General features: G+C 43.8%; 7 protein-coding genes and 1 non-coding gene across 46 annotated transcripts; 5 read left to right on the top strand and 3 right to left on the bottom strand.

Moving 5' to 3' along the window:
- The first annotated feature begins 23713 nt into the window (after positions 1-23713).
- Positions 23714-51455, top strand: LOC121444220 (transcription factor Sp1). The gene is made up of 6 exons (XM_041645998.1): positions 23714-23760; positions 25084-25244; positions 25525-27037; positions 43408-43573; positions 46790-46989; positions 47383-51455. Exons 1-6 carry the CDS (start codon positions 23754-23756, stop codon positions 47694-47696), a joined length of 2361 nt encoding a protein of 786 aa, XP_041501932.1. The 5' UTR covers positions 23714-23753; the 3' UTR covers positions 47697-51455.
- Positions 51456-64759: 13304 nt separating this feature from the next.
- On the top strand, positions 64760-72440 carry LOC121444249 (anti-Muellerian hormone type-2 receptor). Of its 2 annotated transcripts, XM_041646051.1 has the most exons (11): positions 64760-64841; positions 65103-65285; positions 65485-65676; positions 65917-65988; positions 66142-66260; positions 66380-66610; positions 69749-69863; positions 69972-70144; positions 70467-70614; positions 70743-70879; positions 72123-72440. In XM_041646051.1, exons 1-11 carry the CDS (start codon positions 64793-64795, stop codon positions 72381-72383), a joined length of 1680 nt encoding a protein of 559 aa, XP_041501985.1. In that variant the 5' UTR covers positions 64760-64792; the 3' UTR covers positions 72384-72440. The 2 variants fall into 2 exon arrangements, with proteins under 2 accessions (XP_041501985.1, XP_041501986.1); XM_041646052.1 differs by lacking the exons at positions 70467-70614; positions 70743-70879.
- Positions 72441-77921: 5481 nt separating this feature from the next.
- LOC121444158 (proline-rich protein 13-like) lies at positions 77922-81064 on the top strand. Of its 2 annotated transcripts, none has more exons than XM_041645946.1 (4): positions 77922-78056; positions 78855-78893; positions 79109-79461; positions 80506-81064. In XM_041645946.1, exons 2-4 carry the CDS (start codon positions 78875-78877, stop codon positions 80551-80553), a joined length of 420 nt encoding a protein of 139 aa, XP_041501880.1. In that variant the 5' UTR covers positions 77922-78056; positions 78855-78874; the 3' UTR covers positions 80554-81064. The 2 variants fall into 2 exon arrangements, with proteins under 2 accessions (XP_041501880.1, XP_041501881.1); XM_041645947.1 differs by lacking the exon at positions 77922-78056 and adding an exon at positions 78273-78389.
- An 8967-nt stretch (positions 81065-90031) lies between these two features.
- On the top strand, positions 90032-117134 carry LOC121444252 (poly(rC)-binding protein 2). Of its 24 annotated transcripts, none has more exons than XM_041646078.1 (15): positions 90032-90170; positions 92617-92757; positions 93325-93348; positions 93435-93467; positions 93799-93915; positions 97696-97827; positions 101641-101769; positions 102822-102896; positions 104563-104655; positions 105696-105737; positions 106848-106920; positions 107427-107465; positions 108377-108429; positions 108986-109155; positions 116734-117134. In XM_041646078.1, the coding sequence occupies exons 2-15, from the start codon at positions 92689-92691 to the stop codon at positions 116768-116770; spliced, it is 1086 nt and encodes a 361-aa protein (XP_041502012.1). In that variant the 5' UTR covers positions 90032-90170; positions 92617-92688; the 3' UTR covers positions 116771-117134. The 24 variants fall into 24 exon arrangements, with proteins under 24 accessions (XP_041502012.1, XP_041502011.1, XP_041502010.1 ...); XM_041646077.1 differs by having other exon boundaries at positions 108374-108429; XM_041646076.1 differs by having other exon boundaries at positions 102810-102896.
- LOC121444262 lies at positions 101340-101467 on the bottom strand. The gene has a single exon (XR_005973766.1). It is a non-coding gene; the product is annotated as a small nucleolar RNA SNORA81 (small nucleolar RNA).
- LOC121444251 (mitogen-activated protein kinase kinase kinase 12-like) lies at positions 116981-133868 on the bottom strand. Of its 3 annotated transcripts, none has more exons than XM_041646059.1 (14): positions 133792-133868; positions 122853-123331; positions 122273-122456; positions 121909-122100; positions 121537-121695; positions 121288-121446; positions 120949-121057; positions 120661-120770; positions 120456-120572; positions 120235-120372; positions 119504-120125; positions 119276-119346; positions 118925-119198; positions 116981-118525 (listed from the first exon to the last, which is right to left on the bottom strand). In XM_041646059.1, exons 2-14 carry the CDS (start codon positions 123295-123297, stop codon positions 118430-118432), a joined length of 2676 nt encoding a protein of 891 aa, XP_041501993.1. In that variant the 5' UTR covers positions 123298-123331; positions 133792-133868; the 3' UTR covers positions 116981-118429. The 3 variants fall into 3 exon arrangements, with proteins under 3 accessions (XP_041501993.1, XP_041501990.1, XP_041501992.1); XM_041646056.1 differs by having other exon boundaries at positions 118933-119198; XM_041646058.1 differs by having other exon boundaries at positions 118933-119153.
- A 1370-nt stretch (positions 133869-135238) lies between these two features.
- On the top strand, positions 135239-140366 carry LOC121444235 (RISC-loading complex subunit TARBP2). 6 transcript variants are annotated; one of them, XM_041646028.1, is made up of 9 exons: positions 135239-135604; positions 136129-136298; positions 137318-137420; positions 137929-138021; positions 138456-138528; positions 138691-138808; positions 139093-139220; positions 139539-139740; positions 139890-140366. In XM_041646028.1, the coding sequence occupies exons 1-9, from the start codon at positions 135552-135554 to the stop codon at positions 140042-140044; spliced, it is 1095 nt and encodes a 364-aa protein (XP_041501962.1). In that variant the 5' UTR covers positions 135239-135551; the 3' UTR covers positions 140045-140366. The 6 variants fall into 6 exon arrangements, with proteins under 6 accessions (XP_041501962.1, XP_041501966.1, XP_041501965.1 ...); XM_041646031.1 differs by having other exon boundaries at positions 135243-135604; positions 136134-136298; positions 139887-140366; XM_041646027.1 differs by having other exon boundaries at positions 135244-135604; positions 139887-140366.
- A 185-nt stretch (positions 140367-140551) lies between these two features.
- On the bottom strand, positions 140552-254826 carry LOC121444181 (cyclic AMP-dependent transcription factor ATF-7). Of its 7 annotated transcripts, XM_041645976.1 has the most exons (13): positions 254721-254826; positions 229866-229934; positions 187228-187324; positions 181609-181727; positions 175250-175387; positions 165333-165490; positions 164038-164137; positions 163418-163531; positions 162705-162857; positions 159431-159628; positions 156657-156765; positions 140820-140941; positions 140552-140718 (listed from the first exon to the last, which is right to left on the bottom strand). In XM_041645976.1, exons 2-13 carry the CDS (start codon positions 229911-229913, stop codon positions 140662-140664), a joined length of 1413 nt encoding a protein of 470 aa, XP_041501910.1. In that variant the 5' UTR covers positions 229914-229934; positions 254721-254826; the 3' UTR covers positions 140552-140661. The 7 variants fall into 7 exon arrangements, with proteins under 7 accessions (XP_041501910.1, XP_041501908.1, XP_041501909.1 ...); XM_041645974.1 differs by lacking the exons at positions 140552-140718; positions 140820-140941 and adding an exon at positions 145299-151577; XM_041645975.1 differs by lacking the exons at positions 140552-140718; positions 140820-140941 and adding an exon at positions 145299-151577 and having other exon boundaries at positions 254397-254785.
- Between the last annotated feature and the right edge of the window lie 31748 nt (positions 254827-286574).

Genomic DNA, 286574 nt, shown 5'->3' with positions numbered 1-286574 from the left:
GAATGTTAAAGTATTTATTCTGTGAGTGAGAATAATAAGGGATTTCATGAAAAGTAAGTCCTGGAGCGCAGAGCAGTGTGCAAAGAACTTTTTCCAAAAGAGATATTCCTAGGTAGCAAAAGTGTCAGCAATGGTGTCCCGTACCAGCAGGGGGCAGCAGTGAGCTGCTCAGAAGCCGCACCTGTAGCTCTAGCGAACCATCGGATCCTCCTCCAGCATACCGTATGCCCCTTTTCTGTAGGCGGCAAGAGTACTGAGGCAAAGGCTAGAGCGGGAGAGTCCTCGGTAGTGTTCCGGCCCTGCTCACAGTCTTGGCGGAGAGAGGCACTTGACAAAGGTCCAAAGGTGTCTTGTTCCCGAGGTCAGAATACAAAGTTTCCACCTATTTCCTACCCCACCTGGTTTTCTTTCAAAGACATTTCTTAGGGCCTTTATTGTGTGCCAGGGGGTATCCTAGAAGTACGGGAGGGAAAGTGTGTAAACTAGTGGAAGACAGCCTGGAAAGCAGCTCTGCTCCGGTGATGACTCCAGCAGGCACCTTGGGAGTCAGGTAACACACTTAGTCTCTTAGGCTCTGTCCATATGATGAGGCATTTCCTCCATGGCCACCAGCGGGCTGCAGCTCAGGGGAAGAACAATACTTGCCTAGCATGCACAAGGCACAGATTCACTTCCTGGGACGACCACATACATACAATCACCAGCTCAGTCCTGAAAATGTACCAGAGTACAGAGGGAAGGATTTGGCTGTACTAGCGCTGAGGCCAAGCTTTCAGCTCTCCTCAAGCAGATGCAAACAGATCCCAGTGAGCTTGAGTCCAGCTTGTCCACACAGCTAGCTCCAGGACAGCCAGGACTACACACAGAGAGATCCTGTGGAGAGAATGGGGCAGGACGGGGAAGGAGTAAAGCAGATAACTCAGGAAACAAAGAAAAACACTCCCTGCTTCACCTGATATGGGGACAGGGACGAGGCTAACTGAAGGCCAGCATCGCACATCAGAGTTTCTTTCCAGAGTTGTAAGACTGGGACCTGTAGAATGATAACCTATAACACTGCAGGGAGCCCTGGGTTGGGTTCCAATTTAGTGGATGGCACTTGCTTGTAATTATCAGCTCTTAGAGAGTCAGGAGAACCAGGAGTTCAAAGCCATCCTGGGCACAGTTTGAGGCACCAAGAGACCTTGTTTTGTTTGTTTGTTTGTTTTAAAAATCTTAGTGGAGTGTGGTGGTATATGCCTTTAATTCTAGCATTCAAGAGACAAAGCCAGGTGGATCTCTGAGAATTCAAGGCCAGCCTGGCCTACATAGTAAGTTCCAGGCAACTCAGAGATACCTGGTGGGAACTTGTCTAAAAAACATATAAATTAGTAAGACAAACAAGAAAAAATACGTTTCTCATAGACAACACTCATGCCCTTGGTGTGTCTTCCCTTTGGAGTGTCTCTCTCTCTTAACTATCAACTTTAAAGGTCACATTAAACTGTATTAGGCCTCAACTCTGCTTTTATAAAATGCATTACCAAAAGAAAACATTATTCAACTTGGGAGACTGGGACTTTTAAGATTATAGTAAGTTTGAGACCAATCTGAGATATGTGAGTCCTTGTCTCAAAAACAAATTACTATAGCTGCACACACTGTTAATCCCAGAAGGTATGGGGGCAGAGGCAGGCAGATCTCTGTGAGTTCCAGGCCAGCCTGGTCTACAAAGCGAGTTCCAGGCCAGCCTGGTCTATTCAGTGAGTGCTGGGACAGCTGGAGCAACATAATCTGACCCTGTCTCAAAAACAAATATACAAAATTAGTTTCTATTTTCAGTAAAGAGGAGGCCAGGGAAACCTGCCTTGCCAGGGAAGTCAGATCTTACCTCTTCAGTTCCTCCTACCATGCCCCTGAATAAAATCCTCTGGTCACTAAACAAATAGAACAAACAGGAAAAAAATGAAAGTATTACTGACAGCTCTGTGCTGTCAGGAAACTAGTTCTGATCTCTGCAGGAACTACACTTCAAATGATAGATTTCAACTATACAAATAAATTCTTTTTTGTTTTTAAAGACAAGGTTTCTCTGTGTAGTCCTTGCTGTCCTGGAACTCTCTCATAGACCAGTCTTGGCTCGAAATCACTGAGATCCTCCTGCCTCTGCCTCCCGAGTGCTGGAATTGAAGGTGTGTGCCATCTGTTATGGTAAAAATAAAATGCTGCGGATTCTTGAGGGCATTCGCCTCTCAGGCAGGGAGCTGCACAGTGAGTGAGAGACAGATGCTCCATGCAGAGAAAGTGGGTCGGGTCTTTATTTAATGGGTTAAGGGGAAGGTGGGAAGAGGGAAAAGGAAGAGAGACGGAGAGAGGAGAGGAGAGGAGCAAAAGCAGCAGCTGCCTCTTCTGGAGCTGATTCACATTCTCACATTCTTTCTATTTTACTTTCTCTCCTTTTTTTTTTAAGGTTTATTTTTTCATGTATACAATGCTCTGTCTGCATGAATGCCTGCAGGCCAGAAGAGGGCGCCAGATCTCATTACATATGAGCCACCATGTGGTTTCTGGGAATCGAACTTGGGTCCTTTGGAAGAGCACACAATGCTCTTAACCCCTGAGCCATCTCTCCAGCCCCTCTTTTTGTTTTATGAAACAGGGTTTCTCTGTGTAATATTCTTTTTTTTTTGTTTTGTTTTGTTTTTTTTTTTGTTTTTCGAGACAGGGTTTCTCTGTGGTTTTGGAGCCTGTCCTGGAACTAGCTCTTGTAGACCAGGCTGGTCTTGAACTCACAGAGATCCGCCTGCCTCTGCCTCCCGAGTGCTGGGATTAAAGGCGTGCGCCACCACCGCCCGGCCTCTGTGTAATATTCTTGACTGTCTTGAAACACCCTCTGTAGACCAATCTGGCCTCAAACTCAGAGATCCTCCTGCCTCTGCCTCCCCAATGCTGGGATTAAAGACATGCACCACCACTGCCCTGTCAGCTGTAGCTCTTAACCACTGAGCCATCTCTCTAGCCCCCATCTCTGCTTTTGAAAGGATGTGAGCTCTCAACCTGGATGCTACAATAGATTTCTCATATCCCTCTGAATCTATAAGCCAAAATCAACTTTTTTCTCAAGTTGTCTTTGGTCATGGTGTTTCACCGTAACAGAAAAAAAAATCACCAATACAAACCATTACTAAAACAACACTTTAAGGGGGTTGGAGAGATGGCTCAGCAGTTAAGAGCACTGGCTACTCTTCCAGAGGACCCGGATTCAAGTCCCAACACCCACAGGGCAGCTAACAACTGTCTGTTGCTCCAGTTCTGGGAATTTGAATACCCTTACACAGACATACATGGCAAAATACCAACATACATAAAATAAAAATATATAATTAAAAAAATTAAAAAAGAAAGAAAAGAGAGGGCTGGAGAGATGGCTCAGTGGTTAAGAGCATTGCCTGCTCTTCCAAAGGTCCTGAGTTCAATTCCCAGCAACCACATGGTGGCTCACAACCATCTGTAATAAGGTCTGGTGTCCTCTTCTGGCCTGCAGTAATACATGTAGATAAAATACTGTATACATAATAAATAAATAAATAAATATTACAAAAAAAGAAAGAAAAGAAAGAAAAAAATAAATTAAAGCAAGCAACACTGGACTGGATTCATACAAAGATAAATGAGTCGAAGCTTTTTTGTTAGAATACGTTTTATTTATTTGGTTGGTTGGTTTTTTTGTTTGTTTGTTTGTTTGTTTTGAGACAGGGTTTCTCTGTACAACAGTCCTGGCTTTCCTGGAGCTCACTTTGTAGACCAGGCTGGTCTCGAACTCCCTGAGATCCTCCTGTCTCTGCCTTCCAAGTGCTTGGTTAAAGGTGTGTGCCATCACTACCCGGTTTACCTTTAATTTCTTTGACAATTCCATAAATGTATACAATTTATCTGGATCAGATCCTCCTTCAACTCCTCTCTCTGTAGACCAGGCTGGTCTCAAACTCACAGAGATCCACATGCCTCTGTTTCCCAAGTGCTGGGATTAAAGACTTGAACCACTACCACCACCCAACTCCTCTCTCTTACTCCCTCCAGACACTCACTAGTAATACCCAATACTTCAACTCACCCTTTATACCAGGCAGACCAAGATCCCCTTGCCTCTCCCTTCTGGAGTGCTGGGATTAAATGTTGGTAGCACCACGTTGCCTTAAGAGACTTTTGGGTGCTGAAGAGACAGACAGCTTAGTAGGTCTTCCAGAGGACCAACCCCCAGTTTCAACTCCCAGCATCCACATGGCAGCTCAGGATGGTCTGGAACCCCAGTTCCAGGGGATCCAGCACACCCTGACATACACGCAGGCAAAACATTATTGCTCATTTAAAATTTTTTTTTCTAGCCGGGCGGTGATGGCGCACGCCTTTAATCCCAGCACTCGGGAGGCAGAGGCAGGCGGATCTCTGTGAGTTCGAGACCAGCCTGGTCTACAAGAGCTAGTTCCAGGACAGGCTCCAAAACCACAGAGTAAACCCTGTCTCGAAAAACCAAAAAAAAAAAAAAAGAAAGAAAAATTTTTTTCTTATTGCATTTTTTATATGGCATTTATTTATTTGTGCATTTATTTTTTTATTTATTTATTTTTTTTAAATATTTATTTATTATGTATACAGTATTTTTTTGTTTGTGTGTATGCCTGCAGGCCAGAAGAGGGCACCAGACCCCATTACAGATGGTTGTGAGCCACCATGTGGTTGCTGGGATTTGAACTCAGGACCTTTGGAAGAGCAGGCAATGCTCTTAACCTCTGAGCCATCTCTCCAGCCCCCTTATTTGTGCATTTATATACATGTACGTTACAGACCAGCTGGGGCCAAAGAGTTAGAGCCTAATTCAGAAACAAAGTGAACAAAACCAAGAAGAATAAACAAGTGAGGAGCTTAGTGTTAGTCTAAGGTGGAAGTGCACACAGTAGCCTGCTGGAAGGCAAAGTCTTTGACCAAACACCTAAAACCAGGAGTTTAGCTGGGTGGTGGTGGCACACATCTTGGGAAGCAGAGGCGGGTGGATCTCGGTGAGTTCGAGGCCAGCCTGGTCTACAAGAGTTAGTTCGTCCAGGACAGGCTCCAAAGCCACAGAGAAACCCTGTTGCGAAAAACAAAACAAAAACAAACAAACAAACAAACCAGGAGTTCAAGACCTGCCTTTTCAAACTTTAAGCTACCTTAATATGAGGCTGAAAGAAACCAACACCCAAGACCAAGTTCTCAGCACAAAGATTTATTTGCACCAGAGGGACATAGTGCAGGGAATAAGAGACAAAGCAAGGGGGCTGGAGAGATGGCTCAGTGGTTAAGAGCTTTGTCTGCTCTTCCAAAGGTCATGAGTTCAATTCCCGGCAACCACACAGTGGCTCACAACCATCTGTAATGAGGTCTGCTGTCCTCTTCTGGTCTGCAAACACACACAGATTAAATATTGTATACATAATAAATAAATATTAAAAAAAAAAAAGAGACAAAGCAAGAACCCGGAGGTGGAGGCACATGCCTTGGAACCCACTCAGGAGGCAGAGACAGACAGGTTTTGAGGCTGGCCTGCTCTACAGAGTGAGTTCCAGGACAAGCTCAAAACTACAGAAAAACCCTGTCTGGAGAAAAAGAGAGAAACCAAAGGCATAGGACAAGGGGAAAGGAGAAGGGAACAAGGGAGATGGGGCAGGGATATCTCTCCCTTAGGGACAAAAGACTGTCTCTTGATAGAGGGGAGACAGACTGGGCGCATAGGCAAATAGTGGGTTATAAAGGTACAAGGGGAAACCCCTTGTTAGGATGTGAAATTTGTTGAAATGTAATTTTAATTGGGTGCTGAGCAGTGGTGGTATACACCTTCAATCCCAGCACTAGGGAGGCAGAGGCAGGTGGATCTCTGTGAGTTCAAGGCCAGCGTGGTCTACAGAGCTAGTTCCAGGACAGGCTCCAAAGCTACAGAGAAACCCTGTCTCAAAAAATAAAACAAAACAAAATTAATTGGTGTGTTAATCAGGCGAGCCAATGGGGGCTTTTGATTGCTGGACCTTTTACTGTCAGCCTCAGGAGGAGGAAATGGTCAAATAAGGGAGGGGGGTCCCCAGAGGACTCTTTCTTTTCTGGATTTTTTTCTTTCTCCAGATTGGCCACAGTGTGAAGGGTCAATTTGTAATGTGAAGGAAGGCTCTCCTCCTCATCCTCCTCCGACCTAGAAACTGCTTTCAAAGACACTACGCCAGCAGCTCTCCTCTTCTGGTCTCTCCTCAGTCATCAAACCTTGTGGCAGATGGCAAGAAGAAGCATGCCTTTGGCACAAGCCTAAAACAGATGTGGCCTAAGAAGAGAGCATGCCTGCAAAGGGGTTAAATTCTAGCACAGAGAGAAGCAGGCCGGAGCTAGACTGGAGCTGTAGGAGCGAGAAACCAGTGGGCATTTTAATAATTATTATTCCATCCACAAATTCTAGCCAGTTTTTGCCAGGTGTGGGGCATGAATATAATCCCAGCCTGAGGGTGGGGGCTGGAAGGTAGCTCAGGCAGGATTAAGGAGTGTAAACCATTCTAGGTTACTAAGCAAGGTCAAGTCTCCCTCTCTAAGAAGGAGCCAGGTGTGCCTGTGACTTGTGGTGGCCTGTAACCCTAACAGCACTAGGGAGGTAGAGGCTTAGAGGTTATCCTTCCCTTAATACTGAGTTCAAGGCCAGCCTGGGATCCAGAAGACCCTGTCTCAAACACATCAAAACAAAGAAGGAAATGAACTTAAAACATGTACCAAATTAAAATAAAATAAAATATTCATTACAATGTTCATTTTCTTTTTTTTTTATTAAATTTATTTATTTAGTAAGGATTTCTGCCTCCTCCCCGCCACCGCCTCCCATTTCCCTCCCCCTCCCCCGATCAAGTCCCCCTCCCTCATCAGCTCTAAGAGCAATCAGGGTTCCCTGACCTGTGGGAAGTCCAAGGACCGCCCATCTCCATCCAGGTTTAGTAAGGTGAGCATCCAAACTGCCTAGGCTCCCCCAAAGCCAGTACGTGCAGTAGGATCAAAAACCCATTGCCGTTGTTCTTGAGTTCTCAGTAGTCCTCATTGTCCACTATGTTCAGCAAGTCCGGTTTTACACAATGTTCATTTTCTTTTTTTTTTTTTTTTTTGGATTTTTCGAGACAGGGTTTCTCCGTAGCTTTTGGTTCCTGTCCTGGAACTAGCTCTTGTAGACAAGGCTGGCCTCGAACTCACAGAGATCCGCCTGCCTCCGCCTCCCGAGTGCTGGGATTAAAGGCGTGCGCCACCACCGCCCGGTACAATGTTCATTTTCTTAAAAAAAAAAAAAAAAAAACATGTACCAACTTATTACGGTGAGCTATATTTAGGTCAGTTACCCGGCTTTTCCTTTGTTTTGTTTTTGTATCCCATGTATCCCCCCCATCTCCCTGCCTCATCCCTCCCCATCCCTCACCCTTCTCCCATAAGGTTTCTCTACTTAGTGTAGCCCTGTCTGTTCTGGAACTAGCTCTGTAGACCAGACTGGCCTCAAACTCACAGAAATCCTCCTACTTCTGCCTCCTGAGTGCTGGGATTGCAGGTGTGCACTACAACTGCCTGGCTCAATTTGTTTCTGTTTTGTTTTTTTGAGACAGGGTGTCTCTGTAGTTATGGACCTTGTCCTGAAACTCGCTCTGTAGACCAGGCTGACCTTAAACTCATAGAGATCCACATGCCTCTGTCTCTCAAGTACTGGGATTAAAGATGTGCACCACCACCTCTTGTATAATTGTGTAGCCCAGGCTGACCTCAAATTCGTGATCCTCCTGCCTCTGTCTCCTCAGCAATCCTACCGCTGGCATGTGCCACCACTGCCCAACATTCTTATTTATTCTTAAAGATAAAGATTTCACTGAGGCTGGATGGTGGTGGCGCACACCTTTAATGCCAGCACTTGGGAGGCAGAGACAGGTAGATCTCTGTGAGTTCAAGGCTGGCCTGGCCTACAAAGTGATTTCCAGGACAGGTTCCAAAGCTGCAGAGAAACCTTGTCTTGAAAAAAACAAAACAACAACAACAAAAAAGGTGTTTTTTAAAAAATATTTATTTATTTAATTATTATAAAAATATTTATTTATTTAATATTCTGTCTGTGTGTATGTCTGCAGGCCAGAAGAGGGCACCAGACCTCATTACAGAAGGTTGTGAGCCACCATGTGGTTGCTGGGAACTGAACTCAGGACCTTTGGAATACTGAGCCATCTCTCCAGCCACAACAAAAAGGAGTTTTGCCAGACGTGGTGGCACACTCCTTTAATCCCAGCACTCCAGAAACAGAGGCAGTCAGATCTCTGTGAGTTTGAGGCCAGCCTAGTCTACAAATTGAGTTCCAGAACAGCCAGGGCTATTACACAGGGAGACTTTGTCTCAAAAAACAAACAAACAAACAAATAAATAAATATTTTGTTTTTGTGCACGGGTGTTTTGCCTGCACATATGTATGTGCACAACATGTGTGCAAGGTGCCTACAGAGGCCAGAGAGAGCAGGAGCCCCTGAAAATGGAGAGAATGGAGCAAAGCTGGGGGAAGAGACGGAAAAGAAATCAGGCTGGAGGCAGGAAGGAAGATCTGCCTGCATCAGTGGATGGAGAGGGACTGGGCAGGGCTTGTCTCTTAAAGTGACAGGACAGATCATTATACCAGCCTGCTTCCTTTTTCTGGTTTATTTATTTATCTATTATTAATAGTAGTAGTAGTTTTTCAAGACAGTGTTTCTCTCTGTACCCCTGGATGTCCTGGAATTCCTTCTGTAGACCAGGCGAGGCTTGAACTCGAGATCTGCCTGCCTCTGCCTCCCAACTGTGTGCGCCAACACCGCCCGGCCTGTTCTTCTCCTTTTATACAGTTGCCTGGTATTCCTTAGGTGGTAGCAGCTTCCTGGTGTCTCTGGGTTTTCATGGTGGGAATGAGATATTAAATTGAGATGCTACAGATCTTTGGATCTTCAATTAGCTCTGTCTTAATTTTCCTCCTTCCTTCTTTACAGTCACATCTACAGAGCCCTGCAGGTATTTAACTCCACCCCCCAGTGCCCTCCAAGGTCTGGAAGTCAACAAGGACCCTTTTATGTCCCATTTTCAGCCATAGCAACTAAATCAATTCAATGTCCAGATCTGAAGTTCTTCTAAGTTAAGGGTCCCAACTCTTGGGGCAAAGATGTTAGATCACTAAACAGTCATTGGAAAGTAGTCTAAGATGGGGGCTTTTGAGAGCAGATACTTCCCTTGTGGTTAGTTTTGGATCCCATTTCCTGTTTTCCCAGTAACATTAGAAAGGGAACTAGCACAACTGCTTGGGTATAAGATTTTAATACCATATAGAAAGTTGTAGGGCCAAGGGAAAGAGATTTCCTCCTGGTCAAAAGAATGGAATCTGAGTTTGACCTTTGGCCGTGGGTGGAGATGTGACATTCCATCTGCTTCAAAGATTAGAATGTTAAGTAGAATCATCTCCTTTCTTAAGAGCTAATCCAGCAGGGAGACAGGCTCCAGGAAAGCTGATTCACCCAAAGACACACTAGGAAGATGGAGGAGGAATAATTATCCCTCCATGAATAATGTACCTGCACTTCCCAGAAGCCCCGCCCTGCGCAGTTGCTTGCAGAGCTTCCGGGAGGAAGTACAGCTAAACCTGCTTGGGGTTTCTCTGGGTTATAACTGCAACAGCATAGTACAGACTGGCAAGTTGGCTCTGTGGGTAAGGGCGCTTGCCTCCACACATGGTGGTCAAGCCAAGGAACACCATTGTAGAAGAGTATCAACTGTCAAAATTTGTTCTCTGATCTCCACACATACTGTGGCACTTGTGTATCTACTCTCTCTGCAATAAATATAAAGAGTAGGGCAGGAGAGATGGCTAAGAGGTTAAAGAGTACCTGCTACGAGCTGGGCGGTGGTGGCGCACACCTTTAATCCCAGCACTTGGGAGGCAGAGGCAGGTGGATCTCTGTGAGTTCGAGGCCAGCCTGGTCTACAGAGCGAGTTCCGGGAGAGCTACATAGAGAGACCCTGTCTCAAAACAAGCAATAATTCTTTAATAGCGATCTCTAGTAACATTTCCAGTTCCTTATGTATTTTTCAGATACCTAGCACAGCCTAAGTGTGTTTTCCCTGACTCTCTAGAATCTCTCCCTGACTTTCAGATAATACTCCCCACACCCACCTATGGCGTCATTTTCTCTTTTCCATCTCCCTCTTCCCAGAAGGTGCCTCAATTTTAGCTTCTCAGCCCTAGTTTTTTTTTTTTTTTTTTTTTTTGAGACAGGGTTTCTCTGTGGTTTTGGAGCCTGTCCTGGAACTAGCTCTTGTAGACCAGGCTGGTCTCGAACTCACAGAGATCCGCCTGTCTCTGCCTCCCAAGTGCTGGGATTAAAGGCGTGCGCCACCACCGCCCGGCAGCCCTAGTTTTTTTTTTTTTTAATATTTTTTTTTATTTATGATGTATACAATATTCTGTCTGTGTGTATGTCTGCAGGCCAGAAGAGGGCACCAGACCCCATTACAGATGGTTGTGAGCCACCATGTGGTTGCTGGGAATTGAACTCAGGACCTTTGGAAGAGCAGGCAATGCTCTTAACCACTGAGCCATCTCTCCAGCCCTTCAGCCCTAGTTTTTGAACTTCTTTTCGAATGTCTTTTTTGTTTGTTTGTTTGTTGGTGTTTTGTTTTTCGAGACCGGTTTTCGCTGTAGCCCTTCCTGGAAGTAGGTCTTGTAGCCTGGACTGACCTTGAACTCACAGAGATTCTCTCGCCTCTACCTCCCGAGTGCTGGGATTAAAGGCCTGTGCCACCACTGCTTGGCTATTTTCAATGACCTTGTTCTTGTGGCCTCCGTATTTGCTGCACACTGGATATAAATCTAAAGTTGCCTCTATTCCAGCTTAGTCATCTGCAAAGAGTGTTTGTTAGGCAAGGCAGTGTTCTTCCTATTGCAGCACAGCAGGGCAACGTCATACATGTAATAATGTCTGATTTCTCAAGCCCTTGGAGGTGATTTAGCCTGAAGGGACTTATGCAGACAGAAATCTATGAGCCAGAATCTGACCTTTGCTGCCAGTGGCCTGTGGGTTAAAGTCTGAACTGATGTCAGTATCTGGAACATCACTGCCCATATTAACTAGCCTCTTTTCAGCTAGGTTCTGGAACTAGTAGGGGTGAGGAGACAAACCAAACACCATTTCCCAGGGTAGAGATGGAGCCATTAAAGACCCGATCAGAAAGTCTGTCTGGCACTCTCCACAAGGGAACATGAAGACCACCTCTTTAGTTGTTGTTTTTTAAGGTAGTGGTGACTGGGCTTATGGCCCTCAGGATGTTAGAACAGCATTCTGCTACAGAACTATATGCTCAAGCAGGGCGATGGTGGCGCACACCTTTAATCCCAGCACTCGGAGGCAGAGGCAGGCGGATCTCTGTGAGTTCGAGACCAGCCTGATCTACAGAGCTAGTTCCAGGACAGGCTCCAAAGCCACAAAGAAACCCTGTATCGAAAAAACAAAAAACAAAAAACAAAAACCATATGCTCAATCCTTTAAAAATTTGTTTCTGAGAAAGCATCTCATAGAAGAGAGAAGAGTGGGGCTATGGTGGTGCACACCTTTAATCCAGCGACTTAGGAGGCAGAAGCAGGAGGATCTCAGAGTTTGAGTTCAGCCTACTGTACAGAGAGAATTCCAGGACAGCAAAGGCTACACAGAGAAACCCTGTTTAAGAAAAGAACAATAACAAAAAAGAAAGAGAGAAAAGGGGACTCATATAGCCTCATGGTGTTTTCGAATACTCTGGGGTATTTTATTTCAATTTTGTTTATTATGTATACAGTGTTCCACCTGCATATATGCTTGTACACCAGAAGGCACCACATCTCATTCTAGATGGTTGTGAGCCACCATGTGGTTGCAGGAATTGAACTCAAGGACTCTGGAAAAGCAGCCAGTGCTCTTAACCTCTGACCCATCTATTTCTCTGGCCTTGGTTTTTTGTTTGTTTGGTTTTTTGGTGTTTTTAAATCTTTTATGTATTTTTTTTTCTTTTAGATGCGGTTTCACTGCACAGCCTTGGCTGTCCTCAAACTCACTGAGATTTTTCTGTCTAAGCCTCCTTAGTACTTAGTACTGGGATTAAAGGCCTTTGCTTGTGGACTTGCAAGGGTTAGTGCTGGAGTTAATTTAAAGGGTCATCTAAACTTGGCAAAAAGGCTCAGTAGGTAAATGTGTCACTAACAAGCCTGTCAACCCGAGTCTGATCCTCAGGCTTTCCATGTTAGAAAGAAAGAGCTGTTGTGCAATGTTTGTTTCCACTGTGAAAATGTGTCCTTCCCAAAGCATCTTTTTTTTTTATTTGTTTATTTATTATGTATACAATATTCTGTCTGTGTGTATGCCTGCAGGCCAGAAGAGGGCACCAGACCCCATTACAGATGGTTGTGAACCACCATGTGGTTGCTGGGAATTGAACTCAGGACCTTTGGAAGACCAGGCAATGTTCTTAACCTCTGAGCCATCTCTCCAGCCCCCCCAAAGCATCTTTTGATTGCTTTATTGAAGAGCTGAATGGTCAACAGATAGTCCGGAAAAGGTTAGGTAGGACTTCCTGAGACAGAGAGGACTCTGGCAAAAAAGGTGGGGTTGCCAGCCAGACACAGGGAGAAGACAGAAGTACAAGATGGAAGAGAAGTAACATTGATTACAAAGAATATGTGTTAATTTAAGTTAAAAGAGTTAGGAGATTTCTGTGAGTTCAAGGTCAGCCTGGTATACAAGAGCTAATTCCAGGACAGGCTCCAAAGGTACAGCAAAATCCTGTCTCAAAAAACAAACAAACAAATAAAAAGAGTTAGTTGAGACAAGCTAAGCTAAAGGCCAAGCTTTCATACCTAATAAGTCTCTACTTTATTATTTGTAGGCTGACAGCCTAAAGACAGTCTGACAAGAAAGCTTGCTACAGAAACTGACTTCTGCAGGTTGTCCTTAGATCTCCACACACACTCAGTATTACACATAGGGGCCGGGTGGTGGTGGCGCACGCCTTTAATCCCAGCACTCAGAAGGCAGAGGCAGGCAGATCTCTCTGAGTTCGAGGCCAGCCTGGTCTACAAGAGCTAGTTCCAGGACAGGCTCCAAAGCAGCACAGAGAAACCCTGTCTCGAAAAACCAAAACAAGAAAAAAGAAAAAAAAAGAAAAGAAAAGAAAGAACACATAGCAACACAAAATAAATAAAATGTAAGACAGAGAACATAGTGTAGGCTAGTCCACCCTTCCTGAAGCTTCTTTTCCTTATCCTTCAATAGCTCCATGTACAACAGTTGTTCCCTAGACTTCATTTACATTCTGCCTTCACCATTTCTACCACAATCAGACCCAGCTTGCTCTCCAGCACACTCTTATTGTCCTTCCTGCTCACAATAATCTCTTGTGAGATGATAGGCTTGCTGTGTAGTTCTTTCTTTCTTTTCTTAGTCATTGAACAAACAAACACAGATCAGCTGCTGAGGCTGCCTCTGCCAGCCCCCAAAGCGACCTAGCTCAGGAGTCTGAAAACAGCTCAGTGGATAAAGGTGCTTTTCACCAAACCTGATTTATCCTGGGAGCCCACAGGATGGAAGGGAGCCTTGGGATGCTTTCATGCAGACTCACATGCTCTCTAAATAAACAAATGTAAAAAAGAAAGAAAGGTAAAGATGGTCAAAAAGTCATTCCTGGTTGTCCAACATTCCTGAGGCACAGGCCAGGGGATCCAAACCCCCTCAAGGGATGCTTTGATATAAATGCAAAGGCCAGCCAGGGCTGTAGTGGCCTGCTCTCAGCCCAAAAGAAATCTGTTGTGAGTACATTAGCTAAATACTACGGTTTTGATTCTTTTTTTTTTTAATGATTTATATAACTTTATTTTATATGCATTGGAGTGCAGGTGTCAGATCCCCTGCAATGGAATCTTCAGACAGTTGTGACCCGGGTGCTAGGAATTGAACCCGGGTCCTCTGGAAGAGCAGTCAGTGCTCTTAACCGCTGAGCCATCTCTCCAGCCAGCCCCTTGATTCTTTTTATGACTTCAGAATTTACTGAGTAACAAGTTTACTGGTTTCAACGACAGCACCTTGGCAGCTAATTACTAACTGCTCTGATATCTGCTCAAGGGAATGCAAATTTTACTTTAATCCCTCTCTCTTCTCTTTCTCCTCTCTCTCTCTCTCTCTCTCTTTTAAATTTTTTGAGACAGGGTTACTGTGTAGCTTTGGAGCCTGTCCTGGAACTAGCTCTTGTAGACCAGGCAGGCCTCGAACTCACAGAGATCCACCTGCCTCTGCCTCCCAAGTGCTGGGATTAAAGGCGTGTGCCACCACCGCCCAGTGTTTAATCTTTTCTCGAAACCAGGTCTCTCTTTGTAACCCTGGCTTGCCAGGTACTTGTTATATCTTGTTATATATGCCAGATGGGCTCAAATTTCGAGGTCTACCTGTTTCTGCTTTTCCAGTGCTGGGATTAAAGGCTCGTGACCACAATCTAGTTACTTATGTCAATGCTCACGTCGCATTCCACAGTGTGAATATAGCTTTATGCATATTTGTAGAGAATGATGCTACAGCCTGTTCAAGAAGTGGTCAGACAGACATGCAAATAGAGCTGGGTATGGTAGCCAAACCTTTAATCCCAGGTGGATCTCTGAATTAGAGGGTTGCCTTGTCTACAAAGTGAGTTCTAGGACAACCAGAGTTGCCTGAGCCAGTTTCAAAAATCAAAAACAAAACACGACAGGAAGATGGGAGGGGACTGGAGAGATGGCTAGTGGTTCAAAGGATGTACTGCATTCAGGAAGTAGGTATTCTGATGCCCTTTTCTGCCCTCCAAGGGAACTGAACTCTTGTAGAAACCCATCAGCACCAGGTATGGTGAGGCAGACCCAAGTCAAATTATCAAGTTCCAGTCTATCCTGGTCTACAAAGTGAGACCTGGCACATGAAATAAAATGAAATCTTCAGAAATGCTGACGTAGCAGAGTCAGGTCAGAGGAGAGCCTGGGTTGAGAGCAAAGGTATAGCAGCCAGCAGCAGAGATGAATGAGCCTGCCGGGCATGTCTGGGACAGTAATGCCAGTGCCAGGCCCAGATGAGCGACAGCCTCCATAGCGGGGCCTGTAGTCCAGCTGAAGTCCCAGGACAGCAAAAATTCAGTCCTTGATGCCCACACTGGGTGACAGATGACAGGCTTGTGGGACCGGGACCTGTGATCTCAAGTGAGGGTATCCACTACTTTTGGGGGCTCAGGTAAGGGAGTAAGTCCTTGTGCAGGTCTTGAAAAAAAAAAAAAAAACCCCAAGCCAGGCGGTGGTGGCAGATGCCTTTAATCCCAGCACTAGGGAGGCAGAGGCAGGTGGATCTTGTGAGTATGAGGCCAACCTGGTCTGCAGAGTGAGTCCCAGGACAGGCTCTAAAGCTACTCAGAGAAACCAACTCAAAAGAAAAAAAACCCAAGCCAAAAGTAAGTAAATACCTTCCCATTCCCACCCTCCCCCGAGGGCAAAACACCAGCAAACAGCCAAATTCTATTTCTTTGTTTTAGGATAAGCCACAGACTCCTGCTGACTAGAGCCAGGGTGTCTGGAAACCTTGCAAAGACTTCGGTTTCTCCGCCAGGCGGTGGTGGCGCACGCCTTTAACCCTAGCACTCGGGAGGCAGAGGCAGGCGGGTCTCTGTGAGTTTCAGGCCAGCCTGGTCTACAAGAGCTAGTTCCAGGACAGGCTCTAAAACTACAGTGAAGGGGGCTGGAGAGATGGCTCAGTGGTTAAGAGCATTGCCTGCTCTTCCAAAGGTCCTGAGTTCAATTCCCGGCAACCATATGGTGGCTCACAACCATCTGTAAAGAGGTCTGGTGCCCTCTTCTGGCCTGCAGACATGCACACAGACAGAATATTGTATATATAATAAATAAATATTAAAACTACAGTGAAATCCTGTCTGGAAAAACCAATAAATAAATAAAATTAAAAAAAAAAGGCGAGGCCGGGCGGTGGTGGCGCACGCCTTTAATCCCAGCACTCGGGAGGCAGAAGCAGGTGGATCTCTGTGAGTTCGAGACCAGCCTGGTCTACAGAGCTAGTTCCAGGACAGGCTCCAAAACCACAGAGAAACCCTGTCTCGAAAAACCAAAAAAAAAAAAAAAAAAAAAAAAAAAAAAGGCGAGTGCCACCTCACGGGGCCCCTAACTTTCAAAAACAAGTGATGACGCAGACTCCTAGTCCATTGAAAGACTGAAGTCTCCCGGGGATCTTTGTCCCCGGGGATAGAAATGCAAATAGAAGGGCGTGAGTCAGTGGTGAGTCAGTGGAAGCAAAACCACCAGGGCGGGAAGTCTGGAGTGCTCCAGGCCGGCCCCTCCTCTCCAGCGAACTCGCTGAGGAATTCCCGTGGCGATTCAAGGCCTTTTCCCTACTGGAACCACCCAGTAGTCCAGTTCTGTTCCCTGGGGCTTGTGCAAACTTCCGGAAGGAGAGCCGAGAAATCAGTTGTCCACCTCCTGCGAACTTCAGCTGGCTTTGTAAGCCCAGCGGGAAGGATCTGCGGTTGGGGCGACCAGACGGCCCATTCCTAGCCGGAAATGGAGTGCGAGCCCCGCCCCCAGTAACCTCGCAGCCAGACGGCAGGCTGCAAACCCCACCCCATTCTTCTGGCAGCACACAGCCCGGACGAGTTTGTTTACAAATCCAGCTCCCGTCTAGGGTGGTCCGAGAGAAGGGGAGCCACGCACGCCCCTTGGTCAGCGCCCGTGGACTTTTCTGTAGTGCGGATAGAAGGCTGGGGGTGGCTGCGCTTGCTCTCAGCCCTGAATTGCCGGAGAGGACTCCGGGCTGTTTGTTCCAGGAGAAAGAAACTGCTTTGGTTAAAAGTGGAACTTAAAAAAAAAAATGCTGTCACGCAGGACCTTCTCGGTTCAGGCCTCAGGGTGAAGGCTGCGGCGGCGAGAGGGTATTGAGGGCTCCTTCCCTCTAGGTGTGAGCTCCGTATTTGGGGAAGGAAAACGCTTTGATTATGTAATAGACCTAGCCAGAACCCCTGAACAGACTTTAAAAGACTTAAAAAAATTTTTTTTAAAGACTTTAAAAAATTATTGCCCCTCTTCCTGGTTCAGACCATCTCTTAGCCTTCTCCCCAGTTCCCAGTCTCCTGGAAAGCAGGCCAGGCCGCCCTCTACCTCACTCAGTGCTGGAATTTTGCATGATCTTTCGAGTTCTCGTGGGTGTGTGTGTACACGCCTTTATCCCAGTGTTAGAGTTCAAGGTATGGCCTGGTCAACCAAGACTACGTGAAGAACTCTCCCCCATCCCCCTCATAAGCAGATGGACTGTCGAATTGAAAGCAGCTCCTGTCTTTTGCAGCGTGCCTCAAGCCTCCCTATTTGTTTTTAGCCCGTACCAGCAACCAATGGCTTTCTATTTTCCTGCCTTAATTTTCTTTCCAATTGCTGATATGACTGCTGTGCCTGCCAACACAACCACCTCCTACCTCTCTTGTTTTTTGACACAGGGTCTCCCATACCCAGGCTTCTGACTTCTGAGGCCATCTGTGGAGTTTACACCAGGACAGCCTTCTTACACCCCTCCTCAGAAGAGGCAGTGTTTGTTTGTGGTTATACCAGAGTGCAGCTACAGAAAGAACTAGCATTGTGTGGGTTTTCGTCTCGCTGCGCAGCCTTAGCTGGCCTGGATGGAACTTGCTTTGGCCTTGAATTCAGTTCACTTCCCTCTCTTAGAGAAGGGGTTACAGCATTAAAGGTGTGTGCCACCATACCCGGTTCTGGGTTTTTAGTTAGTTAGTTTGTTTGTTTATTTATTTATTTATTTATCTTTTGTTTTTCGAGACTGGGTTTCTCTGTGTATTCCTGGCTCTCCTGGAACTCACTTTGTAGCCCAGGCTGGTCTTGAACTCAGATCTGCCTTCCTCTGCCTTCCAAGTGCTGGAATTAAAGATGTATGCCACCATTGCCCAGAGGGTTTTAACTTTTTTTTTTTTTTTTTTTATATTTATTTATTTATTATGTATACAATATTCTGTGTTTATGCCTACAGGCCAGAAGGGGGCACCAGACCCCATTACAGATGGTTGTGAGCCACCATGTGGTTGCTGGGAATTGAACTCAGGACCTTTGGAAGAGCAGGCAATGCTCTTAACCTCTGAGCCATCTCTCCAGCCCCGGGTTTTAACTTTTTTAATGCAAGCCCTTAGGTACCTCAAGGCGTGTATCTCCTCAGAATTGCCCTGAACTCCAGATCCTACCTCTGACTCCCAAGGGATAAAATTACAATTACAGGCTCTACCTTGACCGGTTCATACAGTGCTGTGGCCCTGACCAAGGCTTTGTGAATTCTAGATAGTGAAATCTACTGACTCTGAGCTGTGTGAACTAAATTCTTTCTTTCTTTCTTTCTACTTTTATTGGGGGTTTTCACTATGTGTAGCCTTGACTGGGCTGAACAGTCCTAGCTAACCACTTCTGTCTCTTAGAGAGAAGGTTTGTGCTATCACCCTGGGCCTTAAATTATTTTCTTGACCTTGACTCCAAACACTCCCTGCCCTTAGTTTTAGAGAGCCCATCAATAACACCAGAGCCACCAGCTAACTCAGCTAACTGCAGGGCCGAATGCATGCATAGTACTAAGTACTACTCACTGTCCAGGCTAGCATGAGTCACAATGCTTCTCTCTCTCTCTCTCTCTCTCTCTCTCTCTCTCTCTCTCAACAGGGTTTCTCTGTAGCTTTGGAGCCCGTCCTAGAACTAGCTCTTGTAGACCAGGCTGGTCTCAAACTCACAGAGATCTGCCTGCCTCTATCTCCTGAGTGCTGGGATTAAAGGTGTGCGCCACTGCTGCCTGGTGTGACAATGCTTCTCTAATAAGGAAACAAAGACAGCAAATACACAGAATGGGTCATTTAATGACGATTGCAAGATTGTCTACAGTCAGTTCTAGAGTTCTCATACATTCCCCGAATCCCCAGATTGTTGTTGTTTTTTGTTTTTCGAGACAGGGTTTCTCTGTGGCTTTGGAGCCTGTCCTGGAACTCGAATCCCCAGATTGAAAAACCCGATTTGTTCCCAGTCCTTTTTGCTATAACGTTCTTGTTCTTCAGGGCTTTAGGTGTTGTCCTCTCTTCTTTCCTCGTCTCTCAATTTCTGTTTGGCTGGAGACAAGCTTTCATTAGCCAAAATTTGCATATCCCGTAGCCCAGTTTGTCCTCCAGTTCAATTTCTGTCTCTGTTTCTGGAGTCACAGTCTCACCTAGAATCAGCAAAATGTAGGTCAGGCTGGCCTTGAACTTCCAATGCTCTGTCTTTGCTGTTCCTAGTTCCCAGACGCTGGCATGACAGGGATTCATTGCACCCAGTCTCCAATGCTCTTTTACTGTGTGTGAGTCCTAGCACTTCAGAGGCAGAAGCATGGAAGCCTGGGAGGAAACCTCTAATCCCAGCACTCTGGGGCAGAAATTGTAGGAAAGCCTGATCTACCCAGTGAGAAGGAAGGAAACAAGTTAGAATGCTGACCTCCAGCACTGGCCTCTCCCCACTCCTTTAGTTAAGTGTGACCTGGTGCCCAGTAGGATCACAGCCGTCAGGATCTTACTTTACAAGGATGAGTAATGGAGTCTCTTCCTTCCAGGAAGTATCTTTGGTCCTGAAGCTTTCTTCTCTCCAGTCTCCCTCTCCCACCAGCCTTTTCCTTTAGATTACATTTATTTTTTTTCGGAGGAGATGGGGAGAACAAACCTCTGTGTGTGTATGCAGGTCAGAGGGCAGCTTTTGGGAATTACATTTACTTATTTTGTGGGGATATATAGGTCACAGTGTGTGTAGGTGAGAGGCTGTTTTTTGAGAACTGGGCGTTCTCTTACCAACTGGATTCCTAAGTTCATGTATTTGGTTTGGTTGGCAGGTTGGCAGGGGAACCATCTCTCTCCCCTCTCTAGACAGGGTTTCTCTGTGTAACAGCTCTTCTTGCTTTGTAGACCAGAGAGTCACCTACCTCCCGAATGCTGGGATTAAAGGTGTATGCCAACATTGCCTGGGTACCTGTCCAGATTATTTGTAATTTGTTTTAATATTTTCAGTGTTCCTGCTTTGAACACCAACACTCAGCAGAGAGAGATTGGTGACCTCTGTAAATTCAAGAACAGCTTGATCGCCAGCTGGTGGTGACACACACCTTTAATCCCAGGACTCAGGAGGCAGAGGAAGGGGAATCTGAGTTGGGGCCAACCTCCTGGTCTACAGAGCGAGTTCCAGGACAGGCTCTAAAGCTACAGAGAAACCCTGTCTCAAAGAAAAGAACAGCCCCACAAAGTAAGTTCCAGGGCTACACAAGCAGACACTGTTTTAAAACATAAGTTAAGGTTGTTTGGTTTAATCTTAAGAAAAGCCGCTCCGTCGACACAAATAACCCCAATTAGACCAGATTAAAATGCCAGCGTTTAATAACAGTTTGGGTGGGCTAAGACAGCATGGTGGGTAGAGGAGCCCACCCAAACCCGGAGACCACGTGTTCCTTTTCCCAGAGTGAGCCTAACTAGCCTTGGCTGGCTGGGAGTTGGAGTCTGGGCCAAGGCAAGTCCCTGCGGGAGAGTCCGCGCCTTTTGCTCCAGTGGCGCTCCATGGATGACTGCCAACTTATTACATTCCAGTCTCTTTGGATATAGGGGTGTGACAAGGAGCTGAGGTGATGTTTGTGAACAACAATGGTGATGGCGCAAGTCTTTAAACCCACCACTCAGGAGGCAGAGGCAGGCAGATCTCTGTGAGTTCAAGGCCAGCCTGGTCTACAAAGAGAGTTCCAGGACAGGTGCCAGTGGGAGGGCTGAGTGTTTCCTGTGAACAATGTACGCCAGAAGGAGAGTGACTAATACCCACCTCCTATAGTAATAGTAATAAAAGTAAGGACTCTACCCACTGAGGGGGGCAGCGAGCACTTTCTAATCCCCGCAGGGATTAAGGGAGTAAGGGAGATCTAGGCCAACCTAGGCCACCCTGTTTCCTATTCTGTAAGACAAAGTTAAAAAAAAAAAAAGGCTAGGTGTAGTAAAGGCTTTAATCCAAACACTTGGCAAGCTGAGGTAGGCAGATCTCCGTGAGTTTGAGGCCAGCTCTAGTTTACAGAGCTAGTTCCAAGATAGCCTAGGCTATACAAAGAAACCATCTCGGGAAGTGGGGGTGGGAGATCAAAACAAAACAAAACAAAACAACAAGATTTTGTAGGGAAGTATATTTTTAATTTTTTTTTTTGAAGCAAACACAGGCTGGTTTCAATCTTCCAGCAACCCGAATGCTTCAACCTTCCAATTACAGAAATAGCCACTATGTTTCCCCTTAAAATACGTATTTCTGATACTTATTTTTTTTGAGACAAGGTTTCTCTGTAGCTTTGGAGTCTGTCAAGTATAATAGACCAGGCTGGCCTCGAAATCACAGAGATCCGCCTGCCTCTGCCTCCAAAGTGCTGGGATTAAAGGCATGCGCCACCACTGCTGGTCTGTTAATTTCGAGATAGGGTTTCTCTGTGCAACAGTCCTGGCTGTCCCGGGACTCTCTCTGTAGACCAGGCTGGCTTCCAACTCACAGAGACCGATCTGCCTGTCTCTGTCCCCCACCCCAGTGCTAAATTTAAAGGCATGCACCACAACCGCCTAGCTTTATCTTAATTTTCGTTATTTTGATACACGACCTTTTTGCATAGGATACTATTTAGACCAGGTTGGCCTCGAATTCTCAGGGATCCTCCAGCTTTTGCCTTCCTAGGACTGGAATTAAAGGCATGCACCACCATGCACTATTTCTTTCTTTCTTTTTTTTTAAGTATTTATTTATTATGTATACAATATTCTGTCTGTGTGTATGCCCGAAGGCCAGAAGAGGGCACCAGACCCCATTACAGATGGTTGTGAGGCACCATGTGGTTGCTGGGAATTGAACTCAGGACCTTTGGAAGAGCAGGCAACGCTCTTAACCTCTGAGCCATCTCTCCAGCCCCGCACTATTTCTTATAAGCTTGTCATAAGTAGTACTAAAAACCTATCTAACTGGTACCTCCAGAACCAGTTCGATACAAGGTTTCTCTGTGGCTTTGGAGCCTGTCCTGGAACTAGCTCTGTAGACCAGACTGGTCTCGAACTCACAGAGATCCGCCTGCCTCTGCCTCTCGAGTGCTGGGATTAAAGGCGTGCGCCACCATCGCCCGGCTCAGAGGCCTGTTTCTATCATCTTCAAAGTGCTTTAAATCGAGCTGGTAATACTCCTGCATTCGGGAATGCTGAGTGGTGTAGATAATGCAGCAACGCTGTATTAACTACAAGTGCTCCCTGTCCCTGACAAACTATCCAGGCCTTAGCCACTCCAACAAGGATAAAGGAGGCAAAATGGAGGCCAGGGAGTCAAGTGCCTCGGGCAAAATCTTTAACCACCGTGATTGCAAAAGGAAGTAACTAGGTTACTGTGCTTTCTGCTTAAGCGGTGTTTACGAGGAAAGAGGGGAAATGGAAGTTCAGTAGGAGAGCTTCGCTCCTGGGAGTTCCTCAGCGTACGTTAGTCTCACAGAAGAGTTCTGGACAAGGGAACCCTGGCCCTCGATTTGGCGAGCCTGGGAACGCTGAAGAAAATGGCGTTTGCTAGTTTCCCGAAGCCTTCCATTTGGTCAGCCCCGAACTGAGATCTGAGTGCCGTCACCAGCTCGCGGCCCGCCCGCCGCCGCAGGGCATCCACCCACGGGAGAGGGCGCCGCCCACCCACGCCTGCGGGATGCGACCCCGTGGGGCGCCACACCGCGCTCGCTCGCGCCGGCTCTGACAGGCGCGGAGCGGGGCTCAGCGGGAGCGCACGGCCTAACGACGGGCGCTGGACTCCGACAGGGCCAACATGGCGACGGACGCCTTTTGGCACAGCTCGGTTCCCTCCTCACGATGGGCGGCCCTAGAACGACCATTGGCCGAGCTAGGGGCGGTGCCAGGCTTCTCCCTTCCCCTCATTGGTCTGCGTATCTGAGGGGAAGCCAGGTCTCCTCTCCCCGTTCCAAGTTCCAGGCTGCACCTTTTTATTCGGCGTTTAATTGGCTTTCGGCTCCTGTCAATATTCGTCATGTCCCTGCTCGTTTCAGCTGTGGTCCAATCATAACTTTCTTAACTACCCGCCTGAATTCTGATTGGTTGAGACGGCCCGTTCCGGCCTATTTCTTACTCTCCACCTAATCGGACTTTGCCCAGGCATGCCCAAGACTCTAATTGGTCGTCGTCCTGTCACTCCTACCCAAGCTCTTCCTATCCCCACCGGTCTCGGAGCCCGCCTGGCGCTTCACTGGTTGCTCTGCAAGTCGATCGTCATCCCGTCCCGCCCATCCTCACTTCCTGAACCTTTCATTGGTTGCTAAAACTGAGAGGGCGGTCTTTCTGGGCGGACACCAGACACGCAACTTGGCCTCACACGCCTTATCGGGAGAACGCGTCTCTCCATTGGGTAGGCTGCCCGCCTGTCTTCCGCAAGGCCCTCCCTTCTCCCTCCCTCATTGGGCGGGGCAGCAGATAAGGGGCGGAAACTAGGCCGGGCTTGTGGCGCGCAGCTCCCTCCTCCTTACCCCCCCCTCCCTGTCCGGTCCGGGTTCGCTTGCCTCGTCAGCGTCCGCGTTTTTCCCGGCCCCCCCCAACCCCCCCGGACAGGACCCCCTTGAGCTCGCCCCTCAGCTGCCACCATGAGCGGTAAGGATGAGTCCACTCCGCGTCTAGGGGTGGGAGGGGAGTGAGGGGGCGCGCGCGAGGGCCGACCGGGCGGTCCCCGCTGTGAGGGGGGGCGGGCGGGAGGCGGCGGCGGCGGCCTTGGTCCCGCCCGGGGCGGAGGGAAGGGAGGGAGAAGGGGCAGTGGCGGGGCCTCGGAGGAGGAGGGGGATGGGCCATCCGCCCCGGGGGAGGGGGCAGCGTGGCCTCGCCCGCCCCCTGCCCGCCCCGGCCACGGGGGACGGGCCTTACCCCCCACGACTCGGCCGGCCGCCTGAGGCTCCTCCCGTCGGGGGCTGGCGCCGCGGGGGCGGCCCGACCAGTGCAGGCCCCGCCTGAGCCAACCGCCTTCCCGGTCCGCCCTCCGGTCGCTGCCTGCCCCAGGCCCTCCCCCGCACCCCCTGTGCATTTCCCTTCCCCCATCTGACCCGCCCTTTCCACGCCCCTCACCCCGAAACCGCCCCTTCCTTCTAGGGCCCGCCCTCTCAGCCCCAAACCTGGGTTCTAAGTCCTAGCCCACTTTAGTCCCTGAAGTGTGTTCAGATGTCTCCTCGTCTGTACTTAGAATGTACTCTTTCTCCTTCCCTTCCTGTTTGGTTAATTTTTTTACACTTGATCTTTCCCCATCTTTCTTCATCCTAATTTTAGCACATTTTCCATCCACCCACATGTTGGGTTCCCTCTTCCTCCCAGAATGCTTTCTTTTTCCTTTTGAGACAGGGTCTCCTTGATACTCGTTGGCTTGAAAGTTACTATGAAGACCAAGCTGGCCTCTAATTTTTAGCTATCCTCCTGCTTCTTCCTGAGTCCTGGGATTACAGAGTGTGCCATTACTAGGGGCAGCTTTTTGTTATTCCTGAGACACTGCCCTCGGATTCTCTTCCTCAGAAGTGTTGTTTGTTTTGTTTTAAGACCTGGTCTCTCTCTATCTGTAGCCCAGATAGATCTAGAACTGGTGAGCCACCCTCCTCATTCTTCAAGTGCTGGGATTATAGGTGTGTGTCACTATGCCTGGTTCCCAAAGCCCTTTTTGAATTATTTCTGGCTTTAATTTTGTACTTGGGAAAATAGTGACGCATCTTGGACACCATTGAGCCATGTGCCTGTCCCGCACACCTAGGGCACTGGCTTCCAATTTACTATGTAGTTGAAATATTGCTTGCTGCTCTTACCTCCAGTTCCAAATTCTGGGATTTCAGGCCTGCCAACATTCTGGCCCTATTTTAAGATGTTTTTTTGTCAAAGCCTTATTTTAAACCTTAGGGAGGTTCACCCCCTTCTACTTTATTGTTTTGTAATTATTTTTAGACCAAGATCACTCCATGGATGAAGTGACAGCCGTGGTGAAGATTGAAAAAGGTGTTGGTGGCAGTAATGGGGGTAATGGTAATGGTGGTGGTGCGGCCTTTTCTCAGACTCGAAGCAGCAGCACAGGCAGTAGCAGCAGCAGTGGTGGCGGAGGAGGGCAGGTGAGTGATCAGTCAAAAATGGGGAAGGTGTTGAGAGGGTGTAAATATTCCTAGAAAACTCCTTAATCAAAAATGCTGGGAAGAATTACGGTATGGAAGTACACACAGAAAGATAGTTGGTCTAGAGGGTCCCCAAATTTGAAATTGGAACGATACACAAAAGTCAGCATTTTGTTTCTGGTTTTTGCTCTATGCCTGCATTGTTGCTGTTTGTCTGCTGAATACTGCCCCCTAGGCCGGCTATTGGGTGCCACTAACTCCTTTCCTCTCTTCTGGCCAGGAATCCCAGCCATCTCCTTTGGCTCTGCTGGCAGCAACCTGCAGCAGAATTGAGTCACCCAATGAGAACAGCAACAACTCCCAGGGTCCGAGTCAGTCAGGGGGCACAGGTGAACTTGACCTCACAGCCACACAACTTTCACAGGGTGCCAATGGCTGGCAGATCATCTCTTCCTCCTCTGGGGCTACCCCTACCTCAAAGGAACAGAGTGGCAACAGTACCAATGGCAGCAATGGCAGCGAGTCTTCCAAGAATCGCACAGTCTCTGGTGGGCAGTATGTTGTGGCTACTACCCCCAACTTACAAAACCAGCAAGTTCTGACAGGTCTACCTGGAGTAATGCCCAATATTCAGTATCAAGTAATCCCACAGTTCCAGACTGTTGATGGGCAGCAGCTGCAGTTTGCTGCCACTGGGGCCCAAGTGCAGCAGGATGGTTCCGGTCAAATACAGATCATACCGGGTGCAAACCAACAGATCATCACAAATAGAGGAAGTGGGGGCAACATAATTGCTGCTATGCCAAATCTACTCCAGCAGGCTGTGCCCCTCCAAGGCCTTGCTAATAATGTGCTCTCAGGACAGACTCAGTATGTGACCAATGTTCCAGTGGCCCTGAATGGGAACATCACCTTGTTACCTGTCAACAGCGTTTCTGCAGCTACCTTGACTCCCAGCTCTCAGGCAGTCACCATCAGCAGTTCTGGGTCCCAGGAGAGCGGCTCACAGCCTGTCACCTCAGGGACTGCCATCAGTTCTGCCAGCTTGGTGTCATCACAAGCTAGTTCCAGTTCCTTTTTCACCAATGCCAATAGCTACTCAACAACTACTACCACCAGCAACATGGGAATTATGAACTTTACCACCAGCGGATCATCAGGGACCAGTTCTCAAGGCCAGACACCCCAAAGGGTTGGTGGTCTACAAGGATCTGATTCTCTCAACATCCAGCAGAATCAGGCATCAGGAAGCTCACTTCAAGCAAGTCAGCAAAAAGAGGGAGAGCAAAGTCAGCAGACACAGCAACAACAAATTCTTATTCAGCCTCAGTTAGTTCAAGGGGGACAAGCTCTTCAGGCCCTCCAGGCAGCACCATTGTCAGGGCAGACCTTCACAACTCAAGCTATTTCCCAGGAGACCCTCCAGAACCTCCAGCTTCAGGCTGTTCAGAACTCTGGTCCCATCATCATTCGGACACCAACAGTGGGGCCCAATGGACAGGTCAGTTGGCAGACCCTTCAGCTGCAGAATCTTCAAGTTCAGAACCCGCAAGCCCAGACAATCACCTTGGCCCCTATGCAGGGCGTTTCCTTGGGGCAGACTAGCAGCAGCAATACCACCCTTACACCCATTGCCTCAGCTGCCTCCATTCCTGCTGGCACAGTCACTGTGAATGCTGCTCAACTTTCCTCCATGCCAGGCCTCCAGACCATTAACCTCAGTGCATTGGGTACTTCAGGGATCCAGGTGCACCAGATTCCGGGTCTGCCATTGGCTATAGCAAATGCCCCAGGTAAGACATCCATTCTTTTGCATTTATTACAAACTAATTCTAATACTTCCCTAAGACTGTTGAATCTAAAGGGGGAAAGAGAACCTTCTGAGATGTTTCCTCAAGGACTAATCAATCAGACAAGTGTAAAATGTTTTATTCAAGACATTTGGAGCTGATTAAATAGAAATTTTTTTTTTTTCAGTTGATCTGATGAGAAAGGAGGACTTTTTTCTTTTTTGGTTTTTCAAGACAGGGTTTCTCTGTAGCTTTGGAGCCTAACCTGGAACTAGGTTGGTCTAAAACTCGCAGAGATCCGCCTTCCTCTGCCTCCCAAGTGCTGGGATTAAAGGCGTGCGCCACCACTGCCCTGCTGAAAGGAGCACCTTTTTGGTTTTTCGAGACAGGGTTTCTCTGGCTTTGGAGCCTGTCCTGGAACTAGTTCTAGTAGATCAAGCTGGCCTTGAACTCACAGAGATCCACCGTCCAGTCCAGGATCCAGTTTTAAATTCTTTTTTGTTTTTGTTTTTTCTCAAGACATGGTTTCTCTGTGTAACATCCTGGAACTCACTTTGTAGACCAGGCTGGACTCCAAACTGAAACAGATCTGCTTGCCTCTGCCTAAAGAGTGCACTACCTCTGCCAGACTGCCTCGGTTTTACATTCTTAAAAGGGTGTTTTTGCAAAACAAACTGCAAACCATGGGGATGGGGATGGGCTAATGTGCAGGAGAGTCAGAAGACCCTATGTTCAAGCCCTTTCACTGTTGCGTAAGGGGAAACAAAACCAAAATGTAAAATTACTCTTTAACTCTAGGGTTGCGTTTCTTCTCATATTCCTCCTCTGTTTCTTTTGTTTTTATTTTATGTGTATGAGTGTTTTGCATGCATGTCTGTGGATCACATAAGTTAGTAGTGCTCTTGGGGATCAGAAAAGGGAGTCCTCAAGTACCCTGCCATCAGAGTTAGTTGGTAGCCTGCCAGGTGGGTTCTGGAATCAAACCTGGTTCCTCTGGAAGTGCCGGCAGTACTTTTTTTTTTGAGACAAGGTTTCTTTGTATAATAGTTCTAGCTGCCCTGGAACTCACCATATGGACCAGACTGATCTTAAACTTACAGAAATCTGCCTGCCTCTGTCCTTTAAGGAAGAGGTTTATTGACTGACAGTTTTTTGTGATTAAATGTGTTGAATATGCCACATTTTTGTGGAAAAGGCATGGCAACTGGGGTTAGTACCTCCTTCCCTTTTTTTTTTGTTTTGTTTTGTTTTGTTTTGTTTTTTTGAGACAGGGTTTCTCTGTAGTTTTGGAGCCTGTCCTGGAACCAGCTCTTGTAGACCAGGCTGGTCTCGAACTCGAGAGAGATCTGCCTGCCTCTGCCTCCCTAGTGCTGGGATTAAAGGTGTGCACTACCACTGCCTCGCTGATAGCTCCTTCCTTTATTGACAGGAGTAGGAGGCAAGCAACTCCTCACATCTTGATTCAGGAAACTAGATCAATGGCCTTCTTTTGCTTTATAGACTACATAGGTTACAGAATGTGATGATTCAATTTGAACAGTTTTCTCATGGGTTGTAACTCAAAATTGAGGGGAAAATGACTTACTAGATTCCAGAAAGTTTTTTCTTTCTTTTTTTCCTAAAATTTTACGTAAGCATATGTGTTTCTGTCTGTATGTTCATGCAGTTTGGATGAATGGGTGCTCCAGGAGGCTGGAAGGGGTCATCAAATTCCCTGGGACTGGAATTCCAGGTGTTTGTAAGCCGCCTGGTGTGGGTGCTGGGATCCCAACACTTGTCCTCTGGAAGAGAAGCCAGTGCTTTTAACCATTAAGCCATCTCTCCAGCCCTCAGAAAGATTTTCAACAAGATGAGTTTCTGTTCTTTATGTTTTTGTATTGTTTTGTTTGTTCATTTGTTTCAGGCAGGATCTCAATAAGTAACCCTGGCTGTCCTGGAACTCTGTGTTGACCAGGCTGACCTTGAACTCAACAGAGATTCGGTGGCCTGTCTCCCGCCTCCTAGTGTTGGGTTTAGAGGTGTGCACCAGCAGACCTGACTTCCCTAGTTAGCCTTTATCACCCTACCTTCTGTGCAAACTGAGTCGAGTCACCATTGGCCAGATAGATGTGGTGACCCATTCTTGTAATTCCTCTACTTGGGAGACTGAGGAGAAGAATCGTGAGTTCAAAGGCCTGGCAGTGGTAGCATGTGACTTTATTCCCAGCGCTTGGGAAGTAGAGGCAGAGGCAGGTGGATCTCTTGAGTCTGAGGCTAGTCTGGTTTACAGAGAGTGTTCCAGGACAGCCAGGGCTACACAGGAAAACTCTGTCTCATACAGTACTTTCTCTGCCAAAACAAACAAATGAAACACACACACACACACACACACACACACACACACACACACTTAGGCTAGCTAGCTAGCTGCTGGCTGTATGAGGAGGCTCTGTTTCAAAAACAATACAACTAAAAAATAAAATAAACAAAAAAAATACAAAAAACCCATGAAAACCAACAAAATGATTTTAGAAAGCCAAAAATCAGTAAAAATGAAAGCCTTTTTAGAATTTGTTATTTTAAAATACATCGTGAGTCTAGTGTATATCCTTGTCAGGGGAGGATGAGGCAAGAGGATCAGTGCCAGTTTATCATCCATAAACAAGTTAAAAAAATTTATCATGTAGATCAACATGGAACTAATATATTTTGGGGGAATTAAACTCGGGGTCTTTGGGTTTTTTGGGGGGAGGGGTTTTCTATAGATAGGGTTTCTCTGTAATTCTGTGTGAACTGGAACTCCCTCTGTAGAGGATGCTGGCCTCAAACTCAGAGCTCCACCTGCTTCTGCTTCCACCAGCAGTGCAGGTTCTTACTCTGTAGCCCAGGCTAACATCATTTATATGTGTAAGCCACTAACACTATAATTAATCTATAATAAAATACAGTGAAAAAATACAGAAAAGCTGGGCAGTGATGGCCCACACCTTTAATTCCCAGCACTCGGAAGGTAGAGGCTGGCTGATCTCTGAGTTTGAGGCCAGCCTTGTCTACAGGAACAAGTGCTGGGATTAAAGACGTAGGGTTTCCCTGTGTAGCTTGAGCTGTTCTGGAACTTGCTTTGTAGACCAGACTGGCCTCAAACTCAAAGAGCTCTGCCTGTCTCTGTCTCTGGAGTGCTGGGATTAAACCTCCAACAACTGCTAGCTAAAATTTAATGAGGGTAAGTTTTATAAAAGCTGAGTTCAACAGCCTAGAAAATGAGACTCTCAGTAGTCTATACCAGCATGCTTGCTTTTTCTTTGATTATGAGTTTTATTTAGGAGTTTCAATATTTAGAGGAGAGCAAGATCTTGGAATTGTTCCAACTAGTTAGTAATTTGGATCTTTGCCATTTCTAAGAGGTTTGTTGTAATTTAGGCTCTTGAGAGGAGTTATGAGACATTTCCAGTCATACTTTGGGGGAAGTTTGCCATTTAATATGTCATAAGTTAGGGCTACCTAGTTGCTATTGATGGTCTTGAACTCTACAAACTGTGTGGTGTATGTAATGTATCGGCAGTTTGACATTAACAGATAAGAGAATGAGATACTGAAACCTTAAAGTCATCTGTGTGGAGGTCAGGACAGCTTCATGGAATTTGCTTCCACGTTTAAGTAAGCTCCAAGCGGTGAACTTAGGTGGCTTCAGATATTGAATTCAGGTGACCAGGCTCACTCAACAAGCACCTTTACTTTGGAGCCATCTGGTTGACTGGAAAAGTCATTTTTAAGTCAAGAATTGTTTTCTTCATTAACATGCTTTTGAAGACACATGTGATCAATTTTTTTCTCCCTAAAGACGTGATTTCTCACTGTGTAGCTGAAGGGCTCCTTGAACTTGTGATCTTTTTAACTTGCACCTCTAGATGTGCACTGCGGTTCTGGATTTTACTAGGTGCTGCTGGCATTGAGTCTCAAGTGCCAGCTAAGCACTCTACCAACTGAGCTACATTCCTAGCTCATAAATGACCTTGTTGTTGTTGTTGTTAAACTGGTCATAATTTTGTAATCCCCTTCCTTTTCTCTCTCTCTCTCTCTCTCTCTCTCTCTCTCTCTCTCTCTTTTTTAAAGATTTACCATGTACACAGTGTTCTGCATGAACACCAGAAGAGGGCACCAGATCTCATTAAAGATGGTTGTGAGCCACAATGTGGTTGCTGGGAATTGAACTCAGGACCTCTGAAAGAACAGCTCTTAACGGTTAAGTGCTCTTAACGGTTGGAACTATCTCTCAAACCCTCCTTTTTCTTCTTAATTGAGTAGATTTTATGTTTTTGTTTTTTGGAACAGGGTTTCTTTGTATAGCATTCTTGGCTGTCCTGGAACACCATCTATAGATCAGGCTGGCCTCAAACTCACAGAAATCCTCCTGCCCTGCCTGCCAAGTGTTGGGATTAAAGTGGTGTGCCACTACCAATTGGCTATATTTTATCTTAAAAAGTATAGTTTCCTAGAGACTAGCTTCAGTTGCTACAAAATATCTTACTTTACTCTCTTTTCTGATACAGTATTACTTATGAACTAGAGAACTCAAGCATTAACAGTACTCTTCAAAGTACAGTGTAGGAGAAAACTCACTGCATATGAAACAATCTTAATTTTCTTTTTTTTTTTTTTTTTTTTTTTTTTTGGTTTTTTCGAGACAGGGTTTCTCTGTGGTTTTGGAGCCTGTCCTGGAACTAGCTCTTGTAGACCAGGCTGGTCTCGAACTCGCAGAGATCCGCCTGCCTCTGCCTCCCGAGTGCTGGGATTAAAGGCGTGCGCCACCACCGCCCGGCACAATCTTAATTTTCTAAGATGAGGTAGCCTTAGAAACTATAGCTTTGGGCCAAGTTTGGTGGTTCATACCTTTAATTGCAGTACTCTAGAGGCAAAGGCAGGCTAATCTTTTAGTTGGAGGTCAAACTGGATTTATATAATACGAGCTATATACATGATGAGACTCCGTCTTAAAAGAAAAAGCCTGCTGGTGGAGGTGCACATCTTAAATGTCAGCACTTGGGAGTCAGAGGCCTACGGATCTCTGAGTTTGAGGCTAGTCTGGTCTATAGAGGGAATTCCAGGACAGCCAAAGCTACACAGAGAAACCCTGGCTTGGAAGAGAGAGAGGGAGGGAGGCAGGCATGTGCGCTAGGTGGTGATGGCACAGGCCTTTAATTCTAGCACTTGCAAGGCAGAGGCAGGAGGCTATGAACACCGTTGAACACATGTCCTTGTGGCACGATTGAGCATCCTTTGGATATATACCAAAAGTGGTTTTACTGGGTCTTGAGGAAGGTTGTTTCCTAATTTTCTGAAAAATCGCCACACTGACATCCAAAGGGGTTGTACCAGCTTGCATTCCCACCAGCAATGCAGGAGTGTTCCCTTTTCCCCACATCATCTCCAGCATAAGTTGTCATCAGTGTTTTGATCTTGGCCATTCTTACAGGTGTTAGATGGAATCTCAGAGTTGTTTTGATTTGCATTTCTCTGATGACTAAGGATGTTGAACGTTTCCTTAAGTGTCTTTGAGCCATTTTAGATTCCTCTGTTGAGAGTTCTCTGTTTAGGTCTGTACTCCATTTTTTTATTGGATTATGTGATCTTTTGGTGTCCAATTTCTTGAGTTCTTTGTATATTTTGGAGATCAGACCTCTATCTGATGTGGGGTTAGTGAAGATCTTTTCCCATTCTGTAGGCTGTTGTTTTCTCTTGTTGACCGTGTCCTTTGCTTTACAGAAGCTTTTCAGTTTCAGGAGGTCCCATTTATTAATTGTTTCTCTCAGTGTCTGTGTTGCTGGCGTTCTATTTAGGAAGTGGTTCCCTGTGCCAATGCGTTCAAGTGTACTTCCCACTTTCTCTTCTATAAGGTTCAGTGTGGCTGGCTTTATGTTGAGGTCTTTGATCCATTTGGACTTGAGTTTTGTGCATGGTGATCGGTCTATTTTCATTTTTTTTAAAAATATTTATTTATTATGCATACAATATTCTGTCTGTGTATATGTCTGCAGGCCAGAAGAGGGCACCAGACCTCTTTACAGATGGTTGTGGTTGCTGGGAATCGAACTCAGGTCCTTTGGAAGAGCACGCAATGCTCTTAACCACTGAGCCATCTCTCTAGCCCTATTTTCATTCTTCTACATGTTGATATCCCGTTATGCCAGCACCACTTGTTAAATATGCTTTCTTTTTTCCATTTGATAGTTTTTGCTTCTTTATCAAAGATCAGGTTTTGAAGATGTGTGGATTGATATCCAGGTCTTCTGTTCAGTTCCATTTGTCCTCCTGTCTGTTCTTATGCCAATACCAGGCTGTTTTCAGTACTGTAGCTCTGTAGTAGAGTTTGAAATCAGGGATTGTGATGTCTCCAGTTTTTTTATTGCCCAGGATTGTTTTGGTCGTCCTGTTTTTTTTTTTTTTGCTTTTCCAAATGAAGTTGAGTACTTTTCTTTCGAGGTCTTTGAAGGATTTTGCTGGGATTTTTTTTAAATATTTATTTATTTATTTGTTATGTATACATTATTCTCTCTGTGTGTATGTCTGCAGGCCAGAAGAGGGCACCAAACCTCATTACAAATGGTTGTGAGCCACCATGTGGTTGCCAGGAATTGAACTTAGGACCTTTGGAAGAGCAGGCAATGCTCTTAACCCCTGAGCCATCTCTCCAGCCCTTTGCTGAGATTTTGATGGGCATCCTTTTTCTGTTTTAATCAATACATTTGTCTTTTTATCGGTATCTTTGTCGTTTTGTATTCATCCCCTGTCAAACACTGAAAACTTGTCTTGGGTGTGCATAGGGACAGCTTTGAGAAATTGAGTTTGGTTGACTTCTTGGGAGTTCTAATAGAGAATGCAGAGCTGTGCTTCGGCATGAGAATAGAGCAGACTATCCTGATGTCTGTAATTCACTCATAAAGCTTCAGGCACTAAAATTAAAAATTGTACATGTGCTAATTTTTACTGGGGTAAAGAGAATGTTTTGTCTACAGTTAAGTTGGATGTGATGCTGGCATTGGTTTGCCAGTAGACTCACTAAAGTTGGGGTCAGATTGCTGAAACCTAATTTGTTTAAAAAGAAAAGAAGTTGTGTTTTCAACTAGTGCATGTGAAGAGGTCATTGTTTAGTTTGTAAAAATGTTTTTTACTTTTTTTCTCCCCAAAAATTGAGTATTAATTTGTTGCTTATACTGGCTTGAGACTCATTATGTAGTCCAGGCTGGCTTCAAACTTGTGACAATCCTTCTACCTCAGTCAGTGAGTGTTGGGATTACAGATATGAGCATCCTCGATCAGCCAGAGTTAACATTTTTATGTAAAAAGTCTTTTGAGAAATATTTCTATTTAAAAATAATATAGTTTATCAAATGAAACATGTTTCTGAATCTTTTCCTAAAATAATACACTTTGTTTTGGTTTTTTGGTTTTTAGAGAGAGAGAGTTTCTCTGTGTAGCTTTGGAGCCTGTCCTGGAACTTGCTATGTAGACCAGGCTGGCCTCGAACTCACAGAGATCCGCCTGCTTCTGCCTCCCGAGTGCTGGGATTAAAGGTGTGGGCCACCACCACCTGGCGATACTACACTTTTTTATTAGAATGATATTGCTTTTTAAATGGTGACTTCTGTTTAAAGAGAAGAGTTCTTTAAATCTAAGTACTTTTATTGAAACTCAGGGATTTGAGAATACAGTCTTCAATTGTTCCTATTCATTCCAATTTTTTTTTTTTTTTGGTTTTTCGAGACAGGGTTTCTCCGTAGCTTTTGGTTCCTGTCCTGGAACTAGCTCTGTAGACCAGGCTGGCCTCAATCTCACAGAGATCCGCCTGCCTCTGCCTCCCGAGTGCTGGGATTAAAGGCGTGCGCCACCACGGCCCGGCTCCAATTTTTTTTTAATAACATCATTGTTAAGTCATGCTGCGTTTTGCATGTAGTATGGCCATTTTAACTCAGTTAAGTGAGTAGAGATGTGGTAGCACCAGCGTTCAATCCAAAGCACTTGGGAGGCAGGAGGATTTGGAGTTCAAAACCATCTTCAGAGCCGGGCAGTGGTGGCGTACGCCTTTAATCCCAGCACTTGGGAGGCAGAGGCAGGTGGATCTCTGTGAGTTCGAGACCAGCCTGGTCTACAGAGCTAGTTCCAGGACAGGCTCCAAAGCCACAGAGAAACCCTGTCTCGAAAAACCAAAAAAAAAAAAAAAAAAAAAAAAAACATCTTCAGGTGCTTGGAGAGATGACTCAGAGGTTGGGAGCACTGGCTTCTCTTCCAGAGGTTCTGAGTTCAATTCCCAGCAACTACTTGGTGGCTCAAGGCCATCATTGATGAGATCTGGTGCCTTCTTCTGGCAAGCAGGTAGAACACTGTATACATAATAAACAAATCTTTAATAAAGAAAATCTTCAGCTGAGTTGTTAGAGACCAACCCCTGTTTTCAACAACAAAGTAAACAATCCCCTTTTTGAAGACCAGAAAATGTTTGTTCTTTCTGTACTCTCCTCTTCCCTTCTATTTCCAGGGTAACAAAGGTTGGCCTCTTACTGTGTAGTTCTAACTGAACTTCAGCTCCTGATCCAAGGGCCTCTACTTCTCAAGTTGCTGTGATTATAGGTGTGACCTTAACACCTAATGAAAACTGTTTCTGTGTAAAGCTTTTTTTCTTTTTATTTTTTAATTTATTTTTATTTTATGTGCTCGAGTGTTTTGTATGTTTGTGTGAGGGTGTCAGATTCTCTGGAACTGTAGTTAGAGATAGTTGCACGCTGCTATGTGGGTGATGAGAATTGAACTCAGATCCTTTAAAAGGAGCTGTCAGTGCTCTTAACCTGGGAGCTGTCTCTCCAGCCCCCTTTTATAAAGCTATTAAGTGAATCTTGCAGAATTGGTTACAAATCTGGATTATAACTTGATTTTTTTTTTTTGACATGTGCTTCCATGTTTTTTGGTCTGTGAATTGTTTATGGAAACTGGGTGGTATTACTTGTTACTCCAGTTTAGAGTTGCATAATCTAAATTTTGTGTGCATGTCTGCTTACCTATGTGCAAAAGAACTGATAGCTGAACTACTTTGAAATTGTTTTTTTAAAACAGGAAATACCTAGGTTACGACAAAGATTTGCTTTTTTTTTTTTTAAATATTTATTTATTTACTCATTATCTATACAGTGTTCTGTCTGCCTGTATGCCTGCAGGCCAGAAGAGGGCACCAGACCTCATTACAGATGGTTGTGAGCCACCTTGTGGTTGCTGGGAATTGAACTCAGGACCTCTGGAAGAGCAGTCAGTGCTCCCAACCTCTGAGCCATCTCTCCAGCCCCAAAGATTTGCTTTTTTTCTTTCAAGATTTATTTTTATTTTATTTGTATGGATGTTTTGTTTGCATGTGTGTGTTGGTGCTCTAGGAGATGGTGAGCTTCCATGTGGATGCTGGTCTTTGGAAACAAGTGCTCTTAACTACTGGCCCAACTCTCCAGCGCCCAAAGATTTGCTTTTTAAGAGATTAGCCGGGTGGTGGCCGCCATATCTTTAATCTCAACACTTGAGGGGCAGAGGCAGGTGTATATCTCTGAGTTTGAGGCTAGCCTGGTCTACAAAGCAGGTTCCAGGACAGCCAAGGCTACATGGGGAAACACTGACTTAAAAAAAAAAAACAACAACAAAGTATGTTTGTGTGTGTGAGAGAGAGAGAGAGAGAGAGAGAGGGAGAGAGAGAGAGAGAGAGAGAGAGGAGGAAATTTACGTTTCTTTCTTTCTTTCTTTTTTTTTTTTTTTTGGGTTTTTCAAGACAGGGTTTCTCTGTGGCTTTGGAGCCTGTCCTGGAACTAGCTCTTGTAGACCAGGCTGGTCTCGAACTCACAGAGATCCGCTTGCCTCTGCCTCCCGAGTGCTGGGATTAAAGGCGTGTGCCACCACCGCCCGGCTCGTTTTCTATCTTTCTTATCTTTATCCTCTCCTTACTCACTATTGAACATGAAAATCTAAGTTACTTATTTTTTTGTTTGAGGCCTTGCTCTCTCTTTTAACTATTTTATGTGTATTGATGTTTTTCCTGCATGTATGTCTGTGAAGTTGCTAGATATTCTGGAACTGGAGTTAAAGTTACAGACAGTTGTGAGCTGCCATATGGGTGCTGGGATTGAACCTGAATCCTCTGGAAGAGCAGCCAGTGCTCTTAACCACTGAGGCAACTCTCTAGCCTCTTGTTTTGTTTATTTATATTGAGGCCTGGTCTCCTCATAGCCCTGGCTGTCCTGGAACTCACTCTGTAGGCCAGGCTGGCCTCTTAATTCAGCGATCTCTTTGCCTTTTCCCCCAGTGTGCTGGGATTAAAGGCATATGCCACCACTGTCCAGCTTTGTTTTTGTTTTTTAATGTGTATGGGTGTTTTGCCTGAATGTATGTCTGTGCACTTACATGCCTGGTGCACACATAGGTCAGAAGAGGATGTCGGGTCCCTCAGAATTTGGAGTTTCGGATGGTTGTGAGCTGCCGTGTAAGAGTTGGGAATTGAATACAGGTCCTCTGGAAGTGCAGTCAGTGTTCTTAGCCACCGAGCCATCTTGACTGCCTTTGACTCTTTTTATATTATTTTGTTTTTTTGATACTGGGTCTCATGTAGTCCAGACTAGCCTTAAATTCACTATGTAGCTGATAAAGACCTTGAACTTTGTGTGTGTTAAGTGTACCTGCTCTTACATGCAGGTTTGTGTGCTCATGTGTCTCAGTTGTCTCTATCTCTGTTAGCCATAGGGCTTTAAGGCAGGGTCTTTTTCTGAACTAGAAATTAACATTTTCAGTTAAGCTGGCTGGCTGCCTGACCATTTTATTCCCTGTCCCCCCTCCCCGCATACTAGGGCTAGGAACACAAGCATGTGTAGTCATCCAGAGCTGTCATAAGGGTACTGGAGATTTGAACTCATGTTTACATAATAAACTCTTTTACCTAATAAACTATCTTTCTAGCCAGGAAGAACAGCCAGTGCTGTTAACTGCTTTTCCTAACTTTTGAGGCTGTCTCATAGCCTAGCCTTGAGATATAGCGAAGGATGACCTTGATCACCTGCCCCCCCCCCCAAGTATGTACCACCACTGATTGTAGGTGTCTAGACTGTTCTGTGTGGTTTTGTTTGTTTGTTTGTTTTGTTGTTGTTGTTGTTTCCAGACAGTGTCCAGGAGCTTACTCCTTAGACCATGCTGACCTCGAACTCATGGAGATCCACCTGCTGCCTCTGCCTCCCAAGTGCTGGGAATAAAGGTGTGCCCACCACCACCCTGCCTGAAGTGTTTATCCTTGTTTTTGAGACTGTATTTCACGCTATAGCCCAGGCTGGCCTCTATATTCTATTTCACCTTCCTGAATGCTAGAATCAGAATCATGAGCCCACATGAAGCAGCGTGCTTTTCACATTCTTTTTTAATTTTGCGACAGGCCAGGCGATGGTGGCGCACGCCTTTAATCCCAGCACTAGGGAGACAGAGGCAGGTGGATCTCTGTGAATTCAAGACCAGCCTGGTCTACAAGAGCTAGTTCCAGGACAGGCTCCAAAACCACAGAGAAACCCTGTCTCGGAAAAAAAAAAAATTTTTTTTTTTTTTGAGACAGAATTTTACTATGTAGTGGTTTCTAGTCCGGAATGCACTGTGTAAACCAGACTGGTCTGAAACCCATGGAGATCTGCCTGCCTCTGCTTGAGATTAAAGGCGTGCTCCATCAGGCCTGATTTATATAATAGATAATAAAATATATAAATATATATTATATAATTATAATTTTGGTGGGGCTGAAGACAGGATTTCTCTGTATAGTTTTGAAGTCTTTCTTGGAATTCTCTCAGTAGACCAGGCTGGCCTTGAATTCATCAGAGATTCACCAGACTCTGCCTCCCCCAAGTGCTGGGATTAGAGGCATGATCCACCACTGCCCAGCTTTTATTTTTATTTTATTTTTATTCATTTACTTCTTTTGAGATAGGGTTTCTCTGTGTATACCTGACTGTCCTGGAAGTCACTCTCTAGAGTGGACTGACCCCAACCTTAGACATCCAGCTGCCTCTGCCTCAGGAGTGCTGAGATTAAAGGTGTGAACCAATGCGCTTGGCCCCTTTTCCTCCCTCCCTTCCTCCCTCCCTCCCTCCCTCCCTCCCTTCCTTCCTTCTGTCCTTCCTTCCTTCCTTCCTTCCTTCCTTCCTTCCTTCTTTTGTTTTTCACCAGGCTGGCCTTGAACTCCAGGAGATCCGCCTGCCTCCGCCTCCCAAATGCTGGCATTAAAGGTGTGCGCTGCCACCACCACCTGGCCTCTTTTTCTTTTCTAATGTTTATTTGTGTGTGTGTGTGTGTGTGTGTGTAGGTGGGAGGCAGGCGGGCAGGCAGGCAGGCAGACATGCCTATGTGGGTGTGCATGCAAGTTCCCAGAAGCCAGATAGATTCACAGAGCAACTGTCTGCCATAGGCCAAAGCAGGTTCTTTACCTGTATCACATTGGTGTTTTTAATCGTTGAGCTATCTCTCTTGCCCCGTGTGTGTGTGTGAATGTGTACATAAAATAACACACACTTTTTTTTTTTTTTTTTTTTTTGGCGCTGTTTCTCTATATCTCTATAGCTTTGGAGGCTGTCCTGGAACTCTAGGCTGGCCTTGAACTCACAGAGACCTGCCAGTCTCTCTCATCCAAGTGCTGGAATTAAAGGTGTGCACCACTACTACCGCCCAGTTGCGTGTATTTATTTATTTATTTTTATGTTTATTTATTTGTTATGTATACAATATTCTGTCTGTGTGTGTGTCTGCATGCCAGAAGAGGGCACCAAACCTCATTACAGATGGCTGTGAGCCACCATGTGGTTGCTGGGAATTGAACTCACTGGAAGAGCAGTCAGTGCTCTTAACCTCTGAGCCATCTCTCCAGCCCTTGCTCTGTCTCTTGAGTGATAGAAATAGTTTGTTTTATCATTTATTTGTTCATTTGTTTGTTTTGTGGAAGGGTTTCTCTGTAGCACTGCTGTCCTGGAACTTGCTATGTAGACAAGGCTGGTGTTGAACTCACTGAGATCCTACCTGCCCTTTGCCTCTTGAGTCCTGGGAGTAAATGCATTTGTCACCACACCCAGCTTTGAGTACTATTTCTACTTCTATTTAATTGCTCTGCTGTTGTGATAGAGAATGAATTGATGCTGAAAGTACACAATAGCTAGGAATGTGGCTCAAACTTAAAATCCTAGCAGTTGGGAAGTTGAGGCAGGTCTTTGCTTATTTTATTTTGTTTTGCTTTTGATACTATCAGTGTAGCTCAGGCTGTCATTGAATTCGTTATGTGGCAGAGACCTCAGACTGACCATATTCCTGCCACTGCACTTTCTGACTGCTGAAATTAGGCATTTAGCATCATGACCTTTCTAATCTGTACCTTTTGATTCATAATGAATGGCAAAACTCAAGCCTTAACAGGGAACATTACCAACGCTGATAGGGAACATTATCAAAACTGAAATTGATATTTAGATTTGATGGAGAGACTTCCAAAATATCTTCTATGTTCCTAAATTTTGTGCAGATTTCTCTTTTTTCCTTTTCGTCTTAAACCTATGGAAGAGGGTGGTATATTACTTAGTCACAGTGACATCTAGTGGTGAAAGCCATTAATACTGTTTTACTGATCGCTTAGTTCTACCCATTTTCAGGGGCAGTTTTTTTGTTTGTTTGATTTGTTTTGTTTTTTGAGAAGGGGTTTCTCTGAAGCTTTGGAGCCTGTCCTGGAATTCCTGGAATTTGCTCTTGTAGACCAGGCTGGCCTCAAACTCAGCAGAGATCCACCTGCCTCTGCATCTCAAGAGCTGTGATTAAAGGCTTGTGCCACAACCGCCTAACTGGTGTTACAGACAATTGTAAGCAGTTACTACACTTTTCTGTTGGCCCATTTTTCCAACTCACATGTCTAGCTTCTTTCTCCCTAGGATGCCCAGTGTTTTCTTCTTGCTTTCCCCAGAGCTCTGTTTGGTCTGCCATATATCCTTAACCCTTTTCACATTTGGGGACGGGGGAGGTTCTCATTAAGTTGCCCATGTTATATTCTGATCTCTCAGGCATCCCAAATGTATGCAATACACTTATAGATATAAATGAATCTAAAATAAAATACCTTTATCAAAGTGCTTGTAGACAAGTCTGTAGGTCATTTTCTTGATTAATGCTTGTTACGAGAACCCAGCATACTGGGAACTGGGTCTCTCTTGGGTAGGTAGTCCTAGATGGTGTAAGAAACCAGAATAAGCAAGTCGTGGAGATTAAGCCAGTCCTGCCTCTTGGTTCTTGCCACAATTTCCTGCTCTGGTTTCCCTTGTGATGACATAAGAGTTGTAAGAAGAGATAAACCCTTTGTTTCCCTTGTTGGTTTGTTTTGTCTTTTTTGTTTGTTTGTTTGTTTTATTGTTGTTATTATTTTGGACATGGTACTTATCACAGTGAGGTGACAGACAGGAACCTGGAAGCCTAAGCACAGTTTTTGGAAATATATGGAAATTAGCCTTTGGGTGGTAGAATACTTGAGTATTGTGTGGAGGCCCTTGGCTCAGTTCCTAGAATGGTGATTTGTTTTGTTTTATAGTTACTGACATTTTAATTTCATCATGCTTTAGTAATTCCTAAAGTTTTGACTCTTAGTGATTTCTTGGAAGATCATGGGTTTAGCCACACTTCTTTACTCTGAAGAAACTGAAAAGGTCTGACATTTGTAGTTGTTTCAGAAATTGATGCTAGAGACAGCAACTGGGTTTGCCCAAAACTGTCATTAAACTGCTCTGGTTTCCTAGTTATTTTCATCACAGGAAGACCAATCTTTAATTTATCTCATTGCTTAACTAGCACCATGTTTTAAGATTGAACTGTTCCTTTCTAAAACTATTATTAAGGGGGTGGGGAACAAATTCCAATATGATGTTGATGTCATGTAAGCCTTTGTATTTTACATGGATCTTAATCTTTAGCCAAGGTTAGCCTGTAACTACTATATAAACTTAAATCTGTAGTCCTTTGGTAGTCCCTTAGGAAGTTTAAATTTTATTTTTTTAAATTAATTTTATTTATTTATTTATTTATTTATTTTGGTTTTTCGAGACAGGGTTTCTCTGTGGCTTTGGAGCCTGTCCTGGAACTAGCTCTTGTAGACCAGGCTGGTCTTGAACTCACAGAGATCCGCCTGCCTCTGCCTCCCGAGTGCTGGGATTAAAGGCGTGCGCCACCATCGCCCGGCTAAATTAATTTTATTTTTAATTTAACAATTTGGGAGCTTGAGTCAGAAGATTGCTTGAGCCTAGGAGTTTAAGGCCAACCCGGGCAAATATAGCGAGACCTTATGTCATATTTTATTTTTTTTTTATTTTTTTTTATAGTTATTTATTTATTATGTATACAATATTCTGTCTGTGTGTGTGTGTCTGCAGGCCAGAAGAGGGCACCAGACCTCATTCCAGATGGTTGTGAGCCACCATGTGGTTGCTGGGAATTGAACTCAGGACCTTTGGAAGAGCAGGCAATGCTCTTAACCACTGAGCCATCTCTCCAGCCCCCCTTATGTCATATTTTAAAAAAAGATCTTGGGGCTGGAGAGATGGCTCAGAGGTTGGGAGCACTGACTGCTCTTCCAGAGGTCCTGAGTTCAATTCCCAGCAACCACATGGTGGCTCACAACCATCTGTACTGAGATCTGGCGCCCTCCTCTGGTGTGCAGGCAGAATGTTGTAGACATAATAAATAAATAAATCTTTAAATAAAATAAAATAAGATCTTGAAGAAATGTTGCCATATGGGCCAGTGAGATGCTCAGCAGGTAAAGGCACTGCTGCCAAGGCTGAGAGTCTGAGATTGGTTTTTGATGTTCTGCTGGAATCTTCACCCTCAGTCCCTGGCATACTCAGAGTCTGGAATGTTCTGATAAAAGTTCTACTCCAAGCCCTCTCCCCAAACCCTGCTGCATCTCAGAAAGCCCACCAAACTATTTCCCCTCCTCGAGAGATGCTCAAGACCACTCCCACAGGGTACTTAAACTGCTCCCCAGTTTTCTGATCTTCCTTTCCCATCTCCTCTCTGGAGGGCTGGAAAATCATCTGGGAGCGTTGTATCCATTAAACCTGGCTTTTTCTAATTTGATTTGATTTTGTCTGATTTGGATTGTTGCATCAGTGGAGAGGCTTTTTGGGGCGCAGAAACTTTTCCCTTGAAACTGATATGGTGGAAGAGAACCGATTTTTACAAGTTGTAAATTGGCTTGGACAATCACACTGAAGAAGGAACTGTAATGAAAAGTTGGTGCTATGAGTGTGATGTCTGTGAGGTTCTGTAGCTCTCTGTCCTACCCACTGCATCTTGAACCTCTCTCTTTATTTCAGGTGATCATGGCACTCAGCTTGGCCTCCATGGATCTGGTAGTGATGGGATGCATGATGAGACAGCAGGTGGAGAAGGAGAGAACAGTACTGATCCCCAGCCCCAAGCTGGTCGGAGGACTCGGAGGGAAGCATGTACATGCCCCTACTGTAAAGACAGTGAAGGAAGGTGAGGTCATTTTCTTGAATATAGAATTTTTTTTTGGTTTTATGGACAGGGCTTCACTGTTTAGCTCTGGCTGTCCTGGAACTAGCTCTCTGTAGACAAGGCTGGCCTTGAATTCATATATATCCACCTGCCTCTGCCTCCTGAGTGCTGGGATTAAAGGTATGTGCCACCACCCGGCTAAACCTACTTCTTTTTTTAAAAAATAATTTATTTATTATTTTATGTGCATTGGTGCTCTGCTTGCATAAATGTCTGTGTGAGGAGTGTCAGATCTTGGGGTTACAGACAGTTGTGAACTGCCATGTGGGTGCTGGGAATTGAACCCAGGTCCTTTGGAAGATCAGTCAGCGCTCTTAACCACTGAGCCATCTCCCTAGCGCTAAACCTACTTCTTATAATGATTTTTTTAAATATTTATTTATTTATTTATTTATTTAGTATACAATATTCTGTCTGTGTGTATGTCTGCAGGCCAGAAGAGGGCACCAGACCTCTTTACAGATGGTTGTGAGCCACCATGTGGTTGCCGGGAATTGAACTCAGGACCTTTGGAAGAGCAGGCAATGCTCTTAACCACTGAGCCATCTCACCAGCCCCCAATGATTTTTTTTTTACAGTAACTTTAGGAAAATTACACTAGTTTTCACAGTTATGTTATCACTCAAAAAGGCAATACTTTTTCCAGGTGCTTTTTGTTTTTATTTTTGTTCACTTTCTCTCAAGTCAGTGTTTCTCTGTGTAGCCCTTACTGTTTTGGAACTCACTCTGTAGACCAGGCTGGTCTTGCTTGAACTCAGAGTACTGCCTGCTTCTGCTTCTGCCTTCCAAGTGCTGGGATTAAAGGTGTATACCACTATCGTCCATCTCTTACTAAAGATGTAATATTTTTCCACCAGGATTTTTCTTTCATTTAATTTTTTTTTTTTTTTTTTTTTTTTTTTTTTTTTTTGGTTTTTTGAGACAGGGTTTCGCTGTGGCTTTGTAGCCTGTCCTGGAACTAGCTCTGTAGACCAGGCTGGTCTCGAACTCACAGAGATCCGCCTGCCTCTGCCTCCCGAGTGCTGGGATTAAAGGCGTGTGCCACCATCGCCCTGCTGTTTTGTTTTTTAAGACAGGGTTTCTCTGTAGCTTTGGAGCCTGTCCTGGAACTAGCTCTTGTAGACCAGGCTGGCCTCGAACTCACAAAGATCCACATGCCTCTGCCTCCCGAGTGAATGCTGGGATTAAATTCGTGCGCCACCACAGCCCGGCTTTAAATTTTTTCCTTAAAGATTTACTCATCTTTGTTTTTTGTTTCTGAGTGTTTCTTCCATGTGTTTATGTATGCCTTGTGCATGCAGGTACTACCTATGGAACCCAGGAGAGGGCTTGCCTTGAATTGCACCACCATACCTGGCTAGCCCCTTTTTTATTATCTCTCTCTCTCTCTCTATCTCTATCTCTCTATCTTTGGTTTTTTGAGACAGGGTTTCTCAGTAACTATGGAACCAGTCCTAGCTCTGTAGACCAGGCTGGCCTTAAACTCACAGAGATCCACCTGCCTTTGCTTCCCAAGTGCTGGGATTAATGACATGCGCCTCCACATCTCTGAGGAAGGTAATCTATAACTTGGATTTTGGAAGCTAATTAACTAAAATCAGCTGAAGATCTATCTTTGATATCAAGTGTGATAGTTGCTCCTACCTATATGATTTCAGTACTTAGAAGGTAGAGGAGATCAGGAGATCAAAATTAGTCTTGGCTAACTCTTTAGTAAGTTTGAGGCCAGCCTGAGCTTATATGAGACCCAGTCTCAAAGCTCTTTCTCCTCCCCCCCAAAATGTGCACAGGGTTGGAGGGGATACAAATTAAAACTTTTTTTTTTTTTTTTGGTTTTTCGAGACAGAAATTATAACTTTTAATAGAAGAGAGCTTGGGGCTGGAAAGATGGTCCAGTGGTTAAGAGCACTGACTGTTCTTCCAGAGGACCTGGGTTCAATTCCCAGTACTTACATGGCAGCTCACAACTGTTTGTAACTTCAGTTTCAGGGAACCCAAAATTCATGGCAAAACACCAATGCACATAAAAATAATAGTAATGATAAAGAGAGCTTGCCTAGTCTGTTTGATCCGGATCTCAAAGGCAGCCTGTTATGTTACATAAGACATTTTCAAAAACAAAAATAAACAAAACAAGACAAAGCCTTAAGAAATGGGGGACTGCAGAGATGGCTAAACAGTTAAGCTCTTGTTACTCTCTGAAGTACCTGAGTTTAGTTTCTAACACCCATATCAGGTAGCTCTTAACTGCCTGTGACTTCAGCTACAGGGGTCTCATGCCTCAGACACATGTACTCATATGCACAAACTCACACAAATATTTTTTATTTTTTTTTTTAAAGATTTATATTTCTTATGTATACAGTGTTCTGCCTGCAAGCCAGAAGAGGGCACCAGATCTCATTAAGGATGGTTGTGGGTCACCATGTGGTCCTGGAAATTGAACTCAAGAGTTAAGAGCAACCAGTGCTCTTAACTACTGAGGCAGAGGCTGCAGGCGGATCTCTGTGAGTTCAAGGTCATCCAGGTCTACAGAGTAAGTTCCAGGACAGACAAAGCTACACAGAGAAACCCTGTCTCAAAAAAACAAAACAAAACAAAAGAACCCCACAAGTTGGGTGCTATAGTGCACACCTTTAATCTCAGCATTTGAGGCAGAGAGATCTCTGAGTTCTAGGACAGCCAGGGCTCCACAAGGAAATCCTGTCTCAAAAAGACCAAACAAATAAAAACTGGAGGGGAAGCAATGGCTCATCAGCTAAGCACTGACTGCCTTTCCAAAGGATTTGTTTCAATTCCCAGCAACCACATGGTAGCTCATAACCATCTGTAACTCCAGTTCCAGGAGATTTCACATCCTTTTCTGACCTTGGGTACCAGACATGCTGAGGCGTACATATGTGCAGACAAACTACTCATAAGTAAATATTAAATTTTTTTTTAAAGTCAATTTCAGTGATAGGTATGGTGGCACAAACTTCTAATCCTAGCATTAAGCAAGCAGAGGCAGGTAGGTTTCTGAGTTCAAGTCCTGCCTGGTCAATTTATGGAGTTCCAAGATAGCCAGAGATACTTGTATCCAAAACAAACAAAAGAATGGGTTAGGTAATTACTAACACTTCTTGGTTCTTTAATTTTTGTCTCCAGAATGATAAATCATTATGTTCTCATTCATAGAGGCTCTGGAGATCCTGGTAAAAAGAAACAGCACATTTGTCATATCCAAGGATGTGGCAAAGTATATGGCAAGACCTCACATCTCCGGGCACACTTGCGCTGGCATACAGGAGAGAGACCATTCATGTGTAACTGGTCATACTGTGGGAAACGCTTCACACGTTCAGATGAGCTTCAGAGACATAAACGCACACATACAGGTGAGTGAGACCCAGGGGAAGAGAAAATGAGTAATAGACAAAACGAGAAGACATGATTTGCCTTTGAAGTAACTGAACATCCTGAACAACCTATGTGTGAAATTGAGTGTGTCTCAAAGAGCACTTGGATTACTCTGGAAGATTTTAAGGAGCTCCATTAAGATTTATTTGTCTGTTTATTATGTATACAGTGTTCTGCTTCCATGTATGCCTGCTGAAAGAAGAGGACACCAGATGTCATTACAGATGGTTGTGAGCTACCATGTGGTTGCTAGGAATTGAACTCAGGACCTCTGGAAGAGACTCCTGAATTTGGATTTTGAAGAACACACATCAACCCCATCTTTGTTCTGACTGTTTTTGGATTAAGTTATCTTTTGCTTTTTTATCTAGGTGAGAAGAAATTTGCCTGTCCTGAGTGCCCTAAGCGTTTCATGAGGAGTGATCACCTGTCAAAGCATATCAAGACCCACCAGAACAAAAAGGGAGGCCCAGGGGTCGCCCTGAGTGTGGGCACTTTGCCCCTGGACAGTGGGGCAGGTTCAGAAGGCAGTGGCACTGCCACTCCTTCAGCCCTTATTACCACCAATATGGTAGCCATGGAGGCCATCTGTCCCGAGGGTATTGCCCGTCTTGCCAACAGTGGCATCAACGTCATGCAGGTGACAGAGCTACAGTCCATTAATATCAGTGGCAATGGTTTCTGAGATTAGACACCTAGGGCCAGAGACATGGGCCATTACCCACCAAGCCTGGGATGCAAGATAGCATGGGTCCAAGAGACTTGTGGAAGAGCGAGCCATGAAGCATTAATGTTCTTGGTGGAGGGAAGAATTGAGGGAGGGTACAGGAGAAGAGATGGGATTGTGGCACCCATCTGTTACTGGTGACTCCTTGAAAATGGAAAATATTAGTGAAAGTTGTGTTGGTGCCACCCTTTTGATAAGCATTTATTTCATCCCAGGTTCTTCTTACACTTCTTACCCCAGCCTCCTCTTCCTGCATTTCTGAACCTCTAAGCTTTCCCATGATGGATCCCACCCCCAAAGCCATCATGCCTTGATAAATATGTATGATCATTGAAATACTTTTTAACAAAAACAGATTCTATATTACATATATATATATATATAAATAAATATATAGAGATGCTTTCATAGGGGTGGCTGGGAGGAGGAAAACGACCATTTTCTGACCAAAAATACCTTGGTCATTTTTTTTTTTTAATATTGCCTTATTTCTCAATGGCTGAGCCTTATCATGACACATCAAGCTTTTCTATAAATGTCCTGGCATCCAACCAGAGTAAGCATTCATGTGCTCTGCTTTTAGTTCGTATATACATAAGTGTCTTAATTTTGTCATTTTATATGGGATCAGCTCCTTGCGCTCCTTTCCTGACTCAGTCTTTTTTCTCCCCTTCTCTCACATGATCACTTCCTGTGTTGTTTATGACAGTGATTTCTGGATTAGTCACTTCGGTCAATATTTTAAAGAGCTTAGTTCGAGCAGCAGAATGGAAAACCTTGAAGTGCAGGCTGATGGTTGAAGTAGCTATGGGGGGAGTGTTCAAATTACTACTGACGCAGGCACCTTCTTAGTGCTGGAGAGTCAAAACCATCTCCCTTTGTTAGCTACTGTAAACATCAGGAGTCAGAAGTCTGTGAAATTGTCTAAGAGGCCCTTTGAGGGAGAGAATCTTGGATTGATGTGCATAAACGGTCAAAAAATGGTCAAATAGTAGGCAGCAGCTTTCAGTAGGAAAAAGATGTTCTCGTAGTCTCGATTCATGGAATTATTTGGATTTCAGTATCATTGTCTTCCAAATAGCTCTAAGCCTTAATGTATTGGGCTTCTGAGTTCCCACACTGAAAGGAAGTATACTTCCTCTTTTAAATATTTCTGTAGTTCCTTCCTGTTAGTGTTTTCATGTTAAGAAGCATCAGCCAGTGAATCTGTTCTAACTTTTAATTCTGTAGAATGCAAAACTTGTGCCAGTGGCAAGAGTAATTCTTTAAAATAATCTCCCCCTTAATTCTGTATGTAGTTGGGTGGTTCCTAAGGGTAAAGGAAACACACAATCATGGGAACGATAAGCCCAGAACAAAGGGAAATCTTGTCTTACCACTGGGGATTATAGGAGAGATTGGGAGAAATTATCCTGCTTTATCCATGGCCTGATTCCAGAAGAGACTGATCCAAAAATTATAACGGCAGGGAAACTCAGTGCATTTGACACTGAGGCTTAAATGCAACCAGAATTGTCCTCAAGGCCCAGCCATTAAAGAAAGCATTGTCTCTCTTGACCTTCTGGTATCTTGTCAGAGAGCCTTTCACTGTGAGGTAGTATGGAAGTGGTGTGTGTATGTGTGTAATCTATTAGGTTGGGGATAGATTTTCTATTAGCCAATATTTAAAGAGATCTGCAATAAAAAAATTACCCTGATCTGATAGAGAAAGTAAACTTTGTGTATGACTGCGTGAGAGTGGGTGTTTGTGCCTGTATATATCTACGTGCAGATGAGAACTTATATTTGAAATTGTTGGAAAATAAATTCAGATTAAAATGCTTTTCAGGCCCGTTACCAAGAAGTTGGTTAAAAAACTTGGGTATGTTCCTGAGGTCAGTTCTCTGCTTATGCTAAATCAGTTACAATTATGAACGGGGTGGGGGGATATCCTAGTGCACTTTCTAAAGAAGAAATTATTTTTGTGTTTGAAAATGAAATCAACATCCAAATCTATAGTGGACTCTTTGTTCTAAACTCTCTATCTTGGCTACAAATAGATTATACTATTATACATTTTATGTGAATTCCATCGAAAGTAGATTCTTGCTAAGTTTGTGGTGGTGATAGTCTGAATTACAAGAGCCGTTGATCCTCTAACATCAGTCTATTCTATTTGGTCCTTCCTGTGCAAACTAAGACTCTTATCAAGACTCAGGAAATATTTCAAGGACTTTTCCCAGATCACAGATCACATGGTGATTCAAAAGGTATCCGTCCTCAGTCACCATGACACCTTTTTATTCCCACAGAAAAGCAGACCTCAAACCTTGTTGTTTTATGTCTAATAATCATGTACTATGGCATCTCTGGAGGAAGGGGCAGCATAACTCACTGGAGTGTGCAGTATTTTGCTAGATCTTTTCAAGGAATAGAATCTTCTTCAGTATGAAGTGATGATGATAAGCTGACTTAATGATGCCAAGGACTGTAAGCCTTTAAATAAGTTGTTTGACGGTGTTTTCTCTTTTGGATGGTTTATCCTCAACATCTGCTTTATTAACATTACCATGAATTAATTTACATCATATTTTTTTCTGCTTTTCCTATTTCGTTCTCCAGTGTCTTATTTGACTTTTAAATGGAAACAGTTTCTGCTTCTGTTTTCCTATCTATGATCCACTTGGCCTTTTTCATAGGTAGAGACTACATTCCTCCAGTCCAGGTCTCATTACTGAAAAATAACCTTTCCCTAAATTTTTGGCCATTGGAATTTAACATAATTAACCTGCATATTGATTCTGAAATTTATTGTTTGGGATTTTTTTTTGTTTGTCTGTTGTTGCTGTTGTTTTTTGTTTGTTTGTTTGTTTTTTGTTTTTAAGACAGGGTTTTATTCTGTAGCCCTGGCTACCCTGGAACTTGCTATGTAACTCAGACTGGCCTTGAACTTTGGATAGTTTTTCTGCTCCTAAGTGCTATGATTACAGGTATATGTCACCATGTCCAACCTTCATGATCTTTTACTTATTTTTTTTTAATGACTCTGCTTTGCTGGTGGTGGGTGACCACAAATTTAGTAATCTTGTTAGGTCTGTCTGTATAACCTTGACTGGTCTGAATTCATGATTAGTCCAGGCTGACCTTTAACTATGAAACCCACCACCTCTGCCTTTCAAGTGCTGGGGTTCCAGATGATATATGCCACCATGCTCAGCTGAAACAGTAATCTTAATGCATTCATCCCCTTGTCCTGGGTTGCCCATTCATATCATCTACATACTATTTGACTGTGCCGCCTTTTTCCTAGAAAGGACCAACCCGCCCTCTTCCTTTGGGGACCTCCCAACAGGCACTCTTTTTGGGGTGCTATTCAAAATGCAATATAATGACTATTTCTCAGTTTGGTTTCAGAATAAATATAGAACCTTTGATCTCAGAAAGTATAGACTGAAGTATGGGGTGAAGGTGTTATAATTTGGGGAGGGTTGGAGACTAAAGCTGTAAATTACTATGGCTGATTTTTATTTCTACTATATACATATATATTTTTTGCTTTTGTATATCCTATATAGAAAACTAAGCATTGTATTTTTTTAACAAATCTGAGAAAGCACTATGAACTGCAGGTGTCTGACTTTCAGGATATATTTTGTATTGTTAATACTTCACAGTATGTGAATACTGGAAGCTGCAGATCTTTGTTAGGCCGCAATAAATTTGGATACTTTTTGAGGATTTCTTTTGGGGGTCCTAACCAGGCCTCTGTTATACTTTGAGGGAGCCCTGGTGCTACATGATTGAAGTTTTGATTCAGTTTTAATTGCCCTAGTGCCTTTTGGACCTTGGGATGAGATCAGAAGTGCTTCAGAGACCAGGTGCCAAGGAGAGGAGGCTAGTGAGACTGCCTCGGTTGAGCGTCTTTGCATGGTTTTGCTTTCCCTATGCCAAGTTGGGTAACCTCTTGGGGTTGGAAAGAGAAATGTTTGAAATCTCAGAGTTTCAACTTCTCCTAGAAGAGCCAGTAACTTACAAGGATAACGAACTGCAGCAGCAGTTGCTTTGGGAAGAGGAGGGTATGGCACTTTTCCAACCCCGGAAAACATTGCTTTGAAAGCTGCTGATAAAACATGGGCAGGTTATTACTTTGGTGTGGAAGACTGTTCTCTGTAGAGCCTCTCTTGGCTCTGTTCCGGGGGTCCAGATCTCATCTAGGAGGATGGGTAGCCCAGCTTTGAGGTTGACCTGTTTCTTTTCTGTGTCTGTCTTCCTGAAACACCGTTCCCCAGAAAGACATTAAGCAGCCTTTAGCTGAAATTCCTACTCCCTCTTCCAGATTTGGCTCATGTGCTGTAGATGGAAGACTGGGAAGGGAGAAAAGGGGCAATCCTTGGCTCCCTTCCTTCCCTGAGTCATCACTGCTCTGACTTTACAAACCCAAAAGGATTTCTCCACAGCACTCATTGGAGAAAGTGAAGTATTTTTCTCATCTTCCCCATCTTGAACAAACAGCCCAACCTTCCTTTTCTTGGCTAAGAAAGTACAGGGACTCATCTGTCCTTCAGCTCATGGGGACTGAACATGACACCTTAGCTAGGGCTGCAGATGAAGACAACTGTTGGCACATCCATTTGATGTGCTTTCTATTTCTTGCCTTCAGGAATCACACTGTGCCTTTTCCACTAGGGAATTGATTCTGTTTACCTAGCTTTTCCAGTAACTGCTCTTGAAAAATGTGGATAGTAGCAGTTTTTCATATTTCTTATGATTCTTTTCTCCTAGTAACATCCTAATAGCCCTTACTTAGCTAAAGACTAGGCATGAAGTCTGAAGAGAATATGCTGATACTGATCTAAGGAAACCAAAGGCAGCTGTCCTAGGGCCTGCTTCCCTCTCCCGAGTCTGTCATCCCAGGACAGAGGAGTAGTGCTCTAATTTGGTGCCTGAAACAAGTTTATCTTTCTTAGTGCTGGCAATAACCAGTCTCCATACCACTGTTGCCTTTAAACCTCAAGCTATGTTTGTTGTGGGTTCCAGTCCAGTTATCACCAGGGCTGTGTGGGTAAATACTTCTAAGCAGTCACTCCCCTTGTTCTCTACCCTCACTCTTGTGTGTGTATGATGCTAATATCTTGTCTTCCTGTTCCTTTTGTATCTTCCTTGTCTCTCTCCCCCTAACTTTGTCCCTGGGTGTTTTGGGGATCTCAATATCTCTTTCTCTATATCTCTATTTCAATCTCTCCGCCTTTTGTACAAAGATTAGTTTCAATGTAGTCTGTAGCTCCTTTGTAAACCAATTAAAATTTTTTTAATAAATCATGTCTCTGGTGTATTGAGAGGGTTGGGAATGGGGAGTATGTGATAACTTCCTATTTTGAATCCAACAGATGTTGCAGCTCTACTATCTTATGCTCACATGCATTTTAATCAATGCAGTTATTCTACACTCTTCTTAGATGAGGGTTCATGAACAGATCAGTGTGCTTTGACTATATAGAAATGTGGAGGACTTCCAGGTTTGATAGTTCATGCCTATAATTCCAGCACTGGGGAGGCTGAAAAGGTTGGGATAGTGTGAATTTGAGAGGCTGGATTGGTCTATTTAGGGAGTTCCAGACCAGGTCGTAGTCTGTCTCAAAAATATCCAAAAATGGGGTGAGGGGGATTGACACCAACAGTTGGGTTTCATAACTCAGTGATAACACACTTTCATACTATTCATAATGCTTTGAGTTTCTTCCCCAGCACCCCTGAAAAGATGACTGAAAGACCATGAAGAATAGGGGTAGCCCAGCTTCTGTAATTTGTGTTCGGTAGGCCACATGTTTGCCATAATGCTTTTGGAGGTCAGAGAACAGCTTGTAGGAGCTGGTGCTTCCACCATGTTGTGTCCGGGTTCAAACTGAGATGATTAAACTGGCAGCAGACTTTCAGCACAAGCGTTATCTTCACCACCACCACCCTTTTGTGTTTTCAAACAGAGTAGGTCTATGTAGCCTTGGCTGTCCTCTAAGAGATAGAGATCCACCTGCCTTCTGCTGGTCACTGCCGAACTGCTGGGATTTAAGATTCCTTTTTATGTGTTTGGGTGTTGTGTCTGCCTTTAAGCATATATGCCTGTGCACTACATGTGTGCAGTGCTCATGGAGGCCAGGGGGTGTTCTATATCCCTGGAACTGGAGTTACAGATGGTTGTGAGTTGCCATGTATGTGCTGAGAAATCAACCTGGGTCCTCTAGCCAGTGCTCTTAACTGCTGAGTCATCCCTCCAGTTCCTCCCACTACACCCCATGTTTTATTTTTATTTTTGTTTTCTGAGATGGGGTTTTTCTGTAGCTTTGGGTCCTGTCCTAGAACTAGCTATTAGAGACCAGGCTGGCCTCAAACTCAGAGATCCACCTGCCTCTGCCTCCCAAGTGCTGGGGTTAAAGGCGTGCGCCACCACCGCCTGACTTGCTTCCACTTCTTAGTGCAAGGTTTACGAGCATGTACTTATGATCCTGTGCGTACTAGAAAAGCATACTACCAACTGAGATACATCTTTATCTGCCTTTTAAATAAGCTGCTTATTTTGTAATAGTGTATCTGTAGATTTATAGAAAAGTTGCAAAGGATTTCTATATAACCTATTCCCCCTTCCTCATTTTTCTGATTTTTTTTTCCCTCTTTTTTAAGCCCAGGTTGGCCTTAAACTCAAGGCAATCCTGCCTCTGATTTCCAAGTTCTCCTTACAGGTATGTACTAAAAAAATCCATCTAAACAACTGCACGTGAATTCAGGTGTGCATGTGTCAGTGCAGGTGGAGGTCAGGACAAACGTGAATGTCCTCTTCCACCTTGTTTAGAGATGTACATGTACATACTTGGCGACTAAATGCTCAGTGGTGGCGCACGCCTTTAATCCCAGCACTTGGGAGGCAGAGTCAGGCGGATCTCTTGAGTTGAGGTCAGCGTGGTCTTCAAAGTGAGTTTCAGGACAGCCAGGGCTATACAGAGAATCCTTGTCTTGGAAAACAAAACCAAAAATTAAAAAAAAAATGTTAATAGATCTATTTGTTTAATTGTGTGTGGAGGGATGGATAAATATACCATAGTGAGAACATAGAGGTTAGACTTGAAGAAGTCTGTTCTTTTACCTTATGTGTCCCAGGGACTGAAGTGGGCTTCTCGGACCTGCTGGCAAGTGCCTTTACCCACTGAGGCATCTTAGCAGCCTACCATAATTTTACATTTACTTATCCTAGCCTGTATCTAACAGTAAATACGGACTGTGGGTCCTTCTAAATAGGTGCTGTCTCCCTGTATTCCAACAGTGGCTTTTATTTCCTCTTTCACCTCTCCAGGAAATCTTTGGTCAGCTGTTTGTGCTATAGTTAACAGCATTCTAATAATCTGTCTTCGTGTACCTGTCTGCTTTATCAGTACTCAGTCATTTGATTGCCTGCCTCTTGTAGCCATTAAAATAGAACATTTTAACATTTGGCTTTATTGGAAGGAAGTTCACCCCTGTGGGTATGCATGATCCCTATCCTGTGTGCAGAGATTACAGGGTACACATCCATGCTTACTTTGGGAGATAGGATTGCTGGATCTCAACAGCTCAGCAAGCCTATTTGGTGATGGAGCTCTATGTACCGTCCCTGCCTCTGCCTCTGCCTCTGCCTCTCTAGTTTTGGGATTACAAATACATGCCACACATCTATTTTAACTTGGCTCAAGCTGTTGTGGTGAGCATTTTACTGACCAAGCCATCTCCTCAGTTGTGTGCCCTACGTTTTACTTTCTTATTTTTGAGGCAGGGTCATACTATGTAACTCTGTCTAGTCTGAAGTTTTATGTAAACTAGGCTGGTATCAACAACGCTCAGAGATCTGCCTCCCCAGTACTATGATTAAAGGTGAGTGCCTCCATGCCCTGCCAGAGGTTTTTTTGTTTTTTTTTTTAAACTTTTTTTTTTAATATTTATTTATTATATATACAATATTCTGTCTGTGTGGTATGCCTGCTGGCCAGAAGAGGGCACCAGACCTCATTACAGATGGTTGTGAGCCACCATGTGGTTGCTGGGAATTGAACTCAGGACCTTTGGAAGAGCAGGCAATGCTCTTAACCTCTGAACCATCTCTCCAGCCCCCTGTTTTTTTTTTAAATATTTATTTATTTATTTATTATGCATACAATATTCTGTCTGTGTATGTCTGCAGGCCAGAAGAGAGCACCAGACTTCATTACAGATAGTTGTGAGCCACCATGTGGTTGCCGGGAATTGAACTCAGGACCTTTGGAAGAGGAGGCAATGCTCTTAGCCACTGAGCCAACTCTCCAGCCCTGTTTGTTTTGTTTTTAAGGAGTTTTGAGACAGGGTTTCTTTGTGTAGCCCTGACTGTCCTTGAGCTCCCTCTGCAGACCTCAGATTTACAGAGATCCATCTGCCTCTTCCTCCGAGTGCTGGGATTAAAGACATGCACCACTACTGCCTGCCCAGATGTGTATTTAACATCCTGAAACCAAGCTCAGAGTAGAATCGTCTATTCACTCAATAGATGGTTTTTGAGCCTTTGTTATTTATCTGGTACTAAAGCTAAGGCAAGATGCTAACTGAGACAGCCTTTCCAAGGCCTCTGAAGTGGGGCATGTGAGACAGATGCTGTCAGTTGCTTTTTCTCCCTTCCTGACCTCATTTTCAGCTTTGTACTTCATGGAGAAAATGGAAGCGGGAATTTCTTCAAACTGTCCCTCACCTCATAACGTGTGTTTTCCCACCAGTTTGCCCCATCCCATCTTCCTAGGAAAGAAAAACTTTTCCGTTTGAAGAACACCCTGTTTTACTCTCATCTGGCTGCTCTTTGTTCTTTGTTTTGATGTGATCTCCTCCTTTCATCTTCAGCCTCCCTCTGGTTCCCTCCCTAGCTTCTATGCATGTTCTCAGTCTCCCTCTCCCCAACCCTGTTCTGAAAAAAAGCTGCTTCCTTTTCAGGTTGCTAATATAATTATTGTCATTCCCAAAATTAGTGGAAGCGATTTGCAGCCATTTTTCTCTACCCCACAGACCGCTTTGTTCTTTTAAAAGTTTTCAGGGTTGTCAGCCCCCTGGTTGGGCCCAGTGCTTCTGAATGGTGACTGCTGCATCTTAAGCATTCTTTTTTTTTGTTTGTTTGTTTTTTTGTTTTTTCGAGACAGGGTTTCTCTGTGGCTTTGGAGCCTGTCCTGGAACTCGCTCTGTAGACCAGGCTGGTCTCGAACTCACAGAGATCCGCCTGCCTCTGCCTCCCGAGTACTGGGATTAAAGGCGTGCGCCACCATCGCCCGGCTTTCTTATGGCAGATTGTGATGCTGCTGGGTCAGTGTGATGGCTCAGTGGGACCCTGGGACCCCTGTGGTTGAAGGAGAGAACTGACTCCCTACAAGCTTTTCTCTGACCTCCACAAATAAAACACATGAATAGACTGCATTAACAAATAACCAAAGGTTTATAAACAGTTAAAAAAAATAAAAGGATGCCTAAGGCTACATAATGAGGCTGTCTCTAAATAATTTTAAGAAGTAAAATCTTAATATGTAAAAGGGGTCTGGCTAGGAGGGGCCAAGGACACTGTGGGATAACAAATGAGACCCAGTCTCATTGGGGTTCAGAGGCTGAACCACCAGCCAGAGAATTTGCATGGGACTGACCTGGGCCATCTGCACCACATGTGTTGCGGTTGTGTGGCTTGGTCTTGTGGGACTCCTGGCAGACTGTGTTGCCTGCTCTTAGGACCCCTTCCTCCTGCTGGGTTGCCCCATCCAACCTTACAGGAGAGGAGATGCCTAGTCTTGCTGCAACTTGATGTGCCATGGCTGGCTGGTATACACAAGGCCTGAACTTTTCTGAAGGGAAAGGAGAAGGAATGGATGAGGTTGGGAGGGGGGAATGTTGGGGAAGAAACTGGTTGGGCTGGGAAAAAATTAATTGTTGAGTGCTAGAGAGATGACTCAGTAGTTAAGGGCACTGGCTGCTCTTTCAGAGGTCCCAGCAACCACATGGTGGCTCACAACCTTCTATAATGATATCTGGTGCCCTCTTATGACCTGCAGGTGTTCATGCAGGCAGAACACTATACATAATAAATCTTAAAAAAAAAAAAAAAGTAATGGCTTAAAAAAGGGAGGGTGACGGTAGTGGTGGCGCACACCTTTAATCCCATCACTTGGGAGGCAGAGGCAGGTGAATCTCTCTGAGTTCAATGCCAAGAGCTAGTTCCAGGATAGGCCCCAAAGCTACAGAGAAACTATGTCTTGAAAAACAAACAAAAAAAACGGGGCGGGGGGTGCTAGATGGCTCAACAGATACTTTCCCCCTAAGCATGATGAGGTTTGAAACCTGGGATCCAAAATAGTAGGAGGAGAGAACCAGACCCTGACTTTCACATGTGTGTATACAACACACATAGGTGTAAAGACTAAATACAAGTGTGGTGACTCACACTTGTAATCTCAGCACTCAGGAAGCAGAGAGGTGAGCCTTTGTTAGATCACAGCCTGGCCTACGCTGCTTCCCCTTGTCTCTCTCTCCTCTCAATCCCCCCCCCCCCCCCCCCCGTCTGTATCATGTTGAAGAATCAACACTGGTCACACAAAGTGACACTAATACACTCTTGTGTCTGCTGCAGAGAGATTACTTCCTTTGACACTTAACCATTTGTGTACCATCTTAGGCCCTTTACATCTTTCTCAAACAAGTCTTATCCACTCTAGTGTCCCCCACCCCAAACACACATAGATACACACACCATTACTGCTTTGTGCCTCCCAAATCCTGGGGCCAATGGCATGTGCCGCCATACCCGACTGCTCATTAGTTATTTTCATACATATTGATGACTCCCAAATATCTATGTGTGTGTGTGGGGGGGGGGGGGTTGTGCATCCCATGCACGTGGAGAACAGAGGAGGACATTGGGTGTCTGGTTCTTTCACACTCTGTCTTATTCCCTTAAGAAAGGATCTCTCAAAGCTGGAGAGATAGCTCAGCGGTTAAAAACACTGGCTTCTGGCTGGAGAGATGGCTCAATGGTTAAGAGCATTGCCTGTTCTTCCAAAGATCCTGAGTTCAATTCCCAGCAACCACATGGTGGCTCACAACCATCTGTAATGGGGTCTGGTGCCCTCTTCTGGCCTTCAGGCATACACACAGACAGAATATTGTATACATAATAAATAAATTTAAAAAAGAAAACGAAACACTGGCTTCAGCAGACCTCTGGATTCAATTTCCAGAACCCACATGGCAGCTCACAACCATAACTCCAGTTCCAAGAGATCTCACACCCTAACACAGACCATCCAGACAAAACACTAATGTGTATAAAATAAATAAAAAAATAAAAGGGTCAAGCTGGGCACTGATGGATCTGTTGAGTTCAAGGTCAGCCTGGTCCACAAAGCGAGTTTCAGGACAGGTCCCAAAGCTACACAAAGAAACCCTATGGTTCAGTGGTTAAGAACACCGGCTGCTTTTCCAGAGGTCCTGAGTTCAATTCCCAGCAACCGTATGGTGGATCACAACCATCTGTAATGGGGTCTGGTGCCCTCTTCTGGCGTGTGGGCATACATGTAGACAGGATGCTCTATACATTTATTTATTTATTTATTTATTTATTTATTTATTTATTTATTATGTATACAATATTCTGTCTGTATGCCTGAAGGCCAGAAGAGGGCACCAGACCTCCCTACAGATGGTTGTGAGCCACCATGTGGTTGCCGGGAATTGAACTCAGGACCTTTGGAAGAGCAGGCAATGCTCTTAACCACTGAGCCATCTCTCCAGCCCTGTTGTATACATAATAAATAAACAAATCCTGTCTTGAAAAACCAAAATAAATAAAAGGGTCTCCCAGTGCCCCAGAAGCTTTGCAGTTCAGCTTTGCAGGGCCAGGGAACTTGCTGATTCTGCTTGAGGGAGTAGAGCTTTTCCAGTGCTGGGATTAACAGGTGCACACATCTGCTTCAGATTTAAACTCATGCTTGAACATCTTCAGTCTTTTTTTTTTTTTTTTTTTTGACCTGGAAGCCTCTATGCTTGACAATTTTATCTAAGTGTTTTATAGATAAAGGGGACATAACTCTTTGTTTTCTCTCTCGGTTTTGGTTTTGAGTTGGAGACGGTTTCTCTGTAGCTTTGGAGTCTGTCCTGGAACTCTGACCTCGAACACAGGCTTGCTCCTGCCTCCTGAGTGCTGGGATTAAAGGTGTGCGCCACTGTACCTGGCTTTTTTTTTCTTCTAAATTGCCTAGGCCAGCCTTGAACTCCCACTGTATCCCAGCAGACCATGAAGTTGTAATCCTCCTGCCTCAATCAGGTAACTGAGATTACAGGCCAGTGTCAGCAGCCCAGACACTTCACACACACACACACACACACACACACACTTATGTGTGTGTGTGCGCGTGTGCATATGATCGCAGGTGTCGGAGGAGGTCAGAAGGAGGTGTTGGCTCCTTTGGAGCTATAGCTAGAGATATGAACTGGGTCCCCCGTAAAAGCAGTAAGCACCGTTACTGGATAAACCTGGGTTACATGTGTTCACACCCGCATAGACACTGTTCACAGTCAGTGCTTGGGATTCTGTCTCAGACATCAGGTTCTGTCTCTCCGGCCCTCCCATGTGGCTCACTCTAATCCACAGCGGCTTGGAATTGACTGGAGCCCAAGATGGCCTCGGAATTGCAGCAGTCTTCCTGCCTCCACCTCCCAAATGCTGGGACTGCAGGAATGAGCCGCCATCTTACTTCCGGATTGTTTCTGTCTTCAAAAGAAGTAGTGACCCCAAGTTTCGGCTGAGTAGATGACCGTTCTGCTGCATCCCTCCCTGCTCCCACTCCGGAGAAAAGGGTCTCCAGAGACTCCAGACAAAAGACGTCAGAACTAAACACAGCATTGCTCCTTCCGAGCTCAGCCTGCAGACTTCCAGAAGGAAGGGTCTGAATCTGTCTCTAGTCCTGTCTTTTCTCCGGCTGCTGCCTCACAGCTATGGCCTTCTCTCATGCGAGCCGGTACCTTCAACCTCTGATCTAAGATCGGCCATTGGCCGGGCGATGGTGGCACACGCTTTTAATCCCAGCACTCGGGAGGCAGAGGCAGGCGGATCTCTGTGAGTTCGAGACCAGCCTGGTCTACAGAGCTAGTTCCAGGACAGGCTCCAAAGCCACAGAGAAACCCTGTCTTAAAAAAACAAACAAACAAACAAAAAATAAGATCGGCCATTCTGACTGAGCAAGGGTTTCCGCGGGGATAGAAGCTAGGGGGTCAGGGGAGCCAGCTGCTCACAGGTGTGGAAATGAAATGATTACCTAGGCCTGGTTTCCTGCTCTTGGGAGAATGAGATTGCGTTGCTGTCTCTATTGCAACACAAGCCACAGACCTCTTTGTTTACACGGACATGGCCTCTACACACCCTATGACCTCACTTTATATTTTAGAGTACTACAGTTTAGGACAGTCCCTCTTTACAGGGACCAGTTTCTCCTATGTCTGCTGACCTCTGGTGGTGAGATTTTGAATTGTAGGCTCCTTTCACAGTTGTAGCCTGTTGACAAATGCTTGTACACACTTTTCAGCAATCCAAATTCAGATATCGAAATATGGTAAACAGGGAGCTGGAGCGATGGTTCCCAGTTAAGAGCACTGCTTGCTCTAGCAAGGGTCCTGAGTTCAATTCCCAGCAATCACCTGGTGGCTTACAACCATTTATAATGAGATATGGTGCCCTCTTCTGGTCTACAGCTATACATGCAGGCAGAACACTATAATAAATAGTGGTTTTTATTTATTTATTGATTTTGTTGAAAAAATTTCTCGGGGCTGGAGAGATGGCTCAGTGGTTAAGAGCATTGCCTGCTCTTCCAAAGGTCCTGAGTTCAATTCCCAGCAACCACATGGTGGCTCACAACCATCTGTGATGAGGTCTGGTGCCCTCTTCTGGCCTGCAGACATACACACAGACAGAATATTGTATGCATAATAAATAAATAAATATTAAAAAAAAGAAAAAAAAACTTCTGCCTCCTCCCCGCCTCCCATTTCTCTCCCCCTCCTTCCACTCCTCTCCCCCTCCCCCTGTGGTTTTTTTTTTTATTTTGGTTTTTCAAGACTGGGTTTCTCTGTAGCTTTGGATAAATATTTTTTTAAAAAAGTAAAGAAATATTGTAAACAGTGTAAATATTTATTTTTGATACATAGTCTACATAGCCATGGTTGTCCTGGAACTTGCCAGGTAGACCAGGCTGACCTTGAACTCACAGAGATTCACCTGCCTCTGCGTCCTGAGTGCTGGGACCAAAGTGTGTGCCATCATGCCCAAAATGGAAACATTTCTTCAGTTCCTGAAGTTTGGATTTGTTTTAAGGCAACATTGTATAATACAGAGAACAAAGCCCATGCTTTGGAGTCATGCATACCTAGGTTCAAATCTCAGCTCTGCTTTACGTTTAATTTTTTTTTTACATCAGAGTGACCACAGACAGCTCATTTATCCTGAATTTTCTTTTCTCTCTCTTTCTTTCTTTTCTTTCTTTCTGTTTTTTATTTTTATTTTTTGACAGGGTTTCTTGGTAGCTTTGGATCCTGTCCTGGAATTAGCTCTTGTAGACCAGGTTGGCCTCGAACTCACAGAGATCTGCCTGCCTCTGCCTCCCAAGTACTGGGATTAAAAATGTGTGCTACTACTGCCTGGCTCTATCCTGGATTTTCTTTTTTTTGGGGGGGGGGGTTTGAGACAGGGTTTCTCTGTGGTTTTGGAGCCTGTCCTGGAACTAGCTCTTTTTTTTTTTTTTTTTTTTTTTTTTTTTTGGTTTTTCGAGACAGGGTTTCTCTGTGGTTTTGGAGCCTGTCCTGGAACTAGCTCTTGTAGACCAGGTTGGTCTCGAACTCACAGAGATCCGCCTGCCTCTGCCTCCCAAGTGCTGGGATTAAAGGCGTGCGCCACCACCGCCCGGCTTGGAACTAGCTCTTGTAGACCAGGCTGGTCTCGAACTCACAGAGATCCGCCTGCCTCTGCCTCCCAAGTGCTGGGATTAAAGGCGTGCGCCACCACCGCCCGGCTTATCCTGGATTTTCTTATCTATAAAGTAGAGATAATAATATCTCAAGAAAAAATTAGACAATTTGAAACAGCTCTGGCTGTTTCTACAATATAGTAGATGCTCAATAAAAATTATTTTCTTGGGGCTGTAGAGATGGCTCAGAGGTTAAGAGCATTGCCTGCTCTTCCAAAGGTCCTGAGTTCAATTCCCAGCAACCACATGGTGGATCACAACCATCTGTGATGAGGTCTGGTGCCCTCTTCGGGCCTTCAGGCATACACACAGAGAGAATATTGTATACGTAATAAATCAATAAATATTTTTAAAAAATTATTTTCTCAATGACGGTAATTTCCTTAGTGTTTGACTCCTTGGGAGTGTGTGCATGTGTGTGATTTGTACTGTGTATATAGGCAACTGCTGTGTTATTTCGGCTGCTGCTGTGTTAGCTGTTTTCTCTTTTCATTATGGCAAAATATACAACAAAATTACCATTCTCACCATTTCTCTCTCTTCCTCCTCCTCTTCTGTCTTCTTCTTCTGAGACAGGATCTCCGGCTGTCCTGGAACTGTGTACACCAGACTGGCTCAGACTCATAGAGCCACCTGACTCTGCCTCCCTAGTACTGGGATTCTAACCATTTTCAATTTTGTTTTGTTTTTGTATTTGTTTTTTGAGACAGGGTTTCTCTGTGTAACAGCTCTGGCTGTCCTGGAACTAGCTCTTGTAGACCAAGCTGGCCTCGAACTCAGAGATCTGCCTGCCTCTGCCTCCCAGGTGCTGGGATTAAAGGTGTGCGCCACCACTGCCTGGGTACCATTTTCCAGTTTAAAGCTTTATTTCGGGGGCTGTGGTGTTGGCTCAGCAGTTAGAGCAATTCTCTTATTTCATCTACCTGGGTGTTTGGGCTGCATGTCTGTCTGTGTCCCACATGCACCACCTCCACGGCCTGGTGTCCATGGAGGACAGAAGAGGGTGTCAGGTCTTCTGGAACTAGAGGTGCAGCTCTGGGCGCGGGAACCAAACTCATGTCTCCTGCTAGAGTGGGAAGTACTTTTGAACACTGTACCATCTCACACACCCTACAATGTGCCCGCTGTCCCATCTCACACACCCTACAATGTACCCGCTGTACCATCTCACACACCCTACGATGTACCCGCTGTGCCATCTCACTCACTCCACGATGTGATTTTTTTATGTTTTTTTGTTTTTAGAGACAGAGTTTCTCTGTGTCAACCTCTGCCTCCCGAGTGCTGGGATTAAAGGCATGTGCCCTGCCTGTGATTTAAAGAAAAAAGCAAACACAAAAAAACTGAAAATTTTTATATTTTTCCTGATTCTTTTGTTTGGGGATTTTTTGTTTGTTTGCTTTATGAGACAGGGTTTCTCTGTAGCTTTTGGAGCCTGTCCTGGAACTAGCTCTGTAGACCAGACTGGCCTCAAACACACAGAGATCCGCCTGCCTCTGCCTCCTTAGTGCTGAGTGTGTCACCACTGCCCGGCTTCCTTTCTGACTCTCCAGTTGGGAAAATGAGATCCACTGAAGTGTGAGCTGCAGAGTCTTCCTCTGTTCAGAATACGGCAGATCTGAGCTCTCAATAATGGGTCAGGAAGGATTTTGGGCAGAGCCAAGTGACTCTAAACATTTGATATCTGTCTGAGAAAGGCTGAAAGTCCAGCACCTTTTTCCAAGGTCAGCAAAGGGTAGAGATTTTGAAGTTAGTTATCACAGGGTTCTCAGCCAGGCAGCCAAGGTTCCTTCCTCCCACTCTGCAGAGAAAAGAGGAGGTGGTTGAAGAAAGGATATGAGATTGGTTCTCTGCTCCTCCCTTTCTCTCCCTGTTTTCTCCCCAACAGCAGTCTTCTCCCCCACGGAGACTGGGATAGGACAAGGGGGGCGGAGTTGGGGATTGAGGGTTTGGAAGCCCTACAGTGCCCTGTATCTGTAGAAAGCCTTGGCTGGGTTAGCTGTGCTGGCTTATTCTGTCTGGCTGCCATCCTTTAGCAGGATGCTGGGGACACTGGGGCTTTGGACTCTGCTTCCTGCAGTTGCACAAGGTAAGTGTCTACTGATAGGGCAGGGTCTTTCCACCGCCCGAGAAGGGGAAAGGTGTAGTGGAAGCAGAGCTACCCGTTTGGAAGAAGAAGAGATGAGTGGGCTGTATGAGTGAAGATGAGGGCAGAGCCACCTGTTCCCATGGTGGGGATCAGGCCTCTGCCATACTGGCCCTGGGGTCCTCTTTTGTTTATCCCTTTGGCTGCTGTTTGTCCCTGACTTTACTCCCTTCTTGACTCCCCTTTCTTCACCTTGGACTTCAGTGTCCCCAAACAGGAGGACATGTGTGTTCTTTGAGGCTCCTGGAGTAAGGGGAAGCACAAAGACACTGGGGGAAGTGCTAGATGCAAGACCAGGGACCCCCAAGAGTATCCGCTGCCTCTATAGTCACTGCTGCTTTGGCATCTGGAATCTGACTCATGGCCGGGCACACGTGGAGATGCAAGGTGAATGGCAAAATATACGGTCGGTGAGAGCTAGGTAGGGGAGAGGCACGTCTGGGTTGAGGGAGCAGTGGACTGTGTAGAGGGAAAAAGCATGTCAGATGGAAGGGGTGCCTCTGATGGAGAAGGGATTTGTTCTCTGCCCCCAAGTCTCATTGTATTCTCACTCCCTTTTCTCCTTCCCCTAATCCCATCCCATTAGGATGTCGAGACAGTGATGAGCCAGGCTGTGAGTCCCTGCACTGTGACCCAATCCCCCGAGCCCACCCCCGCTTGGGCTCTACTCTCTTCACATGCTCCTGTGGAACTGACTTCTGTAATGCCAATTACAGCCATCTGCCTCCTTCAGGGGACCCAGGGGCTCCTGGCCCCCAGGATCCCCAGTCTACCTCAGGTAGCTGCCTTTCCCAGGGTACTAGAGCCCAGAAGGGGCAGGAGCATAAGTCAAGACAAGAAGAGAACCAGGGCAGTTCTCAGCCCACCCCCACCCAAAGATTCCCTCCTCCTGGCCTTGGGAAGTTGGTTGCCCTGGTGACTGGGAGATAAGGGGACTTGTGACCCCGTGGGGGTGGTTTGGAAAGCAGAAGAGAGAGGTTCAGTGCTCACCGACGTGTCCTCTTCCCTTGCTGTCCAGGTGGGCCCGTCTGGATGGCACTGCTGCTGCTGGGGATGTTCCTCGCGCTGCTGATGTGTAGCGTCATCCTGGGTACTAATCTCTCCCACCCCTCGCGGCTCTGCTGAACCCCCGGTTCTGGATCTCTGTAGCCCCACATTTCCTTGTATGAAGCTCTCTTCCCACATAGCCCACTTGGCTGCCCCCATCCTGTGCATCCTACCCTAAGGCTCTTTTCTGCTTCAGCCCTGCTACAACGAAAGACCTGCGGAGAGCACGGTGGGTCAGACCCCGAGCCAGGCGCAGGCAGAGACTGTGGAGACTGTGAGGAACTGCCCGAGCTGGCTGAGCTGTGCTTCTCCCAGGTGCTTCAGGGCAGGAGTGGGGCCCCTGGTACTCCTGGAGGTTCTGCTGGGGGTGGGGGCGGGTAACTTGGCTCTGATGTTATCTCAGAGGTCCACACTCAGTGCAGTGCTTCCACCAGGTGATCCAAGAAGGAGGGCATGCAGTCGTCTGGGCCGGGAGGCTTCAGGGTAAGATGGTAGCCATCAAGGCCTTTCCCCCAAGGGCTGTGGCCCAGTTCCGAGCTGAGCGAGCTGTGTACCAGCTGCCGGGCCTACAACACGACCACATCGTGCGCTTTATCACGGCTGGCCAGGGGAGCCCTGGCCCTCTGCCATCTGTGCCTTTGCTGGTTCTGGAACTGTATCCTAAGGTGAGCACCCTGAAACGTCCGCGATGTGCACCGTGCCTGTGTGTGCTCATGGAAGTGACCTGCTACGTAGTTCCTCACCCATGCCTGCTCGCCTGCTTCACACTCTCCTTAGAACAACTGTTTTCAGCCAGGTGATGGTGGCGCACGCCTTTAATCCCAGCACTCGGGAGGCAGAGGCAGGTGGATCTCTGTGAGTTCGAGATCAGCCTGGTCTACAGAGCTAGTTCCAGGACAGGCTCCAAAGCCACAAAGAAACCCTGTCTTGAAAATCCAAAAAAAAAAAAAAAAAAAAAAAGAAAAAGAAAAACAAAACAAACAAAAAATAACAACTGTTTTCTTTTTTTGGCTTTTTGAGACAGTTTCTCTGTGTCTCTGGTTGTCCTGCAACTTGTTCTGTACAGCAGGCTAGCCTCACATTTATAGAGATCTGCTTGCTCCTCTGCCTCCTGGGATTAAAGGTGTGCACCACCACTGTCCAGCGAGCACTGAGTCGTTGTTAAATACATATCCAGGCATAGCTGTCTAATGCGGTCATCTGTTCCTTTAACCAGTGTTATAAACAATAAGGCAAACGCTGCTAGATGCTCAAAAAGCACACCTGGCCCCTAATTGTACAGACTTTATAGACTAACGAACAGGTCGTAGGAATGGGTAAACACAGAAAGAAGTGTCGAGTGTGTTAGAAGCAAACAGAAAGGGCATTGGATACCACAAAGAAATAATAATAAGCCAGGTGGTGGTGGCACATCCTTTTAATCTCAGCACTTGGGAGGCAGAGGCAGTTCGAGGCCATCCTGGTTTACAGAGCAAGATCCAGGACAGCCAGGGCTACACAAAGAAACCCTGTCTCCGGGCTGGAGAGATGGCTCAGCTGTTAAGAGCATTGCCTGCTCTTCCCAAGGTCCTGAGTTCAATTCCCAGCAACCACATGGTGGCTCACAACCATCTGTAATGAGGTTTGGTGCCCTCTTCTGGCCTGCAGGCATACACACATAATAAATAAAAAGAAAAAAAAAGAAACCCTGTCTTAAGAAAACAAAAAGAGGACTGGAAAGAAGAGCACTGGCTGCTCTTCAAGAGGTTCTGAGTTCCATTCCCAGCATTCCATAGTGCACATCCATAGTGAGATCTGGTGTCCTCTTCTGGTAGGCAGAATGCTGCATACATTATAAATAAATATTTAAAAGAAAGAAAAAATAATAAGATTTGACATGAGGGGAGGGGATGGCTCAGCTGTAAAGATTCTTGTTGTGCAAGCCTTGGGGACTAAGTTCAGTGAAGGTGGAAGGAGAGAACGCCCTCCACACATGCAAAGACTACCCCTTCCTATAACAACAACAACAATACAACATTATAGTTGTTTTACCCATGTGTGTGCCTGGTGCCTGTGAAAGCTGGGAGAGAGAGCAGTGCTGGAGTTTCAGATGAGCTGCTGTGTGGGTGCTGGAGACTCAACCCCAATCCTCTGGAAGGGCAGGCAGTGTAACTGCTGAGCCGTTGCTCCAGTCCCTTAGACTTTTTTTTTTTTTTTTTTTTTTTTTTTTTTTTTTTGTGGTTTTTCGAGACAGGGTTTCTCTGTGGTTTTGGAGCCTGTCCCGGAACTAGCTCTTGTAGACCAGGCTGGTCTCGAACTCACAGAGATCCGCCTGCCTCTGCCTCCCGAGTGCTGGGATTAAAGGCGTGCGCCACCACCGCCCGGCCTCCCTTAGACTTTTTTAATGAAAAGAAAGGATGAGCCAGGCAGTCGCCAGTACTGCAGTCATGACGGCTTTACAGCCATGGCATCGGTTTACTGTTACATTGTGGCACTTACTGTCATCATGATCACCTCTTCCTGAGTCACAGTGCTGCCTGGGCAAAGTTGCTGGCACACCCAAAGGTGCTCACCATGTAACGAGTGGCCTGGTCCCAGTTGTTCCTCCATTAGCTCTACCCACCCATGTCTATGCAGGCCTGATCCTCCAGGCCAGGACGGCCTGGACTACCTTTGTCCTGAATCCTCTGAGTCAGCATGTGATAGTGACTCTTGAGTCACACTGCTTGGATGCAAACTCCACTCCTGTTCCTTGCTTGACCTCTGACCAGGTGTGGTAGCTTGTGCCTACACTGCTGGCACGCAGGAGGATCATGGCTAGCTTGATGGCAGCCATACCCTAATGACTCCCATGTCAGCCCAGGTTACAGACATACATAGTGAGGCCCTCCCTAAAACACTGGGGGTGGGGCACGGAAAGAAAGAAGGTAAAAGGTCCAGCAAGATGGTTCAGTAGGTAAAGGTGCTTCCATGGAACCTGCAGACCTGGTTCAGTCCCTGGAACCCATGTGGACCAACTATAGCATGCTGTCTTCTGCCCCCACATGTACCGTGTGGGTACCCACACACGAGAGGGGAAATCAGAGTGATCAGAACCCCGTCACACTGCAGTCCACATGGGGACTACAGGAAACCCTGTTTGGAGGGCTCGCATCACAGTAAACACTCAGTACCACTACTTCCTCCCCCACAACTCCCCCTCCCCCGCTTCCTGCTTCAACCTCTTGAGTGCTGAGATTACAAGCATATGCTACCATATCTAGCTAAAATTATTATTATTTATTATATTTTTTTTTTGGTTTTTCAAGACAGAGTTTCTCTGTGGTTTTGGAGCCTGTCCTGGAACTATCTCTTGTAGACCAGGCTGGTCTCGAACTCACAGAGATCCGCCTGCCTCTGCCTCCCAAGTGCTGGGATTAAAGGCGTGTGCCACCACCGCCCGGCAAAAATTATTATTTTTTATTTGTGTGTGTATGTGTGAGTGAGTGCATGCTTGTGTGTGTGTGCGTGTGTGTATGTACGTGCATTTTCAGGCAGGGTCTCCTGTAACCCACCCTGGCCTGCCTGTTCCTGAGCCACCTCCTTCCGTTTTCCCAGTGCTGGGATGGCAGGCATGCAGTATCACAGCCAACTATAATTACTATTTTTTTCCTGTCACTTTGACTAATGCATTTTCTTAGGCCTTGATTGTCTGTGGTGTCTTGACCTGGTTCTGCCAGGGTGTCTCTATCTGCTGGGGAGGTGTAGGCTGGTGTGTGCGGGGTCTGACCCTAGGATGATCTTCCCTATCCATGTGCCCGGCTCTTCCCTCTGCTTTTCTCCAGGGTTCCCTGTGCCACTACTTGACTCAGTACACCAGTGACTGGGGAAGTTCCTTGAGGATGGCTCTGTCCCTGGCTGAGGGCCTGGCATTTCTCCATGAGGAGCGCTGGCAGGATGGTAAGTGAGCCAGCAGCAGGGAGGCAGGAGCCACATCATTGTGTCCAGTTCTGTCTTCTCAGGAAAACCAGATGACCTGTGTTTCTTAAACCTTGGATTTCTCCACAGGTCAATATAAACCAGGTATTGCCCACCGAGACTTGAGCAGCCAGAATGTGCTCGTTCGGGAAGATAGGTCATGTGCCATTGGCGACTTGGGCCTTGCTTTGGTGCTCCCTGGCCTTGCCCAGCCCCCTGCCTCAGGCCCTACTCAACCCAGAGGCCCAGCTGTCATTTTGGAGGTGAGTGTTTTTTAATAAGTGTGAGGCTTGGGATGATGGTGGTGCTGATGAGCATATAACCATTGCTGTGGCAACGCTGTAGTTTTGCTAGCGGTCGGGCCGTGGACCAGCGCTGCAGGGCAGGTTTCCGTAGAGGTGATTCTGGCCCTTACATCTGGACCAGCGCTGCAGGGCAGGTTTCCGTGGAGGTGATTCTGGCCCTTACATCTGGACCAGCGCTGCAGGGCAGGTTTCCGTGGAGGTGATTCTGGCCCTTACATCTGGACCAGCGCTGCAGGGCAGGTTTCCGTGGAGGTGATTCTGGTCCATACATCTTCTCCAGGCTGGCACCCAGAGGTACATGGCTCCGGAGCTCTTGGACAGGACTCTCGACCTACAGGACTGGGGCACAGCCCTTCAGAGAGCAGATATTTACTCCCTAGCTCTGCTCTTGTGGGAGATCCTGAGCCGCTGTTCTGATCTGAGGCCTGGTAAAGTCTGCACCCCCAGTGTCCCTCCTACCTCCTAGCCCGACTGTATAAGGCTATGGCCTCCCCTAGTTTTTCTACCTGGGAGCCCCTAACCATGGTGGGTGAACATAATGCCTATGCTTTCCCAGACCGCAGACCACCACCTTTTCAACTGGCCTATGAGGCGGAACTGGGCAGCAATCCCAGTGCCTGTGAGCTCTGGGCCTTGGCAGTAGAGGAGAGGCGGCGCCCCCGCATCCCATCCACCTGGAGCTGCCCCACCACAGTAAGAAGCACAGGCTCCGCAGACGGGACTCGGAAGGGGCTGGCTATGCATTTCAGGGGCTTCTCTGCTGTATTTGCCCTCTGTTTGCCTTGTCTTCTCTACGTCTCACACAACTGGTTCCACCCACCTGGGCCATACACCCTCCTGTGGAGCCTTTTATATTGCCACCCCCTGACTCCGTTCGTTAGCTCTCCTTCAGTGTCCTCCTCTAGGAAGTCGTCTCCGGCCTTTCTCCCTCTCGGAGCTCTGCCCCTGTGACAGTGTCTCTTTCAGTACTGTGGGCCCCCAAATTCAATCCAGTGCCCCGTCGTTTTGTACTATACAGCTGTATTTCTGCTGTGGACCAATTAAAGCTAGTTCTGGGTAGAACAGGGTTCTAGGCACGATGGGTCTCGTTCTAGGTGTGACCAGGTTCTAGGTATGGCCGGGCTCTAGGTGTGACCGGGTTCTCGGTGTGACCGGGTTCTCCGTGTGACCGGGTTCTAGGTGTGACTGGGTTCTAGGTATGGCCGGGCTCTAGGTGTGACCAGGTTCTAGGTGTGACAAGATTAGAAGAGTTGCCTGACAGGAAGGTGCAGAGTCCTTCTCAGATATTTCCTGAAAGATACTCTTTTGCACACTGTCCTGCATGAAATCTCTGTCATACAAATGTCTGTTGGGTTAGCTCATGGAAGTCAAGCTTTGTCTGCAGGACACACTGGTTAGAGGAAGGAGAGTAATTTTCCATCAGCATCTAAGTTGTCAGCCTGAATTATCCTCAGAGGAAAAAGTGGACCCTTTGATTGATATTCAGGGAGTCTGTCACAGGGGACAAACCTCATGGGCCTGGACTTTAGGGGATGGGATTGAGGGTGCTCCACAAGCAGAGTGTGGGGTCAGGGTCGGTGGGGTCAGCAGAGTGTGGGGGCAGGGTCGGTGGGGTCAGTGGAGTGTGGGGTCAGGGTCGGTGGGGTCAGCGGAGTGTGGGGGCAGGGTCGGTGGGGTCAGTGGAGTGTGGGGTCAGGGTCGGTGGGGTCAGCAGGGCTCTGCGGAGTGTGGAGTCAGGGTCGGTGGGGTCAGCGGAGTGTGGGGTCAGGATTGGTGGGGTCAGCAGGGCTCTGCGGAGTGTGGGGTCAGGGTCAATGGGGTCAGCAGGGCTCTGCGGACTGTGGGGTCATGGTTGGTGGGGTGGGGTTGAGCCGTGGGAGAAGTGAGCACTGCAATGTCCACTCTGGGCCAGGCCTGATCTAGTCTCTTCCTCCAGGACCCCGAGGGGCTGAGGGAGCTGCTAGAAGACTGCTGGGATGCAGACCCGGAAGCACGGCTGACGGCCAAGTGTGTGCAGCAGCGCCTGGCAGCCCTGGCTTACCCGCAGATGGCTTCTTCCTTACCAGAGCACTGTCCTTCAGCACCGGCCTCTGCCCCTCTCCCCTGCAGGCCTCAGCAGGCTTCCTGCCACCTCAGTGTTCAGCAAGGCCCTGGCTCCAGGAGTCCTCAGCCTGTCAGTACTAGTGTTCGTGTGTAAATGAGCAGTTTGTATGAACGCTTAATACAGCTAACATACGTGCGGTGACCACACACCTGTTGCTGTCATTCTCTGTGGGTTTTTAGCCCATGGGGTACACGTGCTCAGGAAAGAGTAAAGATTTCCCACTGTTGGCCTTGGGCTTGTCTCCTTTTTATTGCTCTTTTTCTCTAATGTGTATTTATTTATTTATTTATTTATCTTAAGATCTGTTTATTTTATTTATAGTATATATGTTTGTCTATGAGTTTATGTGCACCACATGCATGCAGGAACCCTTGGAGGCCAGATCCCATGGACATCCCATGGAACTGGAGTTACAGATAGTTGTGAACCACCATGTGGATGCCAGAAACAGGTCCTTTGTGAGAACAGTAATTGCTCTGAGACCCTAAACCATCTCTTCAGGCCTTTATTTATTATTTATTTATTTATTTTTAAATATTTATTTATTTATTTATTTATGCAATATTCTTTCTGTGTATGCCTGAAGGCCAGAAGAGGGCACCATTACAGATGGTTGTGAGCCACCATGTGGTTGCTGGGAATTGAACTCAGGACCTTTGGAAGAGCAGGCAATGCTCTTAACCGCTGAGCCATCTCTCCAGCCCCTATTATTTATTTATTTATTTATTTTGGTTTTTCGAGACAGGGTTTCTCTGTGGTTTTGGAGCCTCTCCTGGAACTAGCTCTTATAGACCAGGCTGGTCTCGAACTCACAGAGATCCGCCTGCCTCTGCCTCCCGAGTGCTGGGATTAAAGGCGTGCGCCACCACCGCCCGGCCTATTATTTATTTTTTGAGGCAGGGTCTTGCCTTGGCTCAATATGTAGTCCAGGCCCCTTGTTTGTTCCGGCTGCCCAGCTAGCTTACACCCGAAATAACCACACAGGAGCCATATTAATTAAAACATTGCTTGGCCATTAGCTCTAACTTCCTATTGGCTAACTCTTACATATTAGTTTAATCCATCTCCATTAATGTATGTATCGCCACGTGGCTGTGGCTTGCATCCATCTCAGGCAGAGGATCCATGGCTTCTCTGATTATGCCCTTCTTCCTCCCAGTGTTCAGTTCTGTTTTCTCCGCCTACCTAAGTTCCATCCTATCAACTAGGCCAATTCTTTATCCATTAACCAATGAAAGCAACACACAAACAGAAGGACCTCCTACACCACAGGCTAGTCTCAAACTTGCAACTATGCCCTTAACCTCAGTGTCTTAAGGATTGGGATTACAGGTCTGAGGCTCTAGCATGTATGTATGTATGTATGTATGTATGTATGTATTAGACAAAGTCTCACTATGGAACCCTGGCTGGCCTGGAGCTCACTTTGTAGATTTACAGAGATCCGTGCCTTTCTCAAGTGCAGGATTAAAGTTGTATGCCACCATGCCAGGCAGCAACACTTATTTTTAAAGATTTTATTTGTATTAATTATGTGTATGTGTGTGTCTGTGGTGTGTACACATGGGCACAGGGCCTGGAGAGGGCAAAGAAATTGGGTATTCCTAGAGCAGAAGTCATGAGTCACATGACATGGGTGCTGAGGAGTGAACTGGAGTAAATGCATTTTAACCTCTAAGCCAGCTCTCTGGGACCACCAGGATTAATTTTTAAATGGTGGCATCACCTGCTGGGTACTGGGGGAAGAGGAGTGATTCCAATGAAGTCATTGCCCTGAGAGTGCTCTCATGGTGGGGGGCACCGTGAAGCACAGGACGCTGGCACTGAAGCCTAGGCAGGAGTTTCCCAGGAGCGTCGGGAGCACTGAGACATTTCAGGGCTGTAAGGAGGAGTCTGCAGGTGAGTTACAGCAAACGTGTAGGGGTGGAGATGGAGATTTAGTGCACTGTCAAGTGTCAACAGAGCATATGCAAAGCCCTGGGTGCTATCCCTAGTGTGCTCACACTCCCAGGACCAGGGAAAGTGGAGGCGGGTGCTCACTGGGAGTCATAAGCAGGAGGATCAAAGGTTCAAAGTCAGAGACTGGAGAGAGATGGCTCAGTTACCAGGATTTAGTTCCCAGCACTTCTATTAGGAGGTTTAATTCCAGTTTCAGGGTACCTAATGCCTTCATCTGGCCTCACACACATTTGTGAAGCATTCCATATAATTTCAAAAGCGCTTCTTTTAAAATGTACTTGTTTTCCTTCGGATTCAATACATTAAGAGTAAAATTTCCATCAGGTGGTGGTGTCACACGCCTTTAATTCCAGCACTCAGAAGGTAGATGCAGGAGGATCTCTGTGAGTTTGAGGCCGGCCTGGTCTACAGAGTGAGTTCCAGGACAGCCAGGGCTACACAGAGAGACCCTGTCTCCAAAAATAAAAAATAAAATAAAAGAGTAAAATGTCCTTTTACCCTAATGTATTATTACTCAAGGCTCTCTAGCATAGTAGAACTTATAGGATATCTATCTATCTATCTATCTATCTATCTATCTATCTATCTATCCATCTATATATATATAGAGAGAGAGAGAAAGAGAATTGCTGCAGTTCATCAATGGCTGGCTGTGAACAGAAAGTCCGAGAATGTAGCAGTTGCTCAGTCTACGGGGCGGGACATCTCCGCTGGAATCTGGGAGAAGGGCTCTCAAGCCAGTGAAGGAATGTACTTGCATTGCAAGCAAGGCGAGGGCAAACAGGCAAAGAGCGAGAGCTTTCGTTTCCTCCACCCTCACTGTTTCCGTCAGGTGTGGCTGGCGCAGATTCAAGGTGAGACTTCTAACCTAGAAATTTGGATTAGACCTGGATCTACCTACTTCAAATTAAGCAAAAATCCCTCATAGATGTATCAATTTTTGGGTTTTAGTTAATTCCAGATGTAGTTGTTTTATACACAGAATCTCACATAGCCCAGGGTGGTCTCAAACTTCCCATGTAACTCCTGAGCCTTCAGCCTTCTCCGCCAAAGTGCTGGGATTACAGGTTTGGACCACCATACCTACTTTTTTTTTTCTCTCTATTTTCTTTTCTTTTTTTTTTTTTTTTTTGGTTTTTCGAGACAGGGTTTCACTGTGGCTTTGGAGCCTGTCCTGGAACTAGCTCTGTAGACCAGGCTGGTCTCGAACTCACAGAGATCCGCCTGCCTCTGCCTCCCGAGTGCTGGGATTAAAGGCGTGCGCCACCACAGCCCGGCTTTTTTCTCTCTATTTTCTTCTCCTTCTTTTTGATGATAATTTGATAAATCCCTTTATTTTATGCTTATTCCTTTCCTAAGCAAAACACTACTTTGTTTGTTTATTATTTTTTATTAAGAAACAAAGTCTCAGTCATAGCCTGGATTGCTGTGTAGTTCAGTAGTCCAGGTCAACCTCAATTTGAGATCCTCGTGCCTTATCCTCTCAACTTCTAGAGGTCAGAGTTGTGCATGTCAGAGGACAGTTTCCAGGAGTCTGTTCTCTCCTGTCCTGTGGGCTCTGGGGGTGGAACTGAGATTGTCTGACTTGGCAGTATGCGCCTTTACCTGTAGGTCATCTTGCCAGTCCCTTTCAGAATAACCTTTAAAATCTGGTTATACCAAGCTGGATGGTGATGGTGCACACCTTTAATTCCAGCACTTGGGAGGCAGAGACAGGCAGATCTCTGTGAGTTCGAGGCCAGCTTGGTCTACAGCGCAAGTTCTAGGACAGACTCCAAAACTACAGAGAAACCCTGTCTCCATAACCCAGCCCCCCCTTCCGCAAACAATATCTTGTCGTACTATTCTACTGCTCAGCCTGCTTGTGTTTTCTGTGACAGTTCTCTTGCCTCCCGTACATAAGAGGAAACTAAAGACTGGAAAAGGTCAGAATGTGTGTAAAGTCGCATCGTTTTAAAATAATGATGAAAGGGTTCCAGCCATTGAAAGTGTTTATGTGGCTGGAAAGAGGGCTCAGTAGTTAAGAGCAACAGCTGCCCTTCCAGAAGACCTAGGTTTAATTCCCAGCACCCACATGGCAGCTTACAACTTCTGTCCCAGGAGAATCTGATGCCCTTTTTTGACTTCTGAAGGCACTGCCTGCACATGGTGCACAGACACTCGTGCAGGCAAAACACCCACACACTGCTGGACTCGTTGGCGCACGCCTTTAATCCCAGCACTCGGGAGGCAGAGGCAGGTGGATCTCTGTGAGTTCAAGGCCAGCCTGGTCTACAGAATGAATTCTAGGACAGCTAGGGCTGTTACACAGAAAAACCCTGCATCAAAAAACCAAAATAATAATAATCGGGGATGAAGAGATGGCTGAGAGTTTAATAGTACCAGCTGCTCTTCCTGAGATCCTGAGTTCAATTCCCAGCAACCACATGGTGGCTCGCAGCCATTTATAATGAGATCTGGTGCTCTCTTATGGTCTGCAGGCATACATGCAGGACGAACACTGTGTACATAATAAATAAACAATTCTTTAAAAGAAAGAGAAAAGAAAACCCAAAACATGGTCTACAGAGCAAGTTCCAAACAACCGCACAGAGGACAGAGCAATGAAATGACAAGCAGGGGAGTTTTGTGAGAGGTTGGGAAATCTTCAAGAGTGTGTCTTTGCACCGGGCGGTGGTGGCGCACGCCTTTAATCCCAGCACTCGGGAGGCAGAGGCAGGCGGATCTCTGTGAGTTCGAGACCAGCCTGGTCTACAAGAGCTAGTTCCAGGACAGGCTCCAAAACCACAGAGAAACCCTGTCTCGAAAAACCAAAAAAAAAAAAAAAAAAAAAAAAAAAAAGAGTGTGTCTTTGCTTTTCCCAGGACGGCAATGTTGAGACTTGCGACTGAGCCCCCGGCAGCACCCTGCACCTCTTCCCCTCCTCTCCCCTCCCCTGCTCTCCCCTGCCCTTGCCCGAGTGTCTTTTTGTAGGTCTAGCTATCTTAGAACTTGATTTGTAGACCAAGCTCTCGAACTCACAGAGATCCGCCTGCTTCTGCCTCTGGAGCTCTGGGAGTAAAGGTGCGCACCACCACCGCTCTGCGGTGGCTTCAAACTCCACCAGAAGCTGCTACCTCTGGCCCTGAATTACGATTCTCCTCCACTTTCCAAGGTTACAGACAAGCGCTACTAAGCTAGGTTTGCACCTTTTTTCTTCTTTTTAAACAACACCTAATCTACTCACTGGTCTATAACCGCAACCAATGACAGGGACTGGAGAGATGACTCAACAGTTAAGAGCACTTGCTTCTCATGCCTAACTCCCGAGAGCAGTTGGGTTCCCAGCATCCACACACAGCTCACAACAGCAATTCCAGTTCCGGGGGATCTGATGACCTCTTCTGACCTCCGCCGTCATCAAGCAGACACTTGGTACACGTACATATATTCAGGCAAAACACTCATACGTATGAAAAATAAATTTAAATTTTAAAAAATAAATCAGTAACCCAAAGACAGTTTGGTGGCTCAGGGTCTTTTCTCGTGGCTCCGCCCTAAGGAGCCTTTCTGCTGTACTTCTCAGCGTCTGCAGTTCCTCACGCACGCAAACCAAAAGGCTCCGCCTCGCGGCTAGAGCTACGGGTTCCTCCTAGTTTAGCTGGACCACAGCGACTGACAAGTCAGTTCTCCAATCATCATGCCGAGTGACCCTATAACCAGGTCACAGGGGCGGTGCAGAAGCATAGAATGAATAGGGGTGACCAGGAAGTCTGAACTCAGACTGGAAAGGCAGTAAGTCCGGCGGTCTTCGGTCTTCTGTCTTCGGTAGGTGACAGGGCATCTGGCCTCCCTAATTCCCTTCTTTCCTCTTAACTGGAGCTAAGGGTCTGTTTGTGTCTGGGAACTAGGAACTCCGTTTGCCTTTTCTTGGTGTGTGTGTGTGTGTGTGTGTGTCCTTATCTAAGGTTGAGGATCTGGAGCTTCCTTCCCCTTGTTGCTCCAGGGCGGGGTCCTTTTCTAAGCTCCCTGCCAAGGGTTCTCAGAGTGTCCTGGGGCGTCTGGAGTTTAAGAGGATGGTTAAAGACCTCCAGTACCTTTCCAGTAAGAGGGAAATGAGTGCCGGAGACAGTTAGGCGTCTCGAGGTGTGGCTTATTAAGGTAGTGAAAGAGGGAGAGACACTAGGAATAGAATTTCTAAGGTTTTGACCCTGGGCTAGAGAAGGCTACTGGGGCGCTGGAAAGAGGAAGGATTTTCTATCTATCTATCTATCTATCTATCTATCCAATTTGATTTTTCAAGGCTGAGTTTCTCTGGGTAGCCCTGATTGTCCTGGAACTTGCCCTTTTTTTTTTTCCTTTTTTCCCCCTTTTTTCTTTCAAGACAGGGTTTCCCAGTAGCTATGGAGCCAGTCCTGGAACTCGCTCTGTAGACCAGGCTGGCCTTGAACTCACAGACTTCTACCTGACTCTGCTAAGTGCTGGAACTAAAGGCGTGTGCACCTCCGCCATAGTGGTTCTATTAGTCAGAGCCTCTGTGAGGTGGAGGCTGGAGGGTGGGGCTCAGACTCTAGAAAATCCTTTTCCCCTTCGGGACTTTCAGTTTTTGCCTCTTTTCCTTCCCAGGCTGGAGCTAACATCTGGACATGTGGAACCCTAATGCTGGTAAGTATCTGGGGGCTGTCTTACCCAGCCCATTTTGCAATGGAACAGGCAGGCTCTGTGTCTACAGCTTCCCCCTTCCCTAAGCAAAATCGAAGTCTTGGACCACTGCTGCCAATTTTTCCTTCTCCTAAGTGTTAAGAAAAGCAGTAAAATTTGATTTTTGTTGACAGAGGTTCTGGATAGTTCTAATCTTTATTTTCTGGTTCTTTTTCCAGGGCCTAATTCATATCCACCCCAAGTGGTGTGCCCAGGAGGTCCCAATCCTGCCTGTCCACCACATGTCAATCCTGCCTTTCCTCCTGGCCCCTGTCCTCCTGGAGTTCCCCAGGGAAACCCAGCTTTCCCTCCGTGCCAACCTTCTTGCCCTACTGTGCCACAACCAGGATATCCAGGACACCCACCCCCGGGCCCCTGCCCTCCCTCGTACCCCCCACCTGGTCCTGGCATGTGCCCTGTGATTCCTCTGGCTCCTGGCATGGTCGGCCCAGGAACAGTGATAGATAAGAAGATGCGGAAGAAAATGAAGAAAGCTCATAAAAAGATGCATAAGAAACACAAACATGGAAAGGTCGGTGTCCTCTGGGTCTGGCTGGGGACGGTGAGCGGGGCTGCGGGGGCAGGGGGGGGCTCGTGACCTGTGGGCATGGAAGATGACTTTTCCTTTATGTAAAGGAATCCTCCTGAGAGGAATTTAATAATATCGAGGCATCAGGTCTCTCTTACTTCTGAAAAGTGAAGCAGTGTAGGACCCCCCCATCCCTTTGGGGTCGGACACACCCACGGAGGCTGTGTCATTGTCACTTGACTCAGTCTTTGACAAAGCAAAACCACAGATATTAATTATCAGAAGGGTAAACACGGCCTTACTTCCATGGTTTCCTTTATCTCCTTCCGCATTCCAGGGTATTAAGTATTCCTTCTGTGGCCCAGCCTCCCAACAAAACCTAGGGTAAAAGAGGATTTTAATCTTCCTTTCACAGGGATACTAATTATTACTTAGGGAGTTTCCTTGAGGACTTGGGAAGGAGAGGGCAGACCTGGGTCTCCAAGCTTCAGTTAGATTTTATGCTCAATGTTTGCTTTGTGGATTGGGGCTTTAGTTCCTGATCCTAGGTCTTTGGTAGAGATGTGGGGAGTGAAGGAGAGACCCTGGAAATGCTCTAGAATGTTCTAGGGTAGGTGGAAGTTTGTCTGTACGGGCCCTTCAGCTCTCTGTCTCTCCCACCTTCCTGCTTGGTCAGGCCTAGAGGTACAGCATAACCCCACAGCTGCCGTTTCTACCCTCTCTTAGGTGTATAGATTCTAGTTTGTGATTGCCCATTCTTGCAGCTAATCTACAGGGGTTATAAGGTAGCGGCTCTTTTCTAGAGCTGTGCTACGCTGATTTAGTCAGTATTCCTGCCCTCACCTAGGTGTGGAGAAACCCAATCTGTAGGCAATGTTTAGTTCTGTGCGGCAGATGAGGACAATTTGATCTATTCCTGTGTTGGTTATGGGACAGGATGGGATGAGACTCCTGCCTCCTGGATACTTGGGCGAAAGGGTGGGGCATCACAGACTGGCCCTGGAGTGACCGGCCCTGGATCTGACACCGTGTCCTCTCCCCTTGCAGCACTCCTCCTCTTCCTCCTCCTCCTCTTCCAGCAGCGACTCTGACTGAATGCAGGGCTGGACCCTCCTCCCCTCGAGTCTCAGCAGCTCTGTTCTCCCATCGAGCTTCAGCTGTCATCTTGTGCTCCCTGCTCCACACCTGCCTGTGGCTTCCCCTGCTGTCGGTCCTGGCTGTCTAGGGAGAAGGGGAAGAAGACGGCTATGGGCTGGCGAAGCTGCCTTTGCCCTCTTGCCATCATTCTACTTGGCGAGGTCAGCGGGGGAACTGTCTTTCCAGGATGGTGAAGACAGTTTTAAATCTGCACCACGTGATCCTTTTTACTTTCTTTTATGCTTGTGACTGGGGTCTGTGAAAATTTATGATGGGAACCTGTATTTTTGTGTTGTTGGCACACGAGGGGATGGAGCGGCAGGCCTGCTGACTGCAGCGGGCACTGCAGAGCTGCTGGGGACCAGAGTCCCCTTCCCTGAAGAGCTCTTTTAGAACCTAGTCTGTTCCTTAGTTAAATGTTATCTCAGATGGCTCTCAGTCCAAATAAAAGCTACTCTCCTGGCTCTGCTCACCTGTGCCATCACCTTGACTGGGCTCAACACCCCAGGCTCCTTTGGTTACTCTTGGTCCTACCCTTTAAAGTGTGTCCCTTTTTTTTCTTCCTCTGAGAGTCTCACACCGCCCAGGCTCCACTATGTAGTCATAGGTTACTGTTTGTACTGGTCCTCCTGTTTCACCTTCCGAGTGCTAGGGTCACTAGCTGAGCTACGCGCCCGGTTATGGGCTTGCACTCAGTCTGTGCCTGCTGGGCAGGCGCTTCCACCAACCGAGTGAGGCCAGTGCCTCAGTGAGGAGGACACTATACTAATCTTTTCTTGTTTGTTTGTTTGTTTTTGAGACAGGGTTTCTCTGTGTAGCCCTGGCTGTTTGGGAACTCATTCTGTAGATCCGCCTGCCTCTGCCTCCTGAGTGCTGGGATTAAAGGAGATGGCTCAGACTATCATAGACGTCATCAGTCTCTGGTTCTTTATCAACTTTAGGGAGCAATCTGTGGCTCTGCCTTTAATCTACTGAATAAGATACTTTAAAAGTTAGCCAGGTGGTGGTGGTTAGGAGGCAGAGGCAGGCGGATCTCTGCGAGTTCAAGGCCAGCCTGGTCTACAGAGCAAGTTCCAGGAAGGCTCCAAAGCTACAGAGAAACCCTGTCTCAAAAAAAAAAAAAAAACCCAAAATTTATTTTAATGTGTTTGGTTTTCATGTTATGTGTGTGCATTATGTGCATGCAGTTCTTGTGGTGGCCAGAAGGGGGCATAGGATATCCTGATACTAGAGGAACAGAATTTACAGAAAAAGATATATATGATCTTATGGCAGTTATTAGAATTGGCTTATCAGTTTTAGTCCAGCTAGTCTATATCCAACAATTGCTGTCTACCAACAGAAGATCCCAAGAATCTAGAGTTGTTCAGCCCATGAAGCTGAATGGTCTTCAGTATACAACAGAATCCCAAAGAAGAAGGCTCTAATGCCTGCGAAGAATGGACTTGTCAGAGAGCAAGCAGTCAAAGAGAGAGCTTCCTTCTTCCATGTCCTGTATCTGTCCAGAAGGTGTGGCCCAGATTAAGAGTGGATCTTCATGCCTCAAAAGATCTGGATTAAAAATGGTTCTTGCTGGGTAGCGGTGGGGCTGGTGGTAGTGGTGCACACCTTTTAGTCCAGCATTTGGGAGGCAGAGGCAGGTGGATCTCTGAATTTGAGGCCATCCTGGAAAAGAAAAAGTACATCTTCCCATTATAAATGATGAGGAGAAAAGGAATCCCTTAAAGGTGCACCCAACTGCTTGGGTTTCATAGTCAACCCCAGATACAGTGAAACTGATAGGTAGCAATAAGCATCATGTCCCAGCAGTGAGAGAAAGAAGGCAGTGCTCCTGTGTGCAGAGCGAGAGAGAAGGCAGTGCTCCTGTGTGCAGAGCGAGAGAGAAGGCAGTGCTCCTGTGTGCAGAGCGAGAGAAGGCAGTGCTCCTGTGTGCAGAGCGAGAGAGAAGGCAGTGCTCCTGTGTGCAGAGCGAGAGAGAAGGCAGTGCTCCTGTGTGCTGCGTGAGAGAGAAGGCAGTGCTCCTGTGTGCAGAGCGAGAGAGAAGGTAGTGCTCCTGTGTGCAGCGTGAGAGAGAAGGCAGTGCTCCTGTGTGCAGCATGAGAAGGCAGTGCTCCTGTGTGCAGAGCGAGAGAGAAGGCAGTGCTCCTGTGTGCAGAGCGAGAGAGAAGGCAGTGCTCCCGTGTGCAGAGCGAGAGAGAAGGCAGTGCTCCTGTGTGCAGTGTGAGAGAGAAGGTAGTGATCCTGTGTGCAGAGCGAGAGAGAAGGCAGTGCTCCTGTGTGCAGTGTGAGAGAAGGCAGTGCTCCTGTGTGCAGAGCGAGAGAGAAGGCAGTGCTCCCGTGTGCAGAGCGAGAGAGAAGGCAGTGCTCCGTGTGCAGTGTGAGAGAGAAGGCAGTGCTCCTGTGTGCAGAGCGAGAGAGAAGGCAGTGCTCCTGTGTGCAGAGCGAGAGAGAAGGCAGTGCTCCTGTGTGCAGAGCGAGAGAGAAGGCAGTGCTCCTGTGTGCAGAGCGAGAGAGAAGGCAGTGCTCCTGTGTGCAGAGCGAGAGAGAAGGCAGTGCTCCTGTGTGCAGAGCGAGAGAGAAGGCAGTGCTCCTGTGTGCAGAGCGAGAGAGAAGGCAGTGCTCCTGTGTGCAGAGCGAGAGAGAAGGCAGTGCTCCTGTGTGCAGAGTGAGAGAGAAGGCAGTGCTCCTGTGTGCAGAGTGTGAGAGAAGGCAGTGCTCCTGTGTAGTCGAGACCCACCGAGGCCACTTGTTTTGATTTTCCCAATGCTCTTATAGAGCTCTTGATGGCCTTGAACTCACTATGTAGGCCAGGCAGGTCTTGAACAGATCTCCCTGATGCTGTCTCCAGAGTGCTGGGATTACAGGCACGGGTCATCATGCCTGGCTGCAGGGTTGGTTATTTTTTGGGACAAGATATTCTTCTATAATCTAGCTGACCTTGAATTTATGCTCCTACTGTCTCAGCTTTTTAGATACAGGAACTAAATGTGAAATACTACCGTAGCCAGTTCAACCATCTTCTCTATTTTTATTTTATGTGTCCTTTGCTATCTGACATTGCCTGTTTACAGTGCTATCTCAGTCTAAGTGTGTGTGGGCATGGTTCTAGTGCACCACATTTGGAGGTTAGAGTAAGATCTCAGGAGTCTTCCTCTGTTGCTTTCTACCTTATTCCCTTGAAACAAACAGGGTCTCTCACTGAACCCTAGCTCACATTTTGGCGAGGTTGGCTGGCTTGTGAGTGCTCAGGAAAGTGAGGTCTTTGTGCATGTTAGCCTCTACATCTGAATACATTCCCAACCCTGCTTTTTTGTTTGTTTGTTTTTGAAATGGGTCTGTTATGTAGCTCTGGCTGTCTTGGAACTCATGAGACAGACCAGGGTGGCCTCAATTTTACAGAGCCCCTGCCTTTACTCTAAGTGCTGGATCACAGGTATGGGACACCACCTGCTGGCCTCAATCTTACAGAGCCCCTGCCTTTACTCTAAGTGCTGGATCACAGGTGTGGGACACCACCTGCTGGCCTCAATCTTACAGAGCCCCTGCCTTTACTCTAAGTGCTGGATCACAGGTGTGGGACACCACCTGCTGGCCTCAATCTTACAGAGCACCTGCCTTTATTTATTTATTTATTTATTTTTTGGTTTTTCGAGACAGGGTTTCTCTGTGGCTTTGGAGCCTGTCCTGGAACTAGCTCTGTAGACCAGGCTGGTCTCGAACTCACAGAGATCCACCTGCCTCTGCCTCTGCCTCCCGAGTGCTGGGATTAAAGGCGTGCGCCACCACCGCCCGGCTGAGAGAGGGTCTTTTTAAGTGCTTAAGGTTGACCTGAAACTTGCTGGGTAGCCAGGCTAGCTTCAGACTTTTGATTCTCCTGCCTTTGCCTCCCTAGTGCCTCTTTGCTTGCCAGTCTTAACATATGAGCAACTACGACAGTGAGCAGAGGTTGGAGGCATTTGAAGGACTGCTGTCTTGCTAGCTGTCAATCATTTCCTAAAGATTTAGATTTTCAGCTGAAACTCTAGCACGTGTTTACATCTCTAAAGATGTAAGTTCTAGTTGTGCCTCGTATCAGTGGGTCCCACCTCCAGTCTTCCTCACTCTGTGAGCTTCTCACTTCCATCAGTGGCCTGACCCCTGAAAGCATTGTGTTTGCACCCCTATTTTGGGCATCATTCCTTGCTCCCAAAGGTGGTATAGTTCTCAAACGTTTTCTTTCTTTCTTTTTTTAAAAGATTTATTTATTTTTATTTTTATTTTTTTTTTAAATTTTAGAAATATTTATTTATTTATTATGTACACAGTGTTCAGCCTCCGTGTATGTCTGCAGGCCAGAAGAGGGCGCCAGATCTCATTACAGATGGTTGTGAACCACCATGTGAGTTGCTGGGAATTGAACTCAGGACCTCCGGAAGAGCAGGATGGCTCTTAACCTCTGAGCCATCTCTCCAGCCCCCACGTTTTCATTCTTTAAATAAGTTTTCAGTTTGAAATCGTGTGTGTGCGCACATGAATTCAGATCCCCCGGAGCTGGAGGTACAGTAATTGAGAGCGACCTGATTTGGGTGCTGGAAACTGAACTCTGGTCCTTTGCCAAAGCAGTATGTGCTCTGAACTGCTGAGCCATCTCTAACCACTGAGCTTGTATTTTTAGACCTCGTGGATTTCTTATCCTTTTCCACACTTATTTAGTGTAAATCTTGCTATACTTACTGTTCAGTAAGAAAACCATAGCAAGACAGGCACATGCTCTTTTTAATCCTAGTGCTCTGGAGGCAGAGGCAGGTGGATCTCTTCTGAGTTCAAAGCCAGCCTTTGGTCTACAGAATGAGTTCTAGGACAGTCATGGCTACAATATCCTGTCTCCAAATAAACAACACCAGTATCAGAGTCTCAGATGGTCTTATACGCACAAGGCACATAGTACACACACACACACACACACACACACACACAGCTAAACACTCCTGTACATAAACGAAAATCAAATGTTAAAAAAATACAAGATGTCATGTTTTGCTTTAGGAATCATGAATTATGGTATAAACCTTCAGTTTGCTGGCTGGCTGAAATAATTCCCATAGATAAGTACATTGTTCTGTGATTCTAGGCAAGTTCATTCATTGCTGCTTTAGAGAATTTCTTTTCTTTTTTTTGGTTTTTCAAGACAGAATTTCTCTGTAGCTTTGGAGCCTGTCCTGGAACTAGCTCTTGTAGACCAGACTGGCCTCGAACTCTCGAACTCACAAAGATCTGCTTGCCTCTGCCTCCCGAGTGCTGGGATTAAAGGCATGCGCCACCACTGCTCGGCTTGAAGATTTTCTTGATCCACAACTAAGTACTATTAAATTTTTTTCCTCTTCCTTACCCTCTTTATCTCCTTTCTCCCCTTATCTTTCTGTTTAAAAAATGTATTTTGTTTATGTGTATGTGCCTGCACAAATTTATGTACACCACTTGCATGAAGTGTGCAAGAAGGCGAAAGGGCATTAGATCCCCTAGAACTGAGTTACAGGCGATTTGTAGTCTACTTGATGAGGGTGCTGAGGCCAGAAACCACAGCCTGGGCAAGAGCAGTGACTGCTTTCAAACAAAAAACCAAACAACCCATGTACTTTCGTGCACCGTGTGCGTCCTTGGTACCTACAGAGGACAGAGAAGAGTGTATGATCCTCTGGCACTGTAGTTCCAGGGGATTGGGAGCCACCGTGTGGGTGCTGGGCTGGGACCTGGTCCTCTGGAGGAACAGCTAGTGCTATTAACCACTGAACCATCTTTCCATGCCATCCCTCTCTTAAAAAAATACGTTTATTTTTATTTTATTAATGTGTGTGTATACATGCCATGGCATAAGTGTGGCAATCAGGATAATAAGGGCTAATTGGTTTTCTTGTTCTACCATGTGGGACCCAGGAATCAAACCAAAGCCTTCAGGCCTGGCAGCAAGTATACTTACCGGCTGAGACACACTGTCGACCCTGCCTCCCTGTTCTGTGTCTGGGATTACACCTAGGACCTTGCATGCTAATCAAGGTTCTTCACCCAACCCCAGGCCTGCATCTCTCTCAAAGTTGGTTGTTGCTGTTGGCCAGGTCTGATACAACCATTAGATCTTTGTCTCGCCCTATGCAATAGGGCGATGACCTCATGGACTGCATTCTAGTTGTTGGGGCACCACCAGGTTGACTGGTCCACCTGCAAAATCTTGAGGCTAAGCTTCCAGGTTAGTTCTGACACAAACTTGCTCCTTAATTGATTTTTCTTCTGGGGCTTTTTTTTTTTTTTCTATCTAAAGATGTCACCAGGTTATTATTTCTGTTTATCAAAGTGGTTCCCATTTCCCTCCCCCTCCTCCCACCCTTCTCCCCCTCCTCCCACCCTTCTACCCCTCCCCCCACTCCTCTCCCCCTCCCTCTCCAGTCCACAGAGCAGTCCAGGTTCCCTGCCCTGTGGTAAGTCCTAGGTCCTCCCCCCTCCGTCCATATCTAGGAAGGTGAACATCCAAACTGGCTAGGCTTCCACAAAGCCAGCACATTAAGTAGGATCAAAACCCCGTGCCATTGTCCTTGGCGTCTCATCAGCCCTCATTGTTCGCCATGTTCAGAGAGTCCGGTTTTATCCCATGCTTTTTCGGTCACAGTCCAGCTGGCCTTGGTGAGCTCCCAGTAGATCAGCTCCACTGTCTCAGTGGGTGGGTGCACGCCTCGTGGTCCCGACTTCTTTGCTCATGTTCTCCCTCCTTCTGCTCCTCATTGGGACCTTGGGAGCTCAGTCCAGTGCTCCAGTGTGGGTCTCTGTCTCTGTCTCCATCCATCACCAGATGAAGGTTCTATGATGATATGCAAGATATTCGTCAGTATTGCTCTCGGATAGGGTCATTTCAGGTTCCCAATCCTCAGCTGCCCAAGGAACTAACTGGGAACCTCATGTTGGGCACTTGGGAGCCCCTCTAGGGTCAAATCTCTTGCTCACCCTAAAGTGGTTCCCTTAACTAAGAATTGTGTTTCCGTGCTCCCCTATCCACCTTTCCTTTATCCCAATTCTCCTGATTCCCCAAGTCCCCCCTCCTTCCCTTCTACCTTTTCTCTCCCCATCTCCCCTCTTCTGGGGCTTTTAATTTTTCCCTACTTCCTTTCCTTTCTGCCCTTTACTCTTGGTCAAATGGCAAGATATTTTTTTCTTTTTTTCTGATGTTTTTGTTTCGAGACAGGGTCTCTCTACAGAGTCCTGTTCTTGAACTGTAGACAAAGCTGGTCTTTTTTTTTTTTTAAAGCTTTATACTCTTTTAAATTTATTTATTATGTATACAGTGTTCTATCTGCATGGCAGAAGAGGGAACCTGATCGAATTACAGATGGTTGTGAGACACCATGTGGTTGCTGGGACTTGAACTCAGGACCCCTGCAAGAGCAGCCCGTGCTCTTAACCTCTGAGCCATCTCTCCAGCCCCACAAAGCTGGTCTTGAACTCAGCGATCCACCTACCTCTGCCTCCTGAGTGCTGTAATTAAAGGCGTGTGCCACCACTCCTGACGGCTTTACCTGGTTTTTGTTTCATCCATCTATCTATCTATCTATCTATCTATCTATCTATCTATCTATCTATCTATCGTTTTCTGAGACAGGATTTCGCTGTAGCTTTGGAGCCTGTCCTGGAACTAGCACTTGTAGCCCAGGCTGGCCTCGAACTTAAATAGAAATCCGCCTGCGGGGCTGGAGAGATGGCTCAGAGGTTAAGAGCACTGGCTGCTCTTCCAGAGGTCCTGAGTTCAATTCCCAGCAACCACATGGTGGCTCACAACCATCTGTACTGAGATCTGGCGCCCTCCTCTGGCATGCGGGCATACATCGAGGCAGAATGTTGTATACATATAAATAAATCTTAAAAAACAAAATTATATAAAAAAAAAAAGAAATCCGCCTGCTCCTGCTTCCCGAGTGCTGGGATTAAGGGCGTGCGCCACCACTGCCTGGTTTGCTGTTCTTTTTTAAATGTGTGTTTTGCCTGCCACTTATGTGTACCACTTGCATGCAGTGCCTGTGCATTCCAGAAGAGGGCGTTGTATCCTATGTAACTGGAGTTATACAGTGTGAGATCCTTTGGAAGAACAGTTAGTGCTTTTAACTACGGAGGCATCTCTTCAGCTCTAAGGAAGGGCCACTGTGATGACTTACAAGATGGAAAAGACATTTGCCGTTAAGCCAGATGTCTTGAGTCTGATCTCCAGGACCTGCCTGGCTGAAGGAAGAGCTGACTCCTGGTGAAAGTCACCCTTTGCCTGCTTCATGCCTGCTGTGGTGGAAGCACACACACTCAGTTTGTACACACACACAAGATAATCTTAAAAACCTTTTCTGTGGGCTGGGGAGGTGGCGCAGGGGTTAAGAGCACTTGCTGTTTTTGCAGAGGGACCCAAGTTCAATTCCCAGCACCCACATGATAGCTCACAACCATCTGTAACTCTAGTGCCAGGGGTTTTGACACCCTCTTCTGGAAGGCACACATGTAGTATGCAGACAACAAAACCATACGTGTGAGTTAAAATAAACATTTTAAAAAAAGCTTATTGCCTTTTTAACGAAACCAAGGTAGTTGTCTTGAGGAGTGTGCAATATTCTGGGTTTTCAAAATGTTAAAAAACCAAGAAACTGCGGGATGGTGGTGGCGCATGCCTTTAATCCCAGCACTTGGGAGGGAGGCAGAAGCAGGTGTATCTCTGCGAAGCCTGGTCTACAAAGCGAGTGCCAGGACAGCTAGGGATGCACAGAGAAACCGTGTCTCGAAAAGTGGCAAGAACATTTTTCTTAAGTTCAATTCTTCATTATCATTTTTATTTCCTGACCCAGTGTTCTGGGCAGAATAGTGATGCTTTTATTTCTTACTAAACGGGATTACTGTTTTTAGAGTAAGCATTTTGTGTGATACTTTCAGCCTGGCTATTCTCTCTTTTTTTTTAAACAACTAGATTAGATTATCCTTTCCTTTCCTCTCTTCTTGAGCCATGGCGATGGCCACCTCAATTCTCACTTAGGCCTGAGCTTTCCGGCTCGCCCGCTAGAGGCCACTAGTTTTCTCCGCACGTCTCTGCTGCCGCTCTATCCTGGACCTCGCCGCTAGTTACCGGCCGTTGTCTCGCTGGTGCCGACGCCGTCCAAGGAGCCGCTCTAGGCTCCGCGAAGGTCGTCCGCATCGCGTGGGGAAAGTGTGGACGACGCAGTCGACTCGCCGGCCCCCGGGGCGGTTAGCGCTTCCGGGGTCGAAGGGTGCGCGGGGTTGAAAGCGGCCCGCTCCGCCCCGTCCCCCTCCCAGACCAGCAGAGGCAGCAGCCGGAGCAGCCGCAGCCTGCGCCCTCTCCCGCCCGCCCGCCCGCCCGCCCTCCGCCCGCCCGCCCGCCCTCCGCCGCCCTCCACCCGCCCCGGGGTCTCTTTCCCCTTCCTCCTCCTCCACCCCCCTCCTCCGCCCGCCAGCGGGGCCCCCCTCGCCTTCCCGCCCGCCCCTATTGTTCCGCCCCCGGCCTCCCGCCCTTCCCCTTCCCGCCCGCTCCCCTTTTCCCCTCAGTCGACTCGCGCCTCCAGGTAAGCTTAAAAATTTCTCCTCCGCCCCCTGCAGTAGCTTCTGTTTCCACTCGTGTCATCTTTCTTGGAGGACTCCGTTCGTAGTCTGGAGCCTCGGCCTCTCGTAGTCCCGCATGAGCGTCCACTACTCTCTTCCTAGCCGTCCATTCACGCGAGGCCCTGGCTCTGGCGCGGCCTAGTAGGCCTCGCGCAAAGCCTGCTCCCCCCTCCCCCCGCCTCTTCCCGGTGGCGGCTGCGCAGGAGTCAGGGAGGGCGCGCGCGGCAGGGGGGGCGGCGGTGGATTTGTTGGTTGAGGGGGGTGGGGGAGGCGATGGCCGGCTCGCTGGCCGGGCGGGTGAGCGCGGCTCCCCGCGGGGGTCAGGCGCTGGCGCAGCCTCACGAGGAGGCGCTACTTGCCCGGCCCCTCCCCCTGGGTCGCAGCGCCCCCCCCTGACCGAACCGTTTATTTCCTCCCCCCTCTAGTCAAGGGAAGGGGGGAGCTTATTTTTTCTTAAGTGGAAAATGCTTGGATGACCGGGGCCGGGGGGAGGGGAGAGGGGGGCTGCCGAGTTAAAGGGTAGGCGGACTCCCAGTTACCGAGTTACTCTGACGTTCTCTCGGGTAACGAATTTTGAAATTATAAAATGCCTGCCGCTATAAACCAGACCGAGCTATTTATAGAGGGGTATTGACTGCGGGATTAACAGCTGGATTCCCGGGATGGGGTACACTTAGGTTGACCTACTCAGGAGAGGAAGAGACAGGTTTCTCAGATTAGAGGGCTTGGAGTTTAAAAAAAAAAACACATCTTCGTGTTTTACTTACATGGTTTTGGAGATAAATTTTTGGTGTTCTTATCTCTTTGAACTTGTATTACTGTATTTTTAAAATGATTAATCATTTGAGTAGGCATACAGAATTAAAGCTGTCAGGTTTATACCTTGTATTTGGGGGGAGAAAAATGAGTCTTACAGACCTAATCAATAAGCATTGTTTTTCCATGAGATGTTGACTTGAGGTCTTTGACAGCAAGTAACTTTTCTGGAAGTAGGGGCCTGCTGTGCTTTGGAATGCATTTATATAATTACTTATCCTGAAGTAATCAGAAGACCTTTACCATATACAGAGTGGTGTAGCAGCCACCTTTTTAAGTGCTTTAAAATGTTTAAGGCTTGGATTTGGGGTGCAGAGGCAGATTGGTCTTCAAGTTTGGAAGCCAGCCTGGTGTTACTAGCCTGTTCCATTCTGTCCTGAGCTACATAGACTCTGTCTCAAAAACAACTCAAGGATGTGGGGATCTCAAATACACAGCACAGTGGAAGATGTGTTTGAAGGGACAGAGTTAAGAGATGTCACTGATACTGATTTGAAGATGGTGTTTGGAAGGGACAGAGTTAAGAGAAGTCACTGATACTGATTTGAAGGGATGGATACTTGACATGCTTTTGAAATTTCACTGTCCTTTCGAAATATCAGTGTTTGGTTATTAAAGGCAAAAACATCAAAATCCCAATTGTCCTGTCTCTACAAGCAGAGTTGTTTGAGAAGATGAGTACATGCTGCATCCTGGGAATCTGTCACCTACTGAGGCTTTAAAGCAATGTGAAGTCAAACTTTACCACTGACAGTTTCGTTTTTATTGTTGTATTTGAGTTAAAAGATTTTAGAAGTGTGTGGTAGTCAAAGTTAACATTCAAGAATAAGGAAAATCCTCAGATTGATTAGAAAGAAAGAATGGGAGAAGAGAGAACTGAGATGTACAGAGTCATTCAGAGGAGGATTGTGGAGCCCCATCAGTTGTGGAATGTATATTGGATATATCTCACTTTTTTTCAGTGAGACTCCTGGATTAAATTATTTTTGTTACTTTGTGACTGTCCCAATGTGTAGTCTTGGCAGCTGACTTGGCTCTCAATACATTGCCCAAGGTGGCCTTGAACTTACAGCAATCTTGTCATAACCCTACAGTGTTGAGATCAGTAATGTACCACCCACAGTTCTGAACTAAATCATTTTAAAATCATTGGGTATCCATCACCATCTGAGAGTTAGAGACCGTTATGTGTATACTCTATGTTTACTCCAGTTGATGCCAGTAGCCAGCAAGCTGAGTTTGCCCTCACTGTAGTAAACCTTGTCCAGCTGCTTTTGAATTCTTTTCAAAATGTACTCAGCTGAAGTACAACTTCGTGCACTTGAGCAGTTCCCCCGTAACCATTGCCAGTGGAAGGAATGAATCTTTCTCGTCCCAGTCATCAGTGGAAACCCTATCATTAATGAGCAAACTGGAAACAAAACCTGATCTGTAAGTGTTATGCTGTTGTGCTGAGTGTGTTTACAAGTCTGATAGGCTAACATTTAAGGAAAAGAGTCCATTAGGTAACAGTTTAAAGGGTGAAGTGAAAATAACTGGAAAATAATTACTCTTTATTTATTCCCCCCCTTCTTATTTTGGTCATTCTTACAGTTTTGGCATTCACTCCCACCCGTGACCAAAGACTTGACCACTCAAAAGTCCAGCTCCCTGTAACTACTAGACATGGACACCGGTGTGATTGAAGGTGGATTAAATGTCACTCTTACTATCAGGCTACTTATGCATGGAAAGGTATGCACCAGTTTGGAAAATTGGGTCATAGTAGCTGGTACGGGAGGGGCCAGGAAAAGCAGACAAGCATGTGGGAGCTCATCAGATTAGCACCGTGGGACATCTGGCTGTGCCACTCTTCTCTAATGGAGTGTGGTGAAAAGATGGACAGCTTTTACTAGGAAGCCTCAATGAGCAAGAAAGACAAGCAGAGCCAAAAAACAGTCCTAGCTGGCTGGTAAAACATTCTGATGTATGTTGTTGTATCTTACAGTTTCAGAAAAAAAAATTTGTTTTGATTTTTGGAGATTGAGGGCCAACACTATTGTGGAGTTATATCCCCACGCCTCATTTTGCATATTACACAAAGGTGTGGTATTCATTCTGATTCTCAATTCTTTGGTAGCTTCACTATAAAATTTTGTGCAAGGAAATGAGTAAGTGCTTCCCCCCATGATTCTTAAAATCTATTTCTTTGATTTGGTAATTAGTATAATTAGCATTTGGTTAGCTGAACATTTAGAATTTTCATAATGATGAAAATGATGAACTCTGAATTTCCTGTTGCCAATGTTTTCTTTATTGCAGGAAGTTGGCAGTATCATCGGAAAGGTAAGAGTTTCACTTTAACACTAATTGCTATTTAGTCAGTCTGAGCTGAAATAGTTGGAGCTCATGCTTGACTTTTCCTTTTTCAGAAAGGAGAATCTGTTAAGAAGATGCGCGAGGAGGTAAGTTATAAGAACAGTGGGATTCGCTAGACTGAATCCCTGACCTGAAAAGGTTATGTATGATACATTACAGGGGTAGCGCTCAAAGGGGGGAAGCATTTTCTGGTTGATGTAATGACAAACAGTACAGTAGATAGGAAATGAATTTGTGCCGAGTCCCAAAAAACATGAGCTGCAGTATGTTTGAGGACAAGTGGAGCAGTATTTGAAACGCTTGCTTTATTTAGGCAGCTTGTTGCCCTTGCCTGTGTGTGTTATCTAGGACGGGCTATCCTCTACAATTTCAGCTCTTTTTATCTATTAAAACTACTTGTTTCTTTTTCTTATCCAGAGTGGTGCACGTATCAACATCTCAGAAGGGAATTGTCCTGAGAGAATTATCACTTTGGCCGGACCGACTAATGCCATCTTCAAAGCCTTTGCTATGATCATTGATAAACTGGAAGAGGTTTGTTGTGTGTGTGTGTGTGTGTGTGTGTGTGTGTGTGTGTGAGAGAGAGAGAGAGAGAGAGAGAGAGAGAGAGAGAGAGTGTTTTAGGATTGCCTCTCCTTCCCATTACCTACCAGTCCTACCTAAAACAAAACTGAGGTTAAGTAAGCCTGTTAAGTACTTGAGCTGTACCTTCAGCCACTGTCTTTTTTTGTTTTAAGTGTATAATTTATTTTTATTTTACGTTTATTAGTGTTTTGCCCAAATTTATGTCTGTGGGGGGCAGGTGTCAGAAGCCCTGTAGTTGGAGTTAGGGACAGGTGTGAGCTGTCATGGGTGCTGCGAATTGAACCAGGGTCCTCTGGAAGATCAGCCAATGCTCTTAACTGCTGAGCCATCTCTCCAGCCTTCCTCCCCTTTTGGTATGGCTTTCTTTTGGTCTTTTTATTTATTGAGATAATTGTGGAAGTCTGGCACTACTAGTAGTTCAAGATACCCTTCAGCAGTTCTGTGTCACCTTCCTGACTATTGGGATCTCATAAAATGTACACTACCCTTTCCAACTTTGTCATTGAAACATTTCCTCACTAATTGTTTTGAAGGCGTGCCATTGCTTCCTTGATGGTTTTACAGTTGAATGAACTTAATGTAGTTTTTTTTAGGGTCCTGCTGAAACCGTACATTTTGCATTTTGAACTCTATATACAGGCAGATACTGATAATTAAAAGTTAGAGGTAAAGCCCTAGGTTTCTGAAAGCAAAATAGATAGAAGAGTGCTGTTTGGTTGATGCTTAGTGTTCCCTGAAATCTTATCCTTGCCCTGGTCAGAAATGTTATATTTTAAACTGCAGGATCCTGTTACTCCAGAATTTGCAGCTCAAATACATGCTATTGCCAGGCAGTGGTGACACTCACCTTTGATTCCAACACCTGGGAGTTAGTGGGAGGCAGATCTCTGAGTAATAGTCTCTTAGCTTGGAGTGGTGGTACATACCTTTAATCTTCCCAGTACTGGGAAGGCAATGGGGCAGATCTAAGTTTGAGGCTACTTTGAGCTACAGAGTTGAAACCTTGTATCAGAAGAAGAAAAAAGTTCTTGGCTTCATAGAATTGTATAAAAGCAATTTATACACCTTACTAGTACATGTAGATTAGGTGGAGAAGTGTCTTTTTTTGAAGTTTTTTTTTTTTTTTTTTGGTTTTATTTATTCATAATTTTTGTATGAGTGTTCTGTATGTGTACTTGCATGCCAGAAGAGGGCAGCAGATCCTGTTGTAGATGGTTTTGAGTCACCCTGTGGTTGCTGGGAGTAGAACACAAGACCTGGAAGAACAGCCAGTGACCTTGAGCTTTCCACCCTCTGGAGAGTGTCCTAACCACTGATTTCTTCAGAAAGCTAAACAGCCTCGTGTACATAGTAAGTTCTAGGCCAACTGGACTACATAGTGAGACCCTGTCTTGAGGAGTTTTGAAACACCATCACCAACACAGGAGACAGAAGCAGGCAGATCTCTTGAGTTTGAGGATAGCCAGGGCTACACAGAGAAACCCTGTCTTGAAATTTTTTTGTTTTTATTTTTCAAGACAGAGTTTCTCTGTAGCTTTGGAGCCTGTGTCCTGGAACTAGTAACCAGGCTGGCCTTGAACTCACAGAGATCCGCCTGCCTCTGCCTTCCGAATGCTGGGATTAAAGGTGTGCGCTGCCACCACCTGGCTTGAAAACTTTTGACAAATGAATAAATTAATTAAAAATTTTGGGGGGGGTCTTTGAGGAAGCTCAACAGGTGAAGGCACTTGCCCAACACCTGACAATGGTTGGATTAGTCCCTGGGACTCACATTGTGGAAGGAGAGAGCTCACTTTCACATTTATTCTCTGACCTACACCTGGACTCACGTAAGTCAACAGCCATAACAATACAAAATCTTACGGTGTCTAGGAAAGCGTTTGATCAATACAGGTTTTGTTGTGGTTTGCTCTGTTTGCTGGAATAGAACCAAAGGCGTCATGCATATGCTCAGGCTCTTTTTGATTTTTTTTTTTTTTTTTTTTGGTTTTTGAGACAGGGTTTCTCTGTGTAGTCTTGACTGTCCTGGTCAGGCTGGCTTCAAAGCAAGCTCTGTAGACCAGGGTAGCCTCAAACTCAGGTATCTGCCTTTTGCCTCCTGGTACTGTAATTAAAGGCATGTGCCACAATTCCTGGGAAAGCATGGACTCTTAGAATTGATCTGTTGCCAACCCCAGAGCTCTACTTCAGAGCATTTTAGATATAATTCCTGGTTTCATTGTCTTTGTATTTTCAACAAATAAAACTGGGAAGTTGAAATCTGAGATTGGGTATAGCTCTTGGTAGAGTGATTGGTAAGCATATGAAAGTCCTAGCGCTACAAAAGCCAAAAATACAAACTTAAATCATTTTAGCTATCTGGTATTGATTTTGTAAGAGGACATTCAGTTTGATTGTGGTTGCATTGCTTCATATATTCATATCTTTGGTTTAATTTTGACAATTTTCCCCTCTAGCTTAAATTACTCTTTGTGTATGTGTATATGCATGTGTGAATGTCCACACTGCGGTACCCGAGGAAGGATAGCAGGTGTTTTCTATTGTGTTCTGCCTTACAGCTTTGAGATACTATCTCTCACTGCCAGCCTTTCAGTTTCTTGTATACTTCTGTTCCACACCTAGTGGTAGGATTGCAGGCATCACAGCCATACCCAACATTTGTGGGTGCTGGGGATCTGAACTGATCTGGGTTCTTCCTTATTTGATTGTACAGAAAGCTTTCTTTACTACTGAGCCATCTCCCTTAACCCTACTTTTTTTTTTTTTAATTTGAATATTGGGTACTACGGCCTGGTGGTGGTGGTGGTGGTGGTGGTGGTGGTGGCGGCGGCGGCACACACTTTTAATCCCAGCACTTGGGAGGCAGAGGCAGGTAGATCTCTTGAGTTCGCGGCCAGTCTGGTTTACAGAGCTAGTTCCAGGACAGCTCTAAAGCTACACAGAAACCCTATCTTGAAAAAAAAAAAAAATTAAAAAAAAACAAAAATATTGGCTACTAGGATTAGAAACTTTGGATTGTGCATGCTTGACAAATTACATTTGTAATCCAAATGGAAGGAAGGCCAGCTTTGTTTGTTAGAAGTGTTGCTTTTTTCTGTACCCTTGTAGTGAAGAAAAATAAAATTATGGTTTCTTTTGCAGTTATTTTTTTAATTAATTAATTAATTAATTATGCGTACAATATTCTGTCTGTGTGTATGTCTGCGGGCCAGAAGAGGGCACCAGAACTCATTACAGATGGTTGTGAGCCACCATATGGTTGCTGGGAATTGACCTCAGGACCTTTGGAAGAGCAGGCAATGCTCTTAACCACTGAACCATCTCCCCAGCCCCTTTTGCAGTTATTTTTTCGTGTTTGTATGTGTTGTGGCAAGTGATCCATTCCAGGGTAAGCACTTTAACAATGAGCAAGTTCTGTTTGATTTGGAAGGATAGGGGAACATGGTCTGTTCCTACTGGATCTTACCTTTTCAGAGTCCTGGATAATAGGCCATACTACCACATTGGGCTCAGAAATTATAATGTTCACTTAGTTTGGTATAGTTATACATGTATGTTCCTTAGAAGTCCAGGAGTAATTGTTTTATGCACTTTCATATATATATATATATATATGTGTGTGTGTGTGTGTGTGTGTGTATATATATATATATATATATATATATATATATATATATAAAATACACACTTATCTTTTTGGTGTTCTGAGTAATTTTCTTTTTTTTACAGGACATAAGCAGCTCTATGACCAATAGCACAGCTGCCAGCAGACCCCCAGTTACCTTACGGCTCGTGGTCCCTGCTAGTCAGTGTGGCTCTCTCATTGGAAAAGGTGGTTGCAAGATCAAGGAAATAAGAGAGGTTGGTTCCCCCCTTCCCCAAATGTCTGTTAGCTTCATTTTTTTTTTTTCTATTTAGACAGAGAACTCTGGGAGAGCCTCTGCCTCCTGAATGGTGCATCCTTATACCCATACTAGATTGTGTTATGGCTAGAAAAGTTTAGCGTGTGATGTGAAGATTTAAGATGGCCTTTGTGATAGTTCAGGTCTGTAATCTCAGCTGCATAGGAGACTCCAAGTTCAGGTCTTGCCTTTGCTGTAAAGTTCAAGGCCAGCTCATTGACATTTAGGAGACCCTATCTAAAAAAATACAAGATGGAGCCAAGTATGGTGGTGTATGCCAGCACTTGGGAGTAAGAGGCAGAAGGGTCAGGTTGAAGTCAGCATGGTCTATCTACATAATGAGTTCCAGGCCAGCCAGGTGAGATCTCAGTTTTTAAAAAAACATAGGATTAAAAAAGGTGTTGAAATTTGGTTCTGGTAGTACAGTAGTTGCCTAACGTGTCTGTGGCCCTATGTTTAACCTGATAACTGACCATGATTAGCAGTCCTTGAAGACTGTAGTGTGATGATACTAGAATTAAAGTGTTACAATTTTCCTGAAAACACAATTCAGGAGCTGGAGAGATGGCTCAGTGGTTAAGAGCACTGGCAGCTCTTCCTTGGGTCCTGAGTTCAATTCCTAGCAACCACATGGTGGCTCACAACCATCTATAATGAGATCTGAGGCCCTCTTCTGGCCTGTATACATACATGCAGGCAGAACACTATATACATAATAAATTAATTAATAAAAACACAATTCATATATTTCAGTTTTTGTGCTATCCAAGGTAGGTACCCAGGGCCGCACAATTGCAAGGTGGAGATGGAGAGATGGCTCAGAGGTTAAGAGCACTAACGGCTCTGCAGAGGTCCTGTGTTCAATACCCAGCAATGACATGGTGGCTCACAAATGCAAGGTGGATACTCCCCCATTGAGCTACATCTCAGTGCACTATTCCCTAGCCCCTTTTATTTTTTAAAGGTGAGATCGTTGCTATGTTACTAGCCTGGGACTTCTAAATTTACTAGTATTTTTCCCTCAGCCTCCCAAGTACCTAGGACTAGATACAGCCTTGCCTAGTTCAGTAATGAGTCAGAATATGAGAGAGTAACTTCGCATATAGTTACCTTTATTTTATCTTGGGTCGGGGGAGGTCAGTTTTTTTGAGACATGGTTTCTCTATAGCCTTGGCTCTATTGGAACTTGCCCTGTAGACCAGGCTGACCTTGATTTCAAGGAGATCCATCCATCTGCCTCGGTCTCCCCAGAGCTGGGATTAAAAGTTGGTGTTACCATGTCCCATTTCATGCTTCCTCTCCCCCTTCCTTTTTTACTCCACAAGACAGATTTTTCTGGCCTGGCTGTTCAATTAAGTCATCAGGGATTCTCCTGTCTATCTTTTATGTGTTCTTGGTTTTGTGCTTACAAGCATTTTATAGACTGGGCCATCTTCCTTTGCGCCCCCCCCCCATTATTTGTGTTTAGTGCATACATAAGCACCTATGTGTGCATACTGGTCAGAGGACATGTGCATGACAGCCAGTTTTTCTATCCTACCATGTGTATTCACTGCTCCAATACAAGTTGGTAGATTTAGTTGCCGTTGTCTTTACCTACTGAACCACTAAATTTTTTTTTTTCTGGTAGATTTCATATTTTGAATTTTTTCAAGGCAAGGTTCCTGGAACTCTGTAGAACAAGGCTGATCTCAAATTTAGACCCTCCTGCTTCTGCTTCCTGAGTATTGGGATTAAAGTCAAGAGCCATCCAGCCTGGGTTGAAGATGTACCCTGTGTGAATATTTGCATGAAAGTGCAGGTGCCCTGGAATCCAGAAGAAGGTTCTGGATTCCCCCGGACTGGAGTTTCAGATGATTGTGAGCAGAATTACGTAGGTGCTAGGAACTGAATTCAGATTATCTGTAGGAATTATTTTTTTTTTTAAATATTTATTATGTATACAATATTCTGTCTGTGTGTATGCCTGCTGGCCAGAAGAGGGCACCAGACCCCATTACAGATGGTTGTGAGCCACCATGTGGTTGCTGGGAATTGAACTCAGGACCTTTGGTAGAGCAGGCAATGCTCTTAACCTCTGAGCCATCTCTCCAGCCCCCATCTGTAGGAATTATTATTAGGAAGCTGTAAACAACAGAGCTGTCTCTCTAGTCCTAAAATAATTTTAAAACTTTATTTATGTATGTATGCACACCACATAGTCACCACTTGTCAGCAGAATGCAGAAGAGTTGGATCTCATGAAATGGAGTCACAGACGGTTGTGAGGGACATGTGGGTGATGGGAACTAAACCCAGGTTCTCAGCAAGAGCAACAGATGCTCTTAACCATTCGGTCATTTTTCCAAGTCCCTTAAAAACAGTTTTTAAGGCTAGGTCTCACTATATAGTTCTAGCTGTCCTGGAACTCACTCTGTAGACCAGGCTGGTCTTGAACTCACAGAGGTATATCTTAACTCTACTTCTTAAGTACTGGGATTAGAGGTGGATACCATCGCTTTCTGGCTTTTTTTTAATCTCTTATTTTTTATTTTATGTGCATTGATATTATTAGTATTTTCCCTACAGTTATGTCTGTGAGAGAGCCAGAGCCCCTAAAATGGAGTTCCATACAGTTGTGAGTGGCCATGTGGTGGTGCTGGTACTTGAACCTGGTTCCTTTGGAAGAGCAGCCAGTGCTCTTCAACCTCTAAGCCAGTCTCCACCTGGCTTCTTTATCAATTCTTCATTAATATTTTTTATGTCTAAATGAAATGTTACTAAATGGTTTTGAAGGGAAACTAGTTGGAATTTTTTGAAGTCTTTGTACAGGACGGTTAGTAGTTTTTTGCACAGGGACCATGTGTTTTTGTGGGTCAGGAGAAGTGGTTTTGTGATAGTGTCTTACTATATCCAAAGTTGGCCATAAACGTGTCAGATGGTCCATCTGTTTTAGCTTCAGAGATTATAGGTGTGAATAACTAGTTTGAGATTTTGTTTTGATGATAAATTTTAAATACTTGGAATGATATCTGACATAGAATAGGATTGATGAAAATATTTGCTCAAATAAGAGTATGAAAGGTAGGTGATAATTGTGAGGAGTTTGTTTGGCACGCAAAGCTGTCGTTATTGGGTAAGAGAAGATTGTTTAGAAGAGACTTCCTTGTGCAGGTTAAATGTAGACCATTATGCAGTTTTATTCTTATCTTTCAGAGCTAATTAATTTTTTTTCTAATGTAGGTTAAAAAAGTTATGTCAATTGAATTTTCCATTTTAAGAAAACTTGTTTAAATCAGTGGTTCTCAACTTATGCTGTGACTCATTAAGACAGGTCGCTCATGTTGTGCTTACCCCCAACCATAAAAGTTTTTGTTGCTATTTTATAACTTATTTGGCTGCTCTTATGAATCATAATGTATATATATGGTATGTAGAATTATCTGATGTAAATTTTATGCAAACGACATGTTGAAAACTGTCATTACTGAAGACTTATTGCACCAAATCTTAAGACAAAGGACACTGGACATTAAGAAAGAGGTCCACCCGTCTTTGGTATCCAGTGCAGTTACTTTTCTTATGTGTGCTCTGCTAGCATCAGAGTTTATTTATTTATGTTTAACTTTTTGTAAGCAGTTGTGTCAGATAAAGGAAGAATGGGAAAAGAGAAAGGGGGGGTAATAAGGGGGTAATGAGTGTCTATTGAATATCACATTCTAAAGTTGCCATTGGGGAAATTGAATTGGAAAACATAGTTTTTCTCTGATTTTTAATTTCCTTTTACCTTAAAGAGTACAGGGGCTCAGGTCCAGGTGGCAGGGGATATGCTCCCCAACTCAACTGAGCGGGCAATCACTATTGCTGGCATTCCGCAATCCATCATTGAGTGTGTCAAACAGATCTGCGTGGTCATGTTGGAGGTAAGCCCTCAGGCTCATGCTGGAGGTGGTGATTCTGGGGACAGGAACTGATCTATATTTAGTAAGACTAGAATTAGGTGGAGCTGGTAGGCTATCAGTGGGGGTGGGGAAAGATGTTCTCTTGTTTATATTTTCCTTTTGCCAGTTTTGACTTATCTTAGTTTGTGAGCAAAAATAGGATCTGCTAAGTAGTCTTGTGGCTCAGAATAATTTTAGTATTGTGGGTAGGGTAAGAGACTACAAGGATTTTGGATTTCTGAAACTGACCTTTTGAATTGCTTGACATTGATATAGTTCTTTTATTTTTTGAAACAGGATATAGTCAATAGTTAGAAAAAAATATCAAATGGTAGTGTTTCTGAGTGAATTATGAAGTCCTGTTATTCTGTTGCAAAAAAAAAAATAGAAATTAAAGGAAATTAAATCTTTTTGAGTTACATGAAGTTGAATCTGAAAGGAAAAAGATGTTGCTTGTGTCTTTTTGAACCATATATATAACATTTGGAAATTTCATATCCAACTTAGATTTTATTACTTATACAAAAATATGAGATCCTAAATTATCAGTTGAAGTATATCTACATTTTTGTGTGTGTATGGATTAAATTTATTTACAAGTATGGAAATCAGCCTGGGGGTTATGGTGCATGCCTTTAATCCCAACACTTGGGAGGCAGAGGCAGGCAGATCCTTGTGAGTTCGAGGCCAGCCTGGTCTTCAACAGCTAGTTCCAGGACAGGCTCCAAAGCTACAGAGAAACCCTGTCTCGAAAAAAAAAATCCAGAAAACAACCAAGTGTAGAAATAATGACTAAAACTATTTCAGGACATATTTGGTGAAAATTAGTGAGCCATGAAGCTTCTTGTTGCTTTAAAGACAAATAATAAATATCAGATATTTGAGATTACAATATCTAATCATGTACAGCTTGGTAATTGAGGGGATGGAAGTCATTTTTATTTAACTGACCTGTGTGTGCTATCGCCACACAGCTGAAGCAGCTTTGAAACCTTATCTCTTTTTTGTTTTTTTCCCCTCTGACTCTCTCCCAGTCCCCCCCGAAGGGCGTGACCATCCCGTACCGGCCCAAGCCCTCGAGTTCTCCAGTCATCTTTGCAGGTGGTCAGGTAAGAGAACTCTTATTGGTGGGCAGAATGAACAGAGAGTGTTAGATATCTGCTTTGCCAGCAGCACACCAAGCTACTTTGCATGCTTGCTGAAAACATTTGGCCATAGTTTGATTTGCTTTTTTTCTTTCTTTCTTTCTCTCTCTCTCTCTCTTTATTTATTTATTTTTTTATTTTATTTATATTTTTTTTTGGTACTATAGAAAATTTTGAATGCCAAGACCTTATTTATGTGGAAGTTTTGTAGACACTCAGAAGAGTAATTAATTTTGGTGGTGGTTTGGGTTAAAGTTAAATTTCTTTCAGTGTCATTACTTTCCCTATATCACCATCCCATTCATGCTTTTGTGTGTGTGGGATGTTAGAGATGAGTAATGATAGCAAAGAAGGGTGGTAGTCTCAAATGGCATGGGGGCATGGGGTGGTAGGCTCTTGAGCTTGAGTGTCCTACAAACTTTCCCTCCCCTTCACCTCATCTCCCCTACTCTACCCTTTCACCCCCAGACTCTTAAACTCATAACCACTGGTTTGAAACCCCGTGGTATAATTTAAATCAGCTGGAATAAGAGGAGCATTCAAGGATAGGATGGGGAGAGCATGTTGGGCTTGGCGCCTCTATTCCTCACCAATCTAAACCATTTATTTATCTTTTGACACATGGTTTATGCTAAAGTTAGGATTGTGTGAGAAGAGTATTGATAAATGTCATGGTGCTAGTGTATTCTGATTGTTAGTGTTAACTCTGAAGTAGGTTTTTAGAATTCTGTGATTTAGGTTGAAATAGTCGCAGTCATTTTGGTAGGTGAAGGTATGTTGCTTAAAGTGCCCTTCCCACTTTGGACTGTCCTATTTAAAAAACATCTGTATTTAGCTAGTTATATTTGTATTTAGTCTGAAAGGCATTTGAGAGAGGAAAGTATCAACTTGGAGATCGTCTCACATTTTACTGAGTAATAAAAGTGAACAAGTTTATGTCTTGCTGAGAGTTTTCATAAGTGTTATTGTGAGATGTGTTAGGACTTTGTTTAAGCATTAGCTTTGTTTCAGCAGGTTTGTCAAAGGCCTGCCAATACAAGTAGTTGGGAGGATAAGCAGTAGCCAGGAGGGTTAGCCCCAGGAGTTAACCATGGAACTCTAGGTTATCCAATGCTGGGTCACCAATCCATCCTTCTTCTCTTCCTCCCTGTCACTCCTTTACCTTTGTACCTTTTTTCTTCCTCTCCATACCTACCTCCCTTTATTCAGTTAACTGCCCTCTTAAAGCTTGCAGCTTCTTCCATGACTTGCCCTGTTATGGGTCATTCCCATGGGCCTTTTTATAAATGGACCAGTTCATACAATGTCCACATATGGACCTCTGTCTTTTGTGGCAAAGTGGGTTCTGTAGGGGTTTAACTCAATCCTACAGTGACCAAGACCAGCATCAGCTCTGTTACCTCACCCCCCACTCTTACTGAAAATAACCCAATTGTGCAGTATCATCTGCCACTAGGTAACTTTTTTTTATTCACTCATTACAGCTCGTTTCAAATCTGTGTTGTGAGCTCCTTTTTAAGGAAAAAAGAAAAAAAAAAACAACTTTTTTTTTTTTTGGTGTGAATTTCATGCTGGTGACAAGGTGCCGGATTGACAGCCCTGGAGACTGAAATCCTCTATTTATCCACAGGACAGGTACAGCACAGGCAGCGACAGTGCGAGCTTTCCCCACACCACCCCGTCCATGTGCCTCAACCCTGACCTGGAGGGACCACCTCTAGAGGTGAGAGGGGATGTTCAGTCTCCAAGGCTCACTCAATCCTTCCGCCTCAGCCGAGACTGCCAACACACGGGGGGCCAGTGGCGCTGGTGATTTTTGTGCTGTGGACACCATCTGTCCACGGGGACCTGGACTGACCTCCCCACCTCATTTCACACAGGCCGCGTAGCCCACCAGATGGTAACGCCAACCTTTTTTTTTCTTTTTAATTTTTTTCTTTTTCTTTTTTTTTTTTTTTTTGGTTGCTGTTGTTCAATCCCTCTTTCCCTCTCCCACTCCTCCCATCCCATTTTCACCTTCCCACCCCCACCTGGATGTACTTTTGGGGGTACTCGCCACTGTAACTGATGTGAGAAAGTTCACATTCTATTAAGTAACCAGCCACTCCCTTCCATTCCTTCTTTTTTCCTTTCCTTGTCACCCCCCCCCCCCCACCCAATTTCCCTAAAGACCCAGCTCCCTTTTTGGGAAGATATGGTGTGGGGAGGAGGGCATAGTGGGAGCTGCAAGTGCCTTTATGCAGGGGTAGGGGAGGGGGGCAGGAAAGACAGGACTTAGCAAATTGATCCTTCCCCTCCCCAGTGCTTCTGTGTCAGGTCCCTGGCATTAGAGACCTAGCTAGCTTCTTGTCAATTTAGGGTCTTAGGCAATGTTGAATATATATGGTGCAGGTTTGTGTAGATATAAATCATTGATTACTGTCTTGAATTGAATATATGGGGTAGGGGGATTGGTCAGTTGAGCCATTGCTTTTATTTTCCACATTTTAGGTAAAAAGCTGAATTGTGTATTTTACCTTAATCGAAGAGAACTTGTAGACCCTTTTAAGAGGATCTGTGGAATAAAGTTGCTGTATTTAGGGTTCATAGAAGCCCAGCTCAGGTCTGACTATTTGTGAGATTCCCTTTACTGTCTCAATATGCCTCCCTTTGTCTAGTTCAACTCTGGCTTCCTGGCTAGTTGAAAACTTGCTCTCCCCCCGCCCCCACCGGGTGGCTGTCCGTGATTGGTTTTTAATAGGAATTGTTTTCCTCCTTTTTTAGGCCTATACCATTCAAGGACAGTATGCCATTCCACAGCCAGATGTAAGTTTTGATTTCACTTCTTGTTTGAAAAACTCCCTCTCTATCCAAAATTGTTTGATTCCTTTCTCCCTAGTAGACAGGAGTAAGTTGGGTCTTGAACCAATGGTGTTGTTACAGCTTAGAAAGTGAATCACACATTATCAGCTTGTTTGCCTTTGACTGTGACCCCTAGACATGATCAGATTATTAAGCTGTGTTTCAGATTATTCTAAAAGAAATGTTTTATGGTGCACTATTAATATCTTGGCACAATTTAAACTGTCATTAAAGTATGCTTCCCATTGGGGAATGGGAGGTCGGGTTTGCCTTTAGGCACTTCTCATTCTGAGATTACAAATTAGAACAGGCATTGAGGGAAACTAGAAAACTAATTGTTGTAATTCAACTCAAACTTTACTGAGAAGAACCTCTTATTAAAAGTACTGATATTTAGATTTTTATTCAAGGACTTTTTTTTTTGCACACTTCTTTCATCATTAAAAACCCTCACAGGTGCCAAGTACTAGGTCTGGGAAGTTGAGTCTTGGTTAGTGGCAGCTTCAGGAGAGTGTGGAGTAGGGTGGAAAAGGGTGTTCTGTCACCAGCTTGGGCAGGTTTTTGTGTGTTGGGAAAGGATTTGTTGAGGTGAAGCCCAGTTTGGTTTCTTGTTAAGCTTCTCTCCTCCCTGCAGTCTCCCTGCCCCCCTCATCTCCTTCCCTTTTCCCAATACTGGTGGAACCCTGCATGGTGTGTTTTCCCTAGCACCACTGCACAGTTGTTTACCTAGCCTGTCTGTGCTTGTCCCTGGGGCAGCCATTGCCAATGGCTGCCTACACCTTCATTAAACAGTCCATAGGGGATGGTTGTGGGCCAGCGTTACTGCTTCCTTTTCACACACCCCAATGCGTTCATTCTTGTGTACTGACATCCTTTCTATTTCTAACCCTACTGTCCTGTATTCTGCCTGTCCTCTGGATTGTACTGTAAAGCCCCATTCTTATCCTGTTACCATTGGAATAGTAGCATCAACTTTGGGAGGCAGGAGCTGTGTTCATTTTCCCATGTGGATGTGCTTGAGTGCTGACTAGGTTACCCTTCTAATGCTGGTCTCTCCTGTTTTCCTTTCTGCAGTTGACCAAGCTGCACCAATTGGCAATGCAACAGTCTCATTTTCCCATGACCCATGGCAACACCGGATTCAGTGGTATGGATACCTTAGTGTTTATTTTTGTAAGGTGTAGTACAAGACAGAGGCCAGTCCCAAGGTCTCAGCTTGACAACTGTTTAAAACAAACTTCATTATCATCTAGCACCTGCTGGTATAAAGTTGACCTACTATGGCTAAAGGAGGTAATGTGTTTGTTAACATGGTTTTCATTTGGGGTGAGTTAATTATAAAAGAATAAAAAGCCCTGGAACGTTTGGGGTGAGGTCTGGGGATGCTTGTCAGGAAAGGGGTAGACTGATACTTTTAGTACCTATCCTCATAGTGGCCCCCTTGATCTGATTAGCATCTCCTTTCTCTCAACCAGGTGTTCACAAGACTTGGGTAGAGACAATCCATTTGTTCCAAAGTATATAGTGCATTTTTGGTTTTGTTTTTCTTTTGTTTTGGGGCTTTTTTTTTTTTTTTTTTTTGGTATAAGGGATAACTTGTCCGATAGGGTTAGAATGAGACCACCAAACTCATTTTCACTTGTATCTTAACAGGCATTGAATCCAGCTCTCCAGAGGTGAAAGGCTATTGGGGTAATGATTAAAAAAAAATCTGTAGTATTCTACTGTTATATTAATAAACTGGTGGGAGTCTTGTTTCACTGCCCATAAACCATACCAGCTACATGCATATGGTAGAGAGGAGCTGAGAGAGCAGAGGTAGGCTTGGTGCCCTGAGGGTCCTTTGATGGATCTGGCCAACTACCCTCTAAAAATGTAGTTGAGAGCAGGACTAGAACTGTAAGGGTTAGCCAGCCAAAGTGGCCAATCCTGGTGTTCTTAGGGATGGGTAGGGGTGTTTAGGATGGGATTTCTTTTTTCTTTTCTTTTTTTCTTTGGAAAACCAAACAAAAGCCAGAAGAATTAGACCAAAAGACAGAACAAATCTGGAGAAATAAGCTCCCCTCAAACTTATTGGCATTTAATCTTTGTGATCTTTAAGTCTAGCTTGGGAGGATAGAGATGGAGGTTGTTACTCTGATACAGGTATAATTGAAGCAATTCAGTGTATGTGCCAAGAGTCTATGATACCCGGTAACAGGAATGGAATTGGCACGGATTCTAGTGAGCATTGGGCGAAATAAAACCAGGACACAACAACAATCTTAATCAGAAAAGACGTAGATGTATAGAAGCTCTGGTGTTCAGGTTTTGCTCCTGTTTAAGAATACCACACTCTGCCCCATGTTATCTCCCTACACCTGTAGTCTGGGCTTTGCAGGAAATGGCATGAAATCAGCTCTTCTGATTGTACAGGAGAATCTTTGCAGCATTATTTTGATACCCCTCTCCCATCTTTCCTCCTTGGGGGCTTCAGAGTTAGTGTTGAACCCCAACAGCCAATGCTGGTTTCCAGCTTATTTCCTTCTGTTAGTTTAATATGCAGATCACTCATTCTGCATGCTGCGCATTAAACTTTCTTGCTCTTTTCTGTCTTTTAGCAGGTTTGGATGCATCTGCTCAAACTACTTCTCATGAACTCACCATTCCAAATGATGTAAGTATAAAGTATGTTAGAATCCTGAGGAAAATATTGCTAGAGAGAATTGATAGAATTAACTGTGTTATAGTTTTCAAACACAGAACTTCTTTCTCTCCTGTAGAAATTCTTACTTGCCTTTTACTTAAAACATCTGGAAGGTGGTGAGACCAAAAGTGCATCCGAATTTAACTTTGTGCTCTGGGAGGAGGGATGTCAGGATGAATTCACGAATTTTGATGGCCCAACACTAGATAGCATGCTTAGGTTCATTATCAGTATGGTTCTGGTTATTTTGTCTTTGGAGTGGAGGCAATACTATGGGGATATACGCAAAAACTAATGGTTGGACTGAGAAATTAGCTTCAAGTTGACGTTGATTTATAGTTAATCACATGAATGGTTCAGAAATTAAATGAGACCTTAATTTTGAAGGTTTTGCTAGTAATACACCCGAAGGTCGGAGAGTGCAAATTTAAGCACAGGATGTAGAAATTGATTGGTATGTGGTCTTGTGTGTAGCTGTTCGGCTCTTAATTTGGTGTGCTTTTTTTTTTTGTTGTTGTTTCTCAAGTTGATTGGCTGCATAATTGGGCGTCAGGGCGCCAAAATCAATGAGATCCGTCAGATGTCTGGGGCGCAGATCAAAATTGCAAACCCAGTGGAAGGATCTACTGATAGGCAGGTCACCATCACTGGGTCTGCTGCCAGCATCAGCCTGGCTCAGTATCTAATCAATGTCAGGTAAGTTTGACCTCTCCTTTGCTTTATTGATGCCACAGTAGTGAGGGAGGGTGTTTCCATATGTGGGTTTACTTGAGGGGGTAGAGATTGCAAAAGTTCCCACCCCGTTTCTTTTCCTAGAGCTCTGCTTCTGTCTTTAGCAGAGAAAAATAGCCAGATTGGAGTTTTATAGATTGCTTGTTTTGGAACAGTGGGAAGGGTGGCAGTATGTGTCTTACTTGTTTGACACATACAGACAGGTTATTTCTTTTATGGTTTTAGAGTCCAAAGTAACTTGAATTTTAGGGATAATGATACATCTAAATAGTTTCTTGTAGGTACCTGTTACCATTTACTTTGCAAACATATTTCTCAAATGGGAAGTGTGTTCAATTTTTTTTTTTGTTTTGTTTTGGTTAAAAAAAAGCACAGCTAGGGGCTGGAGAGATGGCTCAGAGGTTAAGAGCACAGACTGCTCTTCCAGAGGTCCTGAGTTCAATTCCCAGCAACCACATGGTGGCTCACAACCATCTGTAATGAGATCTGGTGCCCTCTTCTGGCATACAAGCATACATAGCAGGAATGCTGTATATATAATAAATAAATAAATCTAAAAAAAAAAAAAGCACAGCTTTAGGGGTGCTCCAGATACTACAGGGATATTTTTTTTCCTAGTTATTCTCATGCATCTGCAAGTGACTTTTAAGGTCTTACTTCCCTATTTGTAGGTACTGTTCCTACACTTTGAGTTGTAGGACAATTGTATATAGTCAAATAAGCATCCATCCTACCAGGTGTTTTCTTTCCTTCGCTCTGCTCACTCACATTGTTAGTAACAGTCCGTGTCCAAAGGGAGTCACAGTCACGTTACACATGTGCTCATCCAGAGTGTTTTACTCCTAGTTGAAGACTTGTCCATTCCCCTTGAGCTGCTGCAGTTCTTCATACAGAAAGAATTGTGTCTAGATGTACTTTGTTTTACTACACATCAAGTTTTTATGTTGAGTAAATTAGCAGGAATCTTATACAGACTCTTGTTAGTAAAGACTTTGGTTTCTAGTTCACACTGGAGGAAAGTTTTTTTATGGCAAAAATAATGCTTTTGGGATCTAGAAATTGTTAGCTTCTACTTTGGGTAAGCTTGCTTACTTGGAGATCAAATTATAGCTTTAAATTTAACCTTTTCTGACTGGTGTGTTTTTAATAAGTTAGTGGCTACATTGTAAGGAAGCAAACTTCATTACTTGATGTAACTGTAGAATTGTTTAAATTAAACTGGTGAGTGAAACTATCCAAACTATGGATTTGGATTAGAAGTTGTTTTTTTTTTGTTTTGTTTTGTTTTGTTTTTTCAGCCGGTAGCCCTGGAAGTCTTGGAACTTCTTTAGACCAGGCTGGCCTTGAACTCACTGTCTCCTCCTGAGTGCTGGGGTTAAAGTGGGTCGGAACTTTTTAAAGCCTTATCACCAGTTCTAGGGTGTATACATTGCTGCCTTTTTTTTTTTTCATTTTAAAGCTTTTCTTCTTGGCTCTGTCTGAAGGAAAACAAGGAAACTGTTTTTATTTGTTTTCATTATTGGCTTCATAGCATTTCTGCTGTGCTCCGAGCTTTTTTTCATGGGGTTCTGTGTCTTTATGTGGCTCATTACTGTGATAATTAATGACTAAATGGCCCTCAACAAGCTAAACAGAATGGAATTAGGAGAAAGTTTCCTGTGGAAGTGACCTTGTAGGAGTTTGTGTTATCTCAGCAAATACCTGTGACCCTGCTTAGCTGGAGGACTTTGTAGGACTAGAAGGTGCATTATTTTTGTCTTTAAGCACAAAGGTTAGCTGGTGGTGGCGCAAACTTTAATCCCAGCACTCAGGACAGACAAGGCTACATAGAGACCCTATAAATAAAAAAAAAAAATAATAAACTCCAGGTATGGTGGAGTTTATCCCAAACTTTAATCCCCAGAGGGAGAGGCTGGTGGATCTCTGAGTTCAAGGCCAGCCTGATCTACAAAGAGCAAGTTACTGGATAGGCTCCAAAGCTACAGAGAAACCCTGTCTCAAAACAAAACAAAACAAAAACAAGAACAGAACAAAAAACCACAAAGGGTGATAGTACTTCAGTATTTCAAGTTTAAAATATAGGAATGCAGTTAAAATGAGAACTTCCCTGGACCTCATCTACGCTTGTTCTTTTAGCTTTTTTTTTTAATGCTACATTCTTTGAAGTTAGTGATCTACTTTGACCTTTTTGCCTCCTTCCATTTTAATATTTTGGTTCATTTGCTGTGAAGATGTAAATAGGCTTTAATATTAACTACAGAAAAAAATTTTTTTAGGCATGCATGATGATTCACACCAGTAATCCTAGCACTGAGGAATCTGAGGCAAGAGGTTCTAGTTGGCAGTCAGCCTGGGCTACGCAGGAAGACCCTGTCTGAAAGTCTTCAAATAGCTGCAGTGTACAATGTGGTGTTCTTAAGTAATTGTTGAGTTGTTGATCCTTCACTTAAGTGCAAAACTGAAAATTCGGTTGTATGAACTGATTTTTGTATGTTTGGTTTACAAGGTTATCTCATTCAAATAATAGTCTTCTTTAAACACTTTTGGGGACTTAGAGCTCTTAGTGTGTGTTAGGTAATTCCCAGACATCTTTGTCTGATTTTCTTTGGAAAGAGGGTCTTAAAGTTGCCTCTTAAACTCTCTATGTAGCCCAGGCAGGCTGTGGGCTTCTGATGTTTGTCTCAGCTTCCATAGTAGCTGTGCCACTAGGCCTGACTCCTTCACTCTGTTTCTGGGTTGGGAGGTGTATGCTCTGTGTGATTCCTTTTCTCAGTCTTGTCAGTTATGTCTTTACCAGAGCAGTTTAAATAGCTTGTGTGTAGGAGGGAAGGTAGGTGATGATGATACAAATATTTAGAGGGTGGGCACAAGCTAAAAGAGTTTGGTAAAAATTGGTAGTATACCTTCCTAATTGGCAGCCAAAGGCACTTACTAATAGAACTGAAGCGGATTTTGTCCTGTACTTTTTCCCTGTTGTGGTCTTCCCTTCCACCCACCCTTTTTTTTGTTCCTTTTTTCCTCTGTTACAGTTTAGAAAACGCTAAACCCTCCTCCCAGACAGCCTCCGTCACGATCCCTGATCACCTCAGCATCAACCTCTCTCAACCCTCCACCCCTTCTTCTTCTTCTTCCTCCTCCACCACCACCCCCTCGCTCGCCACAGCGGGGACTTCCGACGCACCCTCCAGCCTCCCCAACCCTCTTCCGACCGCCCCTTGTGTCTCCAGTCTGCTTGGCATGAAACCCATCCCTCTCCTGGCTCTAAATGTTGTGTCTGCTGCTAAGGGTACCGGGGCTTCAGCTACCACCACCACCACCTCTACTGTGCCATGTGTAACTAACAAACTGAAAGGCGAGAAACAGAGATTCTCTCCCTACTGAGTGCATATCTTGGCACCTCCTCGAGTGTTGGTTCATCTTGTTTTTCTTTGTTAACATTGGTGAGAACCAAACTATTGTGAGCTTGTGACCGTTTCTTTTTACTACTTTTGGGGATATCTGGGCGGGGGTGGGGACGGGTAATTCTTGTTTAGGTTTAGGTCTTACAGCTCAGTGCCTGTTTGAGAGTCTGACTTGTTGATTGAAATCATTATCTAGAGCCAGTTCTTAACTCTCCCTCATTCTGTTACACTTTTGTAGCTTTATTCTGCCTTGCAATATAGAAATGATGTGTTAGGCTCTGTGTTGATGAATAAAAAGCTTCTCCGTTAATCCTTTCCTTTTTTTTTTTTTTAAAAAGAACTTTTAAATTATTTAATGGTTAAGCTGTCAGCTGGCCTTGGCCAAATCTGTGTCTCTAGTTACAATAAAGTTGCCACAGTAAGAACCATAGCTCACTGTGTGATGTAACGGGTGAAGGGGTGGGGACTTGTGATCTGTGCCTTGTAAGCTTCGATGGCTGTGCAGCCTACTTGGGCCTTTTTGCATCCCACATGAATTTTGTAACCCCTTGCCAATATTCCCAAGTAGAAGGGCCTTCAGTAGCTTCAATACTAAAGAGTCTTCATGATTGCTAACACCAGTTGGTAACAAGGGTGTCTTTTGCCCAGCTGTTCCTCTGGTGAGTGGTTATTTCAAAGGCACACATAGGATTTACATCTTTATTCATAATAATAGACAATGGTCAATGTCAAAGGTAGCTACTGTCTATATTCCATTAGAGGATTATTAAATATCCTTCTGTGATGTTAGGAAGCAATTATCTCTGAGCATGTTAAATAGTTATTCTATTTCCTGCCTGCCCTTCTCTCACTAACATCACTATCATGAGTGAAAGACACGGTTAGATTTGAATGGACTTTACGGACTGTTCAGTAGGATCTAGGAAAGAAGCCCCAAGAGAATATACTTATGACATGCGTGGTTACCCAGATCTAATAATTGTTTGTGCTGTGCTTTTACACACTTAGCTCCTGGTGTGTAAATTCTCTTTTTTCTGATACTGGAGCTTGATCCCAGGACCTGGAATGGTGTGGTTTACGATGGGTAAATCCGATTTTTTGTTGTTGTTGTTTTGCTTTGGTTTTTTTTGAGACAGGTTTTGGATCCTGTCCTGGAACTCACTCTGTAGACCAAACTGTCCTCGAACTTAAACAGATCCACCTGTCTCTGCTTCCCAAGTTGCTGCGATTAAAGGTGTGTGCCTCCACTGCCCAGCTTTTTGCTTTTTTTTTTTTTTTTTTTTTTTTTATCAAGATGAGCTACAAGTATTTTCCACAAAAGAGGAAAATGATGTGCTGGGGCTGCGGATTGAAAGCAGTGGTACAATATTTGCTGGGTCCTGGGTTTATTCTCTTGCATTGGAGAACAAAAACGGAAGAGCAATGTATCCCATATGGTGAGAAGGCCATTTGATTCTCTTGTCAACCCATGGACATATTGTGAGTTTTCTTTACTGTGAAGGTTTCCATGTAGATTTTTTTCTGATGGCCTTTCCCAGCCTAGAGTGATATTGAACAACAGCAGAAAGACGTGGCTGTTCTTGTGTACTACATTACCTTTCAGTGTTAGGGTGACCTTACACGTTTGTGTTCAACGTACCCTGGGTCAGGGTGATAGCTGTGTCCTATGCTGAGTGGTTCAACTCTCTATGGTTCAGACATTACTATGCTGATAACTATCTCCACAGGGATTTTATTTTTAATTTTATCTTGTCTGTTGGAAGGATTCTGTTTTTGTTTTGCTTGTTGTGTTTTTTTTTGGGGGGGGGGTTGTTGTTTTTGTATTTTTTTTTTCCTTTTGTTTTTTGAGACAGGGTGTCTCTGTGTAACAGCTCCTGGCTGTTCTAGAACTCGTCTGACCAGGCTGGCCTTGAACTCACAGAGATCCACCTGCCTCTGCCTCCCAAGTGTTGGGATTAAAGGTGCCCAGCTGATATCTAACAGATATCCCCAATAAAGAATTGCTGGGATGGAACCCAGATATTCAGGGGACTTGACTGTCATGAGTCAGATGTGTTTCTAGTTGAGATTTCTCTTCTGTGCTCACCCTCTGCATCTTGCCCTTTATAAATTTTTAGGCTTTATAGTGAGTGCTGGACAGTTGTTGAGCTGCTTATATGTGGCCACCGTGCTTCCACCCTATATGGTAGGGTTTTTTGTTTAAGATACTAGATTTAAACTAACCAGTTCCATGGAACCTTTGTTACCTACAAAAGCTCTATCATTCAAAGCTTGTTTTACTTATTTATGTGTGTTTTATGTGTGTTTGCATGTGCATTATATGTGTGCAGGGCCCTCGAGCACCTCAAAATGTTGGATCCCATGAAACTGGAGTCACAGACAATGTGAGCCACCAAGTGACATTTGTGAACCAAATCCAGGTCCCTGTAAGAGCTTTAAGAAGGGCTTCTACCCCTAACTGTCTCTTGAGTCCCTAAAGCTCATTGTTTATCTTGTCCTAGGGTCATCTTATTTTGAGATTGGTAAGAATCTGCTGTATTTGTGTCCATGGTGTTGTTCTTGGGCCCATGTGCTGTGCAGGTGCATGTGTGCCGTAGAGCACAAGAGGTTGTCTTCCACCCTGTTTGAGATGGTCTTTTTTTTTTTTTTTTTTTTTTTTTTTAATCATCCTGCTAACAGCTGACTTTCCAGCTTCTAGGGATTGTCCTTTCTCTGCTTCTGATGTGTCCTAGGTGTGCTGGGACTACAGATGCACTGGACTATCTGTTACTGTTTTGGGCTGCTGGGAGCATTAAAGTCAGGTCTTCATGCTTGTATGACAAACACTGTTCCACTGAGCCATCTCCACAGCCCATGTATTTGTGTGTGTATCATGTATGTGGATACATATGGGACTTGTATGTGGGTGAATGGAAGTCAAAACATGTTTGTTTTCCTCATTCTCCAACTTTTTTGAGATGAGATCTTTTGAACCTGGGACTCACTGACTAGATTATATACTCAGCAAGCATCCCAGATTACAGGTGTGCACTGCCACTTCTGGCATTTGCTTCATCAGGGAACTCACTGAGCCATATCTGTAGCCCCTCTTACTTTTCAAACAATGAAATAGTTCCTTTTATATTGAATTTCGCCTATGAGTGTACTTAGCAAGCCTGACCCTTGCTTTGGAGATCTCACATATGTTTTTAATGTTTAGGCACGTTCAGGGTGCTAGACAACAGAAACCATTTCTGACTTTAATGAAAACAGTCTTTAAGTGAAGGATGACCTTTCTGGTTTCTGGGACAATCCCCCTTTATTGTATTCGTACTTTAGTGCAATATCGTGTTACTCAAACAGCACAAATGGATGTCAATCACCTCTTAGTGAAGTTGAGCTTATGGTGTGGAACTGAGACTTTTAGTTAGCTTCAAAATGAGATATTTTGCTGCCTACCTAATTTCAGTGAAGTATACTAAATGCCTTTCCTTCAAAGTTTAATTGGCTCCAGAACCTCAGATGACCCTTTTAAAACAGATGTAGAAAGGCACTGTAGTTAGGTATGTTTATGAGGAGGATTTGGCACAGTAAAAAGGCCATGGGTTTTGAAGAATGAGCCCTGTTGCTTGTTGTATTATTCATTTTTGTAATGGAATCTAAGCTTGAAAACAATAACTGAATTCTTTACTATAGTTTCTATACTTGGTTCTTCCCTTTAACACCCTTTAGTATTTAAAGTTATGTGATGTCTTCAAATGTGCTCCCAATACAAAGCAGTTCCTTCACACTGATAGAGCTACATAGGCTGTAAACACATGAGGTGAGATTTATCTTTCTGGAGGCTTGTGTTCTCACTGTTGTGTGAAGGGGGTGAGCAGAGCAGTAAAGAAACAAGTTTCTGTGTTCCCTCCCAACAACAATGCGTGGTACAGCTCTAGAAACACTAGAGCAGTTTCCGAGGGTAAAGCTTAAGGAGACAGTGTCACCAACATGACGTGCTTTGTTAAATGAGTGCCTCAGGAAGCTAGATTGTAATGGTATTAAACACGCACACCACATCGTATTACAGTTAATTTAAGAAACCTTGAAATGCCTGCCCTGTTAGTAAACTACTGATTGTAACTGGGTAAACTGACTGACTCTTCTTTCTGTTTTACAGGCTTTCCTCGGAGACAGGTGGCATGGGGAGCAGCTAGAACAGTGCAGATTCACCCATAATCCCTTTCTGCTGTTCACCACCACCCATGATCCATCTGTGTAGTTTCTGAACAGTCAGCGATTCCAGGTTTTAAATAGTTTGTAAATTTTCAGTTTCTACACACTTTATCATCCACTCATGATTTTTTAATTAAAAGCGTTTTAATTCTTTCTCTGTTCAGCAGTTACGCTGAGATATCCATATTTAGTTTTATAAGCTCCCCCCTTTTCCTTTTTTTTGGGGTTTTTTTGGCTCATGAATTTTTGTTTGTCATGAAAATGTAAGAGTGGAATATTAATACATTTCAGTTTAGTTCTGTAATGTCAGGAATTTTTCAAAAAAAAATTAAAAGATGGACTGGAGCTTTTTCTTTGTGAATAGAAACTGGATGCCACAGTGACTTATGTGGGTGTTATTCCTGTCTTGATGTTATTTTTATACCTTTAAACCTTCACAGAGCCCTGGCTGGGTTTGAATAGAATTAAGATTTTCTTCTGTTTTACCACTCCATGTTTTGTTTTTGTTGTTGTTTTGTTTAATTGTCCTTGGTCTTTCCCTGCCATAATTTTGCGTGGCCTTTAGAAGATTTGTTCATGAGGAATGGATGGCAATTACAAAATACATTCACCCTAGAATTGTAGAGCAACAAGTGTGTCTATGCAGCTCGGCCAGGAAGATGTATGTGTGTGTATACATATATGTGTATGTATACATATATGTGTATGTATATACACACACACACACATACAAAGCACGCACATATACATACAGATGTGTATATGGTTGGCAGTAAGCTTGGGAGTGACTGCCCCTTATTCTTAATCTAACTGGCCTTCTTTAACCCATTTATATTCTCGTCCTGAAATAATTTAGAAAAGTTAACTTAGAATGTTGAAGTTTGACATGTTAGAAAAAGTAGTAAGTAATTTGTCCAGATTCATCAGACAAATTCTTAAATCCAAGATTGTTAACTATGTATTGCATTCATTCACCAAGAAAACCCTCGACAGCTGGGCCTGCATGGAGTGGTTATATTTCAGGGTTGTTCACAGGGTTACAATAAGACAGTCCCCACCCCTGCCAGGCACCAGGATGATAGTAGGACTTTAACAGCACCCCAGCTGTCCAGCCTGAGCCGTCACATGCTATCGGTCTTCTAACTGCCTCTGGGCCCTAAGCCAGGGCTTGGGCAGAGAAACAGGGACAAAGAAATGGGTTACATTGCCACCTGAGAAACCTCAGAGGGGAGGACCCAGCCTTAGTTTCCCTCCTCCCAAGTGCAAAATGTGTAAACAGTAAATGGAAAATAAAAGTGCAGTCTTAAGTGGATCCTCTCCTGCCCCCCAGTGTTCAGGGGTAGACAGTGTAGAGACAAGCCTGGCTTTTCTATTGCCTAGACGCTTGCTGAACATAAGGAATGGGGTGAAGCAAGAAGGGACCGGTTTCCTTTTCTCGTAGCTCTAGGGTAGTACTTGGAATCATTCGTTTCCACAGCTGCCAGTGTCCCTAGAACTTATTCTGTAATTGGTCAAGGGGGGGTTCCTTCACTCTCAAGCCTGATTTAAGGCTAAGAAAGCCCCGTCTATCTGTTGATTATGTGGCGCATATATATTATTTATATAAATATTTCTCTATATACAAGGAATAAGAGTGTCTTTCATGGAGGAAGGGAGGCTGGGGGCCGCAAGGCATCAATGCTGTTGGAGTTGTCCAGTTCAGTGCTGTCACAGTCTGAGTCCTCAGGATTGGGGCCCTGTGAGGAAGAGTAGAAATGCCGTGAGCATTGCCGCTTCCTTCAGGGCCCTCAGTCAACACTGGAAGTTTTTCTCTTACTGCTTATAGGTTGTTTAGATCGTGCTTCAAGGCACTTGCCAGATAGACTTTTCGGGATGGGATGCTTTGCTGATAGCAGTTTATAGTTCACCAGTTGAACATCAGACACCAATACTGGATGCTCTGAACTGTTGGTTTCATTCCATTTATATGGATATTTGTTTTAATTTCTATGGAAGAAACTGGCTTGGAAACTTAAGTGATTTGAAGGCTAAGTAAGTATCTCTAGCCTGAACATCTGTCTTCCCTAAAGATTTTCACATGACTGGGTACCAGCTCCCAGTTCATGTGCAGTGTCTAGCGCTTGCTCGTGACTCACGTGCTCACCTCTGAGTAGATCCTGTTGTTGCACGGGCACGGAGCTGGTTTCAGGGTCAGGGACCGCCTCTGAAGCAGGTGGGTCCAGTGGGATTTCTGAGCCCTGGGAGCACATGTCATCAGACTTTTCATCTGGCCGCTCATCAGTGTTGGTACTGCCAACTTCTGGTGTGCCACTGGGGGAAGGCTCACTAGCTGTACCTTCCTCCACATCTGATGGGTTCTCTGAACTGAAGGTAGAGAGTGACTGACGCATGTTCGAGCCCTGAGGCCACCTAAACATTGAGGCAAGGTTACAACTTTTGTCCTTTACAGTTCCCAAAGCAAAAGATGCCATTATACCAGCACTCACCTCTGACTGGGGGGCAGCTCTACTTCACTGTCTACCTCTCCTTCCTCCTCTTCAGATGAGATACCACGTTTCTACAGTAGAGATGGGTGTGTGTATGTGTGTGTCTAAACCAGTCAAAAATACCAGTCATTAAGAATTGGGGAAGGTTACATAGTTGGGTGGGGTTACAGCACTTGGACCCCTAGGGAGATTAAAGAAAGGGAAAGGAGGAACTACCCCATACTTTACCTGACTTCGAGTCACAGCAGCCCTGTACAGCAGTGCAGCTGGGGTCAAGTGCTGGGACCCAGCCCGGCTTCCTCCCCGGCCTGCAGTCCCTTCCCTTCCAGTTCCTAGCAGCCCCATGCCTTCACCAGGTCCTACTGGTGGTGGTTCCCCTTTGGCTCCCCCAGGTGAATCTGGGCTGGTAGAACCAGGAGCTGATCCCTCACTTGGAGGAGTATCGCCCTGGGGTGGAGGAGGTGAGCCAGGATCCCGAGCTCCCCCTGTGGCCCCTCGGCCTCGTGCTCCCAGTGCTGCCGACAGCAGATCTGGGGATGATGAGGACATCTTTCGCAGTAGAAGGTCATGGTGGAGTCCACGGAGAGCAGGGGGGCAGGCATCCCAAGCTGAAGGGCCCACTCCCAGGCCCCCTGGGCTTCCTAGTCCTCCAGGCTCATGGGGCGGCAAAGCTGCTCGAAGCCCAGGCAGGTCTCCACAGCTGCCCTTGGCGCTGGCCTTTCGGTGACGGGTCTTGCCACGACGACTCCTTCCTGGTGAGGGGGGTCCCTTAGGACACCCAGGAAGCCCCACCCCACTTAGGGCTGCATCTAGTTTAGGTAGCAAAGATTCGGTCTTGAGAATATCTGGCCTGGTAGGAGAAGGAAAGGACAAGGTCAAGATCAACAATTATAAAATCCTCCCCACTAAAGACAAACACTGCCATGCCAGCTTCCCTTCTGCCAGTCCTGTTGAGTCACCTTTTACTGTGGGGTGACAGTTTCTGTGGCACGTTCCTTTTCTTGATGAGCTTCTCCATCGTGTTTCCATGCAGGAGGCCGCGGGAAGGGTGTGACTTCAGTAAACCTGGACATCTCCTTTCCAAAGCCTGCTCTCGCCTAAAGATCCGGACATCTCATTAGGTCTCCCAAGTTGGGTCTTCATGAAAACCAGGGACGAGGTGTTTAAGGGGCTTAGTTACCTGAGCAGCTCCCTCTCTTTGAGTTCTAGCTGCAGCATGAGGGCATTCAGCTCCATGTACAGGTTGTTGGCTCTCTCCAGCTTTCGTTCATAGTGCTCCCTGATGTCCAGGGCATGTCTGAACGGGCAGATGATTGTCACAGAGTGAGCTGCCCTGGTGCCCCTTCTCTGGGGTTGTAAATGGTTCCTACTGAGTAGGCACATACCTGAGCTCTTCCCTTCTTCGCATCACCAGCTCCTCTTCTAGGCGGTGTAGACATGTCCCTTCTGACTTAATCTTTTCAAAGTGCAGTTTTACTTCTTCCCGCCACTCTGCCTAGGGATGGAGAGACATGAGGTGAGGGGGTGAGGACTGTGTCCCTGTAACCTCACAGACCCTGTCCTCTACATCTGTCTAAGAGAACTCATCTACTGAGTCAGATTTCCTGTCCTATCAAAGGCTCTGCCATGTTTGTAAGGGTCAGACATCCATTGTTTTTCCACCCACAGCACACCTGGGACTTAAAATAAGTCTCCTGGGGTGTAGAGAGCACGTCGGCAGAAGCGATGTCCAGGTGCAGCAAGATCTGTCGGAACGATGGGCGGTTTCGTGGTTTGCTGTTCCTAGAAGGAATAGAAGTGGGGAGGGATGAGAAAGGAACTAGAGCTGTCTTTCCCAGAGTGAGTCCTGTGACCGCCTGTTCACAATTCTGGGTCCTGGACCTTGGAGCGGTCAGGGAACTGCTTTTGCAATGAATTCTCAGCCTAGATATCTGGGTTCTAGGTGCTGGCTTTCTGTCACTCTCTAGCTCCTCGACTTGGTCAGTCCAGTCTGCCAGCCAGGCCATCCTTACCAGCACTGGCGAAGCAGAATCTTAAAACCATCTGGGCAGCTGGAGGGCACAGGCAGGTGGAGACTGTTGCTTCCTACGCCCCAGATGATGGCTGAGGAGTCTACGTCTTTGTAGGGAATCTCGCCAGTCAGCAGTTCCCATAGCACCACCCCAAAGGACCTGAGGACGAGAGGACATCATTCGGAGGGTTCCCTCCACAAGTCCTGTGTGACATCTGTATAATCCTGGAAGTACCACCCTGGTGCTTACCAGATGTCGACCTTCTCAGACACAGGCTCATTGCGTATCACCTCAGGGGCCATCCAGGCCACTGTCCCTGCAAAGGACATCTTGGTGCTCTTGTCACTCAGCTCCTTGGAAGTGCCAAAATCTGAGATCTTCACCACATCGTCGTATGTGATGAGCATGCTGGTAAAGAGTGTAGTCAGCCAGTATCCGTGTCCCTCCACACCCAATTTAACTGCTGTTACTGTCTTTGTGATAGTGTTTGGGACACCTAACACAGTCTTCCAACGACTGTTGCTTGGAAGAAGTTTCTCGGATGAACTTAGGACAGAACCTGAAATGTGCTGTCCCTGCCAGGGGAAGGTCACCTACATGCACCTCAGCCTGCTTACTCACTTGGGGGATTTAAGGTCCCTGTGGATGATCTTGTGCAGGTGCAGGTAATTCATGCCACCAGCGATGCCCATGGACCAGTCCACCAACAAGGAAGGAGTGACAGGGCGGCCAGCCCTGAGCACCTCATATAGCTGACCTTGGGCGCAGAATTCCATAAGGATGCAGTAGCAGGGAGCCTGTGTGCAAACACCCCTGGGGGCCAGACAGGTCAAGTCATTGATTAGTTCAGTGTGGATACCTTATGGGCCTATATTCCCACCCAGACCATTTGTTTGGGTCTCCTTTGAGAATGGGAAATACATGCCCAGGTGAGTGGAGTTCTGGGGCTTAGCGCGGTGTTCCCAGCCCCTGCCCTGGACCTCACTTGAAAGTGATGATGTTGGGGTGCTTGAGCTTTCGCAGATGCTTTATGTCGGTTTCCTTGAGGTCTCGAACCTTCTTCACAGCCACTTCCTCCCCATGGAAGCGTCCCAGGAAAACAGCACCCTGAGCCCCTGAGCCTACCCATTGCAGGTCCAGGATCTCCTCAAAGGGGACTTCCCAAAGGTCTGTGGGTAGGAGGCATAGTGCCACAGGCTCAGAAAGATCTGCACTGAAGGCCCTGTGAGACACTCAAGGGTTGGGTGCATATGTCAGTGATGTGACAATGTAGGCCGAAAGACTAGTGAAGGGAATAATTGGGGTAGCCTTGTAGGAAACTGGGTGGACCCAGGGGTGTAGCTCATTTGTAGCTTGGCTAGCATGCATAAAACCTAAATGCCTGGGTTCGGTTTCTCAGCACAATGGGAGAAGATAATGAAGAGCTGAAGACTCAGCTGTGCAGTGAAACACGTGTCTAGCATGTAGTGTTGGTTTAATCCCAGGACTAGAACAAACATGTAAAGGGGAAATCAAGCTGATGAGGTGGGAAGTCCCAACCACTGTTGAAGAGGGATCTGGCCTACCTTCCTGCTGTTGCTTGTGTTCTGTGGAGTAGGCTTTGCCAATCATTGTCCAGACAGGGCGCAGGCAGCCAAAGAGACCTTCAAGGAAGCCACTGCCGCTCTGGCACTGCAGCCGCACCTCGTCAGCTCGCACCCTCGATGCTCGACTCTCGGGTGACCCAGTGGCTCCCCCTGGCCCACCTGCATCCTGCTCATGTAGCTGCAGGACACTATTGGCAAAAGGCTCTGGGGGAGGCTCTCCACCTGGGGAGGGACTGGGCCCTCCCCCGCCCTGTCCACCCAGAGGTACAACATCTCGAAGTACACATTGGGTAGGTGTCAGGTCCTTCTCTGGGGTGCAGTCTGAAGTGTCTGGATCCAGCTTGCGCATGGAAGCCTCACTTAGAGTAGACACAAAACCCCCAAAGGAAGGGGAGGGTGTTCGGGTATCATGGAGGCAAGCCATGGCCTCTGGAGCCAGGTGTGCGGAGCAGCGGGCCCTGTGAGAAATTAAGGAGGGAGGGGCCGTCAGCCACAGAACAGTACAAAGAGCTCACAGTACCTAGCTGTAGTTGGTCTGCCTGTCACTATGGGAAACCTGATTCAGCTGAGCTTCCTCTTGGTATCTATGAAGTGATGCAAGTGACAGATATACAGATAATATACTTGAGTATCAGCAGGCAAAGAGAAGTAACAAACCCACTCAGGTGCTATGGCTAAAGTTAAAGAGCCCGACAGCAGTGGTGCACCCCTTCAATCCCAGCACTCGGGAGGCAGAGGCAGGGCAGATCTCTGAGTTTGAGGCCAGTCTGGTCTACAAGAATTAGTTTCAGGGGGCTGGAGAGATGGCTCAGCGGTTAAGAGCATAGCCTGCTCTTCCAAAGGTCCTGAGTTCAATTCCCAGCAACCACATGGTGGCTCACAACCATCTGAAATGAGATCTGGTGCCCTCTTCTGGCCTGCAGGCATACACACAGACAGAACATTGTATACATAATAAATAAATATTAAAAAAAGAATTAGTTTCAGGACAGCCTCCAAAGCTACAGAGAACATTTAATGTTCCTGAATGCCTGGGTTTCATGCCCAGCATGGCAAAATCAAAAATGAAAGCAAGGAGAAGGCCAAGCAGTTAAGAACACTACTCCATGGCTCAACCATCTGAAATCCCAATTCTAGGGGCTCCAACACCTCTTTTGGCCTCTGATGTCATTCACTGTACATACACAGTGCACTCAGATATTTGCAGGCAAAATACCAACACATAAATCTTAAAATTAAGGGCTGGCTGGGCGGTGGTGGCACACACCTTTAATCCCAGCATTCAAGAGGCAGAGGCAGGTGGATCTCTGCGAGTTCGAAGCCAGCCTGGTCTACAAGAGTTAGTTTCAGGACAGGCTCCAAAGCTACAGAGAAACTGTGTCTCAAAACACCAAAAAGGAGGGAAAAAAAAATCAAGGGCTGGAGACACTGGTTGCTCTTCCAGAGGTCCTGAGTTCAATTCCCAGCAACCACATGGTGGCTCACACCATCTGTAATAAGATCTGGTGCCCTTTTCTGGCCTGCAGCATACACACAGACAGATATAAGACTGTATACATAATGAATCTTTATTTACACTAGGCCTGGTGTAGTGGTGCGCACCTTTAGTCCTAGCACTTGAGAGGCAGGGGCTAGTAGATCTGAACCACCTGGTTTGTATAACCCCTGGAGCATTCTCGTCAGCTGAGGTTCACTGTCAACAACAGATTTTTATTTTTTTATATATAGTGTCTCCTGATGGAGGTCTGGCTGTCCTGGAACTCTGTGTAGACCAACCTGGCCTTGAACTTACAGAGACCTGCTTGCCTGTCTTAGTGCTAAAATGAAAGGTGTGCACCACTAAATCCAGCCTGGGTGTCAGACACTTTTATCTGGATCTCAGGCACACAGTGGTAACACAGAGACCTTCCTCGTGTTGAATCATACGTGCAGGCTTTTCTGCACAGACACTCAGATAATGTTCCTGGGCTTCCCGAGTCGACATGCAGGCAACGCACCGATGTGATGTACACTGATGTACACTGGATGTTATTCCTAGCCAACAGTGCCCTAAGCCTTCTCAGGAATGCTCAACTCGGGACTCACATCGCCAACAGGATGTTACCTCGTCCAGAAACAACCACAGAGCTGTGCTAGCCCCTCAACAGCTGGGAAAAGGGGGTGGTGTGAGGCTCTGACCTTCATCTGCATCTTAGAGGTCAAAAGAGAGCTCATCTCTTTTTTTTTCCTACCCGCCCCCACAGCTCTCCAAACCAAGTTTAAGCTTTCCAGGCAATAGAAATATGTCCCAATTCATAGCTGTGTGCTAAATAGCAAACATTAAAATGACAAGTCTAGGCCAGGTGGTGATGGTGCACACCTTTAATCCCAGCACTCAGGAAGCAGAGGCAAGTGGATCTTCAAATTTGAGGCCAGCCTGGTCTACAGATCAAGTTCCAGGACAGTCAGGGCTACACAGAGAAATCCTGTCTCGAAAAAGCAAACAAATGGGTTGAGGACGCAGCTTAGTTTGGTAGAGTGCTTGCCTGGAATGCAAAGGCCTGGGACGCCAGAAACCTGGGCAGGGCACACAGGCCTGTAACTCTAGCACGTGGTGGGTGGAGGCAAGAGAGCAGACATTCAAGATCACCCTTGGCTAAGTATTGAATCTTGGGCCAGCCTGAGCTACATAAGATTCTGTCTGTCTCCAAAATTAAACATCTACAAATCCAGCTGGGCCTAGTGGTATAATCCCCATATCCCAGCACTTGAGAGGCCGCGGCAAGAGGATCCTGAACATGAAGCCAGCATGGACTACATAAAACCCTACTTCAGAGAAAGAAACAAAAAGAGCCATACAAATAGGCAAAGATCCTGGGTCTAGTCCCTAGCTGGCACTTACAAAAACAATACCAACAAACTAAATTTTACATTTGATTCGGGCAAATTACAGCTGTGTTTCAGTTTCCCCAGCTAGCATCCAGGCACAGCAAACTCTCCCAGCTTTCCAGACTTACTTCAGAACCTGACACCAAGAGTCATACTGTTCTCCCAGCCCCGTGTTTTGTGGGTATCAAAGAATGAGACATTGGGGTTTGCTGCTAGTGTTCCCTCTAATCAGGGAATGAAGGACAGTGTGGAGGGTGCTCAGAGCACGGTGCAGGAATAAAGGACACTCTCAGCTTGCCTAGCACCATCTGCAGCCCTTTTTCTTGAAGACTGTGTGTATGGGCTAGGTTCGGGTCTGCGCAGGTAACAAGCACCCCCGTTTATCCTGTGACTAGTACATTTGAAAATCCTACTGACTGGGTTGGGCTCAGAGTTGTCAGTTGCTATTGCAGAGGATCTGGGTTTGAGTTCCACACTCACATGATGGCTCAGAACCATCTGTAACTCCAGTTCCAGGGGATCCAATAGGCACCCACATAGTGCACATACATGCATGCAGGCAAAACATTCATCGAGTAAGTAAATATAAACAAATTTAAAAGTTAAATATGACACATTGCCAATATTTTCTCTAGTCCTGTCACTGCTTTAGTTGAAGCCTCATTAGCTATCAGAACCTGGCTGAGGATGAATGACTCTCAAGTTCTCTCTTAATTTTCCATTCAGCTTCTGAAAGATCCAAAACATAAAACTCATAAGCTTTGTTTGTGTAAGATCCCTTAGTGGCTTCTTATGTTGGTAGCTAGGCAACCCTGGGCATCAAGATATATTAGGTTCTGAATTAGGGTGTCCAAAGGCAATGTGAACTCTTCCAAAAGTTACTATGTGTGCAGTCTTTAGCATAAGCTGACCGCTGCAGTTCACTGTCGCCACAATGTAACACTAGAGTGCTGCATAGCAAGGAAGGGTCCTGAGTTCAGTCTCCAGCAGCACAGAAAGGGACCTAACTGTTCGACCATGGAGTGGAAGTGGGAGGGTAAGAAGTTGAAAGTCTCCGGCTTCACAGTGAGTTTCAGGCCAGCCTGGGCTACACAGTGAAACTTTGTTTTAAAAATAAACAGAGTTGGGCTGGAGAGATGGCTTAGGGGTTAAGAGCATTGCCTGCTCTTCCAAAGGTCCTGAGTTCAATTCCCAGCAACCACATGGTGGCTCACAACCATCTGTAATGAGATCTGGTGCCCTCTTCTGGCCTGCAGGCATACATGCAGAGAAAATATTGTATACATAATAAATATTAAAAAAACAAAAACAAAAAAACCCCCACCAGTTTGATCTCTTTGAGTTTGAGGCCAGCTAGTCTACAAAGGAGAGAAACCCTGTGTAAGAAAAACAAAAAGCCCATAAACTGTAGGGTACGGTGATTATGAGCACAAGACTGCACAATACTGGCTACGTCCACCCGCAGCCTTGGTATGGAGGGCTCACAACACCACACCGATCTTTCCTTCCCTCTGGCCTTCTATTAAAGAAACTAGAAATGCAGCTAACGGTTGCTGGGAGAGAGAGGAAAGACATTTTCTTTGATGGTATATCCCCATTGGTAAGGTGCCCATGCCACTGTAAATTAACCCAAATTGAGGCTCCTATTAGCAAACCTAATTAAACTCTGTGGCGGGGGGGGGGGGGTGTGGAGGGGAGAAGAGGGGAGGATACAATGGAAGGGGTATTGCTTGGGAAGGAATACATAGGATGTGGGGGAAGATGGGACAAGGGTTATGAGAAATATGGATAATCAAATACATTATATACAAATATTAAAATATCATAATGAAACCCATGGTTAAGTATAATTAATATATACCAAGGGGCCGGAGAGATGGCTGGGGTTAACAGTGCTTACTATTCTTGCAGATGATTGGAGTTCGTTCCCAGCATCCACAAACCAAGGCCCTGCCATAGTGCCAAGGGCCATAATCTCATGCAGGCTCACACACACACATAAAACTATGAAATTAAGAAGCTAAAAATTATACGAATACAGTTGGAATTACAAGCCCTACTGAAGCACAGGTACAGAAGTATTAACCAGCTGGTGGCGCCACAGTCACCGTCTCACTTCCACCTGTAAGTCTTCCCTGCAGTCCCAACCCTGTCTGGTTAAAGTCCTTTTGAGTGGGCGAGGCCCTGAGCCTCCAGCCTCGTGGCTCGGAAACACCGAGCCGAGCTGGAAACACTGCTCTACCCACCATGCCCCGTGTGTCTCAATTCCCTGAATCCTCAGAACAGCCTAGCAAATAAGGCGTATTTGGTCTTCTTATGGTCTAGAGAAAACCGAGGTCAAGAAACCAGGAACCACAGCCTCTGAATTGCCAACATATCCCACGATGTGTGCGGCTTCGCGAGCGAAGGTGTCTACGATAACGTAAATTACTAACACAGACCAGCCTGCGAACACACGGAGAATTTCCTGCAAACGACCCTAAGACTTCCGCCTCTCACCGCGGCCCCAAGGCTGGTGCTCACGCATGCTCTCGCATGCCCACCTGCTGGACCGCCTGACACCAGTGACCGCACCACGGCAAGTGGAGTGGAAGGGGTTACGGCCACAGCTCCCCCTCCCCTGCCGACCTCCTTCCCGACAGTCACGTGCCGCGGGGCTGGGGGCGCGGCAGCAGGAGGGGTCCAGGAGGGGGAGAAGAAAGCACAGCCGGCTGGGGGTAGGGCTGGGCGCTGCGGCGTAACCATGACGACTGGGCCCGTGAAGTCATCGGGACAAGATTAGCCTAGGGTCACGTGAACGCGAGGCAGGGGCGGGGCCCCGCCGGAACCCGCCTCTGACCTGGGTAGGCTTAAGGGTGGAGGCTATGTTGGCTGCCTGCATTCAGGTTTGGGCTCGCTGTTGGCCCCACCTGTGTCCCCTGAAGCTCACCTTCCTCCGACCCCTCATGCACAGATACTTGGGCTGGGTATCTGGTGAAGGAAAAGGGAATGGGAGGGGGAGGACTCGTAGGGTTGCTTGCGGGGCGGGGGGCAGTACCACACAGAAGTAAAGAAATGGACAGTCAAAAGAACTGGGTGAAGAGATTGACCAACAGCGTCAAACCTGGAGGGTGGCCTGAAAACAGAGAACCCTGGGAAGATGGAGACGAAAAGGAGATTAATAACACAGTCGGCCTTTCCCTTTCTACACTTGTTTCCTATCTAGAAGCCCAGTTTTAGGTATCAAAGCATCAGATTTTAAAAATGGTTTTGGCATCATCTGGACTGCAACCAGGTATAATCGTACAGAGAATGCCATCCTCAGAATCAGTTTGCAGTTCTGCCTCGCTGAGATCACACAGGCAGCCCCAGAGGGCCCTGTGGTATCCAGGGCCAGCAGCTGGGGAGCCGAGAAGCCATTCCACCTGCTCACCTTTTAGGGCAGTGGGAAGAGCTGGAGAAGCAAGAGATGACACCCAGGGCATTTAGTCATGTTCTGGGTTCCCTACCCCCTCAGGCTAGTGACAGCTCTTCTAGATTGACCTGAAAGAAGACAGACTGGAGAGTTGAGGGACCCCAGGGAGCAGTGGTAAACTGGAGATTCCTCTTTCCCAGCAAATGTCCCCTTTCTGCTTCCTTTATTCCTGACCCACCAGCTGTGTCTCACTGCCCGCCAGCTGGGTCGGGTCACCCTGGGGGAGGGGACCTGTCTCCCTGGCTATCAATTATGCAGGGCCTGGGGGGGGCACAGCAGGGATTTCTGTCAGTCACTAAACCAAGGGACAAATGTGGACAGTGTCTGTGTGTCAGACTGTGAGGGCACAGAGTGGTCCCTGACTTCATCTACTACGGGAGATGTCTATAGAGTTGGGACCTGGAAGTCACCTTCACCTCTCCTCATTCCTGAGGAGACTGCAAGGCTGTAGCAGGTGAGCTCTTGCTCCTTCCTGCCTTAGCAGCAGGACCCAGTGGCTTGTCGGGTGGTCAGTCCTGGAGGCTCTGCTCAGGGGTGTGGCCATCTGTCTATCCCTTGAGTTCTCGCACTCAACTCTCTTCCTTCCTGGACCTCATTTCCCTCTCAGGGACTGTGATGGGGATCCTGGTTCTCTACCACGCATGCTGTGAGACCCTTAAGGACAGATGCTTCTGAGTGCAGGACAAACGGCTGCTGTGCCTGCGGCCTGCCTACGGTTTACTTTTCCTTTTTTTTTTTTTCTTCCCCCAAGATAGGGTTTCTCTGTGGCTTTGGAGCCTGTCCTCAAACTAGCTCTGTAGACCAGGCTGCCTCGAACTCACAGAGATCCGCTTGCCTCTGCCTCCCAAGTGCTGGGATTAAAGGTGTGCACCACCACCGCCCGGCTACTTTTCCTCTTGACAGGACCCATGGTCTTATTACCCCAGAGCTCTTCCAAGCTGGAAAGGACTCCCACTCTCTTAGGGACCGTGAAAAGGGAGTTGGCTTTTGAGAAGTGGAGATCACAGAACCCTAGGTTCTTGCCACTTCAGATCCTGAGGCTCCCTTTTATCATCCCTTTGCCAGTAAGGTGGACAGTGAAGGGGCTGGGGCTCAGTGCTGCTTAGGGAAAAAGCCAGCTATGGATCTGGAGGGGAAAAGGCACTGCAGCAGCCTTGCCCTAGGCCCTTGGAGGTTGAGTCTCACACAGACTTTCCTACCTGGCCTTCAGGGCTGAGGAGGGGCAGGAAGAGGAGGTAGGGGCACAGTGAGCCATGCCTGCCTCCTTCCTGGCTCTGCTCTGTTTTCCCACCTAGCTAAACACCAGATCTTTCTTTGTGGATTGTAGGGAGGCCAGCTCTTCTCAACCAGAAAAAAAGGAAGAGTGGTCTCAGACCTTTTGCTCTCCTAGGATCAATGATAATTTCAGTGGTCACATGAAAGTAGGCAAGCTGGAGGCTCCAGATCTGCTGTCTTGCCTCTGCAAACTTGAGGGAAGGTCCGGAGCCCTGCACCTCATCCTTATTCCCTAGCTGATTCCCTCTGGGGCCTGCTCAGTGAGCCTCTCTCCTCATCAGCCTCGCTCAGGAGGATAAGAGAGGCAGCGAGCAGGAGCGGCACGGCGCACGGCACAGCCACAGGCCTGAAAGAAGCAGACTATAAGGAACACACGGCACCAGGACTGAATTAGCATCTTAAAATATCTGAAAGTAACCACGTGAGCTGAGACATACCTGTAAACTCAGAGGCTAAGGCCAACCTAAGTTACACAGTGAAACCTTGTCTTAAAAAAGGTGACAGGTGAAATTATGGATATTTCAACTTTTTTCTTCTTTAAATAATACAAGGTCTCATATAGGCCAGGCTGGACATGAATATCTTTTGTTTCTCCTAAGTGCTGGGATTACAGGCATGCACCAGCACACATAGTTCATCAATTTTCTTCTTTAGGTTTATCTATATTATTTCAGTAATAATTTTGAGCTTCCTTTAATATAAAATGTGACATTTTTGCTTTTACATGTTTTTAAATTGCAGAAAAGAGATAAGACATGTGTAATATCCATCCATTTCTGTCCCTAGCCTAGGAATGGGGGACTCACAGGCCTCAGCACCAAGTCTCTGCTCTGATGCGCTGGATGCCCTGCAGTATGAGTCCTGCTAACAAAGCTGTCTCTGCGCAAAGGCCAGTGGGACATGCCTTGCTCTCATCTCATGACTGGTTTGTTGTTTCTGGACAGACAAGCTCTCACTCTGTAGCCCTGGCTAGCCCAGAACTCCGGTACAGACCAGGGGTTCGCCTTCATGCATCTCTCACACTCTTCGTCTTTCTGGCATTATCGGTTACTTAGCTCACTGATCACTGAAATGTACCACCGAGACTGGCTACCTCACTGCAATCTCCTCGTCCCTAAAGCTCAGGTGATGACAGTGTTAATGTTACATCAACTACTGAGGTAACCAAAAGTTCTTGGCCCAGTACCTGGCACACAGGATGCTCTCCATAGACAGCAGTTATGTTTCACACAAAGTAAAAAACTTTTTCTTATGTCACCCACCCATACTAGCCTTGAGCTTGCTACATAGTTGACTATGACCTGAGCTCCTGATCTCCTTCCTGTCCGCCCAGTGCAGGATAAGGGAAGTGAACCACATCAAACTTTCTGCAGGGCTTTGCCACGGCTTCTTGGAGGCCCCTACCAATGGAGCCACACCCCTATCTGTAGCCTTGGCTGTCCTGAAGTCACAAAGATCCACTTGTCCACCTGCCTCCTCTGTGCTGAGATTAAAGGCGGGCATCGGCCATGGTGCACCGGGCTAGCTTCTTGCTTCTTTTATCTCCTCAAAACAAGAAGTAACACTGAGGACACAGGAAGAAAGGTGGAAAACAAAAACTGAAAAAAAAAAATAGCAAAGGGAAATGCAGCCTGCCAGGTTTCCTGGCTCAGGCCTCAAAGCCCACTCATTTAGGAGGCAGAGGCAGGAGGGTTCAAAGTTCAAGCCCTGACTGGGCAACTTAGTGGCACTGTGTCTCAAAATAAAATCTGTAAAAAAATAAGTTGATGATGTAGTTTGGCGGTAGAGAGCTTGCCCAGAATGTGTAGGGCCCTGGGATCAATTCCTAATGCCACAAATAAATAAATAAATAAAACTGAAGGTCAGGGGCTCTATCCTCCAGACTGGTGTTGCCACTCTCCCAATGCACACATGACCAGGCTTTCTGGGGGCAAGTGGACAAACTCCTCAAGTCACCATGTCCTCTGCGGGCACCCTTTCAACAAGGACAGAAAAGCTGCGTCCCCAATTCTCTTACTCCTTAGACATGGACAACACGAGGCAGAAGTGGGTGCTAGAATTTAGGGTCCTCTATCACCTTACCAACACTTCTCCCCTGAGAACCTGAGCAGTAACTGCCTTTTAGAGGGTTTTTCTACTGTGAAGAAACCTAGGTAATCTGGAATCACACCTTCTACCAATGATGGCGAACTTCATGAGTGTTGGACCTTGGGGTCTTCCTGGGAGCCTACAGTTGGCTGGGGCTTAGCTTGAGCCTCAGATACTTTCCCCTCCTTAAATGTGAGACATTTAAAAATGAGGGGCAGGGCTCTTGAACTTGGAAACTTCAGTGTCTGTAGGGAAAGGCCCAGGGGGCACCTGGGATCTTTCCTTCCCAAATGCTTGCTGCTGGTGTAAGCCTGGGATGACCAGGCTGGAAACCAGGTCTCTCAGAGCCAAGGAAGGCAGAGGAGGACGAGAGTGAGACGCCCACTGTGGCTGCAGGGGTTTGGGGTGTATGAGACCTCAGGTGCGTGTTCTCTTGACTGAAGGCCAAAAAGGCAGCAAATAGAGTTGCAAGCCTCCTCCCTCCATTCCCTACTACTGCTTACGGAGCCCACCCTCAGCCAAAGCCTTCGCTATCAACGTGGTAAGCCAAGGAGTTTGGTGAGTGTGTGAGAAAAGGGGGGGGGGGGTTCGTAGTGTCTGACCTGGGAAGTGGGTTAGGGAAGCCAGAGGACAGCCGGCTGAGACCGAAAGCCACGTACAAATGGGGGAAGGGTTCAACAGCTGGAGGTAGGGAACGCCACAGCTGGAGATTAGAAACATTAGCATTACAGACGGAAGGGGAGAGAAACCCAGCCAGGGCATGCAGGAATAGGAGCAGCCTAATTTTCAGGTGGAGCCTGAAAGGTGCAGGTGTGGGGGAGGGGGGCAGTGGGTACATTAGGCCTTGCCCTTCCCTCCCTTCCCTGGAGAGGGCCACAACTCTCCCTTCCCCTTCCCTCTCGGTCTTGAGGATGAGGAGAAAAAGAGGACGTGCTCTTGCCCGCCGTTCTTTAAGTCTTCCCCTGGCCATCTTCACCCCCACATGATCCACTACAGCGCTGGAGGCTTCTGGTCTCAAAACTGGGCCGCCGCATCCCTCAGCTTCGCCCCGCTCCTTGCTATCTCTAGGCGTCGGGTCCAGGTACCCAGTTCCTTCATCCCACGGTCTCAGCATCCTCAGTCACCTCCTCCCCCACCACGCCACAATTGTATCCCGACTCTTCCGCCACCCCAGGATCCCAAGACCCGAACCCATTTCTGCCCCCCACCCCCACGACTCGCCCAGGCTCTCACCTCGGGGGCTCCGCGGCCGCAGCACAAAAGGCGGCGCTGCTGCAGCTCGGCTCCGGATGCTGCTCCCGCCTCCTCCTCCTCCCCTCCTCCCCCCCCCCCCCCCCGTTGCCCTCCACCGGACCCGGGGTGCTGTCACCGGCAATGCTCGTGTGGAGCTCAGGTGCTCGGATGTCAGCCCCAGCTTTTGGCCCCCACCCCCTAGTCTAAGCCCCGTCCTCACTCGACTTGAACTCCCGCTCCTTCCAAGGCCCCCGCCCCTGGCCCCCCGGGACGGACACGCCCTGAGCGGGGGATGCTGCGCTGGAGCCGCCGGCCTCTTAAAGGAGCCCGCGGCTGCCATCCGGCGCGCTCCAGGCTCGTTTCTGGCTCGCCTAGGGTTTGTGCCTCCTTCCTGGAGGTGACCTACGGCAGTCCCACTTTGGGCCTCATGCGGATTCTGTAGGAACCCCTAGTGACCTGTCTTCCAGACTCTTTCCTATACGCAGCTCCTCAGCGTACAACGCTCTGGCTGTGCCCCCTTCTCAGACCACTATCGCCAGCTGGTCTTCCTTGTCACTGCTCAGTTCACCCCATCGGAGTCCACCCAGTCCTAAGTTCTTTCCCACATCCTGGATGAACCCTCTTTATCATCCTGAAAATCTACCTTCTTAGCAAGGTAGAACATCTTTTAGAACATCTCTTCCTAGAGCTATTCTTAAAACACTCTTTGAATCACGATTTTCGTGGTGTCTCTTTCTTCCTCTGTCCAAGGTCACAAGATTTTCCCTATATCCTTCACCCTGATGGTATCAAGACTTTGGGGATCCAAAAGTACTTTGCGCATATTTTAGTTCGTTAATTACTCTCGTGCTCTTTCAGCTGAGACTAAAGAACACAGCAGAAGATCCACCTCATGATCCTCGGGCCCCAGGTTCCCGGACAGTTCAAGAAAGGTTCACTAGGGCCTATCTAAAGAGTCGCAAACCCCGACAGGCTGCCTGCGCTAATGAAGAGCGGCAAGGACACGCCACAGAAAAGCAGCAGGTTTTAACACGGAGGCCTGAGGCGCTAGGGACTTATACTGGTGCCTGGGGAGACAGTTTCTGAAAAAAACTTACGACAGCCCCAGAGCTCTGAGGTGGGGGCGGCCAGGTAAGGCCCATCCTCTGGGCCAGCAAAAGAACCACGCCAGCAGCCCCCTCAGCCAATCACAACCCTTTCTCAAGAAGCAGACCCTATCTTTCCCCGTCCCGCCCTCTGGCCCAGGTGACCAATCGACAAGCGCCTAGAGGAAGTCGCTCTCAACACAGCCAATGAAGCCACGAAGCCTGCAGCGGTGACCGGATGGCGCGCGGGCACCTGGGTTCTGTAGTTCTCTGAGGGCTGCGTCCCTTACCGCCCCGCCCCCAGTCGCCGCCACCTGCTAGTACGCATGCTCACAGTCTCGGTCTGGGAGGAGGCAGTGCGTTAGGAAGAAGGCGGGACGACACTAGAAAACAAAAACCACTGGTAGGTTGGGAAGCTTCCGTGGAGGGTCCGCTCCTCCCAGAGGGCGGCGCAGGCGCCCGGGCGAACCACGCGGAGAGTTGTGGGGCGGGTAGCTCGACTCCTGATGAAGACACAAGGAGCCGGATGGGCAGGGGACTCCAGATCCCAGCATGCCCCGCTGCGGGCCCTACCGGCCGCGACTCCGGGCTTGGCCCCGGCCCTAGCTCGTCGGTGGTGTACTGGGGCGCGTGGAGGCTGTAGTCACGGTGGCGCCCGCGGGGACGGAGGAGGGAATGAGTGAAGAGGAGCAGGGCTCCGGCACTACCACAGGCTGCGGGCTGCCCAGGTGAGCTGCCTATTTCGATTCCTGCAGGACGAAAAGTGTGAGGCTGTGCGGACGGGTAGCGGCGCAGCCCCAGCATGCACCTGGTCTGAGGGTTGTTCCCAGCAAGCACTGGGGTAGTGGGCAGAGGTTCCCAGCATGCACTGGGTCAGTGGCCATCGCCTCCAGCTCTAGTTTGGGGTTGGCTCGATTCCCAGACTCTTCTGGAGCCTTAGGCTTTATGACCCGATGTTCAGTGCATTTGGTGGGTACTGGGTTTCCGAATTGCATTGTGCCAGGGGAAAATGCACGTCCAACCATCACTACGGCACAGGATCCCTCGCCCTGAGAACAGTCCTTTCTCCACTTGCCTTGGGGTAGAGGCTCTTGCTTTCCCTCCTGCACCTTAACTTTTAGCCCAGTCCATGGATGCTTTACTGCCTGGGATCCATGGACCCTAAAATGTGGCTATGTCTAATGTGGTAATGCTTGGTCAGGTGGGTGCCGAAAGGGGAAGTGTGATAGTGGTTTGTGCCCCTCTCTCCCAGCGTAGAGCAAATGCTGGCCGCCAACCCGGGCAAGACCCCGATCAGCCTTCTTCAGGAGTATGGGACCAGAATAGGAAAGACGCCCGTGTACGACCTTCTCAAAGCCGAGGGCCAAGCCCATCAGCCTAATTTCACCTTCCGGGTCACCGTTGGCGACACCAGCTGCACTGGTGAGGAAGGCTTGGGCAGCCTGGCTGGGGTGTGCATTCACAGGGCCCGTGGCTTAGTATCGTGTAAGCTTCCCAGTCCTCTTCTTTAAGGCCAGGGAGGGATGGAGATTTCAGCGGGGAAAGCTGCTTTCTGGATTGGAAGAACAGGGCTGTCAGAAGTTGGATAGGACAGGAAATGTCAAAGGGATCTGCTACTTTTACTGCCGTAGAGGAAAAGTAGATGGAACACTGAACCCCCGCGTGGGTATTTGGGGGAGCAAGCTCACTCTGTTGGCCTTCATCTTAGTCTCAGAAATGAAATGACTAGCAGATGGTCACATGCCTGATAAGTGGCAGGGTAGAGCTCGTACTTCAGAACAGACCCTTTGTTTTTTCTATTGCCTATTTATCGAGGGGAAAGAAAATGCTTTTGTAGAGGAAAGGAAGACACTCCCCTCTCCCGGTGTTGGAGCTCAGAAGTCCTGCCTGGCATGGCTTAGTTATGGGAGATAACTGAAAGATATGGGCTGTTCTAGGTCCATTTGTATTGTTATGACGAAACACCTTACCTAAACGCTGCTTAGGGGAGGATAGGGTTGATGGTTTACAGCCCTCATCGCTGGGAAGAAACTCATTCACAGTCAAGAGCAAAGAGAATAAACTCATTCTTGCTGCCTGCTTACTGTTCCATAGGCCTCCCAGCCACAGCAGCACAGCAGGGGCAATGGCAGATGCTTCCACTTTCAGACCACCTGCCTAGGGGTGGCACCACGATAGTGGGCTGGGCATTTCTACCTCCTTAGCAATCAAGACAGTCCCCCAGACGTGTCCACAGGTCAGTCTGATGTAGACAGTGCCTCAATAAGGCTTTCCTTTCAGATGATGCTGACCAGGACGAAGGCCTTTCCAGCAGTCAGCAGAACCCTTCCATTCCTGGCAGGGGGGTTGCTCAGGGGGCTGTTGACTCCCTCTCGGTGTGGGGGCTGGTTTCTCTGCTGTCTGCTGGTGACCTCCAGTATTGCCCACACCCCTTTTCTTAGGTCAGGGCCCCAGCAAGAAGGCAGCCAAGCACAAGGCAGCTGAGGTGGCCCTCAAACACCTCAAAGGGGGGAGCATGCTGGACCCAGCCCTGGAGGAAAGCAGGTGAGGGAGGAACAGCCAAGGCACACTAGCAGCCCTGCCGAGAACCCAGGCGTCCTCACTGCCTCCTACTCCCTAAGCCCGGCCTGGGGACTCCAAAGCTGAACAGGGTGTTTCTAGGGTGGCTCAGGGTAATAGCCCCTTTGATGGGTGGTGGCTGCTCTGGGGCTGGGGTAGGGCATAGGGGGTGGGGACTAAGGCTGATAAGTTGGTCCTGATATGCCCACTTTCTAGCAACATGACTTTCCCTCTTCCACATTTAGGTTGGAGCTTGTTGTTGGGTAGGAAGAGACAATCTTTTCTGAGCGCCCCTCCCCCCCCCCCAACCTCAGTGCTTTTGAGCCAGTGTGGGTCAGCAGAGGATCCCTGGAGGAAGAGCTGTTGCTGAGGCTCTCTTTGAGTCTGGATCAGGGGGAAGGAATTCTCTCAGGGGATGGAAAGGTCAGAAGGACCTCACACCCCGTTCCTTTCTACATGGCTGTGAATCCAAGGCTCCCTTCCCCTTGGGAAGTTCTTTTTCTCTTCTAGATCCTTCACTGCTTGAGGACGCGCCTGTCATTGCTGCAGAAGTTGCCGCCCCTGTTCCATCTGCTCTACTAACCAGGTATCTTGAGTTACCTGACATCTCAGAGGGAGGGAAGACCCTCGCCTCTTAGCCCTTGGACCCAGGCAGGTTAGGATGAAGAAGCCTTTAAGTAAACACAGAGTGGAATAATTGAAAAATTTGCACCAGAGCTTGAGATGGAGGTAATTTACGATGTCTAAATAGCCATGTGAAGATGTTAGATTGTTCAGACATTTTACAGGCTCCATTTTCTGAGCTGGGCACGGTAGGTCCCATGTTTGAGGCCCAGAAGGTACTTCCAGAACTGGCTCCGTCATAGGGAAACTGCTGACATATTTCCACATCAAAATTCTCCTGGGAACTAGCAGGGCTGGCATGATGGGGGTTGGGAGGAGCAAGACTGGATGTTTGGACAGATTGCTCCCTGCCTGGTGGGAAATCAGGAGATGGTAGCAGTGGCCCTTCCCCTCTAGGAGCCCTCCCATGGAGATGCAGCCCCCTGTCTCCCCGCAGCAGTCGGAGTGCAACCCTGTTGGTGCTCTGCAGGTCTGTGCTGTCTTCTCTGAACTAGGGCTGTGAGGCAGGCGTCTGTTACTGTGGGAGGGTGGTCATCCTCACCCAAAGGCTGAGGCTCCTGGGAAGAAGGCCATGTAGCTAAGGAACCTCTCCTCACTTAGCCTTGGGCTCTTGTGTCTGTCTCCCTTTAAGGAGCTCGTGGTACAAAAAGGCTGGCGTTTGCCAGAGTACATGGTGACCCAGGAGTCTGGGCCTGCTCACCGTAAAGAATTCACCATGACCTGCCGGGTGGAACGCTTCGTTGAGATTGGTAACTGTTTCTGCCGTGCTCTGACCAGGAGCACAAGGTGGCTCTCTCTTTGCCTGGCTATGCTCTGTCCCCAGCTTTCTGTGCTTTGCAAGCCCTTGCTTAGCTCCTGCTCCTGTGTCCTCCTTGCCCCTGCCCATCTTCCCCTCTCTTCTGGCCAATGACAGACTTTCAGCTCCCATGTGCAGTGACATCCCATTGAGGGACTTCAGTCCAAGTATAACCTGGAGGGAGAGCACTGGCCTCTTAGCAATGCCCACATCCAGCAACCCCTTCCTCACACTCAGGCAGTGGCACTTCCAAAAAGCTGGCAAAGCGGAACGCAGCAGCTAAAATGCTGCTTCGAGTGCACACAGTTCCTCTGGACGCCCGGGATGGCAATGAGGCAGAACCTGATGATGATCACTTTTCTATTGTAAGTGGTTTATGTGGGTTTGCCATGTGGTTCACAGTGCTGGACATGGGGAATTGGGTTGGGTCTGTCTGTGATTTGGGAGTGAGTCTGGACCTGCTTCTCTTCAGTTTTCTTACCAAACTGTAGGGCCTTTTGAACTTGTGAGCCCAGCAGTCCCCTCAGCCTGTGCTAGCCTGTGCTGCACTCACTGGGGAAAGCTCACCTAGGGCAAAGGCCCTGTAAGCAACTTTTACTGGGGCGAGGAAGGCTGCCTGGAACCAGATGAGGTTCCAGCAGATAGCATGCCAGAGCTTAGCTTTCTCCGTCTCATCTTATTAGGGCGTGAGCTCCCGCCTGGATGGACTTCGGAACCGGGGGCCAGGCTGCACATGGGATTCCCTGCGCAATTCTGTGGGAGAAAAGATTCTGTCCCTTCGTAGCTGCTCTGTGGGCTCTCTAGGGACTCTGGGTTCTGCCTGCTGCAGTGTCCTCAATGAGCTCTCCGAGGAGCAGGCTTTCCATGTCAGCTACTTGGACATTGGTATGGCCAGCTAGGGGACTGGAGGGCGGGCGGTGGAGGGGACAGGACCAGAGGAAGTATAAAAGGGGTTAAGAGATAGGTGACGTACATCATATTTGGTGCCCTCTCTCCCCCATACTGCCTCCTTCCTCTTTCTTGGTTTCTAGAAGAACTGAGCTTGAGTGGGCTCTGCCAGTGCCTAGTGGAGCTGTCCACCCAGCCAGCCACTGTGTGTCATGGTTCTGCAACTACCAGGGAGGCAGCCCGAGGTGAGGCTGCTCGCCGCGCCCTCCAGTACCTCAGGATCATGGCGGGTAGCAAGTAGCACCCTGGCTACAGTGATGGATGCGCACCGTTTACCTCTTGCCCCTCCTGATCCTGGCCCCATGCATCGGCGCAGCTCTGGAACCCTCCAGGGCTGCCATCTCTACCTCTGAGACAGACTGCCTGCCTTGAGACTGAGGAAGACACAGGCGAGCAAGGGCCCCAGCCAGCCCAGGATTTGCTCTCATTCTATGGATGGCAAATGAAAAGTAAATTGGAATTCTAATGGATTCTAGAATAAATGCTGCTCATTGGCTTCCTGCTTTCTTTGGCCGTGAGTCATGTGGTTGTCAGAGGAATAAACATGGCGTGTTTATTCTTCTGCTGAACTCCCTGTTTTTCTGTTACTGTAGGAAGGAGGCTGTGTGCAGTTAGCTGGGGACCCTTTGAGCAGAATGGTGTGAATTTGAGTGGAGGTGAGGGGCCTGTGCTTCTTGTCCTTGGAATCCGCCGCCCATTCCCTGAAAGTCTTGTCCAAACACATGGATTCAGAAGACAGGTCATTTTATTTGGGGGCACACATGGCACATGGGGGTGATTTTGCATGCAGACACATCACAGGGATGATGCTGTTACTTCTTCCCAAAGCGCTGAGGGGCAGCCAGGCTCCAGAACTCTCTAGCCCGGGGACTTAGCTGCTCTTTGCTCCAGGACCCCCAGGTATTTCTGCCAAACCTTTGGAGAGATTCATCCTCAGTTGAAGTTCCATCTACCTTAGCTTCCTTCACCTCGTACTCAGCCCTCCACCTTCCCAGCCTCTGTCTGCTGAAACTCACCTCTGAGGATGAAACAGGAAGGCTGGGCTTCTGCCAGGTCTCTCCATGGCCTGCAGCAGAAAACGCAAGAGGGTCCCAGGAGTCTGGGCATACTGTGGTGGGTGGGGTCCCCCATCTTCTTCCTGTGATGAGAAGGTGACAGGGAAAAAGGCAGTGTCCTCCTGGACATTGAAGACATGGGGGAAAAGACTAACTAGGAGCAACTTGTATGGGCTCAGGAGCCATTTTCCTTAGAAGCCAAGGCTTTATGAAGACCTTAGCAAGCCGGGCAATGGTGGTGCACGCCTTTAATCTGGAGGCAGAGGCAGGCGGATCTCTGTGAGTTCGAGGCCAGCCTGGTCTACAGAGCTAGTTCCAGGACAGGCTCCAAAGCCACAGAGAAACCCTGTCTCGAAAAACCAAAAAAAAAAAAAAAAAAAAAAAAAGACCTTAGCAGCCAGGGAACATCAAAGCCTATATCACAAGTTTCAGCGGACGGGATAGTGCGGGGAAGGGCGCTCACTCACTGCAAAGACCTGGTCTCCATCCCGGCTCCCTGGTTCTTCAGAAAGACCCGAGTCCAGCAGCAGCAGCAGCAGCAATAGCAGCACAGCAACCTGCTTGGAATCCATGCTGCCATCCACCTCCCCACTGGCACACCATCCTCTTATACCTGCTGTCCCACCCCCACCTCAGCAGCAGCCTGAGGGAAATCTAGACAGGCAACAGAAATGCATGGCTCTATTAAGAGCCACCTGGGACCTCCTCTCATATCCTCCTGGGGACTTTCTGCTCTCAGCTTCCTACCCCCGGCCTAAGCCTGGAGTTACAGACTTTATTAGATGCATAAATCCTGTCTCCAGAGCTCAGGAAGCATCATTAATTGCAGACGGTTTGTCAGAGCTAGGCCCTGGGGGAGCCTTATAAGAACCCCCAATTCTTCAACAGGTTGGAGAGCTTCAATTGATCAACTCTGGACTGAAGAAACTCCTGTCAGGATTGTTATTTCCTGGATGGGAAGGAACTAGGGTTGGTTACTAGTAGGCTAGGGTGACCCACCTTGGTCCCTCCCCATGCTTGAGATGGGCAGTCAGGACTGCAGCCCATTCCTATCCCCGCTACTTCTGATGAGGTTAAACATGGAGTCCCTACTCTTATGACTTACCTATGGACAATAAGGTGAGTGACAGGTGGGCTTTGGGGTCTTAATGAGTAGCGGTGGCTTGTAAATTTTGTGGATGGACCGGGCCCATCTTTGCTAGAGAACTGGGGAATGGAACTCCACAGCCGAAGCTCTACTGCCACCGTGTGGCCACTACTCTGCTATCAGGTACAACCATTGCCTTTTCCAGGCCTGTCTGGGAAGATTTAAGGACAGGGTTTTTTGGGGTGGGGGGTGGGGGATCAGCCTCTGCCTGGTGCTGGGTTCTAAAATACTACTGGAACTGGCGACCAGGGTCCTGCTTCAGGGAAAGACAGAATCACTCTAGGCCAGGGGAGGACCGTATCTGCCGTGCAGGTGCCAGTGGGCCATGTCTCTAACCTAAACTCAAGAAGGACCATGTCAGGGTTCTGACTTAGCCCTCAGCAAAGCAAGCTACTGACATTCTCAGCTTCCCTTTCCTTACATACAGGAACAATAAAATGGATTACTTCCTAGGAGAAGCATTATTTGGCTTTTGTAGCAAAGCACAGAGCTGATATTTTTTTTTTAAAGAGAAGTTTTCTTTTTTTTTTTTTTTTAAAGATTTTATTTATTTATTATGTATAGAAAGTCTGCCTCCATGTATGCCTGCAGGCCAGAGGGCGCCAGATCTCATTACAGATGGTTGTGAGCCATCATGTGGTTGCTGGGAATTGAACTTGGGTCCTCTGGAAGAACAGTCAGTGCTCTTAAAGGCTGAGCCATCTCTCCAGCCCAGAGCTGATATTTTTAAAATGTCAACTGTGATTACCTTTGCTTTCCTCCCCCACGCCAGTCCTGGGAATCTTACCATCTCCAGAGGCTTTCTTTGGACACACTTCTCCCTGTGCTGCGCTGGCTTTCACCTCTTGATGGCTCCTTCAGAGGTCTTAGTTTGTTCCATGGCGTCTCAGCATTTCTCATCTCACATGTAAAAGCCCTTTACGCATTCCATTCAGCCTGGTTATTTTATTTTAATTCATTTTTTTTTCTGAAGGGGATAGTACTTTATTGTAACCTACTTACATTTAGGTTTGTGGATAAGAGTTTTGTTGGTTTTGTTTGCTTGTTTTTTTTTTGGGAGAAGGTTTCTCTATGTGACAGTCCTGGGTGTCCTGGAGGAACTCACTCTGTAGACCAGGCTGGCCTCAAACTCAGAGATCCTGCCTCTGCCTCCTGAGTGCTGGGATTAAAGGTGTGTGCATCACCATCCTCAGCTTGCTTGTGATTTTCTAAGATTGGACTCTATGTAGTCCCGAGTATGCTGGCCTCTGTTCTCAGCCTCCCAAGTGCTGGGTTACACATGTGCACCACCAACACCCACCTGGCAGGAGTTCAGGTTTTCTGTTTGTTTACAGGGTCTCACTAGTAGCCCTGGCTGTCTTGGAACTCACTAGGTAGAACAAGCTGGCCTTGAATTTTCAGAGATCCCCTGAGGCTGTTGTGGGTGGTAAACCGAGTGAGTGCAGGGCAATACTACCGGACCAGAGACAGAACAGGCACTCTGCCCACCACACTCAAGTGCCAGGGTCTGGGCTGAAGTTAGCTGGTTTCTCCCTATGGAGCAGGCACCTCCACCACAGTATAAATTAATCCAGCTAACCTGTTACACGATCTTGCCTTTGGATTCCCAACTCCCAGACTTGTCTGTCTGTCTGTCTGCCTATCTACAGGGTCTCAGCAGGGTAGTAGTGGCGCACGCCTTCAGTCTCAGCACTGGGGAGGCAGAGTCAGGCGGATCTCTGAGTTTGAGGCCAGCCTGATCTACACAGAAACCCTGTCTGGAAAAACCAACCAACAATCGAACAAATAAACAAACATAGGGTCTCACTTTGTAGTTCTGGCCTGGAACTCAATCTGTAGACCAGACTGGCCTATGGCCTTTTTTTTTTTTTTTGGTTTTTCTAGACAGGGTTTCTCTGTAGCTTTGGAGCCTGTCCTGGAACTAGCTCTTGTAGACCAGGCTGTCCTTGAACTCACAGAGATCCGCCTGCCTCTGCCTTCCGAGTGAGTGCTGGGATTAAAGGCATGTACCACCATCGCCCGGCTATTGCCCTTTTCAAAAACTTATTTTATCTTTAGTTGTGTGGATGTCTGTCCTCATGTATGTGAGCGCAGGTACCTGGGAGGCCAGTTCAGAATCAGATCTCTGGAGTTGGAGTTGCAGACAGTTGTGAGCCTGAGCCCTTACATGTGAGCAGCATCTCCAGCCCATCTCCCAAATGTCCTTTCTTCTTGCGCCCCTACATGCTCCTGCCCCCTTTTTCCTTTTATTTATTTACCTGGGGATGGTGAGACACGCCTCACAGAGAGCACCTTACCGTTGTCAGCTCAGGTCTCTAAGCTTGGCAGTAAGGATTTCACTGCTGAGCCATCTTGCCAGCCCTACACAGTGAGAGCCAACAATAGTGCTTCCACGTTCCAAAGGGGGCTCCAAGTCTTTCACGAATCTGTCAAGTTCTTCAGTCTCATCGCTGTTCTCACTTTCAGTGGTAATTATAAAGGAGTGCAGACCCTTGAGCAGGACCTGCTTTCCTGTGAGCGTTCATCTGCTTCTAAACAAGGTCTGCCTGCTGTTTCCAGGCTTCTTTCTCTTTTTCATTTTTTTCTTTTCTTTTTGATTATGTGTGTGTGTGTGCGCGCGCGCGCACGCGTGTGTGTGTGTGTGTGCGCGTGTGTGCGTGCACACGTGTGTGTGTGTGTGTGTGTGTGTGTGTTGGGAAGGGCATTGTGCAGGTGGGTGCAGTGCTTGTGGAGGCCAGAAGAGGGCACCAGAGCCCCTGGAGCTGGAGTTGTGTCTGTGAGCCACCTCTCCAGCCCCTTCTCCCCTCTATAAGAAAGCTTGACTTTGTCTATCTCTATGAACATTCCCCAGTCTCTTTTGAAATAGGGTTTCTCTGTAGTTCTGGAGCCTGTTCTGGAACTAGCTTTTGTAGACCAGGCTGGCCTCGAATTCACAGAGATCCACCTGTCTGCCTCCCGAGTGCTGGGATTAAAGGTGTGTGCTATCACCGCCCAGCTCTTTTCTTCCTTTCGATTGCTGGAAGAGGCTGAGGACAAAACACTGAAAGAGCAGAGGCTCTTGTTCTTAAGGCAATCCCATTTCCCATTTACATGAAGCACACACTAAGTTCTCCAGTCAGGATTCTGGTGATGAACACCATGTTACTTACATAAAGCAGAAATGAGAACTCTGCTCTTTCTGCCCTAAGAAACTGAAGGGAGAGGATAATCAGACATGAAAGCCCCGTGAGTCTGCAGGAGCGGGCAGCGGGCCTCATGGGCTTGAGCAGGAAGCACCAAACACACCATTGATTCTCTCGATAGTTTAATGTTGTATTTGCAGCATAAATAAGGCACAGTATATGTCAGGGCGAAGGACGGAGGGAGAAGGCAAGACTGGGTGATAACTACTACATGGCTTGGGGGAAGTAGGACGGGACGGTTAGGGAGGTGAGCTCAAAGCCCCTGCCTCAGCCCCGCCCCAGGAGATTGTGAGAGCCTGCTCACAGGGGTCATGCTGAACTGGGTGGAAGGAAAGGAGAAAAGACAGTTTTGTAACAAAACAGCCCGTAGCACTGGACCCTCCCACCTGTGACGCCTACCAGTGGAGCTTGGGGACCCGGACTGGGTTGAGCTCCTTCAGGATGGACAGGTATTGCTACATGTCAAAAATATATAGGTGAACAGAGATATATTCATAGATACACATTTCTCTCTTCTCAAGAGATACTCTATCAGGATGTAGCACGCTCCACTGTGGGATGGAGGCTAATATCCCTGCCTGCAAGAGGTGTGTGTGTGTGTGTGTGTGTGTGTGAGAGAGAGAGAGAGAGAGAGAGAGAGAGAGAGAGAGAGAGAGAGAGAGAAATTGGACAACTATGGCTCCTGCTGATTTTGTTGTCTATTTATTTTGAGACAGAGTCTCTCTGTGTACTCTGGTTGGCTTTGAACTCTCTATGTAGACCAGGTTGGCCCTGAACTCAAAAATCTGCCTGCCTCTGCCCCCCAAGTGCTGGGATCAAAGGTTGCACCACTCCTGGCTTTCCTGCTGGCTCTTAATGTAACCGAAAATGCAGAGCGAGAAGCCTGCAAGGAAATATGGGTAAGTCCTGCCAGGAACAATGTAGGAAAAGGTTTTAGAGCTAAGACTAGAAGAAAGAAAGCCTAGAACTGGGCTGAGTGATACGGTGGTGGCTATTTTAATGGGAGTGGAAGGGGGACTGAGGGGAAATGAAAAGTCAATGCTAAGGCAGAGGACACATTTAAAGTAATCCTTGTCCCAAGGGACTCATGCATTAGTGTGTACTAGAAGCACAGAGTGCTCAGCTCAGGAGGCGGGGATGGCCAAGATTGCGCATTTCTAGCAAGCTTCAGATGATGGTGCTGCTGACACTGCCCTAAGGTAAAGCCAGTGAAACTAGAGCTCACAGCCATTTAACAACTACAACCTTACTCACCAGTAGTTGGGGTATAGCTCACATTAAAAAACAAAAGAAAAAGCAAAGAAAACACCTGTTTAGCTAAAACAGAAGCTTGTACCTACAAGGACACAACCTGCCCTGTTCTCACCAGCCTTGTTCATTCTGGGGTAGGATTTACCTCAAAGTGACAGTGAGAGGGTGGAGATGTTGGCCAGCAGCACTGTGCTCATTCCTGTGGGGTCACTACTCCGGCCAGAGTAGGAGGATTTGTCTGTGCACATTCATGTGTACAGAGACAAACAGACTGTTTTAACAATGTCTAGATGGACTTTAGAGGGCTGGGGTCTTCAGCAGGCCTTAGGTTCCTCACACCTCTCACTCTGGACAGACATAGCTAAAGAAAGGAGGAAGAGCACACAGCAGGAAGACCAGAGTGTAAACAGACTGACTATAATGTATTTCTTTTTTTGTGGACATAAGAGATAATATTAATGGAAATGTGATCTGGGGATGGGAAGAAAGCTATGAAAGGGACAAACTGGGGAGAGTAATCTCAGGAGTTAGCACCTTTAAGGAGCCTATCTCAGAAGCCAGAGGAAAACTCTTGTGTGCACGTGTCTTTCAGTCACTCAGTCTCTCAGGATGACGGTGCTGGAGGGCAAGCCGCTGAGGAGATGGAAGTGAACCAAGAAAGGGAGTCAAGAGCTACAGATTGGGAGAGGGAAGAAGGTGGCAAGGCGAGGTTCACCAGCCCAGCTCCCTGTAGTATGTGGTCTGGGGCTTACAGCCTTGGACAGGAGGAGAGGAAGGAGCCGTGTCCTTTCTAGTTCTCCTTGGGTGCCTTCCCAGCTCTGAACAAGCTTTATCATGTAGGAGTGGGGTCGCAAGGGCACAGGGCAGGGCTGTGGTCGCTCAGAAGAGTCCTCAGATACCACATTCTCAGCTCCCTCCTGATAGGTTCTTTGTTTTTTTTTTTTTTTTTCGAGACAGGGTTTCTCCACAGCTTTTGGTTCCTGTCCTGGAACTAGCTCTTGAAGACCAGGCTGGCCTCGAACTCACAGAGATCCGCCTGCCTCTGCCTCCCGAGTGCTGGGATTAAAGGCGTGCACCACCACCGCCCGGCCTCCTGATAGGTTCTTAAGAAGGGCTCGGTGGACTTATGCAAAACAATGGAGTTGGAAAAGGATGAGTTAAAATTGGAGGATATATCCATCTCAACTGATGCATTAAACACCACAGAGAAACACAAATATTATGAGACAACAACCCACCAGGACATACTCCAAACCTTTCTTAATGGAAACTCAAAGTCCTGAGATGGCTGAAATGTTGGAGAAAGGATTTAGAGTTTCATTCTTAAAAAGGATGAATGACTGTATAGAAGTCTCAAATACACATGAATGAACTAAGGAATTGTATACAAAACCTCCAAAGTGAACAAGATAGTGGGTAAGCTGGAGGAGAAAGTCAGAAACATGGAGGGAAATTTTAGTGAGGGCATTCAAACATGGAAAAGGAACCACACAGAAACCAACGTGAAACAATCAACTGAAAAACCTAGCCAGAAAGCATCACCAAGCGATAAGATCAAAGAGTTTGGGAATGCAGGACAGAGTTGGGACAACAATATACTCAGACAGACTCACACACATGCATGCACATATGTTTATAAAATTAACATGAGCAGCATTTTCAGAAAGCTTGGGATATATTCAGAAGATCAAACAAACCTCAGAACCCATGGGGTAGAAGGAGGAGGACCTGAGATAAATTCAAAAGGATCAGTCAAATTATTTAATGAAATTATAGCACAAAATATCCTAAACCTAAAGATAGAAATTGATATCCAAATACAAGAAGCATACAGAACGCCAAAGACTCTTCTATGACACATCATAGGATGTCAAGAAGGGTGTATGAAGCCGGGCAGTGGTGGCACACGCCTTTAATCCCGGCACTCGGGAGGCAGAGGCAGGCGGATCTCTGTGAGTTCGAGACCAGCCTGGTCTACAAGAGCTAGTTCCAGGACAGGCTCCAAAACCACAGAGAAACCCTGTCTCAAAAAAAAAAAAAAAAAAAAAAAGAAGGGTGTATGATAGCTGTATGACAGCTGGTTCTGGTTCAGGTAAGTCTGGAAGGCAAAGGTCAAGGCAGTGACCACTGGCAGCAATCCTGTAGGTGACAACCCCTTGACTATAAGAGAAGCTTCACTGTAAGCTGTTGCTCTGCTTTCTTAGAGAACCAACTATAGAGGTATCTGGGGTTGTCCTGCCCCTAAGTTCAGTGCTGCTTCCCTACTGCAGTTCTGTGGGGCCCTGCATCATTCAGGGCCTAACGCTGACTTCCTGCTATGGAAACAAAGACTTGAGAGTCCGTATAGACTAGATATCCACACAGGGGCAGACTAGACTGGCAGGGTATGGATGAAGTGGCACCGGTTCATAACTTTTAAAACCCTGACTGAGCCAGGCTGTGGTGGCGCACGCCTTTAATCCCAGCATTTGGGAGGCAGAGACAGATGGATCTTTGTGAGTTTGAGGCCAGCCTGGTCTACAAGAGCTAGTAGGACAGGCACCAAAGTTACAGAGAAACCCTGTTTTGAAAAACCAAAAGAAAAAAAAATTCCTTGATTAATGGGGTAAGAAAAACAGCCAAGTCTATGAAGCCTATGAAGGCTCCTTGGGAGCCATAAACTCAGACATGCTTTAGTGCAAGGCCGCTAGTGGGAAGACAGAAAAAAAAAAAGATGCTTGGCAGTGGTGGCACACGCCTTTAATCCCACCACTCAGAAGGCAGAGGCAGGCGGATCTCTGTGAGTTCCAGGCCAGCCTGATCTACAGAGCGAGTTCCAGGACAGCCAGGGCGACACAGAGAAACCCTATCTTGAAAAAACAAAAACAAAAAAGCAGCCATCTAAAGAAGTCCTGAACACAAACACAGCTCTGAGTTTCTAAAGCCAGGTGAAATCCCTGGAGACAATACCCTGCCCCTGACCATCTGGTGGCCTTTGCTAGCCTTGTCACCTCAGGGGCTGTTCCTGTTGAGTCCCTGGTGGTAGAGGATGAGAAAGCCATCTCCTGTTTTGTTTTTCCCCCACTGGGTGTGGCTTGTTCAGCACTGACGCTAAAGAGGAGGAGGGAAAACTTAGATACAATGCAGCAGAACATGTTACAGGATGGGCTCACTAATCTAAACTCTGAGGAAATAATCATATAAAGTAGAACATTTTCTCTTTCCTCCATGACAATAAATTTTGGGAGCTAAAATAAAAAAGGAAGCAAGCAGGTATTCTGTACATTTAAGATGGAGGCAGCAAAGAAGACTCTTGGTGGAGCAGATGGCAGAAGGTGGCTCTGGTACAGCCGGGAGGGTTTTCTACTCAAAAGCTATTAAAGCTGACCTATCTATCCACAGGGCTCTGGCTCTGAAAGAGACTGCACAGTTCAGAGCCAAGGAAAGAGGAGAAAGAGGAGGGTGCATTTCTCTCCCTGGAGCCCACCAAATAACGGTAGCCAATAGCCACACTCCCCAATCTCCCAGACAGACAGTCCGTGTCCTGAGCACTCTGCTGAGATGACACACTTTCCTGTTCTCTCTACACTCACTCTTACACTCAAAAGCCACTCAGGACCTTGGCCACAATGTTTCAGAGCCCTGGAGCCTGTGCCTCGGACAAGCACTACATTTGAGGGGCAGAGAACAAAAAACCAAGTTCAAAGAAATTTTATTACTAGAGACACCTAGTGGCTAGGCCAGGACCCTGCTGAGAGAGAAGGTGGGGAAGACAAGGGTGATGGACACTGGTGGACACAAGCCATATCGTAGAAAAGAAGGGAAACTGAGAGCTGTGGGGGAAACAAGGAACAGAGAGCGAAAGCAGCTCCTGTCTGATGACCTGCAGAAGGCTGATTGAAAGGAGTGATGTGGGCAGGGGAACAAAGAGGAGAGGAAAGGGCCCACAGATGACCAAAGATGACAATATGCAGATGTTAGACAGTAAGCTATTATAAAACATAAAAGAATTTGTTAATCCAGTAACCTGATGGAACAAGTTTTAAGTTACACTGTTCCTGTCTGCCCTGATTAGAACGGGAAGGTAGGAAAGGAGACAGGGAAGCCCGTTAGATCCCAGGCTCTCTCCCTTTTCATTGCCACTAACAATAAGGCCACAAGATGAGGTTCCCAAGGCATGGTGGGGAAGTAGGAAAAACCCCACCATTCGACCAAGGAAAGTCAAGAGACAAAATGAGGTACCCAATAGGTTTGGAAATGAAAAATGATTCAAACATTCAGAGTTTTGCTTTTTTTTGTTTGTGTTTGTTTTTGGTAGCAGATAGGAATAAGGAATAGAGCACATGGAAGAGGTGGAGATACTGGTGCTTCATACATTCTCAATAAGTGAATGCTTCACTGCAATTTAGGAAGGGGGAAGAGATAAATAAGCAGCTATGGGGAGACAAAGTCCTGAGTGCATGGGTGCTGGGGTTGGACAGCAAGCAACACGCCATCGAATCTCGTCTCCCTCTATCTGGCAGAAAGTGGCATGCTAGTAAGGAATAAGAAGTTAACAGCCACAGCTCAATGGGAGGAGAGGACACTGAGAACCCCAAACCTACAAGTGCAAGGGTTAGTGTTAAAAGACAGGTACACATGCATCAGGGCTGGGGATGATTGCTCGGACCATGTGGAAAGGCCTTTGGCTGTAGGTACATAAGAAACCCCACCCTTGGGGGATGATCTGTGTGGCTTTGGGGCCAGAAGCCCTAGTACAGGTGTCAAGCGTACATGTTCATGTGGCTAAAGAGAAAAGCCCCACATCTGTCCATACTCACAACACACAATTTCTCCCTCTCCCATACTGCCACATCTAAGGCAGATGGGAGGGGTAAGTTGATCTCTCTCTTGGGCTCAGGCGGGCGAGCTCTGGCTGGGGATTTCTCCATCATGGGAGGCATCATCTGCCCGCAGACTGTGACTGTGGAGTCATGATCACATGTGACTGTACGGGCATGCTCAGTTCTGTCCTTTGGCTGGCCATCTGAGTGAGGACCGAGGTGGCCACAGCTTCAGCTGCAGATCGAACACTAAGGCCATTGCTAGGGGCTGTTGCAGAACTGTGCTGAATCACTGGGGCTGGAGAACCCGTTGGCTCTGAGCTTTCCTTGGGACTCTCTGCCAAGAAGGAGGGCAAACAGTGGAGAGCAAGTGGTCAGAAATCAGGACAGAGGAACACAGAGCATAATTACAAAGAATACAAAGGAAAATGAATCTCATATTTCTTTTTGGAGAAGACTCTCCAGAATCCTGATCTCAAGCATGAAATGACCTAGAGAACAAAAGATACAAGAAGCAAGAACTGGGGGCTGGAGAGATGGCTCAGTGGTTAAGAGCACTGACTGCTCTTCCAGAGGTCCTGAGTTCAATTCCCAGCAACCACATGGTGGCTCACAACCATCTGAAATGAGATCTGGTGCCCTCTTCTGGCCTTCAGGCAGACAAACAAGACAGAATATTGTATACATAATAAATAAATAAATAAATAAATATTAAAAAAAAAGAAGCAAGAACTGAGCCAAAGCTGGGCACAGCATCACATTTAAAGCTCTGGGATGAAGGCAGCTCTTGTATTTTCACTCCTAGGTGGGCAAAAGCTCTTTTATAAAGCCTGTCCTTATCTAGTACCAAAGTGAAAGCCACTTGTTTCCTAAAAAAAAAAAAAAAAAAAAAAAAAAAACTTTAAAATTGTATTTATTGAGTTATACATTCTTCTCTGCTCCCCTCCCTTTCTCCCTCTCCCCTTTCACCCTCTCCTGTGATCCTCATGTCCCCAATTTACTCAGGAGAGCTTGTCTTTTTCTCCTTCCTATGTAGATTTATGTATGTCTTTCTTAGGGTCCTCTTTGTTGTCTTGGTTCTCTGGGGTTGTAGACTGCAGGTTGGTTTTTCTTTGTTTTATATCTACAAGCCACTTATGAGTGAGTACAGATGATATTTGTCTTTCTAGGTCTGGGTTACCTCACTCAATATGGCTTTTTCTAGATCCATTCATTTGCCTGCAAATTTTAAGATTCAAAAAACCTTTTTTAAAAAGATTTATTTATTTATTATATATACAACATTTCTTCCATGTACACCTGCACACCAGAAGGGAGCATCAGATCTCAGTACAGATGGTTGTGAGCCACCATGTGGTTGCTGGGAATCGAACTCAGGACCTCTGGAAGAGCAGTCAGTGCTCTTAACTGCTGAGCCATCTTGCCAGCCCCTCAAGAAAAACTTTTAAAGGGACGTGGGTCCACTGGCTACAGAAATCAACAAATCACTTTTTTTCCCCTTCCTGAGACAGTTTCTCTGTGTAGCCCTAGCTGTCCTGGAAATCTCTCTGTAGACCAGGCTGGCCTCAAACTAGGAGGTTCACCAGCTTCTGCCTCCCAAATCCTGGGATTAAAGGTGTGCATCACTACTGCCAGACTAACAAATCATGTTTAGTGAGGAGAAACTACAAGTATTCTGAATTATCTGAAATTATCTTTGAACTTGTTCTGTTTATAGAAGAAAATGAATCTCTCTTGCATTTCTTTTTAAGATTTTACATTATTTTGTGTATCTACATGCTCATTATAAGTATGGTCACACACATCAAAGCATGCATGTGGAGGTCTTTAGGAGTCTGTTCTCTCCTTCCACCATGTGGGTTTTTGAGATTGAACTCAGGTCAGCAGGCTAGGCATCAAATGCCTTTACCTGCATTTAATAGATTCCTTAATCTGCTGTCATTAATTCTCAAAAGAATAAAATCATTCCATTTTTTATGAGTGGTTTAAACCCTTGTGTCGAGGGCTGACTCTCAATAGATCTCAGCGAGGGAGCTGTTCTGCTACGTACGAAACCCCGACCCAGAAGCAGGTCGTCTAGGAATGGTTTAATCATTCCATTTTTTTTTTTTTAACACGGGAAGAAAGTTTATTGGGAGGCGGGGGTGGGGGGGAGAAGGAGAAAAAGAGAAAGAGACAGAGAGACAGTGACCTGCCTCCCCCTGGGAAACAGCAGGGAGCTCGGGAATCTAATCATTCCATTTTTAAAAACCATTCCTGTAGCATGTAGTTGACACTACCCCTAAGCCTGCTAAACACCAATCACAATTCAGTGATGCTGTGAGCAGCCGAGACTCAGCTAACATGTAAGCACAACATGCAGCGTCTCCTATCAATCAGCAAAGTATCTGTGTGGGCTGTACTATTCCACCAACACTGACCCTGCACACAGCATATGAGCTGCATACAGAGTACAGCAACTGATCAAGGGGTTTTATTTTTAAATGTTAGTCTTTATACCTGCCTAAACAGATATAAGAAATTGTGGAAAATTTCCAGTAAGTAAATTTTTTTTGTTTTGTTTTGTTTTTTGGTGACATTGTTTCATGTAGCCCAAGCAGGCCTCAAACTCCCTATCTTAACTCTGCTTCCCAAGAGTTCTAATTATAGCTGTGTCCCACCATGTCTGCATTTGGGGAGTCTCTGACCTCTTGATGAATGCCTGAGTCATTGTTCAAATGGATTCAAGAGAATTACAATACTGCGTCCTCTGTGAACAGTTCCTTATTACCCAGGAAACTGCGCTGTGCTTTCAGAGCACACAGTCATTCAGTCATCAGGCATTTACTGAGCATCCTTCAGTATACAGCAGAAGCTCCCAATCCAGGGCCCATATACTAGGCTATCTGTCCTTACCTCATTTACAGGTTCACAATGGCTCAATGAGTCTCTGAAAGGTAGGGACAATGCCTTATCTTATGTCAAGTACCCATATAATGTGGATGCCACAAAGTAGTAATTAAACACATCTTTGTTGTAATAAATAAGTACGTTAGTGGACTAACTACTAGTCAGAGTTTCCTCCTTAGCCCATGAACATCTGAACAGCTGACCTAGGTAGACTGCCTGTGCACCCTGATGTTTCTAGCAGAGCATCAGACTCTTCTTGTCGCACCTTCACTGTCTGCAATAAAAGCTGAAGCCCCTGTTATACCAAGACCGCTCCCCATCTCACTCCAGTGACACTGCCCATCCAGCCACACCAGCCTCTTTGTATTTGAGGCAGGGCTCACTATGCATCTCTGGCTGACCTGGAACTCCCAGTGTAGATCAGGTTGGCCTTGAACTTGCAGTAGTCTTCCCACCTTTGCCTTCTGAGTCCTGGGACTACAGGTGTGGACCACAGTGCCTGACCCTTCCTTCCCTTCTTTCTTTGTGTTTTTGAGACAAGGTTTCTCACTGTATAGCTCAGGATGGCCTTGAATTTATGATCTTCCTATCCCAGCCTCCTTGGTAGTGGGATTATATTCCTGTAGTACCATTTCCAGCTATATTATTATTGTTGTTAGTATTTTAAGATTTATGCCAGGTATAGTTGTGTTTGCTTTTAATCCCAACACTTTGGAGGCAGAGTCAGGCAGATCTCTGAGTTCAAGGCCAGCCTGGTCTAGAGAGTTCAAAGACAACTAAAGCTACACGTATGTCCATAAACCATGTATATGCTTGGTGCCTGAGACATACAAAAGAAGGCGTCAGATCAACTAGAACTGGAGTCACAAGCAGTTATGAGCTGCCACGTGAGTGTTGGAAACTGAACCCAGGTCTTCTGCAAGAGCAGTAAATGGTCTTACCCACTGAACAATCTCTCTAGTCCCCAGCTGTATTATTTTTTGTTTTTACATTTACTATATACCACATATTTCACTTATTTCTTTTAATTATCTTACCTACTAAAATACATGCTTTTCAGGACAGGGATCTAACCTAATCTGTTTGGTTCCTGTTATTCCCAGTATGTGCTTGGCGCAGAACAGGAACTCAGTCAATACCTGCTTAACAAGTCAATGCACCCTGAACTACATATTAAAATTTATTTATTTATTTGTTTGTTTGTTTGTTTTTTCGAGACAGGGTTTCTCTGTGGTTTTGGAGCCTGTCCTGGAACTAGCTCTGTAGACCAGGCTGGTCTCGAACTCACAGAGATCCGCCTGCCTCTGCCTCCCAAGTGCTGGGATTAAAGGCGTGCGCCACCACCGCCCGGCTCATATTAAAATTTAAATAAATAATTCAATAATATTCTTAAAATTTTTCTCAAAATACATTTCTGAAATGATAAAGACAACTAGTGGAAAAACTACCTGCTATATTCCAATATTTCTATGCATTTATTTAATCTGTAAAGGAAAATTAGCAGTTTTTAATTTTTATTATCCATAACGATTCATTGTGATATTACTTTCTAGTAGTGCTAAGGCTGAGCACACACTGAAACCAAGGTCATTATAAAGATGAAATCCGCCCTGCAGTCCCATTCTTCACTCCCCAGGCGCTGTCAGCGGTTCACCTTTTCTCCAGACCAGGGTGGTCTCTGGGACCAGAAGACCTCTACCACTTTCCTACCGTGTGCGACCTCTGGTACATGGTCTGAGTTTTCTTACAAGTGGAATGGCTGCTTCATGGGAGAACTGTGAAGATGGCAGGGCACTTAGATAAAACGGGCCCGAAAATATTGCTACTCCTTCTCTCCAATTATTATAGATAATTAGGATAACTTAGCACTATACTCAAAGCTTGATTTTTTTTTATTAAAATTTATTTATTATGTATACATATTCTGTCTGCGTGTATGCCTGCAGGCCAGAAGAGGGCACCAGACCTCATTACAGATGGTTGTGAGCCACCATGTGGTTGCTGGGAATTGAACTCAGGACCTTTGGAAGAGCAGGCAATGCTCTTAACCACTGAGCCATCTCTCCAGCCCGATTTTTTTTTTTTTTTGGTTTTTCAAGACAGGGTTTCTCTGTGGCTTTGGAGCCTGTCCTGGAACTAGCTCTTGTAGACCAGGCTGGTCTCAAACTCACAGAGATATGCCTGCCTCTGCCTCCTGAGTGCTGGGATTAAAGGCGTGCGCCACCACCGCCCTGAAAAGCTTGATTTTTTTATTTGTTTACTTGAAAGAAAATTTCAAGTAGCTCAGGCTTGCCTAACCCTTTGGCTATAATTGAGGACCTCGAACTGACCCTCTTGGTTGTTGGGATTATAGATAAGGAAAAAAAAACTATTTATCTATCTATCTATCTATCTATCTATCTATCTATCTATCAATCTATTTTTGGGCAGGACTGATATGCCATAAAAAATGGTGTTATAAGCAGCCAGGACACTCAATTCCTGTGGTTACCAACTGACTGGTTTGCTTAGGTTGTGAACCACTCACCTAGATAGCCTTGAGTTTTTTTCTGTAGTGCAGTGACAGGGCAGTCTTTATGAGCTAACAAAAGCTGCTTCAACTGAGCCACTTCATTTCGTAGTAATGTGACTTCATTCTGAAGTGGGAGGGAAGAAAAGAGTATTAGGAAAATTCATTTTGCCAGGCAGTAGTGGCACACACCTTTAATCTCAACACTTGGGAGGCAGAGGCAGGCAGATCTCTGTGAATTCGAGGCCAGCCTGGTCTACAAGAGCTAGTTCCAGGACAGGCACCAAAAACTACAGAGAAACCCTGTCTCAAAAATCCAAAATAAAACAAAAATTACAGCAAACATTTGTATGGACTTACTAGAATATTTTTAGTACCTATATCAAGCCATTTATTATAATATTAACTTTAGAACTGTTCTTTTTTCTTTTCTTTTTCCTGAGACAGGGTTTCTCTATGTAGCCCTGACTGTCCTTGAACTCACTGAGATCCATCCGCCTCTGCCTCCCAAGTGTTGGGATTAAAGGTGTGCACCACCATGCCTGGCTAGAACTGTTCTAATGTTGAGCACAATATTGCAAGTGAGGGCAGAGGGCAGAATACTGTCTAGATTTTCCTTGCCAAATTGGGATATGATCTGGCAAGTCTTCAGAGAGCTCAGGACAGTCATGAAGTCAATGGTAGAAACTGCCCACAGTGAAAAGGACTCCTAACAGGAAAAGCAAATGACTGTTTCCTGGGATAAATCTGGCTAGCCCCAAACTAAGAATGTAAGGTTCTCCGACCAAGAAGAAAGTGTGTCTCTGGAATCTGTCTGTGTTTGTTCTGACAATGTCTCACTTTGTAACCTTGGCTGGCCTAGAAATCTCCATGTAAACCAAAATGGTTTGGAACTCAGAGAGATCAGCCTGCTTCTGCCTCCTGAGTATGGGGATTAAAGGAATGACTCGACCTTAGAAATCTCTCTCTCTGTCTCTGACTCTCTCTGTCTCTCTCTCTCTCTCTGTCTCTCTCTCTCTCTCTGTCTCTCTCTCTCTCTCTGATTTTTTGAGACAAGCTTTCTCTGTGTAGCCCTGGCTGTCCGGGAACTCACTCTGTACACCAGGCTGGCCTTGAACTCACAGAGATCCACTTGCCTCTGTGTCCCGAGTGCTGGGATTAAAGGTGTGCCACCACCAGACTAGAAATCTCTTTAACAGAACTATTTAGTCAAGTGCATGCAATGTTTACTGGAACACTACTGTTCTTTCTAATGAACAATTATAACAGTGTTAGATAACCACTGATCATAAAACCTAACACTCTCAGAATATAATAATATGCAGCTGTTTTATAAAAACAAGGTAAATCCTTCATCTCCTTTGCTAGGATTCCATGACATACTGTTACATCATTCATATTTAAACCAATTCACAATTCCTCCAACTCTACCACAACTAGAAATAAAAAAATAACAACAACAACAACAACAACATTCAGATGCTGGGTGGTGGTGACACATGTCTTTAATCCCAGCACTTGAGAGGCAGAGGCAGGCGGAGCTCTGTAAACTTGAGGCCAGCCTGATTTGCAGAGTGAGTTCCAAGACAGCCAGGGCTACATAGAGAGACCCTGTCTTGAAAAACAGAAACAAAAACAAAAACAAAAAAACCCCACTGTATACATGTATGAAATTGTCAAAGCATAAATATAAGGTATTCTTTTTTGAACACAGTTGATTTTGTTTGTATGTGTGTGTGCACATGTGCATATTACAGTGTGTGTGTGTGTGTGTGTGTGTGTGTGAGAGAGAGAGAGAGAGAGAGAGAGAGAGAGAGAGAGAGCGAGCCAAGCAAGCAGTAGGATCTGAAAATCACATTTAAGTCATCAGACCTGGTGGCAAGGCTCTTTACCACCAAGGCGAGAGAGAGAGAGAGAGAGAGAGAGAGAGAGAGAGAGAGCGCGAGAGAGAGCGAGCCAAGCAAGCAGTAGGATCTGAAAATCACATTTAAGTCATCAGACCTGGTGGCAAGGCTCTTTACCACCAAGGCAGCCTGCTGACCCCTTCTTAAATTTATTTAGTTTATTGTGTGTATTTATATAGTATATGTTTATGTATGTGGGTGGGCACAGGCATGCCACACTGTGCATGTGTGGAGATCAAAGGACAGCTTATGGAAGTAGGTTCTCTCATTCCACTATGTGGGTCACGAGCGTAGAACTCAGGTTGTCAGGCTTAATGGCAGGTGGTGACATTATCTACTGAATTATCTCACTGGCCCATAAAAGACAATTTAACAGAACTCTTGGCTCCTTCTCTAGCACCATGTCTGTCTGGGTGCCACAAGCCAGCCCCAATGCAAGGTTTTCCTTTATGAGTTGCTGCGGTCATGGTGTCTCTTCACAGCAACAGAAGCCCCAAGGCACCTATACTGGCTGGGGTAAACCCACTTCTCATGAGGTGGCTCTAACTCCAGTCACACTCTGTGACCCCCTTCATTCAGATGGGTTTATCTCTCCATTGCTGTCTTCTCTCCATTCTGACTGCTAAGCATTCTGTCTGAGCTATATCCCCAGCCTCCAAATGGGTTGTGAATGACTTGTGCTAGGGGAAGATCTGAAAGGAGATAGTCTCACGCTCAATTGCTAGGGGAAGGGTTTCAGTTCTGACCACTATGGGACTTTTTACACTTCCTGTCACATGTCTGGATCTAGCCTAATAAAATAATTCCCATCCTCTGTTCTACTGCTGCACTGTTTCCAGATTTGGCCTTGCTCTCCAGATTCTACAATCCCAACAGTTACCCACTCACACTCAGCTGAATGTTCTGAGAAGTAAGTTCTTCTGCCTTCTTTTCCAGGGAGGACACCCACAGCTTCCGCTTCTGGCGGCATCGGGAGGCTGCAGCTCGGTTTCGCTCTAAAAATCTCTGCCGACGCTCATCTGGATCTTCATCTACTGTGCGCCGCCGCCGCCCCCCCGTGCTAGGGGTGGGCTGGGCTGGAGAGACCTGTTGCCCAGGAAAGAAGAATACTGTTTTCTTTTCCCTTTTCTGGCTTGTCTTTGAACAGTCTTGCTATACAGATCAGGCAGACCCTGCATTTTGGCCCTTCTGCTTAGGTATCCAGCGTGCTGGGATCCACAGGCACCAGTTTTTAACTTTGTCACTTGGCAGAGCAGAGAAGTACTTGATGGGAAAATATTTTATTTCCCCAAATCAAAGCTGTGTTACGGAGATTAATAAGGTCTGGTAAAGACCTGGTAACCACATCAAATCTCATCACTATGTCTGCCAGCTTCCTATCCTGCCTCCCACTTCCCAAGTACTCTCAGTACACAGGCAGATAAGCCACAATTCTGTTGGAAACTGATTACTTTTGTATAACAGAATTCCAGAAGTAAAACCAGGATCACTTAGGAGCTTGTTTTGCTTTGTTTTCTTTCTTTTTTGGTGGGGCTGGGAACTGAATCTAGGGTTTGAGCTGGAGTGCTGCTCCCTTTTTTGTTGTTGACTCATGGTCTTCTCCCATTCATGTTGCTCTCCAGGCAGGGAGCCCTGGATAACTTTGAACTCCGGTTCCCCCTGGCTCTATCCCCAAATTCTGGACTCTTCAGACTGTTGTTCCTCCTGTCTTACCCTAAGAAGCTTAGATTACAGGCCTGCGCCACAAGGTCCACTTGCTCTCTCTCCTTCCCTTCCTCTCTCCCTTCTTTTTTTTTCTGATACAGCGACTTTTTTTTGTTTTTGTTTTTTGAGACAGGGTCTCTCTGTGTAGCCTTGGTTGTCCTGGAACTCAACTCTGTAGATCAGGCTGGCCTTAAACTCACAGAGATCCATCTACCTCTGCTTCCAAGTGCTGAGATTAAAGGTGTGCGCTGCCACTACCCAGCTGTCTTTTGTTTTTTAAGCTCCAAGTGATATCTTTTGCAATAAAGCACTATCTTTCCATTCTATTAGTTGACATATATATATATTATATATATATGACATACATATATGTATGGAGAGAGAGAGAGAAGGCTCATCAACTTCATGACAATGCCAAAAATAAATTATTTTTTTTAACCAAAAATAATATCTTTTATAATAATAATATAATTATAATAATATCAATAAAATTATTATTAATATAATATAATTATTAATATAAATAACAATAACAATAACAATAATAATAATTATTATTATTTTGAGACAGGGTTTCTCTGTAGCTTTGGAGCCATCCTGGAACTAGCTCTTATAGACCAGGCTGGCATTGAACTCACAGAGATCTGCCTGCTTCTTCCCGAGTGCTGGGATTAAAGGTGTGCACCACTACTGCCCAGCTTATTATCGTTATGTGTGTCTGTAGAGGTCAGAGTACTCTCCTTTCACCTTCATGTGAATTTGGAAGATGGAACTCATGTTATCAGTGTTGGTAGTGACCATCTCTATTCACTGATCCATCTTGCTGGCCCCTAATTATTTTTTAATTGAACATCTATTTATTAGTATTTTCCCAATGCTAGTCATTAGCCACATAAAGATAAGCAGGAGCTACAACGACAACAAGAAAGGCCTCTAATCCCAGCACTTGGGAGGCAGAGGCAGGCAGATCACTGTGAGTTTGAGGCCAGCCTGGTCTACAGAGTAAGTTTTAGGACTCAGTTACATACTGTGACCTTGTCTCAAAACTCCAAAACCAATAAATGGAAATCTACTTTAGCCTCTACTGTATTCAGTTTCCTAGTAATTCAGTAACTAAGACATGATTTTACTTATTTAGGCTAGTATTATCTTTTGAAAGAAAAAATTAGGGAATTTCTAACTCATATAATGAACTAAAGATTCTGTTTGGATCCTAGTATTGAGGAGAGCCTGTCTTCAAGAAATCCTGATGGGCATGGTACTTGCCTATCGAAAGGTTGAGGCAGACCGGGCAGTAATGGTGCATGCCTTTAATCCTAGCACTTGGAAAGGCAGGTGGATCTCTTGAGGTTGAGGCTGAGGCCAGCCTGAACTACAGAGTGAGTTCCAGGACAGCCAGGGAAATACAGAGAAATCCTAACTTAAAAAAAAAAAAAAAAAAGGAGGGTCATGAGTTTGAGATCTCTCAAAAACTCCAAACCAAAAACAAATGGGAAAAGATAAGAAAGGAGAGAAGAGAACTCAGTAGTGACTGACAAGGAGCCACATCCTTTTTCTAAGAGGAAAAGCCCAGCTCAGGCAAGGGTTACTTGCTTTATCCCCAGGACTGGCTGGCTTTGGGGAGGGAGGGGTCAGAATGATTGGAAACCTTAGCTTTCAAGAAGAAAACACAAATGAAAGCTCGTGCTGTTGGCCAAGGCTTAAGGCAGCATATGGCCATGAAATGTCTGGACATGTGGTAGTACTGATGAAGCAGGTGGTGACATCAGTGAAGAGACTGGGCAGTGAATGTACCTCTAGAAACCAATCCCGGGTCACTGTCATCTATCCAGTGAAGACAATTATGAGAACCGAAGCTATTCAGTTCCTAAAGAACCGCATTAAAACAGAGACTTCTTTGAGAAGAAATTGGGCAACTAAATGGGACCTCTGCTGACTTTAAATTTTTTTTTAATTTTCATTTCTTTGTGATAAAAAGGAATTATCAGATTGGTAACGAGGTTTTTTTGGTATGTTTTCTTACTTCTAATGAGCTATATTTCACTATTATAATATCATATTGTATTAATATATTTTTATAATGTGCTTTCTGTTATAAAATCTAATCAGATAACTGATAACTTTTAACAGATAAGCAAGAGATACAGAGGCTTCCTTTGTTTAGTGCGTGATTTGGCTTAATATGAGTCTCTATCATCTAAGAATCTATATTAGATTATCATTCACATATGGGAAATACAGAGGCCTTCTCTGCAACAGCTCTGCGTAATTCATGCTGCTTGCACTGATGTCTAACCAGAGGCAGGCAGATGAAAATAGCTTGTGTCACTATAGTCAACGTACCAAAAACATCCAAAGTAGCAGGACACCCAGAAATTTAAATTTATTAATGTATTCTTCTCTCAGTTCATGCTTCTTGAAAATCAGCTATAACATAAAGAATAAGGGCACAACTGACCTGTGGCTGGGCAGGGGATGGGGTATCAGGGTGCTGAATGAGGATCTGGTTCTGCTCTGGACGGGCTGTCACCATGGTGCTGGCAGTACCCACCATCATCCCACAACCTCCATTGACGGAAGAGACTTGGTGGGTCAGAGTGGCTTTTAGTCTCTGTGTGGAAAGATTGTTTAAAAAGACAAGGGTGAGATTTTGCCAAGGATAAACTTATATTACTGACCTTATACCTAAAATTCTCACTCTAATTTTCTCTTAACAGAGGAACTAAAAGACAATGGCAGGGAGAGAAAATATGCACCTGGACCCCTAAAATGCCTACTTTGTTCCCTGGCTCTCATCCTGGGCACAGCTGGGGACAGGGCTTGTGGAAGCGATGGACCCAGATGGAAGCTCTCCTGGAACCTGGCCAGACCCTGGTTAAAGCCGCTCACCACTTGGCCAGCTCCCCGCCCACTCCCTCCCTCCATCTGTCACCCTGGACTGAAATGGCAAGTGTTCCATTCCAAACAATCTGTGCTGCTGCTTCTGTGCCGTGACCTGTGCCAGGCTATCAGGGTGGGGACAGGAGACTTAGGAATCAGGGTCTTTTCCAAGCCCACAGAAGGATGTATTCAACCTTCAGAGGGCTCCTGTGCTTAGTTCCCTTGAAAAATCTAGGCTGATAACTACTTCTTTTAGAAGGCCAACCCTGCTCTAGGCCGGAATGGACTCACCATCTTGGCTTCTGACGGCATAGGGTGGCCAGATGGAGAAATGGAGCCACTACTGTTGACTGGTGGGCCAGGTATACCAGGAATGTTGGGCACCATAGACACAGGTCTGGCCAGCTAAATTAAGAGAAGGAGACATGGTAGCATTGGTTTCCCTCAAACGGAGTGTTTTTAAGATTGGCATGTCAGGGCCTGTTCTGTGTAATCTGCTCACAGGACATGTAGAAACAGCCTTGGAAATACCTGTCCTAAGGAGGGTCACAGAGTAAATGATCTCATTCTTTAGTGTGGGGACATCTTCCATGGGAAGGGCTAGAGATGTCTCTTTAGGAAAGCGGTGCACAGTGCCGGAGAAGCTGTGTGCCAAGTGAAATCAACCAATCAGCAGGTTGGCAAGATTAACTCCTTGACTAGAAGCCAACTGTCCAGATGAGTCTTTGTCTAGTGTTTCACAGTGCTGGGCTGGCAGAGGTTAGTGAAGAGTTTGGGCAAACTGCCACATACAACTAAAACAGTCCAGGTCCACATTTCCCTGGTGGGGGGGTCCTCTGGTTATGATCATTCAGGTGGAAGGGAGGGATCAGTGTGCTGGTAGGTTTGGCCGCCCCAACTACAAAACTCACTGAAATAACAGAAGGCATCTGTACTGGAGGCCCTGGCAGCACAGGCATGGTCTGTCCATTAGCAAGATGCATGACGAGAGGGAGGGAGCCAGTAGGAGATCTGCAGGAGAATTGAAGGGAGATATCACAATCTCGACCTTTTGCCTGTTGGTCTTTTTCTCCTATAATTAGATATTTTTAATAGCCTTCTCATTAAGAAAGGTATAAAACAGCACTATTAAATCTTGGCATCCTTTTGAACATGGGAAAAATGGAGAGAAATGACAGTCTGTTTTTGTCCTAGGGTTTTAACAGAAGTATTTTAGAACATGTCAAACAAGCCCCAGTCTACCTGCCTTAGTCTGCAAAGACTTGGTGGCTTTTTGGTGCTGGGGATTAATAAGACCTTGGACATGTGAGCTACTTTTCTAGTTCTACAGTCTGGCAACAACTTTATACCTTTCAAATTAATCGAATTTAATGGCTGGGAAGTAACTCTATTAGGAATTTGGGATAATTAAACAAACATCTCCAGCAAATAACTTTTTTGAAAATGTTTTATTTTAGGAAACAATCTTAATAACTCTTTTCTTGGGCATGTAAAAATAAATTGCTAAACCAGGTGGTGGTGCATGCCTTTAATCCCAGCATTTAAGAAGCAGAGACAGGTGGATCTCTGTGAGTTCAAGGCCAGCCTGGCCTATAGAGCAAATTCCAGGATAGGTTCCAAAGCTACAGAGAAACCCTGTCTCAAAAACAAAACAAAAACAACAACAACAACAACAAAAAATTTGCTGGAGCCAGCTTCAGTAGCATATACCTGTAATCCCCAGCATGCAGGAGGTAGAAGCAGGATGATGAGAATTTGAGGCCAGCCTTGGCTACTTAGAAAGATCATGTCTTAAAACAACAATAAACTGAGAACAACAACAGAACAGTTTCTATTTTTATCAAATAATTTCAAAACATAGAAAGAGATTCAGAAGGGCTGGAGGTGGTTCTTCATATATTACAGAAGATCAGTTCAGTTTATAGCACCCACATTGGGCAGCTCACTGAGGGTTACGTGAACATACCCAGAGGAAGTCACACACATCTACACATAATTTTAAAAGATAGTAAGAATAAATCCTTAAAAAACAATGCCTAGTGGTGTTGGTAGACACTTTAACCTCAGTACTCGGGAGGCCGAGGCAGGTGGATCTCCGAGTTCAAAGCCAGGCTAGTCTACAGAGCCAGGGCTATATAGAGAAACTCTGTTTCAAAAAAACCAAAGGAAATCCAGATTCCACGGTTTCTCCTACTCTCCTACTTACCCCATTTGCCTGTTAGATGGTGGAGCCTGTGTGATGACAGAGGTTGGGGAAGGAAGAGTCGGATGAAGTGGATCATAACCTAAGTGGAGTGGCAGGGAGCCAGGACGTACGATGGTGGGTGTAGGGGTAGAAATCACAACAGGTTTTGTGGCAACTTCCTAGGGAGAGGGGACAACAAATTTCAAAAAGCTTTAAGAACTGTGTATAGGGAAATACACTGTTGGGCTTTTCACTGAAAGAGCATTAGTTACCCAATTCCACACTTCACCCATTCAGTAGGGACAATGATTAAAGATCATTTGGAAAATCATTTGAAGTCTTTGGAGAAATGCTGTAACCTACGACATTACAATATCATGTAAATTCCAGGGATTTTCTACACTATAAATACTCTCATTCTAAATAATACTGAGTGTCCTATGACTTCCACTGAGAAAATAAAGGTATACTGGTGGTGGGACAGTCCAGTGTTTCCAAGAGACTTCACTAAGCAGGGTCTACAGAAGCTTGACACAGTGCTTCTCACTGTTAACTAGTTAGGACCTCAGACCTTGAATCATCTCTACAAAGTCTCCAGAAATTAGCTGCCTACAGAAAGGGGAAGGAGGGAGACAGCTCATATTTATGGAAAAGGTAGCTTTGAGAACTTAATAAGTCAGATTCAATTCTAAGTAAGACAAGGCACAGATGTTCTCTCCACAGTACATATTAAAACTAGCACTGGCAGGACAGTAGAGACAGGGAGGTGACATAAGTGACTTCTGGGTGGTTTTTTTTTTTTTTTGTTTTTCGCTGTAGTCCTGGAACTAGCTCTTGTAGACCAGGCTGGCCTCGAACTCACAGAGATCCACATAAGTGGACTTCTGAAGGTCTAATATCTGATTTTGATCTGGGAGCTGATTACTACAGATTATTCACTTTTTGGAAAGTTGGAGGGTTCTATAATTACAGTTGTATTATATGTCAAAGAAAATGGTCTTTAAAAATAGGTATACAAGCCAGGTGGTGGTGACACACGCCTTTAATCCCAGCATTCTGGAAGGCAGAGGCAGGCAAATCTCTGAGTTTGAGACCAGTCTGGTCTACAAGAACTAGTTCCAGGACAAGCTCCAAAAAGCTACAGAGAAACCCTGTCTCCAAAAACCAAAAAAAACAAACAAACAAACAAAAAAAAAAGAAAAGAAAAAGGTAGACAAGCCAGGTGGTAGTGATACACACCTTTAATCCCAGCACTCTGGAAGGCAGAGGCAGGCAAATCTCTCTGAGTTTGAGCCCAGCCTGGTCTATAGAGCGAGTTCTAGGACAGCCAGGGTTATACAGAAACCCTGTCTTAAAAAACAAAACAAAACAACAACAAAAAAGGTGGCACACACCTTTAATCCCAGTACTCAGGAGGAGAGGTGGGTAGTTACAAAATGAGTTTCAGGACACGAGGTGTGGTGGAGGATGCACTGGAAAGCTGAGGCATGAGTGTTACTGTGAGTTGGAGGGCAACTTGGGGCTACATTATGAGACTATCTCAAAAAAGGTTTAAAACAAAACAACCACCAAAAGTAACTACTTTTACAAATAATCCCTTTACGTTATTTCCCTCTGGGAGGAATTTTTTCCTAATAGTTTAATGTCTTGTGCTGAATAGTTTTATGTCAATTTGACACAAGCTAGAGCTATTTGAAAGGAGGGAACCTCAATTGAGAAAACACCTCCATAAGATCTGGCTGTAGGTAAGCCTGTACAGCATTTTTTAAAATTAGTGGTTGATGGGGTAGGGCCCAGTCCATTGTGGGTGGTCCTGGGCTCTATAAGAAAGAAGGCTGAGGGGCTGGAGAGATAGCTCAGAGGTTAAGAGCATTGCCTGCTCTACCAAAGGTCCTGAGTTCAATTCCCAGCAACCACATGGTGGCTCACAACCATCTGTAATGAGGTCTGGTGCCCTCTTCTGGCCAGCAGGCATACACACAGACAGAATATTGTATCCATAATAAATAAATAAATAAATATTAAAAAAAAAGAAAGAAAGAAGGCTGAGCAAATCATGAGGCACAAGCCAGCAAGCAGCACTCAGCACTCCCCTCTGGCCACTGCATCAGCCCCTGCCTCTGGGTTCCTGCCCTGTTAAGAGTTCTGTTCTGACTTCCTTGATGATGAACCGCAATGTGGAAGTGTGGTCATGGTGCTTCATCACATCACTAATAACCCTGACTAAAAGACATGTGCAATTAATGAATACATGGTTTTATCTCTTTTTTTGTATTAAAATATATTTATTTATCTGTGGCCAGAGGCTTATGGAAATCAGAGGACAACTTACAGAAGTCAATTCTCTCCTTCCACCATGCAGGTCCTGGGGATCAAACTTAGGCTGTCAGAAGATACCTTTACCCTATACAGTCCATCCCAGGCTGGCTTTGAGTTCACCAAGTAACCAAGGATAACCTGGAATTCCTGATCTTTGTTTCGACCTCCCAAGTGTTGGGATGTTAGGTGTGCACTACTATGCCTAGTTTCTTTTTTTTCTTTCTTTTTAAAAAACAAAAACTCAAGGTTCTATTATGTAACCCTGACCCAGAATTCACTATATAAAACAGACTGGCCTTGAACTCACAGAGATCCACCTACCTCTGCCTCCCAAGTGCTGTGATTAAAAGCACATGCCACCATACATACCTGACTTCTTTTTTACTTACCGAAATATAATTAATCTAAAGTCATTACAATGAAATTACTTTTGCATAAGCAAAATCAGGATGGAGATCATTTCCAGCACCCAAGAAGATTTTCCTCTGTCCTTTCCTGATTCACACTCTACCATCATGAGAGGTACCCACTGTTCTATTTATCCCCTCTCTCTTTGTCCCTGTTGTGGGATCCTCTTTGTGACAGCAGCATTTTGTATTCTCCAGGCTGACCTAAAACACATCCTGTTATTCAGTGTTTGTGAAATCTATGTATATTGTTATGTATTCCTTCTGACCATCCATCCACTCACCTTCTAATTCTCTCCTTCATTCTTCCCTCCCTCTCGCCCTCCTCTCCTTTTTTTTCTTTTTGTGGTACTCAGGATTGAGCCCACAGCCTTACACATGATAGGCAGGTGCTCTGCCACTAAACTTCATCTTCAGCCTGGTTCATCAAATGCCACACATATCACTCTCTGTCAGTAGGGCGGTAGTGGCGCACACCTTTAATCCAAGCACTTGGGAGGCAGAGGCAGAGATATACCACTATTATACCACTATTTGTTTGTTGCTGCAATGGAATCCAGGCATTGTGAACACTAAGCAAGTGCCATCCCTAGCTACATCACCAGCTTTTGGTTGATTGATACTCGGAATGTTTTCATTCTCTCTTCTAATCTGAGTATGTTCTGTGGAATATTCCTTTACACCGTGTGGATATATGTTGCTGTGATTGGTTTAATTAAGAAGCTGACTGGCCAATAGCTGAACAAAATAGGGTTTAGGCAGGAGAGCCAGACTAGAAGAATTCTGGGATGAAGAAGGACAGAGTCAGGGGAGTTGCCAGAGATGCACAGACAGAAGCAAGTTGGGCATGCCATACTAAAAAAAGGTATTAAGCGGGGGCTGGAGAAATGGCTCAGCGGTTAAGAGCACTGATTGCTCTTCCAGAGGACCCAGGTTCAATTCCCAGCACCCACATGGCAGTTCACAACTGTCTGAAAATCCAGTTCCAGGGGATCTGACACCTTCACACCAATGCACATAAAATAAAGATAAATAAATCATAAAAAATTTTTTTAAAAAGGTATTAAGACAAGTAAAAAGCATAGATAAGAAATATGGATTAACATAAATGTAAGAGCTATATTTATAATTAATATCAGCCTCAGCGTGTTTGAGAGCAACTGCAGCACACGAAAACTCTACTTACAAATGGTAGCCAATGTGGGGCCAGAATTTCCATATAAGACCTGACAAAGCTTTAAAAAAAAAAAGATTCTAAACACAAAAACAGGTTCAAGCATGGCTTCTTGGTAACCACCTTTTCTCAGGTAGGCTGTTTGCTGGAGAGAAGCAGAGACATGGCTCCTTTAAGAGATGGGTTTCTGGCTCAGTGCTAGTGGCAAAAAAATTAACATGACTCTTTTAAGAGGCCCTTCTACCAAAAACTTAAATGGGGTTTATGAGCAGTAGGAGGTGCACTACTTGGCAGAGTGGACCCAAAAACTCCCCAGAGTTGGGATGGTAAATTGGCTCTCCCTCGGGCACCTTCGAGGGAACTGTGTGGGGCGGAGCTAGCCGCCAAAGGAGAGGCTTTGCTCCTAGCCATACTGCTTAACAGTTTAAAGGCTCATGCAGTTAGAAAAAGATTACAGATATGTAATAAAGAGAGATTTGGATAAAAAAACCCTCTAAACAGGTTACAGTGTGTTTAAAAATATACATAGGTATGGGAGAGAAAAAAGACAGTATAGACAGTCATAAAAGATATATATAGTTTTAAAATAATAAAGTCCTTAAAAAGGAAATAAAATAATATGAAAGAAATAAGCTAAGCAAAGATGAAAAATACACAAAAAGTCTGGTTCCTATGTTATTGTGCTGTCTTTAAGTTTTTTTGGCTGCTAAGAGACATTGGGTTATAAAAGGTACTAGATTAAACCAACCTATATATTTTAAAAATATCTTGACTTCAAAATTTAAGTCAAAAGATATGTTACTTTGGGGAAGATGCCAGGGATCACATCAGAGGAGTAGCAAGTAGCAATTGAAGTTCAAGGTGTCAGTCCACCAGGAAGAAACTCTTCTGGTGGGTGAATCTCGGTTAGGCAAGGCCACAGATCCCAGAGTGTCTTTTGCTTCTGCTGTGCCTTTACATGCTGCTATCTTTCTCTGGTATCTGGTACGGTGTGAGTGGGTGTGGGGAGACCCCACTGCCTGTAATGTAATGTGTCTATCTCATGGATACATCCTGTTCTACTGGGCATTTTTACCTGTGTATTGTCACCAAAGATAATTCTTTTCTAAGCTGTACTGTCTAATCAATAATAATAATGTTAGCATATACAGAGTTTTGATGAATAAAAATAAATGTAAAGAATCTGTATAGATTGTGGCTCAAGTTAATGATTAAGAAAAACAATTGACTCCCAGAGCCAGGCTGGCTTAAATTCCTTTAATCTTAATGCTGAAAGATACAGTCATAGATTCTGGTGTGTGTCAATAGCTGTAACAAAGCTCCAAAATAACTTCAGGTTAGAGCAGATGCTTTGATAATAGCCTTAGGATAAAAAAAAAAACAAAAACAAACAAAAAAAAACACCCCAAAAAATCTAAAGTTCACAAGGACACATAGCCGAGCTATAAATTCATTAGGTGAGGGTCAAAATACAAAGCAGCCCAACTGACATACTTTCCTTGCTAGGGTTGGTTGGTGACCAAAGGTGATGGTTAATTCCTTGTGCTCATTCCTGGCCTCAATCTTCTGATATAAGAAACTACTGATGAGTGAGTTTGCACCCTAAAGAATTAAGCATAGATGGCTGATGGTTTTCATGTATAAATGTATAGGTTTGTGATCTCTTTAAGATTCTTTATATGATTACTTTTCAAGATAAATAGTAAAATGATTGATTCTTTCTTTGTAACAGCAATATGCAGCCTGCCAATAAAGAGTTGGCTGAGAAAAATTACTTGCTCATATTCTGTAATCTGTAACAAGTTACTTAGATGTAAATGTATGTGGGTTATTGGGGTGACTTTGTTTTTAATCATGTAAGGGAGATAAAAAACATGTTTTTCGCCTTTAATCCCAGCACTCGGGAGGCAGAGGCAGGCGGATCTCTGTGAGTTCGAGACCAGCCTGGTCTACAAGAGCTAGTTCCAGGACAGGCTCCAAAACCACAGAGAAACCCTGTCTCGAAAAACAAAACAAAACAAAACAAAACAAAAAAACCCCCAAAAAACATGTTTTTACCTGTATTCATTATAATAATTCACTTGAAAAACTGAATGTAACCACACTGTAATTTTTATATTACCTAAAAGATTTTGCTGGGGTATATAAGCTGTATCTAGAGATAGAGCTAGAAAGAGTTAAAATGGGCTAGAAGGAAGACATCAAAGTGAGAGAGTTAGAGGGAAACATCAAGAGTAAAGACAGAGTTAGAAAACATCAAGAATGAGAGAAGAAAGAAGAGAATGCAAAAAAAAAATAAATAAAGGTTTGAAGGAAATAATTAAGAGAGTGTGTGAGTGTCTTTTTTCCTAACCCTTTCAGATAGAGAAGTCTAGTGTACCCTGATGCTGTGGATTCCTTTCGAGCCCTGCACTGTCTAGAGTGTCTGTCCCCCAGGCAGCAATAGAAAGAGGTTATGCTTTTATTTCCACAGAAAATGAGAGGCTGTGGATTTGTTCAAGGTTAAGGATGATCAGGTTTCACTGAGGAAGACCTTCTTGAAATCCTGACTACAGACACAAAGAAATAAACCTAGAAGAATTACAAGACATGTGTATGCAAGACACCTGCTCAAACATGTAATAAAAAATCATCTTTGGCTGATTTGTATACAATACAGTCTATACTTGTATTAATACAGATATGTATGTTACCTTTAAAAGGTTATGTATTTTCAGGGGCCAGACACCAATGAAAGCGGATGGCCCAGGTGATTCAGCATCCAGAACAGCTTCAAAGCTGCTGACTAAGACGGTCCAGTCTCACAAACTATTTCAGTCAGGGCCTAATAGTTATCCTGATTTTCTCAAGGGTCTCCCAACGATAACAGTGTCCACAAACAACAAGAAGTAAACTAGAGAGTGACATCTGCATTCCCAAAAGATTCGGTATAAATGGTTGTCATCATTTAAGGAGGTTTGGTTACAAATTTTTAGTGGTCATAGTCAGGAAAAAAGCTAAACATAGGAGTTAAATTCAAAGATCTCTTTCTAAGGGAAAAGGGGGATAGGGCACAGAAATGATGGGATAAAAGGATAGATTATTAAATCTCTTAAACCAAAAACAACTATTCATCTAAAAATATTTTATATTGGTATGTATTTTGGTTTATTGATACAAATTTAAAGTTAATTTTGTTATGCTGTATGTATGTTTCTACTCTTGTTTGGAAGTATTGTATTTGCTTAAAAATGTAATATATAAGCCGGGTGGTGGAGCTGCATGCCTTTAATCTCAGTACTCGAGAGGCAGAGACAGGCAGATCTCTGTGAGTTCGAGGCCAGCTTAGTCTAAAAGAGCTAGTTTCCAGAACAGGTTCCAAAGCTACAGAGAAACCCTGTCTTGAAAAACCAAAAAAAAAAAAAAAGTATAAAAAGTATAATTAGGAAATACAGATTAATAGTTACCTACAGTAAGTCAAATTTATAGTCATGTTAGGTATGTTTTCAAGGTCATACATAGATAAATTCAGATAGATAAGATGGTCTTTAATCATGTCAAAGACCTACAGAATATGGTATTTAATGTTTAATTACCTAAGGTTTTTCATGACAATGAGTCACATCTGTTCCTGGCAGCACCAATTTGCTTCAGAGATTATCTTAATGGGCATAGAAGAAACTCCATAAGGAATTTGCTTTCTTTATGGCAAAAGCTAGCAAAGAAACTGCCCTTGCCTCAATTACTGACAATTACTGTCCACTGGACCAGCAGGATGCAAGAAATGCAACTGCTGAACTTTGCCAAGATAAGGTAGGAGAGTCCTTCAAAATTCCCTGCTTCTCAGGAAAGTTTGTCAGACATGTTAAGCCTGTAGGCCAGAGTTGGATGCCCCAACATTAGAGGAACCTAGGGTGACTGTCCACGTGGCCTAATGTCCCTGTCATTAGGTAACATTTTACCCTTCTGTGGTCTTTGATGGAGTTAAAGACTAGACAGCTGTAATTATAGTTTTCCTTAATTATGATAAAAAGGTAAATTAGATGTAAAACTTTAGACCCACCAAGAAAAGATAGATAATAGAGTATTTTCTCTAATATTGCCAAATACAAATGGACTGGATAGTGTAACTGTTTTTGATAACTGTTTTTGTTGTATGTTGACAGAGCTTTTTGTCCTGCCCAGTCCCACAGCCATTCAGTCTCAAAGAAACACACAGAGGTCTACATTAATTATAAACTGGTTGGCTTATTAGCTCAGGCTTCTTATTAACTCTTATAACTTACATTAGCCCATAATTCTTGTCTATGTTAGCCATGTGGCTTGGTACCTTTTTATCAGCAAGGCATTCTCATCTTGCTTCCTCTGTGTCTGGATGAAGACTGCAGATTGCATCTTTCCTCTTCCCAGAATTCTCCTGTTCTCATCGCCCAGCCTCTACTTCTTGCCTGGTCGCCCCACCTATATACTTCCTGCCTGGCTACTGGCCAATGAGCGTTTTATTAAAACAACACAAGACCACTGTTCCACAGCAGCTGTATATAATTTTTCTATGTTAAAGTTAAAACCTTCCTTTTTTTATTTAGACAAAAGGGGGAAATGCTGTGGAATATTCCTTTACTGCTATGATTAGTTTAATAAAGAAGCTGACTGGCCAATAGCTGAACAAAATAAGATTAGGCAGGAGAGCCAGATTAGGAGAATTCTAAATAAAGATAAAGAAGGGTAAAGTCAGGGGAGTTGCCAGAAATGCAGGGCGAGAAGTAAGATGGGCATGCCATACTGAAAAAAAGGTACCAAGTTGTGTGGCAGAGCATATATAAGAAATATGGGTTAACATAAATGTAAGAGCTAGCTAGTAATAAGTCTGAGCTATTGGCTGAGCATTTACAATTAATATTAAGTCTCCGTGTTGATTATTTGGGAAGTGGTGGGACAGTAACTTCTGCCTACATGTGTGTATGTGGTATGTGTATGTTTGTGTGTGAGTGTGGTCATGTGGAGGTCAGAGGACAACTACTGGGTTTGTTCCTCCCCTTGTTTTGAGATAGGAACTCTTCTTTTACCACTGTAAACAACAGGCTAGACAGCTTCCAAAGGTATCTTCTGTCTATCTGTACCTGCTATCTCACAGCAAAAGCATTGGGATTAGAGGCACATACTACTTACCTGGGTGGTATATTTACCCAGATTTTCTGGATTTAAACTTGAGTTCCCATGCTTGTACAGCAAGCACTTTTACCTACTAAGTTATCTTTCTAGCTTCCAGACGCTTAAAAAAAAATGAATAATGCTGAGCAGTGCTGGTACACGCCTTTAATCCCAGCACTCAGGAGGCAGAGGCAGGTGGATCTCTGTGAGTTTGAGGCCAGCCTGGTCTACGGAGAGAGTTCCAGATCAGGCTTCAAAGCTACAGAGAAATCCTGTCTCAAAAAACAAACAAACAAAAAAACAGAAAAAAATAACATTTTTATGAACATTCTTACTTATTTCTGTTGGTATACACACAAAACAATCTCTTCAATTTGGAGTTGGAAGTGTAATTGTTAGATGACGGAGTAGGTGTAATTTATTTACATTGCTTAAATATTTAAGATTCCTTTCAAATTATGTATAGACATATCGATAGTGCATATTTGGAGACTAGGGCAGGAGGATTGAGTTCAAAAGTCCGCGTGGGCTACATCAATAAGATGCTATCAAAAAAAAAAAAGAGAGAGAGAGAGAGAGAAAAGAAACGAAAGGAAGAAAAGACATTCATTCCTTTGAGTCCAATCAACCCTTCTCCATCTATCTATCTATCATCTATCTATCTATCTATCTATCTATCTATCTATCTATCTATTTTTGGTTTTTCAAGACAGGGTTTCTCTGTGTTACTTTGGAGCCAGTCCTGGAACTAGCTGTTGTAGACCAGGCTGGTCTCGAACTCACAGAGATCTACCTGTCTCTACCTCCCAAGTGCAGAGCCACCACCGCCCGTTAACCTTTTTCCATTTATGAATACCATTTATGAATCAAAACTAACATTTGGGATGACTTTTGGGAGAGAATTTTACCTTCTCCTTCAGTGGTGGGGAGCAGGGGCTAGAGGCAGGACTGTCGGGGGGTGATGAGTCTACCTCCACTGGCTCCTCTTCTTTGATTTTGATGTCTGGTGTAGAAGGCAGAGACATGTCAAGAGGCCCAGGAGCACCCTGTTGGGGAAACAGTAAGTGGAGTTCAGTTTCATGATGCGTGTAACAATGAGGTCAGGGCATTTGTTTCACCAAGTTCAGCTCTTGGTCAAGTGGTGTAGGAGGTTTTTCTGTTTGTGTGTTGCTTTCATTGGCTGAATAAAGAGACTTCCTTGGCCTTTTGATAGGGCAGAATTTAGATAGATAGAGTAGACCGAACAGGATGCTGGGAAGGATAGACAGGCAGACACCATGGTTCTCCTGCCCGAGATGGACGCTGGTTAAACTCATGCCAGTAAGCCACAGTTAAGTGATGATACACATTAATGGAGATGGGTTAAACTAATATGTGAGATTTAGCCAATAAGAGGCTAGAAATAATGGGCCAGGCAGTGATTTAATTAATACAATTTCTGTGTGATTATTTTGGGTGTAAGCTAGCCGGTGGGATGGAACAAGGGGCCCTGCTCCTTTATACAACAGTCAAGACCCTGAGCTGCCAAGTGCCAGAGAAATGTAGATTCATGCTTTATGTAGACTCTGGTCAAGTCACAGTATCTTCTTGGGGCTTCTGTTCCCTAACTACAAAATGAAGATAACATCAGTTGAAAGCAAGTACTTGTAATGCTTAAAAACATGTAAAATAAATGCCACTTAAATCCATGCAAATGCTACATTTATAATATTTCCCCCCAGCAAAGTAAAAGAACTTCTGAATCAATTACCTATCAATTCCCAGCCAGCTTTGCTGGTCATTGGAGAACTGTGAACACTTTCTCTGCCAACCAGAATGCCTTGGTTATTAACCAGTTACCAAAAGCAGCAGAAGACAAACTAGCCATTAAAGTGCTGCAAAAAAAGATAGAAAAGATCTTTTCTGGGGAACCTGTCATGTTAGACGGTGATCACAATCTGTTTAGGGCAGGAGACTAGAAACTTCATACAGGGTTTGGGGATAAACAAAGAAAGGAAAGGCTGGTCTCATCTCATCAATGAAAAAATGGGTCTCAGAGACAGTACCAGAGGAACCAGAAAGTAAATAACTTTCCAGGCAGAGGTGCCACTACCTAACTTAATTGGCAGCTATAAATGGCTTTGCAGGGAATAGTAAACTATCTGATATAAGAACCCTGATGCTGTACCAGCTTCATGTCAAAGTGGATCCTTTGTTCTCTTCTTCCTATATCCTAGGCTTCTTGGTGAAAGGGGAATTTGTTCCTACCACTTTTTTTGCTACTTTCCCAACCCCAGACATGGTCTCAGCTGTGTAGCTTAGGCTGGCTTTGAACTCTTGAACTTATTATCTTTCCACCTCCCCATCCCAAGTGCTAGGATGACAGATGTACACCATCACTTGCTACCTTCACCTCTGGAAGCCTGAGCAGCAAACTAATTCAGTGTACTGTACTAAAGAGGTAGCAATGATTCTTCTCCATCTCATAGGGTGAGGAACTCCAAAGGATTTTATTTCTGCTTTACTTTTTCTATGTTCCTAAATCTCAGAGCCAATTTAGCTCATTCTGAGACACACTGATGGGAAGGGAAGCCTCTAAGAAAACTTCCCTTTAGAATTCCCAAGAACCATCTCCTATAAAGATTGCGGTTTGGGAAAGTTTCAGGATCATTAAATACCCCTGGAGATAAGACTCCACCACATCTGTGCTTCTCATCAAGGGGAAGAAAAGGCCACCCCTGGACAGAGAGAGAGAATCACCAAAGGAAAATGTTAAGTGAGCTAAAAAATGGCAGCAGGAAGGATAAAGCAATGAGCAGGAAACGTTAACGTTTTTAAATTCTATTTTTTCTTCCTCTTATTTATTCACGTGTGTACATGCTGGGATCAAATGTGCTGCGGTGTAGTGTAGAGCTGTGGTGTAGCGCAGTGTAGAGCCGCAGTGTAGAGCCGCAGTGTAGTGTAGAGCCGTGGTGTAGTGTAGCGCCGCGGTGTAGTGTAGCGCCGCGGTGTATTGTAGTGCGGTGTAGTGTAGAGCTGTGGTGTAGTGTAGAGCCGCGGTGTAGTGTAGAGCCGCGGTGTAGTGTAGAGCCGCGGTGTAGTGTAGAGCCGCGGTGTATTGTAGTGCGGTGTAGTGTAGAGCTGTGGTGTAGTGTAGCGCTGTGGTGTAGTTAGTGCTGTGGTGTGTATGTGGAAGCTGGAGGACAACTTTTGAGAGCCAGTTCTTGCCTTTGTTCCTTATTTTAAAATTTTATTTTACATGTATGGATGTTTTGCCTGCATGCATGTTTGTGTACCACTTGTGTGCCTGGTGCCCAAGGAGGCCAGAAGAGGGTGTTGGATGCCTTGGCGCTGGAGTTACAGATGGTTGTAAGCCACTAGGTGGGTGCTGGGAATCAAATCCAGGACCTCTGAAAGAGCAGCCCGGGCTTTTACCTGCTAAGCAATCTCTCCAGTTCCAATTATCCCCTGTCACTGTGTGGGTCCTGAGATTAGATCATTGGTTTGGTGCCAAGTGCCTTATCTGCATCTTCCCAGTCCAGGGAAGCTATTTTTCTTGAATTTGCCTATTGAATTTGATATGCCAGGTGTGGTGGTGTATAAATGTACTCCCAACACTTAGAAGGCTGACATATAAAGATCAGGAACTCGAGGACAACCTAGGTCACATACAGAATTCCAAGTCAGCCTGGGTTATATAGCAAAAGCCTCTTTCAAAACAATAATAATAGAGGTTTAAGGGCCACTGAGATGGTTCAGAGGGTAAAAGGCAGAAGTCTCATGACTTCCACATATAGGCCATGACATACATGTGCATCCATGTGAACACAGGTATACACACACTCACTCACTCTCTTTTTGTCTGTCTTCTCTGTCTCTTTCTCTTTCACTTAAGCAAAACAAAACGTGGAGGGGCACTTGAGAATGACCCCCAGCATTAACCTCTAGTCTCCATATATACTCACACAAATGAGTACACCTGCACAGGAGCATATACCACACATACCGGGAAAGAGCATGAAAAAGCATCTCATAGATAGCTATGAGGAGAACCAGTGATACTTTATCTTATATTTTCACAATTTAAGTTGGATGGTAGCATCAGTTATAAATATTCTGTTCTTGTGGAAACTTTTTCTAATTTGTTGAGTCCTCATTTATACCACACAATAATGAAGTACATGCATTATTAAAATATACATCTTGATATACATGTATTGGAATCTTTTCTGAAGTATGATGTAATCACAGACCTGATTTTAAAGATTTATTATTATTTTTAATTATGTTACGTGTGTCTCTGTGTGGGCATGTGCACATATATGTGGGTGCCTATGGAGGCTAGAGGCATTAGATCTCTTAGAGCTGTAAACTGATCATTCTTCTCCCCTGACTACTTTGGACAGGGTCTTGCTGTGTAGTCCAAACTGGCCTACAACTTGTGTCTTTTTTTTTTTTTTTTTTTTTTTTTTTTGGAGACAAGATTTCTCTGTAGCCCTGGCTGTCCTGGAACTCACTGTGTAGACTAGGCTGACCTCAAACTCACATGGATCTGCCTGCCTCTGCCTCCCAAGTGCTGGGATTAAAAGTGTGTGCCACCACCACTGGTGTGACTTGTGACCCTCTTGCTACAGGGATACATTACCATACCTAACTTGATCTTTCCATATTTCTTTCCCCTACAAGCTCCTTATCTTTCTTTTGATTTTGATTTTTCAGAACTATCCTCTAGTCTTCTAAATGAAGAGATTCTCTGGGAATCTATAACATACAGAAGTTAAACCAGTATCACAGTGTCTTAGAATCAGAAGGAATCAGTCCTTAAGCACAGTATTTTTTTTTTTTACTAAGTATGTTCATGTATCTGAACATTATGGTATCTCCTACATAGTTGTTCTGCTTCAATCTTTGGGCCACAAAAAATAAATTTAGTGGCTAGGATGTAATAATAAAAAAGAAAAAAATAAATTTAGTGCTTTTTTCTTCCTCCTCCTTCTTTTCACCTGTGTATATGTGCCTAAGTGTATATATGTACCACGTGGGTACAGGAACCTGAGGAATTTAGAAGAGGTATTGGATCCCATGGAACTGGAGTTACAGGCAGTTGTGGACGCTGGGAAACAAACCTGGGTCCTCTGCAAGTGCAGGAAGAGCGAAGAGCTCTGAACCACAGAGCCATCTCTCCAGCTTTCCATATTTAACACTCTTGTTTTGAGACAGAGTCTCATTTGGCCCAGGCTAGCCTTGAATTTGGTATATAGCTGAGGATGACTTTTAACCTGTTCCTCTTGCTTCTATCTTCTGAATGCGGGATTGCAGGTGTGTGTCACCAAGGCCAGTTCATGCAGGTGCTGAGGACTTGTGTGTGCTAAGTGAGCACTTTACCAACTGAGCTGGCCTCTAAATTATATATATATTTGGAAACATTGTCTTTTTTCAAATCACAGAGATCTGCCTGCCTTGTCTCTGCCTCCTGAATGCTAGAAATAAAAGTGTGTGCCACCACTGCTCATCTTGAAACACAGTTTTACCATGTACCCTAGAACTTGTTACGCAGCTAAATTTGAGATATCCCTGCCTCAGCTTGCTGAGTGCTGTAATATTACAACTGTGTACAACCATGCCTGGGATGCAATCCTTCTTTTATACAAGAATCTTTGAAGTCTTTCAAGACTACACTTGTTTATTTTTACTGATCACCTTTGCAAAATCATAAGAGAACAACCTTATTTTAGTTTCAGACAGAGTTTCAAACTTGTGATTCTTCTCCCTTGGCCTCTTAAGTGTGCCAAATGCAGAGGTGTGCTATCACACTCAGCTGAAAACATTTTTCTCTAATGCCCTAGGGACAGTGGTTCTCAACCTGTGGGGATTGAACAACCCTTTCACAGGGGTTGCAGATTAGATATACTACATATCAGATACTCACATTACAATTCCTAACAGTAGTAAAATTACAGTTCTGAAGGAGCAATGAAAATAACTTTATGGTTGGGGTCAGCACAACATGAGCAAGTGTATTAAAGGGCTGCAGCGGAATTATTAAGTAGGGCTAGGAAGCTACTTGAATGCAACAGCCTACATACAGAAACAAAAAAGAGGAAATTCAACACATGTGTTGGCTGGAAAACTGAATAAAAATAACAAGTGAGTCGGTAATTCCAGCACTCAGAAGACAGAGGTAGGCAGGTGTCTAGGAATTTTTTTTTTATTTATTTATTATGTATACAATATTCTGTCTGTGTGTATATCTGCAGGCCAGAAGAGGTCACCAGACCTCACTACAGATGGTTGTGAGCCACCATGTGGTTGCCGGGAATTGAACTCAGGACCTTTGGAAGAGCAGGCAGTGCTCTTAACCACTGAGCCATCTCTCCAGCCCCCAGGTGTCTAGGAATTTGAGGCCAGTCAGGGCTACATATCAGTGAGACCCTAAATAGATAAATAAACTACCCAAACAATCAGTTTACAGACAGCGGTGCCTGTTTCCTTATACTGGTGGTGGGAGTGTGGAGGTTCAGGCTCTTGCATGGGTTAGCACTCTACCACTGAGCTATATCTCTAGCCACCCCCCACCCCCAACAAAGATAATTGGTAGAAAAAAAAAGATACCTAATAAAATCTGAGTAACTCATACTTTTGTTTGGTTGCTTTAGTCAGTGTCTCTGTAGTTCAAGCTGACCTGGAATTTACTATATAGCATGGTCTGACCTGGAATGTTCTGTAATCCTCTACCTCAACCTCCCAATTCATATTCTTCAAAACTTTTATTATTGTTCATGTGTTCAATATGCGTATATTCATTCCAAAGGAAGCTAGAAGTGTGTGTCAGATCTCCAGCACGGGTGCTGAGAACTGAACTTGGGGCTCTGTAAGACCAACAAGCACTTTTACCACTGAGCCACCTTTCTAGCCCCCTGTCATATTTACATGGGAAACAAATAGATTACTAAGGGCACTAGTTAAGACCCCAGAACCCAAAGCTAGATCTCCACCTGATGCTAAATGACAGATAAGCATAACAGCCCAGGTCTTAATACAATGAAGCAAGGGGGTCCCACAAGCTGGATTATAAAGTGACATAGAAACTATCCCCAGTTACACAGCGAGACCCATCTCACCCTTGCTCCTACAAGACCTGGATGAATGGCTAGTATTACTGAGTATTGTCTGATTTTATAGAACTAACCCCATGATTCCAGACTTTAATCAGTCGAGCAAATTTCAAGGCACAATGAACATAGCCTGAGTCTAACCACTGCCAGCTTTTCTTTCTAGCCACACTTACCTTTTTTTCATCTTCATCTGTCGCTTTCTTAAATTCATGTTCAAAGGAACTAGCTAGTTCATTGAAAAGCCCCACCTCTTCACAGTTCTTTAGGAATCTAGTCGGAGTAGGCGTTTGATCTGTAGACATAAAAAGAAAAGGAAATGTGTTTTAGTTTTAATTTAAGATTAAAACGAGAGGGCACAGAGATTGTATTTCGAGTTTTCGTGGGTGGATGGTGGCTGTCCGTGTTGTGTCGTCTCAGGGCCAGCAGGGGAAGACAGGACAATGTTCTGTGTGACTAACCACATACCCACCTTCTCTCAAATCTGGATTTAAATATTTCACTCCAATGAAAACACAACCCCAATAAAAGAAACCATTCATGAAAGTAAAGACTCACGAAACCTCTAGATTTGAAGATTAAAGTTAAGCACTGTTTCCCTTCTAAACAAACATCCTGCCAGGTCTGCAGTGAGTAGACAGAAACAGATGGGTGTTAAAATCTGACAGAGAGAACAAACTGAGGACCAGATTGCTGTGTTTGCTCACTAAAGCTACTTAATAAGGAATGGGGCCTGTCTTTCTGAACCCCATTCTAAGCAAATCTAGGGACTGGGGAACAAGACAGTAATATCATGAGTTACAAAAGGAAATTACAAACAATAGGGTTTATTTCATAGAGACATGGGCCCAGAGCAAATTCCGGAAACCAGGCTATTTGGTTTAGATTTGCTGGTCAAAATATCCCCACAGGGGCTATGCAAAACTTTTTCTCAACATACTGCCTCGGTTTTTTCTTTTCTTTTTTTGGAGAAAAGCCCAGGTTATCCTGGAATTTACAGTCTTCTTGCCTTTACCTCCCAAGTGCTGGGATTACAGGAATGTGCCACAAAGACTGGCTTCATTGCTCTTAAGGAGGTGAAACTTCTTCATAAATTATAGGAACTTTTCTAGTACCTCCACCTTCAGATCCTAGCTTGTCTTTCTCTCCCCTGCTTTCCTAAAGTTGAGCCTTGTTCTCAGGGCCCCTGATTCTATTATGATGGTTTTCTTTGATGTGCTTATCACCTCAAGGATTCATCTTCTACTCGAAACTAGACTGATTGATAGAATAATGTTTCAATTATATATATATATATATATATATATATATATATATATATATTTTTTTTTTTTTTTTTTTTTTGGTTTTTCGAGACAGGGTTTCTCTATGGCTTTGGAGCCTGTCCTGGAACTAGCTCTGTAGACCAGGCTGGTCTCGAACTCACAGAGATCCGCCTACCTCTGCCTCCCGAGTGCTGGGATTAAAGGCGTGCGCCACCATCGCCCGGCTTTCAATTATATTTTAAGGAAAGACCTAGAGGTTAAAATTGTTCCTTGTAGCATGATTAATTGGAAATAGTCCAGTGTGATTTCCATGGAAACATTTTTCTTTTTAAAAACTTAAAATACCCTTCTGAACCAGAATGTTTAGAAAAATCACCACTACCTCCTAAAATAGCTCTAAAAGGGCCTCTGGCTGCTTTGAGTGGCTACAGATAAAGTCACTCTGCACACTCAGTGAGGACACACAGATCACAACCCAAGTGGGACACAAGGGGCAAGTAAAGGTTCAGTGGTGACAGAAGAACAACTCTGAGACTTCAGGTTTGAGTCAAACAAGCTCCTCTTATATACTGCTGCCTATGATCACTTTCTGATTTAATTTTAAAATCTCCCCAGCACTCAGAAGGCAGAGGCAGGTGGATCTCTGAGTTTGTGGCCAGCTTGGTCTACGTAGTAAGTTCCAGGACAGCGAAAGCTACATAGAGAAATTCCATCTTGAAAAACAAAAACAAAAGCAGAGAGAGAAAGAAAAAAAACTAAGAAAGAAATCTCCCTTGTACTAATTCCTCATCTTCCAGGTGAGTTCTAACGTTCAACTTCTGGTTTCTAAATAAACAATCTGCAAATATATAAACAAACTTAGTCTGCTATCAATTTCCTAAGTGTTTATTGAATCCTGAATGTTTTAGTGTTACATCCATAAACTTGGATGCATACGTGGAGAGAAGATAAGAGTATAGGCCAACATAAGTCTTTCTCTAGAGAATTAAGACAATGCTTTTTAGGTAAGGAAATAAAACTAATATATGTAGATAGCACTACACTGCAAAAATAAGTGCTATTTGAGGTACAGAATAAAATTACTATAAAAAAATAAGTACACATTAATTACTAGGGCTGTTAGGAAAGATTTCAAGCAGGACTTGAGATAAGCCCTGGAAATGGTTTTGGAACTGTCGAGAGAGGAGAAATTTTAACAGCTAAGAGAATAATGCTGGTGAAGGCATAAAGGCAGGGAATGGTCATCACACATGGATAGGAGAAAATATGTTTAGGTGAAAATATCATCACTTTGTGCATATAACTTGCATATAAAATTGGGTAAGTACCATGGGGATAGGTTATGGAAAGTTTGAAAAGCCAGGTCTAAGTGAACCTTAAAGGGAAAACATAATGAGAGATTGTGAGCATAAGAACAGAATATAAAGACTAGCTATGTAAAAGGTGGAGAAGAATGAGAGCATTGAGGCCGGTGAGGCAGCATCAGAGGAGACAAACACAATGGGAGGAGGGGCAATAAGAAGACTACATGGTTTGTGTGCTGCCCAAATCTCCGTGCGTGAAATGCTGGCTCCCAGGACCTGTAAGAGCTAGAACCCAATGGAAATTTTAGTTATTAGGAGCATTTCCTTGAAGGGAACTGTGGGCTTTTGCTCTCTTTCTCTTTGGTGTCCTAACCAGGAGAGTAGCATTTTCTTCAATACACTCATCACTGTGATGTGCCAACTGTCCATAGACAGAAGCCTCCAAAACTGAGCCAAAATAATCTGCCATTTCTCTGTCTCTTGTTTTCTTTCTCTCTCTCTCCTTATTGAGATAGTCTGATATAGCTCAGAATAGTCTTTAACTTGCTATGTAGCTGAGTATGGTCTTGAACTTTAGCTTTTCTTGCCTCTACTTCCCAAGTGCTAAGATTACAGGAATGCACCATCACACCCTGCTCAAACTTTTTCTACTTACAAGTTGATTTTTTCTCAAGTTTTATTCAGTGATAGAACGCTGGCTGATAAATGGAAGGACTAGAACAGAGAAGATTTGGAGAAAAAAATAAAACAACTTAAGACTGAGAACACTGGTACCAGTGCGTAACAGGGAGGAGGGTGCTTTAGGAGACATGTTCGGTCGCTGCAGTGAAGACCTGAGTTACAGCCCACTCAAGGGTCCAATGAGAGCTTGGGATACATACGGCATACCATACTGTCTTAACAGGGGACACAATCATTTGCTAACACAGGAAAGTTAAAGTCCCATGCATTGGTTTGAGCACTCCAGAACTAAATGCAGAGTAAAAAACATTTTCTCTGTCAAACACAGTGCCTTACATTTATAATCCCAGCTTCCAGGAAATAAATGAAAGCCAATTTTTATTTTTTTTTTGTTTTTTTTTTTTATTTTTTTTATTTTTTATTTATTTATTTATTTTTTGTTTTTTTTTTTTTGAGACAGGGTTTCTCTGTGGCTTTGGAGCCTGTCCTGGAACTAGCTCTGTAGACCAGGCTGGTCTCGAACTCACAGAGATCCACCTGCCTCTGCCTCCTGAGTGCTGGGATTAAAGGCGTGTGCCACTATCGCCTGGCCCACCTTGTTTTTTGAGATAAGTTTCTCTCAATGGCCTGGAGCTCACCAAGTGGCTTAAATTAGATGGCCAATGAGTACCAGGGCTACCTACCTATCTCTGCCTCCCCAGAGCTCACTGTCCCTGCCAGGGTTCTCTAAGGAAAACACACTGAATATATTAGTTTGGTTTGGATGATATGGTCTAGGTAGTCCAACATAGACTGTCTCACACTGGAGGAGAGCTTGATTATCTTTTAATCTTTCACCTTTTTTAAGATTTTTTTTCCCAGACAGGGTTTCTCTGTGTAGCCTTGGCTGTCCTGGAACTCAGTCTGTAGAGCAGGCTGGCTTTGAACTGACAGAAATCTGCCTGCCTCTGGCTCCTGAGTGCTAGGATTAAAGGGGTATGCCATTATTGCCCAGCGAAAGCCAATTAAAAAAAATGATTTATTTATTTATTATGTATATAGTGTTCTGGCACCAAATCTCATTATAGATTGTGAGCCATCATGTGGTTGCTGGGAACTGAACTCAGGACCCCTGGAAGAGCAGCCAGTGCTCTTAACCTCTGAACCATCTCTCCAGCCCCTGAAAGACAATTTCAAACTCAAGGTATATCTGGGCTACACAGTGAGATCCAGTCTAAAAAGGGGTGGATTGCAAGATGACTCAGTAGTTAAGAGTGCATACTGCTCTTCAAAAAGACACTAGTTTGGTTTCCTATACCCACAGCATGACGTTCACAACCAACTGTAACTCCAGCTTCAGGGGATCTGATTCCTTCTCTTGTACCTGCACTCACATGTACTCCCCGCCCTCATAATATGAAATAGACACAGCAGGGTGTGGTGGGGCAGGCCTTTAATTCCAGCACTCAAGAGGCAGAGTTCCAGGCTAACCTGGTCTACATATTGAATTCCAGGCTAGCCAGAGCAATGAGATCCTGCCTTTAAAAAAAAAGTCATTGATACTGTCCCTGCTCATATCCTTTTCCCAGGGATTACAAATCATAAATCTATAAGCTCCTAGAAAAGTAACTAGCCCACACAGTAGATCAGTGAATATTCAATAGTGCTGAATTAATAAGGAGTAGGAAATGTAGAAGGGCAAATCTTTTTCATCATACGCATTAATAGGAAGATGAGGTTCTGTTTCCTTTTCCATGTCTAAGGTAACACTTTTACAAGTAGTAAGTAAGTAAAATTATAATTTAACTAGTTTATTAATTGATGTAATAACCGTCAATGAAATACACTACTGATTAAAAATATTAAGCTAAATCTTTTTTGCATAGGTTAAATTAGAAGCTCTTATAGTATCAAAAGAAAAAACCCACTCTGCTTTGCACATCTATCTAGCTGCAAGCTGCATAAAGGAACTACTGCAGGCTTGGAAACAAGCACTAAGAATGCGCCCTGTGTACGGTACAGACAATATCTGCAGCTGGTGAGAGGTTCCAGATTACCCAAATTGGTTTAGGAAAGTCAGAGGGACTTAATGTCTTATTTGTGTTTTGGAAATGTGCCCTCAATGGTGTCTGAGTTCACAAGAGAAGTTGATTTCTGAACTGATAATCCCCATTGGAGGAGAAGTGGCCAGGCTAAAGCGACTTTTTGCCTTCTTTTGTTCAGCTCTTCCACTGTGGATAAGGAGAAATGTCAGTGGTGTCTGTCTGTAGCTCTTCCAAAATCCTGATAAATGAAAGGCAAGGAAAGAATAGACTAAAAAAAGTGAAGATAAAATCTCAAATGAACTACTCACGCAAGCCACAGAACACAAGTGTACTATTAAAAATAGAAGGAAGGAGCAGCAGGAACCAGGGCACTGTTAGTGCCACCTATTCTTGATTAAATGCAGATCACAAAAGGGGTCTTGATGGGAGAAAGGGAGTGCAGCTCCTAGGACATTTGGATCCTGGAATTAATCTTAACTGTCTGCTGACAGCAAAGCGTGTGACTTTTGGGCAGCAAATACCTGCAATGATGACGGAGTCCGTCCGGGCCGGGCCAAATTTCAGTGTCATCTCATGCTTGTGCTTATGGACTGCCAGGTGGTCCTCGTTTGTAAATCTCTGGAGTGAAACAGAAATGGAGAAGTGAGGGCTGGAGAGATAGCTCAGTGGTTAAGAGCATTGCCTGCTCTTCCAAAGGTCCTGAGTTCAATTCCCGGCAACCACATGGTGGCTCACAACCATCTGTAATGAGGTCTGGTGCCCTCTTCTGGCCTGCAGACATACACACAGACAGAATATTGTATGTATAATAAATAAATAAATATTTTAAAAAAAAGAAATGGAGGGGGAAAACAGCAACAACAAAACCAAACCAACCCCTCCGCCATTCAGTGCTCTTTTAAATGGGTAACGTGTTACAATAACACTGGTCCCTGGAAAAAGGGAATGGAAAAAGAACAGAAAGAGGAAAAATGATGGAAATGATAGAGGAGATGAAAGCAGGGAGGAGAGGAGAGAGAGACTACAGCACCAACTACTTTGTATCGTCAGGCACAAACAAGGCGAGTGGACAGACTGTTGCTGGGGTATTGTCTAAGCATGAAAAAAACATTAAGGTAAACTTGTAAACAAGAGCAAAACGGTTTTTAATAATAACAATAAAGAGAGAAGAAAAGACTGGGAACTCAGTGGTCATCACAAAAACAGGAAATTTCAGAACGAAGCTCTCTGTGGTGGGGCTGAACTAGAGAATTTTATGAGGGACTAACAGGGAGATAAATTATGCAGGATTAGGAGAATCATTTAACTTCCTGGCCCCCACAGCGCTGCAGCAGGCACCTTTGCAGCTATTTGGCTCATGGTTTTAATGAGCCAGGAAGGAACTGTAGACGACAGAGGCCCAATGGCCAGCAATAATGGCACACACCAGCCCCACTGGCCAAATGTTGTCTTCCTTCATCAGGCAGTCTGCCTGTGCTCCAGCAGCCATAAAGGGGCCAGTACAATGCTTCTGGCTGTAGAAAGACAAACTAAAAGTGCAAACAAAAAAGAAAAAAAATTAAGGGTAGAGAGGAGCCTGTAGGTAGGATGAGAGAAAAGGAGATGTTACAGATATTTGGGTAGAGGTTTCAGTGGAAGAACAGTGAAGAGGTAAGGCAGTCTACCCCAGTTTATGACTAACGCAAAGTTATTGGACAATAATTTACATTGCTATTCTTTTAAAAGGAGGAGGTGAAAGGAACAGATGAACAGCAGTAATTCAAAGGACCTTTGCAGTCATTGACCTGTTCTTTCATTAGAACATCCATGCCGCAGCAATGGCCTGGACATTGCAGGTTTCCAAACATGATTCTAACTTGTCTTGTATCTAAAAATAGTGACTGTTTACTCTTGTTTTTACTCTTTTCATTAGATATGTAACTTACCACTCAATAGCACACCTATATCCCTCTTCCCACAGCCCTTTACAAAGCAAACACATAGCTCCTGTATGGTCCTGTATGGTCCCGTATGGTCAGCTAACAACATCAAACTCATCTTGTCTCCCTCATTTTACCCAAATTTTAAAGCCTTTTAAAATTTTATTTTATGAAAAAAGAAGAAGAAGAAGAAGAAGAAGAAGAAGAAGAAGAAGGCGGCGGCGGCGGCTAGCTGGGCAGTGGTGGCATACTCCTTTAATTCCAGTACTTAGGAGGCAGAGGCAGGTGAATCTCTGGGGCCAGTCTGGTCTATAAGAGAGTTCCAGGACAGTCAGAGCTGATACACAGAGAAACCCTGTCTTGAAAAACCAAACCAAACAAATAAACAAGTAAATAAATAAAATTATTTTATGCGTTTTTTCCCCATACAGGTCTGTATATCATGTGTATGCCTGGTGTCCAGAGGTCAGAAGAGGGTGAAGAGGGCATGGAGGGTGTCAGACCTTCTGAAACTGGAGTTACAGACATGTGAACTGCCATGGGAGTGGTGAGAATTAATCTAGGGTCCTCTGGGAAAATAGCCAGTGCTCTTAATTGCTGAGCCTGCCTCTACCCAGTTTATACCTAAATCCATCAGTAACAACTAAGATCCTTTCCAGGTAAAGCAAACAGGCCTGAGGAGCAAGGGTCAAGCAAAAGAGATCTAGGACAAAATGGACACAGAAAGTTCCCTAAAGAAGCTTTTTCAATTAGAGATTTGCCCCTAAGGGATAGGGTAGGAGAGAAATAGTCTGTTAACTGGGTTAAAAAAGTCACTGTAAGGATCTGGACCTGTCATGTATTTGAAAAAGGAAATCAGTTGAACCTAGTTGGCAATGGAGAAAATAGCATTCTTTTATGGTGGTTATAAAGAATAACATTAAATAGGCTTGTAGGTACTAGGAATATTATACTATAGCAATCACTTAAAAAGTATTTTATAAGCTGGGTGTGGTGGTGCACAACTTTAATCACAGCACTCAGGAGGCAACAAAGGCACACATCCCTGTGAGATAGTGGCCAGTCTAGTCTACATACAAGTTCCAGGCCAACCAGGGATACATAGTGAGACCCTGTCTTTAAAAAAAAAGAAAGTATTTCTAGAGGCATTTAAGGAAATTTCATGTGGTTGCTTAAAAAAAAAAAAGCAGTGCTCTAGAACCTGGAAAAGTGACTTTTAATCAAGAAGGCCTCTTCCATTGGAAATCCTCCTTCTCTCCACTCCAAAGAAGTCGAGAAAAAAATTTAAACTTTTTTCAGATTTTGTTTTGGGTTAAGATTTTTCAGTTCTCTCCCTTACTCTCCCGTTTCTCCTACCCCTTTGTGTGTCAGTGTGTGTGTGTTCTGCGTGCATGTGTTTGTGTGTGTTATACTGGAGATGAAACTCAGAGCCTTGTGTAAGCTAGGAAAAGCACTTTACAGTGTTATACAGCCTTCTGTGTATTTTATTTTACGGATTTAAAAACATTGCTTTGGGGCTGGAGAGAAGGCTCAGTGGTTAAGAGTACTGGCTGCTCTCTAAATGTCCAGAGTCAAATTTCCAGCAACCACATGGTGGCTCCCAGTCATCTGTAATGAGATCTGGTGCCCTCTTCTGGCCTGCAGGACACTGTATACATAATAAATAAATAAGCCTTTGAAAACAAAACAAAACATTACTCTGAACTCAGGGTGGTGGTGTTCTCTGTTCACATTTAGTGCCAGCATGTCAGAGGCAAAGGCAGATGGGTTGCTATGATTTCAAGGTCAGCCAGGTCTACACAGTGAGACATCATCTTGTAAAAAGCAGAAACAAACACAACATTATTCTGTGTATAGTCTGGATATGAAGTACCCCCAGCAGGCTCATGAATGAAGTAAAGGGAGAGGCTCTGACTAATCAGTAAATTAATCCACTGATGGATTTGTAGTTCGATGGCATTTCTGGGAGTGACTGAAACTTTCTACAGTAACACCTCATTGGAGAAAGGATGCATGTCACTGGAATCACCTGGTCACATACCTGTCGTCCTGTCTCCCAGCCACAGCCGAGGTAAGCGGCTCTACTCTATGGTGCCCTTCACTATGTCTTCTCTGCCATGATGCTCTACCTGACTGCAAACCCACAGTGCTGGGATCAACTGACCAAGGACTGCAACACTGTAAGCCAAAACAGACCCCACTGCTCTGATGAGAACACTTAACTTACACACTCTGAGTTTCACCAAACAAAACAAAACAGAACAAAACCTTGTGACCTAATAGTACACTTCAGGAAGAAGAGTCTACTGGGTTAATTTTAAGGAGCAGGACACTAGCATAGTCTTGACTCTGATTACCTACCCACCTTCTGCTGTTTCTAATACAGCTCTTGTCAGTTATGGAAAAGGTGGGGGCAGCAGCTAACTGAAGCTTCTTGAAAGTGAGTGTCAATCTGGCTATTGTTTTATTTATTTTGTTTTTGGTGTTTTTTTTTTTTTGAGACAGGTTCTCATTGGGTACTTCTGGCTGCCCTGGAACTTGTGATGCAACCAGGCTGGCCTCCATCTCATGGTGAGCCGGCCGATTTTGCCTCCCCAGTGCTGGGATTAAAGGCGTGTGCCACCACTGTCTAGCCTGGATATTTTTTAAAATATTCCTTAGCTGAGAACAGTGGTGCATGCGTTTAATCATGGCACCCGGGAATCAAAGGAGGCCAGACCTCTGTCCACAGCCAGCCTGGTCTATTTCTCGAGTCCCAGGCCAGCTAGGGCTGCACAGTGAGGCTCTGTCTCCACCACCATCATTCTTTTATTTTTTCTCATTTCTAATTACTTAATTTTTATGCATGTGGGCACTTTGCCTGGATGTATGTCTGTGCACCATCTGCATGGGTGATGCCTGTAGAGGCCAGAAAATGGCATTCTGTGCCCTGGGACTGAAATTACAGATGGTTGTAAACTGCCATGTGAGTGCTGGGAACTGAACCTGAGTCCTCTGCAAGAGCAGCCAATGCTCTTCACCACTGAGCCATCTCTCCAGCCCTCTCACTTTTCCAAAAAGTTTAAAATGTTTTCATTTTATTTTATGTGTATGAATGTTTGATTGCATGTGTATCATGTGTGTCGCTCTGGATCCCCGGGAGCTGGAGTTTACAGATGGCAGTGAACTATCCTGTGGGTGATGGAATGGACATCCTCTGCAAGAGCAGCCAGAGTTCTTAACCACGAGACTTCTCTGCAGCTCCATTTCCTTTTAATTATTACAAGTTAATACTTCAACAGTTCCTTAGACCACAGGCTAGAGGATATAGCTTTGTGGTAGAGCATCTGCCTAGCATGCATGAGTCCTTGGGTTTTCTCCACTACTGAAAAAAAAAATTCTAGATCAGTCTGTCAACCAAAGCCCACCCTTGTCCCAGGGATTGAATTAGGAACTTCATACTTAGGGAATAATCTTTTTGAAAGCAATTTCTTAAATAGAATAGTAAAAATTATTGAGTGACTAAAAAAAACCCCAGAGATTAATGAAAATGCTGATTATTTCACTGAATTTAAAACAAGTTGAGGGGTTCCCCAAAAGATTTTCTTTTAAAATTATTTAAAAATCTACTCCTTGAGCACATGCCTTTAATCCCAAGCACTTGGGAGGCAGAGGCAGGCAGATCTCTGTGAGTTGGAGGCCAGCCTGGTCTATAAAGCGAGTTCTAGAACAGGCTCCAAAGCTACAGAGAAACCCTGTCTCGAACCCCCCGCCAAAAAAATCTACTCCCTATTCCTATTGTTAATACTCTTCGTAGTCTTCCTTTGCTCCTTTGATTAAGGTTTCAGTAAATAGCTACTCAGGAACTAGCTCTTGTAGACCAGGCTGGCCTCGAACTCACAGAAATCCACTTGCCTCTGCCTCCCGAGGGCTTGGATTAAAGGTGTGTGCCACCACCGCCTGGCTTTCTTTCTTTCTTTCTTTCTTTCTTTCTTTTAATGATTTATTTCTATATTTGTGTGCATTGGTATTTTGCCTGTATTTGTCTGTGTAAGGGCATCAAATCCCTTGCAACTGTAGTTACAGACAGTCATGAGCTGCCATGTGGGTGCTGGGAATTGAACCCCGGTTATCTGAAAGAGTAGTCCATGCTCTTAACTGCTGAGCCTTCTCTTCAGCCTCCTGTTGTTCCTTAAAAAAAAAAAAGTGTGTATGTGTGTGTGTGTTTGTTCTCAGAAGAAAGCACTGATTTCTTGAAAGTGGAATTGCAGGTGAACTACCCAATAATGGACTCTAGGAACTAAACTCTGGTCTTCTAGGAGAACAGCTAAGCCATTTCCTCAGTTCTGTCGTGTTTTATTTTTTATTCTAGTTATCTATTTATTTGTTTTCTTTGTGCACTCACTTGTAAGTGGAAGTCAGAGGGTAACTTCAGGTATTTTTTTATACTGCTCTCCACCTTCTGTTTGAGAAAAGATCTCTCCACAAACCTGAAGCCTGCTGTTTCAAATAGAATGGCTGGACAGTGACGTCCTGGGCTCCTCCTAGTCCTATCCCTTTAGCACTAGGTTTACAAGCCTGTGTAACCACACCCTCCTTCTGTGTGAAGACCTCAGGCTTGAGCAAAAGCACTTTTAGCCACTAAGCCATCTCTCTAGCTCCTTGGACGTCCCTTAGTAACAATTTTCAGGACTACAAGATGGGTCAGTTGGTAAAGTGCTTGCCATTAAACCTGACAATCTGAGTTTGCTCTCCAGGATCCGCACAGTGGAAGCAGAGAACTGACTCGTAATAGTTGTCCTCTGGCCTCCATGCACACACCACGACACACACACACTCCAAAATAAATAAAATTTAATTGAATAATTTTCCACGGTGCATTTCTAGGAAGATTCCTAGTCCTGTATCTTGTAACAGGAGAATCTGAGTTCTCTCTTTTAGGACGCTGACTCAGTGAATAGAGCAAAGGAGGTGGGATAAGTTCAATGAATAGTCTTAATACTTTCGTCTTGTTTGTAGTCCTGGATGGAATTTGCCATGCAGACCAGAACAGTTTGAACTTGCAGTGATGCTCCTGAGTGCTAGGAGTGTGCATCAACATGCCTAGCTAAAGTATAATATAGAAAATACACAAGTCTTTTTTTTTTTTTAACTCACTCTGTAGACCCTGCTAGCCTTGAACTTAGAGATCTAACTGCTTCTGTCTCGTGAGTGCTGGAATTAACTACATATGCCACCATCACCTAGCACAAATCTTTTTTGTTGGGAGCAAATGAAGTCCTGAGTAAATGTGTATTATTGACATGAACACAGCCATGTCAAAGACCCCAACGCCTCAGACTTATGGGAATGGCAAAGCCTTCCTTGGATCAGGCTCAGAGGAATGGTAAAGCCTTCCCCTGGTCCTAGTACAAATGCTGACATTATATGCAGAAAGTACCAACCTTCTCTGGATAGATGACTATGACCTGTGGAGACTGGCTAACCCACTCCTCCTGCGTGCTCTACATAACAAACCTGCCGAGTTTCCTGGTTGCTGTTAGCATGTCTCCATCAGAGCATACAGTCCAGCTCTTCTATATGTGTATCTGATGTTTCTTCCTGTTTCCATAGCCAGGTTAATCCCAGAGTCATGCAGGTCATGTAATTCTTATTATTATTGTGAGGGAGGGTGATATATGTACCTGAGTGTACGTGAGGGCCAACTTTATGAAGTTGGTTTCTCTCTTTCCATCAATTCTTGGAAGTGAATTCAGGTTGCCAGGCTTTTGTCGTAAGGCCCTTTACCCACTGAGCTGTCACTCAGGTCGGAAAAGGTATACATCTGAAGTGGCGTCTCAATGAAGTTGCATATAAGTAAACACCTGTGTAAATACTGCTCAGATTAAGATATAAAAATTCCCTTATGCTCTTCTTTCCTTACTTTTTTCTTTCTTCTTTCTTCTTTTTTGGTTTTTTGAGATAGGGTTTCTCTCTACAACAACCCTGGCTGTCCTGGAACTAGCTCTTGTAGACCAGGCTGGTCTTGAACTCAGAGATCCACCTACCTCTGCCTCCTGAGTGCTGGGATTAAAAACATGCGCCACAACCACCCGACTACTTTTTTTTCTTTTAAGACAGGGTCTCAGTATGTAGCTCTGGTTATCCTACAACTTTCTATGTAGACCAGGCTAGCCTCAAACTCACAGAGATCCCCTATCTCTGTCTCCCTAGTGCTGAGATTAAAGGTATACATCACTATGCCTGACTCCCTCATATTTTTAAGTGAAATAATTGAACAAGGAAGTGTACAGTGCCTGTACGAAGCATATATTCAGTTAGTCTTCACTTCCCTTTTAACATCTCAAGATAGAGAGATATTTTACTAAAAAAGTAATATTTTAAAAAGTAACTTATTTGCAGAATAATTGTAAGTAAGTTCATGTTTACAATCTGTGTCCTAATGCAGTTTGTTTAGCTTCCTTAAAGTATTTTTAAATAATCTATTTAATTTTATTTTATGTACATTAGTGTTAAGATGTCAGATCCTTTAGAACTGGAGTTACAGACAGCTGTGAGCTGCCATGTCTTTGCTGGGAATTGAACCCAGGTCCTCTGGAAGAGCATCCAGGGCTCTTAACCACTGAGCCATCTTTGCAGTCCCTCTTCAAAGTATATTTATTTATTTATTTATTTATTTATTTATTTATTGTGTATACAATATTCTTTCTGCGTGTATGCCTGAAGGCCAGAAGAGGGCTCCAGATCTCATTACAGATGGTTGTGAGCCACCATGTGATTGCTGGGAATTGAACTCAGGACCTTTGGAAGAGCAGGCAATGCTCTTAACCACTGAGCCATCTCTCCAGCCCTCTTCAAAGTATTTTGAGTAGCATCACTGAACAGAACTAAAAGAAGGTTAACAAAAGAGACATAAACCAAACTAAAGCTAATTTTTTTTGCTGTATGACTGAGCCAGAGAAAAGTATAATGGCATTAGGATATACAAGTCCCATGATAAATGATAAATCCTTGGTAAAGCACTTTGACTAATGAAATTTCTGTGTAATACTCCTTGTAAATTTGTTAAGTGGTCATATGTTTTCCTGTGTGTATGTGTTCATGACTGTTCTCTGATGGACATGCTAAGAAGCACTTTCTTAACGCTTTGGTTGTGAACCTTCCCCTAATGGGTGAGCTGTCTCTCAAGCCCAGGAAGCAGTTCTTAATAAGCTACACTCCTAGGCCTCACTTTACTTTTCTCTGGCTTATTTTTAAAGAATTCCTCTGTAATCCAGACTAAAACTGGGAAAACTGGCAATCCTCCTGCCTCTGCCTCTAGAATAGATGGGGTTATATCCTGAGACACCTTATTTTGGAAGAGTAGACAGAGGAAGAAGACAACCACGACTCTTTAGTAATTAGGATACATAAGCCATCAAGGGATACTGCGTGAACTGAGTTTACATTTGTAATTATCTGAAAAGTCACTGTACTAAAACTACCTCTTTTTCTAAAGCTCCTGGGTCTGGTGGTACTAAATGGACAGAATAGCTCTGTTTTATTACAGTATCTGCACGTGGGCATATTTTGGTAAAAGAAAGTAGTAAGAAAAGCTATGGGAACCCTAAGAAACTGGAGAGTGAGCACTGAGTAGCAGCAGAAAGCAACTGCTCTTTTGGAGAGCACGCTCTGACAGGGCTTTTCACCTTGGTGAGGTGTTTCTTTCCCCAATGCACACTGGCAGTCTGTCAAAGTGTGGAAAGAAAGGGAAGGGACTGAATACACACACAGACACCATGAAGCCAGAATGGCTTTCATTTTCACCTCAGTCACTCTGAGGTGCCTGCTTTCTCCCTTAAGACGCTGCTGTTTGCAAAGTGAGTCACACATCCTGCTCTGAATGCTTCAAGGCTTTTGAATGAATCATTTCAAAGAACAGGACTGTTCAACAAATAAACACAACCACAGCAGCAGCTGTTCCTATGTGGCTTTGTGAGCAAGGTAATTTATAGAGGAAAAATAAGGACAGGAAACTCCTTCCCAATATATCCAAAGAGAAAATGGCGCCAGAGAAATGAAGGAGAAAAAACTAGAAGGAATAGCCCTACTAAACTGTACCTATGGTAAATTCGTTTGTCTATGGGTGGAGGCACTTTCTGTTTGAGGTTACATGAAAATAAGGAGGAAAAGGCTTTGACAGCTAAGAGAACCTTTGCTTCGGTGCTTGAGCGTTGGTTTTCTGTGGTTGTTATTGATGGTGTATTTTTTAAAGATAAGGTTTCTCTATACACTAGGATCAAGGACCAAACCACACCTGGCCCTCCATTTTCTTTTTAATAACATTACTATATTTTTCAGTAAAACCTAGCTATGTGCCAATGAAAAGATTACTGTCAAACAATGCCTTGTATAAGTGGATTGCTTGGGGGAATGGCAGAGTTGAGACAACAGGTTCGAGAAAAATATAATTGGTGTCTTGACCCCTTCTGAACCTTCTTTCCTTGTTACCTCTTCAGGAAAGGTTGAAAAGCCAGACAGTCACTTTCCCAGTCTCCCACACACAACTTCGCTGGGGGTGGAATGAAGATAGTATTTCTGGGCAAGATTTTGTCTCCCTCATATAAAGGGAGTCCTGGGACTACACTTTCTTTCTCATTCTCTGCAGTGAAGCAATAAGTGCGAGTATTAACAAGTAAATAAAAATGATTCAGCACTGAGGAGAAAGAATGGAAACGTTAAAGCCTTGCTTACGTGCTCAAACTCCTATTTCTGGATTTATTGTGTTATAAACACTCCCAAGATTTTAAGCTATTGTTAAGTACTTAGAGGTAAAAATAATCCCAAACCAATACAAGGTCGTTCTCAGGATGCATAGAGTCTTCTTCAGTTTCTATTTAAGGAACTTGGAAATTAGGTGTGCCAGAAAGTTCATTATTTTACATCTTCACGAGTATCAACTTTATACTAAAGGAAATTACATTTTTACATCTGTATAACATACCAAAGACATCTCATTCATCATTTAAGACCCTGAAGTTCTTTGGAAACAATGGCCATTAATAGTTTAGACTTTGGGGAAGAATAAATGGTGAAGAGAAGAGAGAGAGAAACACCTGATGCTGCTACCCCTGAAACTGAGCATGTTACAGACCACACTTCACAAAAGACGGGGTTTAAATCAAAGCTCCATCTTTTCTTTGCTTGGCCATTCTTCTCCCTAATCTAAAATCTGTTTTGTTTTGTTTCTCTTCTTTCTTCCTATTCCTATACCTCTGAAGTCCGGGCTGGCCTTGAACTCGAAAATCTTCCTGAGATAGCCTCCCAAGGGCTAGGATTACAAGCATTAACTACAACATCTGGCGGTGTCTTTTATGTTCTTTATTAAACTCCAGAGCCTTCTTGGGAATTATGCTTAAAAATTAATAAAGACAAGCCGGGCAGTGGTGGCACACACCTTTAATCCCAGCAATCTGGAGGCAGATTGTGAGTTCAAGGTCAGCCTGGTCTACAGAGCGAGTTCCACGACAGGCTCCAAAGCTACAGAGAAACCCTGTTTCAAAAAGCCAAAACAAACAAAAAGAATTAATAAGGACAGATCCATCATCTATTGCAGATGTAGTAGTTCTACAAAAGAATTGATAAGGACAGACCTGTTACCTAGTCCTAGATGGTAGTAGTTCTATGTACGAATTAATAAAGACAGATCCATCATCTAGTCCTACATGGTAGTAGCATATATAGAGATGGATTAAATGCCCAACCACCTTTAAAGGATCAATGCCTAGCAGCGGAGAAATACCAGAAGTAATTTGGTAGGGCTGGTCCTGTGTCAGTTACAGGGTTAATTGCATTCTCCACAGTTATGCCTTATGACAGACCTTTCAGTGTTCTACTTTTCAGATGTAGTCACTTAGTTGGGATATCATTAGAGTCCCCAAAAGGATAATGTTAGTTCTTAACAAGGAAAAAAAAACCCATTTATTTATTTATTTATTTATTTATTTATTTTGGGAATCAAAATGATCATACAGTACTATAAAAGTTCTTACTTGCATTATTCATACTATTTTCAATTTTATCTAATCTCAAAATTTTAATAGGATTTTAATTTTGGGGGGGGGGTTCGAGACAGGGTTTCTCTGTGGCTTTGGAGCCTGTCCTGGAACTAGCTCTGTAGACCAGGTTGGTCTTGAACTCACAGAGTTCTCACTCCAAGTGCTGGGATTAAAGGCGTGCGCCACCATCGCCCGGCTAGGATGTTAATTTTAATAGACTGTGAGGTCCACAGTCTTTGGAAGGCCCTTCAAGTATTTTATTTTTTTAATTTATCACACAGTGTGTGTTACAATTCCTGTACCTTACAAATGGACAGATGGGACAAAGATAAAGTGCTATTTTAACATTAAAGCTTGGGAAATCTAGTACACCGTGCTTTATGTGAGCCTTCCTGTGGAGAAACAATACTGTTAGCACTTCTTCAAAACACAGGAGCTTGTAATACGCTGAGCAGAAAACAAGGTCAGTAGAAAGCCAACAATAATCAGAACTGCCCGATATTTGAGTGTTCACACAATTGACTGAAGAATAAATGAATGAACAGATAGATAGATAGAGACTAGGTAAAGGAGAGAAAGATTGTGGTGGTTTGAATGTGACTGCTCCCCAAAGGCTCATATGTTTGAATATATGGCCCCACTGATGGAACTGTTTGGGAAGGATTAAGAGGTGTAGCTTTGTAGGAGGAGGTGTGTCATTGAGGACCACAGTAGTCCCATTCCATTTGTGTTCTCTCTCTGCCTCCTGCTTATGAAGATCAAGGTGTGGCACTTAGCTGTTCCTGTTGTTATGTTTTCATTCCATCATTAAGGATTCTAACCCTCTGAAACAATAAACCCAAAAGCTTTCTTTTATGAGTGGCCTTGATCATGGTGTTTTTATCATAGCAACTGAAAAGCAATTAAGACAGAGATCTTATTCTCTAAAGTTAGTCTTTAGATGGCTTTCTCAAGCTTACAAAGACTCTCCCAACTCCCTCTACACACAAAATCAGTCTCTCATTTCCAAATGCAGTATTTTTTAATTATTTTTTTTTATTTTATGTGCATTGGTATTTTGCCTGTGTGTATGTTTGTGTGAGGGTGTTGGGTTCCCTGGAACTGTAGTTACAGACAATTGTGAGCTGCCATATGGGTACTGAGAATTGAACCTGGGTCCTCTCTGACTCTGTCTCCTTTCTCCCAGCATTCAGTTTAGTTTTCCCTGCCTACCTAAGTTCTGTCCTATCAACAGGCCAAGGCAGTTTCTTTATTCACCAATGGTATTCAGAGCATACAGAGGGGAATCCACATCAGCCCTGAGAAAGGGCACCCTTGCTTTCAGCCCCTGACCTGTGTTTTTGAGAAAACGAGCCTTGGTTTACTTGTCCATGTCATTCACAACTTGGGGTCTATCTTGTAGTTCCCACCCTGAGTCAACCACTGAGTCATCTCTCCAGCCCTGCAGCAATTTTTTTAATGTATCTTAATTGATAGAACATGTACCTATCATTTAAAGTCCTGAATTCAATCCCCAGCACCACATAAACAGGTGTGGTAGGTGGTTTATTTCTCTCATCCCAGGACTCAGGAAGACGGAGACAGAGGAGCAGAAATTGAAGGCCTACTAACTGCTAAGCAAACTACGCCACTGGTTTAGCAGTGGTGTGACTACTATGGAGACAACCAGTCATTTCTGATTGGATTTGAGGCTTATTCTACAAAAGGGAATTTATGCTTGGTATGTAAACCTGGTCAAAATCTGGGGAGGTCTTAAGTCCTAGAGGGTAGCCTACTTCTTGTTTTGTTAAATGGACATAAGAGCAAACTGTTTTCTAAATATTTATGTTTATATTCTTAGATTAATGTTGCTCTTAACCTTCCTTGGAGAAGCTTCCATCTGTAGTAAGCAGTAGTAATACAGAATCATAACTGGTTAATGTGCTGAGAATAAGCAACTGTTGGGTAGTCAGCCCTAAATGGGATATTTATAAAACACACACACACACACACACACACACACACACACACACCTACCAAGACTAAGGAAACGTCAAAGAAGACAGGGCAGAAAGGATGTAAGAGCCAGAGAACGGGGAGGAGCACTAGAAATGTCTTCTGGATTGGACATATCCATTATTCGCATGAACTCATAGCAGCTGTGGTTTACCTGTACAATATTGAGTTTCTCAACATTTCAGCATGGATGGGAGAGAAGGTCATGAGGCCCTAGCTGTAGCTCCTGGCAGGTAATGCCTGCTGAAGGAAGGGAAGTCATTTCTCTTCAGGTGCCACTGGTAAACTGCCCATACTCATAATCTCACACTCATGCAAGCAACCCAAGCAAATATGGAAGTAGGGGGCACTTCCTGAAAAGAAAGGGCTCAGAAGGAGTAGAAGTAAAAGAAAGTAATAGGGTATGTATGAATATAAAATAGATTATGTATAAAATGTATGACATTGTCAAAGAAAAAACTATTTTTTAAAGTTTTATTTTTGAGCCGGGCGGTGGTGGCATATGCCTTTAATCCCAGCACCGGGAGGCAGAGATGTGCAGATCTCTGTAAATTCGAGGCCAACCTGGTCTACAAGAGCTAGTTCCAGCCGGGCGATGGTGGCGCACGCCTTTAATCCCAGCACTCGGGAGGCAGAGGCAGGCGGATCTCTGTGAGTTCGAAACCAGCCTGGTCTACAGAGCTAGTTCCAGGACAGGCTCCAAAGCTACAGAGAAACCCTGTCTCGAAAAACAAAAACAAACAAACAAAAAAAAACCCCACAAAATTTTATTTTTATGTATGTCTGTACACCATTTGAGTTTCCTGTCACTGGAGGCCACTGGAGTGACAAATGGTTGTGAGCCACCAAATGAGTGGTAAGCACTGGACTAGGATCCTAGAACAGTCAGGGTTCTTAACTGCTGAGCCATCTGTCCAATCCAAAGAGACTCTGTCAGATAGACAGACAGACAGTCAGTCAGACAGACGAACAGTTTCAGTGCCCAGAGGTTTTCAAATAAACCACAAGTATGGTGGCATTATTCTTCTTTGCCATTTCAAATACATGGAAAAAATGTTGTTCTGATTTACTGACCTAATAATCTGATTAGTTTTGTGTCTAACCCAGGAAGGTTTTATTTTTCTAATTAAAAAAATTTTTTTTATTTCTGTTTTTTGAGACAGGGTTTCTCTATAGCTTTGGAGCATGTCCTGAAACTAGCTCTTGTAGACCAGGCTGGCTTCAAACTCAGAGATCCACCTGACTCTGCCTTCCAAGTGCTGGTATTAAAGATGTGTGCCACCACCGCCTGACTTTATTTTATTTTATTTCGAGACGGGGTCTCCCTGTGTAGCTCTGGCTGTCCTAGAACTCTCTATGTAGACCAGGCTAGCCTGAAACTCACAGAGATCCACCTGTCTCTACCCTCCAAGTGTTGGGATTAAAGCCATGTGCCACTATACTGACATAACAAGGCTTTTGTTTTGCTTTTGAGATAGTCTTCATCTACAGACCAGGCTGTCCAGGATCTCACAACAATCCTTCCTCAGCCTCCCAAATGCTGGGATTACAGGTGAAGAGCCTCCACACCTGGCATGGCCTGGAAGTTTGGATAAGGTACATTTTTATAAAACCAGACGAAAGAGAAACTTTTCAAATTTTAGTTTTTGGTGTGGATTTGTTTGTTTGTCTGCTTTTTGAGACAGGGTTTTACTTTGTATCCACCCTGGCTGTCCAGGAACTCTCCTTGTAGACTAAACTGGCCTTGAACTCAGAGATCCACCTGCCTTTGCCTCCCTAGTGCTGAATTAAAGCTGTGCGCTGCTATCACCATGGCCACCACCTCCCATCTTCAAACTTCTTTTTAAAATTATTTTTATTTTGTTTTATGTGTATGAGTGTTTTGCCTGCAATCACGTCTATATACTATTTGAGTGCCAGGTGCTGGTAGAGGTTAGAAGAGGGCACTAGACCCCCTGGAACTGGAGTTGCACAGTTCCAGCTACTATGTGAATGCTGGGAGTCAAACCTGGGTCCTCTGGAAGGGCAGCCAATGCTTGCTAAGCCATCTTTCCAGCCCTGAACAGATAATTCTTTTTTTTCCCCCTGTTGTTTTAATATGAACCCTTGGCTAGCCTGGGACTCTCTATGTAGACTAGACCAGCCTTAAACTCATAAATATCTGTTTGCTTTTGCTTCCTGATTGCTGAAATTAAAGGCTATTGCCATCACACTAGGCTCAAATTTTCTATTTATCTTTCAAAAGTAGCATTTTGTTCATGAAGTCTTCCCTGGTATCTGCCAGATCTCTCAGGACTTGCAAATATATTATATTACTACATTTATCATATTATGATGCAATTACAGTATGGGTCTGACTATCCTGAGAGAGTAAATAAGCTAGTATTTTATATACCTTTCTATCTCTACTGCCTACCTTAGTGCTTGGCACACTGTAGATATTCAAACTTTAACACTACATGAATCTTAACAAGGTGGCCATCCCTGTAATCACAACACTCAAGAGTAGAAGCAAGAAGATGAAAAGTTTAAGGTCATCCTTGGCTATATAATGAGTTTAAGGCCAGTCTGGGCTGCATGAGAATTTGTCTTAAGAAAAAAAAACAGAGAAAATTTATCTATGAATAAGTTTCAGGAAGTTCATACCCAGGTTTCTTCAAGTTTAGAGACATCTAAAAGAATGCATTGGGCTTTGTGTACACTAAGCCTCTCTTTCGACAGAGATATTTTCCAAAAACCTACATTCAATTTGAAATTTTTTTTTAAAAATTAGGCCAGGCATGGTGACTCACACCTTTAATCCCAGCACTCTGTGGAGGCAGAGGCAGGCGAATCTCTGAGTTTGACACCAGCATGGTCTACTAACCAAGTTCCAGGACAGCCAGGGCAACATGGAAAGACCCTGTCTCAAAAACAAATTTTTAAAATTATGTTATGGGGGGAGGCATGTGCATGCGAGCACACTGCCCTTGGAGACCAAAAAAGTGTTGGATCTCCCCGGAGATTGAGTTATAGGCAGTTTTAAGTTGCCAGAAGGATGAGCTGGGAACCAAACTTGGTTCCTCTGAAAGAATTGGATGTGCCAGTATATTTTCCCCCCTGAGACAGGGTTTCTCTGTGTAACAGTCTTCAGTCTTAGCTGTCCTGGAACTAGTTCGTGTAGACCAGGATGGCCTTGAACTCACAGAGATCCACCGGTCTCTGCCTTCTGAGTGCTGGGATTCTTTTTTTTTTTTTTAAATCTATTTATTTATTATGTATACAGTATTCTCAGTATTCTGACTGCATGTATGTCTGCAGGCCAGAAGAGGGCACCAGATCTCATTACAGATTGTTGTGAGTCACCATATAGTTACTGGGAATTGAACTCAGGACCTCGGGAAGAAGAGCCAGAGCTCGTAATCTCTTCAGATCCAGGTTTCATTCTTAGTTCCGGCATACTTCATTGATAGCAATCCTCTTGCCTCAGTCTTCTGAGTGCTGGGTTATAGGCGTGTGCCACCATACCCAGCTGGTCACTCCCTTCCAAAGGATGGCTCAGTGGTTAAGCGCTCTTCAGCTCTTGTAGAGGACTTGAGTTCAGTTCCCAGAACTTGTAACTCCAGCTCCAAGGGATTCCATGCCACCTTCTGGCCTCTAAGAGCACTGTACTGATGTGCACAAATCCATACATATATCAATGTAATTTTAAAAAAATGTTTAAGGATGTCAGGAATATTTTCCAAGCTTCTCTTGCTGGGTTTCTGGTGGTTTGCTGGCAATGTGACTGATACTCTTTAGATAGCGGCAGCATAAACCCAACCTTCCCGTGGTGTTTTCCCTGAGTGTGCCTTTGTGTCCAATTTTCTCTTTCATGTGGGTACCAATCATACTGGATTTGAAGCCCAGCCTACTCTAATAGGACCTCATATTAACTATATCTACAATGAGGAGTCTCCACCTCCATGAGTGCTGCGATTATATGCATGCACAATAACACCCAGTTTATGTAGTGTTCGGAAATGAACCTAAAACTTCATATATACTAAGTAAACATTGTTTTATTTTTACAGATTTATTTATTTTATGTGCATTGATGTTTTGACTGCATGTATGTCTGTGTGAGGGTGTCGGATCTGGAACTGGAGTTACAGACAGTTATGAACTGCCATATGGGTGCTGGGAATTGAACCCAGGTCCTCTATTCTTTCAGAGAAGACTAGCCAGTGCTCTTATCCACTGAGTCATCTCTCCAGCCCCCTAAGTAAGCATTCTAACAACTGAGCTACATCACCAGCCCTGACTTATTTTCTTTTTGAGATGAAGTCTTGTTATGCTGCCCAAGCTGGTCTGGAAATGGTAAAATCCAGTCATCCAGTCTTCCACTATCTGGGATTACAGGCATGTGCTAGTACACTAGGTCTAAACTGTATTTCTTCATTCATGAACCAAAAGGATTGAAATTTCTGGTTTGTGATCTAGCATCTAAGGAGTTCAGATCATCATTCTATTCTAACAAGTAAAAAGTTGAACAAGTGAAAAAGCAAACAATTCTTAGGTCTAGAAGAGAAGTAGACTCTATCAGGCAAACTGCTATCCTCCCCCTCAAGGCTGGTAAACACAGGCAAACACAACTTAAATAGTAACCTATAAATCGAAACCTACCTGTTGAATAGCAGAAACCTATCAGCTGAAAGCCCCTGAGAATTACTCCAGGGTAGGAAAACCTGAGCTATAACTGATGAAGCTGGGGGCCCAGTATGAACAAGTGATCCCAGGGGGACCCAGTAACAGGAGGGAGGCCTACTAGGCTCTTTCAGTGAGCACCAGAGAATAATGGCCAGTTTCGACAGGCTGGATGAGGGTAAAGTAGTCGTCTATACTTCTTCATTTTATTTAATAAAAGACTCTCATTTTATCTATACAAGTGTTTTGCCTACATGTATGTATGAGCACAACATAGATGTCTAGTGTCCTAGAGGCCAGAATAGGAAATCAGATATCCTGGAACTAGAGTTACAAATGGTTTTAAGTTGCCACAAGGGTCCTGGTAACCAAATTAGGACCTGCTGCAAGAGCAGCAAGTGCATTCAATGGCTGAGCCATCTCTCCAGCTCATGCACTTAATCTTTTTTTTTTAATTTATTTATTATTTATTATGTATACAATAGTCTATCTGTGTGTATGCCGAAGGCCAGAAGAGGGCACCAGACCTTATTACAGATGGTTGTGAGCCATCATGTGGTTGCTGGGAATTGAACTCAGGACCTTTGGAAGAGCAGGCAATGCTCTTAACCACTGAGCCATCTCTCCAGCCCTGCACTTAATCTTTAAATCACATTTATTTATTGCATATGTGTACACACTGTGCATGCAGATGTTAAGGACAATTTGTGGGAGTCTGTTCTTTTCCTTCACCATGGCATCCTCAGGGACTGAACACAAACTGTCAGGCTTGGCTCAACCATCTCTTGGGAGAAGGGTAATACTCAACTTCAGCCCTTTCTAATCCGTCCTGTCCCGTCTAATGTGGCAACAAAACAAAACAGTACTAGTCACACTAAGCCTGTGGGTCTAGGTTCATTCAAAGATGGACATCTAATCACAGTGCTACAGAACACCCCCACCCCTCATTGTATTTCTAAAGGCATATTTGGTTACAGCTCCTTTATTTAAAACATTATATCTACTTTTTGCTTTAAAAAGTATTTACTTATGACTGGAGAGATGGCTCAGTGGTTAAGAGTACTGACTGTTCTTCCTGAAGACCTGGGTTCAGTTCTCACCATCCACATGGCAGCTAACAGCTGTCTATAATTCTAAGATCTGACACCCTCACACAGACATACGTGCACACAAAAACATCAATGCACATAAAATAAAAATAAATTATTTAAAGAAATTATTTACTTGGGCTGTATTTGTGTGTGGGTGTGTGTATGTGCACACGTATAGCCTTCATGAGGAGGTGTGAGACCAGCTTGTGGAGTTCTCTTCTATTATGTGATCCTGGATATCAAACTCTGGTTATTAGGCTTGGTGATGAGTGCCTTTAACCACTAAACCATCCTGTAAGCCTATGTCTACCCTTCCATAAAATCACAAAGCATACTAAAAGGCAAAAACAAAACAAACAAAACACTTTAAAACTATGATTAGAGCCAAAAAGACAGTTCAGGGGGACAAAGCATTGCTGTCTAAGCCTTATAAGCCTAAGTTCAATTCTCAGAAAGCAGTTGCATTGATGTTTTGCCTGATGTATGCCTGTATGAGGGTGTCAAATTTTAGAGTTACAGACAGTTGTGAGCTGCCATGTAGGTGTTGGGAACTGAACCTGGGTCTCTGGAAGAGCACTCAGTGCATTCTTAACCACTGGGTCATCTCTCCAGCTGAGAACTTACTCTTTATTTATTTATTTTGATTGATTGATTGATTTATTTTTGATTTTCGAGACAGGGTTTCTCCATAGCTTTTTGGTTCCTGTCCTGGAACTAGCTCTTGTAGACCAGGCTGGCCTCGAACTCACAGAGATCCACCTGCCTCTGCCTCCCGAGTGCTGGGATTAAAGGCATGCGCCACCATTGCCCGGCTATTTTGGTTTTTGAGGCAGGGTTTCTCTGTAGCTTTTGGAGACTGTCCTGGCACTTGCTCTGTAGACCAGGCTGGCCTCGAACTGCCTGCCTCTGCCTCCCGAGTGCTGGGATTTAAGGCATGCACCACCACTGCAAGAAGTAACTGTTGAAAACTGTTCTCTGACCTCCACACACATGCTATGACACGAGTGCCCACATCCACAAATGACATATGCACACTATTAAAAAAACAAAACAACTTTCCAGGATCTTAAACAAAATAGACAAAATTAATAATTAAAAAGAGAAATGGACATTCTAAGAGTCACAAAGAAATGCTTAGCTATCTGTAGTGGTTTAGGCCTACGTTACCAGCACTTGGGAAGTAGGAGGAGGAACTGAAGTTCAAGGTCAGCCTCCGCTCTGTAGCAAATTTGAGGTCAGTATAAAGCTCAATTTAAAAATCTCTGGGCTATAAATTGAAAGGGGAAAAGTTGGGGGCTGGAGAGATGGCTCAGTGGTTAAGAGCACTGATTGCTCTTCCAGAGGACCCGGGTTCAATTTCCAGCACCCTCATGGCAGCTCACAACTGTCTGAAGATCCAGTTGCAGGGGATCTGACACCTTCACACCAATGCACATAAAAAATAAAGTTAAAAAAAAAAAGAAAGGGGAAAAGAATACTTAAGAGAAATTACCAGTGTGGGAAAGGAAGAGCCTTCTTCACTGCTGAGGGAGTGTAAACTGATCCAGGCACTATCAAGATCAGTATGGAGGTATCCTACTTTCAAGTCTGTTCCCATAATAAAATATCCTGACAAAATTAATTTAGAGGAGAAAGGGATTATTTTTGCTTACAGTTCTAGGTTATATCACCTCACTGTGGGAAATCACAATAGCTAAGGACTGAACCACATAGTCACATCCCATCCAAACTCAAAAAGCAGGGAAAAACAGGTGCATGCAGGCTCATTGCTCAGCTAAGTCTCTCTCTACTCTTACACAGTTAAGGGCCCAGAACCTAGGAACGGTGGTGCTGTATGCTCGCAGGCTGGGTTTTGCATGATAAAGGCAATCAAGACAAAACCCACAGACATGCCCACAGGCCAGCTGAGACTGCCTGCCCAAGTGATTCTAACTGTGTCAAGTTGACATTTAAAACGAACCACCATAGCAATAATGCTCTAATGTATAACCTTGCTATACCACTCCTGGGCATACTCTCTAAGGAGTGTAGGTCCTACCACAAAGATATCTGCATAACTTTTAATGCATTATTTTATATTTTATGTGTACTGGTGTTTTGCTTACATGAATATATGTGCATCATATGTATGCCTGGAGCTGTGGAGGCCAGAAGATATTGGATCCCTCGGGACCTGAGCTACAGATGACTGTGAGATACCAACTTGGGTCTTCTGGAAGAACAGCCGATGCTGTTTACCACTGAGTCATCTCTCCAGTCCCAGTGAAAACCCTTGTTTACTGCTGCTCTGAATAAAATAGCAAGGAAATGGGATCAGTGGTCAGCCTAGTTGGCCATCAACCAATGAATGGATAATGAAAATACTGTACCTATACACAATGGGATTCCGCTGTCGTGAAGACAAATGAAATGTGCATGAAGGTGGACATGTCTGGAAATTATTTTATTAAGTGAGTATGATGGTTGATATTGTCAATTTGATGAGGCTTACAATCACCATGGGGGTAAAAAAAACTCAAGCCATGCTTGTAGGGGATTATCTAGATTAGGTTGATCGAAGTGAACAATCCACTGTAAATATGGTTGGTACAGTTCATGGGCTGAGATCCTGGACTGAAACAAAAAGAGAAGGTCAGCTGAGCAACAGTATTGATCAGCTCTGCTTCCAGACTATGATACAATGTGATCAAGCACCTGTCTCCATGACTCATTCCTGCTATCATAGACTCTAGAACTGTAATCCAGAATAAATTCTTCCTTCATTAAATTGCTTTCATTAAGGAATCTGCCACAACATCAAGACAAGCAACTAATATATTGAGGTAACCTAGACTTGAGAAGATAAATACTGTATGTTCTCTCTCTCTCTCATATATATATATATATCCTAACTTTTAATTTATATATTATATGTATATATGAGTGTGGGTATATGTCATGAAACTAGAAAAGGGACCAGAAAACAGAAGAAACTTTTTGAGGAAAAGGAGGAAGGCAACAGAACATTAAAGCAGAACTACTGGGTATAAAAAAGCTATAAGAGAAGGGAATGGAATGGGGGAAAGAGGTAGGGAGGAGGATCAACAAATAAAAATTACATATGAAAATTACATAAGGAAACATTACTTTGTATGCTAACTTACAAAATAAAAAAGATACAAACAAATGCACACCTCAAGAAATCACTGGAAAAATTAGAAACTATTTTCAAGGCCGGTGAGGCAGCTCAGTAGTAAAGAGGTGCTTTGCCACCAAGCTTGATTGTCCAAGTTTATTTCTGAGTTACAGCTTGAGTTCAGCTGACAAAGTGCTCACCATGCAAGGGTGACGACTTGACTTTGAATCCCCAGCACCCATGAAATAACCGGGTGTGGCAGCACCTGCCTGTAATCTCAAAGCTTGGGAGGCAGTTACAGGTAGAAGACCACTGGAACCTGCAGGCCAGTAAGTCTAGCCAAATTAGTGAGATCCAAATTGGGTGAGACACAGTCTCAGGTATTATTACTTCCATAGAGCCCTTCCCACTCTCTATACTGAAAATACTTTCTAACTTTTCCAGAGATTTCTTGAGGTGTGCATTTGTTTGTATCTTTTTTATTTTGTAAAATAAGTTTTTTCTTATCTTTCCTTAATAAATATGTTTGAGGAGAGAGAAAGGGAGGAAGAAAGTCTCAAGTACAACTCAAAAATAAGGTGAAGTACAACAGAGAAAGAAACCTGATGTCAACCTCTGGCTTCTATGCATTCACATGCACATATGTAAACACACAGATAGACCACATATACACACATATATACACAAAGGATAATAAAGAAACAGTATAAGTATATTCACAAATTTGATCATCTAAATAAAACAGACCAATTAATTTATTGAGAGATACAATCTGATAAAACTCACAAGAAAAAATGGAAACATGACATTAAACAGTTGATTTTTCAAAGCAGAAAGTAATAGGAGCAGAGGGCGCACAGGTAAACTCACTGAATGCTGAAGGAAGAAATCATAATAGTTTTTTTTACAACTCATTCCATGGCACAGAATTGTCCTAACACCCAAATTAGACAAAAGCATTGCAAAAAACTACAGACCAATACCCCTCATGAACAAAAATTCAAGAGGTCATAAAATTATTAGTAAGTTGAATTCAGTAACTCATATAAAATCATGCACATGACTAAATGGAATTTATCCCAAGTATACAAGACTGACTCAACACTGGAAAAATCAATATAATCTAGCATACTAATAATTTAAGGAAGAAAATTCATATCAACAAATGCAGAAAAAGTATTTGATCAATGCCTTTTAACAATAAAAAGCATTCTTAGTACACTATGGCTAAGGATGCAGGTTTGATGTAGAGTGCATGCTTAGCATATGCTTAGCTCTAAGCTTTCTATCTGGCACATATGCACATGATTAACACACGTGTACACACACAGAGATACAAACTAAACAAAAAATGGAACTTCCTTAATTTTTAAAAAATCTATTTAGCTAGACATAATGATGCACGCCTGTAATCCCTATATATAGGAGGTTGAGACAGGAGGATCGCAAGTTCAATACTAGCCTGAGCTACATAGTTCAAGAACAAGAGTAATATAATAAGACCCTCTCTCAAAACAAAAACGTAAGTAAATTAAAAAAAATCTATCCCACCCTATAATTAACACCATACAGAATATTAAGCAACTTGAAGCTTTTCTACGAAGTTTGAGAAAAGCAGACAGCAACTGAGGAATGACATCAAAGGCTGTCCTCTGGCCTCTACATATATGCACACATACACACTAAATACACAATAAGCTCAGGAATAAATCTCACAAAATAGAACAATATCTATACAAAGAAAACTATAAAACTAATGAAGTACATCAAAAAAATAAATGAACAGAGAGACAGTCTGCTCACAGGAAGACTCAATACGGTTACACAAGTCCTGCCTACCTCGATCCACAGGTTAACAGTCATTCAAAATCCCAGCAAGTCATTTAGTGACTGTAGGTGAACTGAGCCTGAAGTTTAGAATGACCTAATCAGGTAGTTATCTAAAGAAAATAAGCATATAAAAAGACATTTAACATCTATATTCCCAGCACTTTGGAGGTAATTATCTCAAAAACTGTAATGGGATAGAGAGATGGTTCAGGGAGTTCTTGTAGGGACCTTGAGTTCAGTTCCTAGCACCCATGTTGGGGGCTCACAACTGCCTGTAACTTCAATTTCAGGAGATCACACACCTCTGGTCTCTGCATACACCTGAACACACGCACGCACGCACACACACACACACATACATACACTTAAAAGTAAATCTTAAAAAAAAAAAACTAGAACAAGGATATATAACACATGCCTTTAAACCCAGCATTTTGGAGATAGAGGTAGATAGATCTGTGAGTTCAAGGTCAGCCTGGTCTACATACTGAGTTTCAGGCTAGCCAGGAATATATAATGAGACTTTGTCTCAAAAACAGCAACAAAAGGAAGGAAGGAAGGAAAAAAGTGGGGGACAGGGAAGAAAAAAGATGTCCAACATTGTATACTATCTGTGAACTGAAAGCTAAAAACGGGCTGCAGAGATGGTTCAGTGGTTACTGATGAATATTTTGCATATCACCATAGAACCTTCATCTGGCGATGGATGGAGATAGAGACAGAGACCCACACTGGAGCATCGGACTGAGCTCCCAAGGTCCCAATGGGGAGCAGAAGGAGGGAGAACATGAGCAAGGAAGTCAGGACCACGAGGGGTGCACCCACCCACTGAGACAGTGGGCTGATCTATTAGGAGCTCACCAAGGCCAGCTGGACTGTGACTGAAAAAGCATGGGATAAAACCGGACTCTCTGAACATGGCGGACAATCAGGGCTGATGAGAAGCCAAGGACAATGGCACTGGGTTTTGATCCTACTTCATGTTCTGGCCTTGTGGGAGCCTAGCCAGTATGGATGTTCACCTTCCTAGACCTGGATGGAGGGGGGAGGACCTTGGACTTTCCACAGGGCAGGGAACCCTGACTGCTCTTCTGACTGGAGAGGGAGGGGAGAGGAGTGGGGGGGAGGAGGAGAAAAGTGGGAGGAGGGGGAGGGAAATGGGAGGCTGGGAGGAGGCGGGAATTTCTTTTTTTTTTCTTTCAATAAAAAAAAAATATTAAAAAAAAAAGGGTACTGGGCTCTTCCAGAGGACTTGGGTTCAATTCCCAGTACCCCACAACAGTTCACTATAACTCCAGTTCCAGGGGATCTGACATCTTCACACAGACATACACGCAGTAAAATTGCCAATGCACATAAATAAAAATGAGCAAATCATTAAAAAAAGAAAGTTAAAAGCCATAATAAAATACTAATAAACACATCTTGGACGGGCTAAAAGTTCAAAACTCTTGACAACAACAAATACTGACAAAGTTGAGCATCGGAAACTCTCACCTTTTGCAGGTGGGATTGCAATATGGTACTCTGAGGACAGTTTGGCAGCTTTTTTTTGTGTGTGTATGTGAGTGTATTGCGGGTGTGTGTGTATGTGTGTGTGTGTGTGTGTGTGTGTGTGTAGCCACAAGCATGCTATGGCATGTGGAGGTTAGAGGACAACTTTAGGGCATGCATTTTCTCTCCTTCTACCACGTGGAACTCAGATTGTTAGGCTTGGAATAAAGCACCTTTACATGCTTAGTCTTCTCGAAGGCTCCAGTTTGGCTATTTCTCAGAAATCTAAACATACACTTTCCAAATGATCACGTGGTTGCGCTCTTTAGTATTTACCTAAATGAATTAAAAATACATGCCTGCACATGTTAGAAATGATAATTACACAAACCTGGAAGCAACCATGACGTCCTTTATTAAGTGAATGGATAAATGAGCGGTGACCCCCAAACTGGGGCACTACTCAGTACTACCAAGAAAGGAGCTGCCCAAGGCAAGAGTTGCTATAGAAGAAAAAAACATATATTGATTGGTAAGTAAAAGAAACTAATCTGACTCCAAGTATATGATGTTCTGGACAAGATAAAATCCTGAAAATAATAAAGAACAGTGGAAGTTAGCAGAAGGAGGGATGAACAAGCACAGCATAGAGGATTTTTAAAACAGTGAAATGAAACTATTACATGTGATATGACAATGACATAAACAAGTCATTATACATTTGTTAAAACCTATAGGATGTGCAATATCAAGAGTGAACTCTAATGAAAAGTCAGTGAAGGTTAATCAAATGTACCAGATGTAACAGTGCTTCAGTGTGCTAACAGTGAGGAAAGTTATACATTGTGCCGATAGGGGGTAGATGAGGACTCTATTTCCTACTGAATTTTGTATGAACCTAAAATTGTCTTTAAATTTTTTATTAATAGGGCTGAAGATTTAGCTCAATTGGTCCCAGTGTTTGCTCAGCATGCAGGAAGCTGTTCAGTTTCTAGAAGAGCACAGATAGAGCATAGATTACTCACACCTCTAATGTTCTGAGACAGGGTTTCCCTGTAGCCCTGGCTGTCCTGGAACTCACTCTGTAGACCAGACAGGCTTTGAACTCAGAGATCAGCCTACCTCCACCTTCCAGTACAGGGATTAAGGGCATGCAACACGCGCCTGGCTAGAACACCTATAATCCTAAATAGAGGTAGGAGAATCAGAAGTTCAAGGTCAATCTTAACTACGTCACGAGTTCAAAGTCAGCCTGGGCTACAGGAGACCCTGTCTCCAAGTGCCCAAATGAATAAATAAATAAATAAGAAAAAAACCCCATGTACACACAAACACACAAAACAAAAAACCTAATTCAAGTTAATATAAATACAGAAAAAAACTTGAATCCCAATTATTCCAAAAATTGAGGGAGGAGGAACAAATTCAGGGTCTACCTGGGTTACATATCTAGTTCAAAGCCAGCCCAGGGCATTTAGTGAGATTCTGCCTCAAAATAAAAATCAAACAGGATTGGAGATAACAGTTCAGTGGTAGAGTGTTTGGTCATACATACCCAAGGCCTTGGATTTGATCCCTAGCACTATCAAAACCCCAAGTAAATGGAGGCGAATAAATTGTATACTCTTTCTCATAGAGTACTCAGAAACGAGTAAAAATTAAGCTAGGCTAGACAAAATGGCACAGGCCTACTACAGTACAATAATTTGAAAGCTGGGGCAGGTTCAAGCCAGACTAGGTTATATGAGACCTTGTTTCAAGAATAAACAAACAGGGCTGGAGAGATGGCTCAGCAGGTAAGAAAGATTGCTATCTAATAAGCCTGATGAGCTGAGTTTAGAACCATGTAAAAGCTGACTGTAATAGTGCATATCTGTAACTCAGCATCCCTACCACAAGATGGGAGGCAGAGACAGAAGAATCACCAAGAGGTTCAGTGCCAGCTAGCCTAGAATATGCAGTACAGCAGCAGAAATAATCAGAAATATATACCCTGCCTCAACAAGGCAGAAAATGAGAACTGACCCCCCAAACTATCCTCTGACATCTGTCAGCATGCAAAGGCATGTATGCACCACACTTATATCACACAATACACACATAATAGCAATAATAATAATAATAATAACTCCTGCCATGTGTAGTAGTACCCACCTGCAATCCCAGCACTTGAAGGATTGAGGCCAAAGTCTCATTGTGAATCTAAGTTAGCCTGTGCTACCTGGGCTATAGGAAACCCTATCTCAAAAACAAGGACGATGACTATAGGAAGGGAGGGAGGGAGAGAGGAAGGAAGATAGGTAACTCAATATCTGAGTTACACAGTGAATTGCAGGTCGGTCAGTGCTACATAGCAAGAACCTGGCTCAAACAAACAAAAAAACCTAAGTAAAGCAGAGAAGAAAACCGGCTTCTAAGAAAGAATTGTTTTTTTTTTCCTTGACACAGCTCCATATCAAATCATACTGTAGCCACTGATTTTTCTAGTGCTGTTGTTTCTTTGTTTCAGAGACAGTAGTATTCACGACCTTCTGTTTATGTGGTGGGAAGAAATGGCTTCCCAGAAAGGCTTAGCCCATTGCATTTTATTAGATAAAAGAAAAAACAAAAAGCCATTCAACTCTGACAAGCCTGATTATTGTCTACAGAAGAGCAAAATGTGTCCCTGAGGACTACAAGAATAGTCAACAAGATCCAGTGTGCTCAAGCCTTTAACCACCGCTCTGCCAAGAGCTGCTGGATATTTATGTACACAGTCCTTTCTTCTGGGCAGTGCCTCCATAAGGCCCTCTTTACCTGTAATTTCAAATTCATATGAAGGGAAAGAATGCTGAAATAAAGCCTCCCTTCTACTACTGTAACTACCTAGATAAACTTAAAAGAAAGACTGAAGAGGTAAGAGCTGAACTGTTGAATCTAATGTGGTCTTTTATAAAACATAATTAAACATCTAGAGCCCAGGAAAATGCTAAGTAACTACTTTCATATTCCTTTTTCAAAACAGCTTAAGGGAACTATAGTGTCTCCCTTAATTGTAAGAAACACACAGGAAACTGTAAAATGGCAAAGGTCTAAAGTTATGAACATATACAGTGAAACAATTAACATATACCCATTACCACTGTGTAAAAAAATGATCTCACTGGATTAGATTATCAACTACAAGTATATTCCACAACCAAGATCTTAAAACACTTCTTTTCACGAGGCTCATTAACTATATAAATGAGAGACTCTTTTTTTTAGGGGGGTTGGGGAATTGAGTTTAAGAGCAAAGACACAGAAAAGTAACCACGGCTTAACATTAAAATGGAGCCTTTGGGACTGGAGAGAGAGTTCAGTTCAGCTTTCTATAACTTCTCCAGGGAATACACAGCCCTCTCTGGCCTCCTGGAGCATATGGTACACAAACCTACAAGCAGGCAAAACATCTATATATAAAAATAAAAATAAATCTTTAAGGTACAGCCTTCAGGAGCAAATAAGATGGTTTACTGGTTCAGGGCACTTGCTGACAAACTCTACAATCTGAGTTCAATCCACAGGCCCCACAGGGTAGAAGGAGAGAACCAACTCCCTACGAATTATTTTCTCTGACCTGCATGTGCACTGTGGTTTACACACACACTTACACATACACACAAAATAAAAAAATGTTAAAAATTTAAACAAACGGGGCTGGAGAGATGGCTCAGCGGTTAAGAGCATTGCCTGCTCTTCTAAAGGTCCTGAGTTCAATTCCCAGCAACCACATGATGGCTCACAATCATCTGTAATGAGATCTGGTGCCCTCTTCTGGCCTTCAGGCATACATACAGACAGAATATTGTGTACATAATAACTAACTAACTAACTAAATAAATAAATAAATATTAAAAAAGTTTAAACAAACAAAGTAAATTGTAGTGTTCTGGTCAGCCAGATGGCTCAGAAGGTAAAGTGCTTGCTACACAAGTCTAAGTCTTCAGAACCCAAAAGTTGGAAAAATAGGACAACTGGTTCCATGAAGTTCACCTGTGCTTATTTAAACACAGCAAGCACACACATCAATAAATACATAAACAATTCGCTTGCTTGCTTGCCCTGGAACTAGTTCTGTAGACCAGGCTGGCCTCGAACTTACTGAGATCCTCCTGCCTCTGCCTTCTGAGTGCTGGGATTAAAGGCGTGCACCACCACCACCTGGCTCATAAATAATCTTTCTAAGAAGCCTTCAAATAGCCTATTAATGGCTACTGTCACCTGATAACTTCTTAGGGGACAAGTTTGTAGGTTTGTTTTTAAGTTGTTTCTCTGATTATTTTTTCTTTGTATTTAGCTTTTTTCTTCTTTTTTAAAGACAGGGTCTCATGCAGCCGAGGCTGACCTTAAATTCCTGAGGATGACTGTGAGCTTCTGTCCTTCTGCCTCTACCTCTTGAGTGTTGAGACCTTAAGAGTGAGCCATCACAGAGCAGTGGTGGTGCATGCCTCAGGAGGCAAAGGCAAGCGAATCTCAGTGAGTTTTGAGGACAGCCTGGTCTACAAAGTGAGTAGTTCCAGGTACACAGAGAAACCCCATCTAAAAACTAAGAGTGTGCCATCATGCCTGTTTATGAAGCACTGCAATGCTGAGGATCACACAAGGGCTTCATGGATGTCAGATGAGTATTTTACTGATTCAGCTACAAAAACAATTTTGCTTTTGAGACAAAATCTTGCTATGCAGTCCAGGCTGATCTTGAACTCACAATTCCCCTGCCTCAGCCTCCAGCACCAGGATTACAGGTATGTATCACCAGTATACTCCTAGCAACATGCCCCTACCCCTTACACACATAAAGATAAACAGACAAATGCACTCTCATTCAACTAACAGGTCTATGAGAAGCAACAACTAAAATAAACAAAATGGCAGTCTGATCACCCAGAGTGACAGTTTTGATATGTTGTGACTCTGTCAAATGATGTATTCATAGTATTGCACACTCCAGTCAGATATTTCCTACTATTACATGCAGAGATAACTTAACATAATCCACATTTATAAGTTGAGTAACTATTAGAATAAAATAAATGTATATTAAGAGAATTTCCAAGGGAAGCTAAGGACATTCAAACAAAAAAATACAGAAAATCTTCATGATAACTATTAACCATGAGATTCCTGTTATTTCTACTTCTATACATTTTGTCACAAATTATTCCACATAAATATTTTCATGTATCTACCTAGTCATTTATTTTCAGTAACAATGACAAGTGCATTTATGTATCACAGTTTGTAATGCAGGATAAAAAACTCAGACCTACAGAGATGCTATGATGTCAAAGAAGAGGAAGATGTGCTATGTGAGAAGAGAAGCTGCCTGTTATTCAATAGGTGAGATACTTCACATAATCCAATGCCAAAAACATCAATGAAAATCATATTAATAATGATCAATAGACAGAAAATACAACTCAGTGCATTGCTAAATACTTTTTTATTTGTTTGTTTTCTCTGTGTAGCTTTCGACCCATCCTGGAAATCGCTATGTAGACCATGCTGGCCTCAAACTCATAGAGATCCACCTGCCTCTGCCTCCTGAGTGCAGGGATTAAAGCATGCACCACCACTGCCTGGCCTGTTAAGTACTTATAATCATTATCAGCTTGGCAGTCTTCAGAATCAAAAACTCCACCATTACATTACACCATTACACAAGGGGAAGTAATCAGACACTTTCTTTTGCCTCTTGGGAGCATACAGGCGTAGAGAAATATTATTTTCAGGTGTGTGACTTTTGTTTATGCTGCATTTATTTAACTCTGTGAAGCTGTGTTACTGTGCCTGTCTAAAACCCCTGATGATCCTAATAAAGAGCTGAACAGCCAATAGCAAGGCAGGAGCAAGGATAGGAGGAGCTGGAAGACAGAATGTATAAACAGAAGGAGGACATCAGGGGCCAGCCACCCAACCACCCAGTCAGCCACGGAGTAAGAGAATGGTAAAAGCCCAGAGGCAAAAGGCAGACAGGTTAATTTAAGAAAAGTTGGCAAGAAAAGAGCCACTCTAAGGCTGGGCATTCACAAGTAAGAATAACCATGTGTGATTTATTTGGGAGCTGGGTGGTGGCCCCCAAAAGAGTAAAAAAAAAAAAAATACAACATACAGGTTTAAAAATCAAGGTAAAAAAGAAGAGAAGATGAATAAGGAAGTAACTAGACCTCGTGTTCACAAAGGTGACACTACAATATTTATTTGTCCTACTGACAAAGGATGGTGAAGCCATGACTTTTAGATTCTAGTTTTCTAGTTCTGTCTTTATTTCTAGTTATTAAGACCCTCCCCCCCTTTTTTTTGAAATAAGGTCGCATTATATAGTCATGGATGTCTTGGAACTCGGTATGTGGGCAAGGCTGGTTCCACATTATAAGCCACCACCTCCTTCCCCATGTGTTTACAAGATGAACATGTGGAGGCCAATGGACAACCTTGGGTATCACTGCTTAGATTTGATGTCTTTTATTCCAACTAGGGTACACTGGCTGGCTAGTAAGACTACAAATCTGTCTGACTCCACTTCCCTAACATTGGGATTAGATTACAAGTGCATACTATCATACCAGCCATTTTACATGGATTCTGGGAATCTAACTCAGTGCATACAGACACATACACATGCAGGCAAAGAAATAAAAAATGACTGGTTATGAGGGCTAAAGGAGGAGGAAGGGAGAGAATGGTAAAAAAGGGATGGAAGGGGAGTAGGGGGTGAATTCATGGAACACAAGGGATTTTTTTTTAGGGCAGTGGAACTATCTGGTATGATATTATAATGGAAGAGAAATATCCTTATACATCTGTCAAAATCCACAGAAGGTACACACAAAGAAAGAATTGTAATGAAATCCATGAACTTTAATTAGTAACAATATATAAATATTTTCTAATCAGTTATCACAAATGTGACATACTAATTTAAGATGCTAACAAGAGAAACTGTGGGGTAAAGGAAAAAGACATATGGAAATTCTGTGAACACAATATTTCTGCACATGTAGAAAAATGCCCTAAAAAATAAAATCTATTAATTAAAAAAAAAGAAAATACTGGTAATAATGTCCACCCAGTACAGGGCTAATAAGAACCAAGACAAGAGGATGCAAAAAAGAAAAACTATAGCTGGTTCTCAACCCAGAAAGGACAGCAATCAAAGAGAAGGAACGAAACCTAAAGGAAGGAGTGCGAGAGGAGCGCCTCTCACAAAGACATCTTACAGTGATTAATGGGGAACATCGAAAATTCATTTCTCTCCGAGGAAGAAAAAGAAAACGAAAAAGCCAAGAGGCTTACAAGGAAGACTGGGATTCTCAGCAGAAAAATCACCACCATTAAGCCTCTGGTGTCGTCCTGCTGCCGCTCCATGTGGCTAAGAAATCAGCTTGTCATTGTAATGTGCTGGTGCCAATCTCTATGGCAGATTGAGCTATTTTTCAGGAAAATCAAGGGATAATTGCTTAGCATCAAAAGATCTGGCCCTTGAGAGGATAAGGAGCAGTTCCTTTTTGCCATAGTACGATTTTTTTCTAGAACAGTATAAATGACTCTTCAAGACATCACGTCTTTCATAAGCAGAGCGGCAATTCTGACCGTCAGTCTGCTGAACGCCGAATGGCGCACTCAGCTTTCAACAATAACTCAAAGGACAAAGCAAGGCTAGATTTATTCTGCAGAGTTTTCAAAGGCAAAAAGGCAAAACTCCTTCCCTCTAATCCACGAAATTATAAATTCTGTCTGGGAACTAGAGACAGCTATGCTTGCTGAAAATCTGGCATCATGGATGTGAACAAGATTTAAAAGCTGGAATGATGGCTGGCAATTTGAGCATTTAGAACAGAAGTTGGTTCAGCACTCAATCTGCCGGCAGAGTCAACAGCCACACAAAGCACATGGAGATGCCAGACAGCGAGGGAGCTAATTTCACAAAACTCATTTTCATCTCTCTGTACTTCATACAACCACCACAAGCAATCCAGATTCTTATCCAAGCATAATCTTAGATAGCAAATTTTGTTGTACAAAGGAATTGAAAGTCAAAACATAATGCTCTCAATTTTTTCTTCATGATAATTCCCTTCTTAAAATCTTATCCTTAAAAACAAAAATTTTGTTTGAGAAAAGCAAAATCTCACTAGAATACGGCATTAACATTTTCCCTCACAATTTCTATCATCTCTTCAGGATGAGAATTCAAGAAAAAAAAAAAAGGTTTCTCTCAAACATCCTAACTAGAAAACAATAGCATGTGCTACAACGTAAAGGACAAGACACCTCTGTGGTTAAACAGAGCCAACACAGCCAACTATCAAAAGAGAAAAGTAAGGGAGGCTTGAAAGGGAAGATAGTCAATTTTTGATTAAAAATATTTTGATTATAATATACAAACACAGAAAAAGGGAACCATTAATGTAGTAAACTTGAAGTCTATTTTTTGTTTGTAAACGTGCACTACTGTGCTGAACAACTATTTTCTAACAGGCACAGAAGACAAGGGATCAGTAATAATGAAACACTACGCAGAAGAGCAGGATGAGATTCCCCTAATGAAATACAAAACCTTTCCATAAAAATTAACAGAAAGAGGTCCAAAATAAAGATGTTTTGTTTTATAAATACTATTAGCAAAACAATGCGCGTTTTCAGTTTAAGGCCTGAAGCTGAGCTGAATCTCTTTCAGAATGGTTTGTCATTTGCTGATGAAACCTCAGTTAAGATCAAAAACAGGATCTGACCAAACTCCTCCTGAAGGAGCTTTTCTCAAAGCATTAGAAAGTTAAAAACAAAGCAAAACAAAACAACATAGTGTGTTATTGAAGTCGGATGACAATCCTGTGAGCAGAACGCTGACATGTTCTTTCTTTCAGACAGCACCTCTTGTATCTGTTCATAATGCGTGGTTTATCGATGTTTCCTTTCCTCTCTAAATGGCTGGGAGGGAAGAAGAGCTCCAGAGTCACAGTGTGCGGTTAGTAATGGCACTTTTCCTTGTCATTGTACAAAGCCTGTTAAATATTTACAACACACACAGCAATATCTAGCCCTAAACACCCAGTTGTGAGTTTGAATTTTTTTAGAAATAAATCTATGACAAGTTTTCGCCAGCAAAATGCCAGAAGACTTTACTAACAGCTTCAAGAGACCCAGCGGGTCCAGAGGAGCAGTTTCAGGCCATCTGGTGATTACTTATTATTATTTATACAGCACAGTTGATGTACACACAGATGTGTTATGAATCCACATACAGAGAAGCCCTAACAAGGATGTGACTGCTGAGAATCAAAGAAATGCACTAACCAGGAAGAGAGAACAGCAGCTTTTTATTTTAATATGAAAAGGTGGAAGATTATTTGATTAAAGAATGATGAGTTCTATACAGAGACAGTATACTACCAGTCAAAAATCTAGCTATATGTGGAAGAGACTACCAAATCCAGAAGGCACTTTATAAACTTCTCGGTTTATTTATAAAGTAATAAATAAATAAATAGTACAATAAGTGAGTGTGGGGAGGAGCTTAGGCTTGGGAAGAACTATCGAGATAGGAAGATACAGGATTTTATTTTATTTTATTCTACTAGGAATGCGCTGAGAAAAACTTCAACACTCCCATTTTGTAATATTCAGGTGTATGCAGGAAAAACAAGAGTTCACTTCAATTTCCTGACTATAGCTCCAATTAGATTCATTAGCATCTTTTGGTTTTTGTTTGTTTGGTGGAGGGAACAGGCTAAAGCAAGGATACTTGAATATATTCTTTTAATAACAGCATAATAAATCACAACAAAGAGCTAAAATGAACCAATCACATGTGTTTAAGGCAAGTGTCAAGAGATCAGATCTGACATTAAGAAACCTGAGTTGATTCCTTGCTCTTAATTCCAATATATATATTGGAACTAGGATATATATATATATATATATATATATATATATATATAAAACTACATAACTGTGCCATAGTTCTACCACAGTTGACATAAAACCACAGAATTCTCAAAGTGGACTGGAAGTTATTGCAAAATCAACATTAAAAAAAATAAGGTTAACATTTGGCCGAATAGTGCATAATGCAGTATATCTTCAGCTGCTGACAGCATGCAGTCACTCTTACCAGATGGGAACTAGATGAATTATTAAATGAAATATGAATTATTAAATGAAAATTTGAGTTTTTAAAAAACTCCTAGCAGGGGGTAAGGAAGAAAAGCTTATTTGTTTGCCTGAAATTGCCTTCACCTGTCATAGCATGTAAACATAGCATACACCCCCACAAAGGCATTTGCCTACCTGATCCATTCCTTTCCTGGTTATTTTTCAATTCATGGTGCTCTCCTGATATAAAACATGAGTAATCAACATCAAGTCATTCTTCTTTGTTTTTCTTCTTGCTCACACCAGTTAATAGGGAAACTTGCTAAAGGAATATAGGATGAAAGACCCAAGAGTCTCATACCAGTATGGCCCTTTTAACGGGAAAGCTAAGATAAGAGAAATAATCTCTGTAGATTGGTGCTATATAGACAATAAAACATATACCTTTGTAACATGCCAGCGTTTAACCAATTATAGGAGCTATTTGTTGCCTCATCTATTACAGAGCAATAGAGATTTAAGGGATAATGCTCATGGAGGCAAAGGACAGAGCTTTGGAGGTTGGTTAAATGCCAAGTGAAGCCAGGGCTACAACACCATAAACATCATTCCTACCATGACAAGATACTGAGGTACAAGAAGCTGCCCTCAATCCCACTACAACTGGGATGCTACTGTTATTTTTTTTTCAAGATGAGGTCTCATTTAACCCAGGCTGATCTCAAACTTTCTATACAACTGAGGCCCTGGAGGTCTGTGTACTCTAGGAAAAAAGAAGATCTTGAAAGATGCCTGGGGCCACAGTGTACAGAGGACAATCATTTCTCTTAAGGACAGGGCTGATAAGCACAGTTACAACAAAAATTTTCTTCAGTGGTTGACAATTAAATACTGTCCTCAGAGGAAATGTCCTGTTCTTTAGAAACAGCCTACACAATGAACAGATATGATGAAGACTTGATGATGATATCCAGTAATTCTATTTATATCTGCATAATTTGTTCTGCAAACCAGCATATGTTTCTGAGAGGATGAGACAGCAGCACAGAATCTGTTGATTTCTTGGTAATAAGAGCAAGAGGATCTGAGTTTGATCCCCAGCACCTACATGAAATGCCAGGTATGGTGGCTTTCACTTCTAATTCCAGAGCTGAAGCCAGAGAAGTGCAGATTCCAGGGTTCTCTGGTCAGCTAGCTAGTCGAGCCTAATTGAAAACTCCAGGTCCCAGTGAGAAATCCCATGTCAGGCTGTTGAACACAAACTCAAAGTGAGTGTAACTGCATGCTCAAGATTTGCACAGGATCAAGCCACCTAAAGTTCCAGCATGGATAGGGAAGCGCTCATAAAGTTCTACCCCTAGCTGAGGCTTTATCAACAACTGAGGGCTATCAGGGTGGAGAGAATCAGTATTTTTAGGAATGCGGCCCTGAAAGGCTACCCGTGCTCTAGTAGGTGGTCCTACACTCAAGAATATAGAGTAGTAAGTAGATGCAGTGGATTTAAGGGGGGAAGAAGAGCACTTGAAGTTAGGAGGGAAAAGGAGGAAAGGGAAATGAAGGACAGATTTGATCAAAACACATTACATGTATTATGAAATTATCAATAAAAAATACTAAGATGGATGATGGATCCTGATGAATGACACCCAAGGCTGATCTCTTACCTCCACAAGCACATATGCACACATAAACACACACACACGACACACACACACACACACATACACACACAACACACACACACACACACACACTACACACACATCCCAAAATGGGCAGAAGTAACCCTAACAAAGTTATTTATCTGCACATGAAATAACATCTTAAATTTAGGATTTATGATAATGACATAGTATGTACACTTGTTTTCATCCTATTGCCTTTATTACAGACTTCAAAGTAAAAGTGGCACCCCAAAATACTGAAAATTTACAGGACTCAGCAGGGTATGATAGTATAAATGGACTCCCAGCTATTTGGGAGGCTGAGGCAAGAGGATCACTTGAGCCCAAGAGTTTTAGATTAGCCTGGGCAATACAATGAAGACCCATCTTTAAAAGTTTCTTTTCTTACAAGATTTTCTAGATTCAGCACCAAATTAAATCTCCATTATTTTAAAAAAGCCAAAAAGGCAAGCATATAATTACAATGCTTTTGTTTGTTTGGTTGTTCAAGACAGGGTGTCTGTCCTGGGCACTGTAGACCAGTCTGCCGCTGCCTCCTGAGTGCTGGGGCATGTACCAGTATCACCTGGCTAATTACAGTGTTTTTAAACAGAAGTTTTCTTTTCTTTTCTTTTTTTAGTGTTGGGATTGAATCAGGGTCTCATTTTTCTGTTGTATTTTTTAAGATTTAGCCAGGTGATGATGGCGCACGCCTTTAATCCCGGCACTCAGGAGGCAGAGACAGGCGGATCTCTGAGTTCGAGGCCAGCCTGGTCTATAGAGTGAGTTCCAAGACAGCCAGGGTTACACAGAGAAACCTTGAAACAAACAAACAAACAAACAAACAAAAAGATTTAGATTTAATTTACATGCATATATGAATATATCAGATCCTCCAGATTTGGAGTTACAAGTGCTTGTTGAATCACCATGTGGGTGATGGGAATCCAACTCATGTCCTCCATAAGAGAAGTACATACTCTTAACTCCTGAACCATCTCTCCAGCCCCTATACTAGGGTCTCAAGAATTCTAGGCAAGCACTGAGACACAGAGCTACATCTCAGGGCTTTTATTTTTTGAGACAGGTTCTCAGAAAGTTGTTTAGGCTGTCCTTGAACTTGTGATCCTAATACGTTAGTTAACCAGATGGCTGGGATTACAGGTACATTTAAGCGTACAGGGCTCTTAAATAGATGCCATCTTCTAATTGTTTCAAAAGCCCACACAACTCCATTGAACTGGGCCTCTGTCTAGTGGCGTCTGGGGGACTGTTGTCCTAACAACACTAACTCATTCTCAGGAGGTAGTTCAACTCTATAACGACTGCTTGTACCACATTCCACAGAGAGGTTTTAGCAAGAATATCGTTTTCCCCAAGTTCTTCATGAGGGCAATGAGGCCTCAGGAGAAACAGTCTCAATAGGCCAACAGGAATAAGGGGACTGAAAAGTGTGTCATCTGTCTTTTTACACAGGAATGCAGACAGCACTATCTTAAGTAGCCACTTTTTTAAAAGTACATGTAGTGGATTTAGAATTCAGCTGTGTCACATCAGACTGTTGGGAAGCAGATCATGAACACAATCCAAAAATAACAGCCATTAAAAACCTAGCAACCAAAACATGTTTATGTATCCATTGAAAGCCTGGTGGTTTTGATTATATAGTGGAGGGTATAATCTACTAGTCTATTTTAGGTAAATTTTCCTTTCACCTTCCTTTAATATTAAATGCACAGTGATTTCTGAGTTTAAAGATGCACATGGTAGAGTCTGCACGAGAAACAGGCACAGAACAAAGTAGAATGCCAATAGTTCTCTTTGATTGCTTCTCTCCCCCCTTGAGCTGAGGACTGAACCCAGAGTTTTGCACAAATTCATGCACATTTAGCTTTACCAAGCTAAATTTCCAACCCCACAATGAAAAAAAAAGAGTTTTTTTTTGTTTGTTTTTTATCTTATATGTATGAATGTTTCGTCTGCATGTATGCTGGCACTCTGTGAATGCAGTTCCCATGGAGGTCAGAAGAGGGTGTTGGATCCCCTGCAACTGGAGTTACACATTGTTTGTGAGCTGTCATATATGGGTACTCAGAATCAAACCTGGGTCCTCTGCAAGATCAACAGTGCTCTGAACTTCTGAGCCAACCCTTTCTCTTTACCACTGTTTTGAGACTTCTCCAATGGTAGGTCCTACATCATGCCGTCCAAAGATTATCCCGGTTTCTTCCTGGGATTTACATAGCCTTTTTTGTTTGGAACAAATATTTTGAGTCAATAAAAAGTAGATTACAAGTAACTTAAACGTCTCTGGGTAGTTCCCAAGCAAAGCTGTTCTCAAGATTTAAGGACGTTCAATGGCATGCCAAATGGTAACTGGCTTTACTGAATTTGCATCTTCTGCCACATCTTCTCTATTTCACATAGCATGAGGTGACCACATGTATCTGCCGATTCCTACTCCAGAGCTATATGTCACCACATCGCAGGAGAAATCTAAAGAAAGGACTAAATAGAACTGGAGAACAACCTTACCCAAATGAACAGTTTCTGATCTGCAAAGGGGTGAAAGGATGAATCACATCCACCAAACTCTTAAGATGGAACTTCCTAACCTACTAAGAGAATGATGACGTCAGCTGGGCAGTGGTGGCACAGGCCTTTAGTCCCAGCACTCAGGACAAAGGCAGGTGGATTTCTGGGAGTTCGAGGCCAGCCTGTTCTACAGAGTGAGTTCCAAGACAGGCTTTAAAAGAAAAAAAAGGTGATGATGTTCTCAAGTTCCAAGTTCTATATTTAACTTTCAACTAGGGGAGCAGAGTTGTCCAAATCTAAAGACTTCACCATGGATCACAGACCCCAAAACACAGTTCAGAAATGTGGGAAAGGTCACAGAGAAACCAAAGTAAAAACTCCATACTACTTCCCTTTTCTAGTACTAAATTTTAAATCTCTCTCTCTCTCTCTCTCTCTCTCTCTCTCTCTCTCTCTCTCGGAGACAGTGTTTTCGTTGTGTAAGTCTGTCTTGAAACTCCCTCTGTAAACAAGGCTAGCCTCGAACTCAGAGATCTGCCTGCTTTAGCCTCTCAAGTGCTGGGAATAAAGGAACGGTCATAATGCCAGGCATTTTAAAGCTTTATAAATCTTTAATTTTATGTAATACACACACACACACACACACACTATGTGTGTAAGTGCTGGGGCACACATGGCAGAGCACACATGTGGAGGTCAGAGTCTACTCTCTCTTTACACACACACACACACACACACAATGTGTGTAAGTGCTGGGGCACACATGGCAGAGCACACATGTGGAGGTCAGAGTCTACTCTCTCTTTACACACACACACACACACACACACACACACACACACACAATGTGTGTAAGTGCTGGGGCACACATGGCAGAGCACACATGTAGAGGTCAGAGTCTACTCTCTCTTTACACACACACACACACACACACACACACTATGTGTGTAAGTGTTGGGGCTCACATGGCAGAGCACACATGTGGAGGTCAGAGTCTACTCTCTCTTTACACACACACACACACACACACACACACACACACACTATGTGTGTAAGTGTTGGGGCTCACATGGCAGAGCACACATGTGGAGGTCAGAGTCTACTCTCTCTTTTCATCCTTCCACTATGTGATCCAATATAAAATTTAGGTTATCAGGCTTGTTCAGCAAGTACTTTTGCCATTTCACCCATCTTGGCCCCATCCTGAAAAGATCACTATTTCTCTGCTTCTGGGTGTTGTTATTAAAAGTGTGCACCCTCATGTGTGGCTCACAAAAAAAAGAATAATTTTTTTTTTTTTTGTTTGTGAGGCAAGGTCTCACGTAACATGGGCTGGCCAGGAATGGTGGCATATATCTTTAAAGTAGATCTTTGTGAATTTGAGGCCAGCCTGGTCTACACAGAGAGTCCTGAGGTAGCCATGGCTACACAGTGAGATCTTGTCTTTAAAAGAAAAAAAAAGTCACATATTAGGAAAATAAACTCACCCAAAATTCAGATTTTTTCAAATAGTACAGGGTACTACTATGTATCGCCTGTAGGAGTCACAACAAACAGCATTATGAAATTCACACACATAAAACTGGAGGGGTCATTTTACATTTTCTACTTTAATAAAGCTATTTAAAAATGGAAACACATCCATATATAATTTTTTAACAAGAAAGAAAATACACTCTAAGATACTTAATACTGCAGAATACAAAGGTTTGGTTCAAGTGTTTACCAGAAATATTTAGCATTTATTGAAATCTGGAATCTTCTTTCTATTTCTTGCCCTATCACCATCTCTGCTATTTCTCAAATTCCAATTCCTAGAAATGTTTAGGACTTAGCTCTTTATTTAAAAAAATATTTACAAGGCATAATGGAACTAGTCTGTGGTCTCATGTACCACCAGTATGTGTCACTGGACAGTTACATGACATATTCCTAACAAAATATAGTTGAAATTCTATAATGAAGGCAAATAAAACGTTTATGCACTTTTTTTCATCATTTGTAGCATTAGAAAAAGATCTGGGGAAAAGTTAATATGCAAAATGAAAAACAAGGCAATTCCAACAGAACAACTTCATTAAAAAGTATAGGAGACACATCTGACATATAATGCACACACGTGCAAACAATTATGTGGGAGCTGACATATAGAACAACACACGTCATGTCTGTAGAACACTACTGGATGGATCTCAAGTGCTGTGTTGGGTTTGTCAGTACCAGACTGTGTAGTACCTGCCTAAGCTGTTAACTCGATTTTTCTGAATCAACAATCAAAAGAAACATTGCTTTTTCATATGTGAGAGACCCACAGAGACTTGGAAATTGGAGGCTTATAATAATAGGAATATTCTCAGCTGACTCACTAAATATGTTAAGCAGACTTTTATATGCCCGAAGGTCAAGAAGCTATTTCTACACTTGCTTTGTGTTTAGATGGCAGCTTTAGAAAGGAAGGGGGAGTAATGTGCACGCTTTAACACTGTGTGCTGGAAAACAAACGTCAGTACAATAACAAGTTGGAAGAAAGCAAGGCAGATTTCATTACGGTGGAGTGCCTACACTTCCTCATAACTTGGATTTACACACTGCAAATCCTCTGATCTGATTACCTCCAGTGATCACGTAAAATACCAGCTTTAAACTCTTTGCCTTAGTGATAAAACAGCCACTTTGATTCACAACAAGACATTCACAATAAAGTATACTGTAAACGTACCTGTCCACAGCCCGGGGCATTGCACACAAACGGTCTGTCGTCTCCCATATTTCATAAAGCAGAGCAGAGCTGAGGGGGCCAAGAAGTAAGGGGAAAAGTTATGTTAAATACGCTGGAGAAAAAAAAATGAGCTTCAAAAATATCAAGACTAGAAACAGGTGTCCCAAGAATGCTATCTATCAAAGCTGTAAACACAGGCTACTTTGGAGAGACTCATTAGACAGGTGGCATATGATCTACTGTGCCTCAATTGAAACTTTCAATTAGGAAAATTCAGACCTAAATAGTCCAGAATTTTAAGACTTGCTGGGTTTTCCTTCTTTCTGCTACAGTATGTAACACATTTCTCCAGTCTACTGAATTACAGCCAGTGCAGCTCTCTATGTCAATAAATTAACCCAACGCTCGATGCGGAAGCCATATTTCTGAACTGGAGAAGACCAAAATTTGTCATTTAATTAATTAAGGGATTATAGGAGGGGTGCTCCATTTTACAGGGCTATAATTTGGCTCCCCGGTGTATAAACTACGAGACTGTTGGCAAGGGTCGTTTATCCCAGATTATTGCCAAAGAAAACAAAGCACCTATCCTATTGGACTACATGGGAAATTATTTTCATTAATAAAAAAATAAAAAATAAAAGCTTCCCCTCCCCACTGGGAGCCTCCTCCTCCCCCCACCAATTGTCTGTGGCAAATGAAGAAATATCAGTGCCCTTCCCCCTCTGATTCTATTTATGGCTAGGTTTTTAAAAGCAGCAATAAAACAAATGTCGACTCTTTGGGGGTTTACTGGGTGAATATGTTCCGGCTGTTTGTGCAGCTCTCGGCCAGAGTTCTTGGGCTGCTCCACTGCAGCCAACAGATGTGTGCTGCTGCAGGGCATCAGAGAAATGCATTTACAGGCACTACCATCCAACTCTATTTCCCTGAAGAATTTAACAGAATTTATATTGCTTTTTTAAATGACTAAAGCTAATCTCTTGAAATGTTTATCAAAATTCTTTGTCAAACAACAAATGCAATCTGAATGTGCCAGGGAAATTTCTCATATTCCAACTAAGAACAAAAACCAGGCAGAGATGAATAATGACAGGAAATGCAATCACAGCAAAAATATCCCTAAAAGATAAACAATATTTTGGAAGAGTCAAAGAGAAAACTGGGAGGAAGAATAAAAGCAGTCTTATAGAACAAGGTTCTAAGGACAATTTTACACAATTATCCACAACACAGAACAATACATAAAAGGATGTGAACAAGGGAAGATGAGTGAGGGACGATCGTTGAACTACGTCTGGAAATAACTTCAGAGCTGTAACCAAATCTCAAATTCCTGCATTAAAATAAAATGCTAACATGCTAGAATGAATGTAGTAACAGAAACCAGGCTTAACAGAGGCAATGAGGTACTATCTCTCCTATTCTCTCAGGATTTACTTTTGGGTTAGAAACCAGTATTTCTGGTTGTCTAATCAGTAATTCCACAACTAATCGGTGTTTAAAAGTGTGAGGTGCCCCATAAAATAGAAGGGGCTGCTTGGTCATCTTTCAGTGTGACAGGAACATGGTCTAACTATGAAGGAAACTGATGTTCAGTCCTGCTGGAATGGAACAGACTCTGTATATACATACGTATACACAGATTTATATCACATTTAGCCAGGATAAATTGCTTCAATAAATTCTGCTCCTAGGAGAGCCCAGCTCAAGCCGATGATTGGGTACTGGGAAATGAGAGCTTCATTCTTCCTCACATAGCCCTAGGACAACAAGGTTTTCTGGTTTGTTTGTTTGCTTGTTTTAAATACATTTTTAAAAAACAAATAAATTATTTTTAGTACTTTCTGTAACTGTAACACAGTACCAAAAAATAAGTAAATAAAAGCAAATAAATATAGAAACTGTGGTCATGATGGCTGAAAACGCAGATGATCTTTGGAAAGCAAATCATTCCTCTGTGGGAATCGGCACTGCTGTGCTGCACATAGTTTCACTCCTAGCAAGGTAGAAGTGGACAGAAGACGGAGAGCAGTCCTTACTTCTGGCACTTGAGGCTAGATTGTCTCCTTTACTGACTATTAGAAGGAAGTGTTCTTTCTGGTAAGGAAGGGGAGTAGGAAGTGATTACATAAATTCTGGAACAATTTTCCTCAAGCCACAAATTTCAAACCTTCAAAAAATGACGATGATTATAATTTGGAATCTTTACTATGAATTATATGAAAACAAAATTTTGCCTTGCTAAAAAAGAAAAAAAAAGACTGGGAGAAAAAGCATTAAAATCTAACAGAAGTAAGCTTTTCTTTGGTCTTGAGTGTTAAACTGTCAGTTACTAATATGATTTCCTGCTTCTGTCCTAATTTGTAAGCCTTTGTTTTACCATTTTTACCAAACAGAGATCACAATGGGAGGAAGAAGTCTTTCATCCCCTTATTCTCAGGTCCCTTGTCATTTTACATCATTTCTGCATTCAAGAAAATTTAAATATTTAACAATGATAAGAATAATATCTCTCCCCATTTAAAAAAATCCCACTGACACCTTTTTAATTTCCCCTTCGCTCTCCATCTGCTACAGCACGGTGACACACAGAGAGTGCTTCTGGTTGTTTCTACGTGACAGACAAAGGCAACACACTTCTGCCATCTGGACAGATGGAGACAAAAAGAGAATCTTCAATGATAACGCTGCCACTCGATGTGAACTTAACTCACAGCTCATCTGTAATTCCACCGCCTGAGAAGCAGACCATGTATCTAGGCATGACACTCACAGTGTATTTATTGTCTCCTTCCTGATCTATTTTTTAGGACGAAATGTAAGAACTTTATAGGCCTAAACAATAAATGATGAGAGGAATATCCAACTTGAAATACACTACCAAGAGTGAGTGGGATGCTTAGGACGAGAAAACAAAAGGTTTTCCTTAGATGTCCAGGTCTACAGGGGAAAAGGTTCATGTACTTGGAGCAACCAAAATGTGTAAACGATACAATTAGGATTTGCATAAAAGTGAAATTCATCTGAATGCTGGTAGACTAGTTGAGAAAAATCAAGGTTTAGGGCCAGTGAGATAGTTCAGCAAGAGAAGCACTTGATCTGAACTCAACACCTAAAACCCAAGGGAGAAGGACAGAATCAACCCCTCTGACCACCGTATGCAGACCATGGGCTCCATACTCAAATACAAATGCTAATACACTTTTTTTAAGTCAAGGTTTAGAAAATTAAATTTTTATAATGTTTTATTTGCGTGTGTGTGTATTTGCATGTTAGTACAGGTGTTCTCAGAGACCAGAAGTGTTAGATCCACCTGTAGGTGGAGGGATGGACAGCGATGACCTATCCAACATGGGTGCTGGGATCTTTACATACTAAAATGTTTGTCATAGTAATATTTATGACCAACAAAGAATAGGAATTAAGTGCAGAAGGAAAATAAATATAAATTAAGATATTAAATTACAACAGACCATATTTAAGATGTTAAGAATAACATTTTGAAAACTATTAAATGATATAAGAAAGCAGTACTCATTAAATGTATTCTAGATTAATTTCTTCTTTGTACTATTAGTATTCTCAAGTCTATAATGATCAGAAATTGCTTTTAATAAATCAAAAATGGGCTAGCAGATAAAGTGCTTGCCATACAAGCCTGAAACTTGAGTTTGACTCCTGGTAGAAGGAGAAAACTAACTCCACAGAGTTGTTCTCAGACCTCCACATGTGTACCAGGGCATATGGGTCCCCTCAACACATATCATATATACATATAATAATGACAAGTGAGATAAAATTACAAACATATAATGTAATCTAATAATAAAAGAATGCTGATCTACATGACTGAATAAAAAGTATGTCTTTGAGTTAAAAAGAAAAAAAAAAGCCTGTTACCTTTTAAACTATTCTAGAGCACTGAAGAGTAAAGAGTCATATAAAGTTCTATACAGTATCCATATCAACTGGAAAGATAAGTTCAAAAAGAACCATGAAAAAAGTTTAAAACTGCCAGTTTCCTACAGAAAACAGCCAATCAGTTCCAGTCAGTTCTTCCCTTTATTACCCATTTTCAGAATCCCTGGCAAAAAATATTACTTACAGTAATAACTAATTAGAAATGATTAGAAACTGTCCCTAATACGCATCTCTAAGAGACTGAGGGGAACTAAAACTAAGCCTAGCAGGTATTGTACACCATTTAGTTTAGCTGGAAATTTTAAAACAGGCTCTAACTCTGTATCTCCCTTCCTTTATGGCATTAATACAAAAAAGTATATATGCAAACAGTTCTCTGAAGAAATCACAACAGTAGAATGCATTTCAGACAACAAAGAATTTTGCTGTTTGTAAACAAAGCACACAAACACTGAGCAGTCTCCACAGTCCTTTAAATCACACACACATGCTGTAATGCATGTGTGGAGTCAGAGGACAACTTTTTGGAGTAGGTTCTCTCTCTTCCATGTCGGTCCTGAGGACAGACTCAGACTGGTGAGTGTCTCTACCTACTGAACCATCTTTCTAGCTCCACTCTCAACAATTTATCCTCCAAGAGGACACTCACTGATGCTCTGGTCTGCATGGTATCTAGAAAGTCACATAAGGAAAAGATTCCAGTAAATATATATAAACTGTGAAATTGTAATGCAGGGTATGTGAACCTCAAAAAACAAAGTACACAAGTTTTACCAGGCAGTAGATTATTCAGGAGTTGGACTCTCAGCTTATTAATTTTGGGCTAATTTTCCATTGTACTATTTGGTGTCGCCATTGTTCACCATACATGATCTCACTAGTAGGTAAATCACCCAGAAGGATGATGTAAAACTACAAATACTACTACAACCTTAAACAAATCATTTTTATTGTTTCATATCAAAGTTTTGTATTCATATGTATGTGCACGGAAGCTGTGTGTGTCTTCATGTGGAAACCCGACCGTGGTGCTGGTGAGAAGCAGGGATCTACCAGTCCCCCTGGTGTGCTCCCCCACACTCTCTCAGGTTACACACATGTGCTGCTTTGCCTGGCATTTTACATAATTTCTGAGGATCCAATCTCAGGTCCTCATGCTTACACGCTGGCACTTTAGCAAATAAGACATCCATCTCCTCAGCCTTGTATCTGTTTTTCAATTGTTTGTTTGAGGTAGGATCTCCCCATTTAGCCCCAAACTTGCAATCTGTCCTGTCTCTGCTTCCCATACTCTGGCATTACAAACTTGCACCATCACACCCTTCCTATATCAGGGTTTTGTGAAATTCTTTCCTAAGAGGCTTTGGGGTTGGGGGAAGGAAGGGGAAGCAGAGTTATAAAAATTGGTAAATAAGGAACAAAAATTGAGGGTAGTTTGAATTCTACTTATTTGTTCTCACATCCTCCAAACAAGAACAATGAAATCTTTTGTACCTTCTGAAAGTTATATGAAATGAGCATGCTATACAACTACTTAAGTTGAATTGTATATTTCAACAATTTAGCACCTAACGGATCTCTTATATTCTTGGTATACAAAGTGAATATCCAGAAACATGAACTTGAGGACAAGTTCTTGATTTATTTTTTCTCCACTTCCTTCCTATCTTCCTTCCTTTTTTTTTTGGCAGCGTTTCTCTGGAGCTTTGGAGCCTGTCCTGGAACTAGCTCTTGTAGATCAGGCTGGCCTCGAACTCACAGAGATCCGCCTGCCTCTGCCTCCCAAGTGCTGGGATTAAAGGTATGTGCCACCACCGCCCAGCCTTCTACCTCCTTTCTTTTCTTTTTCTTTGACTGAATATCACTGTGTAGGCCAAGCTGGTCTGGACTTACTCTGAAGCCCAGGTTCAGCTTAAACTCTTGCAACTCCTGCCTCAGCCTCAAGTGCTAGAATAACAATCATGCCCCACTACCACCAAATGGCTTTGAAGTATGAAGGAAATTAAATACAACAGTTCTCCCTTATAGGGAAAGATTCCAAGACTCACAGTGGAGGACCTCAATTATAATAGCACCAAATGCTGCATACATTGCTTTTTCTGTATGTTCTGCAGCATGGTCAGAGAATCAGAGGCAGCCCTTGCTTCCATGTTTTTATTGGGTTTCATTTTTTTTAGCACACGGGGTGGGGGTGGGAGCCTGTCTGGTTGTGGCAGTGGTTGTTTTTTGAGACAGGGTCTCATTACTGTCTCGGCTGGTCTGGAACTCACTATGTAGATCAGTCTGGTCTTGAACTCATATCTTCCTGACTCTTCCTTCTGAGTACTGGGGATTAAAAATTAAAGGTATGTACCATCACACCCAGCCTGTTATTGTTTTGAGACAATGTCTCAAGTACCCCAGGCTAGCCTCAAACTTGCTATGTAGCCAAGGATAATCATGAACTTCTCATCCTCCTGCTTCTACCTTCTGAGTACTTTTATGTGCTGCTGGAGATGGAAACCAGGACACACTAGACAAGTGTTCTACCAACGGAGCTTCAGTGGATAATGTCCTGGTGCGTCTTTTTCAAACCTCTTAGACTTTGAGGCTATTATTAAGTAAAATAAGGCTTACCTAATCTATATTTTGGCAATATAAATACAATACAATATTTACAATATGGGTTTGAGGACCAGACAACCAAAGGGGCAATTCATATCCCAGGGTCCTAAACAGAAATGGAGTAGGACATAGTGTGATTTCCTCACACTATTAATAGTAGGATGTGATTTAAAATTAATGAACGTTTCTTTCTGGAATTTTTCTTAATATAGTCAAATCTCAGTTGATAGAGGTAACTGAAACAGTAAAAATCAAAATTATAAATAATGAAATAGATACTATAATGTTCCATTTTAAGATTAAGCATAATATTTTCTTGTAATTATTTTTAAATTCAAAATCTATCTGTAGTATATATTAAATATTAGGAAACTCCAGCTCATGGACCAAATCTTTCAGTCTGCCACCTACCTTTGTATAGCCTGTAAGCCAAGATTCATTTTTAAATGGCTGAAAATCAGAAAGACTATTTTATGACATTTATATGAAATTCAATTTTAGTGCCTATAAAAAAGTTATAGAAGTGGGGACATATCTAGTGGGAGAAAACTGCCCAGCCTACATGATGAAATACTCTATATTTGATCCCCAGGAGCCCCTCCCACAAATTATATTACAACATACCCATGCTTATTCATCAATATATCATCCATGTCTACTTTTGAGTTAGAATGGCAGAGTTGAGTAAATTTAACAGAAGTCTACCATATTTATTATCTGGTCTTTATGCCGTAATCCCAGAATACATGGTTAAATAACATATTCTAACTAGGGAGAATATCAAAATTTATATGTTAATTATTAATACATAAATACTAAGTCACTTATAATATATCTAAATATTAACTTCTTTTTGTTTGAATTTCCAAATTTTATAAATTACATGTTTGGTTTTTTTTCTGTAAGAGTAAGGGTGCTGGAATATGGCTCAGCAGTTAAGAGCATCTGTTGCTCTTGCTGAGGTCCCAGGTTCTGTTCCCAGCACCCTCATGGTGGCTCACACATCTGTGCCTCCAGTGCCCGAGGATCTGACACCATTTTCTGAACTCCATGGGCACTACACAGGCACATGATGTACATATATACATGCAGGAAAAATACTCATACTCATGAAATAAATCTAAAAATAACTAGCTAAAGTAAAGGCAGCACAGTAGTTTTTAAGCATTGCAGAGTCACCTGGGCACCTTGCAAAGAAATGGAGATTCCTAGGCTTCCTGGATTGTTCTTAGCACCAAGGCCCAAGAATTTACATGGTAATTCCAACATTCAGTAGGGAACCTGAGGCAGGAGAATTACAAGTCTGAGGCCAGCCTGATTACAAAGTGAGACCTCAAGGCTCAAAAGCATTGCCAGGTATTCTGGTTAGTTTTAATTGTGAACTAGATACAACCTAGAATAATCTGCAAGGACAGCCTTAATTGAGGAATTGCCTAGATCAGAATGGCCTTTGGGTATCTGGGATGGGGGTTAGCCCATTGTGAGCTGTATCATCCCTAGGCAAGCAGTCCTGAAAACTATATAAGAAAATTAGCTGAGTATAAGCTGGCCTGCAAGCCAGTTAGAAAGCACTGTCTTCATGGTTCCTGCTACACTTCTCTGGCTGTGAGGTAAGTTGCTTGGTTAGAGATAATGCTGTTTGAAATAGCCAACAGGCCTGCCTTCAAGTTCCTGCCTTGACTTACCTCAATGAGTAACTATGTTATCATCCCTTAAATTGCTTGTAGTCAAAGTATCTATCACAACATCAGAAATTAAACTAAAACACAGTAAGTTTGAGAACCTAAGTTCAATTCCTAGAACTCATACTAGAGAGAACCAACTCCCCAAAGCTGTCCACTGATCTTCATAATGCACTGTTGTATATTCATGGATATATACACAGAATCATAATATAAAACTGAAGTGATTCTGTCTCTCTTACGTACACACACACACACACACACACACACACAGAATGGAGAGTAGTGTTGTTGGGAAATGTGACTCAGTTATAGAGTTCTTTCCTAGCACTTATAAGGTGCTGGATTCAGTCACTAACAACATACAAATTAAAATTGTATATGAATTCAATGTGACTAATGAGGCCTAACTAGTATAGGCCCTACCTCATTAAAAAAATAAAATGAAACAGGGATGGTCAATTGGCAAAGTGCTTGGCTAGCATACCAAAAGCCCTGGGTTTGATCCCCATAAATCTATAAACCAGAAATGGTGGCACAGCCCTGTGAGTTGGAGCCAGGAGGAACAGAAAGTTCAAGTTCATCCTCAACTACAGATGGGGACTTAAAATGGCCTGGGACTACCTAAACAAAAGTTAGTTAACTAGAATAAAATAAAAAATACCTTGGGAAATTCTGATGACCACTGTTTGAGAATCATTAAGCTTCTAACTCCTCTATTGGAAAACAGGTGTATTCTCAAGTCTGTAAGGCGGCTATTCTCCACGTGGCTCCAGGCTCACTTGTGGAGTTAAAAAATCATTTACAAGTATTGAAAAGATCTCCTTAAAGACCAAAACACTTAATAGTATTAGACTTCACAGAAGTGATCTCAGGCCACAAACTATAAAGACATTTAAGAAATCATTTTTTGATTTTGGTACCATATCAATGGAGGCTACAGTTACCTAAAAGTCATCTTTCCTTTTTCTGTTATACATTTGTGGTCATATCATTCATATACTTAAAGGAAAACGACCTATCTTAACAGACTGAATGCAGAAGAGGGTATAAGAAACTAGATGTTTCTGTGAAGCAAGATATTAAAGCACTCTGAAGCTTCTCTCCTGAGATTTTTCCTTTTGTGTATGGGTCTGAGGCATAAGCATATATCACAATATGCACATGGATGTTGAAGGATAATCTTCCACCACGTGAGTCCCAGGAATCAAACTCAGGTCATCAAGCTTCTGTGGCAGGCACCTTGACCAGTTGAACCATCTTCTGCCTCACCTCCCATTTTTGGAAACAGGGCTCCTCTATGTAACTCTGGTTGACCTGGAATTCCCTATGTAAACCAGGCTAGCCTTGAATTCACCGAGATCCATGTTCCTTTGCTTTTCGAGTGCTGGAATTAAAGATGTATGATACCATGTCCAACTTTTTCTTTGAGACAGAGTATCTAGCCCAGGCTGGCACCTCCCAAGCACAGAGATTACAGGTACATAAACCAACTTGGTTTACGCAGTGCTATGGAACTAACCTAGGGCCTAGTGCAAGACAGGAAAGCACTTTACTGAGTTTCACCTCCAGCCTTATTTTTTTTTCTGGCAATGCAGACGCAATTATTTTTGTTATAGTATAACGAGTTTCTTATTATTTTTGAAAATTATATTTTAATCTCTAATAAGGTGAATACCAACATATATTAATTCAGGTATACAAAACGTTTTTTAAAATCCTCAATAATTCTTTTTGGGGGAGGTGACAGGTATGGGGATGTGATTGAGATAAAGTATCACTTTATAGCACATTAGCCCATGATGGCTGGAACTTACTATATATCCAGTGCTAGCCTTCAGCTCTTTTTTTTTTTTGTTATTGTTGTTATTCTTCAAGATACAGTTTCTCAGCTGGGTGGTGGTGGCGCACGCCTTTAATCTCAGAGCTCGGGAGGCAGAGGCAGGCAGGTTTCTGCAAGTTTGAGGCCAGCCTGGTCTACAAGAGCTAGTTTCAGGAAAGGCTCCCAAAGCTACAGAGAAACCCTGTCTTGAAAAAAAAAAAAACAAAAAACAAAACAAAACAAAAAAAAGATAGGGTTTCTCTGTGTAGCATTGGCTGTCCTGAAACTCACTTAGTAGATCTGCCTGCCTCTGCCCCCCCAAGTGCTGGGATTTAAGGCATGGACCATCACTGCCAGCTTTAGTTCTTGATGCTTCTCTTGCCTCAGTCTCCCAAGTGCTGGCATTATAGGCATATATCACAATGCCCAGGTGAGGAACCATTAGCAATTTTTGAGCGCATAAAGAGATAATACTGACAAAAAAAAAAGATACATGGCCATAAGATATACAGAAGTCTCTCCAAGAAGGCTGAGCAGGAAAGTGGACTTGTCACAAAGTCTGACAATTTGAGTTCAACCCTGAGGACCCACATGGCGGAAGAGAACCAACTCTCCCGAGTTTCCCTTTGACCTCCACACTTGTGCCATGGCACCTACACACTAAATAAATTAAAATTTAATAAAAAAACCCAGAACAGTAGTATAGTACTGAGACAGAATAATCAACAGAATGTTGAAGTTAATGTCTGCATTTGATTTTCAGACATGAAGGGACAGGTTTCAACAACAACCAGCTAAGTGGACCAAACAGTTTTGTAGCAACTGACAGAAAACAGATGCTAGTAAGAACCAAGCTGAATAGAAGTTATGTGACTCATGGCCAATGCTTATAGTTGATCTGGAAGCAGGGTTATAAAGGTCAACGACCTGACTCAAGAGTTTTTAGTTTTTTTTTTTTTTGCATTTTCAAACAATCTTTAAAAACACATTAATTTTATGTATATGAGTACTTTGTCTGTGTGTATATGTCTGTGCACCATGTGCCTCTAGTATCTGCAAAGACCAGAAGAGGTCACTGGACTCCCTGGAATCAGAGTTACAGATGGTTTTGAACCAGTGCTCTTAACCACCACGTCGTTTCTTCAGCCCTAACTAGAAATTTTAGAATATTCAAAGAAGTACTTTGAGCTATCCTCAGAAATGATAATGGGAGCCATAACAATAGCAAGTTTCAAACTAGCCAGGATTACAGAGTGAGACACTGCCTTAAAAATAGCAATAATAATAATAATAAAATGACAGCAAGAAGCAAAAGTAGAAATAAACTGGATGTGGTGGCATATCCCTTTAATTCTAGCATTTAGGAGGCAGAAGAAAGCAAATCTCTTTGAGATCAAGCTTTGAGTTCTTATGACTAACATTAGCACTAAGGAGACAAAAGCAGAAGGACCCCAACTTAGGAGGCCAGCCTGGAATATACAGGAGGATCCAGGCTAGCTTGAGATGGCTCTAAAACACGATCCTGTTTCAATAAGTAATAAATAAATAAAATTTGTTTTGTTTTGATGCCCATTTTTGGATAAAGTATGATCTCTAAAATAACAGTGATCTTCACAGATTTTTTCCTTTTTTTTTAGATTTATTTATTTATTATGTATACAACATTCTGCCTCCATGTGTGCCCACACACCAGAGGAGGGCGCCAGATCTCAGTACAGATGGTTGTGAGCCACCATGTGGTTGCTGGGATTGAACTCAGGACCTCTGGAAGAGCAGCCAGTGCTCTTAACCTCTGAGCCATCTCTCCAGCCCCAATTTTTTCATCTTTAGTTTATCTGTTTATGACAGGGTCTCAAGTATCCCATGCTGGCCTTAAATTCATTATATAAGCTCAGAGTGGCTTCAAACTTTAACTTTGCCACCCAAGTACTGAGATTGCAAGCATCACTACCACTCCAAGTTGGAGACCAAACCCAGGGTTGTAAGACTGATAAACCATTGCTCTACCAACTAAGCTACATTCCTAATGTCCCCCTCCATCCCCTTTTTTAGACTGGGTTTTGCTACATTTTCTAGATGAGTCTTGAACTTGCATTCCTCTTGAAGCATCAGCCTCCCAAATGGCTGGGATTATAGACATGGACCACTGTGTCAGGCTCAAAACATTGATCTTTAACGACCAACTTAAAATTCTTTTTTTTTTTTTTTTTGGTTTTTTCGAGACAGGGTTTCTCTGTGGCTTTGGAGCCTGTCCTGGAACTAGCTCTGTAGACCAGGCTGGTCTCGAACTCACAGAGACCCGCCTGCCTCTGCCTCCCGAGTGCTGGGTAAAATTCTTATGATTTATAGCCAGAACAGCTTATCATCTTTCTAGCTTTGTGTGTGTGTGTGTGTGTGTTTTGGGGGGGGGGGTTGTTTTTGTTGTTTTGTTTTTGACTTGTGCGCTCACTACAAAACCAAGGCTGCCTCAAAACTCACAGAATTCTTCCTGTTTGTCTCCTTGGTTAAAATTACAGGAATAAAATTACAGGCCTGATGTGGGATTCCCTTCTGTATGCTATGAATACCATTGGTTAATAAAGAAACTGTCTTGGGCCTATGCAGGACAGAATAGAGGTAGGTGGGGAAAAGTAAACTGAATGCTGGGAGTAAGGAGGCGGAGTCAAGGAGATGCCAGATGCTGCCATGGAGAACAGACGAGCCAGAACCTTGCCAGTAAGCCACAGCCACATGGTGATACACAGATTAATAGAAATGGGTTAAATTAAGATGTTAAGAGTTAGTCAATAAGAAGCTAGAGCTAATGGGTGGAGCAGTGATTTAATTAATACAGTTTCTATGTGGTTATTTTGGGAGTCTGTGTGGTTGGGAAATGAACAAGCGGCCTCCTACAACAAACTGGTGTTCCAATGTGTGCTAGCTAAATCCATATAAAACCTGAGAGAGCTTGGAAAGGAATTCTAGACACTAGAAAACAAAGTTTAGTCACATTTTTTTCAGATGGGCTCTGCTTGCTGCTCCTTTAAGAGAGGTTTTCCTAATTAAGCAGTAGTAAAGAAAAAAAAAAACCATGCAGTTTCAAAATGATGGCTTCCTAGGTCATGCTAGCAGCACAAACTCTGGCTCTTTCAGGAGGCCAAGTACTTAAATGAGGTTTGTGGGCAACATGCTGCAAGTTACTTGGTGGCAGCATGGGCCAACTGGTTACTAGAGTTCAAGTGGTGAGGACAACTCCCAAACGGCAGTAACAGAGGCAATGAACATACCTCTGCCATGTTGGACTGGGCAGAGCCAAAAGGCAAAGCAGCCTTACTACTAGCCAAGCCGTTTTAACATTTTAAGAAACAGTCCTGATCAAAAGAAAATTTCAGATACACAATAGGACAGATTCAGACATAAAAGACCTCTAAACAAGACATAGTGTGTTTAAAAAATGTACGTAGGCTTGGGAGAGAGAAGAAAAATATAGAGAATTATAAAAAGAAGTAAAGAAAAATAAGCCATGTAAAGATGGAAAATTCACAGTCTGGATTATGTATATTATTGTGTTTTCTTTAAATTACTTGACTGTGAATGAGCTAAGTACAGAGAGACATTTCATTGTATGGGCTGCTAAGCCAAACCAACATGGATATTTTAAAGGTATCATGACTTCAAAATTTGGGTCTAAGGACTTGTTGCTTTGAAAAAGAGGTTCTTTTGTTTCCACAGAAGACAAGAATCTGTGGATTAATTCCAGACTAATGTGGTTTGATGGACCAAGACCCCCCCCCCAAAAAAAAAAGTTTGCCGTGAACACTCCCAAAAATACTTTGCCCAACAAAAAGCAGGAAGCAGTTTGGAGAGAACTATGCCCAAATTTCCATATATTGTTTATAAATGTTTGTTTACATTTAAAAGGGGATGTGCTATAGAGATGGATACTTTGCATTGGTATGGACCTTGGTTTATTGATACAAATTTTAGATCAATTTTGTTAAATATATATATATTTATTTATTTCTGCTCTTGATTAAGGTATTGTGCTTGTGCAGCTCATTTGAAAATGTAATGCACAATTAAGAAATATAGGTTAATAGATAATCAAATATATTAGTCAAGCTGTACTCATGTTAGTTAGATTTTCTAGATGTACAGAGATGTATTTCAGATGGATAGGCATTCTTCAAACCTTTCAAAGACTACAGAATAGGGCATTTAAAATGTTTAACAACTTAGGACTTTTCATGAATCTGTTCCTGGAAGCACCAATTACTTCAAGAGGAAAATGGGCAACAAAGAGGCTTTTTATGGAATTTGTTAGCCATTTGGGCAAGAAACTGCTCTTGCCTGGACTGTTTGATGGCATGCTGTATGAACTGGACATGCAGGACCCATACAGAAATGATTGCTGAACTTGCCTAAGGGTGACACTGTCCTTTAGGATTCCTGTTTTATGAAAGAACAAAAGGACACAGAAGAAAGTGACTGATAAACTGCCAATATAGGTAGAACTGTCTTTGAAATTTCCTGTTTCATGGAAAAGTCTGCCAGATACTATAGGCTGGTAGGCTGAAGATGGGTGCCGCAATGATATAGACGAAATTTGGGTGATTGTCCAGGCAGTGAGATGTCTCTGTCAATTCTAGAGTTTTAGAAGTTGCTTACTATGCACTTCCTGTTACTTAGGTAATAATATATCTTTCTGGAGCCTTTGATGGAGTTGAAAAATGGATAGTTATAGTTTTCCTTAGTTATGATAAAAGATAAAGTAAATATAAATATTGTAACTCTAATTTTTGCTTGATACATGTTTTGTTGTATGTAATTTTTCTGTGTTAAAGTTAAAACCTTCCTTTTTATTTAAACAGAAAAGGGGAGGTGATATGAGATTCCCCTCTGAATGCTATGAATACCATTCATTAATAAAGAAACTGTCTTGGGCCTGAGCAGGACAGAATAGAGGTAGGCAGGGGAAAACTAAAATGAATGCTGGGAGAAAGGAGGCGGAGTCAAGGAGATGCCATGTAGCTGCCACTGGGAATAGGTGAGCCGGAACCTTGCTGTAAGCCACAGTCATGTAGCAATATTCAGATTAATAGAAATGGGTTAAATTAAGATGTAAAAGTTAGCCAATAAGAAGCTAGAGCTAATGGACCAAGCAGTGATTTAATTAATACAGTTTCTATGTAATTATTTCGGGAGTCTGGGCAGCCAGGAAATGAACAAGCAGCCTCCTACAACACAAGCCAAAGCCATCATGTTAGCCTGGACTTTAAGACCTCAGTATATGTTTTGTTCTAGGTAGGAAAAAGTCATAATACTGTACAATAATAATTATGGGGAAGATTAGTTCTAGAGAAAATTATCTATTAATATTCTCTAAGTCTACACATTCATTTGTAGCAAAGGCTCTACCTGGGGGTAGTCCATACTCCCTGATTGGCATAGATGAGTTTCACACAATATCAGCAAACCACTGCTTGAACAAAGTTTTAAAAAGTAAGTCCATTAATGGTGTTACTGGATCTGTTAGTGTCAGAAACTTATTAAAGTAAAACCAACGAAATATCACTCTAGTTTGATGGTTTAATAAATCATACTGACAAGCTAGTTTCAACATAAACCATTTTTAACAACCCAATGTTCTATTCAATAAAGCTTAATTTTATATAGTCAAGCATGCTCTTATTCCAAAAAGAAAGGTTATTAGACTGAGGAGAAGCTTTGGTGGATAAGAACTGCATAATCTGGAGCTGGAAAGATGGCTCAGTAGTTAAGAGTTAAGGCTGCTCTTCTAGAGGACTCAGGTTCAATTTCCAGCACCCACGTGGCAGCTCCCAACTGTCTGTAACTCCAGTTCCAACAATACGACAACCTCACACCAAGGGACATAAAAGAAAATTAAATTTTATTTAAGAAAAAGAACTGCATAAGCATAAGGACCTAAATTTAGCACCCAGTTAAAAAGCTGGGAATGGCCATGAGCCTTTAACTCCTATACAAAGAAAGTAGTGAGGAGACAAACTAAGCTGGGGGAAGGAAGAGATGGAACTACCTGAGGCTGCTGGTGAACACCTGATACAGTGAGAATCTGTCCGGCAGGAATAGGCAAGGAGCCACAGAGAAAGACATCTGATGTTTACACACATACATTATATACACACAAATTCTTTAAAAATTGTTTGAGGTGGCGGTGGTGGTAGTTTTTGGTGCTTAGAGATTGAACTTGGGGCCTTGTAGATGCCAAGCAATGGGTTCTTCTACTGAGATACATTCCCAGCCTTTCCCTATTTGCTTAATTTGAAAAAAAAAAAAAAAGCAGTGTTTCTACTGTATCATGCATCCCAAATAAAATCTGACCAGTCTAGGGGCTAGAGAGATGGCTCAGAGGTTAAGAGCATTGCCTGCTCTTCCAAAGGTCCTGAGTTCAACTCCCAGTAACCAAATGGTGGCTCACAACCATCTGTAATGGGGTCTGGTGCCCTCTTCTGGCCTACAGGCACACACACAAAATAATGTATACATAATAAATAAATAAATATTAAAAAAAAAAAGTAAAAAAAAAAATCTGACCAGTCTAGCAGATAGCCTTATTTATCTACCTCAGAAAGAAGCATTTTACGGTCTAGTTTCCTGAGATCTTTATATATTTTGGAGATCAGACCTTTGTCAGTTGCGGGGTTGGTGAAGATTTTCTCCCAGTTAGTGGGTTGCCCTACTGCACGCACTGGTTTTGTGGGAGCCTAGGCAGTTTGGATGCTCAACTTACTAGACCTGGATGGAGGTGGGGGTTCCTTGGACTTCCCACAGGACAGGGAACCCTGATTGCTTTTCGGGCTGAGGGGGGGGGACTTAATTGGGGGAGGGGGAGGGAAATGGGAGGCGGTGGCGGGGAAGAGACAGAAATCTTTAATAAATAAATTAAAAAAAAAAAGAAAGAAAGAAGCACTGCACCTGACAGGAAGATCATAGCAAGCAACTCACCTCAAAGGCAAGCTAGGAGACACTGGTAGAGCATTGTTACCACAGAGGCCCACACCACAGGTTCAGCAAGTAACTTCTTACGCTAAATCTTGGCTTCTATTAGATTTTCATAAAATGGTACTTATTAGGAGGAAATGCAATGCTGAAGAGAAAAAACTTTCTCCAAAAAGTCCGTTTTCATATATATGAGAACATTTAGATGAGAGAAAGCAACAGAACTAGTAAGTATTGTCCTAAGCACATTTCATAAGACTAGTGTACTGAGCTTGGGTTTAGTTAGGAGCCTTTCCTAAACGTTAGCTTACAAAGTTTTTTTTTTAAATCAATTATTTATTTTTATGTGCACTGGCATTTGTTTTCCTGTGGAAAGTTGTTGTGTCCTGGGAACTGCAGTTACAGACAGTTGTGAGCCATCATGTGGGTGCTGGGAACAGAACCTAGGTCCTCTGAAGTGTAGTCAGTGCTCTTAACCGCTGAGCCATCTCTCCAGCCCCAGTCTACAAAGTTTTAAGAATAAAATGTTTAGCAATTCTGTTTTGTTTTGACATAGGGTCTCATTTAGCCCAGGAAGTATTCTCCAAAGATGACCTTGACCTCCTGCCTATACTTCTTAAATTCAGAGATTGCAGGCTTGTGTACCAGGCAGTGCTCAAGAGGAACTCAGGGCTTCATTAACTGAGGTACATCCCCAGCCCCACACAACCTTCTTGAATTTATAACACTCATCATATACCTCCCCAAGGAAGCAAGATAGCAAATGTTTACTTTCAAACTGAACTGAATTTTGTTTCATCATACTCAGGCAATCCATATATATATATATATGAAAAACAAATTTGTATAAAAGAACAAGTAAGGGAAGGAAACAAAATACTACAATTTAACAGGAAAATAAAACCACTGAACATCCTTTCAAAACAAAAGTGTCCACCAGGGAAATACTGAAGAGAAAATAACATGATGAAATATTTTTAAGACGTGAAATGATCCAATGCAAAATCTTTGTTGTTGGGTTTTGTTTTGTTTTTAGTTCAAAGACATGATTATTCCTATTATTTATGTTCCTTCTTCTTTTTTTTTAATCATCTCCACTGGGTCAGCAGAATCATGTAAATTTCATTTTCTTTACAACCTACTTTTCTTCCTGATTCGTCAACAGTTCTTTGATCTGAGCCTCTATTTACATATGTTTGGACTAGAGAGGACCTGAAGAGTGATCAAGATTACCATGCTTTCCAGGAGAATCCATACGTACATTAGGATAACCTTGAATTTCAGATCTTCCTGCCACCACCTCGCATGCTTGGATCATAGGTGTGTACCACCATGCTCTCAGTTCATGGATTCCTGCATGCTAGGCAAGCACTCCACCAACTGCGCTCCATCTCCAATACAATTCATAATTTTAAATAGTGAAAGTGAAAATGAAAACCCCAAAAGAGGAAGGTACTTTAAGATGTATTCATCAACTAAAGTTGCTCAAACATAAATTCAACTGTCAAGTCTAAAATTAACATGCAGAAAAGTTGTTGCCTGCCAATATAAAGACTTCATTCCCTAGATGGCCTCTGATGGTCTAGCTAATGTGTGACACCATTTCTGCTCTAGAATGTGGACCTACCACACTAACTGTAATTGGAAACTATGTATATCTGTACATAGCTGGTGTTAGTTTATATTCCAAACAAACGGTGACAAGAGCTCTAAACTAGAAACCTTAGAATTATGGGGAAGCAGCAAGTAACTAACTGTTCCATGGACAGGAGCTTTAATTTTCTGATTTCTAACTTAAAATGTCTGGGGAAATTTTTGCTTCAAGAGTTACACTTAGGTCTGGAGGGATGGCTCAGGCATTAAAGGCTAGGCTCACAATCAAAAATATAAGAGTTTGGTTCCCAGCACCCACGGCTGTCACTCCAGGTACCATTAAAAATTAAAAAAAAAAAAAAAGAGTTACACTTAATGACAATGTGGGGGAGGGGAGCTAAAAGCTACTATAATTAACACTTTCAGTCATTACACAATCAAAAAGAAACTGACAAGGTAGGCAGAATGAAGAAACTGTAGACTGATGGAATGGGTGCTATTTCCCAGGAGAGTCTAAAAAGAACTGAATAGATTGTTTGTGATATATCAGCATGTCATACAGTAATCTATCAACACTACTATAAAGCCAGGCATGGCACACAGACACCTTTAGTCCCAGTACACAGGGTCAGGTGGCTCTCTCTGAGTTCCAGGACAGCTAGGACTACAAAGAAAAAGAAAGAAAGAAAGGAAGAAAGAAAGAAAGAAAGAAAGAGGGAGGGGGAGGGAGGGAAGGAAGGAAGGAAGGAAGAAAGGAAGCCATTAATATAAGATAGTTAAAACTGGGAATGATGGTATAACTGCTTGTAATCTCAGCAGTTAGAAGGCTGAGGCAGGAGAGTTGTTAGCTGGGAGGTCAGAAGCCAGATTGGACACCATAGCCAAATTCTACCTCAAAAGACAAAAAAAAAAAAACAAAAAAAAAACAAAAACAAAAACAAAAAAACCCACACACAGGAAGAAAGAACAAAACTAACAAACAAAAGGTAAATAGTAATTACAATATCTAACTTTATATTCTCATTCTCTACCCCTATCCAATGGTCACCAGCCTAGGAACTCAAGGATGTCTCAAATAGAACATATTTGAGTTTCAACAAGACACTTCTTGATATTTCACAGAACATAAAGGCTATGGGGTAGGATGTTAATTCAGTGGTTTCATGGGGATAAAATTCACTTGCCTACCTTATTGGAGGTTCTGGATTCATTCTCAAGTCAGGAAGAGAAAGGAGGAAGGGGGGAGAGAAAGAAGGGAGAAAAGGAAAGAACAAAAAAGAAGGAAAAGGGAAAAGAGAAAAAGGGTAATTTGGATGAGTTAATACAGCCTATCCTTGTACATTTTACCAGTGACCCAAAATGAAAATATTGTCATCATGCTTATCAAATTTATCAATAATACAAAATATGAGTAGTAGGGGCTTGTGATATGACTCAGCAGTTAAGAGCACTGGCTGCTTTTCCAGAGGCCCTGAGTACAATTCCCAGCAACCACATGGTAGCTCATAACCATCTCTAATAGGATCTGTACATACAGACAGAACACTCACACACACACACACACACACACACACACACACACACATATACACAGGTATATATGTGTATATATGTATGTGTGTGTATATATATGGTCAAGAAGCCAAAACATACTATCACATGTCTTTAATTTCAGCACTCCAGAGGCAGAGACAGATCTCTGTGAGTTCAAGGCCAACCTGGTTTACAGAGTTCCAGTACAGCCACTGATGTTACACAGAGAAACCCTGTTTCAAAAAATAAAAAATAAATAAAAAAATAATAATAAATAAACAACAAAAAGCAAAACCCCTGAGTTGAGATTCTCAGCACCCATTCAAAAGGCCTGGTATGGAATCATGCCTCTGTAGTCCCAGCACTGAGAAGAATCAGATTCCTGGAGCTCACTGTCCACTCAGCATAGCCAACTGGTGATTTCCAGGCTCAAAGGACTCAGTCTAAGGGAATAAAGAAGAAAGTGATAGAACAAACACCCAGTGCCTTCCTTTGACCTTTGTGCACACACCCCCTACCAAACATACACATACACACACACACACACACACACACACGCACCACACATACACACAAAAAATTAAAAAGTGAGCTGGGTGATGGTGGTGCACACTTTTAATCCCAACACTCAGGAAACAGGCAGCCTGGTCTACAGAGTGAGGTCTGAGAATGATATAGCTCAAGCCATGGGGTCTGCATAGGCAGGCAGCACCTTTACCCTCTGAAGCCATCTCACTAACCCATCTGCAGCATGTTTTTGGAGAAAAAGGAAGACTTTTTCAAGAACTGCAAAATCCAAGAAACATTTTTTAAAAAATTTAAAGAAGTTAACATTTAAAAAATAGTTAAACATTTTTCCTTTTAAGCAAATATCTCATTTGTTTTTCTCAAAGAAACAAAATAAGCACTTTTGTGTTGGCACCTTTATCAAGGGATGGGGCAATTATGTTCCAGTCTGTCCCAAGAAAAGAGTTGTCTTGTTAAACACTTGAAAGACAGTGCTATTTGCTCCACCTAAAACTTCCTTGTAAGGAAAAAAAAAAACTCCTCCTTATCACCTGGACAGGAGATGGAGGCAACACTGACTTTCCCCTCTAGAGCCTAGAAAAAGCTCAGTCTTACATTCACACACCTTTAATCCCAGCACTTGGGAGGCAGAGGCAGGCGGATCTCTGTGAGTTCAAAGCCAGGCTGGTCTACCGTGAGATCCAGAACAGCCAGGGCTACACAGAAAAACTCTGCTTTGAAAAACAAAACAAACAAAAAAATTCACAAAACAACCTTCTGAGAGTTGCAGAGCCAGGGACTCAAGGCAAAAAGAGTAGTGCTGAAAGTTGATTGAAAAATAACTGTTTTGGTTAGAAGTTAGGAAAGGGTCAACTCCAGCACCTGGGAGGCAGAGGCAGGTAGATCTCTGTGAGTTTGTGATCTAGGACAGCCAGGGCTGCACAGAGAAATCCTGTTTTGAAAAAAACAAAAACAAAAACAAAAAAGAGAATTAGGAAAGGAAAAAGGACAAGATACAATAACATTTTAAGCAAAAGTATTTTAAAAATTCTATAAATTATAAAAGCTTAGATTTACTATAAACTTTAAGATAGTTCCTCTGCCTCTATCAAACTTTCCTGCTCCCTTCCAAAAAGCCATTTAAATCCAACAATTCATTTTCTCTACACCTATACCTGCCCAGTTCAATATTAAGGAAAAAAAATCTCAATCTTGCTGACTAGTATGACTTTAAATTTAAGTCAGAAGAATTTATGATCAATTAACAAATTATTATCAATTTTTTTCTTCTTGTTTTTCTTTTGCTTTTCTTTGAGACAGGGTCTCATGTTGCCCAAGCTAGACTTATACTGGCCACATAGATAACAATGATTGGGCTCTGCCTTCACATCCCCAGCGATGGGATTACAGGTCCTCACTACCGTGCCCAGTTTTATGTAGTAACAGGGCTCATCCATAATAAGCAAACGTTCACCTGTTGAGCCACATACCCAGGCCCCAAAGTCTATCTTTCTCCCAGGTGAGAACACTGCCCAAGAGAGAAAAAAAAATCTTTCACTTAAGAGTGTTCAGGTTCAAGCCATCACAAATTCTAGATCGGAAGACCAAAGCAAAAGACTTTGTTTTCTCACTGGATTTTTTTCGAGGAGGGAGGGGAAGACTATTGCCTGGAAAACTGAAAATTCTTCTCAATGTCCAGTAGCAAATGCTCCCAGCTGGAACCCAATTCAGTCCCTATGCTAGTACTAAAGTAATATGCTAACATAGGGACTATGTTAGTACTAAAGGGCCACTGGTTGGTCTCAACAGTTTTGTAGGGACAAATTCTAACCAGGGGGAAATGCCTCAACTGGTTGCTGAAAAGAAGGTCAAACAAACCCCACATGGGATGGGGGTCTTCTTCATTAGTAGTACTTCAATTCTCAAAAGTAAAGGAGGCTGGGTTAAAACTCAGTGGTTGAGAACTTGCCTGGCATACACATAGCCCAGGGGAAAGCCCAGCTCCAGCACTGTCACAGCCTCCAACAGACACACAGACAACACACAGATACACTCCCTCTCTCTCACACACACACAACTGGACAGAAGGAATGTAATCTGTGCATTAGCAAAGAAGTTATTAATGAGCTATATGAGTCTAACTCATTATTAAATGATACACAATTACTAAACAAACGGCAATGTTCTGTCCTTTTCTGTGCAGAATTACGAACTGGTAAGACTACTTCATATAGCTGCCAAACTTCTCTTTAGCTTCGTTTCTTACAGTCATGTTAAATTTCGCAATAGCTTCCACTTACTTTACATCCCCCATGTTTAAAAACAAGAGTTCCTCAACCTCTGCCTTAAAATATTATGGTAGCTCTTTAGTTTCTAAGTCTGGATGCAAAGAAAGCATGGGGAAATGTTCAATTTCCTAAACTGTGATTTATTTTATTCACTCCATTTAAAATATTAAGAGGGAACTAGGGATGTAGTTCAGTTGGTACAGGTGCTTGCCTAGCATGCACAAAGCCCTGGGTTCAAACCACATAAACTGATAAACTGGGCATGGGAATGAATGCTTGTAATTCCCACACTTGGGAGGTAGAGATGGATCACAAATTCAAGGTTATGAGTTCAAAGCCAGTATGGGCTACATGGCATGCTGCATAACACACAAACACACACACACACACACACACACACACACACACACACACACACATAAACACGACCCTGAGTGTTCAGTCTATAACCTCGGCACTTGGGAGAAGAACAAAGGAGGATCAGGAGTTCAAGTTCAACCTCAGTTACCTCAGTTTGAGGTGTACCTGGGCTGCATGAGACCCTATCTCAATTAATACATAAGAACATATACAAGACAATTAAGACTAAGTTCAATCATCCATTAAATTACTCTTAATGAATGAAAGGGAAAAGCCATATTTAAGGAAACAAACTTTATTTGTTAGTGTTTAGAGATATATACAGGTTCTACAGAAATTATACTGCTGAAAAATTTAAACATAGGAAACAAATGAGTTTGCTGAAAAAAATCTGCACATCTCCACAAATCTATACTTCCTATGAACTCTGAGAGATATTAAAACAGCGTCCGCTAAGCAGAAACACGGGAATCTGGGTAGGAGGTGCCTGGGTAGTAAACACCCCAGTGAGAGCAACATGGAAGTCCCTACGGATCTCCAACTTGGGCCTTCGAAGTCCCAGACCCACATCCCTGTGTTTTGAAAGAGATGACACTTGAAAAGGGAAACACTGGAAAAAAGAGAACAAGAGCAGTGTAATGTGTTTCTTCTTCTACACACCTATGCCAGAATTTTGGCTGGTCTGGGTGCCATGTCCACCAAAATCACTAAGCAAAATCCCGACTGCCTTCCGACTAAGACCCAAGCTAAAGACTTGTATGTCAGCCTCTGTCTTTTCTCCAAATATTCCCCCTTCCCTCCGGACTTCCAAACTATTACCGAAGCGATGCCTTCTAGCAACTCAAGGCACTCAGTCTTCCTAAACTCATCCACTTAATCTCTCCAAAGCCATACTTTCTGATACCATGTTTCTGCTGATTCTTATGAACTCAATCGAAACGCCAAACCCTCGGTTCCAATGTCCACCTCGACGAGCTTTTCAGCCGATCAACGCATGCTTTCACCTGAGCGAGGCTCTGGATGTCACCCGAACCTGCCTACTGCCCATTACCTCTGCTCTTTGCAGTGCCGAGCCCTAACCCCACTCTAAGGGAAATCCTGAGCCGTCAACCTAGTTTAGCAGTCGTCCGCTTTCTGCTATTCCAAGATATTCTGATATTCCTTTCTGCTATTCCATTTGACTTCCACTACACTTCTCTTCCCTCAGGATTCAACCCCCCTTTCCTCGCCACGCCCTGTGCCCCCCGGGGCTACTTACCCCAAGTTCTCCCCACACTTCAGTCCTCTGGCCCCGCCTTCCTCCAAAAGGAAGGAGGCGGGAGAAGAGAAGAGGGCGGCACTCCGCAAGGTAAAGGCGATCTCCCATTAGCGCTCATGGCCGCCAATTGTGGCTTCCTGTTCTCTTATTGGTTGTCTTAGACTGTGCCCCACCCTCTTCCTCAGACAGGCCCGGCCACCGCCTCAGCGCCCCCGTCCAACACAGACTGGGAGGGGAGACCCCGGCCCGGGACGCTGGGACTGGCCGGAGTAGAAGGGGAGCCTCCTGTCAGACCACGGACCAGCTAATGTTAACAGGACTCACCCGCTGGCAGCTCCGGCGCCTCCCGCCCGCCCGCGCTCGGTCCCACAATCTGTCTCCTGCTCCTCCTTTCCCCCCTCAGCGGAGCAGATACTTTCCTCCCGTCCGGCCAGGCGTGTTCACTTCTCGCGAGAAGTGGGGGTGCGGGCGCGATTCGTGGGGGCCGAGTTGGAAAGGGACCGCGGGGCGGGGCTTGCTGTGAGCGTGGCGTGAGTGGAAGGCTGGCCGAGTGCTGTACACACGACTCACACGTGTTCGGCTGAAAATCGGGGGTGATGAGGGGGAGGGAGAAAGCGGTAAGGAAATCTCCCGTTGTCCGTAGGTGTGGCGATCCACGGGCGAAGGGAATGAAGGGAATGAGATTATCTCAGGCAGCTATAAAAATACACCCTTGTTAAAGGAGAACGAAGGGAGCAAAGCAAACTGAGGGGCTCGGGGCTGCAAGCTCGTGACTAGTTGTATGAAGCAAGTTAAACGGGCTTTCAGCGTCCCAAACAGGTGACTGCTTTCTATTTTCTTCTTCACTGGCCGTAACCTCCGTCCGGTGTCTGGCTGGTGGTAAGGATTCAACTGCAGAGACTACTTTAAAAAAATAGTTTGTTTTTACACTATTAGCAGGGGGTGGAGTGGAGCGCATACGAAGGTCAGAGATCTGGAGATCTCTCTTCCCACTGTTGTGTGTTCAGGGGATTGAATTTAGGTGTCCAGCGAAGACTGGTATAGTATGAGCCATCTCGTTGGATCAGAACTGTATACTTTTTTTTTTTTAAGTACCGGCTGATACTGCTAGTCTTCAGGATCAGTATTTCCTTAATGTCAACGTAGTTTTAAATGCCCTTAGTCCTGAAACTAGTGGGAATCCGCTGGGAAAAGGCAATCCACCTGCCCAACGATCCAATGCCTATGGAAGAGATAGTTCTCTGAGTGTACAATGGGCTAGGAATCCCATTTCACTCGTATTTGTAATGACACAAAGAAAAGATGAGAAGATAGCTGAGCCAATGAAGTGCTCATCCTGCAAGCACAAGGCCAGAATTCCATCCCAGGACCCATGTTAAAACATGGGTGCTCACCAGCCTAGCCTGCTTGACAATTCCGGGCCAGTGAGAAATCCTGTGGCAAACAAATGAACAAGAATAAAGGAACCCACGGACCTATGAACAACGCACACACAAAGCTCTGTAGGACTCAGTGTAGTTCAGTGGGAAACCTTAGATTGGAGTCTGCACAGTACGGCAGACAAAACACTCCCGGTCATGTGGAGAAGTGTAGACAGACCTGATCCTTCCCTGACAATTTTTATTTTAGAGTTGAGGGGGAGAGAGGGCATAAGCCAGTAAGCGCATTCACCTCAGAAAAGTGGAGAGTGCTTCAGGGTAAGAGACAAAACAGCTCAGGAGGGGAGGAAACTACTGCTAGTTCTAAGAGAAGACCTCTGGAAAAAACATTTGTACTTGAATGAACTACTGAGCCACTCATTTGTCTGTGCACGGTGTGCTGTAGTGATTCCTGCCTGTGGGGGCTGCGACAGAAACGGGGGCCTCTGGGAGAAAAGCCAGTGAGTGCTCTTAACTGCTGAGCCATCTCCAGCCTGAGGAGTGAATTATTAAGAGATAACCTCAAGAAGATTTTTAGGAGAACATCAAATGTAAAAGCTACACTAAAAAACTATCAAAGCCAGTCAGTGATGGTGCACACCTTTAACCCCAGCACTTGGGAAGCAAACGCAGGAGGATCTCTGAGTTTCAGGCCGGCCTGGTCTACAGAGAGAGTTCCAGGACAGCCAAGGTGACACAGAGAAATCCTGTCTTGAAAAAAGTAATAAATAAATAATAAAAAGTTATCACCAGGAAGAGACAAACGGATCTCTGTGACTTTGAGACCATCCTGTAATACACACACACACACACACACACACACACACACACGATATGGTTAAAATGGTAATTTTGTGTGTGTTTTACTATGAAATAAAAACTTAAGAATTGAGACTATAAGTAGAGTTAAGGGATTCCAGGGTTCCAGACAAACGACTAGTTGTGGGTTTTTTTTTTTTTTTTTTTTTGGTTTTTCAAGACAGGGTTTCTCTGTGGTTTTTGGAGCCTGTCCTGGAACTAGCTCTTGTAGACCAGGCTGGTCTCGAACTCACAGAGATCTGCCTGCCTCTGCCTCCCAAGTGCTGGGATTAAAGGCGTGCACCATCACCGCCCGGCTTTGTGTTTTCTTCTTTACAGTTAATGGTAGCATCATCATGTCCTTGGTCTGTGCAGCAGGTGGCCGGAGTAGGGCAGAACTGGGTGGTGGTGAACTCTGTTCTCTCCCCCCACTTAGTGCTAGGCACTGCACCCAGGGACTTAGAGTAAACCACAGGCTGAATCTTAACACCCCAACACCTAACACCCTCAGGTTTTTACTCTTCTATGTAGCAGCAATAAGCCTCACATCCTCATCAACATCATCAGTAGAGCTGGTAAGACAATTGGGAATTCTTTTTTGTTGTTGTTTTGTTTTTTCGAGACAGGGTTTTTCTGTTGCTTTGGAGCCTGTCTTGTAGACCAGGCTGGCCTTGAACTCAAAGAGATCTGCCTGCCTTTGCCTCCCAAGAGCTGGGATTAAAGGTGTGCACCACCACCACCCGGCGACAATTGGGAATTCTTAAAGGGAGGAATTAGTTTAAAGAGAGAATTTTTTTCCGTACTAAAAAATGGGGAAAAAAAACAACAAAGGGATTTGGGTCTCTATGATAATGTGCTAGACAGTTTGAAAATGGAATAGTTGAATGAGAGGGTATCTAATTTAGATGGGATTTATGTAAATTGTAAACAACTTTATCGTTTTTGTCTTATCACTAAAAAGGTTGGTTAATCTGAGTGCTAAAATACAGGTGCTGTGGATAATGCTCTTGTACGAGATAAAGATTTGTCACTCATATTGGTTTAATAAAACACTGATTGGTCAGTAGCCAGGCAGGAAGCATAGGCAGATCAACCAGACTAGGAGAATTCTGGAAAGAAGAAAGTCAAAGATGCAGTCACCCGACAGATACAGAGGAATTAAGATGAGAAAGCTGTACTGAGAGAAGGTCTCAAGTCATGTGGCTCAACTTAGATAAGAGCTAGCTAATAATAATCCTGGGTTAATAGGCTAAACACTTTATAATTAATATAAGCCTCTGTGTATTTCTTTGGAACTGAATGGTTGCGGGACCAGGTGGGACAGAAACTTCCATCTATATACAGGCCTTTCAAAAACCTAATAAAACAGATCACTATTTAAATCTAGATAGAGAAATTTAAGGGAGAGCCAATTTCAGCATTGCATTATAAGAATAGAGAGGAACAGCCTAAGGTTTTCAGACAATCAACCTTAATGTAAGTAACCTTACAGGAATTGCCAAATGGCAGAGGCTCTGTTATAGCTAACTGAACTCCTGTGCCAATGTTAGACTTAAGGAGAGTCAATGAAGTAATTGTCTCATATGACATGCATTCACCATTTGTGAAGCACACTCATGGTCACTTTGTAACTGAATTATCCCTAAAGACTGGATAGACTTGGTTAAAGGTGTTTTAGAGCCTGGTCCACAATTACATTAAAGAACTTGGTTCAGAGAAGAGGCTAAGATTATTGAACAATGGAGTAAAGCGAGAGGTAGGGAACTCTCCCACAATCAATTGTTGGAGAAGGAGATTCTGCTACTATAGAAGGCAAGCTGTATATGGTGACCATGGATTTATGCCATGCAGCAGCTTTGAATGCTTGGGACAGAATTGGAAAAATAGGAAAGAAAATTGAGTCATTTGCTAAACTTATACAGGGCCCAAAGAAAGCCTTTATGGAATTCTTACAAAGATTGACTTCAGCAGTAGATAGAATTATACCAAATTTAGAAGCTAGACAAATAATAGTGTAATTTCTGGCTTTTAAAATGCCAATTCTCTATGCAAAAGGATAATTTGGCCATTAAAGGCAAAGTCAGCCCCTTTGGAGGAATGGAGTCAAGATAAAATTAATATTGGATCTCATGACCATGATGATGCATGGATAGGAGAGGTGATTTCCAGAGGTTTGAGGAAAAATCAAAATGTCAAATGTTATAATTGTGGCAAACAAGGTCACCTTGAAAGGGATTGTAGACAGAACATTCCTAGAAACAATGTTTTTTTCTAAGAATAATCCATTCAGAATGCCCCTCCCTTCTGGATTTTGTAGAAGGTGTGGTAAAGGCAGGCACTGAACTAATGAATGTAGATCAATGAGGAATATTCAAGGTAATCCTTTGCTGTTGGGAAAGTGTGTGAAGGGACACATGGAAGCACCTATACCAAACCCAGTTCAGTCATTTCCTGCCATTGTAGAAGAAACTCCTTCCCAGAGCAACAGTTACTGACCATTCACGTTGTATAAGAACAGGGCAAAACTGCCCTTGGTCTTCCAAAGGCACCAACAGTCTACTTTTAAAATGGTTGAAAGACAATCTGTATGGGTTAAGCAGTGGCCCTTAACAATAGAGAAACTGCAGACTTTAGAACAGTTGGTACAGGCGCAACTAGATACTCAGCATATTGAAGAATCAACAAGTCCTTGAATTCTCCTGTATATGTTGTTAAAAAGAAATCTGGAAAATGAGAATGGTAACAGATCTAAGAGCTGTTAATAAGGTGATTCAGCCAATTGGTTCTCTACAGGCTGGCATCCCTATTGCCTAAAGTCTGGGCTTTTATAGTTACTGATTTAAAATATTGTTTCTTCACTATACCTTTACAAGAAAAGGATAGAGAAAAATTTGCCTACAGTGCCTACTTATAATAATTCTCAGCCTGCTAAGAGATATCAATGGAAGATTCTCCCACAGGGAATGTTAAAGAATCCCACCTTGTGCCAATATTTTGTAAGTCAGTCATTGGAAATGATACATAAGCAATTTCCTGAATCTATAGTTCACCATTACATAGATAACATTTTGCTATATGATTCAAATGTAAATACTTTAGAAAGAATGTTTGAAGAAGTAAAGTAAAATTTGCCTAGGGATTACAAATTGCTCCTGAAAAATACAAAGAGGAGATTCTATTAATAATTTATATTATAAAATAGGTTTACAAGAAGTTAGAACCCAAAAGGCGCAAAATAGGAGAGATTGATTGCAGACTCTTAATGACTTCCAAAGATTGCTAAGAGACAGTTTCCATCTAAAGCACACTACTGGGATAGGGTTCTGATGACCTGCTTAATTTAAATTTAGATAGTGACAAAAACTTAAATAGTCCCAGAGAATTATGAGATGAAGCTAAGAGAGAATTGGCTTTGATTGAAGAGAAATTACAGAAGGTACATGTGTATCATGTGGGTACAAATCTTTTTTTTTTTTTTTTAAATAATTTTTTTTATTAAGAAAAGAAGAAAAAAAAACATAAACAAAAAACAAGTTTCCACCTCCTCCCAGCCTCCCATTTCCCTCCCCCTCCTCCCACCCTTCTCCCCCTCCTCCCACCCTTCTACCCCTCCCCCCACTCCTCTCCCCCTCCCTCTCCAGTCCACAGAGCAGTCCAGGTTCCCTGCCCTGTGGTAAGTCCTAGGTCCTCCCCCCTCCGTCCATATCTAGGAAGGTGAACATCCAAACTGGCTAGGCTTCCACAAAGCCAGCACATTAAGTAGGATCAAAACCCCGTGCCATTGTCCTTGGCGTCTCATCAGCCCTCATTGTTCGCCATGTTCAGAGAGTCCGGTTTTATCCCATGCTTTTTCGGTCACAGTCCAGCTGGCCTTGGTGAGCTCCCAGTAGATCAGCTCCACTGTCTCAGTGGGTGGGTGCACGCCTCGTGGTCCCGACTTCTTTGCTCATGTTCTCCCTCCTTCTGCTCCTCATTGGGACCTTGGGAGCTCAGTCCAGTGCTCCAGTGTGGGTCTCTGTCTCTGTCTCCATCCATCACCAGATGAAGGTTCTATGATGATATGCAAGATATTCGTCAGTATTGCTCTCGGATAGGGTCATTTCAGGTTCCCAATCCTCAGCTACCCAAGGAACTAACTGGGAACCTCATGTTGGGCACTTGGGAGCCCCTCTAGGGTCAAATCTCTTGCTCACCCTAAAGTGGTTCCCTTAACTAAGAATTGTGTTTCCGTGCTCCCCTATCCACCTTTCCTTTATCCCAATTCTCCTGATTCCCCAAATCCCCCCTCCTTCCCTTCTACCTTTTCTCTCCCCATCTCCCCTTACCCCCATCCCACCCCACCCCCAAGATCCTAATTTTCTCCCCGGCAATTGGGTCTACTTCCCTTAGCCAAGAGGATAACTATATGTTTTTCCTTGGGTTCACCTTCTTACTTAGCTTCTTTAGGTTCACCTATTGTAGACTCCGTGGCGCTAATTTATGGCTAGAAACCAATTATGAGCGAGTACATCCCATGTTCATCTTTTTGGGTCTGGGACACCTCACTCAGGATAGTGTTTTCTATTTCCATCCATTTGCCTGCAAAATTCGAGAAGTCATTGTTTTTTACCGCAGCGTAGTACTCTAGCGTGTATATATTCCATACTTTCTTCATCCATTCTTCCATTGAAGGGCATCTAGGTTGTTTCCAGGTTCTGGCTATTACAAATAATACAGCTATGAACATAGTTGAACAAATGCTTTTGTCATATGATAGAGCATCTCTTGGGTATATTCCCAGGAGTGGTATTGCTGGGTCCAGGGGTAAGTTGATCCCGAATTTCCTGAGAAACCGAAACACTGACTTCCACAGTGGTTGCACAAGATGGCATTCCCACCAGCAATGGATGAGGGTACCCGTTCCTCCACAGCCTCTCCAGCAAAGGTTATCCTTGGTGTTTTTGACTTTAGCCATTCTGACAGGTGTAAGATGATATCTCAAAGTTGTTTTGATTTGCATTTCCCTGATTGCTAAGGAAGTTGAGCACGACTTTAAGTGTCTTTTGGCCATTTGAACTTCCTCTGCTGAGAATTCTCTGTTCAGTTCAGTGCCCCATTTTTTAATTGGGTTAATTAGCATTTTAAAGTCTAGTTTCTTGAGTTCTCTATATATTTTGGAGATCAGACCTTTGTCTGTTGTGGGGTTGGTGAAGATCTTCTCCCAATCAGTAGGTTGCCTTTGTGTCTTATTGACTATGTCCTTTGCTTTACAGAAGCTTCTCAGTTTAAGTAGGTCCCATTTATTCAATGTTGCCCTTAATGTCTGTGCTTCTGGGGTTATACATAGGAAGCGATCTCCTGTGCCCAGCTCCTGTAGGGTACTTCCCACTTTCTCTTCTATCAGGTTCAGTGTGTTCGGGCTGATATTGAGGTCTTTAATCCATTTGGACTTGAGTTTTGTGCACGGTGATAGATAAGGGTCTATTTTCATTCTTCTACAAGATGACATCCAGTTGTGCCAGCACCATTTGTTGAAGATGCTTTCTTTCTTCCATTTTATACTTTTAGCTCCTTTATCGAAAATCAGGTGTTCATAGGTTTGTGGGATAAAATCCGGGTCTTCTATACGATTCCATTGGTCGACTTCTCTGTTTTTATGCCAGTACCACACTGTTTTCATTACTGTAGCTCTGTAATAGAGTTTGAAGTCAGGGATGGTAATGCCTCCAGAAGATCCTTTATTGTATAGGATTGTTTTGGCTATCCTGGGTTTTTTGTTTTTCCATATAAAGTTGATTATTGTCCTCTCCAGATCTGTGAAGAATTTTGATGGGATCTTGATGGGGATTGCATTGAATCTATAAATAGCCTTTGGTAGAATTGCCATTTTTACTATGTTGATCCTCCCAATCCAAGAGCAAGGGAGGTCCATCCATTTTTTGGTATCCTCTTCAATTTCTTTCTTCAATGCCTTAAAGTTCTTGTCAAATAGATCTTTCACTTCCTTGGTTAGATGTACCCCAAGATATTTTATGCTGTTTGTGGCTATTGTGAATGGTGAAGCTTCTCTGATTTCCCTCTCTGCTTCCATATCCTTTGTGTATAAGAGGGCGACTGATTTTTTGGAGTTGATCTTGTATCCTGCCACATTACTAAAGCTGTTTATCAGCTGTAGGAGTTCTTTGGTGGAGTTTTTGGGGTCGCTCATGTACACTATCATATCATCTGCAAATAACGAAAGTTTAACTTCTTCCTTTCCAATTCGAATCCCCTTGATTCCATTATGTTGTCTTATTGCTATTGCTAGAACTTCAAGCACTATATTGAAGAGGTATGGGGAGAGTGGACAGCCTTGTCGTGTTCCTGAGTTAAGTGGGATGGCTTTGAGTTTCTCTCCGTTTAATTTGATGTTAGCTGTCGGCTTGCTGTATATAGCTTTTATTATATTTAGGTATGACCCTTGTATCCCTAATCTCTCCAAGACTTTTAACATAAATGGATGTTGAATTTTGTCAAATGCTTTTTCAGCATCTAATGAAATGATCATATGGTTTTTTCTTTCAGTTTATTTATATGCTGGATTACATTGATAGATTTTCGTATGTTGAACCAGCCCTGCATCTCAGGAATGAAGCCTACTTGATCATAATGGATAATTTTTCGGATGTGTTCTTGGATTCGATTTGCCAGTATTTTGTTGAGGATTTTTGCGTCGATATTCATGAGTGAGATTGGCCTGTAGTTCTCTTTCCTGGTTGAGTCTTTGAGTGGTTTTGGTATCAGAGTAATTGTGGCTTCATAAAAGGAGTTTGGTAATGACCCTTCTGTTTCTATCTTGTGGAATACATTAAGGAGTATAGGTATTAGATCTTCTTGGAAGATCTGGTAGAATTCCGCATTGAAACCATCTGGTCCTGGGCTTTTTTTGGTAGGGAGGTTTTTGATAACCTCTTCTAATTCTTCGCGACTAACAGGTCTATTTAGATTGTTCACCAGGTCCTGATTTAACTTTGGTATATGATATTTATCTAAAAAAGTATCCATTTCCTTTACATTTTCCAATTTTGTGGCATATAGGCTTTTGTAGTAAGATCTAATGATTCTCTGAATTTCCTCTGTGTCTGTGGTTATGTCCCCCTTTTCATTTCTGATCTTATTAATTTGCAAATTCTCTCTCTGCCGTTTGATTAGCTTGGATAGTGGTTTGTCAATCTTGTTGATTTTCTCCAGGAACCAGCTTTTTGTTTCATTGATTTTTTGTATTGTTTTCTGTGTTTCTATTTTGTTGATTTCAGCCCTCATTTTGATTATTTCCAGTCTTCTACTCCTCCTAGGTGAGTCTGCTTCTTTTTTTTCTAGAGCTTTCAGGTGGGCTGTTAAGTCTCCAATGTGAGCTTTCTCTGTTTTCTTTAAGTGGGCACTTAGTGCTATGAACTTTCCTCTTAGGACTGCTTTCATAGTGTCCCATAAGTTTGAGTATGTTGTTTCTTTATTTTCATTGAATTCCAGGAAGACTTTAATTTCTTTCTTTATTTCTTCCTTAATCCAGCTATGGTTCAATAGTTGACTGTTCAGTTTCCATGACTTTGTATGCTTTCTGGGGGTAGCATTATTGTTGAATTCTAACTTTAATCCATGGTGATCTGATAAGACACAGGTGGTTACTAATATTTTTTTGTAACTGTGGATGTTTGCTTTGTTACCGACTATGTGGTCGATTTTCGAGAAGGTTCCATGAGCTGCAGAGAAGAAGGTATATTCTTTCCTATTTGGATGGAATGTTCTATAGATGTCTGTTAAGTCCATTTGATTCATTACCTCCACTAATTCTCTTATTTCTCTGTTAGGTTCCTGTCTGATTGACCTGTCCATTGGTGAGAGAGGAGTGTTGAAGTCTCCTACTATTAGTGTGTGCGGTTTGATGGCTGCCTTGAATTTTAGCAATGTTTCTTTTATGTACGTGGGTGCTTTTATATTAGGGGCATAGATGTTCAGGATTGAGACTTCATCCTGATGAACTGTTCCTGTTATGAGTATAAAATGCCCCTCTCCATCTCTTCTGATTGATTTAAGTTTAAAGTCAACTTTGTTAGAGATTAGTATGGCCACACCTGCCTGTTTCTTAGGTCCATTTGCTTGATAGGCCTTTTCCCAGCCCTTTACTCTGAGTAGGTGCCTGTCTTTGTGGTTGAGGTGTGTTTCTTGTAAACAGCAGAATGTTGGATCCTGTTTTCTTATCCAATCTCTTAGCCTGTGCCTTTTTATAGGTGAGTTGAGTCCATTGACATTAAGTGATATTAATGACCAGTGGTTGTTAACTCCGGTCATTTTTTTTTAGTCGTAGAGTTTGTGTGTTTCCCTTCTTTGTTTTGTGTTGGTGAAGGGTCTCTAGATGTCTGAGTTATTGTGGTCATTGTTGGACTCCTTGGTTAGTGATTTTCCTTCAATTACTTTCTGTAAGGCTGGATTTGTGGCTGCGTATTGTTTAAATTTGTTTTTATCCTGGAAAATTTTATTTTCTCCATTTATAGTGAATGAAAGCTTGGCTGGGTATAGTAATCTGGGCTTGCACCCATGGTCTCTCAGTTTCTGCAGTACATCTATCCAGGACCTTCTGGCTTTCATGGTTTCCATGGAGAAGTCAGGTGTAAGTCTGATAGGTTTACCTTTATAAGTAATTTGGCCTTTTTCCTTTGCAGCTCTTAATATTCTTTCCTTATTCTGTATGCTTTGTGTTTTGATAATTATATGGCGAGGGGATGTTTTTTTTTGATCCAGCCTATTCGGTGTTCTGTATGCTTCTTGCACCTTCATAGGAAAATCTTTCCTTAGGTTGGGAAAGTTTTCTTCTATAATTTTATTAAATAGATTTTCTGGACCATTGAGCTGCCCTTCTTCTCCTTCTTCTACTCCTATTATTCTTAGGTTTGGTCTCTTTATTGTGTCCCATATTTCCTGAATGTTTTGTGATGAGAGTTTGTTGGACTTGCTGTTTTCTTTGATCAGTGTGTTTATTTTCTCTATGGTATCTTCAGAATCCGAGAGTCTTTCTTCTATCTCTTGTATTCTGCTGGTTATGCTTGTTTCTGTAGTCTCTATTCGTTTACCTAGATTTTCCATATCCAGACGGCCCTCTGTTTGTGTTTTCTTCTTTGCCTCCATTTCAGTTTTCAGGTCTTGAACTGTTTCCATTATCTGTTTGATTGTTTTTCCTTGGTTTTCTAGGGTATCATTCACTGATTTATTCAATTCTTCAAACTTTCTGTTATATTTCTCATCCATTTCTATAAGGGCGTTTTTTACATGCTGTTTAAGGGTGTCAATCACTTTCATGAAGTCAATCTTTTCTCCTTCCTCTTGATTAAGGGGTTCTTGTCCTCCCGTTGTGGGGTCGCTTGTTTCTGGTAGCTTCATGTTGCTTTTCAGCTTGTTGGGCGAATTCTTGCCTTGACGTCGGCCCATCTCTTCTTCCAAATGCTCCCTATGGATCTTCTTTTACCGGATTAGGTCTCCTTACCTACCAAACGCTGTCTCTCCCCAATGTTGGCTCTCCCAATGCTGGGTCTCCTGGCGCCGAAAGATCAGGCCTCCGTGCTGGTTGGGCAGCTCGCAGACAAAGCGCCTACCCCTCTTGGTGCAGGCAGGCCACAGAAACAAAGGAACTGCTGCCCCCCGGGAGCCCCGGGTACTCGGACTCAGCGCCCAGATAGGCTGGGCTGGGCGATGCCACGCGCCAAAAGAGGGCAGTGGGGGCGAAGTGGGGAGGGCTCTGGACGGAAGCTGGGTGGGCCAGGAAGAAAGAGGCAGCACCCGGGGAGTAGAGGCCCTGCAGAGAGCCCAAGCAGGACAGGGGGCCAAGAAACCCCCGAGCTCCCCGTCCCAGGCTGGCGCCGTGGGCCAGAAACTCACCCCAATGCTGGGTCTCCTGGCGCCGAAAGATCAGGCCTCCGTGCTTGTTGGGCAGCTCGCAGACAAAGCGCCTACCCCGCTTGGTGCCGGCAGGCCACAGAAACAAAGGAACTGCTGCCCGCCCGGGAGCCCCGGGTACTCGGACCCAGCGCCCAGATAGGCTGCGCTGGGCGATGCCACGCGCCAAAAGAGGGTAGTGGGGGCGGAGTGGGGAGGGCTCTGGACGGAAGCTGGGTGGGCCAGGAAGAAAGAGGCAGCACCCGGGGAGTAGAGGCCCTGCAGAGAGCCCAAGCAGGACAGGGGGCCAAGAAACCCCCGAGCTCCCCGTCCCAGGCTGGCGCCTTGGGCCAGAAACTCACCCCAATGCTGGGTCTCCTGGCGCCGAAAGATCAGGCCTCCGTGCTGGTTGGGCAGCTCGCAGACAAAGCGCCTACCCCGCTTGGTGCAGGCAGGCCACAGAAACAAAGGAACTGCTGCCCGCCCGGGAGCCCCGGGTACTCGGACCCAGCGCCCAGATAGGCTGCGCTGGGCGATGCCACGCGCCAAAAGAGGGTAGTGGGGGTGAAGTGGGGAGGGCTCTGGACGGAAGCTGGGTGGGCCAGGAAGAAAGAGGCAGCACCCGGGGAGTAGAGGCCCTGCAGAGAGCCCAAGCAGGACAGGGGGCCAAGAAACCCCCGAGCTCCCCGTCCCAGGCTGGCGCCGTGGGCCAGAAACTCACCCCAATGCTGGGTCTCCTGGCGCCGAAAGATCAGGCCTCCGTGCTGGTTGGGCAGCTCGCAGACAAAGCGCCTACCCCGCTTGGTGCAGGCAGGCCACAGAAACAAAGGAACTGCTGCCCGCCCGGGAGTCCCGGGTACTCGGACCCAGCGCCCAGATAGGCTGCGCTGGGCGATGCCACGCGCCAAAAGAGGGTAGTGGGGGCGAAGTGGGGAGGGCTCTGGACGGAAGCTGGGTGGGCCAGGAAGAAAGAGGCAGCACCCGGGGAGTAGAGGCCCTGCAGAGAGCCCAAGCAGGACAGGGGGCCAAGAAACCCCCGAGCTCCCCGTCCCAGGCTGGCGCCGTGGGCCAGAAACTCACCCCAATGCTGGGTCTCCTGGCGCCGAAAGATCAGGCCTCCGTGCTGGTTGGGCAGCTCGCAGACAAAGCGCCTACCCCGCTTGGTGCAGGCAGGCCACAGAAACAAAGGAACTGCTGCCCGCCCGGGAGCCCCGGGTACTCGGACCCAGCGCCCAGATAGGCTGCGCTGGGCGATGCCACGCGCCAAAAGAGGGTAGTGGGGGCGGAGTGGGGAGGGCTCTGGACGGAAGCTGGGTGGGCCAGGAAGAAAGAGGCAGCACCCGGGGAGTAGAGGCCCTGCAGAGAGCCCAAGCAGGACAGGGGGCCAAGAAACCCCCGAGCTCCCCGTCCCAGGCTGGCGCCGTGGGCCAGAAACTCACCCCAATGCTGGGTCTCCTGGCGCCGAAAGATCAGGCCTCCGTGCTGGTTGGGCAGCTCGCAGACAAAGCGCCTACCCTGCTTGGTGCAGGCAGGCCACAGAAACAAAGGAACTGCTGCCCGCCCGGGAGCCCCGGGTACTCGGACCCAGCGCCCAGATAGGCTGCGCTGGGCGATGCCACGCGCCAAAAGAGGGTAGTGGGGGCGGAGTGGGGAGGGCTCTGGACGGAAGCTGGGTGGGCCAGGAAGAAAGAGGCAGCACCCGGGGAGTAGAGGCCCTGCAGAGAGCCCAAGCAGGACAGGGGGCCAAGAAACCCCCGAGCTCCCCGTCCCAGGCTGGCGCCGTGGGCCAGAAACTCACCCCAATGCTGGGTCTCCTGGCGCCGAAAGATCAGGCCTCCGTGCTGGTTGGGCAGCTCGCAGACAAAGCGCCTACCCTGCTTGGTGCAGGCAGGCCACAGAAACAAAGGAACTGCTGCCCGCCCGGGAGCCCCGGGTACTCGGACCCAGCGCCCAGATAGGCTGCGCTGGGCGATGCCACGCGCCAAAAGAGGGTAGTGGGGGCGGAGTGGGGAGGGCTCTGGACGGAAGCTGGGTGGGCCAGGAAGAAAGAGGCAGCACCCGGGGAGTAGAGGCCCTGCAGAGAGCCCAAGCAGGACAGGGGGCCAAGAAACCCCCGAGCTCCCCGTCCCAGGCTGGCGCCGTGGGCCAGAAACTCACCCCAATGCTGGGTCTCCTGGCGCCGAAAGATCAGGCCTCCGTGCTGGTTGGGCAGCTCGCAGACAAAGCGCCTACCCTGCTTGGTGCAGGCAGGCCACAGAAACAAAGGAACTGCTGCCCGCCCGGGAGCCCCGGGTACTCGGACCCAGCGCCCAGATAGGCTGCGCTGGGCGATGCCACGCGCCAAAAGAGGGTAGTGGGGGCGAAGTGGGGAGGGCTCTGGACGGAAGCTGGGTGGGCCAGGAAGAAAGAGGCAGCACCCGGGGAGTAGAGGCCCTGCAGAGAGCCCAAGCAGGACAGGGGGCCAAGAAACCCCCGAGCTCCCCGTCCCAGGCTGGCGCCGTGGGCCAGAAACTCACCCCAATGCTGGGTCTCCTGGCGCCGAAAGATCAGGCCTCCGTGCTTGTTGGGCAGCTCGCAGACAAAGCGCCTACCCCGCTTGGTGCAGGCAGGCCACAGAAACAAAGGAACTGCTGCCCGCCCGGGAGCCCCGGGTACTCGGACCCAGCGCCCAGATAGGCTGCGCTGGGCGATGCCACGCGCCCGTGGGTACAAATCTTAACTGCATTTTGGTTATATTACCCTCCAAACATTTCACAATAAAAATTTTAGTGCATAGGGAAGTTATTATCTTAGAATAGATCTTTTGTTTTACCACATAAACTGAGTAAAAAATTTAAAAATTATGTGGAAAAGGTCTCTGAGTTAATTCTAAAAGGAAAATTGCGTCTTCATTAATTAGCAAGAATAGACCCAGCAGAAATTATAATACCTTTTAATAATGATGAAATTGACAAAATATGGGAAGAAAGTGAACCCTGGTAAAGAGATTAACAACAACTATCCCTAAAGCAAGAGAATTCAACTTTCAAAGAGAACTAATTGGATCCTTCCTCACATTGTATGGGACACACCAACAACTGGAGCCCCTACATTCTATATGGATGCAAATAAATCAGGGAAGACAGGAAACAAATCAGAAAATTTAAGTAAAACAAGGACCTTGTGATTCTGTGCAAAAGTCAGAATTATATGCTATTCTCATGCTACTAAAGGATTTTAAAGAAAGTTTCAACATAGTTACCAATTCACAGTATCTAGAAAGAGTTGTTTTACATATTGAAACCATTAAATTTATACCAGATGATACAAAATTGACTTCATTATTTATTCAGTTGCAAGCTATAATCAGGAATAGGCATCATCCCATATACATAACACACATCCGATTCCATATGGGTCTGCCAGGTCTTCTAGTACAAGGTAATGCAGAAATTGATCAATTATTCTTTGGAAATGTTCTGAAAGCCTCAGAATTTCACAAAAAAACATCATGTCAATAGCAAAGGTTTAAAAAAATCTTTTCCATCATGTGGTAACAAGCCAAGGACATTATAAGGAAATATCCTAATTATCCTTTATCAAACCAAACACCACTACCTGCAGGAAGTCACCCAAAAGGTACTCAAAGGGATGAAATATGGCAGATGGATGTGTTCCATTTTGTAGAATTTGGAAAACTAAAATATGTACACCACGCAATTGATACCTATTTAGGTTTTCTATGGGCAACTGCTTTGAGTTTGGGAAAGGCTGATTCATTAATCACACATTTACTAGAAGTTATGGCCATTATAGGTATACCTGCACAAATAAAGTCAGACAATGCTCCAACATATGTCTCTAAGAAAACGAAATGGTGTTTTGATTATAATATAAAGCATATCACAGGCATCCCATACAATCCTGCAGGGCAAGCAGTTAGAGAAAGATCAGATTGAATTCTAACAGATCCGTTAGATAAACAGAAAGGAGTGATAAATACTCCTTAAAACATAAAGCACGGCATCTGCTCTACACTCTTTGGCTGTAGCGTGTGTGCCACTGCAGGTCAGTACAGGAGCCTCGAGAACTAGGCCTGGAGACTTAAAAACACACACACAGAGACAGACAGAGAAAGACACGGACATGGCTCATTCTTGATACAAGAATGCCAAGTTTATTGTGCTCCAGGGAAACTTATATAGGGATCCTTAGCCACGCCCAGCTCTCGAGATTTTTCAGCTGCAGGCCTCATCAGAACTCACTCCCCTGCCATCAGGGTCTCGTGCTCAGAACAGCTGCAGGCACAGGTGTTTTGCTCAGTTCACTCCAGCAGGCAAAGAGTCTGAGGCAGGCAAAGAAAGTCAAGGGGCCAGTGATCTGCAGCTCCCAACACAAAAATAGATTACATAATGCTTTATGAACTTTGAATTTTCTAAGTGCTAATGAGAAAAGAACAACATCTCCAGAGAGACACTGGATAGTAGAAAAAAAAAAACTACAGAATTAAGTCAGCCAATATATTTTAAAGATATACTGACTTCAGAACGGAAACCAGACATGTGTTATGTTAAGGAAGGGGTTTTGCTTTTGTTTCTACAGGAGAAAAAAAGGTATGGATACCATTAAAATTGATAAAGATTTGATTTGAACAAGAGACACCTTTTAATTAGAACAGATAATAGTTCATTAAGCACCATGGCTTTAATTTAAATTAACCTATAAAGCTAGAAAATGCTTTTCATTTGATCAAATATAACCTGCCAATAGAGAATCTCCCCAAAGTTAGGGTTGGGGAAGAATTTTGTTTTTATCTTTTCAGGAGAATAAAGGTACCCAGCTAAGGAATCTGAAGACCACTGGAAAAATGAGACATCTGAAGACAACAAACAAACCATCCAGAAAAAAAAGTCTCAAGAAAATGAGTAAATTGGTCTGATGGTATATCACATTTCCAACAGGGTAAAATTTCATAAATCTTCCCAAATGTTTGCTCTCTACAGACAAATAATGCAGATGGACTTTTTGTAGTCCCAGTCCAATTAAAGATTAAAGCTGTCTCTGGAGTTGGAGTGTCTCTCCTCTAAACCCAAGCAAGCTTATTAAAGTGAAATCCGAAATCTCTGTCTCATGTCAGAAGAGCCACCTGATATTGGACAGAAGAAAAACAAAGTTTAAGGACTATTTTATTGCCACTAATCTCATGATCCTTTGGTTTTATTAAACTGACTCTTTAACAGTTTTTCTTAAGGTATATGATTTTGATATATATGTATATATATATATTAAACTGTCATTATATTAATGGTCATATAGAGTACTAACTAAGTCTACAAAAAGGTTTCATCTACCTTTCTGCACATGATTTCAGGTTTGAGTCTCTATCAGTTTTCTGCAGTGAACTATGAGCATGCCCAACAGTGACCTTCGAAGTCTCCAAAAGGAGGATGGGGCACCACGTGACAATTCCTCCAGGACTATGATAATACCACTAGGCTGAAAAACTGCTCGGAACAGTTTTGAGTTGGCTAGCTGAGATGATTCAGCCTAACAGACTACTCTAGCCCCCCTGCACTTTCCCATCACGCAACAACAAATGCTAAAGCTTCCTCTCTCTCAGGACTTTACAATTAACCAAAAATTTTCTTTTCAGGATCCCATTGTCCCCAGACAGCAGGAAGTAAATTTAAGAATAAGATGCCCAAATTAACAAGAGGTGGGGTGGATGGTTTTTGATCATTCAGTGGGTTGTGGATCTTTTTCATTGTTTGGGGAGGTGGTTTTCACTTGTTACTGGTAATGGTCAGAAAAAAAGCTAAACAAAGGAACTGAGATTTGAGGTTCTTATTCTGAAAAAAGAGGGAGGATATAGATAAGATAAAAAGATTATTGAATCTACATTTAAAAAACAACTACTAGATTTAAATGTTTTACATTGGATTGGATTTTTACATATTGTATACAAATTTCATATATTGACACAAATTTGAGATTAATTTTGTTAGAACATATTGAACATACATTTCTAATCTTGTTCAAGGTATTGTACCTATAACAGCTCATTTAACAATGTAATGCAAATATCTAGTCCTTGAAAATTATTATTACCAGCTGTTTAGGATAATAAGGAAATGCAGGTTAGTAATTAATCACCTATTATAATCGAATTGTAGTCACATTAGGTATATTTTCAAGGTCAATCAAAGATATATTTTAGATAGACAGGTCATCTTCAAACACTTTAGAGATCTACAGAATTTGGCATTTAAGATGTTTTAATAACATAGGCTCATTTTTTTATGATGAGACATGTCTACACCTGGCAATACCAATCTACTTCAGATAAAATAATGGGTATCTAAGAAACTCCACATGGAGTTTTCTTTGCGGCAAAAGTAAGCCACTGGGCAAGAAAATGCCCTTGCCTCGATGGCTGACAGTATGCTGTTCTAATTGGACAAGCAGGACACAAAAGAAAGTGACTGCCAAACATTGTCAAGACAAGTGATTGCCCTTCAGAATATCCTACTTCACAGGAAAGTCTGTTGGATATGCTAGGCCTGTGGGCTGAAGATGGATGCGCCAACATCACAGAGCAATTTTGGGTGACTGTTCCTAGCATTTCTCACATTTTTTGGAAGTCACTTTCTTGTACTTCCTGCTCACTCAGTTAATTTTATTTCCTTATTGGGTGTCTGCGGGAGCTGAAGATTAGATAGTTATAGTTTTCCTTGTTAACCTGACACAGAAAGTTATTACAGAAAGTAAATTAGGTACAAGACTTTAAACTCACCAAGATACGATAAATATGGAGTATTTTCTCTGAATTTGTCAAATGCAAATGGAATAGACATTGTTGATGTATTTATTGCCTGTATATATTGTATATAGGTATTGTACTTATTGTATATAGCTTTTCTTATATTAGTTATAATCTTTTTTTATTTTAGACAAAAAAGTGGAAATGTAGTGATATTTTATTTGTGTTTTAATAAATAAAGCTTACCTAAAGAACAGAATGCGCCCTGATCAGACTTAATCCCAGCAGTCACCCTAGGTAGCCATACAGGCCAGGCAGCGGTGGTGCATGCCTTTAAGGTCAGTCAGTGGTGGCACACACCTTTAATCCCAGCACTAGAAAGGAGGGTAAAATGGGAGGAGACAGGAACTCGTTCTCTTTCAGTCTGAAGATTTTAAAGAGGTAAGAGCTCTCTAGTGACTTGGCTGCTTTTGCTTTTCTGATCATTAGATTGTACCCCAATATCTGTCTCTGGGTTTTTAATTAATCTTGCTACAGGAAGGCATTTCATTCATGCTTGCTTGTACTTTCAGAGGTTTAGTCTGTTTTTATCGTGGCAGTAACCATGATGGCACAAAGGCTGGAGAAGGAGCCGAGAGATCTGTATCTGAATTAGCAACCAACAGGGCCATGATTGGGCTTCCGAAACCCCCAGTGACATTCTTCCTCCAACAAGGCCACACCTACTCTAACAATGTCACACCTCCTAACATAATTCAGGTAACACCACTCCCTAATGACCAAGCATTCAGGTCTGAGTCTGTGGGAATCATCCCTGTTCTAACCATTGCAGACAGCAAGTGCCTCTACTCACTGGTCCTCAATTCCTGCCTTTTTACATTTTATTTGTTCATTTATTTACTTGTTTATTTGTGTGTGTGTGTGTGTGTGTGTGTGTGTGCATGTGCACCATAGTCTTCATGGAGGTCAGAGTACAAATTGCAGGAGTTGGTTCTCTCCTTCCACCATGTGTGCTTGGTTCTGAGGATCAAATGTAGGTCATGAGGCTTGGAAGCAAGTATCTTTACCCACTGAATCAACTAAAAAGCCAACCTCTGCTTTTTAAAAATGTCATTGGCACTTAATATAGTTGCTGGTAAGACAGTATTTTATATCTATGTCCTGCTATGTTAGCTGTTTCTTGTGGTTTTCTTCACATTTAGTCCACCATTCTCTTGTCTTTTATACTAGATTTTTTTTATTTACCATTAAACTTTTCCTATTCCATTTATAATGTACTCTTTTTTAAGATTTCCTTTTACTTAGATGGGCATGGTGGCACATGACTTTACTCCTAACACTTGGGAGGCAGAGGCAGACAAATCTCTGAGTTTGAGGCCAGCCTGGTCTACAGAGAAAGTTCCAGGTCAGTCAGGGCTACACAGACTATTTCTACAAGAAACCATGTCTTAGAAAAAAATAAAAGTTATTTTTGCGTGTCTGTGTGTAAAGAACACATATTTAAGGGTGTCTCCAGAGGCCAGAAAAAGGCATCAGATCCCCTACAGCTGGAGTCAAGGGTAGCTGATATGGGAGTTGAAAGACAAACTTTTAGAAGAGAAGAAAGCATTCTTAATTACTAAGTTGTCTCTCCAGCTCCTGTAGACTCTTTTCATTGTGGGTTTTTTTTTTTTGAGATATGTTTCCTTGGTTATCCCAGAATAGTCTTGAACACTATCTGTATCTGAGAATGACCTTGAGTTCTTGATCCTCCTACATCTACTCCCCAAGAGCTAAGATTACAGTCATGTGCTTCCACTCCTGACTCTTGGGTTTCTTTTTTTGAGATCGGCTGTGTTGTCCAGGGTAGCCACAAACTCCTGGGCTCAAGGGGTCTTGCTTCTTCAGCTTCCCAGGTAGTGAAGACTCTAGGCATATGTAACTAAACATAGACACAATATACTCTTTTCAATTACCTTCCTAGTTTTCATTCATGGTTGTGATTATTTTTCTGTGTTTTCCGTGCAGAGTTTCACTATATCACCAAGGATGACCTCAAATTTATGATCCTCCTACCTTAGTGTCCTAAGAATCTAAACATCAACATTATGTCTTGACCTCCAAATATTCACATCCTTCTCACAACATTACTTTACTCAATCCAAATCATGACTTATTTATGCATCTATTCAAACTTCAGAGTCTCATCTGAACCACGTAGGCACCTACTTCCAATGTGGACAGTCTCTGTAAGGCTCATGAGTTGGAAATGTAGTCCTCAGTGCAACAGTGTTGAGACGTAGGAAGTCAGAATAAGTCCAAACAAACGACTTCTTTACATTGTTTACCTCAGGCCCTGCTGTAGACGGATGGAGACTGCTCTTTGTTTCCCAGCCACCCAGGCCCAAATAACACAGAAAGTATATTAATTACAATACTGTTTGGCCAATAACTTACGCATATTTCTAGCTAACTCTTACATCTTAAATTAACCCATTTCTATTAATGTGTGAATCACCATGAGGTTGTGGCCTACCAGTAAGCTTCTGGCTGGCAGTTGGCATCTTTCTCCTCCAGTAGCTACATGGCATCTCTCTGACTCCACCTACTTTCTCTATATATCTCTGTTTGGATTTCCCACCTGGATTTACTCTGCTAAACCAATGGCCGAAACAGCTTTATTCATCAACCAATAAAAGCAATACATATACGGAAGGACATCCCACATCTCAACCCATCAAGACAGCAGAAACATAAACAACCTAAAGAATGAGAACCTTTGGAATGTTCATCATACCAAGTCAAATTCCTTGCCAGCTGTGAACCTGGGTTTTCCAAGATGGAACTTGTTTCCTGAAATGAGTCTCCTGCATTTGTGTCATGCATGCGTTTAAGCCTGGATTCTGCAAATGAAAGGACATGTGATCTTTTCTTACTGAGTCTGGCATGCTTGTCTAATATGATGATCTCCAATTCCTGGAAACCACACAATTTTATTTTTCTTTATAGCAGATTAAAACTCCATTAGGTATGTCTACCACATTTTCTTTATCCATTCATATCTTATGTGCATCTAAATTAATTTAATATTTCAGGATATTATAAAAAAAAGTTCCCCCAGGTCTGGAGAAATGGCTCAGCAATATATGAGCACTGCCTGTTCTTCTAGAAGACCTGGATTTGATTTCCAGTCCATTTATGGTAGCTTACAATATCTGAAACTCCAGTTCCAGGAGATATGATGTTTTCTTCTGCAGGAACCAGGCACTTGTGCACAGACATACATGTAGGGAAAACACCCATATACATAAAATATAACAAAAGTGAATAATAACTAAGATGTGCTTCAATGCCCAGGAATGGAGCAGCTTACCCTTCATCTTCTCAAGGTCAACTCTTGAATAAATTTGATTTTCTTCCTATTGACCCACTTCCCTCTGAGTATTGGAGCTCCAATAGTAAGCTCATGAAGTAGTAAGCTAATAAACTCGGGTCTAGCAACAAGTGCCATCAGAAGTGTGCCACTCTTACACTCCAGGTCCCCAGTGCGCATCATGCCTATGTTTATTGCTGAGAAGGAATGGTGTTGAGAGAAGGTATTCTTCAGGACATTCCTGTTTGCACACCCACAGTGCTTCTGTCCTCCTTCATTCCTTTGATCTTGAAGCTCTTGTTTTACATAGCAGGTGAGAAATTGTCAGCTTACAATGAGCTGCTTCCATAGCAGGTGCATTTCTGCACATCTTCCTTGAGGTCTGTGCTCATGGAGATCACCGTACTTGCACTCTGGCAGCCTTGCTTTATGTAGCTTCTGCAAAGGCCTTCACTGCTTCAGGGTGTTACTTGTTTTTCTTAGCATTGTGACAAGATCTGTGTCTTAACTTAAAGCTGGAAGGATCTATTCTAGTTCACAATCTCAGAGATGTCAATCTATCATAGTTGGGAGGACATAACAACAGAATAGTTCACAGTCTGTAGTTCACATTTCTGCCAGAAGGTAGAGAAAGGGCCCCTTAACAATTTGCTAGTGAAAAGTTGATGTGGGATTCCCTTCTGTATGCTGTAAATACCATTGGTTAATAAAGAAACTGTCTTGGGCCTGCACAGAGCACATTAGAGGTAGACAGGGAAAACTAAACTGAATGCTGGGATAAAGGAGGCACAGTCAGAGAGAAGCCATGGAGCCAGTGCCAGAGACACTGGAATCTTGCCGATAGGCCATGAGCCTCATGGTAAAATATAAAATAATGAAAATAGGTTAAATTAAGATGTAAAAGCTAGCCAATAAAAAATTAGAGCTAATAGGCCAAGCAGTGATTTAATTAATACAGTTTTTGTGTGGTTATTTTGTTAGTCTGGGCAGCTGGTAAATGAACAAGCAGACTCCTTACAACAAATTGGCACTCCAATCTGGTCAACTAAGTCCATGTAAAACCTTAGAGGGCTTGGAAAGGAATTCTAGAAGTGCTTAGCATTTTAAGAAATTGTCCTAGTCACAAAGGGATTACAGATAAGCAATAAGGAAAGATTCAGACATAAAAGACCTCTAAATGAGATAGTGTGTTTTAAAGATGTATGTAGGCTTGGGAAAGAGAAGAAAAATAGTATAGAGAGTCATAAAAGGAAGCAAATGGTTCAGAAAAAAATATAAAACAAAATCTTTAAAGAGACAGAGTACAGAAGTCATAGATTAAAAGAGTAAAGATAATAAAATAAATATTAAAAAGCAATAGAGTAAAAAAAGCCATGTAAAGATGAAAAAATATACAGAGTCTGAATTATGTATATTAATGTGTTTTCTTTAATTTTTTTTAATTGTGAAGGAGCCAAGTAACCAACATATATACTTTAAAGGTATTTTATCTTCAAAACTTGGTTCTAAAAATGTGAAGAGAGTTTCTTCTTTTGTTTCCACAGAAGATGAGAACCTGTGGATTAATTCTAGAGTATAGGCCAAGATCCCCTAAAAGGTCATCATGAACACTCCCAAAAATTGCTTTGCCCAACAAAAAGCAGAAAGCAGTTTGGAGAGAACTATGCCCAAATTCCCCAAATAGTGTTAGTTAATTTTAGGTTACATTTAAAGGGGGATATGCTATAGAGATGGATAATTTGCATTGGTATGGATCTTGCTTTATGGATACAAATTTAAAGTCAGTTGTGTTATATGTATATTTCTGCTCTTAGTTAAGGTATTTTTGTGCAGCTCATTTAAAAATATAATGTATAATTAAGAAATATAGGTTAATAGATAATAATCTATAATAGTCAAGATTGTAGTCATGTTAGTTAGATTTTCTAGATGTACAGAGATGTATTTCAGATGGATAGGCATTCTTCAAACCTTTCAAAGACTACAGAATATGCATTTAAAATGTTTAAGAACTTAGGACTTTCCATGATGGTGAGACACATCTGTTCCTGGCAACACCAAGCTACTTCAAGAGGAAGATGGGCATCGAAGAGGCTTCTCATGGAGTCTGCTAGCCATTTGGGCAAGAAACTGCTCTTGCCTGGACTGCTTGATGGACTGGACATGCAGGACCCACAGAGAAATGACTGCTGAACTTACCTAAACAAGAAATAGTTCTTCGGGGTTCCTGTTACACAAAAGAGTCTGCCAAACATTCTGCAAGACAAGAAAAATATGACGGACAAACTGCCAATATAGGTGAAATTGTTTTTGAAATTACCTGCTTCGTGGAAAAGTCTGCTGGATACTATGGGCCTGTAGGCTGAAGACAGATATCCCAACATTATAGAAGAGCTTTGGGTGACTATCGAGGCAGCAAGATTTCTCTGTCAATTCTAGAGTTTTGGAAGTTGTTTACAATGTACTTCCTGTTTACTTAGGTAATGTTATATCCTTCTAGAGTCTTCAATGAAGTTGAAGAATAGATGTTATAGTTTTCTTTAGTTATGGTAAAAGATAAAGTATATGTAAATATTATAACTGTAATTCTTGCTTGATACCTGTTTTTTTTTTGTTGTTGTTTTGTTTGTTTTTTGTTTTTCGAGACAGGGTTTCTCTGTGGTTTTGGAGCCTGTCCTGGAACTAGCTCTTGTAGACCAGGCTGGTCTCGAACTTACAGAGATCCGCCTGCCTCTGCCTCCCAAGTGCTGGGATTAAAGGCATGCGCCACCACCGCCCGGCGATACCTGTTTTGTTGAATGTAATTTTTTCTATGTTAAAGTTAAAACCTTTCAGTCATCAACAGTCTCCCAGCCAAAAAAATGCCCAGGGCCAGATGGTTTCAGCTTAGAATTCTACAACACTTTCAAAGAAGAACTGATACCAGTACTCAAATTATTCCACACAATAGAAACAGAAGGAACATTACCAAACTCTTTTTATGAGGCTACAATTACCCTGATACCCAAACCACAGAAAGGCATTACTAAGAAAGAAAATTACAGACCAATCTCACTTATGAACATTGATGCAAAAATACTAAATAAAATACTAGCAAATCAAATCCAAGAACACATCAGAACCATCATCCACCATGATCAAGTCGGCTTCATCCCACAGATGCAGGGATGGTTCAACATACAAAAATCTGTCAGTGTAATTCACCATATAAACAAGCTGAAAAATAAAAACCACATGATCATCTGATTAAATGCCAAAAAAGCTTTTGACAAAATACAACATCCCTTCATGACAAAGGTCTTGGAGAGAACAGGGATATAAGGAACACACCTAAACATAATTAAGGAAATATACAGCAAGCTAACGGCCAACATCAAACTAAATGGATAGAAACTCACAGCGATTCCATTGAAATCAGGAACAAGACAAGGTTGTCCAGTCTCTCCATATCTAATCAATATAGTTCTTGAGGTCCTAGCTAGAGCAATAAGACACCAAAGGGAGATCAAGGAGATACAAATTGAAAAAGAAGAAGTCAAACTCTCACTGTTTGCTAATGATATGAGTTTACATAAGTGATCCCAAAAATTCTACCAAGGAACTTCTACAACTCATAAACACTTTCAGCAATGTAGTAGGATACAAGATTAATTAAAAAAATCAGTAGCCCTCCTGTACACAGATGATAAAAGGGCTGGGGAAGAATTCAGAGAATCAACACCCTTCACAATAACCACAAATAGCATAACATATCTTGGAGTAACTCTAACCAAACAAGTGGAAGACTTGTACAACAAGAACTTTAAATCTTTGAAGAAAGAAACTGAAGAAGATACCAGAAAGTGGAAAGACCTCCCATGCTCTTGGGTAGGCAGAATTAATATAGTAAAAATGGCAATCTTACCAAAAGCAATCTACAGATTCAACACAATGCCCAGCAAAATCCCAGAAAAATTCTTCAAAGACTTCAAAAGAACGGTACTTAACTTCATATGAAAAGCAAAAAACCCAGGATAGCCAAAACAATTCTGTAAAATAAAAGAACTTCTGGAGGCATCACAATCCCTGACTTCAAACTCCACTACAGAGCTATTGTACTGAAGCCTGGTATTGGCATAAGAATAGACAGGAGGACCAATGGAACAGAATAGAAGGCCGCGATATCAATCCACACATCTTGGAACACCTGATTTTTGACAAGGAAGCCAAAAATATCAATTGGGAAAAAGAAACCATATTTAACAGGTGATGCTGGCATAAATGGATATCAACATGTAGAAGAATGGAAATAGACCCATATCTATCACCATGCACAAAACTCAAGTCCAAATGGATCAAAGACCTCAACATAAAGCCAGCCACACTGCACCTTATAGAAGAGAAAGTGGAAAGTACACTTGAACGCATTGGCAAGGGAACCACTTCCTATATATAACCCCAGCAGCAGAAACACTGAGAGAAACAATTACTAAATGGGACCTCCTGAAACTGAAAAGCTCCTGTAAAGCAAAGGACATGGTCAACAAGACAAAATGACAGCCTACAGAATGGGAAACAAATTGGACACCAAAAGAACACATAATCCAATTTAAAAAAATGGAGTACAGACCTAAACAGAGATCTCTCAACAGAGGAATCTAAAATGGCTGAAAGACACTTAAGGAAATGTTCAACATCCTTAGTCATCAGAGAAATGCAAATCAAAACAACTCTGAGATTCTATTTTACACCTGAAAGAATGGACAAGATCAAAAACACTGATGACAACTTATGCTGGAGAGGTTGTGGGATAAAGGGAACACTCCTACATTGCTGGTGGGAATGAATGCTGGTACAACCCTTTTGGATGTCAGTGCGGCAATTTCTCAGAAAATTAGGTAACAGCCTTCCTCAAGACCCAGCAATACCACTAAAGGATGCTCAATTGTGCCACAAGGACATGTGCTCAACTATGTTCACAGCAGCTTTGTTTGTCATAGCCAGAACCTGGAAACAACCGAAATTCCCCTCTACCGAAGAATGAATAAGGAAAATGTGGTACATTTACACAATGGATTACTACACAGTAGAAAAAAATAACTACATCTTGAATTTTGCAGGAAAAGGATGGCGCTAGAAAACATTATTTTGAGTGAGATAACCCAGACAATTATCACATATACTCACTCACAGGTGGTTTTTAAACATAAAGCAAAGAAAGCCAGCCTACAAACCACAATCCCAGAGACTTTAGACAACAATGAGGACACTGAGAGACTCACATAGATCTAATCTACATGGGAAGTAGAAAGTAGAAAAAGACAAGATCTCCTGAGTAAATTGGGAGCATGGGGACTTTGGGGGAGGGTTTAAGGGAGGAGAGGAGCAGAGAAAAATGTAGAGCTCAATAAATATCAATAAAAAAGATGAAAATACAAATAAAAGTTAAAACCTTCCTTCTTATTTAAATAGAAAAGGGGAGGTGATGTGTGATTCCCCTCTGTATGCTGTGAATACCATTGGTTAATAAAGAAACTCTCTTGGACCTGTGCAGAGCAGAAGAGAGGTAGGCAGGGAAAACTAAACTGAATGCTGGGAGAAAGGAGGCACAGTCAGAGAGACGCCATGGAGCCGCTGCTGGAGACAGACACACTGGAACCTTGCCGGTAGGCCATGAGCCTCATGGTAAAATATAAAATAATGGAAATAGATTAAATTAGATGTAAAAGCTAGCCATAAGAAATTAGAGCTAATAGGCCAAGTAGTGATTTAGTTAATACAGTTTCTGAGTGGTTATTTCAGGGGTATAGTTGACCAGGAAATGAACAAGAAGCCTCTTACAACAAAAAGTTCTTTTAATTTCCATTTATTTAAAAATGTTTTGGGCTCATTTGGTCAAGTGCTTGTCCTAAAAGCATAAGAACCTAAGGTCCCTAGGGCCCACATAAAAAAGCCAGGTGTGTCTCCTGCTTACAGTCTCAGTACCAGAGAATCAAAGTCCTGGGGCTTTCTGGCTAGCCAGTGCTGTCTACTAGGTGAGCTTCAAACAGTAGGATGTCATGTCTCAAAAAACAAGGTGGAAGGCTCCTGAGGCACATGCCTTTAATCCCAGCACCCAGGAGGCAGAGGCAGGAACTCAGAATTTGAGGCCAGCCTGGTCTACAAATCTAGTTCCAGGACAGCCAGGGCTACACAAAGTAAGCCTGTCTCAAAAAAAATTTAACTTTAAAGACTTTGGGATTAAAAACATATGCCACCATGCCTGACTAATGTTTTTTTAAAATATTTTTTTTAATTTTATGGGATCTATATTTTCTTTTTATCAATGTTTTCAAACATTCTATATTATTCCCTGTTTATGCACATTGAAGTCTCTGCTCAGTGAACCTGGTGGTCAACGCCTTATTTCACTAGAACCAGAAAGTCACTCAGTCTTTGCCAAGGTGCTCAGGACTTGCTGAGGCATGCTTTCAACTCCAGCCAGGTAGTTTATACTACTTCACTTCCTGCCTGGAGAGAGTCTCACGTTTAATCAATGGTAAGAAAGTAAGAATTCCTCTTGTCTTTCCTGCCCACATACAGCCTTGTGTATACACATTACCTAACGTATGTGTGTGCTCTAGACTCCCAGAAACACCTCAAAATTCTCCAATTTTCTAACTTTTCCTTGTAAGCGTTTTAGTTAACTTCTCCTTTGCTCCAGATGTTATCAATCAGCACAGAATGCCAACATGTTAAGCAGCTGCCCCTCACAGTTAGACAAATGTCCCTGAGCGTCAAGTATGGCTCCAGGTCAGTGAGGGAATGAGGAAAAGACAAATAAACACTCAGGAAATCTGGCATCTGGCACGTTGGGTTCTCTGATGAGAGAAGCTCCGCATGTTTATTATACCAGTTGAACAGAGAGGTGTATACAACTGGACGAGGAGTCAGACCATCACACACAGATAAACAAGGAGGCAGCTGGATCTAGGTGACAGTTTCTGCAGGGGAGAAGCCTTCAGATGGTAAGTCGTAGAGGTGGGGATCTATGGTGGACATTTTCTGCACACACTATCAACATCTACACATGGACTAGAGGAAGGCTTTCCCTTCTTCTGAGCTAGAATGGGGGAAGGTTTTACCACTTCGCCACAGGTCTGAGCCTATGGGGTCCTTGACATGGCTGTTCCCTATGCCAGCAACACTCATTCACTCAGGACTTCCTCCACTCCCCACAATCCCTAAGCAAAATCTGTTGTCTGCAACCTGCAAGTCAGATCAAATAAGACAGCCTTCTCTTTCTCAGACTTCGCGTGTATTGTTCCTTTGGCATGTTATATTTGGATGGGGGTACACAGGATTGTTGACATGAATTGGCATGATCCAGAGTTGGTTTTGAAAGAGTTACTTCATCAGCCGGCATGGTTACTGATCTCTGCATTCTTTTGGAGCAGCTCTGCCAGCAGGGCCTGCTCTGTTCCAGTTTATATGACTGTTGCTGTCCATATGGCAAAGAAGAAGAAGGTGGTTCCTCTCTCCTGCAGGAGCCACAGTTGTTATGGGGAATCAGATGTATGCTTCTGGTGAGTCTGTGTTGCCACCATTTGCCAACTGCTTAAGTTGGAGGTAAGCAACTTGGTGTGTTTTAAGCCAAGGGAAAAACACGGAGCTGAAAATAGAAACGTGGCAGTTGAAGCTGCAGGGTTGGTGAAAAATTGTTTCAGGGCTCCATGCAGTGAACACTGACACCCTTACATACGATCCTCCAAGAAGCCACTAAATGATAAACAATGAGTTTGCTGTGAAATGCTTTGAAGGAACTTTGAGCCCCCCTGTTCTCTCAGGGCTGCCAAGCTGCTGGCTTTCGTTGTATCTGCTGCAGGATGTTGGCTTTCAAGGCTCCTGTGGAACTTGGGAGGAGGAAGATGGAAAGGATGTTAAAAATGCCTCCAAACTCACTGTACTTCTTAAGATCTCCCATGAATAAACACTCATGGGTGCGAAACTTTGAATAATTTCCAAATTTGTGCTTTTATTGTTTATTTTATTTCTAGTTTTCAGACAGGGTCTCACTCTCTAGCCCAGGCTAGCTTAGAATTAACTATGTAACCCAGGCTGTCCTAAATGTGTAACAGATTTCCTGCCCAGGCCTCCTTAATGCTGGATTACAGGTATGAGCCACCACACCCAGATTCATTTCCAAAGTCCTTACAGGGCCAGCAAGATTTCTGAGCAGGTAAAGGCTCTGGCCACACCAGCTTGATGATCTAAGGTAGATTCCCAAGAACTCATGACTGCCAACTGTGCACCATGGCACGTACTTCTCCTGCCAAAAGTAATACTTTTATTTTCAATTTAAAAACTGACCCTGACAATTTTGCTTATTACTTAGATGTTTTTAGAAGTTCTTAATTCACCATTTTTGCTAATGCTGCTGCTTTCAATTGTTTTCTTATTTTCCCCCTTTTTTTTCATATTTATTCATTGGGCCAGGGCAGGAGGGTGTTGCTCATATGCCATGGTACCTGTGCATGTGTGGAGGTCAGAGGACAGCCTTTGAGAGTTAGCTGTCTCTCTACCATTGGGTCCTGGCGGTCAATCTCAGGGTGTTAGGCTTGGTGGCAAGCATTCCACCCTAAGTCAGGCTTCTCTTTAGGAATAAAACCAATAGAATGACTCTCTCTATATGTAAAGAGGATTTATTAGAGTAACTTGTAACCTGTGGTCCTGCTAGTCCACCAGTGGCTGTCCTCTGACAGAAAGTCCAAGAACCTCACAGTTGTTCAGTCCACAAGGCAGAGTGTCACAGTGGGTCTTCAGAACGTCTTAGAATCCTGAAGAAATACGGCCTCCCTCAGGAGTAGGATAAACTTGCCAGTAAGTTGGGGGATGGGAGGGCTGTGGAACAATGCTTTGTACCCTGTAAAGATTTGTCATTCTTATTAGTTTAATAAAATGCTAATTGGCCAGTAGCCAGGAAGAATAGGCAGTGCAGCCAGATTAGGAGAATTCTGGGAAGAGGAAAAGAGAGATGCAGTCACCAGCTAGATGCAGAGAAAGCAAGATGAGAATGCCATTCTGAGAAAAGGTGCCAAGCCATGTGGCTAAACATAGACAAGAATTATGGGTTGCTTTAAATTGTAAGAACTAGTTAATAATAAGCCTGAGCTAATAGGCCAAACAGTTAATAATTAATATAAGCCTCTGTGTTTCTTTGGGACTGAACAGCTATAGAGGGGCAAGTAGGCAAAAAGAAAAAGCTTCTATCTTAGTTAGAATTTCTACCTCTGTGAAAAGACACCATGACCATAGCAATTTTTTCTTTATCTATCTTCGTTTGTTTGTTTTTGTTTTTCTAGACAAAGTTTCTCTGTGTAATGGTCCTGGCTGTCCTGGAACTCACTTGGTAGCCCAGGCTGGCCTCATACTCACTGAGATCCGCTTGCCTATGCCTCCCGAGTGCTGGGATTAAAGGCATGTGCCATCACCTCCTGGCCCAACCACAGAAATTCCTTTAAAAGGAAGATTTAATTGAGGTAGTGCCTTACAGTTCAGTACATTGTCGCCACAGTAGGGAACATGGCAGTGTTCAGGCCGACATGGTGCTGGCTACAGCCTGATCAGAAGGCAACAGGAAGTGGAATGGGACACTGGGATTGGCTTGAGCATATATGAGATTTCAAAGGCCACGCCCACAGTGACATGCTTCCTCCAACAAGGCATTCCTACTTCAATAAGGCCACACCTCCTAATAGTGCCAATTAAATTTATGGGGTCCAATTCCATTCAAACCATCACAGTTTCCTTCTTTCTTGTCCTTTATATAGGCTGCCACCAGAAGGTGTGGCCCTTAAGGGTGGGTCTCCTCACCTCAAATGATCCAGAAAAGAAAAATTCCTCTCAGGTGTGCTTGGGTTTTAGTCAGTGTAGCCCAGATGTAGTCAAGCTGATAACCAGAAACCCTCCCATTTGTTTTTAGACTAAATGTTTGTCCGTCTTTCTCAAACACTCACCATCAGCAGTCC

This window comes from Microtus oregoni, unplaced genomic scaffold (assembly GCF_018167655.1).
Source record: "Microtus oregoni isolate MIOR12 unplaced genomic scaffold, Mior012 000118F_ref0000498, whole genome shotgun sequence".
Lineage (NCBI taxonomy): Eukaryota > Metazoa > Chordata > Mammalia > Rodentia > Cricetidae > Microtus > Microtus oregoni.
The sequence above is the reverse complement of the archived record's forward strand: the minus strand, read 5'-3'. Positions and strand labels throughout refer to the sequence as shown.

Coding starts and splice junctions, on each gene's coding strand:
- LOC121444251 (XM_041646059.1), bottom strand. CDS start 123,297: ATGGCTTGCCTCCATGATACCCGAACACCCTCCCCTTCCTTTGGGGGT. Junction 121,447..121,536: donor TCTGAGAAGGTCGACATCTG/GTAAGCACCAGG, acceptor TCTCGTCCTCAG/GTCCTTTGGGGTGGTGCTAT. Junction 120,771..120,948: donor AGACTTATTTTAAGTCCCAG/GTGTGCTGTGGG, acceptor CTCCATCCCTAG/GCAGAGTGGCGGGAAGAAGT.
- LOC121444158 (XM_041645946.1), top strand. Junction 79,462..80,505: donor AGAAACACAAACATGGAAAG/GTCGGTGTCCTC, acceptor CTCCCCTTGCAG/CACTCCTCCTCTTCCTCCTC.
- LOC121444181 (XM_041645974.1), bottom strand. CDS start 229,913: ATGGGAGACGACAGACCGTTTGTGTGCAATGCCCCGGGCTGTGGACAG. Junction 181,728..187,227: donor GGACTCCGTCATCATTGCAG/GTATTTGCTGCC, acceptor TTATGTCTACAG/ATCAAACGCCTACTCCGACT. Junction 164,138..165,332: donor CCATCTAACAGGCAAATGGG/GTAAGTAGGAGA, acceptor ATTCTCCTGCAG/ATCTCCTACTGGCTCCCTCC.
- LOC121444252 (XM_041646060.1), top strand. CDS start 92,689: ATGGACACCGGTGTGATTGAAGGTGGATTAAATGTCACTCTTACTATC. Junction 104,656..105,695: donor TGGAGGGACCACCTCTAGAG/GTGAGAGGGGAT, acceptor CTCCTTTTTTAG/GCCTATACCATTCAAGGACA. Junction 105,738..106,847: donor ATGCCATTCCACAGCCAGAT/GTAAGTTTTGAT, acceptor TCCTTTCTGCAG/TTGACCAAGCTGCACCAATT.
- LOC121444235 (XM_041646027.1), top strand. CDS start 135,552: ATGAGTGAAGAGGAGCAGGGCTCCGGCACTACCACAGGCTGCGGGCTG. Junction 138,809..139,092: donor GGAACGCTTCGTTGAGATTG/GTAACTGTTTCT, acceptor CCTCACACTCAG/GCAGTGGCACTTCCAAAAAG. Junction 139,741..139,886: donor TGTCAGCTACTTGGACATTG/GTATGGCCAGCT, acceptor CTTGGTTTCTAG/AAGAACTGAGCTTGAGTGGG.
- LOC121444249 (XM_041646051.1), top strand. CDS start 64,793: ATGCTGGGGACACTGGGGCTTTGGACTCTGCTTCCTGCAGTTGCACAA. Junction 65,677..65,916: donor GGATCCCCAGTCTACCTCAG/GTAGCTGCCTTT, acceptor CTTGCTGTCCAG/GTGGGCCCGTCTGGATGGCA. Junction 66,611..69,748: donor TTCTGGAACTGTATCCTAAG/GTGAGCACCCTG, acceptor GCTTTTCTCCAG/GGTTCCCTGTGCCACTACTT.
- LOC121444220 (XM_041645998.1), top strand. Junction 27,038..43,407: donor GGCTATAGCAAATGCCCCAG/GTAAGACATCCA, acceptor TCTTTATTTCAG/GTGATCATGGCACTCAGCTT. Junction 46,990..47,382: donor ACATAAACGCACACATACAG/GTGAGTGAGACC, acceptor TTTTTTATCTAG/GTGAGAAGAAATTTGCCTGT.